This window comes from Archocentrus centrarchus, chromosome 5 (assembly GCF_007364275.1).
Source record: "Archocentrus centrarchus isolate MPI-CPG fArcCen1 chromosome 5, fArcCen1, whole genome shotgun sequence".
Lineage (NCBI taxonomy): Eukaryota > Metazoa > Chordata > Actinopteri > Cichliformes > Cichlidae > Archocentrus > Archocentrus centrarchus.
The window spans coordinates 5,404,230-5,666,502 of NC_044350.1; the positions used below are offsets into that span (position 1 = coordinate 5,404,230).

Below are 262,273 nucleotides of genomic sequence, written 5' to 3' on the forward strand. Positions count from 1 at the left end.
GTTTTAGGATTTTTAGAGGAAATTTTAATATAAATAATGTTCTATTTGTGATATGTATTTACTTTTTTTTTTTTTTCTTACTTGCTTTACTGACTTCCATTGTGAAACAGAGTTTATTTGACATGCTTGTGTTTTTGGAAATTTCAGTCTTCGCGTGAACGTGCTGTAAATTCTCTCTGAAAGAGCGAATCACTCAAAACTCAGAGCTAGTTTTCCAGATTGTGAAACTGGGTCATAAAATATCAGTTTTGACATCGCAGCCACCGGCTGTAAGTTACTAATGTTGGCCACATGTAAAGAGGAAAACAAGCCCTTAACACACAATTGATGTTAGCTGTGTCACGATAACCGTACATTGACGATAGCTGTGATATTTAATAATGAAATTTCAATATAGTGTCAGCAATGCACATATAACAACTTAAATATTCACGTAATTGCTCTTTTTCTGCTCTTGTACAGTTGTAGTTACAGACTTTTATCTGTATGTTCTTTGAGTTTCTTTAATTTGACAAAAATACAGTTCTGAATTAATAGCAAGAGACTAATTAAACTAATTGATAGCATTATTGCTATTGTCTTTAAATTGGGATTTTTTTTAGATATTGAGATATTTTGATTTTTTTTTTAATCACAATAATCATGGTATCATGTCAGCCCTAACAGACATATTATCACATTAGACATTTGTGATAATGAATGTGTTAGCATTTAAGCATCCAGCCACGCAGATCTTGTATTCATTTGTGTTTTTTTTTTTTTTTTGTTCAGCTAATGATTCAAATCCAGCATTCGATCCACGCCAGCTCCCTCTTAGTTCTGGTTTGTTTGTTTTTTTTTCAGTGATTTTGTTTTATTATGAAATTGTCTACTATGCTAACATTGCTAATCTTGATCACAGGTTGAAGCTTAGAATTTAGCAGCATGTGGGTTTATTGAAAGCAGCTAACTTCCAGTGGAAACCATGCTGATTAAAGGAGTTAACCAAAACAGGCGGCTAAAAGGGGCTAACATGCTGAAACTGCTGAGTTTTTTTAAATTTTTTTTTTTACTTTGCATCTTCACACTTTTCTCTTTTGGTTTTGCTTGTAATATAAAACCATTGATCAGAGCAGCTTTAAATAGCAGCTGGTTTTGGTTTGTACATGCATGTTTGCAGACACAGCCTGAAGAGTTCAAGACACAAGATTAACAAGGGTACTTTTATTTTTCTCTTTACTTTTAGATGAACTTTTTGAAATTATGTGTATGAGTTTGTATTTATAGGAGTGGTGGATGTGAACCCCTCCCTGTTCCGCATCACAGACAAAGCGTATAGTATGACATGCGTTAAGTGGCCTCCACCCACGCGGTGTGTTAGTTGTCTCACACTGTAGATCCGTAGATTCTGGGTGACCTTTAATACTATACTATGCATCAGCTATCAAACATGCGAATCCCTGTAATGGAGCCTGACCCACGTTAGCCGTGTTCTCACTGTCACTCTTAACTTTTTGTGCTACTGTTATCTGAAGCAGTGAAGTGCACTGCTTGTGAGATTTGCAATAAGCAGACATTATTCTTATCCTGTGTCCTCTAAAGGGAGAAAACTGTGAACTGTCATGTGTATCAAAGCATAACCAAAACCAACAACACAGAGTTGTAAAATGACATTCAAAGGAATATTTCCATGGCTTTCTTGCCCTTGTCATCTAATCCTCCCATCCCCCGATTTGAACCTGTTGACCTGCTGTTGCTGGTGTTGGTGGAAACAGGAGATTCCCCAAAAATCTGATATATATTTGTATATTCTGTTTTGCTCTGTTTTATTTTATCTGGTCATATGACACTGGACTGTTGAGAAGGCACTTGCTTGCAATGATTGCAGCACATGTACTGTAAACTGCTGGGGGAAAAAAACAAAACAAAAAAGAGCCTGTCTTTGCTGTAGGTTTGGACACACTACTGATGGAAGAGAAACAACTGTAGACACTGGGAGAGAAGCTGTGTACTGCGGCCGAGGTGGTGAGTTGGAGGATGGAGGACCTGTATTTATATATAAATATCCATACTTCTGTGTATTACCTTGTACACTATGTAGAAACTGACAGGAGCAGAAATGTGTTTTTTAGGTGAGGGAAGAGGCAGTAGGTAAAATCTGAAGGACAGCGGTGCAATAGAAATGTCACACGAATGGGTGCCTTATGTTAAGAGTCGTGGTTATGGGAGCAGGAGCCGCAATTATCAGTGCGCGCCTGAAAGTGCTCTTAATCACCACGAGGCAGATGGAGAAACGACCTCTCCTTTCCATCCAAGGTGAAGAGGAGCTGTCTCGAAAACGAATTACTGTCTTGTAAAGAATGTGACTTTCAAGGCAGTCAGAAAAGGAGTCTCTGAATCTGGACCGTTGGTCCTCAACAAGATGAAAAAGCATTTATTGGCCCCATTAAATTTAGAAAACCAGCACAGTACGGATCACAGATGTAAGGTTTTTCCTCTGTGAAGACCATCAAACTGCTCTGCTGTAAAGCCTCCACCTCCAAGTCTCCACTGCCTTTTGCTCTACATTCCCCTAGTGCTTGGTGGTGTATTTGCTGTATTTGCATTCAGTCTTAATGGAAAACATACATGCATAAATAAATGTCTCAGTATAATTCAAACACTGTCTCTGATTTTGAAATGAAGGGAGCGGGATTTCTTTTTGAACTTCTTTTGGAGAAAATGTTTTTTTTCCTTGTGTGACTTGGAATATTTCCATACATTAACAATTCAGCTTGTGAAATAAAGGGCTTCTTTTATAATACCAGACTAATGAAGGATTCTTGCTGTAGTGAAACATGATGGAAGCAGCATTGTTCTGTATTGCCATCTCGTGGCCACATTCAGTACATGCTGTAAAAGTGGGCCGCAGACTCAAGTTACTGTGTGCTCTTAGTGCCACCTAGTGCATTTTTGCAACCACTGAACATGCTCAACATTTTCACTTCAAAAGACACTTGGCACTCACACAGTATCAGGTTATTAGTCATTTTAGTTTGTGAAACATCTGGATAATGCCTTCACAGTATTTACTTACCATGGAGGGTTGCATCAGTTAAATTTTTTTGAAGCACTGCTACGTTCCAGAAGTCAGATTTACTCAGTTGTTGCTTGTATGGAAAGCCAATTAGGCCAGAATTAGTCTTATTATTTTTTTTTTTTTTTCACATGCAGTCTTATGTCACCACATGAAGGGTAGATACTGTAACTGTGTTGCATTGTAGGAAATCTGTTTCCCAATGTTTTTTTTTTGTTTGTTTGTTTTTTGGACTTGACCCATACCAGAGCCTACAACCCAGTAAATCACTGCTTTTATGGAAATCCACTCAGGACTTAGTTTGTCTTTTTCACTGCCCCTTTAATTTTACTGGTATTAATATAGTTGTATGTCACCAGTTGGCAATTACACATGTATATTTAAGGGCTCTGTGGAGTGATGGTAACATGGTGGATTATGGGAATTGTAGGCTCTTATTCTGCATGGTTTATGGGAAAAGAATAATGAATAAATCATGGACACTGCCTAGAGTTAAAAAAACAAAACAAACCTACAGTGCTGTGAAAAGGTATTTGCCTCCTTCCTGATTTCTTAGTTTTTTGCACATTTGTCACACTTAAATGTTTTAGATTATCAAACAAGCTTTAATATTTGACCAAAATAACCTGAGCAAATACAAAATGCAGTTTTTAAATTACGATTTTTAAGCAACTAAAGCTATCCAAACCTACCTGGCCCTGTGGGAAAAAGTAACTGGCCCCTAAACCTAACAAAGGGTTGCACCATCCTTGGCAGCAAGAACTGCAATCAAACATTTGTCATAACTGGCAATGAGTTATTTTAATTCAACCACATTGGAGGGTTTTCAAGCATGAATAGCCTGCTTAAGGTCATGCCAAAGCATTCCAATCAGATTTAAGTGTGGACTTTGACTAGGCCACTCCAAAACCTTAATTAGCTTCTTTTTTGGCCATTCAGAGGCGAACTGGCTGGTGTTCTTTCAGATCATTGTTGTGCTTTATAACCCAAGTGCTCTTGAGCTTCAGGGCACAAACTGATGGCTAGACATTCTCCTTCAGGATTTTCTGGTTAAAAACAGAATTCATGCTCAATTACAGCAAGTCGTCCATGTCCTGAAGTAGCAAAGCAGGCCCAGACCCCATCACACTACCACCACCATGTTTGACTGCTGGTATGATCTTTTTATCAAATGCTGGGTTAGTTTTATGCTGGATGTTAACAGGACACAAACCTTACAGAAAGTTCAACTTTTGTCTCGTCAGTCCACAGAATATTTTCCAAAAAGTCTTGTAAAGTCTTTCCCCTACACTGTAAAAAGGTCAACAGTCCATCAGAAGGCTAATACAGATAGATATTGATGTTCGCATCCACATAAAGTCACCATTTCACACTGGGGAAAACAGTGGTTGGAGACCATGGCACAACAAAAATTACTGTGACTGTGTGCAATGAAGACGCAAACTCGTTGCCTTTTGAAATGGTTGCTTTGAAGATGGGGAGCAGGTCTCCAGTCGCTTGCCGTCAGTTGCCTTCTTCAAAACAACTTTGATACATTCAGCTTGCGTTAGTCTGCTGGAAACAGATTGTTTTCAAACCTTTGCAGATCTGTCTGTGAGTGATTGCAGCCAGAGTCAGACTATGATTGTTTGGAGACTCCCACCAGACAACCTGTGCAGTTGCCTTGGGGGAAGGGGGGGGGGGGGGGGGGGGGGCAGCACGCCCCTGGCCCAGACCTAGCGGGGGCCCGGATGGGAGAGAGAGGAGAGGTGGATAAGATTTCAGGTAGCCAGGCCTCTGTCATGTCCGAGGAGAGGTGGAGAAGGCGGGCCCTCTCCTGATTGTACCCCGATGTGCATGGTGTATGGCCTGATGTGCACAGTATACAGCCCACTATACATCACCCCTCATATATGTTTTACACGTGGGTTTTAAAGGTTGCCACAGTCAGGACTGAGTCATGGTTGATAAAAACCGACTGACTTTAGTGATGTAGTAGGTGTAAAATATTGAATAAAATGTTGTGCTTCATGACTGGCTTTATTTTCACTCTTACATTTAAGTTTATGACACGCAAATTTTCAAGTGGATCGCTGATATTTTCTCCAAGTGTATTGTGGGTAAAACTCAACCGTCCACCAACGTCATCATCAGTCACTTGGCAACAGATTGTAAACTAATTGGAGCATTTTTTCGGACTAAGCTAACTTGAGTGGCACTTCATGACATACACATGCCCGCTGTTGTGGGCATGTGTATATTGTAAAATGATGTTATGATGAGCTTTATTATTTGGGTATAATGGGCCCAGTCATTTGCCGTGCCCCCGGCCCGGCTCTGATTTGTTCCACTAGTGTTGAGGGTGTTGCATGCTTCACCTCTGGGCAACCACTTGGTCACTGCAAGTACTTGCAATTGGTCTCTGACAGTAAAAAATTCAGTGCAATCACTGAGCAACCGCTATGTTTTCCTAGCTGGAGGTTACAAGGAGGTTTGCTGTCCTATTTTTGCTCTAGTGTCACTGAGCCATAACCTGCATGCATGTCTTTGGATTGTGGGAGGAAACTGGAGCACCGGAAAAAAGATAAATGGGCAGAACATACAAACTGCACACAGAGAGGCCCCAGATGTACAAATAAGCTAATAAATAAATAAAATCAAAATAAGACATACTGGAGGTGAAATTGCAACTTATGTAGGACAGATTGTGGATCATTAAGAGAATGGATGAGGACAGGAGGGAATGGAGGTGCTCTGTTTTGAGTAATGGAAAAACAGAACTAATGGTAAATAGTTCTCTTACAGCACAGAGTTCAAAAAATTAGTCTGAGCAGGGATGAAGAGGCAGACAGAGATCTGAGAACACTGAGGCGAGAAACACCACTGCTTAAAGATAAAAACGCAGCTTTCAGGGAGAAGGCTCTTCTCAAGAGAAAATCAACAATGATCAAAACGCATTCTGAGCCAAGGAATATTAGAAAAGAGAGACTGCTAAATATGCAGATGTACAAATCCTGTACTTTTTCTACAGATTATTATTGTTAAAGTTGAGTGTTATTGGCACTGTTTATTATAGTTGTTTGCAGAAGTGTTGAATCTGACTGCACTATAATGAGTGAAGTGTTCCTAGTATTTTGCCTGCCCCTCATACAGACTTCAAGGCGCGTTGCATTGAAATGCATTAAATGATGTATGATTTACCACACAAAGAGTTAAAGAGCAGGAGTTTCTTGCAATATGTCACATAGGCTGATAATATATTGATGCACCAGCAGCACTCAGCATTGTTCTATAAATCGATAATCTTTATTAACACAGTATAAACAACAAACAGCAACAGAAGAAACCCTCCTGTAGCGCGTATATGAACAGAAGACCCACTACATCTCAGAGGGGCTGACTGAGACAGAAGCATAGACATTGGGCTAATCATGGTTCAGTTTTCATGGTACACACAGTATACACAAACTTATCAGATGCATGAACCTTGTATGGTCCTTAAGCCATTCAGCCGGTTTGCAAATGGACATAAGAGAGGACAAATTACAGTCATGCTGAGCAACAGTTAGCTACAGTATGAAACAGAGTCGATACATAAAAACCAAGTAAATCATCTCTTTAGAAAGGTTCTTTTATATAAATGATTTGAAGTGTACAAAACAGTATATTACACATTTCTCAATGCATGATTCTGAGCAAGACCCAGTAGCCTACAGTACACTTCCCTTCAAAGTACTACAAACTACTTAACTGGATTACAAGCTACATACAGACTGCACTGTACTCTGCGTAGCACAGCAGCCCCACATGGCATCAGGAGACTATGGGAAAAGGAAAAGATCAGCAGCATTGTCTTTTTTTATTAAGAATACACACCTATAAAAATGCACCAGGCCTCATATATTGCCAATATCCCATGCGAAACAGCAGAATGCCATTCAGACTCACCTCCGTAACATCAGAAAAGGATGCCGGCCCACCTCTACATACAGTATCTATCCACAAAGCTGCATGTAAACATCACCACGGCTGCTTCATAGTTCTACGCTTCTAATGTTTTTGATATACATATAATAAGTTAAGGCTCTTTAAGGACCTGAGGATTTTGAACATATGATGAGGCACACAGAAGGCAAAGAATAGCTCTAGACACAGGGCTAACTGAAAGAATGAGGAGCATGAGACAGCCACAAGGGTCTGGTTACCATTGCTGTTCAATGGCCAAGATAAAGGAGCCCAGGGAGAAGCTCTCAACAACAGCTTGGTGTTACTTCTGGGTACAAATTTGGTAGTTATCACGCGGATGGCTTTAAGTACTTCATCGACATTTTGGGAGCTGTTGGGTGACCTTACCCCACAAGGTACTGGCACCAAAAAACGTGGCATGCTAATATGCTAATGCTTTAGCATTGACAATGATGGATTTAGACTCTTGATATACACATAAACAGTTATTGCTGGCTATGATCATTCCCTCTGTCCATACTGGCTGTGAAAATAATCTGAGTGCAATGACAGTCCTAGACTGTAGATGTGATCTGCAGTTTAGCAGAAACATATATGATGCTTCAGCATTCTTAGGTTAGCAAAGTCCAGGTATTACTGTTCTAGTTTATTGTCCGAGTGATCTCACAGCAGTAAACCTGCTGCAGCACAGCAAGGAGATACGAACAGGCGAACTGGTATAAAAAAAGAACAACTCTGAACAATAGGTCATTTAGTTAGTGCTAGGTTAAGACTACAGGATATTAGCTCTAAAGTAGCCTGACCAGAAAGATGCAGCACATAGGGATCAAGCATGGTTACAAAGCATGCTTTTAAGCCCACTGGAGCTGACAAAAAGTGTTGCTGCATCTTGGGAAGCTTAAAACCAACGTGCAATTCCTCCAACAGCCACTTGAAGCTGGTTCCAAAAGAGAGTAAATTCCCATAGACTTCTGTGTTAAAATGTCCAACTAGCTTGAAAAGAAATGGTTGGTGCTCTGTACACTACTTACCCTTTTATAAAAACTACACTTATTTTCATAACTTACATGCCTGGATTTTTAAGCCTTAAAGTTAGGCCTTGTCAGTGGTCTGTTAGCCTTCACCTCCACTAATTCAGTCACTGAACTGGACCTCTCAACCATGTTTGAGATGTTGGTGCCTTTTGGATTTTTCTAATGGAATTATCTGAAAAAAAGATACGGCTTGCTGTGAGGTACAGTCCTTTCAAGAAGCTTATGCTTCAGTTTTGGACAGTTTTTGAGGTGCTATAGTCGTATACTTTAGATTTGCTTGCTAATCAAGCTTGTTGGCCTTCACTCATAATTTGGCCCTCTAATCCAAATGTGTTCTGGTTCAGAAAAAACAATATAAAGTTGAGGCTTTAAAATGCAGAGTACAAAACCAATGGGTGACATCACTGTGGCGACATCCATCTTATATAAACTCAATCGTCTTGGCTTGTGAAAAGATAATTAACATACTGTAACCCATACTACTCAGAGGGTTTCTTTGTTTTTTAAAGACAAATATCACAAACATATGATGATACTGTTTGTTTATATTCTGTTTTCCAATGGGCAACTTCTGTTTGGTTGCCACCAACATACAGTCTTTTACTAGAACTTCTGACTTTGCAGTCTTGTAATGTGACATTACATGAGCATGTTTAGCAAAAATATTGTGTGGTCTGAACCCGGCACAAAATCACAAGCGTGGATTAAGCTAACACGAAGCTCCAGTGAAGCTCTGCGATCCTTGGACAGGAGGAATAATTGCGACTCATAACGCTTTCAATGTTCACAGTTCATGCGACTATTTTCACAAAATTTCCAAGCTTAGTACCTTTCAGCATTATCTGATATACCAGAACAACCCCAAAGTCACTTTACTACTATGATAAAGCATTAACATGTGGAGTCTAATGTTAGTTCTCTCTTCACAATTTGGGTAAGATGACCAATAGCAACAAACCCAAGCTGTCGATGCAGTCCTTTGAGAGAAGCATTTTTTTTTTTTTTATAATAGTGCAGAAACTGAAATGCGAGCGATAACAGTTCATTCACATGAAGAAGAAAAAAAAATACCCCTCACTTTGTTTCTGCTGGAACCAAAGTCACAAGTAGTATCTTATTTTAGAAGACAAAGGGTGATCTGTCAAATCACATTCTTAATCTCCAGACTGGAAAATTTGATGATGTTGTTTGCCATGCAGTTAATTGTTCTCACCCAATAAGCCCAGACAGACTTTAAATTTATTTAAGAAAAGAAAATCTATAAAAGCTCAACATGTCATACAAAAAGATGCATATAAGACATTTTTTCTCATTATTTCTTTTTTTTTTTTCTTATGAAAGCTGCTTTGGTAACAACATAGTCACGACATCGGTCAATCTCCTTTACTTAGCCTGGGTGCTGAAGGGGACCCCTTCCCTGTTTTCTCAATGGCGTTTTTTTTTTAACCGTTTTTTTCTTTTTTTCCTTCGGTGTTTCCCTTCTGCTTCTAAAATCTAAATGAATGGATGTAGTTACACCGGAGCGGGCTTTGTTTGCGTTCCGCTGGAGAGCTGACTCCACATCAGATGCAATGTCTGCTGCGAGACGTTTGTCATAAAGATGTCCGCGCTGTGAAAGACAGGGCTATTGTGCTGAGGGCTGATAGAGTGGAGACCTTGGACGCTGAGCCGACTGCGTTGGGGCCTGGAATAGGTGTTGAAAAGAACAAGGCTTTTAGTCTATGAAAGAAATACATTTTTCTCATTTTTTCCCTATTAATCACATGCATCTCCAACCTGCTTTAGTAATTATGAGCTGACACATTTCCAAAATATGTTCTCGACTTGCTACTTGAGCAGCAGTATAAGGCACAGAAAAAATTCTAAATAGAACTCTTTACTTTACATACTTTCTGGTGTCACATAGAGGCTGTAATTACACAAATGTCAAATGTAGAACATTATTTCCCCAGTCTCTCTGTTGCTTTGGAGCAGCTAATCTGTTCTGCCAAGGCAGCAGCAGGGGAGTGGATTATTCAGCTCAGCCATGAGGGAGACACTAACTAGCTCTCCACTGACCTGGTATCCTTGGGATGGTGATCTGCCTGCTACTGCTGCCTTCCCCTCCCTCTCCAAATGGCTTTATCTGGATAATATAGTCCTCATCGGTGGGAAGAGCCAGCTCTATAGAGGTGGTATTTGTTTCCACGACGTTGGGGCGACTGTGTCGATTCTTCTTGTAGAGCACCTGAGGACGAGGCCAAATTAAGACGGTGTGGCAACAAACAGAATTTTGTGATAAACAAAGCATCTGGGCTCTTACTTTGTAACCAGTGACCTCTGACTCATTCTCCAGGGCTTTGACCCGCTCCCAGTTCAGTATAATCTTGGAGTTCGATGTGTTCCACATCACTTTACCCGGTGGCTGACTGGGTGCTGAGAGGGCAAAAACACATCAACAGCTGAGAAGTGGCACACTGACAAGAGGAAACAACTTCAATATAGCCACGCTTTGTTTGTGTAAGCTGGTTCTATAAAACCTAAAACCCCACTCAGAGTGGGGGGTGGTTATCAAGTGGGGTAGCCATAGCTCAAAACAGCGCAGGTCACATAATCGGAAGGTTGGTGGTTTGATCCCTGGCTGCTCCAGTCTGCATGCCAAAGTATCTGTGGACAAGATACTGAACCCCAAGTTGCTCTCTGATGCATCCATTGGAATATGAATGTTAGATAGAAAGCACTTAGGTGTATAAAAAAAGTGCTTGCATGAATGGGTTAATGAGACATGTTGCATAAAGAGCTTTGAGCGCTCAAGTAGAAAAATGCTATATAAGAACCAGTCATCTGCTATTTACCATAATATTGTTAAGCCAGGCTTTCTGCATCAAGCTCTGTGCATGCTCACATAAAAGGGGATCCTTGAAAAGATCTTCAACAATACAGGGTTAGGGTTAACACCTATGATGAAGAGGGTTAAAAAATGAAAGGCATAAAACCATCTTCTCAGGCTGCTGAAAACACGCTTGCTTACTTTTAAATTTGTCTGAAAACTAACAGGCCATTTTTACTTCTCAGCAGCAGACCAGCAGATTCAAACACAGCCTTCTTTCTAGGGCAGCAGCATTAACCACTGCACCATCATAGCACCCTAGCATATGGGAACATTAGGCTTTGTCTGTTTAGAGGCGTGTACATACAAGGCCATCATGCAACATACAATAAGGCACTGCCCCATGATAAACATAATTTCCATGTATATATGTATAAGATGTCGAGGGTGCACCCCGCCTCTCGCAGAATGACAGCTGGGGAGATTTTCTGGTTTTCAAGTGGGCCGCAGCACTCTTGACTTCTGGAACCACCGACGCACAACATTTACTAGACTTTTACTTTTGAACCATCTTAATCCAAATTTTAGTTTTGTTGGTTGTGCACCATTTTGACATATGTTTAGACCGCTAATCCGAAGCAAACTGCTCAGTGGGATATTGGTGAACAGTTGAAATTATCAGTATATCACTACTGGAGCATACTGCCATTAATCTCACTTCATAGTACATCTCATGCAGGCTCTAATCAGATCCCATACTTACGTGGCTTTTTGGTGGTAACGTTGACGGTGGCGCTGGGAGGCCCTGTTCCAGCAGTGTTATACGCCCTCACTGAGATGTAATATGCGGTGCTGCCTTTCACCCCGTGGATAATACTAGACGTTTGATTTCCTACGGTCCTTTGCACGCTGGCCATGTCTTCCCTTTCACTTCTACTCCAGTACCTCAGCTGAAAAGCAACAAGGCAGAACCACAGACGTGAATGCAGAAAACACGATGGACACCTTAAAAGCTTTCTGTTACACCCTGTCAGCGAGGTGCAAACTGGAAACAGGGAGATGTGAACTCAACTGGATGGAAGCTGTGAACTGGTCTGAAAACAGGCTTTAGCAGCATGGCACCTTGCGCGCTGTGTGAACTGTGTTCCTCCATTGTGCTGAGCAGATGTGTGTTCTGTTCCAAGTTTTGTTGTAAAGATTGAGGTCAAATATTGCAAAGTAGGGAAAACAAATAAAATAAATAAATAAAAAGAAGTGAAAGAATCCCTAAAAATCCCCTGCCATCAACTTCCACTGATAACAGATTTTCTTTGTCACCCTGCTTGTCAGGGCTGAAATAGTGGGCATGCTTGACAGCACAAATATAATTTGCCTTTCCTCACAGGAACAGTTTGCTCAGGGCCTGCTCCTCTGTTGACTTTGAGTGGTCAACAATTTATAATTCTGGCACTTTATGCAGTCCAAGGATGAAAACAACGCCTTTGTTCACATTTTGGATTTCAATAATGCGCAGAATTAAAATGACAAGAACTGAGTGCAAAGCCACTGTTTGCTTTGTTGTGTGGATTAGAAGCTAAACGTTCTATCCCTTAGAGTACTGCATCAGTACGCTAATCAGGGTGGTTACAGTACTTAGGTAAGCAACAAGAAACACAACTAAACCCACAGGCTTGGGACTCAGCTGGACCATTATGCAGGCAGCAGCAAGCTATTATCTCGTACGCCCAAGGTGCCTAAGTCTGAAACACTCATCAATAATAGACGAGAACAAGATTGTACAGCATTAGCTGGCATGTGCATGCACACACAAACAGGAAATGCATCCAGGGGAAGCTCACACAAACAAGGTATTTCATCAGCGCTCACCTCGTAGCCCAGCACTCTCTTCTTGCTGGTGTTCCAGGGCAGAGCTTTCCATGAAACTTCAATCTCAGATGCAGAGAGGCTCTTGGCGCGGACCCTGGTGGGCGCTCGCCCAGGCTCTGGAGTTAATGTATAAAGACTGATTTTAGAAGTTACACTGCGCTTTGATGACCACTCAAAGGGGGGAACATCAAAAAGTTTCAAAGCTGCTTCTTTTTATCGGAACAACAGAGGAAGGAAAGTATGTGGAAGACGTCTGCGAGTGCTGATAGAAGAAGGCTGGCTGCAAGATCGCTGCTGCCTTTTTACAGAAAGCAGGATTGAGTCAGTCTTTTCCTCATGAATTTACTGCTAGCTGGGCATGCAGATCTACTCCACAACTTATAATGTATGAGATCATACACACCCTCCTCAGCAGAGTAGATAGTGATAACAGGTCCAAATGGCCCTTCCCCCAGGTTGTTGTAAACTCCAACCTTGACTTGGAAAGGCGAGAAAGGCTGAATGCTCTCATTTTTAAAGATGTATCTGGATGCTTCAGCGGAGGGCACGGCCGCCTGCATCCAGCCTGTGGCTCCGTGGGGTCGAAAAGCCACGACATAGCCAAACCCAGGTCCATTCTGCAGCTCTTCTGGAACAGGCTGTGGGAAAAGGACAAAGCGCTTGTAAAAAAAAGAAAAACACAGTTTAACTCCATGCCTTTTCATTTCACTTGTTAACTACAGTTTAGATATGACTATAGGATGCCATGAAATCAGGTCAAAGATGACCCTTTTAATGTTTAAGGCAATGCTTGTCTTCAAATAAAACATGCTGAACACATAAAAACTATAAGTAGACACATCCATTGCACAACACAAAGCACTCAGCGTAATAACAGACTCAGCCGCTGTCATGCTTCAGATATTTATAGCTTCAGACATTATTCTCGTGAATAAACGAAACCTCTTCACTCTGGTCTACTAAAAGATTAAAAAAAAAAGTGCTTTTTTTTTTTTTTAGTCTGGAGAGAAGCCGGGTCTACTGTCTTGATACTGCTGGAATAAATGTTTATGGTCTCCACACAATCATAGTGACCAGATTTAGCAAAAGCTTTCAAAGCCTCACCCCACCCCCACAGTGTTTATTGGACTGACCCATACTCAGAACAATGGGAAAGTCCAAGGAACTGAGTGAAGATCTTAGAAGAATTTTATATTTGCAGCTGCCCAGATGGACGAGCCAACTGCCGTCTGGAGAAAGGTTTTATGGTCAGACAAGACAAAGAATGAGCTATCTGACCACAATGACAAAAGGTGTAAAGGTGAGGCTCCATCCATCCATTCTCTTCTGCTTATCCTGTTCAGGGTTGCGGGGGGTGGGGTTGGGGGACAGGAGCCTATCCCAGCTAACATAGGGCAAGAGACAGGGTACACCCTGTACAGGTCGCCAGCCTGTCACAGGGCTAACACAGAGAGACAGACAACATCCACACTCACGTTCACACTTATGGGCAATTTAGCGTGGCCAATTAGCCTAACCAACATGCAAACTCCACAGAGAGAGAGAGAGAGGCCTGGGCCAAGGTGGAATCAAACCCAGGCCTTCTAGATGTTATTCCAACTGTGAGGCAGCAGTACTAACCATTGCGCCACCGTGCTGCCCAGGTGAGGCTGGTAAAGGTGAGGCTGTCAAACCTCACATCATGTTCTGGGGCTGTTTTGCTGCCAGTTGTACTGCTACACTGCACAACGTGGATGGAGGACTACCTCCAAATTCTTCAACTTTACCTCTAAACAACCACTAGATCAGGGGTGCCCAAATTTGGGCTGCAGACCGCTTCCAGCCCTGCCCCCTACTTCTGGTCTGCGAATTGATGTCAAAAATAACATACAATTTGGCCCTTTAAGTTACCTTTTTGACATTTTTCCTTCCCCTCCAATTAAGAGGGTTAAGCGAAATGTCAAAAAAGTAACTTAAAGGGCCAAATTGACATCAATTCATGGACCTGAAGGGGGGCGGGGCTGGAAGCGGCCCGTGGGCCACGAGTTTGGGTACCCCTGCACTAGACAGTTCAAACTAAACAGTATTAAAAGCCTCAAATTACCATGACATGCATTTCCGTGTTGAATGCATGTAAACTGTACTGCAACCAATTAGATGAACATGTGGTATAAATACTCGGTGTAGTCTGGGCAGACTAAAGGGGGTTTACCCTCTGAGATTTAACTCATCAACCCAACCCCAACCCCAACCCCAACCCTAACACTAACCCCATACAATCAGTGTTGGTAACAAAATAATCATTCTAACTGACACACACACCAAAAACTGTTCTTGCACTGAGCCCTGGATTACAGCCATGTGAATAGAAATATCTGCCATTACCCTGAGGGAGGGAAGCCTTTTCTTTATTTCTTAAAGCAATATTATAAATGCAACCCTCCATCCCTGCTTTTGTGTGAAAACAAAAATGCCTCAGGAATTTCTGGAGCTGAGGCAAAGCAGTGGCTTTGTTGAGTGGAAGTTACCTTTTAAGTAATCTTGCACATACTGAAACATCAACAGTGATTCTGTGAAATGGTTCACAGCAGGAGCTGATGATTCTGAGCAGCAGCTTGAACAAATATACATTTTTGGAAGCAGGCTGATATGCGAAGGGCTTTGTAGACATAAGGAAAGAAAGAGAGCAAGAAAGGAAACATAAAGAAAAGAAAAAAAGGGAAAATAATCATCGAAAAAGTTGGAACTTTGAAGGAACAACTAAGTTTAATTATCTTATTGAAACCTCAAAAGCATTTTTCTCTCCCCCAGGGTGACAGCAGCAGTTATTGCCTTTCTGTTCTTAAAAATGAAATGCCATACATTAAGCATTTCAGCTGTTATTAATGAAACAGACGCCCGCATCTGCAGAGAATAATGACGTCTGGCTGCCTCCTCCATGGGTGAGGGGGTCTTGAGCAAGCTTGCTTACCTCCCATGTGATGACTAATTCGGAGCGACTGCCACCGCCTCCGCTCACATTAGCTGGTGTGACCTTCGGAGCTAAAGGGAGAAGACAGATCAGCTTAGCCATGTTGACTTCACATGACACTGCAAAGGCACATGCAGTAATGTTCTCTCCAGCAAATCCTAAATTGCTGAGAGAGGTAACTGTTTGACAAGCCTGAACTTCAATATCCGCAAACTTCCCACCACCGAGTCGAAAAGGAAACACACAAAGAATCTAACTTTGCTGAACTGCTTACAGCTTTTAGAGATGCTTTGCAATTTGAATAGGACTTTGATTTTCTTTTGAGGTAGTAATGATATCCAGCACACTGACTGAATATTCAAGGTCTTGTGTATTTTATTTGTTCTTTTTGAAGCTATTTATTAGCATTCTTAAATTTATTGTACTAGAGAGAAGGACAGAAAGTGTGCAGGGAAAGAGAGTGTGGGGAAGGACATGCAGCAAATGTCCCACCACCTGGGACTCAAATCAGGGAGCTGCTGAGAGCATTTCTACCCATCAGGTCAGTCTGTTGGTTGGCATTTTGGAAAATATGCTTATGCCCTTTACTTGTCGAAGGTTACTTAAAAAGATTTAGATAGTGAAGTTGAGGGTGTGGCCACTTTGAGAGAGAAAGTTATATGCTATGTTCTTTTTACCTTGGAAGTGGGACTTGGGAGCTTGGAATGACATCACATCTGCGTTGATCGTGCTCCGGTAGCAGCAGTCAGAAAAACAGGCTTTGTTTTGCTCCCTAGCAATGTAGAGCAACTCCACCTTCACTAGCAATACCAGGACTACAATGCAATGTCTGTTTTTTGCACTTTTGCTGCAGCACGTTCATGGAGTGTTTGCACTGCTGTTTACACGTACTGCCATTTTGGATTACAAAGTTTTGGATGCTGTGACTTCTTTGACTTTCCAAATTGGAATCCAACTTCAGGGGGTGTTTATAAAATTATCTGAAAAACACTATGGTTTAGTGGTACAGTTGTAGAGAGTAGAGAGAATAAACCCAGTGGGCGACATCATGGTGGTTTTACATACAGGGTAGAAATAGCTTAGAATAAGTAGGTTTAAAGATTGGCTCTCGTATGGACAGAGCAAAGCTAACTGTTTCCCTGTTTCCAGCATTAATGTACATTTTCGGAACTGTATTTCAAAAAAAATATTGAAGTATTCCTTAAACAATTCAAAAAAAAATTGGGTAAATTATATGCATCCTGACCACTTTTTGAAACAGATTGAGTACGTACATGTGCCTTTTGTCCTTGCTTGTTTGGATGGCTTGCTGGGCTCGCCGGTCCCGATGGAGTTGCTCGCGAGGACTCGAAACTCATACTCCACCCAAGGGCTCAGGTCTATTACTGTAGCTGTCAGCCGGTTGCCCCTTACCACCTCAGGAACTGGCAGAAAACACACAGTGCCCCCTTCAGTTTCAACAAATGAACGTGTGTGTGTGTTGTTGGTGTGTCTCAGCTTAGCATCAGCAGCACGCTATCCTCCAGGCTGACAGACGTGGTAGGAAGGTACAGGTACAATCCCCCCCACAAGGACGCGTAATAAAAACTCAAAAAGAATGCCACAAATACACTGACTATTAGACTGCCAATCTGGCAAATATTTATTAAATTCTTTAATAATGCGTGCATGACATTGTGCAGTTTTTATGTCAACTGAAAACATCAGAATCCCCATAAGGCACAAAATATTGAAAACAAAAATAATAAAATAAAGGTGATTCCATTTAAAATGGCAAAATCTCATTTTCTTCCTCTGAGTTCTGAACACCTACAAGATCACATTATATTTCTGTTACAAATGCATGACCCTGGCTTGGCAAATCAATGAAGCTAGTAAAACTATCTTTGATAAGTCTCCTAATTCACAAAAATATCAATAGAACAAGGCATACAGTATGAGATAAAAGCACATTATGCCAATCGTGCGTGAATACTAAGGGTGAGGATGTGGGGAGAGATTACACTGATCCCATTACTTAACTACACTATCAAATTACGGCCTTGGCAACAAGCTTCATCATCAGGATGAGATCCATGTTTCAGGATTCCCAGGAGAGTGATAAAATGGCGGTCAATGGTCCCACTACAATTGATGCTGGGCTAAAAATTACATCTCCGATATTTTCACAGCTGAGGCAGAATGAAGAGTGGCCCCCCTCCATGTGACTGGAGGAGGCCATGGCTGGCTGGAGAGAGCTTACCTGTGGTGACAGCTTGCCACCCGAGGGAAAATGGTGTCCTGGCTTGGATGGTGTATGCCGTAATTGGACTGTGATTATCAGGACCGGGCCTCCAGGACAGAGAGGCTGTGGTATCAGTGATTTCTTCTACATGGATGCTGGTGGGGGGACCCGGGGGACCTGATAGATGGCATAGCCAAGGCAGGAAAGAGGACAGAAAGATAGAGAGACAGATGGAGGAAGAAGGTAGGGGAGGGAGGGAATGTAAATCAGGAAAAGATGGAAAGATGTTAGAGAGAGCGGCGGCGGTTTTAGCACCTGCGGCTACTGCAGCGGAGTCAGTTCAGTGTGAAACCTTTGGGAGCTATTGGGTCTAATTAGACAGTAAATTTCCTTTAAACCTTGCAGAGAGAAATTCCTGCTCGCCTCAATTTTCATTCTCCCTCTTTATTTCTTCACCAGTGAGGTGCGACCAGTCACAGTAAACATGAATCACTGACAAAGCCCAATCTTCCTCATGTAGATCGTAAATGATTTAAACACAGAATGTACGCTCATTATCGTGACTCACCTCTGACGACTAAGTCAACAGCAACAGAAATGCTGTCCACCTTGGTCTGCACGGCGCACGTGTACTTCCCCGCGTGCCTCAGCTGGACGTTCCGAATCATAATGTCTCCTGCTGAATGCTGCTGTCATTCAACGCATGCACAATCACCCGCACACACACACACACACACACACACACACAGAGTTCTGTAAGCAACCTGCTATTGTAATTCCAGTTCAATGCTGACTTTTTGCAACCACATGGGAACAAAGGAAGCCAAACAGAAAGCTCATTCGCCTATCTTCATTCATATTTCCACACGCACACTTTCCATCTATATTCTAAAAATGCACCAAGAAATACCTCTCTATACCATGTGCACTCTGTGCATTTATTTTATCACTGTGATTACAGAAATGTACTTGCTCTAATAGCTTGATTTGAATTGCAGTATGGAGCTGTTTCCGTGATACAGAGCAGCCTAATGGCTAGTCTAATAGTTAGTTCTTTAAGAGGGCCTTTCATTCCATCTCTAATTGCAATTCCCACTCCTACATTATCATTTTACCCGAGCAGAGCTGAGCAGGTTCTGTGATAAATTGGACATGGCGGAAATATGTGGCACAGTGGCAGTAAGAATTCTATGGAGTGGCTGGTAGCCTAATCAATATAAGTGTAGACGAACAGCAATTTATTAAGGTGGGGAGACTGTAAATCATGCGCCTAGGAACACCTAAATCATGAAAGAAACAGAAAGAAAAAAAAAAAACACCTCCGCACTGGATTTTTTTCTCTGTATGCCTGCAGTTTTTAAAGGAGCCTTGCATTTTTTTTTTTTAGCTAAAAGGGGGGGGGGGAAGCAAAAACAAAACAAAACAGCACATCACATGCTGAGATGTAAGCTGCGGACCTTTTAAAGTATGCTGCAGCTCACTGAGACTGGTTGCAGCGCATGTATGTAAATTTCTTTTTAAAATAAACCACAGGCAGCATTTTTTTTTCTGCCCATAAATAATACACTTGATACAAACATTCCCTCTGCACTGCGGCTGAATTTATTATGACCCTGCTAAGAGAAGAAGTGTAATATTGATGAATCTTCAGAGTCACATCTGGATCTTTTATTCTTTGAAATCTCTGAAGGGGGTTGGGCGATAAATCAATTGGCTTTCGTGTAGCAGCGGTATTAATAAAATGAAGATTCTTCAACAAACCTCAATAAGGTTTGAGTCTTAATTATTTATTAAGTAGCCTGGCTTATGTGGAATATATGTCCTCAAAGCTGGGATGTGACAATAAACCGATTTTAGAATGATGCTCACTCACGGGAATTTAAGGACAAACCCTCCAGCGAAACCAGGCTGATGCTAGCGTCTCTGAAATCACATATAGGAGTGTTTTGGCAGGGGGGTGGGGTGGCAGGCACAAGCACACCCAACTTTTGACCATGACATCCCAGATCAGATCTCATCTGGGACTATTTTCTGTTTCTGTTCTCACCAAATATTGGTAACAGTATGAGTCTTAAACTAAAGACAAGTAGGTCCTGACAGGATTTTTAATGCAAGTTTCAGATGTTTCAGATAGATAGATAGGGATTGATTGTGCTGGCGGCGCCCCTAGTGGCAGTGGCTGCAGACTCCCATCTCCCCTATCTTAGTCTTGTCTATCCTCCTCTTGGATGGCTGTTCTGAACGGAATTTTGTTGTATGTATAATGACAATAAAGTTCTATTCTATTATATATATATATATATATATATATATATATATATATATATATATATATATATATATGAAAATCTTCCCTGCTTATCTCTGTGTCATGGATTAGGACATTAAATATTAAACCATGTATGGAGACTGGTGGTTTTGACAGTGTACTGACAGCAAATATGTTGTTTGAGATCAAACAACATATTTGTGTTTAAAACATATGTTTCGTCATGCTGCTCGGTGATGATGCACTGAAAGTCTCTGAATGAACCTTATTGCATCTTTAGGAGAACAACTGATGGCACCATATTGACGGAATCTTATATGTTGTTATTATTAAATCATCTCCCATCTGCAATCAGTTGCAGACGGGAGATGCAGTAGATAAACCAGAGCACCCACCAGCACCGGGAGAACAAAGTCACAGGAAGTCACAGCAAACCTTCATTTTTATGCTCTCCGTGTGTCTGCCTGGGTTTTCTTCCAACGTGTATTTTAGGTTTTTGGGCGTAGGTGTGAATGTGAGAGTGTGTGTGATTGTCCTCACTGCTTATCCATTTCAGAAAATGGACAGAATAAAAGAGCAAAACTAAAAGTAAGATTTTGCCTAATTTCTTTTTTTTTTCAGTTGAATAAAGAAAGAAAGAAAGAAAATAGGTAAAATGTGGCTGAAATCCACAGGAAACTGTGCACATATGTATTTTTACTGTTTGGGAACATATATATGTTTTTTTTCTCTCCCCCCAAAACATACACATACTTACTTTGAAGCACCATAAATAATCCTACGGGGTACATTTGTTTGGATTAGTTTTTGGGATAGAAATGGACGCTCACTGTAGCCCCATGACTGAAAGCATAGTTTGAGACATGCGCAGGTGAACAGCAAAAACTAACCTTGCTGTATAATCCCTGCTGCCTCTCTTTGGAATCTAGCTCTCTAGATATATTGAAGTTTTAGAAATGGAAGGAGTCCCACATACAAATTACCTCTAAAATCTAATTTTCTTGTTTTTAGGCATACTAGGGGTAAAATGTCCAAATGCTGTATAAGCGATCATAGCAAAGAGGCTTCCTGGACTGTCTACATGAAGGCATCCTGTCTCCACAGCTCTCACAACACGACAGCTTGTTTTAAAACCAGAGGCCTGTTAGTCTCGCAGGCTGTCAGAAACTATGAATGGCAGAATGCTGACTTACACCTCCCACTTTTTCAAAGAATCCACCGTGGCTGCCGAAGTGGATGAGCTGCTCGTTGAAGAACCAGGTGAACTTGAGTTCCAGAGATGGGTCATGGCTCACTTGGCAGGGCAGAACCACGCTCTCCCCGACGGTGACGTCCAGCGTGGAGGGCAGGGTGGTGATGATGGTCGGCTCTGAAAAACACACATTCATATTCATGCACGTCTGATCAAGCACGCCGCTCGGCTCTCCTCTTTCCAGGCATTATAATTCAGCGCAGGAAATGGCTTTGCAAAAAAAGCCGAGCCCTTCCATCATCCTTATGGATATGTCAGACTCAGTTAATAGAAGGATATACGGGACAGAGCACATAGCAAACTAGGGCGCACAGCTACAATAACTGGTATTAGTTTCGGCCTGAGCTTGTCTCTGTGGGGACTCAGAAGAGACGTGTCTCTCCTGCTGCCCGAGAAGCCTCCATGTGTCACTGTCAGCTCAGCCTTCAGACTGGAACTCCCCTCGATTGGGCCGCAATTCCCAAACCACACTGCTAGGAAAACAGCAAACAGGACTTCTTTCAGTCTTCAGCACTCACTTTTCCTGCACTGCATTACAGTGGCTGCACATGGGAATAAGACAAGCGTCTCTTATCTGCACTTGTATGTGAGCAGCGGAGGGGGAAGGTGGAAGGACACGAGTGAGGGAGAGGCTTTGTACTCAGAGTGTGCAGCACCTGTCTCCCTCTTGGGGGTGCTGTGATTACTTGGTTGAAATAGCCACTCTGAGCACACGGACTAAATTAACCATGGCAAATGATCCCTGGACAGGCATAGATTCATGTAGAAAGTGCCGGCAGTGCAGTCTTCATCCACAGTGAATTCGATACCTTCATTGTATTGGCTCCCCCTCACACACACACACACACACACACACACACACACACACACACACACACACACACACACACACACACACACACACACACACACACACACACACACACAATAACGCACGCTCCCAATGTGATTTATCTAGCCGTTTTCTGATTTCAGGCCAGAATGCTATCAGCTGGTGGGTTTTGTCATATACACAATGAAAGTGTGTCTGAGAAGCCCAGTCCTCTATTGCTGGGGCTAAATGGTGAGCGATGGTAGTGCAGTAAAGAAAAAAAAAACCCCATAATAACACACAGGAGGTATTCAAGGCTCTGTGTCTGCTCTGTCTGCTTCTGCGGGCTGGCTACAGCTTGTAGAACAAGTACATCAAGGAACAGAAAAGATAAAAATGTAAAGCCTGAGAAACACATTTCTCTTTTAAAAAAAAAAGAAAGAAAACGTGTCAGTTCTGTTCTGCAGCGGCGTTCTTGAGACGCTTACTCCAAATGAAATGGGTGAAAAAAGGAGGAAATAGCAGCAGAGATCCTCAGTCAAGAAAATTGGGAACGTAATATAAACAATTATTCCTTTCATTATTTCTACAGCGGGATTGGTGTGTTCTATCATGATCTCTTCTCCTTGTGCTGCGTGCTGCCTGGCCTCTTACTGCCTCCAGGGATTCACAGTGACAATGGTTGGGGGGGGGGGGGTTATATATGCTCCCTTATTACCCTCCTCTGTCATGATTTGTGACAGATTATATGGACAACCAAGGTTGGTTACACAACCACACACTGGGGTCTTGAGCATAATTTGATTGATTTCTGTCTTGTATAATGCCTTGTTACCTACTGCCACTGTAAACGGAAGGGGGGGGGGGGGGGGGGGGGCAGTAATGCCCACTTAGCAGGGTCAGCCTGAGACAAGACAGAGAGCACGTTCATGTGCTGAGACAGACTGAGTGGGACCTTGAGGTGTTTTGAAAACATGTTCCTTTGTACTTAAGATGCAGAAAATTTCAGAAGTATTTCCTCCCACAATCGGCAGCGTAAACTCTTTCAGGCCCCAGGCCATCATTTGAAATTTCCACCTGAAGGAACATCCCCACATTCAGTCAGTATCGACAAGAAGAGCAACCTTGGGCTCTGTGGATAACAGATCCCGTCTCTCTGTCTGTTGCCCCTCCCCGATCAGAGTGAGATGCTGTGGCTTCAGTTTAATCAAGTTTAATCTGGAAATTAGAGCGTGCACAGCAGCCTTATGAAAGAGAGCCAGTAAATACTGATGCTATGAGGCTGTTCTAAAATTGATCAGATACGTGAAGTTCCTCACCACTTATTTTGTACGGTCGTGGCCAAGTTTTGAGAATGAAACACGTATTGGTTTTTGCAAAGTTTGCTGCTTTAGTGTTTTTAGATCTTTTTGTCAGATGTTTCTGTGATATACTGAAGTATAATGACAAGCATTTCATAAGTTTCAAAAGCTTTTATTGGCAATTATATTAAGTTTATGCAAAGAGTCAATATTTGCAGTGTTGGCTCTTTCTTTTCCAGACCTCTGCAATTCACCCTGGCATGCTGTCAGTCAACTTCTGGGCCAAGTCCTGACTGATAGCAGCCCATTCTTGCATAATCAATGCTTGGAGTTGGTCAGAAGCTTCACTTCACCCTCCTTCCAGCATCCAATCTGCTGTTCTAACTCAATCAGCATGACAGAGTAGCCTTGTCCCCGTCAACACTCTCACCTGTGTTAATGTGAGGATTGCCATCATAAAAACAGAAGCAGCAAACTTTGTGAAAACCAATACTTGTGCCACTCTCAAAACTATCTGTATATGCTCAATATTACAATAAATAATCAGAGTCTAATAACATAGTAATGCTCCTTAAGTACTGTAATTGTCCAGTAAAGTTAAGATTTATTTCATATTTAAAACAACCTTTGTTGACTTAAGTGCTGTACAGGCTATGTAAAATATAATATAATATAATTCACAATAAATATGCACTAAATTAGACAATAAATCTCAATAAAAAACGTCTTCAAATAAAGCAATAATAGAAACAAATAAGACCCTGCTTGCACGATAAAAAGCCAGGATAACCTGCTCAGCTGGAACTGAAAGACAGTGAGAATAGTGGGTTTTTAACAGTGTTCTAAGATGACTGAGAGACTCAGCAGCTCTTATGTGAAATAGCCGGTTGGTCCAAAGATTAGAGGCCGTCACTGAAATTGCTTTATTGCCTCTATTTTTGAGCCTGGATGTAGGAAGAGCTGGTTTGTAGACCTCAGTGCCCCAGTAGGTGTGCAGGGCTGTAACAGTTAAGTGGTCAAATGTTCGTCACTTAAACTGAAAATCTTGTTTAAACTTGTTGATTGGCTCCAGTTTTCATGATAAGCTACTTGGTCCATTTTTAATGAAGCCAGAAATGACTTAAATACATTTTGACCCCCAAAATTTGTAGATGATAATTTTCAGATGACCACTCTACCTAAACAGGACAGCTAATGGACCCCCCCCCCCCCCCCCCCCCCACACACACACACACACGTCACTCATTATTCACTGACTCTCCCTTTTTGCACTATATTTGCACCCTACGCCTCCTCCCACAACATACCCTGTATATAGATCATATTTTAGTGTAAATGTTTGTTACATTCTAGTGTATAGTGCATAGTATGTATAGTCTGTATAGTAGTAAGTGCATAGTATGTATATTCTAGTGCAGGGAATGTCAACTGGCAGCCCGCGGCCCACATCCAGCCCGCCACAGCTTTCCATCTGGCCCCCCAAATAGTACTGCCACAGATACTATACGCCAATCAATCATGACGCGTCATAACCCATTAAACACCCGTCTCTGACTAGTCTGAATTATGAAAAGCCTCCAAATGCCACTTTCCACTGCCCGAAAAATGCCTCCGTGTCCCCAGAACCAATCAGAATACAAGATTGTTGCTGGTGATCAGATTGTATACACAGCTGAAGGTAAGTCTAACCTTGTTTTGTGTAGAAAAAATGTTCTTTGATCAAACTTGTCTAACTAAAGTAAGTCGATGAACCTGCGGAGGGATCGTTACTGGCTGCTGAGCACACTGCCCGGCCTGCACAGGGATCCCATCTACTTTCCTGTAAGGGCAAGACTTGCACATCACATCATTAAAAAGAGTATAAATTTGAAATGAAAATTGATATATCAAATGATAATATATTACTTAGGATACAATAAAAATTTCTTAAAAGTATTTTACTTTATGAGAGCTTCTGGCCCTCACATTGTCTGCCGAGAAAAATTCTGGCCCTTGGACAAATGTAGTTGATGACCCCTGTTCTAGTGTACATATTTTGTTACATTTTATATATATTTTGTTACATTTTTATATTTTATTTTGACTATATCTTTTAATATTCCACCTCCATTTTACCTCAATGCACATTTTGATTACTTTTTTATTGATCATTCTATTTATATCTTCATCTTGTGCTATCGTGTAAGAGTAGCCGTCAAAGCATTTCACTGCTAGGTGTACCCTGTATGACCATGCATGTGACAAATACATTTTGATTTGATTTGATAAACTATTCATCCAATTTTCATGACATTGGGCTCGTACGAACTGGAACTGCATCAAATATGAAATATGACCTTTCCAGTAGCAGGAACTAATGATGTAATGATGCAAAGCAAAGTTGCAAACTTTTACTATTTTGAATCAACTTAAAATGACTAGTCTGTCAAATCTGATACCAAGTTTTTCTAAAAAATTCCTCCATTGTTTTGCATTTCACGGTGGGATCTGTAATGACACCACAATGATAAATTCAATGTTTTGATCACAGAATGGAGCTAATTAATAAGTAAAACATTATCTTATTGTGTAACTGTTTGGTTCATGGCTCAGTCACATCAGAATAAAAATAGGACGGCTCCTTGCAACTAGGAAAAATTGGTAGTTACATTAAATTTTTTTTGCTGGTGGCGATTAATTGCAAGTAGTTGCGGCAACCAACTGGTTGCCCAGAGTTGGCCATGCAACACCCTTAACCTCTAGATGACCACTTTCAGTTGCAAGGTGATTAGTTGCCTGGTGGAAGGCATTCTGTCTCTGAACGATTGCGGTCCAACTCGGACTGACTGCACACAGATTGTTAACATGGTAATTGATCTGAGTTAGTCTGTGTCAATGAATGCAACTAGTCTGATTGTGTTCCTATATAAAAGCATGAGGTTCTGTTTGGACTCTGAATGTACGTGTGGACTTCTGTGTATAAAGACCGTAAAAGATTTGCAACAGATGGTAACAGCTTTGCAATTTTCTTTGATTCGCGAGTTAATCACCGTATTTGGCAACTTAACCCCATTCAATTGCAAACTAATAGCAAACTGACTGACACAACAAAGCTCTGTATGTGAGTGGTCACAGACCTGGTCCCCATTTTCAAAGCAGCCATTTAAAGGTGGTGAGATCACAAGTTCATCGCACACGGCCAAAATAATTTTGGTCATGCCGTGGTCTTCAACCACTGTTTTCCCTAGTGCGACCTTAGCCTAAGACTGACATCTTTTCATGCATTTTTTTTATACTATATATCATTTTTCTTTTTTGCAAACTTCATAGGAATCTGTATGTTCTCGTGAGTATTCTCCCGCTGCCAGGAATCATTTGAATGTAAAAGAAAAATAACAAATACAATTTTGGAGCTGATTTGCGATGTCAAAAACAGCAACATTCTATTCTAAGGCAAAGCAGCTGAAGGAAGCGTATGACCCACAGACAACTAATGAAGCCAAACAAATGACATACACACCACTGGCTCACAGTGGGGACACTCAGAGAAGCTGCATAACAATAACATATGGTTGACCAGAAAACCGAAAAAGCAACAGTTATCAAATGATTCTGAGCTCCTTTCTGAGCCACACTGACATGCCTCACATGGCCAGTTTCACCAGTCTTCCTTCAAACATTATGAATAATGCCCCACACATTCCCCCTCCTGCTGTGGAGAATCCTCCGTCTTTAATGATCTAAAGCTGTAATGCAAAGTGTGTATTCTCCTTCAGTGCACATATATAGTCAGTAGTTTTTCTCACAAGGTGAGCGATGTGAGCTTGAATAATGGGGTGAAAGGAAGAGCCACAGGCCGCTTGATGTGGGGTAATTTGAAAACAAATGTACAACAGCAATGCCTCGTCCTCCTAAGTCCTTCAAACTGAGACCCAAGCAGAAGGTTGGGAAGCATCGGAGTTCAAGACAAACACAAACCTGAAAAGGAAATGTTCTTTCATTAGCAGGTAAATAAGTTTTTAAAAGGATCTAAACTGTTGACGAAGGATGTTAGGCTAAGGTTTTCCAAAGTGAATCACTGTAGCATTATCCATCACCTTGGTGAATCCTCAGAGTTTTCTCTCAGGTCTTTTAGGAACAGAAAAAAAAAATAAATGTGGTTATCATTTTAAAAAGAAATCATTCCACTCACAATTTTACCTCCTCTTCCTTTTCAAATCAACAAAACACAAAGAATGCTTTCATCAGCACATCGCAAAAAATCCTCAGATGTGTTTTTTTTAGGTGCTCCAATTATTTTCTGAAGGACCAATCAAAGGTTCCTCAAGGACAAACTTGAATGGTGAAGAAAACCTTATCTACATTGTTCAACAGATAGATACAAGATCCTGTCAGTACTGTAGGCTGGGTAGTGGCACATCTGTAGCAACCTGCTGGTGATTACTGACAGATGGCAGCTCATTATTTTTCTATATGGCTGTCAGGAATCACACATCGCATTTATTTCACATCGTTGCTGCCATCCAACTCGGATGACACGGCTCGCTTGGAAAAGCAACTGTAAGGATTCACTATAGAAGTGGTAACCACATTTAGGTGAGTATAAACTGAACAGACTATTTATCTTCTGTCTTGCATCTCCAGAAAGTGACAGCAGCAGCACGTGTCATGTTTTTGATTAAGACTGGTTTTTGTGAAACAAAGACGTGGAGTCTTAAGCCACTAACATAACATTGTCAGTATGCCGAGATGTTCATACAGACAATGTTAACATGATGACAGCAGAGGTAGTGCAAGTCCACTGAATGCCAGATTAAAGTGGGTGACTGGCTGAATATCTTTTTTTTTTTCTTTTTTTTGAAGGCTGTTATATTCTGTACAGACTGTCATTTGAGAGACTGGGCTGTAGGGGTGTAATCCAGGAATAAGAAAAAGAATCCGGGAGCTCAGCTCATGAGAAGTAAAAAGCATTCCTGATTCTAATTTCTTCATGAGAAAAAAATGTACTTCTTCTGAGAGAAAACGTTCACTTTTCTTCAAACTGATCCACCTTTTATGTCGAGGATCATCTGATCATCAGAGCCCAAATAGCGGCCTTTAGTGACAAACCTGCAACGACCTGAAGGTGGAGCATCAGGTCAGGATCAACAACACAAATCATGCTCATCACTCTATCAACAAATTTACCAGTGCCTCTCCCTGGGTTAGTTCTTGAGGAATCTGATGTAGATAATTCCCAAGGAAAAAAAGATTAAAAAGATTTTTTTGGCCACACAACAGAATCATTTCTTCCTCAGCCTACTTGTCTGATTTCGCTACCCGCAACTTTGTCCTGTTTCCCCAAAAGAAATTCGAATTGCATTGTTTTTTCACACTGCGTGACATCCAGTTTGCTCATACAAGCAGACGGGGAGCGATCTAAACATTGCAACAGTGCTGGAATGCTTCCAGCGGTTCATAGGGGGATGACCTTGAAGGGGATAACAGCCACCTTTATAAATCAAGGATGTTTTTCACTCCTTACGGGCAAATGCTGAGTGAACTTCAGTCAGTGTCAAATTTCAAAATGTCATTAGAGGCATTTGAAATGAATGAGGGCAAAGTTTATGTGCCCAAATGTTCTTACACAATCTGATGCCAAACTCAAAACAGACTGTTTTGTCCACATTTTTTAATCATGTGAGCAAAGCAAATGAAATGAACTTTAAGTTTGTTAGAAAGCTAACCTCCTTCTAATCTGCCAGTATGCTTATTTTCAATCACCTGTAACTGAAAATCACAATCATCTGTGATTTTCAAGATGATTGATCATTAAGTGAAAATACAATGAGAATCTTGTCCTGGTAATGCCATTGGACAAAATGTTACAGGATCACCAAAGTGATAACAATGCATCCTGAGGTGAACATAAACCATCTTTTAAAGCCACACATGCATACCTCATGGTGAACCTAGAGGGAAGCTAAGAAGATGATTCTGTGACACATGACTGTTAATAGAAAAAAGACCTCTCCAGACCTTCACCACAATAACAAAATATTCCTTTTCTGCCTTCCAAACACCTCCACAACAAACAGCTGCTTCGCTGGGTCACAGTGCCGAGAAGATGAATTGCCTCCAGGCTTCAGAGAGGCAAACTGAAGTGAACACTGTGTGAGCTCTGAAGTTTTGAGTTCGCTGACCATCTGTAATGATCGGTGGCAACCCTAATTGCAACGGCTCATCTCCAGTGTAATCAAAATTCTGAGAGCACGTTTATAATCAAGTGCAATTAATCTGCTAATATCCCCCCAGTGTTGGAATAATGGGGACATTAACAGGGCTCATCTGTTGTGACTGCTCCTCCGCTGTGTGCTAGGTGGCTTATTCACAGCGGGAAATGCCGAATGCTGTTTGACAGGTATTTTTCAGCATTCATATCACCAAAGTCAATTTGAATAAACTACTGTCATCTCCCATAAGGGCTGATCCCACAACACAAATTTCTCCCTGCTAAACAGGTTTCCAATCCTCAATGAAGTAGTGCATGTAAATTACCCCATTCCATTTTGCAAACAATATCAATTGTGACAGAAAGGCACAAGTTCATATACAGGAACATTTGTACATCAGCCACAGAAAACAGCTTTAACATATTATGATGGAAAGGAAGCGAGTGTGTGTGAGGGTGTCAAATAAAACCCATATTCCCTTTCACAAGAATAATAAGTGGATAACAGCAGTATCTGTTTATGCTGAGGAGATAGATATGGCTGTGTTTCTTTGCAGCCTGACTGGAAAACCACATATAGGCCATCAACCTGAACCTACAGAGAGAGCAGCAGGTTCCACTGCCCCCCTTCTCACTCCCACTGATTGGCTGGGGGCGGGTGGGGGGGTGTTCTCTACCATTTTCATTTCACAGTGTCTGATAAATGGGAAAAGGAGAGCGTAACCAGTGCAGTGATAGTACAGCAATGTTGTGTGTGTGTGTGTGTGTTTTTTTAATCATGCTTCAAAGTTATTGAATTTCTCCCAGCAATTAGAGACAAATACATTGAACATTATTAAGTGTTTGTTAGGCTGATTTAAAAAAAAAAAGCACTTTTTAAATGCAAATGTCGGAATGTATTGTAATGTAGTAATAATAATAATAATAATAATAAATAATAATAATAATAAAAAAGACAGTCCCCAATTCTCTTGTCAGCCATAACAGCCTATAGAATGACGTCTATGTGAGGACTTGGGTCAAATTTTCTAGCAAAAAATCCAATGGATGTGATGGTTATACTTGATCCTGAGGGCATTCCCTCCAGCGGCCTAGAAACACTAATGCTAGCTTAGATATAGAGTCCACCTAATCACTAATGCCAGCCAGTACACCAGCTCTCATATCCAGCTCCACATAAGAAAAAACAACCCTGAAAAGTGATGTGTGTAGTTAAGCAAGCTAAGGTTAGCGAGCTATGATCTGCTAGATACATAGTTTAATTATCAGTTACTGCAGTTTCTTAAATCCTGGTTTACAGTCTTGAGACGAGTGTTCCCGCCGTCGCCATCCGGACTGTGAAACCACACGTCATTGGCGTGATAGAGAGCTTGTTAACTATTGAGCATGTAGTTTCATACCACAGATAATCATCCATTTTGAAACATGGTATGACTCAGCTTTATAAAAAAATGATTGAATATGACCTAAACTGAGTAACTGAGCCCATAAACTCAGCAGGACAGTGTTTAAAGAGTCTTTTTGCAACCATGGCTTGGTCCTCAGAAAGATTTAACCCTTTCCCCCTTGAACACCTACTAAGGTTAACCCTTGTTTGATTTTTGTTTTTAACCGAGCATTTCTATCATATTTCATGCTTGCTTCTAGAACAAAATGAGTGGATGCGCATCATTAGTGAGGGTGATTAGCTTACTAGGGATACCCTTGGAAAAATACGTAACCTATTCTAATGGTCACTGAACTTCATCTTTATATTATTACACATTCTAGGGTGTCTAAATGCTTCATTAAGGGTACAGACGAGGTCACTGAATATTGTCTTTATAGGGGAAAGAATTAGAGCACTTCCACATTGGCCTCATTTTCCCAGCGTGGATGCTATGCCCATGCTTTAGTCTGTCTATGGTTCAATATCAGGTCATTTGTCCACATGGGTAGGTCAGCTAATGCTAGCTAACATTAGCCAGAAGAAAGCCAGTTTTACTTAATGGAGGCCTGTTTGGCCACATGAGAATTTAACCATGAGTGGAAAATTACGGTCAACATAAGTGGGGTATTTGCATAATCGAGGGCTTGTTTGGTTTTTGAGATCATATCTGATTTCTGGCTTTCTTTAGCTAACACTAGCATGCCTGCTAAGATATCCCACACAGCAAAATACGGACTTGAGTGGGATAATTTAGCAAGTCATGCAAAACCATTGCAACCCTGACAAACAGAATAATAACTGCAGTTCACTTAATGGCTGCAGGTGTCACAATTAATTTTTGAGGTTATGTGAACCTTTGATTTCTCTCACTTATATTATGCAAGGCATACTGATTTTGGTAGAAAGGCAGACTCGTCAATGGGAGCCAGAGAGAGGCATCAGCATAAATCAGCGGCAAGGTGCACTCTAAGCTCTCCCCACATCCTTGACTGCTGCTGACTTTCAAGCATTCATAATATATGAAATCTGTCTTTTATAATTCAACAGAAAAAGGAAACATGCCTTGATAGTGATTTACAGAAGACAGAGCTGCAACAGAGTTATTTAAAATTCCATTATGTGATGTGTTTCCTGCTAAAAACAGGAATGAACATATAGATACAATAACAGGATTTTCTTCTTGCTGTTATTCACATTGACATTAATCAATTTTTTTTTTTTTTAAGTATTCAATCAAACACTAGCCTGCAGGGGCTGAAAATGTCAATTAATCCATGTTTCTATGGCAACTACTTGGATAATTGGAAGAAAAAAACTGATATGGTAGCAGACTGTTCTGTTGACACTGCATTTCAAAGGATTTTACAGACTGCTAACTTGTAGAAGAAGGACAATTTAATGAATTGAACCTCTGAGCAAAAACCATAAACTACACGCACAGAAGAAGAAGCTCTGTCTTCTAGACTTTATGAAAAATGATTTTAGCTGCAGTATTTCTCACACGGTCTGGGGTATTGGAAGGATTTTGGCACTATTTTATTAGATTTTCTTTTTGGACCTCTGTAGTCCCCCCCCACCCCCAGGTATTTTAAACCAGCACAGCCCAACGATCAATGTGTTCTGCATGTTCATATGAGGTTACAGTGAATGGTACTCCCTCTTAGGCGGTGAGTAAAAAGGTGTGAGTGAATTTGCAGTGCACACTCCGACCCACAGGGTTAACATCTCAGAACAAGCTGCTTCTGGTGAAGCTGAAGAAATGCGATGCTGGCTGTGAGAATTGTCTCAAACATTTCATGTGAAAATTCCTGAACTGCAGAGTACATGTAAATCTCTCTGTATAAAACCTTTTGAAATATGAGGCATGAACTTTCTCCCTTTGGGCAATATACTGAAAATCAATAACTCTATAAATGAAAAAAGAAAAAAAAAAAAAGTCACTCAACGAGGAAGGTCAAAACAGAACATGTAACAATAGCACAAATGAACCCAGCAACCCCTGTGAAAAAGGGGGTCACAGTGAGGGTATAGTTCACTGAATATGTCAGCAAATCCTCCGGGAGCCTGACGAGGTGAGAACACTATCCCCTGTGGAAATGGGACAGAAAAGCTGCCGTGTGCACAGCATAAAGCCACCGCAGAATGCACAGCACTTTATACCCAGCTCACATTTATTTTTAATGAAGTATAATAAGTCACAGCACCGGAGCAGAAATGCAATCCCCAGCCCAGATGATCCAACAACACGAAGACGATTCTTTTCACACAGTATATCCTCTGATGGTACAAAGGGGCAGAGAGGCAGCGAGCTGAATGTTTCCAACATCTCTGCAAACAGACACAGCAGCTGAGGCGTCTCTGCCTCTCTGCTAATGACAACACAGCGACAGAGAGAGAGAGAAAAGCCCTGCTTCTTGTGTGACTTATCAGAAGATAGAAATTGGGAGCTGGCTGGATGCTTCGAAAGCCTGCCCTTTTACTGTGTCAGCCATTTTTTATGAATGAAAATCAAACACTTCTGGTTATTTTTTTAAGGAAAAAAAAAATGCATCCACTGGTTGGTAGTAGTGTGTTGGTAGTCCGTGGGCGCTACTGCTAGCTTTGCAGAGACACATCTACAGGAGTAATGTTAAAAGCATGTGGAGCAATGTGGCCCACCATCCACTGCAGCCGTTTTGTGCTTCTCGTCTGGGCTTTTTGGTCTTTGATCTCCCTCTCCATGATGAAACAGCCTGGCTTCATCCCTGGGGCATCAGTTAGTGCCATTTTGTCAAAGCTGCTGGCATGCCTCACTTTTGCACAAGGTGCCTTTTGGTATCTGTGCCCTGACGAACCAGTTTATGGCATTATAGAGAAGGAGCTGTCACTACCAACTTGTCCCCAGTCAACAAGCAGGGGTATTGTTACTTTCTTTTTCTTCCACCAACTCTCTTTATTAGGGTTTTTAGGTGCAGTATGTGCAAAAATAACACAATGTTTTCTCTCAGAAATAGCAAAAAGACAAAAAAAAAGGGCATGTCACACGCAATACTGCAGATAGAAGTCCTTCATGAGTTTAAACTCTTATAATAATAATCAATAAAGTGCTGCTATATCATAAAATAATTTCACATTTTCTCTCAGTAAGAATTTGATCTCTCAACTGTAAGTATTTCATCACATCTTTTAACAAGGTTAGGTAGGCTGCTGGTTTCTTTCCAATTCAACAAAATGAGTCTTTGTGCGAGCAACAACACAAACCGAACCAATGTGTACTGATTATTTGACAACTCCAGCGTGGCTCCTTTCACCCCAGATAGTGCCAGAACTGAATCCGGATTGAACCTCCGACAAAATATTTGGACACGAATGTGTGAGCCAGAGAGACTGATGTTTGTCCACAGAATGTGTTGACAGAAGCCGGCCCATGCCTCTCATGCTCTCAGGAAACAGAGTTTCTTATTTCCTGCAGGTCTCTTGTTCCAGATGAACTGGGAAGCTTTTGCTTATATTGAAAGAGGAATAAAAACTTGGGTAAAATCTTCATCCCCACAATCTGAATGCATCCTGCCAAAGTGACGGGGGGGAGCCCACCTGCCAAAATCCTGATTGATCTGGTTGTATAAATTTGAGACATTATGTTTGAATAGATCGGAAAAGCTGTGTGTGATTTTCATCCTAAAGTAACCAAAATTATTTGACAGGAATTAAAAATTTTTATCTGTTACATTTTAACCCAAGTCACAATCTTTTCCTGCACCTGTTCAAGTAGCTTTTAGTGTCTAAACCTAAACCAGGAACCAGGAATCAATAAACTTTGTTATCAAAAGAATGTTCTAAGCATTTTTTGACAAACACACCCCCCCCCCCCCCCCCCCCCCCCCAAAAAAAAAAAAAAATCTGTATGGAGAAGCAAAACATATTTGCACCTTATAATTAAGCCTATTAAGTATTAATTAGCCCATCAACATTTCTAAACAGAATACATAATTAAAATCTTTTACCACATGTAACAACTCTGCAGTGGGCTACTTATGATTATTTGGTTCTTTAACTTAAATTTAATTGCAATAATACTATGTTCTTATTGCATTTATGATGCTATAAAATAAAACAAAGGGTTTTCCTATTATTTGGTTAATTTAATTACCAACACAACACCCAACAGTGAAGTGGAGGAAAAAGTACCAGGATAGCCCAGGAGCAGCTCTGCATACCACTTTGAATACTGCTGGTATTTGTAAAAATGAATCAACTTAAATGAAGCCTACTTTGATTTGAGGATTTCAAATTAGTACAAGTTAAATTTTTTTTAAAAAGGCCAGTTTTAATTGAATTTGGGCTAACAGTACCACGACAGATGCGGTATCCTATTACAGCAGTACTGTTTGTGCTGAAAGGAAACAAATCTGTTCATGCACTGCTAAATTCCACAACTGGGGATTACCAGGGGGGTCACTGACCGATCCCTGGGCCTGCATCGCTGGGATGTTAAGAAATTTATTTCAAATCTAACCCCAACAACTTCCAGCAACCACTTGCAGCCAGTTGGTTGCCAAGTATCACATCATTGCCATCAGACTGCATGTTATTGGAGGATTTAAGGCAGTCGCAGGAGCTGCCAACACAGAACGGCAAAATCCGCAAAAGAGGTGAATTATAAAAACTGAAAATGAAATACCTTTAACAATGATGCTCCCTGTGCTGCTTGCCACACCAAACTGGTTTCTTGCCACACACGTGTAGAGTCCTGCATCAGATTTGGTCGCATTCCATATACGAAGATTGCCGTTGTCCAGAATGGAGATTCTGCGGTTACAAAAAAAGGCAACTCAGTTACTGTGTTACAGCATCAAGTTATTGTATGAGGAACAAATGTTGATATGCACGCATTGTAAAATTTTAGCTGTGGCATAACACAAAAGATAAATGACTAATACACAGAAGAGAAGATTTCTCAGTGTCTAATTAGGTTCTGCTTCTTTGCAGATGACAAAAATGAGAAATAGGATTGTATTTTCAGAGCTGACTAATTCAACACATGACTTGGAGATATCTGGGACAATAGTGGCTCTGTGCCCTTTACACAACAGCCACAAGTGCTTCAAAATAGGTCAAAAGGCCTTAACAAAAGTTGACATTTTGTAAATAACAAGCAAAAATGGAAATTGTGCCCTTGAAAGCAAAGTGTTGGGGGAAATCAAGGGTGGACCACCTCATCAAAGCACACTGAATTTTAATTATCTGAAATGCTCTGCTGATTCGGCAAACTGTAAAATGGCATCAGCCTGATTGTGAGAGGGGAAAATGATGTGTGGCAACTAAATTGCTCTGTTCACCTATGGAAGCAGTCAAAGGACACATCCAGACAGGAAGTCCAGTCTATTAGTGCAGAGGAACACCTAAAGCTGTAATAATCAGTTACTTTACGTTAAAGAAACTAAATTATAGCTGCTATAATCAGATGTCCTCTTCAGAGGCAGCTGTTTCAGAAACAAAATCTGATGAACCCACAGGACACCACTTTCTCAGCAGCAAGTCATCAGCAGCAATTAGCTGGTGAAGACTGTAGCAGTTCGGAGCTAAAAGGCAGGGAGTTTTATCTGGACTTGCAGAAGACCGTAACAGAGATAAAAGGCAGGTAAATATCAGAGTTACTCATCACCTGTCAAACAGGAAATTATAAAAGCAGAAATTAAGAAATGTGCGTGAGCCACTCGAAGGTAGGCTCCTAAAGCTGTGAATGCAACATTAGCATTATCGCTCCCCAAAGATTTACATGGCATATAATCAGTTATGTTTCAGCGTCATGAAATGCTTTTTGTTTTTTTTAATCTCAGAGCAGTAAAATTCAAAGCTTTTTAGTGAGCCCCACAAAGCATTGTTACATTAAAACTTACAGAACTACTTTCTTTACAGTTGTTTTCTTTTTTTAATATATTCTTTAGGTAAAGAGCAACATCTGGAGTTGTATTTTTGGTCACCCATTATTTCTTTGTATTATGATATATGATATAACAGATGAAATAGGTTTAGTGATTTATTGAAACATGCAAACATAAATGGGAATACAGCATATCAAGCAAAAATTGCGTTTGCACAATTTTAATGAATTTAAAAGTCAATATTTGGTATGACCACCATTGTTCTTCAACGCAGCCTGAACTAATGCACACTTTCTTGCAGTTTCTTTAAGTAGTCTTTAGGAATAGTTCTCCAGGCTTCTTGAAGAACATCCCAAAGCTCTTCTTTGGATTTTGTCTGCTTTCTGTTCTGTTTTCTGTTAAGGAGATCCCACGCTGCTTCAATGGTTAGGTCCAGGCTCTGAGGTGGCCGATCCATGAGTGACAGCGTTCCACCGTGTTCCAGTCTTTGGTGAATAGTAACTGGATCAAATGAAGAGCCAGGTGCATGTCTCAGGTCCTGTATCAGGTCTTTCCTGAATGGTTTTCTGTTTGTTAAGGACATGACTTACTTCTCAGTGGCTTGCTGCTTCTTCTTTTGTCCTCCACTTGTCCAGTTTCCTCCAATTTCTTTAAGGACACATTGCACACTGATTGATTCAACACGTGACCTTAAGATATCTGAGTTATTATATGCCGTGTTTTTGGCCAATAGCTATTTGGGATTCACCTTGTCGGTGCAAAAATTCTGTTTTATGCCTGTCAAACTGTGTTATCGTTGGCATTTTTGACAGATTCAACAAAAGAAATTAGAATATATGTGTTGAGTCAGATGGCTAGTAACAAAGTACCTAAAGATACTAATTAAAATTGGTTCTTTGCTAAGTTGCCTGTTATATGTACGTGTGAGTTAGGTGCCTTTTTTAATGCTAACATTCCTCTGAAAATGTTCAGATACAAGAACTGGACTGAAAAAAAACTTTGAAAGACCTTCAAATATCCAGGAGAACTACCGCTCAAGACCTTTGAAAAATGACAAGAAAGTCTGTCTGCCTGGAAGCAAAATATAAAGAAATGAGAGGTGGCTCAAGACTTTTGCACAGCACTGTATAATCACGTCTCACGATCAGACTCTGAGAAAAACATGTGTGTCTTCAGCTGCTAAATCCAATCGACTGCTGAAATCCCTCTGGGCCCTTATTTTGAAGAATTATTGAAATAAACCAGGATAAACACAGACATGTATCAAATCACCAGTCACCTGACTTTGAGCCAACATAAAGCTTTAAAAGTTTTTTCCCTCCCATGGAGGGAATTCAACTCAGGACTCTTGGAGCGTTATCTCTCACTCTCTCTCTGATATCTCTGGCTATTTGTGCCTCTGTGTTCCCTTTGCTTTATCTTTCTGCTGTTAGCGCTGGGCAGGTAGCGCACTGTAAAAAAAAAAGCATGAACATATTTTGTTGAAAACAGATGCCCGTTGGCTGAAAAATGCACTGTGTATGTAATGAGAGTGAATCTAAAAAGTTCTAGGTCAGAAAAACAGAAAGGCGCTATAAAGTTCAGTAGAACTGCAGAGCCCAATTAAAATTATGGGAGATTTAAGATTTCCCGAAAATCCGATTTAAAAATGAGTTTGCTGTTTTTATAATCGCACTAGAAAGTGAAAGTTATTGAAATTTAATATCTAATCAGCTGGGCTATTCCTTTGACCCTTAATATTTGCTGCTCTATAAAGCACCAATTAAAACTATCTGTCAGTACTGTATCAAAATACTTACTACTGCAGTAATTAACAGTGCAACGGGGCTTAAAAACATATTCAAAACAGCCATTTGACCGCTAAAAATATTTGCTGATGCAGTCTGAGTTCAACAGCTTTCATCACTGTAATGTGAGCAGGGTTGTTTGTGTTTAACTGGAAGTATTTAGCTGGAAATGTGGCTGATATAGTGTGGCACCACACCGCTTTGTTGGGTCTTTTTCAAGTGGTGGATGTGATAAGAAAGTGCAGAGGCAGTTAGTGTAAATGAATCTACTTCTAAAACCACATGGTGCTGCTGAGTGGATACTTCTGGGTTTATATCTGGCTGAGAGAAAAGTGCTGAATGCAAAGTAGCCAACAATGACCATCAGTTACACGGGGGCATATTGCAGTGTGGGCTGGCACACAGTTAATGGCATCAAACCTGCAGGCTGATAAATTTGAAGAAAGCGGCCCATTAAATGGCACCGCAGCCCTAAAGTGACCACAAGACGGAGCGGAGTAAGCACAATTAAAACAACTGCTGTACATTAATTGAATTGGATTGCTGGTGTTCTGTGTTTATAGCGGAGCCGCTGCGATGACTCCTGTTATTTAAAGGAAATTTAAAGGTAGCTGCTGGTTTGCATCAATTAAGCACGAGTGTAAACAAATGGAAGAACATACCGCTTTAACTAGAACAAACTCTGACCCAATTCAAGTCTACCTGCAGCACAGTGCTCACAGTAATTCCTCAACATAACTAAATACCTGTGTTTGTGCACAGTGCTCTGTATATCCCCAATCCCATTATCCTCAGGGACAAAAAAGCTATCATGTGACCATGCATCTTGAAAGAGAGGGCTCTGCAGAGGTGCAAACACAAAGACAGTTAAAAACTCAGCAGCCCTCTCGCGGAGCCAAGGCTGTTCTCGGCCACTGTATCACTGTATCATGTACCATTTTTTGTAGCTTCATGTACAGACTGGGGAGGAACTTCCTTTTTGACATTACAGGAAAAAAAAAAAAAAGGAGCAGACTGGCTGGCTGCATCAGTGTTCATCATTTCAGTCTGAAGCTAATGGAAGAAAAGATGAGGTCAAATACAGTAGAAGTCAACCGAGGCGCAGGAGTGGTGAATAAGAGATGGAGGCACACTATTAACACATTTCTGTTTTGCTCCTGTCTTCCCGCTCCTCTGCTGCAGCCCAGACAACATGTCTGCGCGATGCGCCCATTATGTGAGGAGACATTTTCCACCTCCGTCCCGGGAGAAGCCAGCGGAGGGGCAGGTATCAATAATTCACAGGTGAGATGAACACAAGTGCCACTCCTTTCATCCCTGCCTCACACGGTTTAATGGACACGGCTATAATTCTCCTAAAAGGAGGCGATTATTTTTGAACACGGCGAGATGTCCAAATGCACTCGCGTAATCCTAAAAAACACAGGTGTGTATTTTGGGGGGAGATCAAGCCTCAGAGGACAGGGGCTGTGCGGCGCTGATCCTCCCTGCTCTGTGACAAGATGAAAGAGACAAATAACATCAGTCACAGAGCAGCTATCATGGGGCACTGTGAAGTGGAAATCGCAGGAAAGAGCGCGGTCGAAAGTGAAAGCCTGTTTGTTTTTTTTATTTGTGATTTCCTTACATTCGCTTTGAGACGCGGTTATCAGATGTCAGACGTAGACTTTGCCTTTTTGCAAGCTTCCTCACAATAAAAAAAAAACAAAAACACTTGAAAGCCTTGTTTTGATGTTTCATTCAGACATATTTTTGTCTTTGATCCATTTGATAAATTCTACATGTTGAGAGGAAACTGTCACAATCCAAATAATGAATCAGGAAAAAAAAAAAAAAAAAAGGCAAGAAAATTGCACGTTGAGTGGAGCAGCTTTGAACTAAGTGTGGGCCTGGAATGTAGAATGAGTTTGTAATGGCAGCAGCGGGCGCCTCAAATAGAGGAATCATATTAAGTTGCTTTCTACATAAACACACTAACTCGCTAACTCGCCGTCGAAGAACAGGAGTGCACTCATCAAAATTCAACATGCAAACAATATGCGTAATCACAGATCAGATCTGATTTGAGAGTTCCAAACAGGCCCGCTCTTGAATACTCAGTGATTCTGAGATGCCATGGCTGATTGGCAGCACGACTCCAGGATGGAGGCCTGCATGCTTCTCTACTTAATTAACAGGGTAAATAAAAGCCGGCTTGTGAAAATAGGGGTTAAGATTCTATCAGTGGAATTACTCAGCCATGAGACCACAGGAAGAGAGATCGTCGCGAGCTTACGGTGATTTCACCAAATAATTAGTCTCAGCTAAGGCCTTTTGTACACAAAGATTACTGCCTGAGAGCACACACAGCTCGCTCAGCTCACCACTTCAGCAGCCATTCACTTCCAAATACTAGTTAACTCAATGGAAAGTGTGAAAAAAAAAAAAGTACTGCAGGGGATGTGTTTGATATTGTGTTTGCTTTCCGTGGTAAACTCACAGATAAGGTGAGGTGTTCCTGTGCTACTATTTCTGACCTGCGTTGGCCATCATCGACCTACCTGCAGGAGGTGTTTCTAATCATAATTATATCAAAGCGTCAGCATTGCTAACAGCACTGGAGGCGAGAAGCTGTAATGTGGCGAGAGTGCGGAGAAATGGGCGAGGTCACTATATCCTCTGAGCTGGGATAAGGGGTGGGACCCAACTTCAGGTGTTGATCTATGCTCTTGACTGCTTTAAAAACCCTGAAGTGCAGGCCGGGGGGTGGGGGGCTGTCTGAGATAAATTGAAAGGCTGTCTCTCCTAAGCTTCCCCACAGTGCGCCGTGCTGGAGAGAAACGGCCTTGTCAGCGGCATAAATCAGGCCCAGCTGTGGAGCGTACACCCTGGATGCTAAAACTCACCGAGCACGTCGCAACTGCAGAAAACTTCTCAGATGCTTTATGCAGCATCATGACTAAACAAATTTGCCTTCTATTTTCTTGTGATGTTGCCAGGATCAAGGTTAATAGTCTATTATAAACAAAGCAGGCATGCTCTTTTTTTTATTTGTTTTTTGCAGTCAAAGCTGTTGGTGGACACTGGTGAGACCTGGGCATTTAGTTTTGACAATTTTCCGATACAGGTGTAATTGATATTGATTTTTCCCCTAGTCAGACGGTACCAGTGACTCTCACCTTGTCGCATGGATCATTAGCTGCAGCAAATGATCAAAGCATTAGCAGATGGACAGAAGATGATTAACTCTGTGGTAGGCACGGCATTAAAATGTGAAGGTGTGCCCAAATAAATATTACATGCTATGTAAGAGTCAACCAAAGTGCCAAACACAGTGTCAAGCTGACTTTGATGAAGAAATATCTGCTGATGAAATGACAGCTTATCTATGGCTACACAGCCTAGACATTATTTTTCTTTATTATATCTCTTCTTTATCTACACAAGCGAAAATGCTTAGTCTGGCCTGTGGATAATGACTGAGTAAAATCTTGTTACAAGCTGCTGGAAATATTGACATCCAGGAAACATTCTGCCATACCTGTTGCCATTTAGGTTACAGAAGCCTTTATCTGAAACAGATCGTTGTAGTATAACCAAAAACAAACCGCTGCTTCGTGACGTGTCACTGACAGAGATGTTATTGAAAACACTTCTGCAAAATGTTCCAACCACAGTCTGACTGCTGAAGATTTGAAAATGACTGCCATCTAATTTATAAATGCAGACAAATTGCCAACATGTTACAATCAATCTGAGTTAGTCTGCACTGATGAGCGCAACTCATCTGTAATGCATGTCTTAACAGAAGGGGACCGGACTTAACTGATTGTCAGCTGGTTGTATTCTGGTTATAATCATATATAAAAGCAATGCTGCCAAGCACCTGTTTCATTGCTTACAGTAACAACATCATTATTTCTGAATTCCTATTTCAGACCTGGGGGTTTCTGGCTGAACTTTGAATGCAAATAGTTAATGCGAATTTCTTTGTATGTAGATGGAAACAGATTTCCGATTTTCGCTGATTTGACCCAAGTAATCGCCGTATTATCACAAACAGATTGCATGTAATTGCCAAGTTGACTCCATTCAATTGCAAACTGATAGCAGAGCAGACTTACAGCAGACTGTTAGCAGACTGACTCTGTCTTATTGGCGTTTTATCTCTGCCACTTTGAAGACTGACTGCAAGTGATCACAGACTTCGTCCCCGTCTTCAAAGCATATATTTGGTTTCATGCTTAGTTTTAGTTTAGTTTTCGTCAGCTTTAGTTTTTCATACTTTGTCGGGTGCAAGAGTGACTATTGTGTAATAATAACTCGACAAAAGATACCGTTTAAAAAATTGCATTCAACACCCAACTGTTCACAAAATAGCAGCACTACGTGTTTAATGTGTGTAATATTAAGGAAACACATGAACATCAACAAGGAGAAACATAAAGAAAAACATGAACTCCAAAACTGAATAAACTCTCCAACAAACTTCATCATCAGTGCAGAACACGTGGTGTAAAACATCAGAACACAGCGAATGTTGGACAAAAACAAACTGAACTCTTTGAAGGAATCAAAGCTCAAATCCAGCTGCATCCTGATGTTCTCACCACATGAAGCTGCTTCTGTTTTGGAGCTGCTCGGAGAGCTAGCTTTGCGGCCTCTGTACACAACCATTAAGTGGCCAACCATTTATGCTTGTGTAGCTGGATTGTGTGTGTTAATTACCTTGCGGTCGCGTGTTGGTGTTTTATATGCGGTGACGGCTGGGACTTTTTTGGTCCTCGCTCTTTGTGCTCAGTTTTTTGACTGCAAACACATTTGTCCCTGTTTTTCCACTTTCTTCATTTCCTCACGTCCATTCCGACAGTCTCAGCAGTCTCCCTCCAGGAATTTGCTGACATTTGTGAGTCCTTATATTGATGCTTTTATTATTATTCCTGATTGTTATTCTCTCACTGATGAATTCAAACACTGCAGCAAAAAGTAGCCAGAAACGCACAAGGACTGAACAGGTTAATCACAACCCGGCATGTAGTTCGATTTCTCCGGGGGCGCACGTCAGGTTATGTTGAAGGATTACTTTGCGGACCGATGCGGTGAGCGCGCATACGCACACACGCAGTTGCCCAATGGCGCTCCCAGCTTAAACTGTTAGAGCGGGAAAAAATCATTTCATATGAATCCACAAGGGTTTTTTAATAAAATTACGAAAACAAAGGTCATTTTTTCTATAATTTCTGTTAGTTTTAGTTAGTTTTGTAAACTCGCAATACTGTTTTTTGCTTTTAATTATAGATTTTATTTATTTCAGTTAATGAAAATGTTTTTTTCAGTTTCAGTTTTCATTATTTAGTTCGTTTTCATTAACTATAATAACCCTGTTTGCTCCAAAGTTTACCAGCCGGCAGGAACCAGCTTGGTGGTATCATGTGGTATAGCCAAACTCGCATGCAAGTGCTCAGTGGGTTTCCTTGGACGCTTCACTAAAAGCTGCGCCGGTAAACCAGAAAGCGCTCAACAAGATTTTAATTAAGTGGTTATTTCTGTTTTGGTATTAGGTTCGGGTCCGCTTGAGACATCACTTCGGTCCGAATCCGGACCGAGGTCCGCCTATTGGTGATGGCTGCTCTAGTGTAACTCTGTTAAATGTAATATGCTTTTCATCATTAGAGATGACACATCGTATAATAGAGAAATGGAGTGCCAGCAGAGAAATACACCTGTTAGTTGTGCTTTAAATATACTGGTGAGTCAGCGTTCAGCCTCATCATAATAAAAATGCTTGGTTGCCAAAAAGCACAAATCACTCCCTGAGTGTATTAGACATTATTAAGCAGCTCAATTACCCAACCAGTTTACCCTACAAGCCTTTGAACTGTAATAAAAAAAAAAGAAAAGCACTGTACCTGCACAAAATTACCATCAATCATGTAGAAAATACCCACCTGACAGGGCATCTTTTGAAGGTGTCACTCAAAGCTCAACAACAATATAACAAGTGCCTTTGTGACCGTTCTTGCAGGGAGCTCTAGCTTTAAAACAGAGCAAATGATTAAGAATGATGGACACAGAATAAGCACTCATTCACCAGGTCACTCCATGCAACTGGATAGTTTTTTTTATTTTTCCCTATTTAGCTCCATCAACAGTGGAGTAAGTTGCAGGCAGTACTTGAAAGACTTTCCTTTTGGTTCGCTGTGTATTGACACTTGTCTCCAGGGAACCGGCTGGAATTAAAGCTTCTTTGGCAATATTGTGGCTTTATAAAAGCATGGCCAGGGGACAGGGGTTCTGGGCTGCAACGCAAGTATTAATCTCTTACTCTATGAAATGCACGCTAGTGCTACAGCTCCAGTGTGAATTACCATAATGTAAGCAGGGAAATGCCAAGTTCTTTCCCATAGGTTCAACACCAAGGATGGATCCTCCTTTTCTTTGATTTTATTTCTGCAGATACGGCAGGAATTGTACTTTTGTTTGCAACATTATAAAGTAGTTAGTAAGTAAAGATTGTTGGACTATTTGAATATCAGATGTTGTGCTCGGTAGCGATAAATGAAATCAAATCTGGTTGCACTTCAGCAGTAAAGAGAAAAGGTGCATATAATCATAAATGTCCCCAAAAAATACTGTTACCCTATCAGTGCCTGAAATGAAAAAGCAAACAAACTAACAACCCCCCCCCCCCCTCTCACACACACACACACACACACACACACACACACACACACACACACACACACACACACACACACACACACGCACTCTAGTGTCTAAGGACCTTGGTGCAAATGAACCCTCTCAGAATAAATGTTGTGTAAAAGTGTGCATTTTTTATAGGAAGGTGTCTTAATGAAGCAACCTGATTGAGAACATCTTAATTCCCGCCAGTGGAACATGATGTGATTGTGTTGGTAATTGCATTGCGAGGCGAGGGAGTTTATCTGCATGGGCTGCATGGGGGGGGTATGCGCTTCCAGAGGATTCCTTTAATCACAAACTGCTCCGATGGTTTATTCCCCTTCCCGAGATATTCATCTCTACTTGTGTGCTGAGGTATCCCTTCAGGAATAAAGAGCACACACATGTTCCACAGGAAATTGTCAGAGGAACCAAGATGGATTACTCATGCTGCGCTGGCGGATTCTCACTTTGAAAAATGATATCAGCCACTGTCTTCCAGATAAAAATAATCCCGGCGAGCAGTACATGGGATGCAGACGGGTAAAAAGGGCTCTGACCTAATCTTGGCAAACATCTCAGAATTCACTTTATCGCCAGTCTGAGTGTTATTTGAGTTTAGTCAAAAGCTGGATTCTTGTCAGAAACAGGTTTTATAACCCTTCCCCCTCCTGCTCTGAAGAGTAAAAAGTGCCAATTAAGCAAATGTTCAGTCGGACTGATGGATGACTGTAAATGTAACGGCTTAAAGGATATATTCTGTCTGTGAGTGATGCAGTGGGCCGTGGGAGGTAGTGCCACAATAGCTCCAAGGCAAATTGATCTACAAATCATTTTGATGGTCTCCAAATACAACAGCAAAATCAATTAATGCCTGTGATCATGACTGACAAGCAAAGGCCAAAGAACACTCGGTCCATCAAGTGAGCGCCCTTCAACACAGATCACCTTTACAGGGAGTCAAAGACGCATCAGAGGCATTTTAAATTCCTCCCTCTCCTAATTCTCTTTTCTTACTGTGCACATGGAGACAGACATACAGTAATGCATTCATACATTATATAGTAATTCTCAGTGGTTCAGTGAAACTTAGGTTGGCAGGATAAAAAAACCCATAATTTTTCTGGCTAAGTTTAGAACACACTGGCAGGCATGATGGCTTGTCTCTACACTTGCTAACTCTTTTTTTTTTTTTAATTCACATTGTATTAATGTCTGAAGTACGTTTGATGCTCCTGATATCTGATGGCTACACACAAAAGATTGTGCTAAAAGAACTGCGACTAAAGCTAATATGTCCCCAGGGAGAAGGTAGCATTATCACAAGGCATTGATCCCTGAAATACAGGCTATAGTGAGCTATAGTGCTGGTATTATAAAAAAATATAGAGAATGTAAGAGAAAATTGACTGTTATTTGGTTATAAAACAACTTTGCTCTGATGAAGGATGTGCTTTTTTTCACTGTCTTTCAGAACTAGAGTTGGGGTTAGGGTTAACACTAACCACTGTGTTTGTAACCACTGTGTGTGTGTAGCCACTGTCTAAAAGTAGCCATAGCTATAAAGATGGTTGTGAGGCCCAATTCAGGGACAAGAAAACAGCTGGAGGTTGTAAACAGTCTGAAACAATCTGTTTGCATGTGGGAACTTTTTTTTTGACACTTTTGTGTTGACTTCATTTTTCTGCCCTGCAGGTTGCTGCTCGGGCACAAGGAATGCTTTTTTGTGAGTTATTGCATAATGAAAACATTATACTTTAGTAATCTGGTTTGGCCACACGGCCCAGCGCTGTTCCTAGGGGTGTGATACTATCACTAAAGTCCCATACACATACATAGATGAACAAGCCCGCTGTCCTTAATTACACTTACAAAGGTTTGATTGGATAATAATTTTAGATTATTTTGTGACCCAAAGTCAGTTACTCTTTGGAACAAATTAATGTAAAGTGTCTAAACAAAGATATGATAATAATAGAACTGGCAACACAGCAACATGCCTATAATGCACACATGCTAGAGCACAGTGAGCAATGTGAAGATCATGCTCATCTAATCCAAATTTAGCAGTTGATCCCAGCATGTCAATCATGGTGCAGTCACCCCCTGCTTAGAGCCATAAATGTATCAAACTAGTGATTCAGTGACTTCCCCGTCAGTGAGTGGCAAAGGTTTACAGACATCGTGAAGAAGGACATGGCAGAAGGAAAGTTCATTGAGACTTGAAATGTTGCTATGAACCGTTAATAAAACCTTATTAAGCTATATTAAGGCATATGTGTGGGCTCGATATTCTGTAGTAGCCCCTTTATGTTCTCTTTCATAATAAAAACATTATATTCAACACGAAAACAGTCCTTTATCACTTCAATTACTGATTCAACTTAGCCATTTGCCTGATGCTGCCCTCAAATGAAATGTAGGATTCTGCCCACTGAGGTTAAACCAACCAATGAGATTATTTCCACCTCCTGTGCAGCTCCAACTCTGAGACACATTTGGATAAATAAAACATTTAATCTGCTATGCAGATGTGTGTGTGTGCATGTGTCTGTGTGTGCTAGCAGGCACCTCTGAACAGTGTCGGGTGTTGTCTGCAGCTGCCAGGATCAGCAAAGCACTAATCCTTGGATTGCTCCCATTCTCGTGCGAGTGGGACCGCACTCTTTTGCGTGACTTTTGTAAGCTGCAGACAAGGTGGAGCAGTGTAGGCAAAAAAAGGCAAAATGAAAAGCACCAGTCAGCTGTCCACTGCAGCCGTGTCAGGTAGAAAACCTTTCCTGAAGGCAGAGTAATGAAATGAGTCCTTCTGGGTGCATAAACTTTCAGTATTCAGGCCTGGCGCCGCTCACTCACGCTTCTAACCTCCACGGAGAGTCAGAACTCCACTTTACAAGCAGATGTTCCATTAGAGCCAAATGAGGAAATTAGAGATCTAATGAGAAAAAATGTGAAGTGACATTTAAACATGATAAACACTGTTTTTAATAAGTATAACAGGATGCAGCGTGAGAACGAGGAGATGGAAATAGAAGCGGAGGGCTGTCCGTTCACACAGATCATTTAATCAGCACTTTTATTAATACACCTGTTACCGTACAGCGCTTATTAATTCCAAATTTTCATAAAATTAAGCCCTGAGACATTTGATGAGCCTCTTATTAAAGTATCCTTGAAAAGAGAAAAAGAGCATTATGGAAAGATGGGAAGATGTGCGATAAGCAAATTAATGCAAAGTTCAGTTCTATGCCTCTTCCGCAGTTTTGGTGTCCTCCTGACACTGATTCTTTCTGGAGTGCGTCTGGCTGAACAGATGGGTCTATAAATGGAGATCACTCTGCGAGACATCTCTTCATTTACGTGACAGCCATGCTTATTTGCTGTGCCAATGTAGGAGGGATATATATAATATGCAGGAGAGACAGAGTGGCAGTGGGTCATGACTACAGATAAAATCTGGCCGATCCAGCTATAGCAAGTGTTTCTCTTCCTGCAGACTAATGGACTCATCAACATCCCGGCCATACGGAAGCTCTTCTGCGTTGCCTCGCTTTAACTCAGTGAAGCACTCACAAACTTGCCGTGCCAGGCCCTCACCTACAGCTCAGACGTTCACAGACACCACTTAAAGCTCTAAACGTACCTAGCAGACGATTTCAATTCTGCTCCAGGCACGAAATGAGTCAGAGAACATCCTGCAATAGTAATTTCTCCCTCTCGCTGATTCATATTTCACGCTTGTTCTTCGACGCGTGTGTCAATACTTTGGCAAAAGCAAAAAGCAGAATTAAAAAGAGCTTGAAGTGCACATCTGAGCTTGGTTTGTGATGAGTTATATTAAAAAAAAAAAAGGAATATGAGAGGAAGCAGCAGCTGACATTTGGGCCAATTTCCCAACAGCATTTGATTTCTCAAAGTAAATTGCCCTGACTTTGAAACCACTGGTCCATTAGTGTGTCAAGCAGCTCAGATGTGGCCACTTTGAGATTTGATAAGTGTTTCCTTTATGACAAGGGAGAGTGTAATTTGGACATGTTAAACACGAATTACTGTGCTATGAGACATACAACTCAAAGCATGACTGCTGTTTTTATTCAGACGCTTCACTGAGAGTGGACAGCAGAAAAGGTCTTTCAAGCCTGGTGCTGCCAGTATTTTGTTCCCATATAAATTTTAAACATTAAGACCTATAAAAACATTGTGTTTTGACAGTATTCATCGTATTATAAATGTGACGTCTACAAAAAGACAAACAATAGAATAGTTAAGAGCCAGCCAGAATAGCCAGAATAATATACACTGTTCAAAAAAAAAAATGAAGGGAACACTTGAACAATTTTGACACAGATTTCTGGTGTGATTTCAGCCCTCAAAAGGTTGAAGATTTTAGTTTCCACTGACCACTGTTTGACAAGATACCAAAGAGCGTGTGGTTTCACAGTTATATCCTCCGCTCTCCCATCAGATTCTGTTTCAAAATGCCACAATGGCAAAAAAGTTCCTCTCAAGGCTTGAAAATGGGACTTCACAAACCAGTGGATGAAGCTACAGTATGCCCACCTTTTATACTGTCTGTGTATCTACCTGAAATTAAACCTGATTCTTGCTAAGAAATCAGTATTTTGATTTTGTGTACTTGATGTGTATTTTTTTTTTTGCCAAAATCCTGTTACCCATTGTATACCTGACAGTGTAAGTGTGTGAACACATATCTAGATGGACACTAAGACAGAATTTCTATATGTGCGGTAAAAAAACATTTTGTTCGCGGTTTCTTAGTGATTCTGAGCACATGTTGCTCACATGATTCTGATTTCAGCCTTTCACCACCTTCTTATGCAGAAAAAAGGCAACTACCTTACATTATATGCTAATGGAACACAACCATAAACTATATATAAAAGATGAATGTAGCGTTCAGGTCTAAAAAGTTGATGCAAAAGTGCCTTAAATCTGCTTTCTTTCTACTCACCAGCAGGGGGCGACTCACGTATTTGGAAAATGAATTGTCTAAAAGTCTACGAGAAAACGGCGGTTTTCTCCCTTGTTCTCTTGGGCCTCTGATGAATTTGTGGTCTAAGCTGCTAGTCTAGATCAACACTTACTAAACGCAACATTATATTCACTTTGTAGATTATGGTCCTCATTTGAGTAAATAAGGACAATTAAGCAGGTTATGCTTTTGGACGTGTCTGCTGTGGGGTTAGCAAGCTGCTTCTCTGTAAGTGTGCAGTGTCCCTTGGTCAAGACACCACGATGGCCACAGCAAAAACAGGCAGCTCGAGGCTTCACAGGATCTGCTGAGATCATTTTCTCTGTAATTATTGGATGGGCTTTACCTTACAATATAAAGCGGCTTGAGGCAGCTGTTTGCTGTGATTTGGTGCTAGATAAATAAACCTGAGTTGAACTGAATTGAGGCTACATCCAATCTTTTATTTACACTATAAATACAACCGGTGCTAAGAGTGGAAAATACTTTATTGCCACACTGATGCAACAAAGTGCAACCTTTTGCTTTGATTTTTCCTACTCAACCTGTTACACAGACAAGCTACGTCTTTATCCATGTAACTATTAACCTGATGATCAGTGATGTGCAAAATTCCTGCCTGGAAGCTCTGACCACTGTGCGGTCAGATGCAGGCACTGACACCAAGGATTCACTTCCAGAATAAAGCAGTGTTGATTTAGATGCCGTAAACCATTGAAGACAGAGGAGCTTTCCAGCAAGATTAATGTTCTGCCTTAGCATGTCCTGTCCAAACCAATAAAGCTCATTTTTGATCAATAGCCAAGCAGCGCACTAAGACAATTTTTTTGGCAGGAATATGTTTTTTTCTTTTTGCTTTTGTTTTACCAAATTCATCATGACCTAATCTTATCGATTTAATAAAAAAAGGCGATGACACTGTTGTTGTATTTTCACCTTCCGTAAATGTTTTTATATTTAGCAGGAACTATAGCTATTACCAGAAAGAATAAAAGCTCACTTCTATAAAAACGCATCCTATATGTTTTCTTTAGCGTGGCGTGCAACTTAACATCTGTAATTGTTTAAAACCACTAATGTGGGTAAACGGTAAAAAGCTGTTTCCTTGGAAACACGCCTTCTGTCCTCCCTGTTCAAAGATGTCACTCAAATGGTAGATAAGATAAGATAGACATTATTTTATTTATCTATGGCTAAAAGTTGAGAAATTACTGCGTTGCAGCAGCCAAAACATAAAACCCAAGTAAGCTCAATAAAATAAAAACAGCATAAAAAAAACAAAAAGGTAGCATGTTAGAAACTGAAGAAGTCGAGTTAAATAGAAAATACAAAAAAGTGAAGTGCTTCATAAATCAATAGATGAAAGTAATCTAAAGTATGTATAAAAATTGCTAATTTTAATTTGATTTGATTTAAAATCCTACAACGAATGCCAATAAACCAGAATTTAACAGTTATTTTCAATTTGTTTCAATATTTATGATTTCAACCAATAAAACAATACATTTTTGAATACATATTATATATCACCTGTTATACACGTACAGACACAACAGGAGCCCGGATGGCATTTTGACTTGGCAGCAGTTTGTGGGGTGCATTTTGTTCTTGGAGTGCCATCTCCCTTCACTGATTATAATACGCACAAAGGACTGAATACTGCTTCCCCAGGAATCCAGCCACCAGCAGGTTTTGTATTGTTTCCCCCTGTCTGAATGTCTTTTGTGAGAGGTGTGATGCAAAACCCACTGGAAAAAAAACATATAATATAATAAAGGGAAATCTAATTTTAGCATTCAACATTTGCATAACATTGTCGTATATCAGACTTTTTTTTTTAGCCATATAACCTTTTGGAGTGTGCTCACTAGAAGGTAGACAGGGCTGATAATGATTTTATATATATATATATATATATATATATATATATATATATATATATATATATATATATATATATATACACTGTTCTTTTGCAATGTGCACAGAAAGACCCAACGAAGCTCCAGTAAAGACACTGCTCAGTCTGACACAAAAGTGGAGGATTCGTCCCTGCCACGCCCAAAAATCTTTCATGCCTCCTTCGGAGGGTTAAAGGAATAAAACCTCAAACATTTGCATGCTAAAGCCGATAGAGATAAATACTCAAGGTCTTTAAAAGATGGCACTTAATGCAAGAGGGAGCAGCGCTGGGACGTCAGCACATCTTGCGACGCCTCGCGAGAGGACACTTGATTGAGTGCATCTGCTGCGAGTGGCCTAACAAACTTGATTTCTTCCTGCTAGTGACATATTGAAATGGCGTGTTTTGCAGGCTGCTCTCCTTGGCTGACACGGCCCACTTACACACTCATCAGCAAGACCTGCTCTACTCTGCGCTCTCAGCTGCTTTGTTCCAGCTGATGTCATCTAAACCTCGTCCCTGCAGGGTTGTCTGGGGTAGATAAGACATTCCCTCCCTCCACTGGTCTTCCACAGGAAAAAAAAAAAAAAAAGAAAGAAAAAAAAAATGGGGCTGCTGCTATGAAGATGGATTGCCCAGCTGGTGACACTAGTTCCCTTTCTGCCGAAGCCACTGTGGAGTGTTAACGCAATTAAGGCAATTAATCTTCAACAAAAGGGGTTCACGGCTACCTCTCCGTGATTTTGCACATTTCTGTGTAGGTGCAGTAGGTACATACGGGGGAAAAGGAAGAAGCACAGCACCCGCGCTTATCACACAACTAATGTGTTATACCAGGATGTCATTTGTTTCACCGTTTGCAGTTCACTTATTTGTATCGGTGATCGGCTTTCAACAAAGTCTTATGATTTTCAAAGCAAACAGCATGATGGGAGTAAATACTGCAGTCGACCTACAGGCAGGACGGCTATTAGCGAGCAGCCGTTCAAAAGACAACCGTTCTGATGGTTACTACAGCAGATGCTAAACAATTTTTATTATGTGCCGTATAATAAAGAAGTGTGTGAGTATGTGTGAGTGCATGCAACGGTCACCGATAAGAGAAAAGAGAATAACAGAGAGCAAGAGGGAGCACATTTAAGGAGTCTGGCATGTGTTTTCAAGCTCTGCAAACAGTTACTCTACTTCCTAGTTGGCATTAAAGTCTGGTATCATGGCAAAAAAGAAATTTCCTTTTAATGTAATACAGCTGGGACTGTTTGAATTTTAATTTCAAATCTGTGCTTCTTTCTGTTTCATTTTGGAACAGCGGCACAGGTGGTCTGAGCCAAATATCATTTATTTAGTGCGAGTAAAAGCATTAAAACACATCACTGAACATCAAACGGACTTTCAAACTACCAGAACAAAGACAGCGTTAAGAAATCCATCTACTAAATGTCCATTAGTCATTAGTCATTAGTCCATTAATACTTGCTGCACTGACAAACTGAATAGCTGCAGTAAATCTATCTTCCTGTTACAGCTTCACCACAACAAACTTCTAATTTCAATTATTCAGGAGTAGTTGCTTAATTATATTTGAACGATTCAAATCTTGAGTCAATTCTTATTTATCTCAGCAGTCGCTCACTGTGTGAGTCATAGTCAGAAATGAGTGAGAACCACTGAAGGACAAGTATAAGCAATGATGGAATTTCAGGGAGACAAAGCATCACAAACCATCAATTTAACTTCGAACGCCGCCGCTTTATTTATCGCTTCACCACAATGTCCGTTCACGTCGCACCGACAAATGCGAAAATAATCCAAATTACAAGTTCAAAACGGCAGAATCAAAATGGTCCAACTGCTGTGAGGCTGAAGCTCGTTATGGAAGTGGCACAGGGCAAGTGAAGGGCACCAGCAGCGAAACCACTATGCAAATTCCCCGCCACTTTGTTTGACAAGCAACAACACTGTTTTGTATATATGCAAAACCTGGCAAGACACTGTGCACACAGCCCTGCTGTCAAAGCAGAGTCATGCTAGAATGGTGACACCCAACGGGCGACCCCTGTCTCCAGTGAGGCTACTGGGCCAGACTTCACACTGGATTCAGACAGACACACACCAACAGTGGCAAAAGTTATCACATGTAGCACACATGACATCTCAGGGGCCACATGTGAGTGGACCCTGAGATCGCCCTCCGCCCCTCAGAAACTTGTCAGAAGTTGAATGATTAATTTTCGGAGCCGTTATCATCCCGCTGAGGTGAAAAGTGCTTGATTAGCACATTGAAATTTACTCAGCAGCCAGTCTGTTTAGCCACCACTGAAGGGCTGGAGATAAAACAGGGTAAACCCGACTAACCATTACTCAGTTTGGCTTCATGCTGTTTTTACTCTTAGCTGAGTGTAACCACATCTGAAGAGAGCATCAAAATCTCTCCATGGATATGCAGTGACAAAATAATCCTCTGAGACTTAAGCAATATGGTGCACACAGATACTGTCTTTTTTTTTTTTATTTCCTAAAAGATCACCAGTACCTTTGTGACTTGAAGCATAGACAGACGTACAAAACATGCATCACAAATTTAAAACTCCGCTATGATATACACAAGGGTTCTCCCTACAAAAACCATGGTATGCTCTGCACAGCCAACAGTGTCATCTGCACAGAGCTGAGAGCTTACCACTTAACATCTGATCAGGGCTTTAGCCAGTTGATAAACTTTTAAATGCTGTCTTTAGAGCAACAACTTTTTTCACAGGGTGGGCAACAGTCCACACAGCAACTCAGGTAAGTTTCATGTGTGAAATCAGTGGACCATCCCTTTATTGGTTAGTTAGCACGAAGGTAATTCTCTTTGTCAAATGGTAGAACGGCCACTGAAAATGTGCTAATGCGCCAGTGATTGACATTTTCTGTTATTAAAATATGTGCATCTCCACGATTATTGCAACCAGCTGGACTTCACACTGGTGTTGTTCTTAAACAGTGTTATATTTAAATGAGATGACAGGTGTGGAAGGGGTGAGTGTTGTTTAGAGTAAGACGTGTCTTTAACGTGTCTCTCTAGCAATACGAGCACATGCATAAAGTACAGCAGGTCTTAGCTGGGCGTAACAGTGAATACCGTGTCACCTGTTAGTCTCTCGGAGCGGTTCGCTGCCCTTCCGCCAAGAGATCACACCCCAAGGAGACATCTTGGGCTTGCACTCGATGAGCACATCTCCTCCTACCTTCACCAGCGTCTGGCTCCTCAGTTGATTGTGAGAAAAATCTGGGGCAACAGCTGAGACAAGAGCAGCATATTAAAGCCAGTATTTGTAAAAGCCTCACACTTTCTTCTCTTCCTACAATGTATCTCTGATCGTTTATCTCATTTTAAAAGTAACGCTCATCATTTTTTCACCAGTTTGCAAAATGGGATCACAAATACATTGAATTACTGCCACAGATAATTCAATGACAGCGGATTACAGATCTTTTATAATGTGGATAATTAGTAATCAGAATGCTGAATAGCAATGCCCACAGCTGATGGGTTGAAGAGATTGATGTAAGTTTATTGTTATTCTCAGTCAGGCTGCATGCGAATCTCTTCACTATGTGATCATACTCTCATAATAACTCGCCTTTGCCTAAAACTGCTTTAAAAAAACGCGTGCCCTTTTCAAACGCCGCGCAGCTGTCCCATAACCTCCCTCACATTCTCTCCTCAATCTCCACCTTGACTGGTAAAATCAGCTGTATTGAGCCCGATCCCAAATCAGCTACATGATCAGGATGCGACAGGCTGGAGGTTGAATGGTGAATGAGGCGCTGATGCCGGCAAAGACTGGAGAGTGACAGGCTTGACAGCGCAGATGGGCGAGGCTGGTGAACAAAGCAGCTCCGACATACATCACTGTCAGGAGAATGCATTCATCTTATAATTAATGCTTTTCAATTAGTAGCCAATAAGAGGGAGGTCAGAGGTCATCCGGCAGCATTGAAGAGGGAGCGAACTTGAAAACAAAAACATTCTGGCACACACATCTCAAGGCGGCACACATACCGCACGGCACACCCTGAGCACTCGTACACTGAGCCAGTGTCTTACCTATAACTCGGAGCTCTGCGTTGGAGTAGACCTCACCGTGCTTATTGCCAGCCACACACTGGTACATTCCCGTGTCAGTCAGGGTCAGGCGACTGATTGACAACACCCCGTTGGCGACCTGTATGCGCTCCTATGGACAAACAGACACATGCCTTTAATATGCTTTCCTCCTATGGCTCATCTACATAAAAACAGGCAGCCAGTGGTCCGGTGAATTATCGTCTGGAAGTGACAGACGTGGCAATAAATCTAGGTTTTCATCACTAATGGAGGGAAAGGCTTGGGTGGATGGAGGCAGGCTAGCAGAAAATGACCCTAATCAATCTACATGTTTATGAGAGTGAAATAAAACCTTGCTCTATTTATATCTCTGACTGCACCACAGGGCCTGTTTCCCCTTCAGCAGAAAGAGGGGATAAGAGGGGAAGGAGTATCGAGACATCTGAGGTATACGGCACTGTGAAAATTGCTTTCCAGATAGGTGTGCCCTATACATACTAAGTGCTGTGTACATGGTCATGCTGTACCTCCACTTCATCTGTTTGGACTATTTGCCCGCCTGCGGGGGAAATCTTGCTCGTCACTGAGCCATCAAATTAAAATCTATTTAAGGACGGCTAGACCCGATGAACTAAAAACTCAGTTGGATCAGTGAATCACTCGGACATTTAATCCCCAATATACATTTATCTCCCTGAACTCGAGTTTTCGCACAACTCCTTCACTACAGTATTAAATCCTTGAGCAGTTCTCATACGTCTCTATGCAGCTGTGTCAGGTTTTCCCCTCCTCCCCCTGCGTCTCCTGTGTTCTCCCCCAGCCTCACCCATAATGTCATTACAGCCTATTTCCATAGGGGTTTTTGGAGCACCCTGAATGCCAGTTGCGGAGGATTAAGGTACCGTGACATGAAAAGAGAGACTGTCCTCACTGAAAGATCACAAACTAATCCTGTGTTTGAGCAGGTTGTGCCTGAATTTCCATACTGCTCGGTAGCTCCGGATGTGCAGGGGCGAATATCCCTGCTGGCGAGGGAGGCAAATGCTGGCGTATATCAGTCTGTGCATGGAAAGCATTCCCCATTTATGGCAGCTATTAATTAACCATGACATTCCTCTCAAATCAGCAGTTTTTCACACAGGGACCTGGGGGGACCATCTGTACGCCTTATGCTGAATGAAAATGATTGGCAATGTCATTTGCCATCAACTCCAGGTTGATTCATGTGATAAACACACACATACAAAACAACAAACAAACAAACAAAATCCCTGCAAAATATGAAAAAATTAAAAAATTGAGCTTTTTTGTTTAGATTGCACATCCACGCCAGTCTTCTCCAGAATTACTGCTCACTAAGAGTGAGAATGATGCAAAACACCTGTAAAACTTACACAGGCTACATTTCATCTCATCTTCTCATGACAACTTCAATCTACTCCTTGGATTTAAGGGACCTTTTATTCTATTATACTCTAATCTTACAAGTTTGATCTTTGATGAATGAGAAAAAGAAAATATCACTACAGGGCTTAACAAAAAGAAATTATTAGTGCTCACTGGAGGAGAACTGTTAAAGAAATCTGCTAATTCTATTCACTGACATTTGATTCATTTATTCTATGCACTTGAGCAGGAAAGAAGTAGCAGACATGAAGGAAGCACAACACTGGCTTTCCAGTAACAAGAACAAAAACTTGAGGCTAAGCCTGTTTGCGCCACTTAGACTTGAATGAACATGGAAAACAAGGAATTTCAACCATCTGTCTGATCCTTTTTAAGCATCAATCCACACTTAAAACAGCATTATTCACTCCGAAAACTTGAAGCCTTTTGTATCAGAGTCCTAAGACGGGGAACCCTAAATTAGAATACAAACCAGTAGGCTATCTGTACGGTGGTCCCTTAGTCCTCCAAATGGACTAAATCCTGTTTCACGGTGGAGTTTCCTTTTAATTGCACTGCCTCGTAATCCTGCAGCCGTTGTCAATAAAGCAGCAGAGAGTCACAAGCAAAGAAATGTTCCAAAAAAAACCCCCAAACCATTCTGACATACAGTAGGTAATAAATGCATCACCAAGAGAAACTGAACACTAAAGCCTGCTCACTGTCAACAATCCAAAAAAAATAAATAAAAAAATCTCAAAAACATGTAAAAATCAATTAGAGAGTTGCTATAGAGATTAGCGCTGACCATCTGCTTTTATAATGGTTCCGGTTTCAGGAATGAATTTTCTCAAGTGACACTTAAGAAAATTATACATAAGTATATATAAAAAGTTTTAAGCCTTGAACTAAGCCACCCAGCCAAATGATTTCCAACTTTCTCTAATTTAATCCTTTTCATAGTGTTGTATAAGAGATTTATATTTTGTAGTTTGTGTTTTGTGTGAGTGCCAATGGTTGTTTGTCTCTGTGTGTTGGCCCTGCGACAGACCGGCGACCTGTCCAAGGTCTACCCTGCCTCTCGCCCTATGGCAGCTTGGATAGGCTCCAGCCGCCCCGCGACCCTGAACTGGATAAGTGGAAGAAAATGGATGGATGGTTTGTGTGTGTAATAAAGGATAGCCTAGTTAATGAGAGGGTACAAAGCTTCACTCCTGAAGCACTGATGTTTTGGGCAACCTGACATTCAAGGTTTTAAACAGTTTCATGGTAACAGCTGCTACCATCTCCACCAATCAGAGACGCTGCTCTTTCAGTTTAGGATTGTGGGGCAGAGTAGTTCTTTTCCTTTACATTGCAAATAAAATGTGTTTTTGTTAAAAGAAAGTTGATATGAATGGGGTTTTTATTTCCAGAACCTCACTGGTGAGCTATATTATTAATGGGTGGGGGCTGCAAACATTTACTGTCTCATGGAATGTACATCTTATGTAATTAGCCATTTCAAGGTCCAAATGCGTTTTCAGCTGCCAAGGCATAAAAACATAGAGGCATAATTGACCAAAAATAAGGTCAAAATAGTTTTGACTTTTAATAACATGATGAATATAATTACAGTGCAGTGTCCAGCTTCCATGGAATAAAGGGATTTATGAGGTTGAGAGGCTAAGAGGTTAGCTATAAGCTAGCTAGCTGATGGCTAAAGAAATGATATAGCATGTTCTGGGTAAAGCTTTTCTACAAAAACTCGATGAGCACATATAATCCTGCTATGAGTTTGGACAGAAATGAAGGTGAAAAGCTAATACCAGCCTGGTTTTGGAAGGTTACTAAAGCTAGTTGTCATAATTATCTGCCACCCCATGGCTACCCACAGAGGTACAATTACGGTAATATAAACAGAGCTGCAAATGTAGTTTTCAGGTGAGGGTTAGTTAGCTTTTTTTGAATAAAAGTCCAGTGATGAATTGAGACAAGTACCATCCTAAGGTATGAGGAAGATACTAAAAACTGATCTTCACCAATAAAAGTGTTGATAAAAAAGCTGCAGAGTGACAGCTGATTAGTCTTTTGCTGTTTTTCAGGTGTGTTAAAAACAGGGAGACAGCGCTGCAGCACACGGAAAAGATGGGAGCTTCAACCAACACAGAGGAGGCTTGGTCCTGGGAAAATTAGTAATGGAGGGGTTGATATGTCATCATTTAACAAGCAAATGTAGCGCATATGGACTTGACTATTTGACGCTCTAGAAACCTGCTCGGCTGTTCCAACAGACACGGTCAAAAAATGACTTTTAAGTTGCTCTCTTTTTTTTTTTTTTTTGCTAAAAGTTCAGCCGAAGTAACTTCCAGTGAACTACTCTGTCAGAAAAGTGCCAATTGATTCATCGTTAATAAATAACAACAAACGGAGCATCCTCTCCCCACCGCTTCTTACATCACTGACCTTTCCCTCTTCCACTCATTAAGCCACTGTGGTTAATGGTGGCATTTCAAACAATGTAACACCTTTGCTGATTAATCCATTCACCCATGCATTTGGAATATATCCATTAATTATGTGTATGTTAAGATGAAACGTGAAGGACAAACATCAGTGCCGCCAGTGTAACCTTTAATCATACATTTACAGACGGCTGAGCGTGCTGTACTCTGTGTGGAGTTTTGGTGTTTTTTGAGGCACTCATTTTAAGTTCATTCTACAACCCAAAGTCCAAAAAAGTGTAAAGTGTAAATAAAAAGTGAATGCTACAATTTGCAGTTCTCATAAATGTGTATTTTATTTACAATAGACTATAGAAAACGAATGAAACGTTTAAAGTGAGGAAACGTATAATTTTAAGAAAAAAATAAGGTAATTTTGAATTTAATGACTTGTCTGATAAAGGTGCTAGCTGCTCAACAGTCCTCGGTCTACTGATTTATTGTTTTGGCTCCATGTTTTCAGTCGGTGAAAAGCCTGGACTGCAGGCAGGACAGTTCAGCATTCCAACCTGCTGCTGGAATAGATGCGGTTTAGCATCGTCTTGCTGAAGTATGACGCAGAGATTTCTTCCAGATTCTCAGATTCTTTTGATGATATCATATTCTGTAGATGATGAGATATTCAAACTCTTCACAATTTTACATTGAGCAACATTATTCTGAACTTATTCCACAACTTGTAGACAGTTTTTTGCAGACTGGTGAACCTCTGTCCATCTTTACATTTGAGAAACTGCCTTTCTAAGACACTCTTCTGATGCCCAGTCATGTTACCACCTGTTGCCAATTAAGCTAATTAGTTGCAAAACATTAAAGCAGCCATTTCATTTTTTTTAGTACCACTTATTTTTCAGATTTTTTGTCGCTCCTGTCCCAGATTTGTTGACATATGTTGCTCCCATCCAATTCACAATGACCTTATTTTTTTTTTCTTAAAGTGTGCCATTGATATATTTTCCATTTTCTATTGTAATCAAAACATGGGTTTATGAGATTTGCAAATCATTAAGAAAAATTTTTTATTAACACTTTAAACAGAATTCCAACAGTTTTGGAACTGAGGTCGCATTTACAATGAAAAGAGAAAGAAGTAGGAGTAAGGTCGCAATAAGTAAAAGGGAATAAATCATCTGCTTTGTTGTTTATTATTTTTAAGATGCTGCCAAATAACAAAAACAATAATATGATTACTGTCGCACACAGAAACAGAGTGTTACCTCATAAGAGGTGCTGATAAAAGTGTTTGCCATTGGCTAAACAGATTGTTGATTACTCTCCCCTGATGGCAAGCCAAATCCGTTTTTTTATATGAAAGAGGCTACGCTGTGTAGAGCACTGCCTCCGGTAACAACACACTGAGTTCATTTCCAGCACATGTATAACATTCAAGTACTGATCGATATCCTCTGGTGAGTTTGTCGCCTTTTTTGCATAATGAAGCAAATTAACATAATGCCTGTTTATTTATCAGGTGCATGCTGTGCCTGAATGTCCAATCGTTATTTTCCAAACAACCTGGCTAAATGATCTGATATAATAATCCAACATAAATAATAAATAAAGGGGATCATATTTTTTTGCAAATGCCAACAGCAGAGTTCAGTTAAAGTTAGGATGTGGAAGTAGGCTGGTCCTAATAGACTCATCTCTCATCACAGGACTCATAATGGGAATTCAGAGGGGGGCAGTGAGCTAAAATGAAAGTAGGATATACAGTGTTTGTATAGAGAATCTTAGCTTTTTCTTCTTTGGTGGCACTGGATTAATAACCGTGCTCGGCGAGGAGAGATTTAGCAGGAGATTAGGGTAGCTCTTACATCACTGTGCTTCCTGACTACCATGAAATACTTGGCCTGTTTACAGTTTAGTCTCAGCACAGCAAAGCGCAGCAGACACAGTTTAATTCCTTTGAAATAAATGCTGTTTTGCAGAAGTGAGTAACATAAACTGAACAGGAGGCACCGTGTTGTAATGAAGAAGAATATAATGCAAGGTAATTAGTCAGTAAAGCTTGAACAAGCAGCGCAATAAAGCTTTGAAAATACAGAACATGGTTGCTCCAATTCTTCATTCGGCAGCACGGAGTGTGTGAGAAACATCTGTCGCAAAGCTGCCATAGAAAGTCTAGCCTTCAAAGAGGAGCTTTATCTTCAGCACTAAAGACATGCAGGCACTTAGGAGCGCTCACCTCTGTAGACTCCAGGTTTTCTCCATTTTTCATCCACCTGTATGAAGGCTTGGGCTTCCCGGTGGCTTTGCACTCCCAAACCAGCGAGTCATCGATGAGCTTCTGGACATCTTGGGGTTTCTCAATGAGATGAGGAGGAGCTGGAAAATACGAGAGAGAATGAGATTAAACACTTTGTCTCAGTTGCTTTGACGTTCTCAGCTCTGAACATCTCGGCTAAACACTATGGCTAAGTTTACACTATGTTTAAGTTATTGCCAAAAAAAAAAAGGTGCACACTGTGCAAACCAAAGTGATCAAAATGTTTGGATATTTTGTGGATTCCTGAAACGTGATACTCATCTTCCAATTACCTAAAAATCTCGCCCCACACGTTTTCACTGACAGCGAACGCCTGCTGCACAAACAAAATTTACACAATACTGACATGAACTAAGCATGCAGAGTACCAGTACCAAAAAACATGTACTTTGAAAAGAAAAAAAAATAAATAAAATCAGACTTAGTATGTGCAGCAGTGCACTGCAGCAACAAAGCAAAGCATTTTTTTCCCTCTCCTGTTGCTCCATTTGCCCCAAGACTCTCATCAGCCTCACACGTAATGCTCCTCCTTGCATTGCAACAGGGGGAGAACCAGCATGTATGCCATCATCCTCTTCTGCATCTTTCTAAATTCATGCCCTACACATATGGGCTTGGCAGATTTTCATAATTAGAAGGACTATTATGAGTGTGATCATTTGCACAATGAAATAATGCTAGCATAATGAGTAAAACTATTTAAGTTTAGCAGTTTTGATTGCACAGTCATGTGCAACCAATCTTTGTCCAAAGTGCAGACAGTTGTACTCAGTCATTCGCCCTAATTTTCTAAAACATTTGTAAATGCTAACAAAGAGTGAGAAATACACTTTCTAATGTGCAGCATGAAATTCTTGAAGGATGTTACATTCTAATGACTTCAGCTGTCACTTGAAAACTGAACTGTAATATATGGAGGCAAGAAAAGGCTGCACTATTTTTCTGCTGGAGGTTTTAAGGGCACATTGCTGCTTTTGAGGAAGACCGCAAACCCTCTAACCCTCTAAACCCTGTGTTCGGATCAAAGCAAAAAAAAAAAGCCTGTTGTTATTTATAGTATTTATATTGAAACTGTGTAATAGACAGTGAATCAAAGTGCAGTGAAGGAGAGGGCTTTATTATAAAAATACAGGTATTTGTGTCAGAAACTTAAAATGATTATAGGTGAATTACAGTGAAGTTAGTGGATCAGTAGTATGGTAAATAATTGTTTCTTTTTTTTCAATGCTTTTATACAGTTGTGGTTAGAAGTTTTCTTGCCGCTCGTATCATCACTTGTATTTTGAATTTCACAAGATCCTGTGAAGAAGAAAGACCCTCTGAAATCCTGTGAAAAACTAACACCCCATCATTCATTAGCATGTAGACCCACGTTTATCAGCAAGAACATGAAGGAATCATTTTTTTTATGACTTTATCAGCTTTATATAGCTGCAACATTGCTTCAGTTCATTGAGGTTTGCGGGCATTCATTTATGCACAACTCTCTAAATGTCCTACTACAGCATTTCAATCAGGGTGAAGGCTGAAAGTTTTCTCTGCATAGTGTTGTGAAAACTTCCATTTTTCATGACTGCAGATTATCTTATAAATCTGATATTGTAACAGTAATATATGTCAGAATACCTGATTTTCATCATTATTGAGTATACTCACTGTCCACTGTATGCACTGTATGCACTGTATGTACTGAATGTACTGAATGTACTGTGTCCACCAGTAGATCATCAGTTTCTGAAATAATCAGCCTGGCACCACTTAAATCATCTTTCTTCCCCATTCTGATGCTTAGTTTGAACTTTAGCAGGTCATCTTGACCATGTCTGCCTACCTAAATGCAGTGAGCTGCTGCTGAATAGATACCTGAATGAATGAGCAATTGAACAGTTGTATCTAATAAAGTGGCCATTGAGTACTGTATATATACATATAAATATAGGCAGAGACTTGTGTTAAGGTGTAGTAACACCATTCTCTGCTACTGTTATTTTTTCCTGAGTCTGTTTACGAATTGGCCCACAAGTCAGTTAATGAACGATAACATTTTTCTTTGTTGAGTTGTAGCAACAAACCTTGAATCATGCATCTACTGCCTTTGCTCACAGCCAAAGATCACTGAATTTCTCCTTTGATGCTTTCTTTTACTTTCCTAGTGCTCATATACCTGAACAAAAGGGATGAATACCAGATCCATATTCATTAGGGTAGGTACTGGCACCATAAAAACGCTCCATTCAATACAGTCTCGGTAAATAATGGTATAATTATACGGAAGGAGAATTGATTCTTGCTGTGTCATGCAAGTAACTCAGGGCTAGTTAATGACTAAGCTGAAAAAGGGGTACATAAAACTAGATCTTTAAAGCTTTCTCTGTGTAATGTTCTGTACATTCCTCTGCCCGTGTAAGTCGAGCCACTATCATCCTATATCACACAAGGCCAGTGGCAGGACAAGAGGAATGGCTGACCACACTTTTCCATTCCACAGATCTTACCTAATGTCACTGTCAGGGACTGACCTTTTCCCTTACAGTACAAATCGTGTTCTAATTGGCTTCTGCTGTACAGTATTTTGGCTTCGAATAAAGCGTGATACACAGGAGAAATTCAGTGGCTGCAAATCCCACTATCTCCATGCATTACAGATTCAGTGTGTATTTGAAGTGTGTGTGTGTGTGTGCGTGAGTGTGTGTGTGTGTGTTTGTGGGTGTTTAGAAACAGAGAGCAAAGAAGGCTGATAAAAAGAGGTAGATGAGGTGACGGGGGGGGGTATTTGTGCGGTCTTGCTTCGTTATGTTGGAGTCTTGCACAAATTTCATCCAGCATGAAAGAGCGATTTGTGTTTGTGGATCACGTGCCACACTGTAGGTCTCTAAGATCATTCTGGTATATGAGGCTGCAGCACAAGGTTGGCCGAGATTGTTAACATCTGACTTGTATGGAGGCAGTGTTGCTGCCATCAGTGCATCTGGGAAAAAAAGATAAATTTCTTTTAAACTAAAAGCTGCTGGAAGATGAATATTCTGTTATTTATGCCGCTTCAGAGAAGATTCATTATTCTCAGATAGGCATGCGGCAAAATATTGATTTGCCAAAGTATTGATTCATCTTGGAATACATTATTACAACAACGGGGCCAAATATCAGTGATTTCTTTTTTTTTTAAATGTGTAGCTGCTTTACTGAAGTAACACTTCAATAGTAATGTAAACACACAAAGTTACACACTGTAAAATGTACATGGAGCAGCTGATTATTCAAACTCTGCATTTAATATTGTTAATGGTTAATATTGTTTGTTGATTTTATATATATTCTTTTCTTAATAGTGTGAATTATTATATCTTTATTTATATTTATAATAACTGCGGCTGCTCTTACACCCAAATTTCCCCTCTGTGGGACAATAAAGGCTGTTTCTTCTTCTTCTTCTTCTTCTTAATTGTAAAGTAGTAAAAATGGCTCAAATGTTAAAGTGACAAAAAGCAAACAAAAATATCACTATTAATTTTTTAAATATATATTCTAACTCTTAATTTGAAGTCTTTCACACATGTTGCCCACTCTGCTCTACTCAGTCGGTAGATTCTAATATTATTTTATTCACTGTATCATAAAGCTTCTAAACTCTAGGAGGTGAAAGGATTTGCCTTTTATATAATTACCTAAATGCTTTTTATTCATTCAAAAGAGCATTTATACTGGATATATGCACTGTCACCTCACTGCATGAAGGTCCTGGGTTCGAGTCCGCTGGTCCCTTGGGGCCCTTCTGTATGGAGCTTGCATGTTCTCCCTGTCCCTGCGTGGGCTCTGGGTACTCCAGCTTCCTCCCACAGTTCAAAGACATACAGGTTAATCAGTGATTCTAATTTGGCCACAGGTGTGAATGTGAGCCCGAATGGTTGTCTTTCTCTACGTGTTAGCCCCGGCATCTTGTCCAGAGAGTTCCCTGCCTCTCGCCACGTGATAGCTGAGATAAGCTCCTGCCCCCACGTGACCCTGAATTGGATGTGTGGAAGAAGATGGATGGATATTTTTTTTCCCTTTTTTGTTACATTTGAACGTTGCACTTACATGCCAACTTTAAGCACGAACATACCACTGCTGCTAAACCGCATACTCCACAAGAGACGTATCAAAGTGTGGCATCACCTCTGTTACTCACCCTCTGTAAGCATTTGGGAAACGAGGAGACAAACTGATTTAATTTTGCAAGTGAAATGTTTTCAAATTCTTGCTGAATAAGCATTTATCTGCTCAACAGTTTGGGCCTTGGTGGATATCTTCTTCACTTCACAATGCTCCAAATGTTTTCAGTGGGTGACAGGTCTGGACTGAAGGCATGCCAGTTTAGCTCCTGCTTTTGGAATGTGTGCAGAATATAGTTTGGAATTGTCTTGCTGAAATGACTAAGGCCTGAAAAAGATGTCACCTATGTAGCTTCAAAACCTCTATGCATTAGAGTCTATCCCAGCTGAGAGTGGGTGAGAGGTGGGGTGACAGGTCACCCTGACAGTCTGCTGCAGGTCTAACACAGAGACATAGACAACCATTCACGCTCACATTCACACGTACGGCCAATTTAGAAACACCGGTTAACTGAACAAGCATGTCTGTGGCCAGTGGGAGGAAACCCACGCAGACACTGGGCCATGAAAACTCACACACGGGAAGGCCTAAGCCAATAAGGACGCTCAACAAAGAGATATTCCTGAGCCCATGGAGTGATTTCCACCACAGAACTGTGCCTGATTTCCTGCAGGTGATTTCTCTGGATTCTCTGAATGTTTTCATGATATTGTGCAGAAGATGAAATCGACCATTTTTAAAATTCTTTGCTCTATACAGAAAAGTATGAAGGAAGTACACAATCGCTATATTTATACTGACACCGTACAAGCTTTGTAGGCATTCAGTCAACTGCACTGTGTGCCTTTATACATCTGCTGGAACAAATGGGAAAGACAGGAAACTAGCTTTTCTATAAACGTCACCATCACCAGTTATTTAGCCTGACATCCATTCATGCTACTCCAGACTGGGCTGTGCCAGCCACTGCATTTTTCGGGGCCACGTTGTCATCGTTGTTCTCTTTCCCCCCTCGCTGTCAGGGTCCCTCACTCTATGCCTCACCTGCTGCGTATGTATCGACCCTCAGAATACGCTTGCAAAATGAAAGCAGGCAGCCCATCCCAGCCCGCACCGGGGCTAAGCACGCATGCAATCAGGTCCGATGTCGAGAGGCTGAAGCAGAGGAAAGATGGGAATTTGCCTTATCAGTGGAATCACTATGAGATAATGCAGCAGTAAGCCAGCAAAAACACAAATGGGAACACAACAGGGAAACTAACCTGTCACAGTTCTGCATTTACTTCCCCTCTGAGTAATATTGACATCAGCAAGTGAGCAAAAGCCCATTTCTTTTCAAAGCGCTTTCTTCACAGGGGAAATTTAACAAACCTTCTCGTCTTTGGCTCCGATTTGTTGTTAAAAACTTCATCCAATACAGAATTATGACTAATAAGGAGGAAAACGGTGGCTAGAAGCAGCTACGTTTGCAAATCTACTTTCACCTGAAGCTAAATGGTTTATTCACTCAAATACATCAAAGAGAGGAAAAAAAGTGATGTAAAAATACTGTTTTAATAAAAAACACGGCTCTTTCATGTTCTCTGTGTATTAGTGAGACAAACAAAGCCGTATTTCTGTTTCTTAGTACATCAACAGTGGTATTAAAAGTGTGACCAATGTGCCTCCATAAAGTAACGTTCCTTCCTGTCTAACACAAAGCCATGCTCTTTCCACTGTAGCTTGCTTAGATGTACAAGAGATACCCTTATCGATCCCCACATTGGCTTTCACTGCTGACGAATGTCTCAAAGGCTTAATTCAAAGGGAGTTCAAAATAAGATTACTGATTTTTATCACCTGGCTGCAGACAGCAGGGGTGAGAGAGACGGAGGGACTGACAAAAGGCATCAAAACTGAGAGAGGAGAGGTGGCTCAGAGGGACGAATCAAGCCACGGTGGATCACAGCGTGCTCCTGGGCCGTTAGAGTGAGGGAGGCTAAGTGCTTCCAAGGCTGTTATAAATAATGGCAAATTGTTTAATGCCTCAAATGAGTTATTTGTGACGGCTGACACAGCAGGACTGGAAGGGGAGAAAATAAGATGGAAGAAAACAGAGAGATGTCAAGGTGGGAGGAAAATCCACAGAATGTTCAAAGCATAAGTAAAGAGCCTCAAACACCTCGGCAGAAATGAAGTATCCTGGCCAAAACATCAGTAAAAACATGAAGGTAACAACACCGTTTTATCTATGTAATTAAAAATCTTATTACCAACTGTCTTAGATGGTTACCAGCAGTCAGGTGCTGAACAAACCACAAGACAACATCCTTTGGACAGACCAGACCAAAGTGGAGATGTTTGGCCTGCCCAGCGCCAAATCTGGTGAAAACTAAACACAGCATAGCAGCACAAACAAGCACAGTGGTGGAAGGGTGATGATTTGGGCTTGTTTTTTAGCCACGGCATCTGGGCATCTTGCAGTCACTGAGTTGACCATGAGCGCCTCTGTTTACCAAACTATTCTACAGTCAGATGTGAGGCCATCTCTCCAACAGCTAATCAGGAAATCTACAAGAGAATGGCTGAAAAAGGAAAGAATGAAGGTGCTGCAATGGCCCAGTCAAACTCCAGACCGCAACCCGACTGAAATGCTGTGGTTGGACTGCAAAACTCAATGAACTGAAGCAACACTGTAAAGAAAAGCAGGTCAATATTTCTCTACAACAAAGAAATAAAGAAAATGATTACTCAAATTACTGTTGCCAAAGGTGGTTCTAAAAGCTATTGAATCATGGCGTGTGCTTAGTTTTTCATGGAACTGCAGAGACTTACAGGGACCAGTCTTTACAACAGTATAAAAACAGAACTTTTAAAAAAAGGTAAAAAAATTTGGTAAGGGGTTCCCCCTTCATTAAAATGTATATTTCCATATTTATTTATTCATATACTCCTAACAGACGTCTTCAGACTGTGGGAAGAATGCGGAGCACCTGGAGAAAACCACCGCGCCGCTAATACCCGAGATGGGTGCAGAATGAAACTTGTCAGAATGGATTACATGCTTTTCATTTGACTTAAGTATTGAGTACAGCCTTACAATCTCAGAGTAAAACTATTTTTAACCTTATTTCTTTTTACATTTGACAGAACACAGACTGCCTTCTGATACTGTGTGTTAAAATCTAGAAGAAATAGTGCAAATATGCACCCTTTACACCTTTTTGGCCCCTGAAAGGGTTCACACAGTTACCTGGACACAGATATTCCTGTGTGTCCTGTAGGGACATAAATTGACTTTTACTGGAATCCTTTTTTCTGAGCCTGTGGATAGACTGATAATACTCTCTCCCTAAGTTTCAGCTTTGATCAGTCACAAAACTCATAATTTTTCAGGCAAAAGGAGGAAATGAACACGATTAAGCATAGAGAAAGATGGATATATACTTTTTGCAAAGAAATAAATTCTTTGCAAAAAGTTATCTTTAAATTTGCCCTCTTCCTGATTTACTTTTATTTTTTTTGCATATTTGTCACACATGTTTCAGATCATCAAACACCTTTTAATTTTACAGAAAGATAACCTGTGTAAACACAGAATACAGTTCTTACATGATGATTTTGTTTATTGTGGGAAAAACCCTGTTCAAACTTACCTGGCACTATTTGAAATAGTAACTGCCGCCTAAACCTGATAAATGGTTGTGTCATCCTTGGCAGTTTGCGATAACTGGCAGTGAGTCTTTCACATCACTGTGGAGGAATTTTGGCCCACTCTTCTTAGCAGAATTGTTTTAATTCAGTCACACTTGAGGGTTTTCGAGCATGAACTGCCAGTTTAAGGTGACGCCAAAAGCATCTCAATCGGATTTAAATCCGGATTTTTAATTCCAAAATTAATTCCTTATTTTGATTATCTTAACTTCTTCTGAACTCAACCGTGAGACTACCAGCAACAATGAGTGAAATCTCCTAACCCCTTTCCAGTTGATCCAGATGCTACTGTGCAGATTAAGTCCCTGACATGTGTGCCACTGGCCTATGTATAGTACATTTAACAGCTTTGATCTCCAGTCAAGTTGGATGTCAATCATGATGCCATCTGGTGGAAACCCAATACTAGGCTCACCAACAAGGTCGTATCCAAGGGCTCAGCCTCATCCGCATCACCCCTTTAATCTGGATCAAAATATTAAAGGCACCGTGGCTGACGGCCTTTAATCATTTTGATGTGCCTTTAAAACAAACCTCCCTCCTCATGCATGCCATGCCAAGCCGCTGGTGATTGCCGCTGCCGGCTTTGCAAGAAAAAGTTGTGTCTGCTTTTGCTGCCTTTCAGTCTGAGCAGGTCTGACAGATGTGGTGCACGGTGGTCAAATATTCATGCACCACTGGATCACCTACCGTAGAAAGAGAGCTTTCCTTTCACTGTGTTCATTCCCCTGGAGTTTTCAGCCACACACTCGTACGTGCCGGCATCCTCCTGCTGGAAATATGGGATTTCCAAGACACCACTGGCTTTTCTCATGTCCACTTTCCTAGGAAATGGGACGTTGTCAACTCTCCTCCAACTTATAGAAGGTGCTGGGCTGTGAAGAGAAGCAGAGAAGTTTGAAAGTGATAGGCAACTGAGATACAAAGCATTTTCTATATATTTACCATTACTTTTAATGGAAATTATAACGCTCAATTAGAATGTGAGCCGCAAGATTGTTGAAAATGTATACAACAATTATTTGCAGACAAGGTGTTCTTGAAAGCTTAAAAATATATTTTCTATATCAGTGTGATTACTGTGAGAGTGAGTTATACTGCACTCACACAGTAATCTGCAAGACTGGTGGACATTGTACTCAGAATAACTTCAAATCATGCAATTGAAATACGCGAGACTCACCAAACGCATACTCCACACTACTGATCAAATTCACATGGTTTACCCTATAAATGCACTCATTACATAATTCCTGCACCACAAAATTAATAACAGAATGTGCTGGATTTCAAATCTTCAAACCAAGCACATTGTATATATTAGTATTCCTTACCTAGATACGTGTATTATGTACATGAACTACTACAATTCTGTTTTGTCCTTTGTACTGTGTTCAAGTGTCAGGGTTGCACTGATTTGGTATTTGGTCTGATATTGGATATTGGTGAGCACAGAACAAAGTAACAGGCTGACCTTTTCACTTAAATTCTGTATTGTTCTGTGAATACACGAGGCATCAGCACTAGTGCGCTGATTGGCAGTTTGGAGGTGTTTGAAGGTGCTACGCCAAAGCTTTCTTTGATTTCAGCACCTGACGACTGAAAAGCTCAGATGATGACACTTTCACTGGCATCCATCCTTTTTTCTCTCTTTATGATTTAACACTTGTTGGGAAACTTTTATTGCACACACACACACACACACACACACACACACACACACACACACACACACACACACACACACCTCGACTGTACTCCATGTATGTGAGGAGATGCATACAATAAAATTGAGAGGAAAGAAACTTTGTCGACAATAAATGACAGACCCTCACACTGAAATAAAACAAGTGCATTAGGCGAGTGACCTAAATGCAGTTTACCTTGGTGCCTTTGTCATACACAGTGAGGGAAAGAATTATTTGATTATTTCCCTCGGCCATTTTATTACTGATGCCAAAGAACAACATGCCCACAGTCAAGCATGGAGGTGGAAACATAATGCTTTGGGGCTGTTCTTCTGCTAAGGATGCAGGATGACTTCACTGGATTCAGGGAAAGGTCTTCCAACATGACAATGTCCCAAAACATAATGCCGAGCAGCAAAGGAGTGGCTAAAGAAGAAGCACATCAAGGTTCATGGAGTGGTCTAACCAGCCTCCAGACATCAGTCCTGCAGAAAATCTGTGGAGGGAGCTGAAGCTTTGAGTTGCCAAGCAGCAGCCAAGAAACCTAAACGATTTAGAGAGTTTCTGTAAAGAGAAGTGGGCCAAAATCCCTCCTGAGATGTGTGCAAACCAAGTGTTTCCCAACAAAGTCATGCTTTGCACTTTTGCAGTAATTAGCTGAATCTGAGTAGAGAGTATAGCCCTGTACTCTTCAGAATGAATTCTGCTACTTCTACCAGCAGTCACATCATTATTAATAAATACTAGTGACCCAGTTCCACTGGCAGCCATACATACCCATCCTATAACACTGCTTCTACCATGTTTGACAGATGATGTGATCTGCTTCAGATCATGAGCTGTTTCTGTCCTTCTCCATACTTTTCTTTTCCCACATTCAGGTGGTCAGGCTCTTTTAGATATTTTCCGGCAAAGTCTGATCTCTTTTTCTTGTTCTTGAGATTACTGTAGTTTGCACCTTGTTGTAAACCCTCTGTGTTTCCATTCATGAAGGTGTTTCTTGATTATAGGCTTTGAAAATGATGCATCTATCTCTTAGAGAGTGACTTGATTTGGCTTGATGTTGTGAAGGGGTTTTCTTAACCATGGAAGAAAGTCTGCAATCATCCACTATAGCTTTTTCAGTTCTTCTTGCTCAGTGCATTTCCTCTTTATAAAATCTGATCAGTTTACTGATTTGGCTGTTCCTAAAGTTTTTGCTAGTTTTTTTTTAATTATTTTATTTTTTTCACCCTAATGATGGCCTCCCTCATTTGCATCAACATCTCTTTGGACTTTACATTGAGAGTTCCAGTGAACAGCTACCAAATCTATTCAGCACTTTAAATCAACTTCATATCTTTTATCTGCTTAATTGGTCATCAAGTAGTCAAGAAACAGGCCTCACCTGGCCACGCAGCTCTTTATCAGTCAATTGTCTAAACATATCTGAAAATGGCGAACTGTGTATAAAAATGGCTGTTATTCAGTTAATGCAATTAACTTGCATCAACGCTTAAAGTCAATCAACATCTTGATTGTTTTAATTAAAATCCACTTTGGTGGTGGACAGAGGCAAAACTGAGAGGAGAAAACAACAAATATGACCACTAAAGGAAATTCTGATGGAAAGTTTAAGGGAGGTTTTGTTCTCTGTGACTGTGAAGCTGAACATCCTGGAGTTTAGTGCAACTGTTCACACTTTTTTACTTTAGGCTTCTTACATAGACCTGTGCTTTGTGCTGTAGTAAAGTGTGTTCCAAACCTGTATATATTAACTAAAGATCCTTACACCACAACACTGCTCTTTAATTACAGCCAGGCTTGAAACACATAAGGATTGCAGCTAAGCAGCAAAGCGCATGAAAAAGTAACTTTTTCTTCTAACATATTTCTTTTAAATGGTTGTTAGCATGCTGAAGCTGCACTAAAAGTGGGCTTACTTTCCCAGAGCGAAGCATTCCAGTTTTACAGTGGATCCTTTGGCAACATGAACAACCTCTGGAAACTGAACTTCAATCTTTGGCTCATATTCACCCATAACACCTGAAAGAGAAACGGAAATGAGTGCTAGTGCAAAGACTGTTTTTTTTTTTGTTTTTTTTTAAATCAAGTTTAACAAGTCAGGCAAAAAAATAAATAAATAAAATAAAAACACTAGTTGAGGTTTCTTCTCTTGCTGCCCAACAACAGAAAAATTTCTCAAGTGCAGCTTTCTTTTCACCGTACGCTGAAGTCTTTCTTTTAACTTCCACTGCTGCGCAGCAGAAACCAGCACTGCTCTCAGTGTTGTCACGAATGCTCTCCTGTTGAATGTAATGAGAAAAAAAAAAAAAGACAAAACACATCTCCCCATGTGGACATGTGACACACTGATGTTTAATGGGGAAAAAAAAAACAAAAAACTGAGAATTCATAGACGGTTTGAGCTTTAACATCCAGATGAGTTTCATCTTGTTGTACTGCTAACAGCTATGAACCAGAAAATGGGCCCATAAAATCCCCCTGGGTGCTGCCACTGTGTCTACAAAGCATCCCATTCACTGTTGGTGAAGCAGCTCTGGTGGATTATAATATTGCTGCCGTGCATGCTAAAAATCTCTGGATAGACAGAGGAGAAGGCAGAATGTGGACTTTCTGCTGTTTTAGCTTTGGTATAGATGTGTTTGACACTCGAGTGTCTAACACCCATAGAAAAAAAAGTCACCTGTGGATTTTACTCTTTCCCCTTAAATGACACTAAGGTAAATTACGTCAATGGATTTGCTATTTGCCGTGTTGTCATTTCTCCCAGCTCTGCCGACGCTCAGCCTGGGTGCACGAAATGGCATTTTAAGGTTCTGTCATCCACCAGTGTAACAACAGGTTTTCCCCCCATTGCTGCAATTCGGGGCTGTGTTGCACAAATAGCTCTAGAGATGGAGGAAACAGGCCAATTTCATCTCGTTGATTTGGTGAGGCATGTGTTATCAGGATAGCTCCCTGAGTGACTGTGAAAGCTAATTCAGATCCTTATCACAACTGTCACATACTGAAATTTAACCACAGCACTATCACCCACATTAAAGCAGACAGGTGGAAGTGGACGGGTAATTGTCTCATACCATAACCTTTCGTGGGGGACACATGTTTAATGTGCCAACCTGAACCCCCACCCTGCAGCCCCTTACCTGAGCCCCACTTCATGAACATGAGGTAGAGCTGACTCCATGTGTTGGTGCTGCTGCGGTAAAATAAATGTATAATAAAAAAAAGGAAGGGCAGAGGCAGGGTCTGAAAGTGCTCTGAAATCCCTAAAACATGGAGACACTGGACTAACCACTGACAAACTAGTTTAGCTCTGCGATTTGGCATCATCAACATTTAGCTCGAATAGATACTGTTAACAGTTAACTAAAACTAGGGAAGGGAAACATTTTAGTCAACTGAAATAAAAACAGAAATCATACCGTGTAAAATTCAAACTAAACTAAACCAGAAATATCGTTCGCTTTAGTCTTTGTCAGTTTGGTCAAATCTAGCAGCTCAAGTTGTTTGGAAAGGCTTTGGTGTTTATGTTTCTGGAGACTGGGATGTCTGTATGACATGAAGTGTTGCGTCCGTACTGTGATATCAGCTCTGAATATCTTAATTTTTACCCCCAACAAATATTCCCCACATTATAATAACAGGAAACGTTATCATGGCCCTGGGGTTTAAGCTTTAGTTTGTTGGGACTTTGAATTCAGGGTTATTATTAAATTCTCTGTTTGATTATGGTTTTCTAGTTTTTGTTGTTATAGTCCAGCTTTTCTATACTTCTGTAACAGTCAGTCTCATATGGTTTTTATAGTTGGGTCTCCCTTTGTCTTCTTCTCTTTATTATTTCTAGTGCTTATTTTCTATTTCTTAGTATTCCAGAGTTTTTCATTCATTTCTATTCTGTATCTTCATGTTGTATACGGTTTGTTGTTAATGTGTTTAGTTTTTAGTTGTTGTGACTTTAAATGCTGGTTTCTGATGTTCAGAGGTTTTCATATTAGTTCATGGTTTTAGTCTAGGCTCCCTCGTGTCTCCTTGTATTGCATTATCAAGTTTTCGTCTCTGCTTCATGTTACTTCCTGTTTAATGTTGATTAGCATTTGTCTTCATTTCCCCGTGTCTTGTTATCTGATTTAGTTCAGCTGTGTTTAGTTTCCCAGGTGTCTCCACTCTGCCCCAATCACCCTTCAGTCACTGTTTCTCTTAGCCCTTTGTTCTTCCTGTTTGTTATGCTTTACATACATTTGCTTAAGACGTTTGGATTCTGTCACTGATTTTCTGAACTTCATATTCCACCTGAATAAAGGTGTTTTTTTTTTTTTGTTTTTGTTTTTTATCAAGTTCTGCATTTGGGTCCTTTTTTGCCCCATATGACAAAAATAAAACTCACAGAAACAAAAAATTCTGAAATCATAAAAAAAAAAAAAAAACTGAAACAAGCAACTCCACACTAGAAACAAATTGAAACAAAGTAAAATTTACAACAAGCTACTATTTCCGATCATAGGTTATTATAATGAAGGGAAAAAACCATTAATATTAAAGCTACCATAGCATATAAGTTAAAAGAAGAGTGCTTTTACCTCCTCAAACTGAATTTTATTACAACAGATCATCTATAATTGGAAGGATATATATTGGGAAGACAAAAGCCACACTGAACGCCCTTTATGACATGCTCATATTTTTCAGCATTACGTAAGATATGGTAAGGAACGGGCTTTTGGGACAGCCGCCTACAATTAGATTACGTGCTGAGAATGACCTTTCCTCTGAAGTGGCTTGATAAGGCCAGCCTTAAGCATTAGGTCCACATGTAAAAGGACAGGCTGAAATTAAAGGAGGAGATAATTAACCTTTGAATTTCATTCATATTCTTTGAAACCCACTTTTTTGGATACCAAAAAAAGTCGTGTTGGCTTGCTGTTATGGCTATGACCTGTGCAGTGCTGCACTAAACTGGCCAATTCTGGCTTGTCTGTTATATTGAAGGAGCTGCATTTTTCTTGAAATTATATAACAAAGTAGCACAGACATTAAAATCTATTATTAAACTAAACATTCAAGAAAAACATTAATGAAGGACTGCCTTTGGAGAATGTGAGCATTTTCACGGTTATTTCTTACTGTAAATACAATCGTACATTATTTCAAATTCATCATTTTTGAGTAAAAGTGCTCTTAAAATGGAAACTGCAATAAAAGTGTGTTTTATCATATGACCAGAGCTCACCATCACTGCGGAGCACAAGCGGAGTGGGTGGGCCCTGGACACGGGTCTTGGTGACGGTGTTGGTCACCACACAAGTGTAGTTGCCGACATCTGAGGGCTCCACTTTGGCGATGTACAGATTCCCTGTCTCCTGAGAGATGAAGCGACGAGTATCCTGCTTCACAAATGTCGGATACTCATTGAAGATCCAGGAAAATATCAGATCTGTGGATGAAGATAAAAAAATAGAATTCTTGATTTAGAGGCAGAGGATGCTCATCAACAAGCGTAAATGGGAACCAAGAGATTTTGGTTGGTACGGCTGCGGTGTGACATAAGCTTTAGACCACCTCTGGAGAGTGAAAATGGTGACTAAGTCATATCATGCTAAGGTGAAAATTGATGGCAGGATCTGTGAGAGGTTGCAAACAAATGTAATTATCTGGATTCACTTTAATGATCATTTTTCATTTTGATTAGGTCTGCATATGCAAATAGGGATTTAGGAGATGGGCTTTGTGTTGTCATGAATAATTACTGCTCCCTAGACACTCTCCTAGAATCCACAAGATTTTCAACAAAGATACCACAAAATAGTGAAGAACACAAAGTTTTAATGAGTAGTAAATGAACAGAAATCCCCCCCCATTTTGATTTATTATTCTTAAATCATAGCATATTACTACCAACTTCACACAGAAAGATGTAGATATGATACAAAATAAAACAGTCACATATAATAGATAAATCAATAAAATCAACTAAGAATTACACTTAGTAGAGTTTAAAGGTTCAGCCCCACCCTCAGCCAAAGGAGGGAAAGAGAGTGATGCCCATTTTAGTCCAGATCAGCCACAAAACTGCCTTCCAGAAACTACAGTCCAGCTGGGAGGATTGCACCCAGAAGAATTACTCAGAAAACCAGGTAACTTTTCAATCAGCCTGCAACAGTTTCTCTGGGCATACACTATACTGCCAAAAGTATTCACTTGTCTGCCTTCACACACATATAAACTTGAGTGACATCCCATTCTTAATCCATAGGGTTTAATATGATATTGTCTTTGCAGCTATTTAGAATTTTAACTCGAGTTAAAGAAGGCGATTTTTTTTTTTCAAATTAGTTTTTAGTGGCAGAAACAAGCTTCCATATATCCGTGAGGTCAGACACTGATGTTGGATGAGAAGACCTGGCTCACAGTCTCTGTTCTAATTCATCTCAAAGGTGTTCTATCAGGTTGAGGTCAAGACTCTTTGCAGGACAGTCAAGTTCTTCCACATCAAACTCACTCATCCATGTCCTTATGGACGTGCTTTGTGCACTGGTGTGCAGTCATGCTGGAACAGGAAGGGAGTTGGGAGCATGAAATTGACTAAAATGTCTTGGTATGCTGAAGCATTAAGAGTTCCTTTCACTGGAACTACGGGGCCAAGCCCAACTCCTGAAAAACAGCCCCACACCATCATCCACCCTCCACCAAACTTTACACTTGGCACAATGCAGTAAGACAAGTACTGTTCTCCTGGGAACCACCAAACCCAGACTCAACCATCAGATTGCCAGATGGAGAAATGTGATTTGTCACTCCAGAGAACACATCTCCACTGCTCTAGAGTCCAGTGGTGGCATGCTTTACACCACTGCATCCGATGCTTTGCATTATGGATGGTGATGTAAGGCTTGGATGCAGCTGATGCCCTTCATGGCTGAGTTGCTGTCATTCCCAATCACTTCCACTTTGTTATAATACCACTAACAGCTGTCTGTGGAATATTTAGTTATAAGGAAATTTCATGACTGGACTTGCTGCACAGGTAGCATCCTATCACGGTACCACACTGGAATTCACTGAACTCCTGAGAGCGACCCAGTCTGGATGCCTAGGTGCTTGGTGTGGCCACCTGTGGCCATGGAGGTGATTGGAATACCTGAATTCAATGATTTAAATGGGTGAGTGAATACTTTTGGCAATGGCAGTAATTAATGCTTCTGCTCTGGGGCCACCTTGAGTTTTTGAAGGGCGGGCCAGCTCCAGATGCATACATATCAAACATAAAGATAAAAAAGGGATTACAGTGTTAAAACTTACATTTACTTTTAGTGGGAACTGTGTTGTTTTTGCTACTGCATTGAAGTCTAGTGTTAGTTTTGTTGTAGCATTTCTCAGAATCCTTGACATCAGTCATAACTATGATTCGGGCAATTCTGTATTAATCTTTGGTGGGCCGGATTAAAAAGACCAAAGGGCCATGTGTGGCCCGTGGGCCATAGTTTGTCCACCCCTGTTCTAGTAGGTTTATCTATAAATGACAGTGTTTGAGCAGTGAGAAACACACAGCTTTCTGATTGAGATCCCTGAAGTTTAACAGACTTCGTGTTCTACTGTGACCCCTTAGTAAGGGAACAGCAAGCTAAATGTCGTTAAAGCACTAGTTTAATTACACGCATTGTTAGCAACACTGCTAACTGCTAACCACATATTTCAGGATCAAAGTTAACTGATTACAGACTGTGGCAATTTTGTATCCCTTCAAAAAACCCTTAAAGCAACATGCTACTACATGCAACTGAGAAACAGCTAACACACACACACACACACACACACACACACACACACACACACACACACACACACACACACACACACACACACACACACACACACACCAGTGTGTGCCCCTCATGGTAAAAGCTTACACTTGGGTCACAAAGCTAACCAAAAAAACAACAAAGCACCACAGAGTATCCTGTCTGCCCAGAGAAATCATCTTAAACCCCAAATCACCAACCCCTTTTTATGCAGTCAGAAACATTTCATTTCTCTTTGTTCTAAACAAACACAGACTTTGACAGGACAGACATGCTCTTACAACCACAGTTATGATGCAAAAGGTTTTTTTACATCGATAAGAGAGTAATCATTTCTGCATCATTCTGGCGAAGCACCTGTCAGGCTGCTGTAATCAATACACACTGTTAGAGTTGAAATGTCAGCTGTTGGAGTTTTTGAAAACATGCATTTCCAGGTCTTGAGATCTAAGAGCTTGCCAGCAAGTAATTGCTCACAATATAACTGGCATTACTTTAAACGGTTAGCTTTGAGTTCATTCATGCAAGCTGGCCCCACAGTCACAGACATCACTGGTGCTTGTTTCTACACAACCTTATGAATGGCCTCTGAGAAAGGGCTGAAACTGAGGCTCATTTTGATGAGACTTATCTCACCGTTAAAAAGCCAGATCGAGACAGAAGACTTTAGTTCAGGCAGTTATCTGCTTCATTAGGCCTCTGATTTGGCATTATGGGAAGTTTTAAAGAAAGAGAAATATTAGAAAAAGCAAATGGTCTAGACAAGTGTTGAGGAGTTATTAAAATAATAATAATTACCCCCTAATAATAATTAATGGGTGGCTATTACAGTAGATTAAATTAAGTAATTGTCAGACTCCAGTAACCTGGTCAATAATCTAATTTAGTGAGGAAGCAGTGCTTAAATTGAGACAAATGCTCAGCAGAAAACGTATTAACAAGCATCTTCAAGAATAAAACACAGCATATACACCGTGGTCACTCCCACTGGGACCATAATTCATCCACTCTACCGTGAGTTTCCTGGGGAAAGCAGACATGCAATCAGAAATGTGCACTGTTGCTATGGCATCTAAAATCAGAATGAGCATTGTATGTGCGCCATATGTGAGCAGTTTGCCACTAAATAAATACCGCCTCAATTTATCTTTCAGCGGCCATTTTTGAATGAATATATAGTTTATCAGTAAAATGGATGAGGCTTGAGATTTATCCCTTCACGACTTTATTCACTTTATGATGTCAACTCATCAAATCTGAGTGTTGTGACATAATCTGCTGTTGTGGTGTTCCACAGTCAGCATTACTGACAGGCATGCACCATTCTCCCGCTGTGCTTAATCAAACTCTAGCACTTGTTAACGGACTGGCAATTAAACAAAACAGCCTTAGAGGAACCCCTTCGTTCACCTCCTCTAGCAGCTTAGCCATTTATCACAGCGGGCCCGCGTACTCCTGCTGGCTGTAAGGAGCAGGTACTGTACCGATCAGCGCCATTTGAGGCTCAGGCTTCATCTTTGGCTGCTGTGTGTGCTGAGGCGAGCACAGACTGATGGCACAGCAGAGATCCACGGGGACGAGGGACACTTCAAGGCAGGATAAGGCATGTTGTTTGCGTTTGTTTCCTCTCCAGTGCTTCTGGACTATGACTGCACCTGCTCTCGTTCTGTGTTTAAAACCCATATGACTACATGGCACAACATGAGCTGCAGAATACCGCAGAGAGCATAAACATAATGAGATGTCTCACACAGCTGGCCGAATGGTCTTCACAAAATCATCCAGAGCATTAATTTTATGGGTTACACAACACTCTCCGGTATAAAAACAGAACATCTTCAAGACAAATTGTTCACGAATTCCAGCTGCGCTGCAGCATTGCTGTTACTGCCATGGTAACAGGAAAGCCTTATTTGTATTGAGATGATGCTTTTGCACATCAACTGAGATGTTTTTGATTTAAATCTGAAAACCGATGTTGAAAACAGTTTGTTTCGAAGCTGAATATGTTAAGTAATTTAATGGCAAACTACCTGTAGAATACTGATTTGTACAAGAGCTCAGTTTGGTTTGTCAAAGGAAAAAAAAAAAATCATTTGAACTTTCAAAACATGATCCGCTGGAGAGGGGATTGCAAAAGTCCCAAAAGAGTTCTTTGTGGTTCCCCTCTGGGTTAAAGATCACTTTGCATGAGTCACAATGAATAAAGCTGCTTCACTCACACAAAGAGATCCAGGAGCAGCTTCAAAGGACAGGCCTCACTGAATATTCAAAGAGCGAACAAGACGAGGAAGTCAAACACGCCCGTCTCTTTGCACACATTTGCGATTATGGAAAGACGGAGCAGGAAGACAAAGACGGTGGGCAGTAATCACCCAGCAGGTCTGTCGTTCTTTATGATGGGCTGAAAGAAAACTGCTTCATCAAAGTAGGGGCACTTATGGGTGGACACTAATACTGTGATGCAAGTGCATCTCAGCAGATATGCTCCAGAGAAGGTGGTTTTATAAGGAAAAGCACATTAAATTTATATATGCTTTAAAAAATTCGGTGTCAGAATGCAGTATGAATATAATAGGAATACTAAAAACACATCTTCTATTATGAGGTGTTATGATAAAATGAATCTCAGTTCTCTTTGTAAGTAAATATTAATAACGTATTTACTTTAATAAGTTTATGTCATCGACATCTTTGTGTGTCTGTGAGGAAATAATATTCTTAAAATCCTGGACCTGTTTTAAACTAATATATTTGATGTTATCACAAAAGACATGAACACTGTTAGGATAAAATTACAGATGCACCTGGATCATTGTTACTGCAATTTTGGCTTCACACAAGAAAGACAGGGCTGCACAAGTGTGTTTGGGGGGGGGGGGGGGGGGGGGGGGGGGGGGCACCCCCTCCTCCACTCACATTTTAGGGTTTGGAAATCACGGTATTCCCATGTCAGTCAAAAGATATAGAGTGAAATGCTTAGGTTTACTTTTTTTAATTTTTCAAAACAAACACCACTGCGAGCTTGCCTGGGATCATCAGCGGTGAGGCAGAGATCATTTAACACTGGCAGAGTAACTGAACAGGAACACTGACCAGAAGCCTCTCATGCCACCGCAGCCTCAGTCATAGTGGCCGGTTGCTAGCTAAACTTAACACTCAGCTATAAAAATACACAACAACACTGGACAACAACTCTGCTAACTAAGCATCCAGAATGAGAATCCCATTAGTAGTACTCCCAGCATGGGTTAACGTACGTTTCAAATACATTTTCACGTTTAATATGTCCTTATAGTTTATTAATAATTTACATATGTTCCAAATTAATGCAAAGTCATGTCTCTTTTGCTATCACATGGCTAGGCTAGCAGAATTTAATGGAATCACAGTAAGACTACACCTCATACAATGTGGATGCAATCATAAGCACAGAAGTTCAGCAGAAGAAAAAATGGAGGCATAGCAAACATTTAGTCTAGCTTCTCTCTGTCTTGCCTCTTGGTGACCTGTCCGTTCTGCCATAGGGGAGAGCCCAAAAAAGAGCCTCATGCAGATGGTCAACCTTGATCCTGACTGCTTGCGAAGCGGTTTGTTGTATTTACATGGTGTGGGCAGTTTGCGCCATGTGACCACTGATGCTCCGGTTTTATTCATTCTGTTCATTTTACTGTGTGCTTCGAAGTGTTTCCAGACCAAAATGTGATCCAAAGTGACAGGATGCTCTTAATTTCAGCTGCACAAAATGGGCCAGTGGACCCTGCCTGTCATTTCTGAGTTGGTGCTGAGGTCCTATTTCAGGCTGATTATTCCAAACAGACAGCTTTTGATGAGGACAGGTGTTTTTATTTATTTATTTAATTTATTTATTTAGCAGGTTCCCTGCCTTCCTAACTCAAACCTGCACACTCTCACAAAATAGAGTACCTTAGAGTACAATAAGAGGTAGTACCCTCTAAGGAGATAAAGCTGTTCCCTTTGACAAAAGGGGTCCTAATTTTACCCATGAGGTTTGTACCTCACGGAGACCAGTCCTGAACCTCTGGTGGCAATTATTCATTCATACACTTGGAAATGGTCTTTTTTCATTTAGCTTAAATAAAAAAAAAAAAAGAAGAAAACCCTTTAAAAAGTATAGTTAATATTTTACTTAATTTCCTTCTATATTTGGTGGAACAAAAAACATCTACTAATACTGTAATGATGTAAATATGCACCTTTCATTGCCCTCGAAAAAAACAGACAGCTACCTGGAAGTCCAATAACAAATCCTAGGGGGTACTTTATTATAGTTTATGAATGTAGAGGCAGAAATGGACTTTTACTGTAGCCCTGTTTCTGAGAGTGTGGACGTCTTTATTGTAGCTGCCCTTTAGTTTCCATATACAGTGAAAGAAATGCATCAGCAAAGGACGCCCATCAAAGGATGTATGCATAATGAATTCTGCCACTCAAAGCTACGCTTCAAACCAAGTCATTAGAAATGCATTCAAATTTTCTGTTGCGGCTTTGTCCACTCAGTCTTCAGTGAAATGATAGGCATGTGTACTTAAGCCGACAGCCGATTTGAGGTGGAAAAATAACATGCAGCAGATGACAAATGAACAAATTCGCAGAAGAGCAAAAACTGCAACAGCTGTTACATTCAGTGACGTCAGCCAGTCGCTTTAAAAAAAAAAAAAAAAGTAGCCGTGTTTTTTGTTTCCTATAATGTGATTAATTTCTCCACAACACAGGCCCCGGCCTGCTTCTCATCCTCCTGCTGTTGCCCCAAGCCTGCACCCTGGGGGGCTGGAGGCGGGAGTGTTATGCTAAAAGCAATTCATATTAATTTGGATGTGGACAATATTTATGACAAGCATCAACAACCGAAAAATATCATTTTTTTTTTGCCAGTAAACAAAGATGCCATCTGTCAATAAAGAAGGACTTCAGGAGTTGTACCGTTACATCTGTATGGTCTGCCATCATAATGTACTATCAGCCAGTAGCCTCATCACTGCATATCAATAATAGATGTAAGGGCACGCTGTGACAACAAGATGCATTTTTAATTGCCCAATTACAAAACAGTGGGATGTGAGCATTCTGCAAAAAAAAAAAGAGACAAAAATTTACAACAAAACAGCACGCATTTGTCCTTTTCCAAGATGAATAATTCTCTGATTACAGGCGTCAGGAGCATGGTATTACATACTGAGTAGGAGGGGTTGCTGGGTATGTGTCAAACCGGGGGAAAAAAAAGAAAAAACACTGATCTAGTACAACATGATCTACTTTCTTTCTAAAGTACTTCCAGAGTCGATGAGAGGAGGGCACATACAGCCAGACAACACGACCACAGAATCCACACAAGGAAAAACCCCCAAATCAGCCGTGAGGACAATCCTACAATTTAGTCCTGTTAGAATCTACACATTCACTGATTTAGGAGAGCGTCTTCAGCACACAAGCAAGCAAAATCAAAGAAACTCAGAGAAGCCTTCCTCCGTTAAACAACTGTCATCCCACGTTGTGTAACTGAGTTCACATACTCCCGTATCTGCTCCAGGCTCCAAGAATCCTCTGATCCACTGTTTCCTTTACAGGACCGGACAGGATGCACATGCTCAGCGCTCTCAATGCCTCGGGTGGGAGAAAAAGCAGGGACAACTCACACATGCGCACACACACACAAGCTAAAAAATAAAATAAAAAAATGCTCTGGGTATGGAGACAAGTGATTTCAGTCTTGAGTGTCCCTTAAAGGTCCCCCCCCCCCCCATTATAAAATAGAGGTCAGCAGCACTAGGCCCACGACTAAACACAGTAATCGTATAGTACATAGAGCGTGGCTGGGTCACACTGGCAGCCCATTAATGCAGTTGGCTTTGAAAAAGACAGAATCTGACAGCCTCTCAGCCCTTCTTGTTCCCTCTGATCCACACTGACAGACAGGAGGAGAACCGGACTGCACATTTGGGAGAAACAAACATTTCAGCAGCGGCTTGGTTTAAAAAGAAACCAGCGCTGTAACCAGGTTGTGCTAATCCTTTCTCCTTCCTTGAACTCTGCAGAAAGCAATTACCATATATTCCCGCCATGCTCTGACACTGGCCTGTCAGACGGGCGGGGAGTGAACGTGTGGATGCAGTGTGGAGGCAGCACCCCACTCTGCCTTTGTGCTGGATTCTGGTTTGGCAGGGTGTGTCGTGCCTGATCTGCACTCAGCCCTCATCTCCCTGTCTTTCTGTGGCTGACTGTAAGTGCAGGTGGGAGGTCTGATGACACTGGTCACATACAGTGGAAGACATACAGCAGCAAATAATCTCTGCTCCTGCCGAAATCATTGCTGTGTTGTCTCATGTGGTTTTGGAAGCCAGGTCAGAATAGTTCATATGTAATAGGTGTGAAAATAAATTATTTTTCACTTACTTAAAAAAAAAATGCTACTAAAAATAGTATGACTCAAGTTAATATCCACTAAGCCTTTTATTGTTAATTCAATGTAAGTCAGTTCATTATAACTTAAGTTTCATAAAGCTTCAGCCACATATAATGAAATTTGCTTTTCGCGCATCACTTTGTAGCTGACGGCTGGCTGCTATAACAGGCTCCGGTTGAATATGTAACCCTCAGATGTCCACTCACTGGCCACTTTGTTAGGTACACCTGTTCGACCGCCGATTAATGCAGATATCTATTCGGCCAATCAGATGTGGACATTGTCAAGATGACCCGCTGAAGTTCAAACCGATCACTGCACCACACAGAGACAGGAAAAAAAATTAGAACTTTAGCATCATGTACTGTGGAAACAAAATGTGGGTTTACTTTGCAAAAGTCTTGAGCCACCCCTCATTTCTTTATATTTAGCCTCCAAGGACTCTATTATGTTATGTGTCTACACATAACAGACAACTTAACCAATTTTAAACTGGGTCTTGTCTCAAAGATAACCCTTGCCATAAAATAGTATTTTTTTGCACCAGCAAAGTGATTCCCAAGGAGCTATTAGCTAAAAACGTGGCACATCTTAGCACGGTGTACAGTGTACCCTTAAAAATTTGACGAAACTGGACAAGTGGAGCAGATTTATATGAAAATCATGTCCTTAAGAAATATATTCATGTTAGATCCATCTGGCTCTTAAGTTGATCCATCTGATCCAACTGTTACAATTAAACAAAAACTGAGCTGAAAATCAGTGGCAACAGCTCTGATGGAGTGATGAATACAATATGAAATTTGTATGTATGGAGGAGGTCAGGAGAGAGGTAAAATTGATGGAATTATGAACACAGAAAAGTACCATCAGATTTTGACCCATCATGTAATACCATCTGGAAAGCATCTGTTTAGTAACAGCTTCATTTTTAAGCACGATGATCCTAAACACACTGCCAATGCGGTAAAAGCACATCTAGATAGAAAAAAAGCACAAAAAAAGAACACTGCCAGTCATGGATTGGCCTCCCCAGAGCCCGGATAACATTACTGAAGCAGTGTGGGGTCATTTTGACAGAGAACATAACAAAAGGCAGCCGACATCCAAAGAAGATCTTGAAGTGTCCTTCAAGAAGCCTGGAGAACTATTCCTGAAGACTACTTAAAGAAATGAAAAGAAAGCTGCCTGAGAGAGTTCAGGCTGTGTTGAAGAATAAAGGTGGTCACACCAAATACTGACTTTCAAGCTCTTTAGAATTGTACTGAATATTTTAGTCTGTATTTCCATGAATGTTTACATGTTTCAATAAATCATGGCACCTATTTTCTATTTTTCTATCAAAATATAAAGAAATGAGGGCTGGCTTGCACAGTGTACATGTGTTGGGCAGTAATGTGACCTTAGTGCTGCTGTCTGCAATGTACTATATGTACTGAAGTACCCAAATATTGCTGGGAATCACTGGACACTCTGCTGCTATATTTCTCATTAACCTCACAGCTAAGGCTCTCTCTGACAAGCTAAGAACTGAAGAAAAGGTGTGCACGCCACATCCTTCATCTTCATCTTTCTTTACTTTGCTTTCTTTGCTGCACTGCCATACAGTCTTACTCCTCTTCCTCTTCCACAGGCGAGTTGTTGCACCCGTAAAATGTTTATTTGAGCGGGTTCCTCCATGCTCACAAATTGCTGTAACGCTGCTGTGCTCAAGCTCTATAAATATGTTTTACAATACTCATACTCATGACTTACAGCTATGGACTTTGCCCGCTTGTTGTTTTGCAAGGAGAGACTCCTCTGCATGTAATAACTTTCAAATGGTAGACAGTTGTAGTCATTTGCCCAAATTTCCCCAAACATCTGAAAATGCTAAGAAATAATGAGAAATGCTTTGATGTTCTGAAGGATGTTACACATTATTCTGATGACTTTAGATGTCAAATTCACACGAAAGCCTACTGTGTATGCATATATTGTATTATACAAGCTGATAAATAGAGCGATTCTATGCATGTGGTGCTCTAATGTGTTGGATATGGATTCAATATTTCTTCTAGCAGGGGTCACTGTTTTGTTTTTCTTACCCACTGCTGAATGAATAAAGGATGATATTTATTAATGGCACTGATTATTTACAATGTGTATATACAGAAAACATGTGATCTTATTTTTTCTTTATTAGGTAGCATAAGATTAATGAAAATATGATCTCCCTGGCTTGCTTATTCTTACATTTCTATTTTCAGATACTCATCTTGGAGTTTGCCATCCTGGCATTCATATTTCTCTCTGTGATTTGACACATTGATAATAAATTGTGAGACACTATATGATACCTGCAGTGTCCTGTTTGTGATGTAACATTAATATAAGAACAGGAATAACTTAAGCAAACATAATGATGTGAGAACACATTGAGTTCTTGCAAAAAATATAATAAATAAACACAACAGTATGATACAATCTAAACTGAACTTTTTTTTTTCTAATTACATCACATTAAACAGGTAAAGCATGCTTTCATCAAAGTAAAGCAGTAGCAACAAAGCTCATCATGTGGGCTTAAGAAAAACATCACTAGCAGTCTAACCTTTAATATCCAGCACGACTTGTAACTGACTTTAAAATGCATGAAAACAAAGGAGATGTGCGCCTCTGAGAAATCTGTTTTGACTGTAACCTCTTTTCCCTGAAGGTGATGAACAAGATTGCAGCATCCATGCAACAACTACCTGATGCAGCATTAGCGCAGGCGTCGGCTTGCATCATTCTTTCGACAGGTGAAAGTGATCACACTGGGACGTACGGGACAAAATAAATCCTCAGTCGTCCTGTACTCATGAGACACTTGCAGCAGATACTCTGTTGCCACAGGCCCAGCCCTTATTTTACCGTGAGGAAAATAATCTTTAAAAAAAAATATATGCCCAAGAGTGTTGCAGTGATTTAGCTTTGCATACTTTCAGCATTGTGTCATGATGGAAAGAGTAAAAAAAAATTCCAGAATTGTTGCAGCAAATATACTTTTCCATTTTTTCTTCTTTCATGTCAAGATACAGCGCCTACATTTCCCACAATACCACTCAATGCCTGACAGGCTAGTTTGAGATTCAGATTTGTTATACTGAAAGCGGCTGAAGCAGCATCGAGCCGCTAGCCCCAAAGAGGGCTGCAGTGGTCCGCTTTGCTCTTCTTTTATTTTCAGATTTTTGGTCTTCGGGATTGGGCTGCATCACTTGAGGCAATATTTCATGCTTCACACAGCTCCCTCTGGAGTCACAAAAGGCTTCACAAATGCAGTACCGCCCCCCCCTACATCGGTCAACAGTTAAACTGAGAGAGAGCTGAAGTCCACATTTTAGTTTTGTTTCCATTTTGATGCCATTACTAAAGTATAATTTCTATAGGTGATGCCGTGCCATGAACTATTCAAAGACTCTGTTATTTATTACTTTTTTGGGAATCTTCAACAGATCCTCAGCTTCCAAATGTGAAGCAAAACCTCACATAACCTTTGTTTTATATCACTGCACTTCAATAACCTTTAGTTTTGGACAATGAAAGCAAAGAATATGATATTCACTCGTGTTAGGGTTCGGTAGAAGCAAAAAGAAAGTTAAAATAAAATTAGCTGAAGCTTTGAACTAAAGATGGTAACCAGCTCTCCTGTATTTCATAAACTCGAATGCTCAGTATACATGAGAGGATTATCTAGGGTGCGATTCAAAAGATGCCAAGTGGTCACAAATGTGTGTATTCCTTGTTTTAGATATGGCTGGTTTAACATCATCTATCAGAAATGGGGCAGAAAAATAAACATGCTGACATTTTTGAGGGAAGGCAGGACAAAGTAAACCTACTTTGTTTGGTGCAAAGATCATTGAATGGTGCGCAATCCCACTAATTGAGCTGAGTGATTTCTATGCAGGACCAGATGTAGTTAAAGGCCTGTTAAGGCAGGCCAGCTATAAAACTGTTGTGGATTCAACTTACAACTGCTGTCCAATGCTCTGCTAGGCAAGCTAGGTGTGTGGACGGAGCTGTCATGTTTTCGACAATTGTTATTTTCCCCTTGCACAGCAGGTGACAGCGCATTTCTTCTGGGATGAAATCCCCACAGGGACTGAGGGATTTGTGTTTATGTAGCAGCACAGAGGAGCCTGAGGACGTGCCATGTGACTGCAGCCTGGCAGAGAGGACGCAGTTGCTTACACGTCATAAAAAAAAAAAAAACATAAAGAAAGGGAATGGTCTTTACACATGGAATGACATGAACATATATTCATGTGAGCCTATGCATTACCCTCTTTCTAATGCTTTCATTGCCCACACACAGGCACGCATGCGTTCCGAATGCACCGATAACAAGAGCTAGTGTAAACTTTAAGGAGCTTAAAGGAGATTTAGGAAGCATGTCACTCACACATGTCTATGGGGAAATGTGTGCGCTCTCTGCTCAGACTCCTCTGTGACCTTTTCATACGTGATTAGAAACTCCAATCAACTCAAGAGTGTCACTCTCAGAAAATACGCCATATCCCATTTCATGCTGCTGTCATTTGTTGGTTTCTTGTTAGTGAAGTTTTCTCTTCACTACGAGGTAACGGATACATTATGTCAAAACCGGAAGGGTTTGGAGAAAAGGCTCAGTGAGCTCAGTCGTGGATGCTTTGACAGTGACATGTGATATTATTTCAGAGAGCTGAAGTCCCCAGACAGATGAAGAGGGAGAAATATGATTGAATATGGGATTGTGAAAGGAGATTACTCATGGAGATTGTGAAATGTGTCGTCTGCTAATCAGATTAAGAGCAAAATAATCCCTCACGAAAAAAAAAAAAAAAGAGAAACTACTAAATATGAGTCACTGAGTACCACAGGAATAAACATGTCCTTCCTCATACTGTATGAAGAGATTAAAACTTCATATAACCTTTATCACAGCGCGCCTTCACAAGGAACTTGAAAATGTTATATTTGACAGAAGTCACAAGCTGGATTCAAATTGTTATTTGAATACTGTTGTCAAGCAACTGATCAAGGTGCAAACTCAAAACATAAAATAGGTTGACAACTTTTTTATTGTGAAGTAATTACCATAAATCAATCTGAAGGTTGTGAATAATAAATACTCGATTGAAGCACCAACATTGCCTCAATTAGGATTAGAATTACTTCTATTAAATGTGGCTATTAAATTTTGATTTGATTGATTGATTTTTAACACTGTGCATGTTTCTGTGATCATTCAGAATACTTAATAAACTCCAATTTCAGCCAGATCGCGCATGAGTCATGACTTAGGGACTTCAAGCAGCCTACTGTAGCTAGAGAGCTAACTGCTACCACACATGCAAGCGAGATGACAGGTTTTGAGGTTAGCTGCTCTGCTAACAAAAAAAAAAAGTTTAGATGGTAAAAACACACACACACACACAGAGATATCTCTATCTATCTATCTATCTATCTATCTATCTATCTATCTATCTATCTATATAAATATATATATATATATATATATATATATATATATATATATATATATATATATATATATATATATATATATATATATATATATATATTTGCCTGAAAACATTTTTGAAATTATTTCTTTTAGGAGAATTAAATCAAAAATAAAGGCATAGCATAGCTAACACATTGTTACAACTTCTGTTTTGGACTAAACTGCATGTGCAATGTTTATGTCATATGAGGTACTGTAATTTTATTTAAGTTTATGTACCTGTATGTTTATCTTGGCTGTATTGTCATCTGTTATATGTAATAGCACAAGCCCTATTTATCTATATTACTATTTTATTAATCATAGAATTGTCACTATTAATTAATCTTGACAGCTTTTGTGCAATTTGATGCTAGTTTGCATAATATCACTAGCTATTATTAATCTCTGGCTCGCTTCCACAGTGTGTCTTTTGTCCTGTCTTTCATCACTCAGCCCCAGCTGGTCACAGCAGATGACTGCCCCTCCCTGAGCCTGGTAATGCCGGAGGTTTCTTCCTGTTAAATGGGAGTTTTTCCTTCCCACCGTTGCCAAGTGTTTGCTCACAGGGGGTCGTTTTGACTGCTGGGTTTTCTCTGTAATTATTGTAGGCTCTTTACCTTACAATATAAAGCACCTTGAGGCAACTGTTTGGAAATAGTATGCAGACTACACGTCATGCTTATGACCAACACACATGTTGTTGATATCACCGCACTGCATTTTATGGTATGTCCAGTATCAGCATTTGTAGATATAGCACAATGAGACATACTCACCGACCCGCCTAAAGATAAACATCCACACGTCCTCTGAACACACACTCTCATGCACCTCATCTAATCCTGGCTTACATACTGCAGATATGTGCTTCCTCTGCAAGCAGCGCACTAACACATTCCCTTAATTTTATGTTCCCTTGAAATTGCTCCCTCTATCATCATCCCCACTTATTTCCCATGCTCTTTCTTGTGTCCGAACACATCCTTCTGCATGGGTGAGTCCATGCTGCTTACAGCGGGCAGGACAGCTGTCTGCCACACATAATGTGCCCAGTGAGAGCCCCCTCTGGCAGGTGGACACCCACCAGAGCCTTGGGCTTTCACAGAGGGTCCTATCTCTATGGGAAGGTCTGCAAGCATATGGCACTGACTAGGGATGTGCAGAGGTTTTCCTTGAATCTACCACCCACGTGCAGAATTTGATTAAAATGCAATGAGGTCCTTGTCAGGGAAGGAATGTGGCTTAGGTGGCCTGACAGTCATTATTGTCTTGTTATTGGCTGTCAGTCTACTGATGCCACATTGAGATTCCTCCTCTCTGTGCCAAAGCAACATCACAAAACTTGACTGCACATGACTGAAAATGATTTTCCTCCAGTCTACCACAACAAGCAGAAAATATGTATCATTACCTTGTTTTCATGTTTTCATATACAGCTAGCTATTCAGGGTTTGGGAAAGGGTTAGTTTGCTGTTCAAAGCAATTGGATGAAATATGAAACTGTCCAATATTCTCTCTATTCAGAAGGAAGCAAATTGGCTCTCAAATCAGACCTTGAATGGCTGTCACCGTTACAAGATGTCAGCCCGGTGTCACATACAGAAACAAACACAACATGACAAATTTCAAAAATTAATTTTGACCAATTGAAAACTCTCAGGGCAGCAACCTCTCTACGGCCTCAGAAAAGAGAAAAAAATCTTTTTTTCCTGAATATAAAATTGTGTTCTGTTGTTATCACTTCTGAGTCCCCTTTTAGGTTTGCCTGCAGATTTATTTTTTATATTTCTTCACATCCTGTATGCATGGCCTTTTCCTCATTAGTCATCTTGTTTCTGTGAATTTATGAGAAAACACACACCACTGCATATCTTTTGACAGGCCAAACACATTTGCAATAAAACAAGAACACAACTGAGATTGATGACTGAGCTGCTTCCTGAATTCATGTCTCTAGTAGAGCATGAAAAAGCTTTTCTACTGAGGCACTGCAGCTTTTTACTATTGTCCAGTATAGTGTTTCTAATCACATGAGCAGTGAAATTCATCAAAAATAATGTTACAGATGAACTGGAGGAGTCTTTTTTTTATTTAGGAAACATAGTTGATTTAATACATTCTGAATGCTTACTGGAAGTCACTTACAAATTCAGCAGGGGATCAAATAAATATTCCCCCACTGTATATATCTTTGTTCACTTACAAAGAAATGAACACTCTAATTTTAATGGTAGTTTTATTTTAATGCAGAGCGACAGAATATCAACCAAAAAACCAGAAAAACACATTACATAAAAGTTATAAACTGATTTGCATGTCAGTGAGTGAAATAAGTATTTGATCCCCAAGCAAAACACTACTTAGTAGTTGGTAGAGAAACCCTTGTGGGCAACCACAGCGGTAAACTGTTTCTTGTAGTTGGTCATCAGGTTTTCACATATCTCAGGAGGGATCTTGGCCAACTCCTCTTTACAGAAACAATCTAAATCCTTTGGGTTTCTTGGCTGCTGCCTGGCAACTCAAAGCTTCATCTCCCTCCACAGATTTTCTATAAGATTGAGATCTGGAGACTGGTTAGGCCACCCCATGAACCTTTATGTGCTTCTTCTTTTAGCCACGCCTTTATTGTCTTGGTGGTATGCTTTGGGCCACTGTCATGCTGGAAAACCCATCCATAACCCATCTTCAGTGTTCTGGCTGAGGGAAGGAGGTTCTCATCCAGGATTTTTTTGGTACAAGACCCCACCCATCAGCTCCTCAATGCAGTGAAGTTTTCCTGTACCCTTAGCAGAAAAACAGCCCCAAAACATAATGTTTCCACCCCTGTGCTTGACTGTGGGGATGGTGTCCTTTGGGTCATACTCAGCAGGTCATCTACTAATCAGAAGGTTGGTGGTTCGATCCCTGGCTGCTCAAGTCTGCATGCCAAAGTATCCTTGGGCAAGACAGTGAACCCCGAGTTGCTCCCAATACATTCATTTGAGTGTGAATGTGTATGAATGTCAGACAGAAAGCACTTAGATGTAGAAAACGTGCTTGCATGACTGTGTGTGAATGGGTGAATGAGACATGCATTAAAAAAAAAATGCTTTGCATGCTCAAATAGAGTAGAAAAGCACTATATAAGAACGAGGACATTTACCAAAAGAACACTGACAACTTTTTACGCACTGTGTGCCTCAGCACTTGTCACCCCCCCCGCTCTGCAACTTCATGTGGTCTGCCACTTGGTGGCTGAGTTGCTGTGACTCCTAAATGGTTCTGCTTATTAATACTGTACCACTTACAGATGATGACGGAGGGAAGAAATCTCACAAATGAACTTGTTACAACGGTGGCATCCTGTTACAGCACCACACCCTGCGCATGCATATAGCATCTGAATTTTGTAGGGTAGGGAGCATAGGGCCCACCTCTGGTTTGGTTTCTACTGAAGATTTAAAAAAAAAAACCAGTCTCAAATTTATAGTTTCATGGTTCCAAAAACTTTGCTAATTTCCTAAAACAGTGAGGCACTGCACTTTTACACAGAGAACAGTATATTTACTGGGACCTATTTTCAGCAGTGGATTAATACACATCGTGTGCTCTGCTGAGGAAATAAATCACCGGGATGTTGTATGCGGTTTGTGATTCAGTAAACAGACAGAGAGAAATGAATAAGCAATGGAAACAAAGTTCACAGATGTTAGGATGAATAAATTGTCACCTTTAGATTTGATGACAAGAAGAGAGACAAAGAACACCACCAGGAGCTAAAGCATACTCGTATGCTTCTTTTATAACAGTGTAAAATAACTAGAACTGCTAAAGTGAAGCAAACAAAGGGAAACAGGGCAAAAAAAAAACAACAAATAAATAAATAAAACTGCCAAATTACAAACAAGCAGCAAAGCATTACAATCACACAACCATTAAACAAAAAAAAAGATTTTGTCACTTCACAGGGTGAGCACTCGCTAATTTTAATTCAGTGTGTTTTATGCCACTCACTTCCTTTCAGGCAAATTTAATTTGAATTAATTCAGAGTACAAAATTTGCTGCCTAATTACAAAGCTTTATGTCAAACGATACCCTATCATAAAGGTTCACTTTGACTTTAGCATGATGTGGAACTACCAGATCACCAGCAGCGCGGCCTGTCACCAGCAGTGCAGCGTGCCATTTTAGATGCAACAAAACAGCATATCAGGTCAACAAAGAAAACCACTACTGGCAAACACTTAGCTCTTTGCCTGCTGATTGATTGCTTTTCATTGTTGCCAGTTCGAATATGCTGCTCCTCTGATGGGCAGCTTGGCAGAACATGTAATTGTGTGTGTGTGTGTGTGTGTGTGTGTGGTTCGGAGCCAATAGCCTGGCCAGCATGTGTGAGGAAGCCTGTTGAAATCCCGATTTAGTGCCTGCTTGATATTTTTGTCTGAGTGAGGGATTTGAAAAATACCTTGAATATCTTTTTTGCGAGCTGACGTCCAGCGTAGACCGGCAGGTGAAAAAAATTCTAGTGAGTTTCTCAGTAAAGTGCTACATCGTGCAACAAACGTGCTTGTGCATGTTTCAACACATATGACGGCTTTGGGGCAAGATGAGTGGGTATAAACTGAAGATGTGAAACTGGTTTTGTCCAGGATAATGTTAGAAGGACCACAGCAACAACAAATGATTAAGTCGTCTAATCCAGCGAATGACACGGTAGCGGTAGCTTCTATTACAACTGAGAGATGTAATTCACTAAAATGGACTCTAATTGACAGCTTGTATTGGACTCTGTTTATTAGCTAGGAGATGAGTGTCTTGGGGGGGGGGCTTTTCATGTGCCTGTTGGTCTTAAAACCAAACCCTAATTAGATTACTTCAGCACAAATCAGCAGATATGGAGAGAATCAGTGAAGCAACTATTCACAGTATAGAGAACGATCAAATACAAGCATGTCAGCTCAACTATTTGCGAGGAAATCTAAAATTCCAAATTACTACAGAGCTTGCCAAGCTTTCACCGGTTAAAACCCCAAAAGGATACAAGCTGCAAACAATTACAATCAATTCAATGCGAGCAGCATTTTTACCAACCAGACCAGTGTATGAATCAGTGATATTTGTTAGGTAGCTGTCAGCTGGGGGACTGTAATCCAAGCAGCTGTTGCATTTAGCACTTCCAATAAGCAAATTGAAGAAAATGCACAGGGACACATCTGTTGCCATTAGACAAATAGAATGAATAAGTTGGCTTAAAACTAGATTTTTTTAACTGAGAAATGTATTTCAATTAGCCTTTGGTGTTTTTAAAAAAAAGTAGTTCAAATGCTAGACTGTCACCAAGCAGCAGCTACGTGTGGAAAGCTCAATGTTATGACTGAAAAGGCTCACCTGGAGATAAAGGCAAGTGACACACGCACTGTGGACTTGATTAAAAAGTGTGTGTGTGTGTGTGTGTGTGTGTGTGTGTGTGTGTGTGTGTGTGTGTGTGTGTGCATACACAGCTACAGTTACAGTTTTGAATGGCCAGACAAGTGTTTTTGCAAAACATCAGGATACAGTGAAGTTGACCTTTGACCTTTGGGCATAAAAATACCTTCCTTTTGATATCACATTCTCAAGTTACACAAGCTAATGGCCGATAATCTCATTTGCGCCGTCACGGTGAGCTTCACTAAACTGTAATCAGTTCATCTGCCCACAGCTGTCACCAGCCGGCTCTCAGATAAAAAAAAGTTTCTGAACAGTGTGTCCTGTAATTCATGACAGCGTGATTACTGTTCTCCCAAGGTGGAGCTCATCATATGAACCTGCACCTGGATGATCTCGTCACTGCTTTAGCAAGATCAGTAAATCTACATGAACTCATGTTGGTCTGCAGGACAGCTTAAGATATCTATTACACTACCTAGAAACTTGCTGACTACCTACACAGGCTGTGAGCTTATTTTATTTCTTAGCAGCAAAGTGTAATGACAGTACTAACATCAGCAGCTAGTTGGTGACCTCTGCAGTGTGAACTGACCCTACAAATGTTCCTCGGAGCCAGTGTTTGGAGATGGGAAAAACAGAAACAAAAAAAAAACACCCTAAACACTCTAAATTCTGCGAATAAATTTATAGTTTACACACTTTATTTATGTGGTTATTTATTTCATGATCATTTTTTTTTTATGTATTCAACATTTAATATTTTAGAATACAGCAAACAGAATGAATAACACATTTATTTTAAGTCAGAGCTGCTTAACCTTAGGCTCTGTTGAGATCTGGTTTAATAGTTTCTCTCTTGCCTTTGACACTCACATCAAATATGTGGATTTGTTTTTTGTTTTTTTTTCATTTGAACTACGACCTCACCAAACACAGTACTGGAGTTCACTCAGAGCTATGCTACATTGCATGTGCTTCAACAGTTCACAAAGCCTGCTCAGTTACTCAGTCCTTGTGCTGTTATAACTCAAGCTAATCAACGCCCATTCATCCTGTCATGTAGCGTTCAGCAAGAAAGCAAATAATTTGTATGCTACCTTCTCATACCTTATAAAATTCAGAGTATTTTTGCCTTGAGCTTGAGAGCAAACATTGCTGGAATAAATAGAGCTGCACAATAGTTTATTTTAACCGCCATGGAAATGAAGTCAAAAAATAACTCTCATCAAAGCACATTCAGCTTTAGGCTCCTGACAGAGAGGCTGTCCCACTTCCCATGACCCAGCCGAGAGCGATCACACCTACGTAATGCACAATCTCGTGGTAGGTTAAGGTGTCGATTGCCTGGTGAAAGCCACCATTTAAATGGGTAAATCTTAAAGAACTTTATCTGAAAGCACTCCAATCATTAGAATATCACCATTGTTTTTTTGTTTTTTTTTACAGTGAGTTAATTTCTAATTTTCAGTGTAAACCAGGCACATGCTTGGCTGTCCAACTGAAAGAAGAAAAACATGACAATATATCGTTTTTACCTCCAGAATGAGGTGGAGGGCCGCAGAGCAGAACCACTCCTTGACCTTCACGTACTGATACGGAGCTTCTTTTCTGAGTCTTGAAGTTTTCCAAGTCTGCAAAATAAAAAACAAAAAACAGCAGTAAGTAAAATATTCCACAAGCTGGAGGCTGTTACAGTTTATTAGCATACACATGAAAGTGCTGTCACGAACAAATTACTGTTTTTCTTACTGCTATGTTTTTCTTCCCCCATTACACCTATTCAAGGTCACATTGTACGCAACCTAAAGCAGCGTGCAGCAGGTGGGGAAACATTCACAACAGGTTGCCCATTTATTATAGAGCTTACAGACATAAACACACCACATACTCACATAGTACCTGAAAGTTCATGGCCTATATTTCTCTAGACTGTGGGAAGAAACTGATGCGTTCTCCTGTCAAACACGGTACTTGTAAACTCAGAGGGCCAGAGGTCAAACTCACGGTGTGTCAGATGGCAGTGCAAAAAAAAACCAAAAAAAAAAAAAACCTGAAGCTCTGTACTGTTCTTGTGCAAATGTGCAAGCAAATAATATTCAAAAACATGAAACTCTGCAGCTCTGCTGTCGTACAGAACATTTTGTAAAGTAAAAAAAAAAATACTTTAAAAAATGCTTGAACCTTCAGCAACAACAAATTAAACATTTTCAGCAGTAAACAGCCTTTGGCTTTGCCTCCGGCCAAATCGCCCCCTATGTGTGTCTGTGCTGTAGATATCCAAATTCACTGTGATGGTGCCACAAGTATCAGAAATAAGTTTAAATAAAGGCTTGCACCTGGGAGTTTTGGTGGAGGAAGACAACAATAAGTGAATTTAAAAAGCATAAGTAGAATAAATCAGTGCTGGAAAGACAAGAAAGTTGTACCAGACTGATCGATTATACATCACACAAAGTTATTATAACAAGTCTAGATGCTCTGATATGACTACAAGAACAAATAATTTAAAAGTCTCATTTACAATTGTTAAAAAATGACAAAATCCCTGAGTGATTAATTAGAAATGCAAATTAAAGAATAAAATCTGGATGAAAATCTGTGATGAATAATAATTAAAAAAGAAAAAAAACATCCTTTGGGGACTGAGCATTAGCATTACTTTCCAACTCCTCCCCTTCTCCTGGTCAAAGTATTGTCTTGTTAGTACAGTGGACCACGTTTGCTGTAAAGTGCAGTGTGTCCTCTTCTGGGCTCTCGAACACATTCTGGGTGCAAACTCAAAGCCACAGTCACGCACAGCAGCCAATGCAACCACAGACTTGTGTGCAGGAGCATTGTCCTGGTGAAACAGGAGTGGTGAACCCAACATTCATCTTGGGTGAGGAAACGTTCAACAAAACCAGCTGGATTTGCTTCAAAAACTGCAAAGTTCGCCTGCAACATGACCGACCTGGTGCACTTTTGATCAGGCGTCAAAAGCCGCGGCACCCATTGAGCAGAAACCTTTGACATGCCAGAATCATTACGCAGAATGTTTTCAACTCACTTATGGGAGATGCCTACAGCAATACCTATCTGATTAACAGTTAAACGTCTGCCATCCATCACCATGTGGTGAACAGGTCAGTGTTTTCTTGGGCGTTGGCTGTAGCAGGATGTTGGAACCTTGGGTCATCTTCAAGGCTCTCCCTACCACTCTTGAATTCAGGTGCCCACTTTTGCACAGTTGACAAAGCTGGAGCATCATCCCCTAATGTAGCAGTCATGTCAGCATGAATGTCTTTGGGGGCTAACCCCTTTTTCTGCAGATATTTGATAACACCACGGTGCCAAATTTGATCCATTTGAACAAAATGTCTCTAGTGCTACTTTTCCAAGTCCTCAATTCTGTATCCAATGTGGGTTTATCTGGAAAGAAAAAATGCAGTTGGCAACAGTAAAGGTTGAATTTAAGGCATGCCAAATTTAATTACTGTATGAGAACTCCTTCTTAGTCAGCCTATGAACTTTTCAGCCCACCCTTGTATGCCACCTCTTTAGACACACCCCTGTTAGGCACGCAAAAACAGATCGATGGAAGGAAACACTCACTTGTTGTCTCTTGGTGCTTATGAAGGCCCTGCCTTGAGCTACAAGGCAGCCAGCTCCAACCAGAACATCCTCCCTTATGTGTGTGTGTGTGTGCGTGCGTGTGTGTGTGTGTGTGTGTGTTAATTTCTTTTCCTGGATTTATTTCTTTTGCATACTTGAGACACACTCAAGATAAGGCGAAAATGAAAAGAATGAGGCCTATTATTGTTCCCTGTGCCCTGCACTGGTAATTGTATGTTGAAAATAATGAATCTAAGTTAAGCATGAGCTGAACACATTATGAAAAAAATATAACAAAGCACCAAAATCAATAATGACACACACACAACCCCCCTAATATGAGTCAGACAGCAATCTGAAGCCTTGCTGCTAAGTGGAGAGGGCTGCTGTGGCAGGTCACACATGAGGGATTTTAATAGCTCTGGTGGTAATCAGGTTACCTTTCATTCATCAAACCTACCACCACCAAACCATACAAAGCTTTTGACACCAAAAGTACTGTTAAAACTGAACTAATTTTCCTTTGACAGCTGATAGAAACAATAGCAGGTCATAACCACTTCTGACAACTGGCTCCACTAATGATGTACAGAGCTCAGTAAATATAATTCACACGCTGTGTGGAGGCTTAGTGTCTGCACTGGAAATACATATATTCCTATAGGAACTACTTAAATACAGATATTTGTAATAAGTACAAAGAAAACATGGCTCTACTCATTCATTTAGAGGTTAATTGGAACCATAATTCAATTTAAATAGCTTCTTCTTGCTTCCTTTATTCCATCTCCATTGCTTTTTTAATCTTTTTTTTTTTTTTATATTTAGTCTGAGGTCAGAGATCATTCATAAGTGTGATTTTAGCTACCGAACCGAATAAAAGACAGACAGCAAATTAATATTTTAAGAGGGCTGATGTACTGTCTCAGATTTATCCATACATATTCTCCAAATTGGATTAATTAACCTTAATTAACCTTGTAATATGCAGTATATTGTCAAGTCAGTTCGAGCAGCGGCGCAGGCATGAGTGCTGTCTTTGCAGACCTGCTTGTCTCGAAACTGCTACCAATCCACTTTCAAATGAGATTACTGATTAGTTCAGCTCCAAGTGATCTAAATGTAAAATTATCAGGCTCAGTGATTTATGAAGAGGACTATAAGGTCAGTTAATATATGTCATATTGGCCGCAGAACAAGTCAATTAAGAGGCTGCCTTTAATTATTTCTTGAAACATAAATCTCTTCTTAACCCAAGAGTACAGTTTAACTAATAGTGATTTGAAAGTCTTAAGCCCTATTAAAAGAGCAATTCCTAATATTTATCTAAAGATTAATGCCAGATTTGGTCCTTTAGTGTCAACTAAATGTGTTTACCTCAAGAATATGTGCTTAAGACACAGCTGAAAAACCCCCAAAACAGAATGAATACCTGGGCTAAAGTCATTCATAATCATTTTGGCAGGATGCTACAAATTTAAAGAAGAGCACCAGGTTTTGACTTAATACTACACATGCACCATCTAAATAGTGTCTTCCCATTGTTGTTGTCTATAACTGCTGAAGCAAACGCATACTGTGGTGGAGAGCGGTGAGCAGAAATCTGCAGCGAGACTTGTTTTCCTCTCTGTGCCTCTGGGCCGACTGTACCTGAGCTCAGTGAGGCAGAGGAGGGGAGAAAAAGCATCTCGGGCTTCCCAGTGTACACACGCAGAGGACACTTCACATTTGTCCAAACAGACTTGTATGAGTCTACTGCTGAGAAAGCATAACAAAGTGAGGCTGAGGTTCGTGCTGCCTCTGCTGCGGCCAAGCTGCCAGCACAACTAGCCGCGCTGATTGTGTGAGAGCCCCCAGGAGTCACTTGGAGCGCTTGTTGCCCACTGGCTGCAGCAGAAACTGAGTCATGGGGCTGCACTGGGTTTTATCAAGGACTGTTTGTGTTTGTGTGGAGAGAGCATAGGTGTGTGACTGTGAAGGACACCAAACTATAGGAGATAAGCTCACTGATGGAGCAGGAGATGCTGGCTCCTTGTGCAGTTTGTCTCTGTCATGCTCCTCTCCTTCAGAAATCCGGTCAGATTTCTCTTAACCACTATAAGTAGGAATAAAAATAAGAAATGCTTCATTTTCCCCCAAAAGCTATGAAATTACTGCTACAACAGCCAAAACATGATAAACTATTTACTGTAGCTCAATGTAATATCACCCTCAATACAATATCACAGAACAAAAAAAGAACAAAACCAAAGGAGGAGCTCTATTAAACAGAAAATACAAAAAAATGTGAAAAGGCGATTCAGTAAATCAAAATCTAAATTTGATTCAAGAAGCTTAAACTCTAACATGAAGCCAGGTGTTGTGGCATGAGGTGGTGAAGACTTTCTGTACCTGTCCTTGGAGCAGTGGAGCTGAAACAGATGTTAGAGACAGTGTTCATTTGAATGAGCAGTAAGTGGTGCCGAAGGTAGTCAGGATCCATTAATTATACACATCCATTCACCACAGTCATTTGTGTGCCCTTTGTGTCAGCTGATGGAGGAATCCAAACTGTTGAATCACACTGGATACAGTACCAACAGCAGCAGCAGCGACAAGTTACCTCAGCAAGTAAGACGTACCCACTCCAACATCTAGAATTTGTGGCATGGGCACATCTTATTCAGCCCACAGAAATGTTCTTTCGCAGTAACGTGTCTGGGATTACACCACTTTTCAATCATAACAAGTGCACTCCCTGCACATTTCTTCTTACTGCTCAGATTAAGGTCCCTGTCTGCCCGTGAAGTCTGAATGTGGCAACGTCTCCCCGCAATGCTCCGTGAAACACATCAAAGCACACTCACCGTGTTCCCTCTGATCTTAATCAGCTCGCTGGGCTCGTACATATTGCTGTCCAAACACCTCACATTATCATCAGCTCTGAGAAGACCACTAGTAGAGCTCAGTTTACAAGAAAAAAGGAGCCATTTCACCTTTGCATAAGCATGTCAGGTGATTAAGTCATGAAAAAAAATATAGAAAAACAGCTGCGACAGGCTGCCACTCCTCATGGTACTGGGAAAAAAATAAAAGCACCAGTTTACAACTCAACAGTAAATTTTACTGAAATAACATTAGACTTGTGGTTTATCAGACTTGAGACAGACATATTCATCATATTATCTTGCCTTCACTTTTGACTGATGTGATGGTTATATGCACCGTCTCTTATTTTCCTTTCTTACCTGTCAGAAAAGTCTCTGCCGTCCTTTGTATTTTTGAACCCTGAAGCCTGACAGCGCTGGAAGTCTCAAAGCACTCTTGTTAGTTTATTATCACGTGAAACAGTTTTATTCAACTTTCCAACTCCACTCCACATTTTTTTTCACCCTGGTCAGGCGCTCCCCCGTGGATTGCTTCTATACCCCCCACGTGGAGTCTGCCCCACAGTTTAAGAGCCACTACACTCGGCTGCATTACCTGCCGAGCGCAGTGATTCTGAACAGCAGTATTTTTAGTAAATGCAGAAAAAAACATTTCAGCATTAGCAAACTGTTTCTTCTCTCTCTCTCTCTCTCTCTCTCTCTCTCTATATATATATATATATATATATATATATATATATATATATATTTATATATATGTGAGTGTGTGTGTGTGTGTGTGTGTCTCTCTCGGTCTCTGAAAAAATTAGATAGATAGATATGTATAAACTTACATTTTGAAACATGTATTTTCTATATATATGAAACGTATATTTCTGCTTCCCCTGTGTTATATCACAAACCATTAATACTATAAAGAGCCTTAGAAATAATCTGCTACTATAATTCTTTTATTCCCTGCACTACTGAAACAATTCAAATTGTAGGAGGTTGGGTTCCTATGCTTAGCAGCTCAATTATTTTAGAAATATTATAATAAAAATATTTTATTATGCTCACGGCTGTACTTTACCTTAATCCTAAAATACTGCTCCCTTGCATGTAAATTCCCTTATTCGATTAATGGACTTGTTTGTCCGTGCTACTTACAGTAAAAAAACAGGTCGAGTGCCATCCATAGATGTCTAAAATAACTTCCCACACAGCAAATCATTCTAAATTATAGTAGTTTTTCTGCTCTGTGAAACCTGGTGCCCAGCAGTGGCCAAGAATGCTTAAACAGGCGAGACAGGGCAAATATGTCTGCAGATATGAATGTAAGATGTTTTCTTGGAGTTTTATGATGTGTGTAGAATTCAATCAGGACTTAAAGCTTAAATTAGGTGATTTATTTTTATTGCTTCTTTTCAGTATTTTTTAAGGAACACTGGCTGCCTACTTATCTCTTAACTGTCACTCAAAGGTGATTAATGTTGCAGCAAGGTTAATCGACTTCCTTCTTCCCAGTGTGCTTTATCTCAGACTGGTGTTGCTCATCAGAGATCACTGATGAAAGCTTGTAGCTGCAATATCTGCACTGCTTTTTTTCTCACCTCTGCCTTGCCATCACAATTAATTATTTTGATTCTATATTAGTTCTTTTTATTCATGGTGATATAGTAAAGAGCTACAAATAAGCACATCGTTTTCTCTTGCATTATTGGACAAAATACAAAATTTCTTGGCCACTCAAAAATGGCGACAGAAGCTTTTTTCTTCTTCTTAGTTTTTTTTTTTTTGCTTAACCCCACCACTTACTTTCATCTAAAAGCACGATAGAAGGTTAGATAAAAGCATCCAAGCCTTCCCAAAATACAAGCTTAAAGAACAAAGTCAACAAAAGCCAGAGACATCTAAGGTACTGAATTTATTCTGCCCCAAAAAGTCTTTGGCATTATTTTTGGCTGAGATCAAAGCTGTTGCGATTTATGAAGTGGTGATGTCTGCTTCACTAAAGGTACTGATTGTACCTGTTCACAGCGACAGACATGGCCTCGCCCATGCTGAAAGCATGCAGCAACAGTGGCAAAATCCACCCCACCCCCACCCACCCACCCACCCTCCCCAAAAACCAACCTCCACCTCTAACCATCTACTCTCAGCAGCCAAAAAAGACCAAAAGAAGCATTGTTGTGAAAGGGGCTTTGGGAAAGTAGCAAAAAGCGTAATTTACAACATGGTATGGCCGATGCCTTCAGATGGGGGGTGAGGAGGTGGGGTGGGGGGTGCATTGTGGTGGGAGGGCTTGACCAAAAGCCTGTTTTTTTTTTTTGTTTTGTTTTTTTAACACACACAGCTGTGCACATGTTCAAAAGAAAGCATAAAAGCACAGACTTTGCCTGCAAGGGACATCTCAAATAACACATCCATTCAATGTGAAAGGAACAGCAGCGAACGCAGGTCCCTTCAAAATTTCATTAAAATATTATAGAATTGAGCTAATGTTTTCAGCACAAAAGCTTCAGAGTAATGTTCAAAAGGGAAGTGGCTAACAATGATTAATAGCCTCAGAATAAGTAAACCTGATGTCCCATCTAGATCCATTAGCATCAATTATTGCAAACCTGGGCTGGCATTACAAACAATGATCCAGATTAAGCTGATGATCACATCCCAGACATATGAGCTTTCCAAATGCCAGCACAACTTATCATACTTCAACAAGCCCGTCCAACCGTGAACATTAGATACATCACAACCTGCTACCCCTTGAGGATGTTCTTTGTCTTCAAGTGGAAGGTGGGTAATGTGTTTGTGTGTGTATGAGGACAACACAGCTATGTTTGTAATGTCCGTGTCTCTGTGAAGGTGAGAGTCAGCACACAGCTATGCATTCAGTCCCACTTACCAGCCTGACTGTCACTATACAATAAGAATGTATGAAATAAAAAAATATGATATCTTTAGTTATGCTGTTTCAACTGTCCACGCTGAGTCTTAGAGGATTATGGTTTACTTTTTTAGTAATAGGCTGTTGAATGAGCATTAATTAATATACCCACAGACTGCGAAAAGAACATGCTGAAAAGTGAAGCCAATACCAAATACCTGCATTCTTGCTAATGGCCAGCAGGGGGCAACTTGTATGGTTACAAAATACGGTTAGGTTGCATAAAAGTCTATGACAACATGACCTTGGGCTCCCCTGCTCTAAGATTTCACTCACATTACTTTTCTAGTGAATTCATGAGCTCAGTCACTTGTTTCAAATTTTACAGAATGCAACACGATGGTTAGTTTGTAAATTAATAGATTATAGTCAAAAAGGAGGATATATCAGGGTATTATTTACCTTTACCCTGTGATTGACAAGTCATTATCCTTGGTTTATCAGATCATGGAGCGGTTAGACTCCCCAAACCCCACAGGTGACAGTAAGAACAGTTACCCTGTTGTAAAATGGGTCTTTGTTATTTGTTGGTTGTGATGTCCCTCTTTTATATACAGTCTGTGCGTATACCCTGTGATAAGTATAGAGCCACATAAAACCCACCAGCACTAATTTTGGAACTGGGATTAAAGGGCATATAATTTGATATTACACTTCCATGAAATTTTCAAATTTTCAACATGTGCATCATCAAAATGAAAGGTATATACAGGTTTTAGAGCAACATATGCTCCCATCCAGATGACATCTTTTTTCAGGGAAGGCCTTGCATATTTCAGGAAGATGCTGCTAAACTAATACTGCATCTACTACAACAGTAGGCTGGAACAAAAGACTCTGGGTGCTGAACTGGCCGGTCTGCAGTGCAGACCTTCCACCAACTGAAAACATTTGATGCATCATGAAATGAAAATAATGACAAAGAGCCAGGACTGCTGAGCAGCTAGAATCCTCTGAGAATGTTCTCAGTTTAAACATTTGATATATTTTCTAAGTTTTATTGTGAATAAAATATGGGTTTATGAGATTTGCTACTCATTGCACTCTTTTTTTATTTATTTTATGATTTATTATATTTTTTATGTACTGGTGGACTCTGCTTTTAACAGTTATTTTTTGACAAAGTAATGTACAAGAGCAATACGAGGTCCCAAAAGAATGTTAAAAACTCTGTAATCAAGTTAAAAGATTTTAGTTGAATTAAATATGCAGTACTGACTTTGCACTCCGCTCACGTGTCATCAAAAAGCTTTACAGCATTTCTAGGGCTGGACAGCAGAAGAGGTAAACATTAAATGCTGAGTGAGTTATTCCACTTTATGGCAGGTTCCCAAGTGTGATATGTTGATAGTGTACCGCAGTTAAAAAAAAAATAAAAGCTAGATCATACCCATTAGCTATTTACACCTCATTAACTAAGTCAATATACTCACTCCACATTATCACTCAGCTAAGAGGAGTCCAAATGATTTATTTGCATTTAAATTAGGTATTCATATTTCCCCTTAAGGATTTAAAGCCTGCTCTGGTGACATCAGGAATTTTCCCTTCTATATCCCTGACAAAATATGAGCTTTTCTGACACTGATGAGACACTTTTTAAGTAACTGAATATACACTCCTACGCAAAACAGGATATACAGCATTTCAAGGAAAAGCTCAGTTTGCAACATTTTTTTTTCTTCTTGAAAGTTCAGCCTTCTTGACATCCCTGGTCGTGAAAACTTCAGCAGTGAATAAGCTCGTCACTGCATTCAAAGCACAGCCTTCAGCGTGCCACCCATATAAGAAGCCCACACTATCATTCTGATATTGAATATTCGGCCTGTTCATCAGTATGAATTATGGGTATACATCTTTTACATAATCAGTGATACAGAATCAATAGACAGACTAATCAAGGGCAGTGAGTATTGAGTGGGAGCGCCCACTGCCCATCAGTTATCTTTGCCTCAGGAGGTAGACAGCCACAACCCTTGCGAGGGTTACCGTCATCCATCAAAAGTTTGTGACATGGAGAGGAACGCTGAGGTATTTGGCGTCCCGCCAATTCCAAAGAATAACCTTGAAGGCATCACGGAGTGTGTAGACTAACAAATGTTAACTGAGGAATACCACTCAGCTGACGAGTGAACACGTTTCATTGTACAGTTTCTTCATGTTCTATGGAATATAAACTATACTGCCAAAAGTATCCACTCATCTGCCTTCAGATGCATAAAAACTTGAGTGTTGTTCCTTTCTTAATTCATAGGGTTTAATATGATGTCGGCCCACCCTCTGCAGCTATAACAGCTTCTTCTCTTCTTGTTGTGCTTTCCACAGGTTTAGGAGTGTTTAAGGGAATTTTTGACCATTCTCCAAGAAGCACATTTGTGAGGTCAGACACTGATGTTAGATGAGAAATATGTCTTGGTATGCTGAAGCATTAAGAGTTCCTTTTACTGGAACTAAGAGGCCGAGCCCAACTCCTGAAAAACAACCCCCCCACACCATAATCCTCCCTCCACCAAACTTCACACTTGGCACAATGCAGTCAGACAAGTACCGTTCTCCTGGCAACCGCCAAACCCAGACTCATCCATCGGATTGGCAGATGGAGCGTGATTCATCGATCAGAGAATGTGTTTTCACTGCTCTAGAGTCCAGTGTTGGCGTGCTTTACACCACTGCATCCGATGCTGTGCATTGTGCTTGGTGATGTGAGGCTTGGATGAAGCTGCTCAGCCATGGAAACCCATTCCATCAAGCTCTTTATGCACTGTCCTTGAGCTAATCTGAAGGCCACATGAAGTCTGGAGGTCTGTAACAACTGACTGCAGAAAGTTGGTGACCTCTGCGCACTATGTGCCTCAGCATCCACTGACCTGCTCTCTGACCTTACGTGGCTGAGATGCTGTTGTTCCCAATCATTTCCACTTTGTTATAACCCCACTAACAGCTGACAGTGGAATATTTAGTAGTGAGGATATTTCACAACTGGAGTTGTTGCACAGGTGGCATGCTATCACGGTGCCACGGTGGGATTCACTGAGCTCCTGAGAGTGACCCATTCTTTCACAGATGTTTGTAGAAGCAGTCTGCATGCCTAGGTGTTTGGTTTATACACCTGTGGCCATGGAAGTGATTGGAACACCTGAATTCAATGATCTGGATGGGTGAGTGAATACTTTTGGCAGTAGTGTATGGCATTGCTCAAGCTCAGGAAGGAGAATTAGCAATTACAAAATCCCGAAATTGGAATTACAATTTAAATGGAAATGCATGATTTAAGTTCAAACCTATATACGGCTCTTAAGTGACAATGCAATCTAATTTCAACACCAATAATGCATTTTAGAAAGATTACTCACCTGGAACAAGATTAAGACACCACTAATACCTATTTAATTAAAGAAAAAAGCAAAAACCCCTCACACCCAGAGATAAATGACTGAATTAGAAGGCAGAGCATGTTCACTGAACAACAACGCTTTCCTGAAAACAGGCACTCCTGCTCACAATGACTCACTATCAGGATTTCATTATCAATTCTAAAACCCAGCTCAAAATTAAATATCATTTGACCTTCACGCTGAGTCAAAACAATTAACTATGGCGCTGATTCATTTGATTTTGTGAGTAACTAGAAGCTTATTGCGGCACCAAGTCTCTGTACAGGCAGACCCACACACATTCATCAATCTTCAACAAATGTTCTAATCAACTGATCTTGCCTGAAAAGTTCAAAATGGAAAGTGCCTGCTCCTCAAATCTGTCATTCTTTGCATGCAAAAAAACATTAGATGCAGCCCACAAAGATATCTACTGCACCATATGCAGCAACTGATTAGAAATTGATTAATAATGTAAAAAAAGTTTCACCCTGTGAATATACCATCATTTAGTAGTATTTAGTTTGGTCTTGTCCACTGACATTTATAAGACAAGACAGCAAAAGGAAAAGTAAAATCGACTGATAAAACAAGATGCTAAGGTACATACATTTGTCCAAATTGAGGGGGCAGAGTGAGCGAGATACTGCTCTGCAGCGCAGGATTTCATCAGCAGAACAGTACTCCAGCACACAAAACAGGCTCCTCCTGGTTGAGAAGCACTGGTTTCAGAAAGAAAGAAAAAAAAAGAAGCCTTGTTGCTGGTGAACACACTATGGTTACTGATAACACCTAACAAAAACCTAATACCCTCTTCCATCCTTCATGTTGGTTATGAATGCTGGAATGTAGAGTATGCTTTAAGCAAAATACTGAACAACATCAATCCTCTGAAAGAGGCTGTGATATATAAAACACTCCACAAAAACCATACGCTTCAAGTGGACCTTGGGTTAAATATACAGCTCGAAAACATTAAGCGAACACTTGCATCACACTTCGGATCTCGATGAATGAAATATCCAAGGTGAAAATCTTCACTGTCATGGACTGTGTCGTTGTACTGAGAACAACATGATTGTAACAATGCAGTTTAAAATTGTATAGAAGATTAATATTAAGCAGACGGTTTTCTTTCTGGCTTTAAGGTCACCTTTTTAGTTCTCGTATCAGCTCATATTATCTATATCATAGAGTAGATGTCATATCATCTCACATTCTCTATACATTTCCTTTGTTCTGTTTCAGTACCGAGTGAAAGACAGACAACTGTGGATGTCGTGAAGTTTGCAGCATTAAGTTATTTTCGAGGTTGGCCTGCAAATCTCATCAAATCTTTCCGTTTTCTTTCTGCCGCCTGCCATGTGGTCGCGGTTTGGTGACGATGCGTCACAGACGTTCATACGCTAGGAAATTGCACGGTTAAATGCAAACACTGCACATTTTTGTTTTCATTTTATATTATCATCAAGTAAACGTTTGTTAATATTTAAGATTTTACACCAAAAACCAGCAAAGCGTGTGTCTGTTTTCCAGTCTTCTTACCCATGTCTGTGGCTCTTAGCCCCAAACCCCACTGGCTTCTACTGGAGATGCATATCGTTAAAAACAAACCCCACATGCATGATATTTTTGGTAGCTCAGTAATTTCCTTGACTTGCTGGTCACTGTAGTTTTAAGCTTGTTTTGTTGTGGAATACTTCCAGGTTTGAATTGATATGCATCTTGTGCACTAATGAGTATTTACTGTGTCTGTGGTATCGATTGTACAGTGTGTGTGTGTGTGTGTGTGTGTGTGTAATGATAGAACATGTTACCATGTGCAACTGTGTGACTCACTGATGTATTTTTAATAGTTTGTGTACAACAGTGAACGCTCTGTGGCACAAACAAAAAGGCTGGTATTTCAGATAGCACTTGTGTTGCTTTTGGCCTTTTTGTGAGATTTGTTAACATTAAAAAAAAAAAAAAAATCCAAGCCTGAGTTTTTCTTATGCTGTTTTTGAAAGTTATTTCACTTTCTTTGTGCCTTGTGTTACCTCAGTCTGTGTCTCACTGCTGTCTGTGCTGAATCCTGGTCAGTACAGTTTTTCAGTTTCCTGACTTATTTTGAACATTAGTTCCTCTTGTGGCTTTTTTTTTTTTTTTTTAACTTCCTTTCTTTGTTCAACCTTGCAATTCTCATGATTGAGTTCTCCTGTACCTTGTTACTTCTCCCTGGCTCATGTATTAGTCTGCATGTTTTCTTTCAGTCTTTGTGTACCTCCTTCATGTTCTTGAGTGTCCCTTGTTATTGTCTCCTGCTGGCTGTCTGCATTTTCATTGCTTATAGATGTCTAAAGATGTTTTGGATGAACTTGTCTTATAGTGCAGTGCTTTTTGTTAATGTCTCTGCTAGTAATTAAAGGACCTTTTTTTCTTCAGATCCATTTCTGCATTTGGGTCCACTATGACCTATTTTAGCTCTGACATCCCCTCCATGGTTCAATCAAATAGTTTTTTTTTGACAATTTCATTCTCTTTCTGTATTATACACTCTAGTTATGCCCCATCCTGTTTCAACAGGAAATCAATTACAGGAAGGACATGTTCTCATGACGATGTAAGATTACATTAAAGATGTGACAGACTTTAAATCTCTTGACTTTTGACCTTTTTGGTTGTAGCAGATGTGCATTTATATGGTTCCAAATGATTACTCTCATTTTGGCTCTGACGGCTGCAATTACCACTGGGCTTATTAGAGGTGTGAGTCAGTTCAAACCCTGTCTTGTGTCAAAATCACAGTCAAATTATGCATAAAACTAATTACCAGCTAAAGGTCATAACCTTTACTGGAGAGAAAATAGGACCACTACGTGCTGAAACACCACTTAAACGTGCGCTGTGTGTATCTGACTGTATCGGAGTCGATGTCACATGAGCAGGAGGAAGTCACTCACATCCTTTAGTTCCCTTAAATTTCTGTAAAGAATTGCACGACACTCTAAAGTAATACCATCTGCCCTTTAAATCATTCGCTCGAACCTCTACCATTCAATCATGAAGTGGAGTTAATTAAGCTATACCAAGAGTAATAAAGAAGATAGATGACATTCGGTCATCCACGCACACCCTGACTCGGTGTCAACTGGAGGTTGGTAGGGTCAGAGTCTGACAGCTGATGGAAGAGTCATCCCATAATGGTGGAAATCCACCAGCAGAATCAGATCATGGATTGACTTCCCACTGGTCCAGGAAACTAAACCAGTGGCCTGAGACATATTGGTAGCCTTGTCCCCAAACACTAAACCTCAAAATCTAATCTGAGCTGGTGATCACTCTTTTGCTGTTAATGTCAAGATTTACTCTTGTCCAATAACTGCCACATACAGTAGGCACTTATTGACTCAGTCATGCAAGAAATATGAGGTCCAGAGGCTTGTCAGTTAGACTCATCAAGCTCCATCAGGCAATCTGTCATCAATCAGTATGATAGGGTCATAAAAAAAACATTAATCTACAAAGTGACGGTGCTAACTTTTTTTATGGGTGGCGGTGGTGTTGTTTTGTTCTCTGAAATGATGGAAAGTAAAGTATCATCTGTACACCATAACGGCGGCAGTCGGCCGTCAGGTTTCTACTTCTGTGTGTATAAAGGCATTTTATTTTCACATACTGTAATAATATCAGCACTTAAAGAAATCAGGAATAAAAAACAAAAGCAAAGAAAAAAGTTATGTTAAATGAATATTTTGCAGTATTTTACATTTTTAATCCCACGTCACTGTAAAATGCTCTGGCCGGTGTTCCTCAGTATTAACTGTAGCCTGTCAGATCACTGTTTATCTCAGTTGTCAAAATGCCGGATGTGAAGTGTGTGTGTGTGTTTACTCTGGAGGAGGCTGTAAAATGCAGTGAAAGGACTCTGATATGGTTGATGAGTCAATGACGCTCACGTGTGACTGAAGACAGCGATACTGAGCTGAGTTCTTGAGGACATCCTGACCTTTTCTGGTGGTGAATGCTGCTGTTTTTGCTGCTGTTAATGAACATTTCTTTGAACCTTTTCACATTAGGGCAATTTATGGCTAAACTCTCATATAATGCATATCAAACTGCTCATCAGAGGGACAGTGTGATTTTTAGGACACTGGAGCCTAACATTAGCTGCCATAATGTTAGCTCATAACCAGCTGTTGTTGTTGTTTAGCCGGCTCGTTATCAGCTGCCTGTAGACGGGGGTCGCATGTCTAATGTGCTGACATTAACTAACTGCAACAATATCAGGAATAAATAAGCATATTTATGCACATTTTTTCATGTTAGAGACCTCAGTTCAGTAGTTGAGTTCAGGAGATGAGGCTTCGGGTGACAAAGAAGACGATGAAGTGGACATGAGAGAGGAGAGGGCAAAGGTGAAGGACGACCAATATTAATGCTAAATCATGGCTAATAACATTTATCTGCTGTATGAGTCACACACACACTTGGTTGGTTCTGCAGGAAGTACAACCAATACCTGAACCTTTCACTTTGGTATAGCCTCCATTCCAAGACACCTCAGAGGAACATCTTGTACTTTTTTGCTCCACTGCATTGAGCTTAGCGCTTTCTGTTTACACACTGTGCAGCAATTTATAGAGCAAACGCCAGTCAACACACAGTGAGCAAACAGCACCTCAGAGAAAAGTTTCTCCATGTTAAACACGCCATCAAGCACAACCCACGATCTTATCCTTGTTTGTGACTGACACTTTTTTTTTTTTCCTGCTGCGTCTATTCTTATTTTTCCAGTAGAGGCCAAGAAGCCTCAAAAGCTTGCCTAAAGAAAAGAAAGAAAAAATAAACTCACACGCAAAGGTTAGACTGGCCTCTCGGCTAACGATGGTCCCGAAAGAGTTGGAGGCGAGGCACTGATACGTTCCAGCATCTTGGTCTTTGTTCAGATGGCTGATTCTGAGGTTGCCTCCTGAAAGGCTGTAGTGATATCCAGATTTGGGATTTATTTCCGTGCCATTCAGTTTCCACCTAAAAAAAAAGAGAGAGAGAGAGAGAGAGAGAAAAATGAACATGTAAATTTCACAAATTAAACACTGCTCAGTCAGGCTGGGGCGATGGAATTATTCCAGAGTGCAAGAAAAAGAAGAACGTGACTTGTACATTTGATTGTTTTTCAAAAAGAGAAATGAAAGGTAGAGAGGACCCAGAAATCATGCCCTCCAGCTTAGTGTTAATCTAAGCAGCAGTGAACCTCTATGGTGCCAAGGACTTGACTCCCTGAGAATAGATAGCATTTCAGGCCATCCATCTTGCCAGACCCCAGTCAGACCGCATAAAAATCCTGCTTAATCATTATGGTACAACAATTAAAACGAATGCCTGCGAGCTCGCCTTCACACTCATGCATTCTAGACCCTTCCACATGATTATCATTGGTGTTAGGAAGGGGGTAGGTGGGACCAACGAAGGGTATAATTCACTTAAAATGGCAACAGACTCTCCAATCTCTTCAAACAGATGCACCTTATTAAAGAAACACAGGTGGGAGAAAAATCAGTCATTTCAGAAAAATGGCTTCAAGCCATAACTCACTTCAGCCGAGGAAAAGAAGAAAGAGTACGCGAGCGAGAGAGAGAGAGAGAGAAGAGCTCACACATTTGCTATTGATGATGTAGAACCATCACGGCAAAAAAAAATGAAAAATGATCTGATTTGGGCCCTGGGTGATTTTGTCACTGATTATTGTTTTGAGGAGAAATTTTCAATTTAGTTGCGCTTTGATTTAAAAAAAAAAGTTTCCCGGAATGATTTCCCATTCGGCTGGGAAAACAGTGCATTGTTTCATTTGGAAAAAGAAAGCAGCTTTGATGTGAAGAAAGGGGCTTTTCTAAAGCCCTTTTGTACAGGAGACAGAAGTTGCACAAAGTTGCACAAAGCTGCTGTCTTAACTTTCCCTGTTATGCCAATTTGGAGCCTTTGAGGCATAATAACCTTTCTAAGAAAGCACTGAGAGCGCCGTTGTGGAATTTTCTCGCCATATTATGTCTTTTCTAGTATAATTTGTCTTACAGAATACACTCATTTGCCTACAGTAGTGGGAAAATCCAACTTATGTGGTCCCATGGACACAGACACCTGTAGGTGCAGAGCTTCCATGTAAACCAAGTAGGAGCTGTTTAAATGAGAAACAATGTCAGACTGTGTTCCTGAGCCGCCTACCCTCACACGCAGAATATTTGTTGGCCAGGGCTTTGCTGCTCTCGCAGAGTGCTTCTAGAGACTTTTATTCTTTTAATAGACAAAATGTGCAGCACAATGGTCTTTCATGGCCCTTCTCCAGTTCACTCACAAGTAAGTGCGCACTCTCAAGAGCCTTGTTACTACACACAATAGCGAAGAGCCTGAGGAGGGGAGGCTGCAGTCTCACAGGACTACAGCAGAGATTCATTTGCAGCTCAAGTGGAACAAACAAAAATCAACATAAATATTTCCCGGCTAAGTCGCACCTTCGACTGGAAAGCAGGAGCCAAGCGGACAGGAGGGTGAGGCGGGGTGAAGCGATGCGGGAAAACCTCAGTATTGCCCTCTGATAGTGGCTTCCTCTGATGCTGAAAAGGCGTCCCATCAAATATGAAAGCAGCCTTTTCACAGTCGTAATTGCTCGGCGAGACTCGGCATTGTATCCGCAGTAAAACGGTTTAATCGGTGACAGCTTGAAAACCAAATGCTGCAAAAGATTTTCTCTGCCAGTCGTCAATTCATTGCTTTATCTGGGCCTTTCTAAAACATTAGCCTGGATAGTTAATTGAGCCTGGAAAATGTTTTGATGTATCTGAGTGAGTAATCATGTCTCATGGTGAAAGGGAAGAATTTACCCAGTTGGAGGAAGACACTGTATATCCCTAAATGCACCATGTTGTGTATGCGTGTTGTTGTTAAACACAGTAACAGTTAAGGATAACTGCCCACCCAAAGCCGCCATTGATCCTTTGTGACAAATTACATGGCCTATGACAGCTCTTGTCGCTTTAAGCCAATTAGGTAACAACTTTAAAGCCGTTAAGTGGCAGATATTCAAATATTTCTGTGTAACACCAGATAAAGTGAGTGCAAGAACCATGATGGGAGGTAGGATGATGGGAGAGATGAAGCTCGAGATGGTGTCACTGCGTATCCTCCACGGGAAGCAGAGCAACAGATTACATCAAACACATGTAAACTCAATTAATAATTCTATTTACAGTGATTTATGATGGCAAGCGGGCCACAACAGCAGTTCCATTTGTTAGGCACATGCTTTATCCAATCATGTAACAACAGGCCGTGTACACAGTGGCATAATACCACACCATCTGGCTTATGAGGCTGTTAATGTTAGGCGGTCTGTTCCTTTTCTTAAGCCTGGTGCTTCAAAGTGCTTAAAAATGACTGCTTCACATGATGGCCACGCAAATGTCACACCTCTGTTTGTTTGTAATTCCAAAAATACACACAAACACATGCAAAACTTTAAAAATACAAATTCTTGGATTAGAAAGGACCAGAATATCTCCTTGTCATATGAGGTTTGACAATAAAAAAAAAACAATACAAATTATTTACAGTGGTTAAAAAAAAAAAAAAAAACAGGGGGAAATGACAGGAAATGTGTTCTGAAGCAGCTGCCTTGTTTCAGAGCTTTGAATAACTCCCGACCAGACTTCAGAACGTGCTGTGAGGCACTTCTTTATGGGACAGTTCTCTCTGTTTTGTTCTGTGAACTGTAACACCACCCACGCATTCTGCACATTTGATTCCCCTGTGGCTGTTTATGCAAAGGTCAAACTAAAAGACCACTGAGAGAGTGGGTAGCTCAACACCACTTTGGTATTCACACTGGGAACCTCACTTATCTGATGGCCTGCAATTATCTGGGTGCCCAGCAGTGATTCTGCTCTAAGTTGGAGGCATTAAGGCCAAGGTGGTAACTATAGCAGCTGGAGTGTCTTCTCCCCTCAGTGGACAGGCAGTATTTTGTGTATTTAGGCCATGCCGACATGAAATGCAGGTGTACAGTGAAAATTAAGGGGGAAAAAAGGCACCCCCCATTCTACCAGAAGTTAAGCCTTGGCAGTGTTTTGAAGCCAGGCAGCAAACTGGAGTCTCTGCTGGCAGTGAGAAGGAGACTGACAACTGAGTCATACAAATGGCTCAGAGAGCTGTAGTGTCATGTATACCGAGGTATATGGCGTCTGCCCACGTCTGGGCACGGGGATTTATTGTACGACTTACCTAAAAACAGGCTGCATTGTATCAACGTACAGTCAGTCTAGTCAGTCATAATCAATGTGGCTCAATAAAAAGTAAGACAAAGAGCTGATTGATTTTATAGTTTTATTTTATTTAACCTGTGATGTTTACTGCTACTCTGAGATTTTGTCGCTGTCTTTAGTCTTAAAACCTTCATGTACGCTGATAAAACTGCCAAAAATCTATATTAATGCTGTCTTAAAGACACTCGCAGCTCATTCATCGCTCACGCAGATGCAAGCACTCAAGAAGAGGAAGCACTGATCTCTGTTGACGTCACTGGACTTTGAAACTTTGTCAGTGGTTGTCCGACTTGATTACAGCAATAATTGCTGTGAGCAAGAGAGAAATAAGTATCCAGAAAGGGAAGATTCAGTGGATATACCATGAGATCATGTCTTTAAACTAGCACTGGCCTCTGCTGAAGTGGTGGGGGGGAAGTGTTCCAATTAGCAACGCAATATATAACTATCAAAAGAATATCAAATACTCCATCACAAGTGGAAATTGTGAATTCTATTGCTCAAGAAAATATTCCCTGTAAGACTGGATGTACTCTGTAAGATTGGATCACTGCTGTGGTTGCTAGTTGGCCAAGAACTCAACAGAAACTTCAAATGTGACCAGCTGGTCTGCTCTCTGTTGACTGCTTTTACTCTTGTTAGCAAAAATTGCATCAGTCAGTGTTTTCTGTTGGTGCGAGATGCAATCCAACAGTTCTGCAACTCTGTCTATAAAAACAAAACAAAACAGTACAACTGATCTAAATCTGGCTGATCTGGTCAGGTCAGTCCTCGTGCCGTTCCATAGGTTTTGGCGACTGACCCTCTTGCATATGCGTTTCTGAGAGTTCCTTTCTCAAAGTGCAAAATATAAAGAGAGGAATATTGAAATCAGAGGTGCAAACTGATTTACTAACGTTTACGACTAACTGTGCACAAAAAAATTGTGGTGGTACTGTTAACACCAGCAGTGCAGAGTGCAGAAAGAAACTTTTGTCAATCAGGCACTTCTGGTTTGTTTCATCCCTTAAAGAGATGTAAGTTGTCTTAATACAAGAATGCTACAGAACACGATTTCAGCAAGGTTTACAGCGCCAGGTAATAACGACTGTCTGCCAGACAGCCACCATAAGCCTACATTTAACGTACACATGTATGACCAGTATATTTAAATGCTTTTCTGATTACAATAAACTGTGCCTGTCCTATCAGTATCATCTTTTACTTTGTGACATTTGCACAGCAACTTGGCAGATTGGGCACATTATATTAAAATGAACTGACTTCATCTGTGCTCAAAAACTACACAGAACTAACTTTGGTGTTTGTAAAATGCTTCAGGCTTGGACACTGTTGGCTCCTTGACTTAAAACTGCTGCTCTGAGCTGTAACCAGAGATCCGGCCCTCATCAACAGTGATGACTCTTGACCTGAAAGTCAGATCAGTTAATGGCTGCTCTCTGCGCAGGTTTGAGGTCCATTGTTAATTAAAATCACAGGTGAACTGGACTTGACTGCAGTGACTTAAAAATAGCAGCGATGCTGGGGGTCATCCAGCTATGCACAAGGCAACAACCTTGAAGGGAGATCAACCAAATTAAATCAAGTATGGCTGTTTTATTTATTTTTATGGGCAGTCACAGAATCTTTTCTTCCACCTTGTATGTGGAATTTGGAACATCCAGAAGTACCAGTCAGTCAGTAATAGTAGGGGCAGTTAGTACCATGCACTCAGATGATGATGATGAGGTTCTTTCATTGTAGTCAGAGCAGGCTGGCCATATTTTTGCTGTTTATGCTCCAAGTTAAGGAGTTGCTGAATCCTAATAAAGATTTTACCCTTTTTGTAGACTGTCTTGCATAATGGCTTTGAAATTTCCAGTTTTTCACAGTTGCAGGTTTTTTTTTTTTTTTCATATTTGTAGTATTATTTTTGGAACCCAGTCATGAGTGCAGTGTCAATTTTCTCATCTAACTCTTGCGAGGAAGCAAGTATATTTCTTAAAATGTCTAATTATTAATGGCGTGTTGCCGTATTGTTATTATCATCAAGTTTAACCGCACGATCGAGTGCCTGAAATTAGATTTACTAGCTCCAGTCTTTCTTTTTTCTTCATCTGGAGGTAGCGCAGACAATACTGTGCACATGTCTCTGCTCCATGTAAACACTGCAGCACAAGCTGTCACAGTTTACAGCTGTGTGACGTGCAATTAATGAACTTTGAGTATGATTTAGCTCCTGTCTGTGAGTTGCAACAAATCTCTAAGAGGCAGCGGCAGCTCTGACAGGACCACACAGCGACCTTGACAGGAAACAGCTGATTAGGTCATTCTCTAAGCTGGCTAAGTCCCAAGTATTAAATGTACCACTGCTTCAGAATTGCTCTGCAGTAATTTCAGTGAGCAAATACAATTGATTTCAACTTTTAGGTACAACACAACAACCTTTCAATAAACTGATAGTGCAGATGATGAGGAAATGAAGAGAGACATGAAAACAGGGTTCTCTTTGAACTCTGCAGCAGAGATAGGCTGTTTGAGAAGGGAGCAAACAGAGATTAGCATGCATGCAGACTACAGATTGACAACACATGTTTCCAGCAGGGGGTAGAAGGAAAAATCCTCTATAAAACAGAATTTATGTAATACATCCCTATGATCCTGATCAGCTCAGACTTGATTTTCATGGATGAACAAGTAGAAATAACAGAGCCAAGACTCTCTTGTTGCTGCTTCAGGAGACAAATCCCGGAGTGGTTCCATTTGAGATGGACCGAAGCTGGAGTTACATTACCGTACCCCCTGTACACTACAAAATATGCACACTGTCTTTAACTATGAGGGCCACAGTCAATATGTAAGGCACATTCTAAACATTTCCTGAATCCATGAGGACCAAATGTAATTCACTGTCAGAGGAACAACTTCAGCTTTTGTCAGATTAGAAACTTTCTACTTTTAGAACACAGGCATCGTGTGTAAAAGGATTAAACTGTGAAAGCTCCAAAGAGCAACATGTGTCGCAACTATGAGCTTGAAACATGAGATAGCTGCAAATCCATAATTCTGTAAGTATAAAAAACTGTTGACATGTCATACTACAGTATAAAGAATTACACTGATGACACTGATATTTTGTCACTGCAGATTAATGACAAATGCTAGTTTCTAATCATGTCCCTTTCTTTAAATTGCTATAAAAACACAAAAATATATAATTTGCCTGCTCAAATCATGAAATTCAGGGGAATCTAAGAAGCTCAAAATTTGAGAATCTGTATATATAAATGACACATTGCATGTTTATTATAATAGATATATGAGAAAATGTTTAGCACCATAATCCATCATTTGGTAGCTCTTAATTATAATGTTAATATTATATTAATATTAGTTTGTATTGTTCTTCATCATTTTGGTAAAAATTCCCTTTAAGAGAAGTTCTTAAGCAAATGTGACTTGTTGGGGACTCTTTGTATCTGCAGCGTTTGTGCTTTCCTGAATATTTTTCAGCGTGTGTGTGTGAACAGTAAAAATTTCCATCGCAGTAAGAAACACGCAAAAATATATCTCACTGATGTACTGATCAGCAATCAGTTTGAAGGTCCTCAATACCACACATCCACACATTCATTGCTCTCTCAGCAGGACCAAATAAATCAGTAAGAATTTTCAAGGAATAGTTAAAAAAAAAAAAAAAAAATATATATATATATATATATATATATATATATATATATATATATATATATATATATATATATATATATATATATATATATCACATTAACTTAGCTTGAAGTATGTCTGTGTAGATTCTCAGTCATCCAGGTCATAGTAGTCTCTGGAGCTTGAAAAAGGCGACTGGACTTCTTTTTGTTTCTTGAAGACGTTTCACCTCTCATCCGAAAGGCTTCTTCAGTTCTCAACCAAATGGTGGAGAGACCCAGGTATTTAAACCCCTGTGGGCGTAGTCCCCTGGAGGTGGTTATGACCCTCTATTGATCATGTGCGTGAACACATGTGCCCAGGTGTGAAGGGGGCGTGGGTCATATTTAATCAGTGGTTTCAGTTGAAACCAACTTAGGACTCCGCTCCATTGTTTCCTGTGGCCTATTGAGGTCACTGGAACAAAGGTGTGAATGGGGGTTGAGACGTCTGGGAAGGGAGCTCAGGACAGCACTGTAAGCGGGGGAAAGTTGGTGACGTAATCCACCTCCTCTGTTCAATGATGGTTGTTCACAGTGGACATAGATGGCTTCTTTCACTCCTCTTTCAAACCATCTGTTTTCCCTGTCCAAAATGTGAACATTGGCATCCTCAAAAGAGTGCCCTTTTTCCTTCAGATGCAGATGTACTGCTGAATCTTGTCCTGTCGAGGTGGCTCTTCTATGTTGTGCCATTCGTTTGTGAAGAGGCTGTTTGGTTTCACCAATGTAGAGGTCCGAGCACTCTTCACTGCACTGAACAGCATACACTACATCGCTGATCTTGTGTTTGGCGGGTTTGTCCTTGGGATGAACCAGTTTTTGTCTTAGGGTGTGACTTGGTTTGAAGTATACTGAGATGTCATGCTTGGAGAAAATTCTTCTGAGTTTCTCTGACAAGCCTGACACATATGGGATGACAATGTTGTTCCTCTTGTCCTTCCCATTCTCTGTAGTTTGTGTTTGGCCTTCATTCCTGTGCATCTTAGCTGATTTGATGAAGGCCCAGTTGGGGTAACCGCATGTTTTGAGGGCTTTCTTAATGTGTGTGTGTTCCTTATGCTTCCCTTCTGCCTTAGAGGGAACACTTTCCGCACGGTGTTGTAGGGTCCTGATCACCCCAAGTTTGTGTTCCAGAGGGTGGTGGGAGTCAAAGAGGAGATACTGGTCTGTGTGTGTGGGCTTCCGGTAAACTTCAATGTTGAGGCTTCCATCTTCCTCGATAAGCACCGCACAGTCCAGGAATGGTAACTTGTTATCTCTGGTGTCCTCCCTGGTAAAACGTATGTATTTATCCACTGAGTTAATGTGACGAGTGAAGGCTTCTACTTCTTGGGTTTTGATTTTGACCCAGGTGTCATCTACATATCTGTACCAGTGGCTAGGTGCCATCCCTTTGAAAGAACCAAGAGCTTTACTTTCCACTTCCTCCATGTAAAGGTTGGCTACTCCCACCACCCTCTGGAACACAAACTTGGGGTGATCAGGACCCTACAACACCGTGCGGAAAGTGTTCCCTCTAAGGCAGAAGGGAAGCATAAGGAACACACACACATTAAGAAAGCCCTCAAAACATGCGGTTACCCCAACTGGGCCTTCATCAAATCAGCTAAGATGCACAGGAATGAAGGCCAAACACAAACTACAGAGAATGGGAAGGACAAGAGGAACAACATTGTCATCCCATATGTGTCAGGCTTGTCAGAGAAACTCAGAAGAATTTTCTCCAAGCATGACATCTCAGTATACTTCAAACCAAGTCACACCCTAAGACAAAAACTGGTTCATCCCAAGGACAAACCCGCCAAACACAAGATCAGCGATGTAGTGTATGCTGTTCAGTGCAGTGAAGAGTGCTCGGACCTCTACATTGGTGAAACCAAACAGCCTCTTCACAAACGAATGGCACAACATAGAAGAGCCACCTCGACAGGACAAGATTCAGCAGTACATCTGCATCTGAAGGAAAAAGGGCACTCTTTTGAGGATGCCAATGTTCACATTTTGGACAGGGAAAACAGATGGTTTGAAAGAGGAGTGAAAGAAGCCATCTATGTCCACTGTGAACAACCATCATTGAACAGAGGAGGTGGATTACGTCACCAACTTTCCCCTGCTTACAGTGCTGTCCTGAGCTCCCTTCCCAGACGTCTCAACCCCCATTCACACCTTTGTTCCAGTGACCTCAATAGGCCACAGGAAACAATGGAGCGGAGTCCTAAATTGGTTTCAACTGAAACCACTGATTAAATACGACCCACGCCCCCTTCACACCTGGGCACATGTGTTCACGCACATGATCAATAGAGGGTCATAACCACCTCCAGGGGACTACGCCCACAGGGGTTTAAATACCTGGGTCTCTCCACCGTTTGGTTGAGAACTGAAGAAGCCTTTCGGATGAGAGGTGAAACGTCTTCAAGAAACAAAAAGAAGTCCAGTCGCCTTTTTCAAGCTCCAGAGACAACTTAGCTTGAACTGTTTTCTATTTTTAATTGCCGTATGTCACACGTGAATGCACCACCAGAATTGCACCTCATTTTCATTCTACTCTGTGCAATGACAATAAAAGAATCTTTTCTATTCTATTAAACAGCTTTGATTAGAAGCACAGCGCCGAGACACAGAGGAATAGGATATATCACGCTTTCTGTACACAGTGGGCATTGTTGTCAGGAAGAAGGGGCACAAAATCACAGGTGATTGCGGTGCAAAGAAACGCGAGTGTGCTACAGGAATTATGGACGTTCAAGTTTCGCAACAGTCCTCTCATTATGAGCTGCCAAAAATCCAAGGTGGGACTGTTGAAGACAAAATGGAGACATCTGCCACTGACATGATGTCTAAAATTAAAAGATGCTGAGACTATCAGCAGCATAAAAGCATGCAGAATCAAGAGGGAGGAGGAAGAGCGAGATTAAGGACTGCAGGCACGCACTCACCGGTACATGGGAGGTGGGCTTCCCTGGGCCTCACAGCTGAACACCACCTCCCGGTTTTTCTCCACAGTCTCCACAGGATACACAATGCTGCCAGGCTGCTTGGTAAAGACAGGGCTCTGTAGGACACTGCTCTCTGCGGGACGAAAAGGAAAGACAATGCGGCTCAGTATAAACTTATACACCAGCCTGTTTGCAAAGCAGCTGATTAGTTAGCAGCAGTAATAGGTTATTGCTCCTTTAAGTCTTTGAGAGGGCAAAACCACAAAGCAGATAAAACATATCAATTTGAACTGCCTGTCACGACACCGAGGCACAGGGAAGAATGATTTGAACTGAGACGTGTCTGTTTAGGTGGTAATAGAATAAAGAGGTAGATTTATGTTGGACAATCTTTGCATTTACTTCAGACAACTCATTTTTATTTGTTAATTTATTTATTTGCCCAGTGATGTTAGGATAGTTTGCCACTGCTGAGGTGCAATCAGTCGGTTTCATGTTGTTAGAACGCTTTGTTGTAAATGGCGCAAGAGCATCTTAGTATTAGTTACTCCATTAAAGCAGCCATTAAGGCCTCTTGTGCAAAGCAATTGTCATTTCTTTGTTATAGTTTAAATTGCAACCAAAGTTTCATCTGATATCACTCAGCTCAGGTTTTTATGGAGAAGTTTTATTTTCCATCTGCATCTGGAAAGTATTCACAGCCACATTTATTGCACATTTTGCTATGTTACAGCCTTATTGCAAAATGGAGGAAATTCACTTTTCACCTCAAAATTCTACGCATAATTTTGTGTAATGACAAAGTGAAAAAGGTTTGCTTGAAATTCTTGCAAATAAAAAACAAAATAATATGTACATAGGTATTCACAGGCTTTGCTCAATACTTTGTTTAAACACCTTTGGCAGCAATTACGAGTCTTTTTGAGTATCATGCTACAAGCTTGGCTCGCCTATTTCTGGGCAGTTATTCCCATTCTTCTTTGCAGAACCTCTCTAGCTCCATAAGGTTGGAGGGGGGGCGTGTCGGTGTACAGCCATATTCAGATCTCTCCAGAAATGTTCAATCAAGTTCAAGTCTGGGCATTCACAGAGTAGCTCTGAAGCCACCCATTTGTTATCTTGGCTGTGTGCTTAGGGTCGCTGTCCTGTTGGAAGATGGACGTTCTCCCCAGTCTGCTCCAGAGTGCTCTGGAGAAGGTCATCATCAAGGATGCTTCTATGCATTACTGCATTCAGCTTTCCCTCAACCCTCACTAGTCTCCCAGTTCCTGCTGCCAAAAAACATCCCCACAGCATGATGCTGCCACCACCGTGCTTCACTGTAGGGTCAGTATTGGCATAGAGCAATGCTGGAACTCTGTCAGAGTGACCATCGGGTTCTTGGTCACCTCCCTGACTAAGGCTCTTCTACCTCGATTGCTCAGATTGGCCGGACACCCAGTTCTAAGGAGAGTCCTTGTGGTTCCAAACTGATTCCTTTTGTTAATGATGGAGGCCACTGTGCTAACTGTGCAGTGAGTGCAGCAGAAACTGAATTTACCACAGGTGGACTCCAGTCAAGTTGTAGAAACATCTAACAGATAATCAGCGGAAACAGGATGCACCTGACATTATGGGGTATCATGTGTAGAATTTTGAGGTGAAAAATGAATTTAATCCATACTGGAATAAAGCTGTAACATGACAAAGTGTGGAATAAGTCAAACACCATGAATACTTTTCAGATGTGATGAAGAAGGCTTTACCAAATCGCAAAGAATAATGGCTCCATAAAAGAAAAAAGAAAGCAAAGATCATCAAAGCCTGCTTCTCTTTAGAAGTCTGGCCTTATTGCCACTAAAAATATTTAACCTGAACACCACTGTTGTTCATACAGTAGTTGAAGGAACTTCTATATTTATGTGTACATTGCAACCAAACAAAAGACAGACTGCACAACAGCTTGTGACATCAAACATTTACAATGAAGCGAGGCTAAAAAGTGTATTTCACATCTAATGTGCTGTTGGGCGTATTGTATGTGTGTGTTTAAAAGCATATGTGATTAATAAGTTAAGACAAATAAGAAGGAGAAAGATTGCACACAAATGAGAAGGATACATAACCTCACACTGCTAAACATGAGCTGGATGTGATGTGGGTCTTTTAGGGTGTAATGTTCAAACTGACCCCCTGACCAACATCCTGTGAAAGGCCTCAGTCCACCCCAGAAGCTTAATTATAATGCACATACATGATGAGTTGTGATGGATAGTTCTATATTTGGCATTAAAGGCAAATATTATGTATTATATTAATAAATAGGTAAACGACAGGAAAATTATGGAAACATCTTTAGTAATTTGACACTTTATTTGGCCAACCAAATAAAGAAACTGAGAGCACAATCTTCTCCCAGTGCCGATGCCCTATCACAAAAATGGCTTCTTCTTTGCCCATACGCCACCTCTTCACCAAGTTTTATAAAATACTGTTTGGTGGTTTAGGCACAATATTGCTGACAGACAAACTGCTGTCACCTTAACAGAGAAAAGGGCCACAAATATGAGAGACTATAACTGAATAAAACAAAGAAAAAAGAGGAAAAAAGCACAGCTGGAGCACTTTTATTGTTGCCATGTTGACTCATGATGTTACTGAACTATCGCTCAGTGCTGTTGAAAAATGGGCTACATGTAAGTTTTCTTATTACTACTTATGATGCATGATTCACACATCACTGCAGATATCTACATAACCTAACATCTTTCTTAATATTAGTAAAATACAAACCACTAACTGTGAAAGATTATATGCTAGCTTCCTTGAACCTTGTATTTATTTTTTAACTATTTATTTTTACTTTCAGAAACCAGGACAGGAACTAAGCACAGCTCAACACTTGTAAATACTTAGAATAGATATATTTATATAGATACACTCTGCTTATTTATTAATTTTTTTATACTTTTTATGGAGGCTTTTAGTTAGTTTGAGCTATTATTATAATATGGAAACTCTTAAATCTTGATATGTGCAATAAAATATGAATCATGCCATGAGGCCAGTGCGCTGTGGCAATTTGGGACAGGTTTAAAGATGTCTATCAGTCTGTGCTATGTCTATTCTCAAGTCTGTGTGTACTGTGAATCACTCACTGAGCTTCAGAATCTACAGCAGTTCAAAACTGTAACTACATGTCACCGAGTTCCCGGTTTCTTTTTCTTTTGTTCTGTTCTGTTGATGTCTTCATTACATCTCCACAGCAAACTCTTAGTGAGGGAACAAATGTAAAAATGGTGGTGGCGGCTGCTGTGTACATGAGTGAATTTAACCAACATCAGACTGAGAAAATGGGAGCTAATTGACAATAATGTCAACTAGCTCCCAGTAATGAACCTGACATTACTTATAGTACTGTGCAAAAGTCTATAATGTATATTTTGCTTCCAAGGTGCCAAACATTCTTGTATTTATTTTTTAATGTGGACTTGAGGAATGGTTCTCCAGGCTTTCTGAATATATTTCAAAGTTTTTCTTTGGACATAGGCTGCTTTTTCACTTATTTTCAGTCCAGTTCTTGTACCTAACCATTTTCAAAGGAATTTTTCTTTTTTTTGTTTCGTAAGCCACTTAACACTGACCTATGAATCATCCATCCATCCATCCATCCATCCATTTTCTATGCTTATCCTGTTCAGAGTTGCGGGGCGGCTGGATCCTATCCTAGCTGTCATAGGGCAAGAGAATTTTCATATATATATATATATATATATATAGGAATCTATTGCATATCTTGACTTTCTTCATTAAATATAGAATAAATCTTTATGGCCTCGTGTTTGCTTAAAACAATGGACACGCTGTGCTGATGGCAACCAAAGATTTATTTTCCTTGACATAAAGAAAAATGCTGACTTTATATTACATTAATTTTGAATATAAGTAGTGATTATGATTTGCGCCTTAACTCTGGCAGACAGATATTCCTGCAGCCCAGAACACACCAAATTTAGAAAAAGACTTCCTGAATTACAACCTGTGACATACAATAACCATGTAAGAGGAGACTCAGTGTATGTTTAAGCAGTTACAGCGATATCACATGAAATCGAGCATTGTTTAATAATGATATGGGGTCTAGATTAGGTCTCAGCACAGTCAGAGCAGCAGATCCTTCTCATCTTCTGCTGTAGGTTGTGGATAATGAGCTCTACAGTATTCAGACAGGCTGCAGCACACGGCTGAATCATCATCTAAAAGTATGGAACTGAAAGCTGGATGATGACATTAATATATTATCAGGAAGTCAAGTACATTTTTTTTTTGTGCCCTTCCCACATCCTTATTGAGTTTCCACGCCTGTCCAAGTGGAGCAGAATACTGCGTCATGGAGCCTTTCTTGATCAGGAAGTTACCTCGCTAATGAACTTGAGCTGGTGGGGTGGAGTGGGGGAGGCCACTGCTGACATTCCATTTAAACTGGGTATATTAGGCAGAACACAAATTCAAAACCCCACAATGCTGCTCGTGCACTGTGTTAGCACAGGTTATCTTTCAGGAGGCCTGTGTGATCAGCGTCAGGCCGCAGCTTTATTGAGGTTTTTCTGCTGTAAATCCATGTTATGAAACCGCTCAACTGAGTAAAGGAAGCTGAAGACATAAAGACAAGTAAATCCACAAACTATCATCACATTCAAGTGCAAAATAGCCAGCAAATGTTCTCATTAGGACTGTCACAATATTTAATCTTCATTTCAAAATTACTGTTGTCAAAAAAAATTCACGATAACTAACTCTAATTAATAAAAATCATAATATAAAGGCACTGAGCTGGCCAGACAATCTGTAACCATAAAATCAGATAAAAAGAACAATTACACAATATTATCATATCTGCATGTGTATGTTGATATTTAATTTAATTTGAATATTGCGATGACTCTAATAAAACAAGCTTTCATGAAGAAAAGAAAGCCAAGGGTTCCTCCACCTGAGAAGCTCATCAGAATTACAGCCTCAGCAACACCAGCAACACCTCAGCTTTGAGCTCCCATCACCACCTTTCAACTGTTCATAGGAGAATGTGTGAATCAGGTACTCACAGTTGAACTACCGAGGGAGACGTATAGGAGGAAGATAACTGATTGAGCCAAGAAAAACAAGGAACTGAAATTACATTAGTCCAAATCTGGATTTTTGCGTGATGGGTGTGAAATGTGATGAATGTGAGATTTTCAGTTCCAGCTTTGTGAGATGCAGGAAAGGTGAATGGATGGTGGGAGTGGTATTATGGTGTGAAGGAGTGAGTGGACATTTGGCAATTTATTCACAACACAAGGCAATACTTCACCAGCAGCAAGCTACTGCAACATTCTGCTGCATCATCTGATTAGCACATTGCTTTAAACAGGATAATGAGCCAAAAGGTTTGACCAAGAATCAGAGTCTCTGGAGCTTGAAAAAGGCGACTGGACTTCTTTTTGTTTCTTGAAGACGTTTCACCTCTCATCCGAAAGGCTTCTTCAGTTCTCAACCAAAAGGTGGAAACAGATGGTTTGAAAGAGGAGTGAAAGAAGCCATCTATGTCCACTGTGAACAACCATCATTGAACAGAGGAGGTGGATTACGTCACCAACTTTCCCCCGCTTACAGTGCTGTCCTGAGCTCCCTTCCCAGATGTCTCAACCCCCATTCACACCTTTGTTCCAGTGACCTCAATAGGCCACAGGAAACAATGGAGCGGAGTCTTAAATTGGTTTCAACTGAAACCACTGATTAAATATGACCCACGCCCCCTTCACACCTGGGCACATGTGTTCACGCACATGATCAATAGAGGGTCATAACCACCTCCAGGGGACTACGCCCACAGGGGTTTAAATACCTGGGTCTCTCCACCTTTTGGTTGAGAACTGAAGAAGCCTTTCGGATGAGAGGTGAAATGTCTTCAAGAAACAAAAAGAAGTCCAGTCGCCTTTTTCAAGCTCCAGAGACTACTATGACCTGGATGACTGAGAATCTACACAGACAAGAATCAGAGTGATTCAGAGAGCTGGCTTTCAGTCACATGACCAAAACAAAGTGGAGACGTTTCAGATGAGTTGGCGCACAGAATGAAAGACAAGCCAACAACTATTGGACAGTCGAAAAACTTCTGCATGAGGCTAGCTAATGAAAGCCAGCTAACGAAAGCCAGCTAATGAAAGCCAGCTAATGAAAGCCAGCTAATGAAAGCCAGCTAACGAAACCAGCTAATGAAAGCCAGCTAATGAAAGCCAGTTAATGAAAGCCAGCTAATGAAAGCCAGCTAATGAAAGCCAGCTAACGAAACCAGCTAATGAAAGCCAGTTAATGAAAGCCAGCTAACGAAACCAGCTAATGAAAGCCAGTTAATGAAAGCCAGCTAACGAAAGCCAGCTAATGAAAGCCAGCTAATGAAAGCCAGCTACCGAAACCAGCTAATAAAAGCCAGTTAATGAAAGCCAGCTAACGAAACCAGCTAATGAAAGCCAGTTAATGAAAGCCAGCTAACAAAAGCCAGCTAATGAAAGCCAGCTAACGAAACCAGCTAATGAAAGCCAGTTAATGAAAGCCAGCTAACGAAAGCCAGCTAATGAAAGCCAGCTAACGAAACCAGCTAATGAAAGCCAGTTAATGAAAGCCAGCTAACGAAACCAGCTAATGAAAGCCAGTTAATGAAAGCCAGCTAACGAAAGCCAGCTAATGAAAGCCAGCTAACGAAACCAGCTAATGAAAGCCAGCTAACGAAACCAGCTAATGAAAGCCAGTTAATGAAAGCCAGCTAATGAAAGCCAGCTAATGAAAGCCAGCTAACGAAACCAGCTAATGAAAGCCAGTTAATGAAAGCCAGCTAAAGAAACCAGCTAATGAAAGCCAGTTAATGAAAGCCAGCTAACAAAAGCCAGCTAATGAAAGCCAGCTAACGAAACCAGCTAATGAAAGCCAGCTAACGAAACCAGCTAATGAAAGCCAGTTAATGAAAGCCAGCTAACAAAAGCCAGCTAATGAAAGCCAGCTAACGAAAGCCAGTTAATGAAAGCCAGCTAATGAAACCAGCTAATGAAAGCCAGTTAATGAAAGCCAGCTAACGAAACCAGCTAATGAAAGCCAGTTAATGAAAGCCAGTTAATGAAAGCCAGCTAATGAAAGCCAGCTAATGAAAGCCAGCTAACGAAACCAGCTAATGAAAGCCTGTTAATGAAAGCCAGCTAATGAAACCAGCTAATGAAAGCCAGTTAATGAAAGCCAGTTAATGAAAGCCAGCTAACGAAAGCCAGCTAATGAAAGCCAGCTAACGAAACCAGCTAATGAAAGCCAGTTAATGAAAACCAGCTAATGAAACCAGCTAATGAAAGCCAGTTAATGAAAGCCAGCTAATGAAAGCCAGTTAATGAAAGCCAGCTAACGAAAGCCAGCTAACGCAGAGTGAAAAAGGTGTCAACAAAGCAAAACTGCATACGCTGGACATTAGTGCTGGGTTGTATACAGATATACCATTCATAATTTCATGAAAGACTTTTTTTTAAATACCGCTGCTGAAGAGATAAAGTATCCAATGTGGCTTTTCAGGTGGCTTTATTTTTTCATCACTGGTTACTAGTAGGAGGGTACTGTATGGGGGGGAGCACTCTTCTCAGTCACAGTTCTAATCACATGACTCATACACATTAATATAAGACCATTATTAAATCATATCTAACTCTCTTCAACAGACCAAACATGGCAGCACATAATAATTTGTGAAATATAAACAATGTCCAGCACTCCTAATTGCACATTTATAAACCTTTGCAGCGGAATGACAAGTTAGATAATGCTAGCTATCTAGATGATAACAGCTGGGACATTCAACAACAGTAATGGATGAAGAAAAGGGAGCAGAGATTTTGAGACTGAGATTTTGCTTCAATTTCATTTTGGCCTTTGACCTTTGACTGCTGCCTGAATGCTCCGTAATGATTTATTTTATACTAACACTGAACTCCAGCTTACGCTAATGTCACTTTCTGACACCAGATCAGCTCTGCACGTGAAACATATCACAAAAACGGGTGTGAAAATTACAGGTGATGTTTGTTTCCCTGCAGGAGAAAACCTCATTTTATGACTCTATAACCTTTGCTTTATCATCGCCACAAATACTAATGGAAAACCTTTCAAAAACCATAAAATTGAGAGAAAAAAAAATCATTTTGTATGTATAACTCTCATAATGAAGATCACACCTGTTTAATTTGTCTAAGAACTCAACTTTAAAGCAACAGGAATCTTCAGTATTGTGCTGTCGAAATAATGACAGAGCTGTATGGGACTGCATGCACGGGTAATGCATAATTCAAAGAACCGCTCAATCTCGCTCGCTATCTAATTCATGACAATGTTTCTCTGCATACCTCACCTTTTCACAGCATCAAAGTCTACTTCCCATTCCCCAGAAGCATTCAGACATAATGCTAATTTTAGTGTGGGCTGGGCTATTCTTTCTTTATGCAAAACTGAACACAACATTTAAAGGTGTCACCCCTGTCAGAGTCTGGAAAGTGAAGTATTACAGGGAAAAGCTTCTAGTAAAAGCATCAAGAAATGAAGCCTGCATTTGTTGATACAGCTACTGATGCTGTCAGAGCTGTTGTCATAGGGCTTAAACATATACAGGAGTTGGATTCCTATTTAAAAAAAACTGTAATCATGACTTACAACTGTTCTGTGAAGAGACGGCAGAGAGCTGCCCAGAAATGCCTCTCAGCTGCTAATAGCATCTTACTAAAAGAGGATTTAACACAACAATACAGCAACATGCTTGCTCATCTTTCCCTTCTAATTATTTCTGGCATGAGTCAGTTGTTTCCTGATCATTCTTTAGTAATTACTCAGGTTATTCAAGGACATAACAAGTTGTATCTGGCAACTTTTTTTTTTTTTTATTTTAACATTTTGGATACAAACAGCCCAGTTTGTCCACTGTCACCTCATAATTTATTGAACAAAATGAAACAGCAATGTGTTTATTTGAAAACAGGCAGCTGCATACCATTTGCAGCAAAAGATAATACTGACAATACCACAAAAGACTAAATGGTTGCATTCAAAAGCCAGTTTTTGACTGCAATTTTAGTGAGTTAAGGGCCTTCCAATTGGAACGCACTTAACAGACCTTGTGGTGTTTTCACGATCGGCGACAGTTACAAGAATAATTTGAAGTTTTTGCAAAGATGGAAAATGGAAGTGCCACATGCAAAATGTTGCTCTGTATTATCAAAACTAGCTCGCTGAAACACAAAAGAGGCAGAAAATGAATAAATAAATACATTTTTAAAAATGCAGCTGTGAAAAACCACAATTTAGTATCCCCAAGTGGCTGCAATGGATCTGTAAATCTACATCGCTTTCTTCTTCTCTGTGAAGATTTATATCGTTATTACCCATAAATTAGTAGAACTGTCACATATAAAACTGCTGTAAAAATATCACTGAAACCATCTGCACAGACAGTTTCACCTGTTTTTTTTTTTTCTGTTTATGTGGCAGATCAAATATATGATGTGTAAACATTAGCAAATATAGAATCTTTTCATTTTTGCAGTGTTGTTAAGAGAGGCATTAATCTTAATCACTCTGTCAATATGCTCAGTTTGGTTTCTGTTGCTGCATACACTGTGGTATTACAATGCTAATTCTGTTTATTTGTACATAAAATTGTTGCCCAAGTTACCTGTGTATTTCAATAAAAAAATATTTGGATTATATAATCTATTGAAATTGTAAGGACGTTACCTCTTTGACCTTTGACCTTCATGACCTTGTTATATAAAGTTCTCTCAGACATCTTATGTTATGATTTGATGCTATACAATCAAATCAGCTAAACTGAATTAAACTGAACACAGGAAATTGGTAGATACTAGAAGTTAGGCCTCAGTCACACGGGCCTAAAGACTGGTCTGCAATCTCCTGGCAACCTCCGGAAAAATATCTATTCCACGACCTGTTGGTGAGTGACTGCTGGAGGTCGCTGGGCCAAACTGGCCACAAAGAGCGTGCTATACCAAAAACCTCCTTGTGATTGCTTTTTTATGATTTGAACATAGTTTGGATGGAAAAGTTTGGACACTGGTACTGCACTTGCTGAGTGTTTACAGTCGGCTTTTTTGACATACAAACAACAGGTGACAATCTGCTGGCACCCAAAGCCAGCGGGGGTTTTTTGGTGTAGCACTGTTTACCTCTTTGCAGCCAATGTCACCTAGCAACAGCATGCAACTTCTAGCAGTCAGAGAATGCTGACTTTTCCTTAGCAGCTGGTTATTGCCAGGCAGTTGCTGACTGGTTTTGAGACCTGTGTGACCAGGGGCCTTCTGTTACTCACACATATGCACAAATGGCATAATATCTGAATCATGTACATAAACAAATATTAATGCACGGTGTTTTAAAATTCTTGGAACTTTTTAGAAGGTTGCCAATTTCTGAGGATCTGCTCCCATTGTCACTTTTTTGCAATCCGCTAGACCGAGATGCAAAACATGTTAAACGTGTTAATCATCTGTCAGTCAAGCTCCACGCTAACTGTGCACTTGTTTGGGTTCAGCCTATAGCACATCTGCTATCAGATGTGCACTATTAAAAGTCTTACTGCTTCAGCTACTAGTTCCCGTTCCCATTAAGGCTCACCATATAACATGATGACATGAGACAAACACACTCACACTAAAACAATACAAATATGTAAAGTGAAATTATGAAAGTTGTGCTTACCAAAATTGCATGTCAATCAATTATAATCAGGTGAATTAACTCAGACATGTTTTCCTGTGTACTAGAGCCTCACTGAAAACAAAGGAAGTAGGTCAAGCTGAAGTCCTAAAACTCTGTGTTTCTGTAACATCCCGTTAACTTTACTGTGTATCCCAGCAGCTCTCTTACACACAGTCTGTTCTTTATCTCAGTGTCACAACATGATTCATGCAACTTTCAGCCCAAAGCACCAGGTTACTGCCACAGGGACTACCCCCAGCACTATGGAAATTGGCTGCTGCCTATATTACGCTGACATTCAAAGATTTTTTTTTAAATCTACATGGAATGGAAAAATGTGTACAGATGTAGAAAAAGTCTTTGATCTTTGCTGTCTCCACTTTTTTTTCTGTCAGTCACAGAATTATTTCTGCCATTTTCATGGATTACAGTCGACTTCTGTATGCATCTATGTAGCTGTATTTTCACTGGTGTCATTCATTCTTAGTAGATCACAGGATATTTTTAAAAACCACTGCTGTCCAAATTCCAAAATTCTGTTCAATACCACAATGCAGGATAATAGCAACTAATCTGACTTCATTTGAGAAGGAAAAAAAAAAAAACTCTTAGTTTTTCTGGCTGTGTGTTACCCATAAATTGATCTAAGGTCATCCCTCCATTTCTATGATTATGAATACAGTCTTTATATAAACAAATAAACAGTCATAACATCTTTACAATGTTTAATTAAGAACAAATATTTTTCTGGTGTTTCAACTGATTGGTTCTGACCTCAGAATGGCTCCAGGCTGATTGCTTCTTTATTTGCAAAGAGAAAGGAAATTACACTCCACAACTGTTGAAATTGCACTGTATGATGATGGCAGATGTGCATGCTTCAACATTCATCAGCAAGGAACATGTAAAAAAATATGAAGAAAAATACATGAAATACATGATCAGACAAGTGATGTGAAACAGCACGTGCCTTCATACTGAAGCCACGTTCCAAAATAACCACTCAAGAATGTTCTAAAATTAGGATCAGATATTTTTATTGCCAAAAAAAAGGTCTTCCTCAAAGATAACCCTGACCTAATTTTGAAAAGATAAAGGTTGCCAAAGCATCTGCTTTTCCTCCTTTTGTTTTGGGGCTGCATTTCAGTCGGTGGTGTTGGAGAGCTTGTCAAAATTGATGGAATTATGAATGCAGAAAAGTACCATCAGATTTTGACCCAACATGCGGAAAGCATCTGATTGGCAACGTCATTTTTCAACATGATAATGATCCCAAACACACTGCCAATGCAGTAAAAGCATAACTGGATAGAAAAACACACAATAGAACACAATCAGCCAGTCATGGATTGGCCTCCCCAGAGTCCGGACCACAACATTACTGAAGCAGTGTGGGATCATCTCGACAGAGAGCGGAACAAAAGCCAACCTCCAAAGTCGAGTTTCGAGTGTCCTTCAAGCAGCCCGGAAAACTATTCCTGAAGACTACTTAAAGAAATTACAGGAAAGCATCCTGACAGAGTTCAGGCTGTGTTGAAGAATAAAGGTGGTCACACCAAATGCTGACTTACAAGGTTGTTAGAATTATATAAACTCTGTTTTTGCATTACAATGTGTATTTCCATGTAACTTTGCCCTTTGCAATAAATTGCTGCACTTACTTCCCTTTTTCCTAGCAAAATATAAAGAAAACAAATACTTGCAAAGTGCATGAATTTTGTTGTGTTGTGTCTGTGTAGGTTCTTAGTCATCCAGGTCATAGTAGTGTCAGGAGCTTGAAAAAAGGCAACTGGACTTCTTTGTGTTTGTTTGTGTTCAGTACCACAATGCAGGATAATAGCAGCTAATCCTGCAATTAAAGAAGTCCAGTCACTTTTTTTCAAGCTCCTGAGACTTTGTTATGTTGTGTTGACAAAAACTGAATATGACAATTTGCACACTTACACATAAGTGTAGGATTTGAGAGACAGAGACATTCTGCATTGTTAATTAAACACGGAGAGCACTGATTTTATTTTCCTATTCTCATGGCAACACATGGAGCTTTTCTATAGCAGCAGTTTTAACATAGAGTACAAGATAGCCTACCCACAAAGTACTCAAGATGTAAATACATCTATAACACAAAAAAGAACAAATGTCATATGTAACATCTACGTTTATCCACTACTTCATATCAAAGAAAGAGAAAAGAAGTTTAAAAATTTCTACCTTTTCTTGTTTTTTTTTTGTTTTTTTTTCTGGGTAAATGCACCATTCCAGCCACAATCATGCGCTAAAGAATCTGTGGGACAAATTTTGCCCTGCAAAGAAACCACCACCGTGTTCATGAAGCCCCCACACAACCTTGTGTGCGCCGGTTCTTTGAAACTAATCCACTGAGGACTTGCAGGTTTTAATGTCATCCAACAAAGCCACAATCAAACAGCTATTCACATGGTATCAATGCTGATCTTCTAAGACCTGGAAGAGACATAGTTCTGAGCAGACTATGATGTTTCTCTGTTAAGCTGACCATAAAGGAGAAGATTAACAGCCTGAAAACACTTGTGAGTCGTCTGTCCTGAACCGTCTTCATGTTCTGATTCTGACCTCATTCGGAAAAGCTTTTGCCAACATTTTAGCCACAACAGTAGAATGAGGTGCTGAGAAAAAAAATTTAAAAACCAGGGTAGCTCATCATGTGTGAATGCGAAATAGTCAGCAGTTTTGTTGTTCACCATTGTTATGTTTGCAGCAACAGGAACATCCGGTCCCAAAACATCTGGTCAGCGGGTTTGAATAGCTTGAAGGTTTGGCAGAAGAGAGGACACAATGAATTATTTTTTCTGTATACTTTGATTAGCCCTATTTATCTTCAGAAATATATATTTAGCATTACAGAATTACAGAAAAAAGGATGAATGCAGATGACTATAATCAGACCCTCCTGACTCATGGTTTCCTGCATCATCTGTGTGAGTACTGTCTCTGCTTTGGAGCACGGTACACAATGAAATGACTGCTTCTAAAAAGACTTTTTGTTTGTGTTGCCCACCACTGCTCTTCTGCCAACACTATTAGGCATGCTGTAAATTTATTGTGCATGGTTAGCGAACAGCATAGCACTCTAATGTGGCCATTTTAAAGCTTACTGCACTGTCTACAGAGCAAACAGCGAGCCGTTCAGTGTTACAAGCAAACACTTGAGCATCAAGATGAAGAGGTAACTGAAAGAAAATATATCATAGTTTCTCATTCCATCACTCTCCAATTATGCTGCATCTGAACACCGTAATTGGACTCATGTTTTTAATTTTATGTTTGCCTCAGACAGATGTAGGTAGACTCAGTTCCTCAGTGAAGTGACAAATGAGTACACAACCCTTAGTCTGATGTAGCACCCATTAAGCATCTGGGTGGCAATGCCTGACAAGAAACAAGAAGGAAATGCGCCACATCCATGTCCCGGGACAAGTTTCCTACAGACAGGTTTTGACTGTGGCTCAGACAGACGAAATAGTCAGACTTCAGATGACTTCATTCATCAGCTGCACAAAACATGTTAGACCAAGAGTGTTGGGTGTAACGTGTTCCAACGCAATCCCATTTCTCAGTAATGCAGTAATGTAACAACATTACTGTACTAAAAAAACAAACAAACATGTGCTTGCACTACAATCACCTGATGTTAGTTTGTGTGAGAGAGAAGAAGAAAATGGTGGAGTGGTCTACAACTTCTGAGGAGTGGCGATACGAACATTACTTTTATTTTTTATTGCACAAAAGGACAAGTGCACAGTGGTAAAGTAGAAACTGCATCCAGGACAGAAACAACTGCATTATACTGCTAACATCTGCACAGCCAGCATGCTACCACAAAGCTAGCGAAGAACCCAGCAGTCGGCCCATGAACTTCAGCGGGGAACAAAGGCAGTGATGAGCGGTCAGACTTGTAGCATTGCTGTAAATGTTTGTACTGTAGAACCACAGTGGCGACTGCTTTGAAGCCTCTTTGGACTGCTTTTAAACTTTCCTTTGTATTATCGAATTTGTGTTCAAACGTGTGTCTTCATTAGGATACAGGTTTGTCTTGGCGTGTGGACTGTAGATTAAGGTTTATATTGCTAACTGGTAATTATGTGACAATGCATTTCAGGACATGTTACGGAGTAATGCAAAAATGAGCTTCTAATGAATTACTCATCTTTACTATTACTATTAATGGAAGCTGGAGTAACCTTTAATGTCTCTGCAGGTAATATGAATCTAGCACCAGCAGCCAGTTAGACTGAGATTAAAAATAAGTGGAAAAACATAATCTGGTCAGTTCAGTTTGTTTTACCTTTTGCCCCGTGCTTCCAAGCTAGCAGTCTTACAAGGGGATTCTATGCAGGACTAATTGTTGGCTAGATATTTATAATTCTGTCTAAAATATTGATGTGGCTTTTTACGTCTTTTTGTAGGCAAAATTATAAATGTGAATTGTACTTCAAAGATTCTATATTAAAATTTAAAAGGCAACACGGCAACCACCAACTCTTTGCTGTGTAAAGATAATGTGGTGCAATGGCGACAAGGGAGGCCGGTCCAAGAGGATACTGTATTTTTAAAATTGCAAAGCTATTAAGGTTGGGAACCTTTGCCATCATGGTTACTGTACTTATGAACTAACAAAGACTTTAAGGAGGAAGCTGGAAATACACAGCAGTCCCCTGCAGCCAGGGTAAAGTTCAGTGCTTTGCAGACCCATCGAAGATCTCAGCTGTTCTGCCTATTTTGCTTCTTTGCCCAAGGTGATTTTGCTAACATTTGCTAGCCAGCACTGAAAGTTTTTCACCTTTAAGCCAAATTTCAAGTTTCCTGCAGGGACTGGTGGTCTACAATGAGAGAGCTTCTCCTTTGCTCTATTGATGGCACCCCATAACTCCGGCTTTCCGGGCGCAGGCAGAACTTCTTAATGAGTTATCGTTCCTTTTGAGTCCCTGCTCAGGCAGTTCAAAGTCCGCCTGGAACAGACGAATGTGTTCAATCTGATAGCAGCTTGTGGTGCCATCTGATAATCAGATTATCAGGCAAACTTTGAATTGCTTTGCATAATGCACTGTAATAGTCACACACATGCACTGATTTCACAGATTTGCCCTCCAGAGGGATCCTGAGATTTAATAAACATAGATTGTAATGAAATACATTTTTAATTAAAGTTCATATTTTTAGTAAGTAGCAGGTACTCCATACAGTATGTGTCCTTTGGGATGTGGGCAGTAAAACCTTCCAGCTCAGCCTCCCTATATCTTGCCTCTGCCAGGAAGATCATATCAGTGCTCTTTTCCAGCCTCTCCTTTTGCATTGCTGCCTTGTTTTAAAAAAACACAAACAAACAAACAAACAAGCAAACAAACAAACAAACCCTACAAGGAGTCGAACGACTGGAAGAATGGTGCAGGATGTACAGCGTTGCTTGTTCTGCACCCTCTGAGTGACAGTCAAATAAATCATTCATTTCTTTGGGAGGTGGTGTTGCAAAATTAGCCCTGAAATGGCAACTCAGAGCCCATGTTCACAGGGCGACGAGCTCTTGTGCCTACAGACAACAGCAAGGTGATCTTGACTGATTCCCCTCCAAAAGGCCATGAATAAAACATGTATTGATATGCATATCAAAAGGCAAGAGTTGACAAAGCAAAACAAAACAAAACAAAGATGTTGGGGCAGTGGAGAGAGGAGAAGAAAGGGCTTTCTCTTGAATCTGCTTTGAATGCCTAACATCGCCAATTAGCAAGGGCTTGGCTCAGAGGCCATCTGGGGATGCCCCCCCCCCCTTCCCCCGACTGCCTTCTTCTTGACATAATTGCTTCTCCTGAGGCAGAGCAGGTGAGCGTACCTAGAGACGCCTGCTCCAGGTTAGTTAGACAAGTGCTTCAATTTTGTGGGTTACAGCTGAGCTCTCCCTAATGCTGTCATCAAGCGGATCTCAACCCTAATGAAAGCTTTAATAGCTTAGAGAACAGTGTTTAAAACGTTGAAAACCTAAGTGAGTAAAATCATTTTAAACGGTGGAGTTCTGAGGTCACATCAGGAGGCTGGCTACAAATTTACTTAAAATGTGACAAGTTCCGATGAGCGGCAGTTCCCTTCCCTTAGCGGTGCTGCGGATTAGCCGATCATACCCACCTCATGGAGTAATCTACTCCTAATCAGCACATAATGAAGTGGGGACAGCTGGGCTGGTTTGGAGGTGCGCATGGATGTAGACCCAGGAGCAAAGGGCCATGGAGTCCGCCTAGCAGCGTGGCTCAGCTGGCCTGGCACCAGCAGGCTCACTGCAGGCTGCTCACCCAGTGGAATGACAGAGGTCAGTGCTCATCCTGTCACTGTAAAATGGCCTGAAGAGATCAGGGCAGCACTACTAGAGGAGACCTTGACATATAAGGCCAGCTGACTTGCACGTCAACCTAAGAAATGTCCTTCATGGGTAATGACCATGATTATGGAGACATAGTAGAAATGCATCATACTGGGTGGCAGTTATTGTACCGCTCAGGAGCTCTGCTGCTTTGACAGATGCTGCATGTCTTTTAATTAGTCAACAATATTAAACCTGACTCAGAGTGAAACGTTAGCTGTAGAATGGTGTTTAATACCAGATGGCTTTATAGGAAATGTTACTACTGAATGAAGTTTGACTTTTTTTTTAAATTTTTATTTCACTCCCACTTTCCATGTGGTAAAATTTTTTTCCCATTTATTTCACAACTTTCTAAACTTAATTTGTGGAATCTAAACTTTCCTGTGATACACCGTGTCATCCATCACAGCTAACATCGTATCAGCTTCCATTGCTGCCACGGTTACATTATGATTGTGTGGTAGTGTGGCTGTAAATGCAGAATGATTTGCAAATTCTTCACAGCATTAAAGGCACTACAATAATCATAAGGGAATAAAAGCTGACACTGTCACTGTGATATATCACCTGTCTGAAGTTGGTTTATAGTTTTAACGTATTTATATCAAAGAACAAAAACTAGAAGCAGTCCAAATGACATAAAAAGACAGAAATATATATATATAAAAAAAACCCCAGTAGCATTTGTTGTGAAATGTTCGCCAAGACTCTAGAGAATATACCGAATGCCACACTGTCACTGGCTGTCAGCACTGAGCTAAGGGTGAGTCAGCTTCATTTAGTCAGTTAGCACTAACACTCATGGGACAATCCAGTATTCTCATCTGAAGATGAAGCCACATTTTCCCCACCTGGAGGAGGAGTTTGTGGGCTCTAGTTTGATCTTAACTGACTAGTTAGCAGCTGATAAACCTCTATAGACATATAAACTAGTAGCTTCACTACAACATTTGCTTAAAGAAAAGCGTTTTAAGAAGAATCAATACATTTACTGTGGGTCCATTTTATTAGGCACACCATCAGAAGTTCAGGTTACACCCCCCCCCCCCCCCCCTTCGTGAGTAATAATTTGGCATATGAAGCAACCCTGAACTTTAGAAGCTTTGCCACAGTAGAATTTATTGCAATTAAATGTACAGCTTATATTGCCACCGATTATTGTTGCTATGATGCAATACCTTTTGCTCCTGCCAAGAATTTCTGTTGCAACACGACAAACAAACGTATATATCCTCATTTTGGGCGAGAGCTGGTCGCAAGAACACTGTTACTAACTTTTTCATCAAAGGGGGATTATAGTGCTAGATCACTGGCTGAGGAAACAAGGCACAGTGCCACATGGCTAATTGGCTAAGGGAAGCTGATTCATTATTGGCCAACTTAGAAGAGGCAGCAATCCTCCAGTCAAGTCCCCTAAATACTGCATGTGTGTGTCAAATAGCTCAAACGCAATTAAAAATGTAATCCCATTCCGTTTCACAGCACTGCATGTCAATCAGGGTTTCTTCCATGAATTCATTTTAAACATTTTCCACGCACAGTTTGTTTAAGAAGATACCTCTGCGTGTTTAGCCCTTCATAGACCGATACCTAATAACAACCATAACGGCTCTGCTTCGTGTCAGAGTGCCAGCGTGCGCCATATCAGTGCTATATGCTCAGATTGTTTGGCCATTACATTTTTGAATTATTAAAGTTTACTGATTCTGATTCTCATTAAAAAGAAGACCCACACTGCTTTTTTTTTTTCTTCATCAATATCAGGCAGAGCTTTTCATTAATTAAAGAAGCACTGATGAAATGTAAATTCTACACAGATGACATTACTGCTGAATAAAAATCTCAGAGCCAATACAAACACAAATAATAACTCTGCAAACTGGTGGAGGAGGGACTCTTTGATATGCTAAAAAGCACCATCTGTTACCATCAATACCTTAATATACTGAGTAGATAGTGCCATCTGACTTCATTACTTTCAAAGTATGTTTTTGAAGTACAGGTAATGATCCCCCTCTTGCTCATAACCCTTCGCCAGCACAAACAGGAAAAGGGCTGCCTGTTGCTGAAACTGTACCCTCACGTGTTTGATATCACATCAGATAGCTACCGCCTTTGCAGGTACACGGCAAATGTGGAATCACGGCGCTGTGCGGCATCTCAGCCCCGGAGTTTATCTTATTGGATGTGGAGCCTGCTTCATAATCTACTTCCAGGGCAAATGAAGCAGCATTCCCACTGCATGCTTCAGCAAAAATTGCCAAAGCACCTCCACTGAGATCTCTTTAATGAAATGTCATAATTAGGCTTACAAGTCATCTATCAGTCTGTCCTGATAACTCACTATATAAATTCTACCCATTAGCATCAATAGAAATCTGCTGGAGCAACTGCACGGAGTCACTTCGGAAAACAGGAAATGCACACGTGTTTTCAATCTTTCAACGGTTTTGTCACAAAACAAAGAGTCCCAAGTTAGTTTTTTAATGGTGGAGGTTCAGTTGATCTTCTGACAGGAAAGCGTGAACTGACTGTAAATGTATATTATTATGAAAGCATTAGTATTACAGAGTTATATTGTATTTCTGCCGATATACAAGGCTGATTAGACAGACTTATCGGTGAAGGTTTGTATACGAGGAAACTACTTATTATTTTGTAGCAGCTTGTGGTTTCGCCTGCAAAATAAATATAGCTCTGTAATTAATGTGCGTTTGCATGCAAGATCACACCAACCAAAGCTGATACATCTGCATTCATTTATGAATGTATGGAGTCATAGATTATAGTATGTGGACTGGCTCTCCTTTTTATGCTGAATTGCATTTGTGTGCATTATAATGTATATTCTTGCGTGCATTTTGTTTTTTGTGTACAACTGCAAAAGAATCGCAGTGCAGTCTATAAAGTGGTACAACTGTATCACATATACACAGTACTTTTGTTCGATGTAGTACATTTTCATTGTTTTTCTATTATACTACAGTATACTGCTCCTTCATTATACAATTCTTAACTTGCTCTCAGGTACAAACACATTTTATCTGAAAAGGATTAAATCCATAAATCTCAACCTATGGGACTCCCTTAATAGTTTTCATGATAAAAGAATTAACAGTCTTCAGGTAACAGGATTGCTGTGAGTACACAAGCAGGATGCTTGTTTATTTTCAGCATAACAAGAGTAATATAAAGTCCTGTGTCAGCCTTGTTTTTTAACATCAGCATTCACAGCCCTTTGTCATGACTTCAGCAACTTGTCCTATTTTTCCCGTTTGTGATGACAGTGGGCTCGCAGTGGTCAAGAACATACTGTGTCCTGCTCAGGGCAGGCTGTGACTCACTCAGTGAATCTAGTCTTGAGGTGACACATGGCTAAATGGCTGCACAGTTCCCCCAGCTATGTGTCTGTCTCAGCATTAGCACTCTCCCAGTCTGCGCCCCGTGCTCGCTGAGCGTTTTTTGACTTGCATTGGTTGCACTTCTGACACAAAATGCTGTGAAATGCTGAAACGTAGCTGACAAGTTGACAAGGACAAGAATAACGTGAAGAACCAGGTAAGCTGGAGCAGGATTGACGTTTGTCATGTCTAAAAAATGAGGACAAAGGTTCCCTTTAAGCTTTGGGGAAAGACTTACTGATTTTGATTAGACGTGAGCTGATATTAGCTTATTTCAGGGTTCAGTGTGGGTGCGTGTTGGGCGATAATGAGAAACTGCAGTGCAGAGGTGCAACACTAGGCTTTAGAAACAATCTCAAAGCTCCAGTAAATTCAGTAGTGTGATCCTGAGCCACACCAGAAGGCTTCAACTCTCTGCAAAGTGTGGTGAAGTTTGGTAGTTTTTCATGTAATCGTCCTGACAGACAGAGACACAGATACAGAAGGGCGATAAAACCATACAAAATAAATATTAAAAAAAGGTTGCTTGTTTACTTTACATCAATATCTCTATCAATTTTAATCATCCTGTATCAATCAGAGCTATTGAGTTAATGAGAACACTTCCTTTAATCCAAATGAAGACAATAAACTTCTATACCACGCTAACTTTTTATACTATTTGGATGTCAAAACGCTCGTCATATTCACAGAACTTCATCAAACTCCTCTGACTGTTTGGTGTTATCATATCTTCCTCACTTTAATCATCCCCCTTATGATGATCTGCTGATGACAACAATAGCCACATTTCATAATCATGATCATCACAGTCATGATAAACAGCAAAGCTATTTATGTTTTCCTGTCTTCAGTCAGTGGCTTTGTTAAAGTCGCACATTTCCAAAGTTAGACACACTGGTCATTCTCTGACTGATAAACTGTTTATAAGTGATGTGATCTTGATTTAGCGATTAATTTCAGATTCGTCTGCTTTGTATGTGGGGAGATGATGGTAATTAAACTGTCACTCACTGTTTAAGCCACGGTTCCTTCACTACATTCATATCTGGGGAAAAAGCCCCAAACCCCGTGAACCTCACTGTTACCATTTCTCTCTCAGTGTAAGATGTTTAAAAAAAATGTTACTATGTTATTGTTATCTGTTTTTTTGTGGACTTAGTTGGAAAATGAGCTAAAAATAATTGGGTGTGGTCATAAGAAATGTGGCTAAACTGACAGGCAGGGGTTACAAATACGAGGATATCAGCCTCCAAATCATCTCTGACTGGCATTCGCAGTAGAAGTGTTTTGTTCTGTCAAAGAGCAATTTCCATTCTGACAAGTAACAGTATATGAGTTTATACAGCACGGCTCGGCGTAAATAAATTTTTAAAAACTGGGTTTAGAAACATCTTAGTGAGTCCACTTTGTAAAATAAGCTTCTCATCAGCTCACTCCAATACTCTAACTCTCATAACAATCTGCCTTCAATCACAGAGCAAAAGATAGCACATCATCTGAAGAGGCACATCAAACATGTTGTGCAGATGTGTGTTTTTTTTTGTTGTTTTTTTTTTTTAAAGAGCCTCTATGAGGAGTTCATTAAAGATAGTGTCCTCTGTGATTGCTTGAGATAATACTCAAGGGTCTGCAAATGGAACAGATACAGCTGTGACACATCAACCTTGAAGAAAGCATATTTTCTCTGCTGGTGGGCGTGCCGAAGCCGAATGCCTGGGCAAGGCTGCGAGAATGCAGAAGGCTTCATAAGTGGGTTCAAAGTGACGAGACTGAAGAATATCTGCATGTATCTTTCATGCATCCTTGTGACTATTAGAACAGATAGTTCTGTCACAGTGCATAAGTAGCTCACTGAGCTGGATAAAATCATTTTGTGGAGTCAGGACACTGATGTATTGCATATGTTTTAACAGCAAAGACTCCATTTCGCACGCACTGATCTAGTAAAGCACTGAATGAAATCCAAACTTTAAGAGGATGATGATGAATTTGTCATTATTAGTACTATTACTGTTTGGTTTTTTTTTGTCATTTCTCCCACCTATTGTAGTTCAATACACAACACTGTCACTCTTACGACAGTTTGTCTAAGATGCAAAGTAAATATTTGTATTCTTTATTCCAGTGTGATTGATAATATTATTTAAATTGTGCACCAGTTGCCAGTCTCCCTGGCCTATTTTGGTTTAGCACTATAATGAATTAAAGTGCCTGTAGATAGTTTTATGCAACTTCTTATTCAGAGGCTCCTCAAAAGCTTTCACTTCCGATTAAACACGCATTATCATCTGCTTTGTTTATTTAAATGTTTACTTGTGTTTTTCAGTTACCTGTGAGCAGATTGTTGTTCCGCAGAGCCAGACTGGGGCATATGGCATAAACTGATGTCATCACTTTGGGCTATACATAATGGAATTATTTAAATTTCTATTGATTGGAGTCATTTGGTGTTTACAGTTTTCTTCTAAACAGCCACCAGAGACTGCGGCAGGTGGAGGATTACAGACACTCACAAAGGCACAGACAAAGAAAAATCAAGCACTGTTTGCTGTGAGCTCTCTGTCTGACTGCAGCTGCATACACTCAGCTCCGTAAGTATTTGGATGCCAGCACAGTGCATTTTAGATCAAGATGCAATGTGACTGGAGTGCAAGCTTTTAGGTTTATTTCAAGGGGTTAAACTAAAGTATTGTAATAGCTGTTTAGGAATCAAAACCATTTTTATACCCAGAGCCTCATTTTAGGAGGCTCGGAAGTAATTGACAATGTCTATATGCTTATGGAGCTGAATGAATATCTCAAAAACAGAAGTAGAAAATGTTAAATGACAAAAAAATAAATAAATAAAAAAATACAAGTCAGTTTTACTAATGTTTATTATACTGAAAAAATGGCTGTCTAAACAAATGGATGTCTTTTATGACTATTCAGAATAATACACAGATCTATCTGTCTATAGCTCAAGGTGTGGTGTGTCAATTAAATTAAGTCTCAGTCACACTAGAGTAAAACTAGGCTGGCTACCTCCTTACAACTACTGAGCGGCTGCCCGGTGATTGTACTAAATTCTTTCACATTCAGGGACAGATTGCAGGTAGCTGAGGCAACCAATTGGTCACCCAGAGGTTGAGCCTGCAACATCCTCAAACTCTGGAGAACCACTTTTGATCGCAAAGGGACTCCACAGGTCACCACGAGTTAATTGCAATCACTATGAGGCAAATCGGTGAAGTTTTGCAAACAATTGCAGACTAATTTAAAAATGCAGAAAAATTGCAATTAATCTCAGTCAGTCTGCACTGATAAATACAGATCGTCTGTGATTCGTCTTAGCAGTAGGGGACTCAACTCATCTGGTTCCCCACTGGTTGTGTTCTGGTTCTATACTGTAAAAACCAGGTTGCTGAGAGCCTGTGTCATTTTGCAGTTAAGTTGCTGTCTTGCAGCAGCTTAACTGCAAAATGACACAGATGGTCTGATTCTGGCTAGACTTTCGACATAAGTAGTTAACGTGAATTTCTGTGTATGTGGACTGTAACAGATTTACAATTTTTGGTGATTTATCACAGTTAATCATAAATTAAAATACATTTCACTGTGCATTGTACTGTGTATAACTGTGCATGTGACAAATAAACATTATCTTATATCCAAACAGCAACAAAAAACAGAAAAGCCCTGATGAGACGGATGGTCAGGAGGAAGGAGAGGTGGAGGATAGAGGGCGCAGAAAAAAGAAGGGAAAGGCCGGCAGATGCAGTGAAATGCAGAAAGTTAAAAACTTCACAGCTTCAGCATGGAGGAGGTGAGATTCAAAATCTTCTTGATGACATGTTACTGTGATATATTTATTTTCTTTTAGTGGACTCGACTTGTAGAATACTGCTTAGTTTTTATTTAGTTGTTATCCCAGCAACAATATTCTTCTTGGATGCTGTAAAACAAAGCCTGCAATGCACTGAATATCACAGATAGGAGATGTGTATCGGTGGATACTCTTACTTCAGTGGACATAGGAAGATTGAACTGATTCGATCTACACACACAACCACAAAAACACATTCACACCAACCTCAGCAACTACTCTTGGGCAAAGCAGCAGCTTGATGGCGCAAATTTGATCATACTGGCCTGTTCCCTAGAGCGATTGTGAGTATGGATCTACATCACTGAGTACTTAGCAATCAATCCTCAGGTGCAAAAGATAAAGGATATATAGTCCCCTACCAATAAATGATCCTCTTTAATGAATATTCAAATAAATACTGTATTTAAATAAACATTTACTGAGGTATATTACAGAGGAGGCTTTGTTAGATTAGCACAGTTATTCACATCAGCAGTTAGCTAGAGGCAGTTATCTTTACATATGAAATATTAACAAGGCTGACACCATGAATTATTTATTCTAACTAATGTAGATATTATCTGTCCAACTGGTGTATTTGTTCACACCTTTATATAATTATGTTGATAGATTCTTTGCATTTAATGTATTTATAGCTGAATCGCTGAACAACTGTTTGTTTTTAAGAAAACAAAATGTAATCTCATAAACTGAATAAAATGCACAATGCAAACATGTACATGTATGTGGGTACACGTATGCTTTTTAGGCTGTATTATCCATTCAGGACTATGCAGCATGGGGGCCTGCAACAACAAACTGAGGTCACTGGCATAGCACCACTGCTAGCAATCTAGGTTAAAATAGACAGTATGTATGACAGCTCGGGCCCCTTCACTGGGTGATTTGTGAGCGCTGCACATGGCTGGAAATGGGAGCAGCACCATGTCTCACACACTGTACGGGATAAATGATTGTTGCTCATAAACTGCAGATAAATGTACAGGCTGTACGGAGCTCTTACATGCTCATGTGTGCATTGCTAAAATTACATGTATTGATATTTCTCCTTTAGCTCAGCATGATGTAATTTCACTGTTAAACCAGTAATAACAGATTAATAAAATAATGCTGGATGCACGTTAGATGCACATAACATGAGCTAGTGGTTTTTCAGCTGTGGGGCTGGCCCCACTGGTGGGGCGTGAAGCTGCTGCAGGCGTGGCATGGGTAACCCAGGGGAAAATACATGGTCACATTTGTTTGAGTGGTTCAAATTTATTAATTTAATAACAGACTTCCAATTTGTTTTAATGTAATTGAGGAGAAGAGAGAAAAGCAAGCTTCACCCAAGTTTTTACTTTACTGACAAATTTAATTTGTGATTTTTGTGTCTGCTTCTCCCTCTGCTGACCTTTTACTCTAGAAGAAGTGAAGCTACCAAGGCTAGTTTGATTACTTTGAACACTGCATAAGAAAATGGGCTTCTAGATGTATTAATGATGGTATCAAGAAACTAGATAAGCATTGCTCACATACTGTTTAGGAGTTTATATCAAAATTGATATAATCAATAAATAAGGCACATTACATTGAGAGTTTTGAAGCTTAAATTTGAATGATAATCCACCCAAATGTCCTCAGGCAGCTTTCTCCAAAGGCCGTGATGCCAAAAGTTAAAAACTGAGGTGACACATTCTTGTCTTACAGGGTTTTGCATTTTGTACAACCCACAGGCATAACAAAGACATTTGATAAAGGAAGAAAAGAGCAGCTGTTGTAAGATCACAGGTGGTGATCCCCCCCCTCTTTTCAGGAAAAAAAAAAAAAGATTAAAAAGTACTTCACTCTTCCATCCATTTGTTTTGGTTTTCATATGAACGGCTTACGGAAAGGTGACAATTGTATTGTTTCCCAGACACATTAATGCACCCACAGCATGGTGGTGAATAATGGATACAAAAAGAAAAAAAATAAAAGATGTAATTTGTGGTTACCTCACCACAGACAGCTGCGTTCACAGGCTCTCTGCATGGATTTTATCAGACCGCTGTCTAAGAATATACCTCACCAAAATGTTCAGTGTTTAAATCAAAATTAGGCAAAGTACCAGAGTTACTGCTTGGGTGCTTGTGAAACTGCAGATAACACACTTTCTGCACTTTCTGAACTTTCATTTCAAGTAGGAGAAAATCTACTGTAGTGGCTACAAAGGGTCAGCTGAAGTACAAGGGTACACCGGGGAGCTGTACCAAGGCCAACACATGAGTCCCGCGCTGCTGATTAGAGATGCCATGGTTGCTTTTAGCTGAATAAAAGCCATGACAGTGAATTAGAGGGCCAACTACCCAAAAGAATTCACAACAGGTTGTCCTTTAGATAACCAGAAGTGTTGGAAACAGCGATGTCTTTTCAGCTTCCGAGGTCGCTCCAGTTGGTGTTTATATTCACAACTAAATATCCTCTTCCTTTGAAAATGTTTTCCCTCAAAATTTAGAAAATTGAAAGCAAATTAAAAAATGTAGATGACGTTTCTTGGATACAAAAAAAGGAAAAATTACAGTCCTCACACATAAAGTGATTTATTTAATTAGTTACATGATTTGGATTTTTCCCTTTAACCTGACAGGCATTTATTAATTAAAAAAAAAACAGCTTTCTCTGAGTGTACCGTATTCTACTGCATCATTTGTGCAGTCAGTTTACAGTACTTTGCTACTCTAAACCATCATGGAAACTTGGAGTCATCAGGCACTCAAAGGAGTCCTGCAGCAGATGGCAAAGACCCCCATAGACCACTGAAGTCAACATCATGGATTCAGTCTGGGATTACATGAAGAGGCAGAAGCCACTTAGACAGCATAAATCCACTAAAGAACTGTGGCAAATTCTCCAAGATGCAGCGGCACCGCAGAAATATTTTATAGGGCCACTGTCAATCTTGGAGTGGCATACCAAAACCAAAAGGTATGCCTTTTGGAATTGCACTGTGCTGTAATATATGGGCTCGTTAATTACTAAGATAATACAGGAGTCAAGGAGTTGATACTGATATACTTTATACTAAAATGATACCATTAACATTCTGATTTGCACAATAATTTTGTTCTTTAAATAGATTTGTTTTACTCCTCCAAATTAAAGCTACATTCTTTTTCTTTTTAAGGAAATGAACATGAAAAGGGCCAAAACCTTTACTATGAACATGCTTTAATGCAGCACACAAGCCTGGGCTCAGCTGCTGCCGCCCAAGAGCCAGACTGTCATCTGGCAGTCTTTCCAGATCTTTGTATAGTGTATATGTGAATGAATTTATGCTGCATTTCATAAGCAACTATTTAAAAAAGATATATAAATTAATTAAAATGAAAAGATGAAATGAAGAAATCATTCAGCTATTTGAATGTGCACGAAGCAGTCGCACAGTTAATGCTGTGCATTTGGTTCAGCGCACTTACATGTCTTTCCCACAAGTAAATCCAATTAATCCAAGGGAATGGTCAACAGAACTGGATGTGTGACAGGCTGCGTAGGTTGGTTCCTTCAGCTCACTTCTGTCTCGTCTTGTTTTCTCACTGATGAGAACAGTGCTGGGTTTCTTTTGTGTTTAACAGTGACTGGGAGGCTGAATAAGCCCTGGATGGCATGCGCTATGAATAGTTTCGCCCATGAGGTCAAATAGAAGTCTTATAATTGCATACTGCATATAAAAGGTGGACTCAGTCGCTATGACATCAAGCACTGGTTAGTGAAGTCATACTTGAAATGATGGCTTCAAACTGAGTATTTTCGCTGCCACCATCAAAGCTTTTTGAAAGCAGACATCACGAGTGAGGGGGCGGAGACGACTCAGGAACCGAGACATACTGTAAGGCCACAGGAAACACAGTAAAGCATGCCCTGCTTTATGTTCTTCTGAGGACTAATGTGGACCATAATTTACAAATATTATTAGAAAGCAGTGATTGAATTGAGACCATAAACTAATCAGGAAAACGTTTACCGAGGTCATACTCCTTCAGCGAGGCTAATTTAGCGTTGTTTCAGTCACTGACTGTCACGAGTTATTATTATAGAGGACGTTTAGAAGATGCCAGAACTCTGAGTTTGTGAGGTCAAACGCTGCTGGTTTGTCAAAGCCACTGTTGTGTTAGAAATACACACAAGGCTCCTCAGGCAAAACCAAACCATCAGATTACAGCGATACTGAAATAGGTCTCGCCATTCTGATTCATTATACGCAGACGTAAAAGCGCATATTCCCTAGTTAAGGCAAATTATATTGGAGTGAGTCTTTCAGCAACAGTCCTGCATAAAAGAAAGTACACTCTCTTTCATTTCCAAGGTTTTACATATCAGAACATAACAAAAAAAAATAATAATCTGGTCCTTACCTTAACTTTAGGTAAATACAACCCTTAGATAAGCAACACTGTCTCATTATTTATTTACACAAATTTATTTAACTAAATTAAGCCAAAATGCAGAAGCGGAAGCATATTATTATATATATATATTAAGACAGTAAGCAGCAGCCAGGAGCTGATAAACAAATGCACTTGATTAGCTGATCATCAGCAGGTGTGAGCACTTTTATAAAAGCAGAAGTGTCGGCAGTTTGCTGGTCTGGAGCATTCAGGTGTGTGTTAACACAATACCAAGGAGGAACGACATCAGCAATGATCTTAAAGAAGCTACAGAAGCTGCTGTATATTAATCTGGGAAAGGTTATAAGGTCATTTCCAAACAATCTGAAGTCCAAGTTTAAGACACAGCAATCTGAGAGACTGACAAAGTCACACAGGAAACAGTTAAAATAGTTCTAACAGCTTCTAAATTGTGGGGTGTACTTAGTTTTTCACACACTGCTTCTGCATTTTTGGCTTAGTTTTTGTCAAATAAATAATAACATGGTGTAATCTGTCATGTGTTGTTAATTTTATGGACACATTTTAAAACCTGGTAGGACCGGGTTATTTTCTATTACGTCCTGGCATGTAAAACCTTAAAATTAAAATAGGTTGTGTTTTGTTTCTCACGTGACTGTGTTTTCCAAACTGTTGAACTGCTCCTTTAAGGCGAGCCGGCGTAAACACAGAAACTTTGAGTACTCGAAGCAGAAAGCACCTTGTTATGGTTTGGTATGCCGGAGCATCAGCTTCCCGGTGCTATTTCTGTGTCAATTTGCTTCCTCTTTTTTGTTGTCTTTCCTCCTCAGAATCCTTTTGTTGTATAAAAACATATTTCTTGCTTTTCATGCATCAGGCACATATTTGCATTTTAAAACATTGTGCCCACTTAAAAAAAAAAAAAAAAGTCTCTGGAAACAAGCTTCTTTCACTCACAAAGCAAAAATAAGCTTGTGTCCAAAATGTGTAAGGGTGTGCATGCATTCGTATGTGTGTCGCCCTGTATAAAATACTGAGCCCGCTTGGAAAGACAGCTCCTTTAATCTGCTCCACAGCAACTCTCAGGGTGAAGAAATCAAGTGGTTCTGAAACAGGACCCAAAAATCACACACACACACACACACACACACACACACAAAAAAAAAGCAGCTTGGTGAAAAATGTGTAAGAGAGCGTGAGCAGAAATAAAGGGCGCTTCCCGCTCTCATCATGGTAGAATAAGCTAGGGCAACGAGTGGGGAATTAAGATTCTGGATGCATGGCGAACCAGGACTATGGAAGGGAAAAATCAGACGCTAACAGGGAGGAGTGATATACAGCACCGAGCACACAGAAAAACAGCCTACAATGTGTACATACACCAAACATCTTCCTATCACCACAGCCCTTCACAATCCCTATTCCCTTTACACAACCTCCACATTATCAGTGTGGATTTAATAAGTTGGGCAACAACAGAAAAGCAAATCTGGGCTCGGTTATTGGCTTCTTTGAGTTTAAAGATAAAATACTTCAGGTTTTAAAAATATCCAGTTCTTCAATCAGAGTAAACCAAACAAAGAGAGAGCTGCGCTCACATTTAAAACCCTTCACTTAATGCTTTTATTTGCAAAGGGGATGTCATTTTAATAATAACAAAAATTTTAAATAATAACTCCCATTATCAGATACACACCTCCTCTCCCACCAGCACCGCCACTTTTTCCAGTTCCATTAGTTGTAAATTTGTACAATCAGCTAGGTCACAAATATTAAATTTCACTTGGAGAAAAAAAAAAAAAAAAATCTGCCCAAACAACTGCGCCGCAGCTTTTAGCAAACATTAATCAAATAGGAATAAAAAGCACATTTATTGGGGACTATTTTAATCCATGGATTAGCCACACGTGGCTCTCTGGTGAGCATTTACTGCAGTGTGTGTTTCTCAAGATACACAAACAAAACCGCGGTGTCCAAGTTCATAATTAAAAAAAAAAAATAAATCACCCAACGCAACACTGTGCTTCACCGGTGTGTTAATCAGATGCAGTCCGCCAGGCTTTCACTACACAGGCGTGACAATAGAATAAAACCACTGTCTGAGTTAGTTTTTTTATGGAAATTGTATACATTAAAATCAAATTCAGTATTACATGATATTCTAAAATTCCAGATTAGGATGAAAACACAGGAAATAAAAGCTGTTTAACAGAAGTGAACGCTTGTTTTTTAGGCTCAAGAAAAGCTCGGAAAACTGCACATGGTAGTTTCCAGAGAGAGAGGAAGAAAATAGAGTGCGAGAGGGGTAATTTTCTGGAGTTTTAGGCTTTGTTGAGCTAGATAATATAACACGGTATGAGCAGAAGTAAAGACAGAAAGAGAGATACATGATAGCATCACACAGTTGCTGCAGATTTATCGACTGCACATCCATGATGCCAATCTTCTCTTCCATCTAATCCCAGAGGTGCTCTATTGGATTGAGATCTGGTGACTGTGGAGGCCATTTGAGTACAGTGAACTCTGTCACGCTCAAGACACCAGTTTCAGATGATTTGAATTTTGTGACATGGCAAATTATCCTGCTGCAAGCAGTCATCAGAAGATGGGCGCACTGTGGTCATAAAGGCATGGGTATGCTCAGCAACAATATGCAGGTAAGATGTGGCATTTAACCAACTCTCAGTTGGTACCAAAAGGGGCCAAAAGTGTGCCAAGGAAACATCCCACACACCATTAAACCAGCAGCAGCAACCTGAACCACTGATGCGAGGCAGGGTGGATCCATGCTTTTGTGTTTTTTATGCCAAATTCTACTTCTACTGCCCAATTTTGGTGAGCCTGTACAAACTGCAGCCTCAGTTTCCTGTTCTTAGCTGACAGGAGGGGCGCCCGGTGCTGTTTTCTGCTGCCCATCTACTTCAAGATTCAGTGTGTTGTGTGTTCAGAGATGCTCTTCTGCATACCTTGGTTGTAACAAGTGGTTATTTGAGCTACTGTTGTCTTCCTGTCAGCTTGAAACAGTCTGGCCATTCTGATCTCTGACATCACTGAGGCATTTTTACCCAGAGAGCTGCTGCTCACTGGACCTTTTTTTCCTTTTTGGATCATTCTCTGTGAACCCTAGAGAAGGTTGTGCGGGAAAATCCCAGTAGATCATTGGCTACTGAAATACTGGACAGCCTGTCTGTCCCCAACCACCATGCAACATTCAAAGTAACATATATCACCTTTCTTCCCCATTCAGGTTCAGTTTGAACACCAGCAGGTCATCATCAGTATGTCTACAGGCTCAAATTCACTGAGTCGCTGCCTGTAGATATTTACTTTAATGAGCAGTTGAACAGCTGTACCTAATAAAGAGACCAGTGAATACTTCAAATATGCTAGACGAGAGGACTGACAGTCAGAAATTTCAAAGTTAAAAGTAATTTCTTTCTAATTTTTGGTCAAATCAAAGTGAAATGGCTGTTCTCAATATTCTCGTTTCTACATCTGAGAATCCAGCAGTGTAAAAAAAACACTCAGTAACACGACTTTACTGCACGACTAACTCACAAAAACAGATTTGCATAATTTATTCTGTCCGCTGAGAATTTTTTATCAGTCATAGAAAACGATATTAGGGGAAGAATTTGTTTCACCGTGGTGAAACGACACCTTCTCCAGTCCAGTGATACGTGCTCATCCTTATCCACCAAGTTAGGCTCAACATACCTCGCTAACCCATTAACCTCTCTTCATAGCATGCCCCTCTGGTCGGGATGTGCTTTGAAAGTTGCTTTCGCCTTTCCTGAACTGCTTTTTTCTAGCCTGCATTTCCCAAATATCCACAACAGAGGTGATGAGCAAAATGCTACAATGACCGACGGTGATAATGGAAAAACGTGATACAAAACACTGAAACATTACGTGCAAATAGAAACAACACTCAGCCTGTTGCCTGCTATTACATCGTGCAGGCAGGTGACTAATTTAAAGCGTAATTGGATTTTTAGTTTCAACTGGCACATAGTGCGTGTTATTATCGAGCTTTTTATTCATTTGCGCATGAAAAACAAATCACTTTGTAACTCCCTAGGCTGAGGAGTGTAACTAAAGCTGCAATAAGCATCTGTATAAGTCCTTTCTCCAAGTCTATATGAGGTTCTCTCTATTCACAAATCCACTCTGCAGCACATGAAAACCAGGGTCTTTAGGTCTGCGTATTGTGCGTCAGGCTTGTCTTCCGCTAGTTTATTTTCAGTCAGTTCTGTAACCCATATCAAGGCCGTATCATCCATTCTGGAATGAGTTTTGTTCCAAAATGATAAGCAGGAGAGGTGGGACATTAATGCTGCATCCAAGGTTTAACATTGAAAAAAAAAAAATGCTTTATGAGGATTTTCAGCTGGAAACATATTAACTGCTCAGAGGTCTCCACTGACGTATCCCTAAAAGACTGTTTAAAGCAAATGTTTAATTTCTAGAGAATTTTGCAAAGAAGATCAACCAATTTTAGTCAAAGAGCAATTCTTTCACGACTGCGGTTCACGGACATTCTCGAAGGGGTTTTTGTCCTCACACGCCACGGCCCACTCTGCAGTTTTAAAGCCTAGGATCTCATTAGCACTGCTTCTCCCATGATGCAAAGCTTCAACCCAATTCTTACAGCATGTAAATGGACTGGCAGTTATACAGCACTAAAGCACTGTAAAGTACAAGCCACATTTAACCGCACATTCATACGGCGCTTTATTCTCTGCACTTTAAGCACTCGGTTTATCTCCCATCCACGGCCTGTTTATAATCATCAATTACCCTAACGTGCACGTGTTTGGCATTGGTACGAGTGAGAACCTGCAAACTCCACACAGAGAGGTCCAAGCAGAACACTGGGTTCAAACCCAAAACCTTCTTGCTGTGAGGCCACAGCGCTAACCACTGAGACAATATTCCACCAAAACTATCTGAACATAAGAAAAGACAGATTTCCATCTAGAGACAAGTGCAGGGTATTTCTGTGTTTCATAAAGCTGTAACATCTCTGTAATTCTCATGTGGATCTGTAATTACAGCTCAGTATCTCTGGGAAATCCATTTAAATGCTGAATAAATCTATACCACACAATTAACATCAGTTGCCCCAGTTTGGTGTGAAGTGAGTTGAATATCACATCTAACTGACATTAGTAAATATGATAAAAATAGGCTTGACAAAAACAATCATAGGCTAGTTGAGTGGGGGCAGCTTGTTTAAACGCTATGAAAGCCTTCCATGTCATTAAGTTAATCATTGTGTAACTTCAGTGATGGCAGCTGAAGTTCCACTAGCTTCAGTGAGTTACTGACCCTAATTATAGGTCTATAGATGCAGACAAATTATTGTTAAAAAAAAAAAAAAAGATTCTTCAGGGTGCGTGCCAGTCTTCTAAACAGGTTTTATGGACAGAGACACATCTCACCTTATGTTTCTGCTATATTCTGAATGAAACGACACAGTTACTGTTAGGACAGCAGTCAGCTGTGAGACTTTATGATGAGGCTCATGGGAAAAATTAGATTCTTGTAGATGCATAACAAAATGTTACGTGGGCGCTCTTGATCGCAGTGAGGTACGAGCTCCATGAGGATTCTCCTGCACACTGGTCAGTAATCACCAGCTGTCTGCAGTCAGATCATCTGGGATTGTCAGACCAACCATAAGATGAGCAGTGACACGCGGTGCCCCCGCAAGGGCAAATGCAAGGTAGCTCAAGCTTCCTTTAAACAAATCTGATAATCACATGTGCAGGGTAAAGAGTTCACAACAGGCTTAATGTGCGTTGAGTAATGAGAAGGAGGGTTTCACAGAACACAGACCTCATCAATGGGCCCTTTTCTTCATCTTTATTCCTATAATACCTGTTGATTAAACACTCTGAGTGATTCCTCCGGTGCTCTCTGGTGACCCCTGCTATTCGTAAAGAAGACAAATTAAAGTCCTCCATCAAAATGTGATCAATGCCAGTGAGCCTCTGGCTGAAATGGGCACCACGGTATAATGAAGCTATAACTCAACTTTACTGCATTCTAAATGAGTGATGGACATTTGAGAGAGCCAAGGAAGGATTTCCTCATTGCCTCTTTTACATGTCAACATGAGAAATTAAGCTAATTTCAATATTCTTTTACAGCACTTCTTTTACGAAATAATTACTGGTGCTACAACGTTTCAACTATTATTTTTATATACATGTTGACTGATTGATTAATTCAACGCTTTGCTGAATTACTGATTGATTGGTGAATTGCTGTAAAATGCTAGATCAATTTGATGCTTTCAGATTAATCTGGGAAACTCTGTAATACATGACAAAGTAAATTAGATCATAAGAAGTTAACTGAAACAGATCTCACACTTGGATTCTTTGCTTTACTCCTGGAAAATGAACAATGATCCTTTTCAGATCAGATTTTATAATGAAAGAAAAAAGAAATCAGAATTAAAGGTACCCTGTGGAATATTTTCTTTTGCCAAAAAGCAGAGGGATGTTTACATTCACCCATAGAAAAACTGCCCTACAGCACAGCTAATGGTCAAAACGTAGGTTGTCGAGTGTTATGGAATAAAGTCCAGCAAGTTGTTTATTTGCCCTTTTTTGCATTTTGTTATATTAATTATGCCATTTAGTCAAAAATATTGATTATAGCAAAATTATGCTGACTATTTTTGATTCAATTCTAAGGTCTGAAATAATCTAACAAATTTAGAGGCCCAATACTGAGCACAGTACATCTGCCATCAGATATTCCTGATTGGATGTCTTATTTATTTATTTATTTATTGTCATGCTTTCTATGCTAGCTGGTTAAAGTAGGGGTTTACCAAAACTTTTGATTTATGGCAGTTTTATGCTCTTGATAAATTTCACTCTTTTTGTTGTGATCTGTGAAGCTAAGTTAAACTGAACATTTTCATTTCCACTTTAATGTGGTGCATGCCACTCATTCATATTCAGCGTGATATTGCTAACCTTCTGAGAGTGCCAGATATAATACAGGAAAAATATTGCCAGTGATTGGAAGTCTTTAGCGGACAGTGGCCTACCTTGAAAATAACATCCTTACTGAATGGCTTCTACAGATATATTATTTTATATCTGTGAGAGATGTTTGTTTATGGCTAATCTACTTGAAGCTACTCCTTTCTAAACTACAGCTTTCATACTGCCACTTGCCCCAAATACATATGAATAAGGACTCAGACTTCACAAAGGCAGCTTTGGCATGCATCAAAAGTTCTTAATAAGATACTTTACCTGCAAGGCACCCCATAAGTGACTGCAGCAGCAGCAGTTTCCATAGCAACATCATCTTCAATTTTGTAGGGTCAAAGTAGTCTCACATCCAATCACAAATGTATGGAATCCGATTTGCACCTTTCTGGTTTTCCAATCTGTAGAAGAAGAAACAGGTGGGATGAGTTGAAAGTAAAGTTCTCGTTAGCAGGTAGTCCTTCCACACTCAGCACACTCATTTCACAAGTTTTGGAGCTAAAAGCAGGAATGCACAGCTGAAACAACACAATACACACGAATTATGAACTACATTATAGCTGATCAATAAACCTAAATCTTTGACTGTACGTTACATTTACTCAACCACCACATTAAAGTCTTCACAATAAATTCCTGGTTCCACTTTCGTGGAAGTTGAACAGCAGAAAAACAAACAGAAAAAAAAACAATGCATTGACTTGAAGACAGAATGTCTACTTTGCTATAAGCACTGCACAGAAAATTAAAGGAACACTTTTTAATCAGAGTACAGCATCAAGTCAGTTAAACGTCTTGGATATTGATCTGGTCAGTTAAGTGGCAGAGGGGGCTGTTAATCAGTTTGAGCTGCTTTGGTGTTAATTAAATTAACAACAGGTGCACTAGAGGGGCAACAATGAGACAACCCCCCCCAAACAGGAATGGTTTTCAGGTGGAGGCACTGACAGTTTTCCCTCCTCATCTTTTCTGACTGTTTTTCCACAAGTTTTGCATTTGGCTAGGGTCAGTGTCACTACTGGTAGCATGAGGCAATACCTGGACCCTACTGAGGTTAACAGGTAGTCCAACTCCTCCAGGATGGCCATTGCTGGAAGGTTTGCAGTGTCTCCCAGCACAGTCTCAAGAACAGGGAGGAGATTCCAGGAGACAGGCAGTTACTCTAGGAGAGCCGTAGAAGTTCCTTAACCCATCAGTAGAACTGGTATCTGCTCCTTTGTGCAAGGAGGAACAGGATGAGCACTGCCAGAGCTACAGAATGACCTCCAGCAGCCACTGGTGTGAATGTATCTGACCAATCAGAAACAGACTTCATGTGGGTGGCCTGAGGGCCCGACATCCTCTAGTGGGCCCTGTGGAGCCTGATTGGCATTTCAGAATTGGCAGGTCCACCACTGGCGCCCTGTGCTTTTCACAGGAGAACCTGTGGAGAACATTATGGTGCCTGTAACATCGGTCAGTCCATCCGACACCATCAGGTTGCGCATCAGACTGTCCAAGAACTCAGTGATGCTCTGGTCCAGATCTGGGAGGAGATCCCCCAGGACACCATCTGTCATCTCATTAGGAGCCCCAACATTGTGAGGCATGCATACAAGCAGGTGGGGGCCATACAAGCTACTGAGTATAATTCTGAGTTGCTGCAATGACATTTCTGCAAAAAATAGTATACTGCATAATTTTTTCACTTTGATTTTTGGGGTATCTTTGAATTCAGCGCTCTGTAGGCTAATAATTTTCCTTCCCATCAAACAGTGTGGTATCCTTTAGCTCCTCACTTTTTTCCTATTGTGATCTGATGTGCTTTTAAAGAGTTCCTTTAATTTATATATATATATATATATATATATATATATATATATATATATATATATATATATATATATATATATATATATATATACCGTATTTTCCGGAGTATAAGTCGCACTTTTTTTCATAGTTTGGCTGGGGGTGCGACCTATACTCCGGAGCGACGTATATGTGACATTTATAACACATGAACCAAAATACTCCAGCCACTTGACATCTCCGTGAACTGCAGCTTTAAGGCAGTCTTGCGTAACCTGTGGGCGCAGTGGATGATGGACGGAGAGCACAGCTTAACGGCAACTGGGAGAATGCGCCACCCAACTTTCCTGGAAGTCATTGGATGGATCAAGAAAACATGGGCTTCAGTGACAAACCATCCTGTTGGGATTCAGAAAGGCTGGAATAATTGGAACTGCAGCTGACGACGAGCCTGACTAACGCGACACAGAAGAGGAAGCGGCGCTTCGTCTACGGAGTGTACGGAATTGTTTAGAAGTGACACCGAGGATGAAGAATTCAATGGATTGATGGTTTGGTTAACTTGTTAGTATGTTCTTTATGCTATGGTTATCTGAATAACTTAATGTTACGTTAACATACTGTAGCGATTCTCTTAGTTAGAGAGCGTGTTGATGTTGTGGGATTTCGGACTGTTCGGGAGGTTCGTGAAGGCAGCATGGAGAGAGAGAAAAAGACCGAGAGCTTGCCTGTGTGTGTGTTGCTGTTCCGCTGTTGTAGTTGTGGTTGGCGTGGCTGTGGCCTACAGCAGCCGTTTTTCTGTTAATAAAGACGACCTTTGTTGTGAATATCGCGGACTTTGGAAGTGTGTTTACAACGTTACAATACCGAACACGTGTTCGTTGTGCGTCATGTAGCTGAATGTGCTACGTTAGCATAACGTAGGTGTAACCGTGTTCGTCCTGTTCTTTAATCCATTATTATTTTAAATTACCGTTCAAGATGGAATTTGTGCTCTGAGTCTCGGATTATATCACCCCCCCCCCCCCCCCCCAAAAAAAGTGCGACTTATAGTCCGGTGCGACCTATATATGTTTTTTCTTCTTTATTATGCATTTTTTGGCTGGTGCGACCTATACTCCGGAGCGACGTATAGTCCGAAAAATACGGTATATTTTTTTTTTTTTTTTTTTTTTTTAATTAATTAATTAATTTTTCTTTTTCTCTTTCTTTCTTTTTTTTCCCATTCATTTCCATATCGCTCGGAGCACTAGGGACATCTATTTTTAAGTCAGTTTAAAAGCAATGTCACTACTAAAACCTCTCACAGTATTGTTCTTCTTTCAAGCCTCAAAGCTTTCAAGCTCAAAAAAGTGCAAAACCAAAAGACAGAAAATGCTGAAATGCTGGAAAAGGCTGAGGAATTTTACAGTTGTGTGCTTTTCCCTCAACAGAGACAGTATCTCTCTGCGGTGAGAATTAAAATTGGAAAGTTTGTCAAGTGTCAGCAAGGTAGCACTCAGCATCTCAAACCACACAAAGTTGGGGGGGGGGGGGGGGGAGAGAAAAAAAAAAGACTGTCCAAAGATTGTCACAACTTTGTCAATAAGGAAATCCAACATTATTAAAACTTGTGCTGTACAAATGAGCATGTTTCTTGAATCTCTGGCACGTATCAAAATAGAACAAGTTACACCAAAAACTCTTTCTGTATTATTTTGGTGTTCATTCTTAATCTTATGCTGTTTTGGGCTGTTTTAACAAACTCTACTGTGCAGCCTTCTCACACAGTATTTATCCACTCTAAATGTCTTGTGTCACATTATAATAATGTTATATTCAGGATAGGTCAGGTGACCAAGATTTGGCATGTGAATGTACTTTAAGGGTTGTTTGTTCCTGTATATAAAAGATTTTCATCGTGTAGAAAATGTCTGTATGGATACCTGGGTTTGTCATTATTACTTATAAAGAAGCGCGATGGATATCAGCACCTAGTACCTGTTCTTTAAATTCATTTTTCATCTTTTCTGGCTTTCAGGCTGTCTGTCATGGAGGCCCCCCTCCTCCCCTCCTCCATCTAATCCAGGATGTCTCATCCAAAATCTCCATCAGCCATCTGCTTACTTTGATAGACTCTGGGGTCCAGCCACTATCTCTTAGCTTCATCTGGGATTCAGTCTATGATGTTGTTTCTGATGAGGCCCCAAAAGAACTTAAATTTTGTGTGTTCACAGTTTTAAATAAATTTTTAAAAAAAGTTATTTTAAATGATCTCATCTTATGGAACAGAGGTTAAATTAATTTCAGCCTAAATTATTGCCTCATTTGGTTTCGTGATGAACCCTTTTTTGACGCACGTCTGTCATCACACCGCTTCTCGTTCAGGGAATTCAATAGAAATAAACAGGTAATAGACATTATATAAAGACATTATATAAAGTGACTCTAAGCAATACTGTTCACCAAAGCAATGCATATTGATTGTGTTGGAGAATTAGTTGTTAGTCTTTGTTCACACTAATTTCCTGGCTTCTACATCTTTTAAGATCCATAACACCCACTACCTGCCAATATGCATTAACACCCTTTGCAGTTGCTACGAATGTGTATCCTGTACGCGTGTGCTCATAGCATGCAGACACATCTTGTAAAGCTGCATTAGGGAACATGAAATACAAAATAATAATAAAAAAAAATAATACAGAGAAGCATTCTTTAAAACATTGCTCTTCAGCACCACCACTGGCTTTTCCAACCTACGATTCTCCGTTCCTGGGCTGAACATTAAAGTGCTTTTTAACTTTAGAGACAAATTTATAGGTTTAAAGGGGTTGTTGAGTAAAGCACAATGTAAATAGGGCACAGTGAAGGGAGGCGGATTTATCCAGTTTGCTTGCAACTCTGAGGAAAGAATACAGAATATGTTTTGCAGGAAATGTCAGAGGCTGCCTCTGGAAAAGCTGCACTGTTGTAAGAATTAAAGCAACACATCCGGTTAAGAAGTTAAATCTACCTTTTGCAGAGCTCCTCCAGGAAAAAAAAAAAAAAAAGGAGCATTAATCTTTTGTCTCCTGGGTAAAAATATATTTAGAGCTGAGACGCGTTTGACACAAACCTCTCCAAAATTACAACTATTTGTGTAATTTTGCCATTACAAAGGAGCACAGAAGAACTCTGTTTTGCAACCCCTGCTGTGATTCACTATAGACACCACAAAGTTTTAAAACATAGTGAGAAAAAGTAAGACAAAACCACTAGAAAAAAAGAAAAAGAAAAACAGGCACAAAAAAGCACCTGAAACTATTTGAGTAGGCCACGTTCTCATTAATCTCAGATTTTCTACCTTCCAGCTCCGTCTCCTGTCTCCACCTACAGAAAAGAGGGCTTTTATCTCCATACATCATATAGAGGGCTGTCAGGATGTGTCTCGGGTACATCAGTGGTATGAGGCTGTGCCTCATCCTAGAGAACATTTTTGTGCATATTAAAATGACTCTTATAAAACCACCAAAAGCCCTGCGTCTATTAGGTTAATGCATGTTTGTGGCGTTCATTTCCTTTACAATTTTTACACCAGAATTAATGTTCAAGTGCAAAACTTTTAGTATGATGCACAGCACAATGACATATAAGTCTGCAGCTCAGCAGCCCGTCTAACCACACAATGCTTTTCACTGGTGAACACTACGTGAACACTGCAATGTGCAAACAGAGAAGTGCATGTTAAGGTCACTTTTAAGAAGACACACATACAGGATGTGGTATCCTTCAACAAACCAAAAGCAAAACACACAACAGGATGACCTGCTGCGTTCCTACACCCACCTTTTCCCAAAATGTAAAATGTCATAAATAGTAATCATAATGTATGAAGAGCTACATTTGTGAGCTGCAGCAGAGCCACATTGAAGAGGTCAGGGTGGATGTCGAGTGCACGGGGAATCATCTCTGTGGCTTAGGCAGTGAAAGCGCTTTGGTTCAGGTCAGGTCGATCTTTCCCTCACTTTACATGGCATTAGGGTCTAAACTACAACCATAAAGGTCAAGAGCAAAAGTGCATTAACTAACACTTGCTTATTGTGTAAAGTAAAAATTAAAAAAACATGGTCAAAATTCATTTTCTGTTAGAAATTTGTTGGTCATTAAATGCCCACCTGTGGCTGTCTGCAACCCACAGTTCCATTCTTTTTCCAGTTAAGCACTCAGGCTGCTGGTAATCCTAAATTTTTGCCTTTAATAATGTTCTAGTAATGAATTACAACATGCTGGATGAAAACTATGGAGGCCATTGTTGTAATTTCTAGTGGTACATGGAGCCAGTTGTGTATCAGTGTTCCCGTGTGCCTGAATCCAGACACAGGGATGCACAAGTGTGTCTGTTAGGCTTATCGTCACAGTAACTAACCCAGTCTCACGCCCATCTTGTCATAAACCGAAGCCCAACCTGGATCCTCTGGTGTCCAACCAGCATGTTAGGAGTTGGACCAGCAGATGTAGTATAATGACTTTGCAGCTGTATTATAATATTTAATATTCTATTAAATATTTGCTGTTGTTTTTGTTTTGTTAAGCCACTTAACACTGATCTATAAATGATTCACGCACAAAAAAGCACCTAACTCAAGGAATGAACCAGTCGTATTTCTATACATACCAGAGAACCAATTTTAAAATGAATCTTTAGGCACTTTGTTTCTAGCAACCAGTCATAAAAACACAATTTATTCCCATTTCTTTAGCTGAATCTATGAAAAATGGTAAAGATAACACAGTTTGACAGGCATAAAATAGGATTTTTGTGCCAACAAGGTAACGCCCAAATAGCTATTAGCCAAAAAACCTGTCATATGTCAGCATGCTGTGCAATGTACCCTTGAAAATTTTGAGGAAACTGGACAAGCTGAGGACAGAGGAAGAAGTGGCAGGCCTAAAAAAACACGATCTACAGCAGATGAACAATATCTGAAAGTCATGTCCGTAAGAATGTGCAAGCTCAACAGGTACAGAGGGCAGTCTAAAGGTTGGTGGTTCGGTCCCCGGCTCCCCTGCATATCACAGTAAGGGCAAGATACCGAATGTCAAGCTGCCCTCGAGTGTGACTGTATGTCTGAATGTTTGATAAAAGTGCTCAAACATAGAAAAAAAATCTCTTGTATGAACGTGTGTGAGATTTGGGTTTGTAGTAGAAAGTACTTTGAGTGCTCAGTTAGAGTAGAAAAGTGCTACATAAGTGCCAGTTCATTTATCATTTACAGTAGCAGTATATTTCAATATGCAGTCATCATTGTGTACGGAGGGGCTCAGGAGGGAGGTACAGCAGTGACTGTGTGCAGCCACAGTGAAACAGAGACTCTGCCATGGTTATGGCTTTCAGCCAGTGGTGGTGGGAATCTTGTCAAAACTGATGGCGTTATGAAAGCAGAAAAATACTGTCAGATTTTGATAGAAAAACTCATAATGTAACTATGGATTTGCCTCCCCAGAGCGCGGACCTCAGCATTATTGAAGCAGTGTGGGGATCATCGTGACAGAGAGCAGAACAAAAGGCAGCCAGAGAAGAGCTTTGGAGAGTTCTTCAAGTAGCCTGGAGATCTATTCCTGAAGACTACTTAAAGAAATGACAAGAAAGCTGCCTGAGAGAGTCCAGGCTGTGTTGAAGAATAAAGGTGGTCACACCAAATATTGACTTTCAAGCTCATTAGAACAGTGCAAACATTTTTTTTTTCTTAAATATTGCATTTCTGTGAATGTTTGCACTTTTCAGTAAATTCCTATTTCCCATATTCCTAGCAAGATGTAAAGAAGTTAGGGATGAATCAAGGCTTTTGCACAACACTGCATTTCTCAATTTAAGTGTGCTCAAAAGGAGTTATGGTATTTCTATAAAAGTATTTCTCCCTGCTCATCTATAGGTCTTTTTTTTTTTCTTTTAATTTGACAGTGACTGTGCTGATGTGCATCTTTGTGCAAAGGAGCCTCATCACAGTGGAAAAATGCTGTTCCAGTTCACAGAGCATCCTCATAGAACCGGAGTTACTCTCAGTAACTTAGTTTTCCTCCAGTTTGTTATGGGCTATTTTTACAGTATCAGAGTGTAGCTCTGGCTCTCTCCACTCTTTTCAGCTCGACCTGATAAAGCACCCCAGCAGCTAAAGATAACACTACTGAGAGCTTCAAAAAACTTGCTCCTGCCTATTGTTGCTGTAATCTATTTAGTTACTTGATTCCAGGGAAAAGGAAGTTGATAAATGTTCCGGCTACACCGAGCATACTGAGCTGTGCTTTGTTAGCAAAGGTGCTGGTTAGGCTTACGGAGATTAACCAGTGCTTGTTATTTTATAAATGTGACACAGAGCCTAACACCTTTGTCTTTTGTTCTTAATTCAAAGGATCAAGCAAAAGGAATAATGGCATTAGAAAAATGGGATGGGGGGGGGGGGGGGGGGGGGGTGTGACTTGTTCTACTGTTGGTACAAGGTTTAAAGAAATATTATAAAATGGGACAAATTTTTTTTTTTTTCCCAAAATCCATCCATTTCTTCCCAGTTGCCAAAATGGAAACTGTAATAGTAATAACATTACTGCTACCAGTATCCATCCATCCATCCATCCATCCATCCATCCATCTTCAACTTATCCACTACAGGGTCACAGGGCATCTGGAGCCTAACCCAGCTGCCACATGGCAAAAGGCAGGGTACACCTTGGACAGGCTGCCAGTCTGTCGCAGGGCTATACCAATATCTAATGTTACTGTCACTGCCACCACTCCTCTTTTTACCTTTGTGTCTGGGTGCTAAGAATTAAAAAGCAATTATAATTTGCATATATCAATTGTTTTGTAATGCTGATATTCCCTGACTCCCTGCCATAGTTTGCACTTGGGTTCTGTAACCACTCAAGCATCCGATTTCATAGATGTAATATACTGCAGCTGCTTTTGGTAAAGGGAAATGACTGATGATGCTTTGGGGCATTAGGGGAGGAGACAATCAATATATTCAGTCAGTAACAAATGACCAGAAAATTGAAAGATTTTCACCCCTCATGCAGTTAACAGCTTATTAGAATTAGAAGTGTTTATAACAATGTGGCACTCCATTGTCATAATCCTGCATTTATTTATAACAATAAGCATCCACTAGCACCTTTCTGCAAATACACAGTAGTAATTATAAACAGCATTAGCAGCCTGCTGCTAGAAAGCTGCGAGCAAATGAATGATACATTTGTTTGGAATTTGTCTCCGTCCATAAATATCAGTAACTGCCACTCAGTTACTGCCGCGGCCGTATGAGCGCAGCGGGGACACAAACCTTTAAATCTGCTTCCCTTTACCACACTGCTTGCCACTCCAAAACCTGGCGACGCAGAGAGCAGTCCAAAATCAGTCTGTTACAAATGTTTGCTCCAAAAGGAAATTGATATCTTTGTGCAGGCGGTGCAGAATCATACCTTGGATTCAATTAGCTGGGGAGGAGATAACACGTTTGGTTAATGTACTGCACTGGTCTCGGGAGATCCATCGTCCAGCAATATCAGGGCGGAGAGCCAAACAGAACCAGAGGTGATCAAAGGAACAGCTCAGCTCGAAGACAGGCCTATCTACAACTCCGTTTGTAGCACCTGTAGAGGATGCAGCTACCTTTATTAGGCGCTCATGTGCTGTGGCACGCAACAGCTGCGTGCTGCTTGTGTAACAGTCACAACGCAGCAAAAATGTAAGCTGTGTAAAATCTTTCCATGCTTGCATGCTGTGCAAGTAGCACAAAGCGTTAGGAGTTGTGTGCTTTCGACCTGTTCTGAAAACACAAGGCAAGGCGAGCACAAAGACCCACTGTAACTCACTACAGTGCAGCAATCACGAAAGGAAAGTGTTGCATTCAAAGTGTGATATTTACCGATATATTCAGAGCTAGCTTCAGAGATCATAAACAGCTTATTTAGTTTCAAAACCAACATATCTGAAAATGCATTAACTCAAGAAAATGGTACAAAATGAATGAAGCTATTCAATACCTAAATTTAGAATATTTTTTACTTAATAATACACAGACAATTACTTTTAATATTCACCCATTTTCATATTGCTTCAAAATAATCCATTTCCTACGGTGGGGGCTCGCCCACCTAAGGAGAGCACATTTACTGAGAATTTTTTTTAAAGTTGCTGCAGCCCAGATCCCTGTCTGCACTCAGTGAGCATGTTAATGAAGTTTCTAGTATCTCTAAGGAAAACGTACAAGTACAACCTTTACATGTGGCCTACGGGGGAAAAAAAAGCAAAAACTAAGAAGAGTAAAGTCACCTCAGTGTCAGGCTTGCATAAATTCTTGCAGTATACAGCTGCAGGAAAATGTTTGTGACCCTTTAGAGAGTTTTCTGTATTGCATACATGACTCCTAATATCAACAAAGAGAAACCAATGAAACAAATGAGTCAAAAATATTTGATTTGAACAGTGGTTCAGTTTTCCAAGTTGTGGGACCCACCAGACTGCCACACCCTTTCCTTCTGATCCCTCTGAAAAAAAAAAAACCCCACATTTGTCGCTTTTTCCCAACACGAGTTACTCCCGTTTATTTTATCCATGACTGAAAAATGTTATCGGCAGGACTTACTTTAAAGACTGAAATTTAGAGGACATAACAAAGATGCACGATGCACTCACTGAACGATGTTTTTAATCAAAAAGCAAATGCTCTGCAGGTCATCAAAAAGGGCTAAAGGGATATGAGTGTGTTTGATGAACGGGCGGCTAATAAAGGAGCAGGAAAACTACACACATCGCTTTTACTGTTTATAACGCGCCCGCTCAGAGGACGGTGCTTTACGCTGGTAATTGTCATTTACTTTTTCATTACTGCTTTAAAGCTTTTAACCATTGGCTGTGGCATTTCTTTACACCGGCTGTTTTTAGCCATTGTTAGAAAAATGTGTTCAGCTCTAAAGGCTTGAGAAGTAGAATGTGTGTGTTGTAGATGTGTGTGTATTGGGTCTTGTTCTGAGCGTCTTTATGACAGCATGATATGAACTGTAAATAAAATGAGCAGCGAAGAACACAGAAGGACCTTGTTGGTGTTAGATCACTGTACTGCACATCAGCGAGAAGAACAATTCTGCTGTTAGAAAATACCTGCCTTTTTTTTTTCTTCTTGTAAGCGAACTTGCCAAAAATAAATAAACAAAAAATAGTCATTTAAGTGTCTCCCAGTGTCATTTTCATACATTCACAATTCACTGACATGGCTTTACAACAGGTCTAGCAGCTGCCGTAATCACAAAACAGACACCAGCACCTTTGTTGTGGAAATAATGTACATATGCCACAAGCCTGAGGAGTAATAATTTTAACACTGTGCTTTTTATGCTTGATGTGCCTCTGTGAAGTCTGGGTACAGGTCTGGTGGTGATAAAGCTGAACTGTGACAGCCCAACAAAGCAGCTCTCTGCTGTGTATTCACATCACTGCTGATGTGGGTGGCAAATTCGGACAGTTTGGAATTGAAGAATTACTTTTCTAAACTGTATCACCTGCCAAGTGCCAGAACAGTACTGAGAAATCAACTCAGAGAAAATCGAAACATCTTCTTTTGAGATCTGTAAAATGAAATGCCTGGAAAAAAAATGATTTGGGTTTTTTTCGGTTTTTTGTCATTGGTTTAAGCCACTGAATAACTAACTAAATAAACTCTGGACACAGTCATAAACATGAACGGTTCTCTGAATAAGGACATAATAAATTTCACTTACATTACAATCACACTGTTACAGTTTGTGTATAAGAAGTAAACTGGCAGAAACAGTTAGAGCCTACCTCACCAACTCTATTTGATCAGCAACAAAAATATGGTGCCAAGTCACGTGAGGCACAGGAAGCATATTGAGCTGTAGCTGAATGCATTTGCACGGACCAGTAATGTCCTAATCTTTATTTTGTCGTTTTTTTCCCCCTGTGGTATTGAATATTGTCCTTTATCCAATTCAGGGTCATGGTTGGGCTGTCTATCCCAGCCTATCCCAGCTGTCATAGGGCATGAGGCGTGGTACACCCTATACAGGTCTATCAAACACAGCGTTCACATCTACAGTCACTTAATCTGACATGCATGTCTGTGGACTGTGGGGGGAAGCCAGAGACAAGCACAGGGACAACATACGAACTCCACACAGAAAGAAAAAATTGATAGAAATTGCATACACAACCAGTTTCAGGCTCGATAAAGTCATTGTATTGCTTTTTTTTTTTTTTTTACCTCAAATTAAATTATGCAGATGCACTGATGACATAAACGCCACATAAAGACGGTCTGGAGTGACCATTAAAATATGGGCAGATTTATTTTGCATTTATTATCCCATCTTTTCTTTCTCTTTCTTTCTTTCTTTCTTTCTTGAAACTTAATGTCCTTGGTTTAAATAAATGAAGCAGCTGATTGCACTTTGATACAATGACTAAATAATCTCATTTATCTGAATCACAGACATCTGGTCTGATAAACAAACGGTGCTTTTCTGGAATGCCTAATTATTTCATTTGAGAACTAGATGAGATTTTGAATACCTGCACTCCGCAACATCTGTACTTCTCTCCAAACTTAGCTTCTCCATATGAAAATGATGGGTTTTTTTTTTTCCCTAGCTGTGAGAATGCTCATTAGGAGATTGCTTCTTCTTGGTATACAAATTTTGAAAAAGTACTTAAGAAACTTCAATGAGCCACAAAATGAAAGTAATGATAATGAATTGAGATGACACATCAGAATTTCCTTATTTAACAATTGGAAAACATCCACTGAACAACTTGTGTCAGCATCTTACCATTATGCTCAGTATCTGTTTTGCAGCTAAGAAAATATTCATTTGAAATACTTTTCTACGGGGGGGGGGGTCTTGTTACGTAACCCTGACTGATTAGGTTAATTCAGAAACATTTATATTCATGTCAAACCAAGGAAACTGTGGATTCTGGTGCCAAAATCTTTGTCTTTGTACGCTTTTGCACCATCGAGGTGTCCTTGAGTTGGCTCCTTCTTTGGCTAATTTCTACAGATTCAGCCGGAGTTTTTAATCTAAGCTTGCAAGCAGATGTGCCAACAGAGAACAATGGAAACATACCTCTGAGGAACAAATGAATGCAATTAGAGTACTTGTTCAGTAATTTTAAACACCTTTGAACATTATTATTATTATTATTACAGTGTTTACATTTTCAAGCAAGACTTATATATATTAATATTTGCTATTTGTATTGTATGTATACAGTATGTATATGTGTATATGTGACAGCTGAAACAACTCCATGAGATATATGAAAGGTACAGCTAATAAGTGGCCCTGTGTGAGAGTTATTATGCTATTCCCACTGCACAAAATGTCATTGAAAAGACACTGAAAGGAGACACATAAACAACGTTGATGTGGCGAATAACTGGAAGGTAAAAAAGCCATCATCATAGGTCACTGAGAAGACGTCTGCAAATTGTGTCCCTTTGAGTCTAATTGGGGTTGAAAAAGAGAAAAGGACACAATTTGTCCCAAACACCTCACAGTTGCCATTGTATCACTGTCCGACTACATGAACACAACCATTTCATTACCCAAAAAAAGTTCCATTAAAAAAAATATTCTTTGCCGTTTTGACACAAAGGCTGGGGGTGATGCACATTTAAACAGATTCTAGCCTTGATGGCTGTGTATCATTTAGACATTCATGTAGACCTTTAATCAAAAGAAAACTGTTCAGTGGATTCACATGAATTAATAAATTACTGAAATAGGGCTGAATTCACACCTTTGTAACAGCCTGAAAAAAAAAGCCTTTTCACTTTTCAACCAAATTTAGACCTAAAAGGACGCCTGACTGACTGAAGAGATCAAGCCCACAAAACAACATCCATGAATATCTGGTGCTTTTGGAAGATTTCAATCAAACCTTATTTTCACTATATTGCAATATATTTGATCACAACTTCTGTTATACTCGGTGAGTTAGTTTACCTCCATTAAACAAGAACTTATTTCTTCAGCGGTTAAAAATGAGAGTGAAAAACCACCAAAATGATTAAACGCTTTAAGCAATTTAGTATCAAACTTGCTGAAGTTTGACTAGTAGGTTGGCCAATAGTTAAAACTGACTAGAACTGAGACGGTGCCAAGCCCAAGCTGAGTTCAAACCCTTTAAAGGTCAATCCAGAGCTACAAATTATACAAGTGTGCGCACCCGACAGCGTGGCTCATAGTAACAATAAAACTCACCTTTGTGTCAGATTTGTTCAGCACATCTCAAACCTTTGGACTGTATGAATAGACGCAACAAATGCTTAGCTATTCAGTCAAAATGTCACTGTAGATGCCAGGACCAATTTCCAAAAGAAGCATAATTCACTGTGTCTCATGTTTGCCTTTTTTAAATAAGAATAAATAAAAGATCAGTTTAAATAAATCAGAAATTCCTAATATGATCTCACTATTTTACCATCATTAACAACTTTTATCCTCTTTTCCCACTCAAAATAGCGCAGTTCTTTGAACATAATCAACACACACTGTGATGATTTATAATGGAGATTACAAACCATTCTAATGCCTGATTCGGCGTGCGAGGCCTTTTATATGAAATCTTGTGTGTAATTGCTATTTGGAAGATCTTGTGTAATGCAAATCATGGTATAATGCCACATGAAAATACAACTTTTCACAGGGCAGTGCGTGAGCTGAGACCTGTTTTCCTTGCGTAAACATTTAAAGGGATGTAAAAAGAAAAAGATAATTAAGGAGAATGTTTACAAAACTGCAATATGTAACTGCTGCAGTCCAAGATAAGCCATTTGGTTTCCGTCAGCGTCTTCCTACCCACAGAAACAAACTCAGTCAATCGATAAAAAGCGACACATTGTTTTGGGTATATTTGTTGCATTCGTTTGAGTCATACCAGCTGCTCTGCTGCATCCTTTCATCTTGATTCAAACAAAACAGCAACACCCTGTGGGGAGCACAGTTTTTATCAAGTGCTTACACTAAATCAGCGAGGACCGCTGTCTCTCACACAACAGCCACACCCAGAGGAGCACAATATCCCTCTGAGTGCTTGTGTGGCTCTTTGCTAAAAAGCAAGCCCACTTTCAAGAGAGGTGTATCATCAAGAAGAATCGCAAAGCTGGCTTCATCCCAAGATTGCTTGAAAGAAGATGTTTGCAGGCCTTATATAAGTACGTTTAATAATGCAACGTTCCCAGTGCTTAGATCCCCCCCCCCCCCCCCCCCCCCCCCCCACTGAAGTTGGTTGCTGTGTGGCGTTGCTCTTATTAAGCACTCAATTAAAGCCATTCCCAAGGAGAGGCAGTGCGCAACAATGTTTGAACTAGGAAGCATTGCTGGCGCAGACAGTCTGTGAAGAGTCACCCCAGAGGAGTACGGTGCCTTGAAACCGGAGCCCTAGAAGTGACAGATCATCATAAAGCATCGCCAAACCAGGGAAATTATTCTAATATGACTGGATTACAAATAGGGCATTTACAGAACCAATGAGGCCGAATAAATGGAGCAGGAGCATAAGCCGTGTCACGGAGCCTTCTTGGAAGATTTTGTAAAATTAAATTATCAAGAATGAACACAGAGATGGGACGGTTAACGTTAATGAAGAGCTCTGCTTTGTACTCAAGTGTGCTTAGTCCTACAACTAAGGGCTCACGGCACACGCTCACAGAAGTGTGCGTGCAGTTGTACGAAAGGTGATGGTGGTGTGTGTTTTGGTGTGTAAAAACACACCAAAGACTTATTCATGAATTTGCTTTGGCTAAAATCAGCGGTGGGTGGCAGATTTTACATGTAAGTGCATGCGGATGAAATGAAACAGCATGTGGTGTGCAGGAAAACCTCAAACTGAAGGCGACTCATTTAGAGACGCTGCTTTGGGGGAGGTTTTTTTTTTTTTTTTTTTTTTGGCAATAATTGATTTTTTTTTTGTTGTTTTTTTAAAGAAGAACAAAATGCACAAAACTGTGCGAGCTAGCCTCACTTTGAGCTCCGCCTTTTCTTTCATTCTGTGCTGACTACAGCGCTTTCACTTTCCCGAAGTGAAAACAGAATTCATCTTTTCAGTATCTGCTCGATGGTGCGCTCACACTCCTGGAATTGAGCCTAATCAGAACTCTCGTACCTTTTTAAGAGTTTGGCTGAGAAATAAACATGTAATTTTCCAGGATGTTGTTTGAAAGGCAAGAGTTTTTTTTTTGTTTTGTTTTTTCGCAGCTCTGCTTGTCAAACAACTCTATTATTCCAAACAAGCAATGCATGGCATACATAAAACCACACGGCGCTGTGGTAAAGTGGTATCAGGGGCCTATCAGGGGTTTCCATTATGGTGCCGTGGAAAATCTCACGGTGCTGTTTGCTTTGAAAATCCAGCCGAGTGAATCTGAAAAGCAGCCATGCTAAACAACTGACACCAGGCATTTGTTTTTATTTGCTATTTGTTACTGTGTATACATGCAAAGAGCGAGTTTAATCTGATCAGCAGGGCAGCTGCAAGTAGCTGGAACAAATATTACGCTGTCTATTAGAAAGAGGCCAAACGACTGAAACTCAGCAGCACTGGTTCTCAAAATGGAAAAGTCAGGACCCCATTAAGGATTCTGCTCCACTAAATTATAACTTTTTTTTTTTTTTGTATTACAGCTTCAGCTGACAATTATTAAATTTAGTGCTCATCTGCAGCTTATTTTGAGGTTTATTTGCTCTATGAAATCTAAGAAAAATAAGAGAAGATGATACCTGAGAATTTTCTGCATTGTTGCAGGAGACTCAAGCAGGTAACTGATAATCAAAATAGTAATTTTCTGTAGACTGATTAACTCACTCCACAGCGTATGTTAGCACATCAAAGACCTCAAAATATAAGTAAGAGAAGGCTACTGCTACAGTGGCTACAGCTTTGAAATAAAGGCTGGAAAATACAACTCTGCAGAACTTAGAAGTCGTGTTTTGCATCGTGTTCATCAACAGCAATACGTCACTACAGACTCATAGCAACAGATGTAAGAGGTGTAAGCGAAGTGTAGGAGCAAGCAACAAGTCTCATTACGCTTGACCTAACTAACTCCCACCCAGCTTCTGCCTCTTAGAGAGACTCCAGCAGATGTAACGTCAGTACTTCCAGGACGTGCTGTGACAAAAAGAAGTCAGCATGAAGAGATCACCAACATATCTTGCACACATCCAGACCCACACATTCTCTTTGTCTTCTCTTCCCTCGGCTAGTTTTCCTGAAGAGGCATGAAATAAAAATGACCTTGATGACACATTTCTTTCTTGATACTTTCCTGAGGAAACCGTGCAATAAAATTTTTATGGCAGGGTTCTAAATGCACCTATCCCGGGGTATTTTTAATGTCACTTCTGCGCCCTGTCAGTCCTGACAGACTTGTTGGCTTCCATGCCACCGCCAACCATTAAAGTCTGGACTGCCTTGGCCGCATCAAGCAAACCATATCAGTCAAACGCAGCAATTATCATTAACATTTGTGTATCATGAGCCAAAGCCAAACGGGCTGCTAATCGTGCTTCAGTTTGCCTCTGCATAATTATGCATCTTTTGTATGAAAGGTTTTTGGTCATTTGGTAGTTAAATTACATGCACAATCTACCCCCTTCCATCCACAGCCCATTTTTAACTATCTTAAATATTTATGCTCAGATCTCAAGAGAGTCTCTGCTCTCTTGTTTTGGGGTTTTGAGGCGATATCGTGCACTGCTGTTCAAGAAATAAGACCGAGCTGAGGAGTAATGCTCAATCCTGAACCCTTTTGAAGTGAAGTATTTCTCCTTTTCTCGCTGCTGACCTTTAGAATAAGTTCAGCTCTTGTCAAATGCTATGCAACAGATTACACACAGGGAGCCACTGGAGCTGCTCCGTAAGACATAAAACCTAATGCTGAATGAACAATGTAGGTACGCCAGGCAGATTGATGCTCATGTGCAGCACATGGGCTGCCACTGCCTGGTGTTATAATTACACTGACACATTTCCTCCTCAGTGTGCCCGGCTTATTTTCATGTTTTGGGGGATAGAAAACTCTAATAGAATCCCTTTCAGTTATCATTTAGAGAAGCAGTTTCAGTCTGGCATGTCGGATGTGCTGAAAACGCACAGATGCTCACATCTATTAGACATATTAAACTAGGCTTATATGGCATTTGCTGGCCGTTAGACTTTCAGGCCCAGCACAGGCGAGCCACAGACAGCTTATGTACTGACTGACAGATGCACTGATTGACACCATTAGAGTAGTGATACAGTGACATGAAGGCTGATTCACTCTGATCTGCATCATGAGACAACAAAGTGCACAGATGAAAGAAATCAGACTGAAAACATCAGGGTTTGTGGTCACTTTTCTTGAAATCCTAAAGGTGCGTCAATTAAAGTGGGTGTACCTGCCCCTATTCAAAGCTGATTCTAAGAAGATGTATACATGCTGTATTAGCAGAAGAAGTCCAAGAAGTCCTTAATTTCGCTGTATTTAGTACTTAGACGGATTCCTGGGGCCGCCGTAGGTGGTCAGCAGCAGCAGCAGCAGCAGCGGAGGCGGCGGCGTAATCAGCAAAATCCGCAGGGATTATTGAAGGGAGGGTCAACGCTGGAGGATTACTAAACATCTGCACTGATCGGAGAGGCGCTCACACACACTCGCAGATTACTTTTGCTTCCACCATGATAGTCCCACAACAAAGTAGACAGGCAAATGAGATCAGCACAGGGTGAAATTCAGAGAAGGCAAATCCCGCCCGCTGCATCCTGTAACACTGCGTTAAGATTTGAATGTAATCTGGGGAAAGTTGGGTCGTAGACTGGGATCTGTTTGTTTCTGAGCTGCCGCTGACAGCTCAGCAGCTGAGCTGACGGAGATTTAACTTGACAAATGCTGAAGTAACCATGTGAAAAAGAATACACTACTACTTGTAGTATTACTATTACTACTACTACCACCACCACCACTACTACTACTACTACTACTACTACTGCTACTACTTCTATTAATCATAATCTTACCTTTCCTCGCAGAAGTAATATGTCCAAAGAATTCACGGCCACAGATTAATCCGTATTTTGTTACTAAACAAAAGTGTGCACACAGACATCACTGTCGAGTCGCGGCGACGCTCCCGGCCAAAAATAGCCTCTCCGTCTGACTTGTGCGCAAAAGACGCTGCTCCCTTCTTTTGTGTATCACTACATTCATAAGCTGCGCTGCGCTGCTCTCATCTGTGCGGCACTACTGTGTCTCCATCCCTGCCCCTCTCTCTCTCTCTCTCTCTCTCTCTGTCTCTGAGTGTCAGTAGCACAAGTAGCTGACGGCGTGGCGTCTCGCGGGCTGCATATTGGAAAGTGAAGCCTCAGTGTGCTGCTCGCTCACTCCGATGCGTCAAGTCTCCCCTCCCTCCCTTCCTCCCTACTCGAACCGTGCTGGAACGGAACGGAACGCACGCACACGCGGTGGAGTAGAAAGCCAAAAAAAAAAAAAAAAAAAAAAGGAAGAGAAAAGGGAGAGAGCGCGCTGTCTTCTCTGTCTCCCCTACCGACCAGCCTCCTCACCGTTTCGGCCATCCAAGCGGAACAGACACCGTCTCCCCCCTACTACTACTACTTTTTTCTCACCTTCTCCCACTCTTCCTCCTGTTGGGATGCCCAGGGAGTCTGGCTTGTCGATGGATAGAATGGGGAACGTTTTGACCTCCTTGTTATACTCTGGTAAACAGCCCATATAATACTTGTTAGTACCAATAAACAAAGGACGTATTAACTTTCTTCTAAATATTCTCTAATTATACATCGAGGTCACTATTTCTGTGGGGGGGGGGTCTCTTTTATTTGCCTCAAGTGATGTCATTTGGGTCAGCAGGGTTGAAGGAAGACAATACCACAAGGCTTTTTTTTTTCTTTCTCCACTTAAGGCTTAAAGTTCCAGGCTGCATTAGTTTTTATTTGCATGACTATATTGAAGTCCTGGATGCAGTGACACTCATCCATGTAGCCAGAATTCCCCGTTGACCATTCCCGATTCAATAAAAGGTCCTGGGTTCAAATCTCCTGCGTGGGTTCTCTCAGGTACTATGATTTCCTCCCACAGTTAGTGGGGTTAGATTAACCCTGAATTAGATAAGCAGAAGAAAATGCTTGGATGGGACTTTAATCTGCTTTAAAGTCATAATTTTGTCACAGCATTATCACTCCCAGTCCTCATCTTTGGCACCTACTGTATCACTAGCATTTCAGAACAATGTCTTTTGAAATGTGTACTTTATTAGGTGCACCTGCTGTACAGATTTTCTCAGTCCCTTTGGTGCAGTTTTCACTACTCTTAATGCAGTTCTCGAATCCGAAATGCATTTCCCCACCCATGTTAGTCTTTTCTCATTGTTTTTCTACACACTGCAATTGTTTCTACACATTCTTCACTGCTAAAGACATTTGTTTTTGGGCCACAGCCACCTCCTAAATGGTTTGCACGTTTGTCAGTCAGAACTCAAGATTTCTCACTTTCCTGAATACTTTGCAGCATTAATATTTTCTATCAGATTACTTCAAACTTATATTAGGGAGCGAGTAAACATTTTGTCCTCAAAGGTGATGTTAGAAGCAGGAAAAATGGGCAAGTGTAAGGATTTCAGTGAGTTTGACAAGGGCCAAATTGTGATAGCTAGGCGACCGGGTCAGAGCATCTCCAAAATTGCAAATTGCCAAAAGGTTAATGCTGGTTCTAATAGAAAGATGTCAGAATACACAATGCATCACAGTTTGTTGTGTATGGGGCTTTATGCTGCCCATGCTGACCCCTGTCACCCACCAAAAGCACCAACAATGAGCATGTGGGCATCAGAACTGGACCACGGAGCAATGGAAGAAAGTGGCCCGGATGCACTATGGGAAGAAGGCAAGTCAGCCAAGGCAATGTGATGCTTTGGGCAATGTTCTGCTGGAAAATCTTGGGTCCTGCCTTCCATCTGGATGCTACTTTGACACGTACCCCCTACCTCAGCATAGTTAGAGACCATGTACACCCTTTCATGGAAACGTCATTCCCTGATGGCTGTGGCCTCTGCCAGCAGGATAATGCGCCCTGCCACAAAGCAAAAATGGTTCAGGAATGGTTTGAGGAGCACAACAAGTTTGAGGTGTTGACTTGGCCTCCAAATGCCCCAGATCTCAATCCAATCAAGCATCTGTGGGACGTGCTGGACAAACAAGTCTGATCCATGGAGGTCCCACCTCGCAGCTTACAGGACTTAAAGGATCTGTTGCTGACATCTTGGTGCAGATACCACAGCACACCTTCATGGGTCTAGTGGAGTCCATGCCACCTGCATATATAAAATTTGTGTGTGTGTGTTTTAGACAAAAACTGCTACTGAGCTTATGGACATTTTGAAAATTAATCAGTTTCATGAAGACAATGCATTTCAAACCATAAATGAGGTAACTGTGAGAGTGTACAACGTATAGAGATTGATATGACCTCGATCTGAAGTGCCACAGGTACAATATGTGTCTACAGTAATTCCACATAATTTAAAACCACCCACTGATCTCATTACAGCGATTGAGGAACATGCAGGAAGTGTAGTTTTCTCACCGGTTCCATCTGCCAATCAGTTATTACTCCCCCTCAAGCTGGAAGAAATTCCTCCCCCATCATTCATGTTTTTCTGTGACCACTTAAAAAAAAAAAAGAAGCTCCCTCCAATTGAGCTGGATTGCCTGAAAAGGATCAATATTAGCTGCTTTTATTGATAAGCAGTGCAGGGAGTATGAGGTCAAATGGGTCCACAACCCCCCAATCCCCAGCTTAATCAATAAACTGGTTCTATATACACCTGTACATCTTGTGGTATTCACTATTTCGATTCTATACACACACGGAGGTGTGGTGTGTGTCAACTCTGAACCACAGACATTTACATAATCACACAGCCTGTCAGAGCTAAAGAAGTGCAGAGTATCAGCAGGAAATCTAAGTGTTCCTGAAGGAAAGTCTCACTGAGGTTTAGCTTAAGATGTGCCAAAAGCTTTAAAGGATGATACCCAGCAGCTTTGACAGGTCATTTCCATACTGCATCATTTCTGCCTTAAATGGAGTTCAGAGTGAAATTCTGACCATCCTTCAGCTGGATTTAGAGAAATAAATACAAGGTTATTGTTTGCTTGTCTCTAGTTTTTGAAACTTAGCAGACGTTAATGTTAACCTCCACGCCTGAAACATTTCACCCGAGGCTAAAGTATAAACCTGATATACCCCCACTGTCCATCTTTCAGCAGGCTTAAAATCCAAAACCGGTCCCAAAGAAGTGTCACAGCACAAACCCTGCACAAAATTACGAATGCACACTAAGTAAAAGAAGCAATAAAAACACCCAAATCTCATTTGGCAGCTCCATGCTTATTTCAGAGGTGTGACTTTGTAGGGAAGTTGTCTCACTGTACCATAATTTATTCCCCAAGGAAAGTGCATTTATAACGATTTCACCTCCCTCATTTACTAGGCCTGTAATAAATATATTTATGGCTCCCTGGGTTTTTAGGCACCACATAGAGCCGCAACACATTTTGTTAATAGTTCAGGGCTTCAAAGAGCCTGGAGACTGTGCATTTATGTGAAAAGATTTATAAAAGCGTGGAGCGACATGCCAGCGCCTCTACAGGCCACAACAACAAAGACCAAAACCAAAAAGAATCCAGACTCCCTATCCTGTCATTTCGCCATGATCAGAAAGTCATTGCCCACCACCTTTTAATTTTTTTGGATTTAGGACTTTGTGAGACACAGAGGTGGTTTGTCATAGGTGAATTTCCAAAAACTATATGCTTTTCCTTTAAGTGTGGAATAGCTGCTGCTTCTTTCCAACTACTCGGGGAAAAATAACCTGCTGCACCTGCGGTTCTCACCACTCGTCTAGAACCATTGGTTATTTTCTGCCCTCCGGCTTCCCTGGTGCATAATGAGCTCATTACGGAGGTCAATCACCCGTCTTCATCCACCCATCATGAGTTTAAGCATGCTGACATTTGCTAGCCAGCACCAGGCACTAAGTACAGTTTAGCTGGAGGAAAGGTGTCTAGTTTTGTTGGCACTTGGGCTTAAAACAAAGTGTTGGACAAATAAGGAATGGGGAAGAGATCAGCAGCATGAATACACTTTCACTGGAATTGCTGAAACATTTGGCTCAGACTCTGGACATTATAAATAGAAGAAGCTACATTCAGCTGCTCCCTTACTCACACGGGGTCACCGCAGCGGGGAGCTCTGCGTGTTTCAGGGCATTTCATGACAGTTGTTATATTCTAGGGATCTCCTAGTTTCCACAAAAGTGGGAAACTATGTGACCAACTGAAATTTCCATTTATTGAGGCACATGGCTACAGGGCAACTTAGAAGGCCGTCTCTGCCCACAATTCTAAATCTTTAAATTACAATCTAATGAGCTCTAGAAGAATTTAACGTTGTGTTAGACTGGCCAGTAGTGGCTGTTTTAAAGGAGGAGCCTCCTGGCAGAGAAGATGTGCAGACCAATCAGGTGTTTAATCACCAACAGTGAAACATGTCACAAAACATGGGGGTTAACGGCCATTTATAGACTGCCACTGATTGACCCACAAACCATTCCTTTCTGCAGCGCAGTTCAATCAAGAAAAGTAATTTAAAAAACAAACATCTATCACATGCATTTGTTTTTATTAACATTAGCACAACCCTGTTAAGTCAAGTCAATTTTGGCTTTATTTAAAATAGTTACATGGTAACACATCAGACTACACTATTATTGCCAGTCAAATTAGGAATTAATCATCCTCTCTTTAATGACCACAGGGTGTCCCTGTAACCAGGGTGTTTTAGCTTGAACACCTCAGGAAGGAGTCACAAAAACTGCTCATCTCGCCCGTCCCCCTGTCCTCCTGCCTGTGACCCAGTATGCCGTGCTGAAGGATGCTGCTCTGTGTCCTTCACTGTTACTGTGTGTCATTTATATTTATAAAAAAAAAAAAGGTCTGATATGGTCATTGTGAATTTAATGACAAGTGGCCCTAAATATGAAAAGCCAAAAAATCAACTGCTGCTGTATTATCTGAGGTAAAAAACAAATAAGTAAAAAAATAAAAAATGCAGCAGTAGTTGGTTAAAACAAAACAAATTATGGTGCAACTATGCCACATGTCATATTTAATTGGCATAATTTTAAAATGCAGCTACAAAGCGAGGATGTTTAATTTCGTTAAATACCTTTTGCCTCGTCTCCTCTGTCCTCCGGTCGTTCCCTCGCCTGCAGTGGGAGGGACTAAGATGCGAAGAGTGCAATTTGGGAAATGAGAAAGAGGGAAAGTTAAGAAACTCATCAAGCTCTGCATTTCATTAACCTGGATCTGAGCACAAATCTTCCAGTAAATCACTTCAAAGATTGCACAATTAAAATTATTTCCTACTGGCAAAACCAAACCTGAAAAACTAATCTGTATTTTTATTCCCAGGAGAAGCTTTCACCAGTGGCGGCTATTGCAGCAGTGGCAAAATTAATGTAGATAAAAGCTTTTACTTATCACCCGTGTGTCTATAAAAACACTGAGAAGAACTTTAAAGTCCATACGTTGTCATAATAAATATGTCAATGCAAATGTCTTGAGACAAATAAGAAGAAGTCTTTAAGTTAGAAATTTGACTTCCTCACAGTCAAAAATATATAAAATTCAGGTGGTTTACAGGATTCCTCAAATGGATAGCTCCAGAGGGACACAGACTTGGGGGTAGTGGGGGATGGGGTCGGGGATCTTGTGAAGTGGTTACAATTTAACAATGTGCAGATCTGACGGTTTTCCAATGGGAAACTAAGATGGCCTTTATTCCAGGATCCATTAAGTTTTCATGCTTCCCTGTTACAGTTGTCCTTTGATAAGCCTGTGTTTCCTTTGCACTGCTTATTTCTTAATGAATTCACTGCTGCATCATAGTTAGACAGGATTAGGAAGCCAGAATAATTTGAATATTTCTTAATTTTCATGTTTTAAAAAAATGTGAGAAAAGGTTCTCACAGCAGTCTGTGTAGTTCAGGATTCAGCAGCTTGTAGAACCACCTGTTGCTGCTATAAGTCGAAGTAATTATTTTCTGTTTGACTTTTCCAGTCTCTCAAATCATTTTGGAGGAATTTTGAAGTGTTGGATTTTACAACTTTGTTTCTGTTTATTGAAGTTTCATTCATTTATGTACTCCTGGGAAGATTGTGACATTGTGTTAACACACACCTGAGTGCTCCAGGCAGCACCTGGTTTCTACTTACCCTCTTAATTCCTCTTGAAGCAGAAAGTAGAAGTAGTAGTAGAAGAAGTAGAAGTAGTAGAAGTAGTAGAAGTAGTAGAAGTAGTAGTAGTAGTAGTAGTAGTATTAGTATTAGTAGTAGTAGAAGAAGAAGAAGAAGAAGAAGAAGAAGAAGAAGCTTTATTGTCGTTGTACAAGAAATACAACAAAACTTGGGTGGTAACTTTCTTCAATCACTGCTGCTGAGTAATATATAAAATATAAGCAGAATATAAATAAATCAAAGAATCGTATAATATAATATAATATAATATAATATAATATAATATAATATAATATAATATAATATAATATAATATAATATAATATAATATAATATAATCATAGAGTCCTTTGAAATCTCTTTAACAGTACTGTATATTGCATCATTGATGCCATTTGGGAATTCATGAAGTTGTTTCAATGAATTTAAAATAAATAAAATAACTGGTAAAGACAGAGATACTTCGTATCACATCACATGTTTTTATGTATTTGTTATGTTGGTGTCTGTAAATATGAAAACAAATTAATTTGGATTCTGAAGATTTACATTTTGAAATGTTAACTGAAGCAGCAGAGGGGCAGGTGAAAATAACAATAAAAAAATATATAAATGTATAGTTTCAGACTTCATTGATGTGTGTGGGAAAAACACCACTAGGTGGCAACAATCCTAGAAGATTTTTCTTAATATATAAATCTGCATACATGTGTAAAATATATATATATATTTATATACTGGGGCAGTGGTAATTGGTGATAATGTCAGGGAAAGAGTTAAATGATCTAGTGGTTGAAAAGAAATGGCAGCAGAGAAATCTCCCAGCATGCTGAAGTCAATAAGAAGTGAATGAAACCCACTCACGCTGGTTGGTCAGCAGACTAAAAACTCACCTCCTACTGTGCCCTGAAAGCATCACAGACTTGAACCCGACCCTGGATATTTGCTTCACATCATCTCCTATTCCAGCTCCACTGTGTGTACCACAGAGCAGAAGAGCTATTAAGAGAATGTTTTACGGTGTCTCCTTGCTGGGAGAAAAGAGGTATTGTGGCTGTATTGGACTGAGCTCTTAGCTGAGCTCGCTAATGACGCCGTTGTTTGCTTCCGTAAGATCTGTCTTCTCTCTAAAGGACAGTAAAGACTCTGAACCAAGCCACTTTTTTTTTTTCTTAATATTGAATGAAATTTTTATCTCACGATGCGTACAGCCAGTTTATCACATGCCTTTTAGCTTCAGAACAAAAATCAAACACTGGATTAATCAGTTATTTTGTTAATTAGTACCGAAGGACTGACTTCATGTGCAAGGCAGACCACTTATCATTTTTCGCATGTTTAAGAGCTCTGTGAATCACACTTATGATTCATCCCACTATACTGTATTCTTAAGATTGATGCAAATGCTTTTCACTTGACAGCCTAGAGTCACGTAGATAGAACCAGATGACTGAAAATGGAATTTCTCATTACCGGCTCTCTCTGATATTTCAGCTTATTTTCTCTCAGAGAACACAACCATTGTGTGATTGTGTGTGAGAGCAAACTCACACAAAGGTTTTAAAGCCACCTTCCGTTGCCCCCCCCCTCCTTCCCCCGGCACCCAAGAACCACAGAGCAGCATATGATATAGAGCAGAGCTGTCATCCCCAGCAGCCTGGGTCTCATTACTCAGGCTGTATTTATCCATCCATGCTCAGGAAGTCTCCGTTTATCAGGCCTTTTTATCGATGGCCATAGGGGTCATTACTAGGGATGGACAGTATTTCCTGTGCAGTCATAATTAAGTCATAGTGCTGCAGTCATTCATCAGTAAGGGAATAGTTTGACTGAAAGCTGTAAACACCCATCTGCAAAATGCTGTTCTCAAGTATCTCAGTATTTTGCAGAATATCAGGATCACTTGAGCCTCTTTGCCTTTTTTTTAAACTTTTTTTTTTTTTTTTTTAACAGTGCATTGTCAGCAGACTTTGAGCTAATTGAATGTATACACACAGACGTGTGCATGAACGCACTCTCACACACAGTTGCATGATTTGTGAAACCCCGGCGTGCATGTTTAACAAAACCTCATCCTTCCACGTATATTTAAAATCATGCTGTCATGTGGTAGACTGGAGTCATCGTGTCTCTAACCCCTGGGGTTTGGGAGTTATGGCAGTGCTAGCAGGTGGGAGAATTAGAGTGCATGGGTTTGCTTCTATTATAGTGAGGGCTCAGCATTTTAAAGCTAATTTCAGCATTACTGTCAAGTTGATTTCTCAGTCTGCGGCGTTGTGTTTTGACTATTTAATATACACAACATGCGCAGATGGAGGACTAGGGAGGCAAGAGGTTAGGACGCATAGGTTCTTGTTATATCGCATAAGTACTTGTTGTAAAGATGCAAAATGGATCAGCACTTTTACCCTTGCTCTTAATGGATATGAAAAAATAAAAAAAGAACAAGAGACAGAAGTGACAAAGTCACCAGAGACTCTCTCTTCAATTTGTGGCATAAGCAATGTGTAAATGTTGCTGAGAGACAATAAACAGAAAAGACAGTTAAATCTCTATTCATCCCTTGATGGTGGAGAATAACCTTGTTTTATGGGCTGTGCCACAAAGCAGAAAATTAGTTCTTGAAAAAGTCATTAGCAACTTGCTTGTTTTATAGGGTGACATGCCCTCTTGTGACCACTGCTGTGCATTTTTCATTGTAGAAGCTTTTTCTTGTCAAATACTTGAACACATGAGAAAGCTCTGAGTGGAAAATACTTACAGACATCTGGTAAATTAGCTTGGCACTGGTCTGTGAAATTATTTACTGTAAACATTTAGTTAAACACAAATATGTTAATTGTACATAAAAAGTGGGATTGATTGTAGATTCCATGGATGATAATATGTAGAAGTAAATATACTGATACTGAAATCAGTATCTTCACTTGATGTAGAAAACACTGATTTCCAGCATGTTCCCAAGCTGTAAATAGAACAACAACAATTACTAATACTATTATTTAAAAAAAAAAGTATTTTAGTACAAAACTACCCAGTGAGGAATGATGACAAAGAATAATAACATCAAAAGCAATTAAAGGATATTTTGATAACTTATAGGACAATTATGTATTTAAATGAATAATAAATGGTCAAAGTAATTAAATGTTTTAACTCTACTTAATAAAGCTTTGAGTTCCTATGATCTTTTATTCCTTTCTCATTTGACTAAACTATAATTTTTGCGGGATTTTTTTGAAAGTATGATTTCACTCTTTCTATTGTTTTAACGTTATTGTGCGTGTATGCTATATTGCCCAAAGTATTTGCTCGTCTGCCCTTACACGCACATGAACTTGAGTGACATCCCATTCTTGATCTATAGGGTTTAATATTATGTCAGCTCTTTGCAGGTATAACAGCTTCAACTCTTCAGGGAAGGCTTTCCACAAGGTTCAGGAGTGTTTATGGGAATTTTTGACCATTCTTCCAGAAGCACATTTGTGAGGTCAGATACTGATGTTGGAGGAGAAGGCCTGGCTCACAGTCTCCGCTCTAATTCATCCCAAAGGTGTTCTCTCAGGTTGAGATCAGGACTCTGTGCAGGCCAGTCAAGTTCTTCCACAGCAAACTGGCTCATCCATGTCTTTATGGACCTGATTTGTGCACTTGTGTGCAGTCATGTTGGAACAGGAAGGGGCCATCCCCAAACTGTTCCCACAAAGTTGGGAGCATGAAATTGTCCAAAATGTCTTGGTATGATGAAGCATTAAGAGTTCCTTTACTGGAATGAAGGGGCCGAGCCGAACTCCTGAAAAACAGCTCCGCACCATAATCCCCCCTCCACCAAACTTTACACTTGGCACAATGCAGTCAGACAAGTATCGTTCTCCTGGAAACCACCAAACCCAGACTCATCCATCGTATTGCCAGATGGATTGATTCATCACTCCAGGGAACACATCTCCACTGCTCTAGAGTCCAGTGGTGGTGTGCTTTACACCACTGCATCTGACACTTTGCTGATTCCAAATATGCAAACAGAATTTCTCTAGCACGTCAGGATCTTGAGTTATGTAACTATGCCAATAAATGCCAATCGCCAAACTCGACATCAGTGATTTTATTAGAAAAGTACACCATGAACATACAACTGGTGAAAAAAAGCCACACATGGGGTGCCAGGATAGCTCAGGGCGTGAGCATGCGAACGTGTATGCTGCTTGACTGTGCGGCCGATGCAGGTTCGAGTCCCAGCCCGTCGACGTTTGCCGCGTGTCTTCCCTTGTTTCCCCTCCCCGCTTTCCTGTCTATCTCCACTGGAAAACTATCAAATAAGACCAAAAATATATCTTTAAAAAAAAAAAGACAAAGATAACAAATCAATTATATGAGGAATCTCAAACTAATACAGTCCACAGTTAGTCTGCCTAAACACTTCAAAAGTGTGACTTGCTCTTGTGCTTTATGGAAGTTTCAAGCTGTAGAAACCAGCAGTAGTCACCCATCATATTTGCATTATAGCGCCCCTGGTACCTGGTCTCCATTTCAGAGATATCTTGATGGAAACTTTCACTATGCTCATTGCTCACATCACCCAAATTGGGTGGAAAGAAGTCAAGATGAGCGTGAAGGAAGTGAATCTTCAGTGACATTCTGCAACCCATGTTTGAATGATATGAGAATGTCGTCAACTAGTTCTTCATAGTTTGTGGCTTTGTGGTTGCCCAAGAAATTCTGAACCACCTGAATAAATGATTCCCATGCTCTTAGTTCAAGAGGTCTGATGGAAAGTCTTTGTCTCTAATAAGCTCATGGACTTGGGGTCCATCAAAGATCCCAGCTTTAAGCTTGGCATCACTTTGGACTGCCCCAGAAACACGATTCCATCACTCGTTGTAGCACTAAAACTCTATTGAACGATCAAAGAAGTCACTATAAGAAACTGCAAATTTCTGGCATTGTTGATCCTCAATATTGGCAGTTAAACTTTAGTTGATTGAATTTTAATGACCATATTTGGATTCAGCACCCCAAAATCACCAAAATTATTGCTAAATTCTGTTCAATTTCAACATTAGAAAATCTTAGCACACTCTACATTTGCGTGAGAAGCAACAGTAAAGCAATACATTAGCTAAATAATGACATGTGCACAACTCAAGAACCTGACATTCTAGAGAAATTCTGATTATAGATTTGGAATCAGCATACCTGAAATGCCTTATATCAGGTATTTTTCTCCAGGTAGCAAAATCATTGTTGACCACTGTTATGCTCCTCAGCATTCTCTGACCCTGCACTTCTTTTAAAAGCAACAGCAGCACTGTAAGGCTGACAAAGCCATTGTCAGTGCAAATAAACACTCACCAGCCCCTTCATTAGTACACCTGGCTAGTACCAGGTTGGACCCCCTTTGTCCTGCTTTAATTTTTCATGGCACAGATTCAACAAGGTACTGGAAACACTCCTCAGAGATTTTGGCACATCTTGATATGATAATGTCACATAGTTTCTGTAGATTTGTCAGCTGCACATCCCTGATGTGAATCTCCAGATCCACTGTAGAGGCCATTTGAGTACAGTGAACTCCTTCCCATTAAACGATTAAAAGATTAGGTTCACCTAATTAAGTGAGTGGCGAGTATAGTTTGTAAGCTCAAGAAAGGTAGGATGAAAGGGATAAAAGCCAGCCAACTAATACCAGTTTGTGTACTATCATCTCCAATCATGTTGCATCCTGGTTAGCGTACCATGTATGCCAGCTAAAACATCTTTCCTAATGAGATATTTTTGTTCCATTATGTTTACTGCCCAGTAGCTCATGTGGTTGTTTTTAGTTCCCTTTATTTCAGTGAGGTTGTGACACCATGGGTGCAGTGGGTTGCTGGCTGAGGATTATCACAGTATGAGCACAGATAGAAGTGTGACAAGTGATAAAATAAAACCTGTGAAGCCAGTCTCCAGTTGATTCTCTGGGGACTGTGAAGAATGAGTCACTGCTCACCATGTAGGTTCATGCAAGATAAGATCTGACTTCAATCAAGTTGTTTCATGTCACACAGTATATCATAGTGCTTATGTATAACTCAAAGAAATGAAATGAGTACTGAGTTTGTTAGCGTTCTTTAAAATCCTGATAGGTTAATCAAAGGAGAGGCACTTCAGTTAGCCTGCAGTCAAAATGTATATGAGGCATTTAATGAAAATATTTATATGACTTTGAATTTCATGTATTTAAACAATTTCAGGGAATCAGTCGCCCCATTTTTAAATTTTGTTTAATTTCTGTTGCAAGCTGAACATGAAAGTATGTCATCAAAATATTTTAAATGTTGACTGCATGTGTCAGAAGCTAATGTGTATTCTACCATCTATTATGATCTATATCCTGTCTCTAATATCGTGATTTTAAATAGCTTCTGAAGCACTCCTGCTATCTGCTCTAAAAGAAAGTGAACAATCGGTTTAAGTATTTAAAATCATCAGTCTTATTCATTTCTATTTCATACTAGTAAAAAAAAAAAACCCTGCTGTCAGAGGGTATGATCCTACTAAGAACAAACAAGCTGAAAAACTCAGAATGTCATGATATCACTTTAAGATCCAGACAGGGAGTTGTTTTGTCAAAATAAGAAAGCATGAAGTCAATGAAGACATGACACCTTCAGATGCACTGACGCCCCTGGGTAAAGCAGGTACTGCAGATCACTGCTAGAACACAAGCTTTAAAAGTTATTGTAGTTTGTTGCATAAACTGAACATGAGCTGAATGTGAGAAAATAACATATACGCTATTTACCTTCTCAGAGAAAAAAAAAAGCACAGCTGGAACAAGATCTGTCTGCCATTGTCAGGTATTTTTCTGAATGAAGGAGCATTTTGTCTTTAAAATAAAAAAGTATTAAGCAGTACGTATTAAAACGTTTGAGAGGATATGACTATGGTGAAATCCCAGATCATTGTTAATTGACTGTTAATGAACAGTGGGAGGATGAATGGAAACATTGCACGCAATTAGACAGGCACTCATTCAGAAGTAGCACAGGTCAAAGTGCAGCAGATTAATTACCTCTGTCGCATGCAAATGGAAGTTAAAACAGAAAGTACGCTCATAAAGAATCAATGGATGCTGTTCCAAGCTTTTTTCAGGCAAAACAAAACACGATATTATGATTAAAGCTTTTGAATGCAGAACTGAATAAAATGACAGCAGCACATACCTCAGGTACATCTATGTTGCCTCAGTGATATAGTGAGTTCTTTCCTTTCCTTGCCATTTGGAAAAAAGATCCTAAACAGAAATCCAGTGTAAGACGGCAGTGGGAGAAGGGTAGTGTTTTAAAGCATACTTTCCCATCACCCACTAGTGATGTGCTGATCTTCATTTCCCTGCTCACTGTAGCACATCTCATCATGCCTTTCCAGGTGCAGCCTTTTTTTTTTTTTTGCCATTCCCTGGTGTGAGCTGGGCCTGCTGAGCTCCTAGAGGACATGCTAAAAAGGATATGTGGAGGGTACTCTGTTCTCACACCACACAGTGGAGACTTGTGATAATGTAGGACATAGTTAGACCTAAGATCAAGTTAAGCACAGTCACATACACCACAGTTCAACTGTAGTTTACTGTGGCTTTAGATGGACTAACCCACAGCATTTCAATGATTTCCTGATCCTGTGCATAGGTATTCCACAAAGGATGGAAAATATAACATCAGTGAGCATGCTTGCAAACCATGAATGTAATTCAAACATAACTAGATAGACTGCTACGATCACTGTACTGTTTATTATTATTATTATTATTATTATTATTATTATTATTGTTGTGCACTGTTCTGTTTCAGGTTGGCATTAAATATTATATTGCTACAATTCTTTAGCAACACAAGTTAACTATAACTACTTTAATTATGTTAAATTATTAGTAATATGATTTTAAGTACTTAAAGCCAATAAAATGCATTTCTATTCTTTGTGATCTAGTAATTTATGATGGAGTACGACAACATTGGGTGGTATCAACTGCAGAGTAGTATCTGCAAGTTAGGATGGTTTGGGCATGTGCAGAGGAAGGATAGTGGATATATTGGACAAATGTTGAATATGGAGCTGCCAGGAAGGAGAAAAAAAGGGAGACCTGAGAGGAGGTTCATGGATGTAGTGACATGCAGAGGGTTGGTGTCACAGAGGAGGATGAGGAGGGATTGGGGGAGATGGAGAAGGATGATCAACTGCAGTGACCTCTAAAGGAAGCAGCCAAAAGAAGATTCTCAAGTAGATGCCATATGGCACAGTGTTACAGGCGCCAGCCCTTTTTTGTCCTTTAGAGCCAGTTCACAGCTGGTATCACTCAGCAATCAACCACAGCATGAAAAGTAGGGAAATTTCCTCTAGGCCTTTCTCATAGGTATACATGCATGTAAAGACAGCCCCATGTTTTCAAAATGCACATTTCTAGTTATTCTTTAGCAAGCATTCGCACACTTTATGCTATAGCAGTGGTTAGGCGAGGCTCACTTAACCTGCCAATATCCTTCTACAGTAACAAGTCTATTTGAACCTCTCTGACATTCTGCTGAGTGTGGCACATTCACTACAGAGGCTGAAACTACTGCTGTTCCTGGATTGTTGTGATTCTTTAATGTTGCATCAAACTCGATGTAGTTACAGCCGAGGATGTTAAAGAAAAGGGTTATTAACATCATTGTAACTAATATATCATCATATCCACATTTCTAGAACCAACTCTAAACGGTGCTGTAAAATGGTGTGAAAAATGAGTGTATCATATATCATACAGTACAAGGTACATAAGATAATGTTATCTGCAAATCCATTATTATTCTAATGCATTTTCATGGTGCAATTTGCACTCTGCCTACCACAATGCCAAATGCATTTTTTAGAAGCAGTGCCAACTTTTGGAGTGGTGGGTGTGTGTTGTGAGGTGGCAGGTGTCAGTTCGCAGATGTATAGATGTATAGTCTATACAACAGTCTCAGACCTCTTTAAGAGAATAGTGAGCTTTAGCCATTTGAATGGAACGGGCCTTTAAAGCGCCAGTGTTATTCTCATTTACACTCATATTCAGCCTCTGTCTGAAAAATATTTTAAATTCTATCTCCCTCCAAAAAAAAAAAAAAAAAAAAAAGGCCAGGCTGATTTCTGTGGTCAGTTATGATGACCAAAGCCAGGCAACAGTTACACAACAATGTTTTGAGGCTTCCCCCTTATTGGTAATCCTTTTTTAGCCAATTTACTTCAACTAAATCAGGATTAAAAGAAATGATGAAAGTATAAATTAGTATAAATTGTTATGTGTTTTCCTGCCTGTCCTTCTGTGATGATAATCATTTCACTACAAGGCAAAATGAAAAGAATGTAAAGAAAAAAATGTTGTAAAATGAGTTCACATCAGTCTGAAATCACTGATGAAATATAACAAAATATATCTGTAAATTATTAGAAATATTATTTTCTTTGTATTTTCTAAATACATTAGCCAACTGTGTGATGTGTCGGGCTTTACAGGGTCAGTAGAAGACAGTTCTGGGATACAGTCAGCACCATGAATCATATATGAGCACAAAGATCTTCTTTTTGTAGCCACACAATGTGCAGTTCTTTGGAGTGCATCCTCATTCATTCCTCTTTAATGTGTACTTCTGTCAGCTGCTGTGGGAACGGGGACTTTTTGACACCCTTTAGCACGCTAATAAACATATCACTATACACAACAAATACACTTCAGCGTAAACATTCAATTAAGCTACAGTAAGTGAATTGAAGGAGAGAACCAACAGCAGCACGCGTGGGGTTGTTATTGTGCCGAACACTCAAACAATTTATCTTTGTCCTGCGTTCTCTGGTTTGACAATGAAATGTTTCTCTACACCAGTCGCACACTTGTAGCACCATCCTCTATTGTTGAGGAGCTGATAATGTCAGAAGGGCTGAGTCGGGGATTTTGTCTTGACGTTTAATTTGTGGAACAAGAAGAAAGAAACTTAACGGCTCGCTGAGAAATGTCTTTTGTTATTTTCATTTTTATTATAGTGTAGAGAACTGGATCCATATTGTGGATATCTGAATGTGTATTAATTATCTTGACGAAAGCATCATCATCATCATTTCAGTGCACACTGATTGGCATGTGTGGAGCTGCCATTGTGTGTTAAGAATTTTACCACCAAATTTGAATGAAGTCAAAATTTTATATTTAACAAACAAAATGATGAGTTGATTAGTCACATTTGATTAATGCCCAATTTTAGGCATCATACATTATGAATGTGTGAGAGTAGTTTTGATAAGAAACATTTTAATTATGTTTGCATCCACTTTTGATTTTTGTCTTTGAATAACTTTGTTTTTGAATGATAAAATAGTACCACAGGTCATCAGATCATTGCTAAAAATGAGTTTGAGGTACATCAGGTAAGAAAATAAACATACACATAATCAATTGTTTTTGCTAAAAACAAAACACATTTTTTTTCATTCTTACACTGATTTATTTTTGCTTTCTTTTTGGCTCCTTTCATCAACTCATATTTCTCATTTTTCTGAAAAAAAAAAAATTGTTCCTCATTGTCCCATTGTCCCTCAGTTACTTCAATAAACCTACAGCATCAATCAGATGTTAACAGCTGCATTAAGCTGCATTCACATTTAAAGAGATTGTACACAAACATGTTCCAAACACTACAGAGAAGTAAGAAAGGTCTACATAAAATACAGCATATTGAAATGTTGTAAGCAAAGAATTACAGGCAGTGTAAAGGGGAAGTAAGCCAGAGAAATGTAATCAGTTTGATTGACAGATGGTCTCCTAAAACTTGACTTTCCTCACACCTTTCATGGTTAGTCAGCTCAGTGGCAGAGATAAGAGGCAAAAAGCCTGTTTTGAACCTCAGCACAAAACATCCCTAATGGTCTTAGATCATGTTCCCTCTCTGACACACCATTAAGTGCTAAATGTTAGGAATTGCATTACTGCAGCTTCTAAGATTAAGACTGATAAGGAAAAGCTGTTATTCCTATCCTCTGTGCTCACCAGCACAGGCCGTAGCTTTCTGCTGATGAATAATTCACACAGCCAAAATCATCCGCCGCAAAAGATAAAGGCCCTCCAACCACTCCTCAAGGGTATTGATTTTTGTTCTCTTTATATGTTGGACTGAAGAGTGTCAAATGGACAATAGGAAGCACAAACTGTAAAAAAAATCAGGAAGTCATAAGTCATGAGCACTTTCAATCACTTTTTTACACATCAAGGATATAAAATTAATCAAAACAGCTAATTAAAAGTCTGCTGTGAGTCGTTGTTTAACTTAATCACACCTTTCTAAGGTCAAGTTGATTATGGTTTATTGTTGTGACATACTATACATACAGTATGCAGTACCACCACTGTGAGTGCACCCTGGGGGACCAGACCTGCCCAGAAAGGTCACTGCAGCCCTGCAGGCTAAGATCTGACTATATAGTTTTACAACTATCAGTAAAACAAAGTCAGTACAGTTTGGTAATGAAGGAGTTAAACACCCACATGAACAAGTCATTGCGGTACCAATCAACTCATGATGGGAACGATTTGGCCAACAGTAACTGACTGGGGAGGACATTTACCCTGATGATTTTACAGCTGATGGGTTTATGCAAATCAGAATTTAGTAAATACCCCTCCGTTGGTTTGGAACCAAAAAAAAAAATGTGCAGCTAGCTTTAAAGCATGATCACAGTTAAAAATTGCAAAACAAATAGAATTGTGTTGAGATCCTGCACTCACCAGCTGTCTGGGTGTGTAGTGAGTTTATTAATCTACTTGTGCACCTTCAGAAAATTCCTTATTTGTATGCATGCTAGCAACAGATACAGATACTTAGAGTACTTCCCTAACTGTGGCCACATGTCTCTATAAGAGCACTATGTACGTATGATTACAGCATGCATGAAGTTTGTGATGTGGTATAAAAAATGCTGTATGTCTTTTAATTGGTTTGTAGCCTGTAAAAGTGGCCCACTGTATAGGTTTAGTAATTTAATAATTCTAATCAATTATGCTATTGCTTATTATTAATTTTTTTTTTCAGCCTAAAAGTCTCAATTTTTCAAAAGGAAATGTGGAGAAATCTAAAGATGAGTTGGAAATGGATCTTATCTGCAATAACACACCCTTACATTTTGAGCCAGCCTTAAGAAAAACAGAGTGGCCTGATGGCAGCTAACAGTAATAAATATTTTTACCTTTAGAAAAGTTCTGCAGCGTGCGAACTATTAATTATTTTCTATGGTTTCATATTTTTTCAGCTCTGCCCCACATGGTGGTGAGGATATGTGTGGATTGTTTTCCCATATTTTTACCTTTCAAGGCACTGAGGACAGAAAGTTTTCTTAATTAACAGGCTAACTCAATAAAACAGCAATAACGAGGGTATTTTTACTTGTGCAGTTTAGGTCAAACCCAAATCTGATAAAGACAGGAGCACCATCAGAAGACAATAACAATCTCCTGCTGTAAGCTCTGTCTCTAAGGCGTGTAGCCTTTAAGTGACATCAAACCCTTCCAGTTCAGCGCACCTGCTCTACCATTTGGTTCGTCGAAACTAGATTAATTTCTTATGTGATGGTGATCACTGGGCCTTCATGCACCTTTACTCAAAATGTTTGAGGCACACCCCTGCAGACCTGGGCAATAGAAATCCCTTTTGGAAGAAAGTGTTAATGAGAAATTTCATGCCATATCTCTCTAGGTCCAATGGGAACTGGGTTAGAGGGAAAAAGTTTTACATTGAGTACTTTATCCTTTCAACTCCATGAAGAGTTTGCACAAGTCTGTAGAAAGAGGAGATGAGTGACGCAGCAATACATAACAAGGAAAAGCGGAACCCTTTGTTGGCTTTGCTGAGAGAGATGAAATTTGACACTGATAAAACACTACAGTTCTCTCAGATTTATACACTCAGAAGTTAAAGGAAGAGAATTTGAATGGATATTTGGGATGCAGAACAAAAGTCATTTTTATATAGCAGCTTAGAATATTACAGGTATTTTACAGGATAGTGTAAATTTGTTTTAGCAGTTATGATTCTATTTGTGCAGATGCTGTCATCACAGCTTGTTTGGATGCATTATGTTCTAAGTAGGTGTTTTATGCATTTAAGGAAAATCAGAAGAAGAAGAAGAAAAAACCTCCCCCACTTAAAAAAAAAAAAAAAAATATATATATATATATATATATATATATATATATATATATATATATATATATATATATATATATATATATATATATATATACATACATTGATGACTCACAGTGTAAAAGGTGAAGTGAATAAATTTGACTGCACTACACTGCTGTGCTGAGAAATCTTGGGTTCTGCCATTCCTCTGAATGTTACTTGCAGACTAGCACACAACCCCATGACAAGGGCGCTCCCCAATGACAGCGAGACAATACACATCACACTGCAAAAAAAAATGGCTAAGGAGCACAACAAAGAGACTTAGGTGTTGACCCAGCCTCCAAACTCCCCAGGTCCCAGTCCAATCAAGCAGCTACAGGATGCAGCATAACAATCTTGAGCCAACCTACAGGAACCAAATGCCCCCGACCCAGACAGCAGACGACACCAACAGAGGTCCTGTCAGCGGTCCAATGGGTCAGAGATGTTCTGTCAACGAAAAAAGGGGACCTATACAATATTATCCATGTGATTTTAATGTTGTTGATGACTGGTATAATGCAACCTTGGGAAACACAGTACCCATCAGCTTTAAGATAAATGCAGTTAGGTTTTATAAGTGAAACGTGAATTCTGCTGGCAACATATTTTACAATAACAATCTTGAGCCACCTGACAGGAACCAAATGCCTGTCTGGGTCAGGAGCATTTGGTTCCTCTCCAAACACACATTCCCAATATAAGATGTTTTTTATAAAATATGGGATTGCATATATCTCCAGATGACTTTCGAATTACACTCTTTCCCTATGCATAAACACACTGCACGCATTTTATTTATTTATTTTTTATTTTCTCTGTTTAGAAAATCTCTATTTCTCAACATATGTTAACAAGAAAATATTCTTTTTCCTGCTTTGTAAATGTAATGTAATGTATAACTTAGAAATATAGCAGAAGAAAACATTTAAAAAACCCAGCCTGGAATATGCTCGCTATTTACTACATTTTATGAAAGCAACTGTACAGTAAATAGTAGCAGCGCTTTGTTATCACTTCAATATGCTTACACACATGAGACGCAAACTCTCTAGATTACTGGATCCCTATTTTAAATATATCACAAGCGTCTCCTAAGGATGATGAGTGACTATTATCATGGTCCATTAAGCGCAAGCCAGAGAATGTTCCACAGAGACAATCTGAAGTACAAATTGTCCACACACCAAAACCCACATTCTGCTGTAGACTACTGTTCAAGAGAAAATGGAATTGACCCGAGCTCTTTGCCACATCGCAATCAATCTATTGAAGTGCATAATATGGAAATGTATATACAGGAAGAGGAGAGAGGAAGAAGAGACAATAAAATAGAGCTATAAATGCCTGGATTGGCAAGGCTAGACAAACAGTGCTGCCTCATTAGCCATTGTTTGCAGAGGCCTTTGTTTAGTTAAACCAATATTAAGCTAGCCTATTTAGTTAGGTGTACAATTAATCATTTGAATATCACAAATTTTTCTCCTATTGTACCCTCACTTTGATCACAGTGACAGAAACAGGGAAGCGGTCACTTTTGATCTGATGTGTACTATAATAGGGAAATGGAGCTAGACATTTGAAGCAGCTCAGAAACAATACCTAATTATAATAACTGTAGTCTGCATTTCTGTCACTGTTAATTCATCAGCAGTCTTGATTCAAAATAAAATAATGATAAGGATGATTTAATCAATCAAAAGAACATTTTTAGTCCTTAGAAGCTCAAACATCAGCAAGGATTCAAGCTGCACTGTATCAGTATATCAAGAAGACTTTTTGAACAGTTGGAAAAAAATGTGAGTCTGTCCAAAAGTACTCAATAATATAGAAATTCCAGGTCAATAACTTCCAAATCAAAAATTCATGCCTCTCTAGTCAAGAGTTATACCACAAGACTGACTGAGACTGTCTTTGTGTAGGAAAGCATGTTTTATCAAACTCTATCACAAACTAAAACTTGTATTTTCATATAAAGATTTTGCGAGTTTTTGCCTCTGGCCTTTATGTTCCAGTTAACCATTAAACGGCCAAACTGTGGCTTTTAATGCTAACACTGATGATCTTAGTGGCCGTGCAGGGTTTATAAACAGTCTGACAGGCATTTATGGCTCCACATTTCTTCTATATGTAGACTATTAAATCCCATCAGAGAGCTTAGCTTTCTACAAGAGTCCTCACTGGTCAGGAGTGCGACTTTATGGTCAAATTAAATGCATAAAACTGTGAGAGATATGCTAACTTTGTCCTGACCGCAAAACTATTTGTGCTTGGTTGTGGTCTACATTGGCTTTCTACAAAATGTTTCATATCAACACACATCTCAGTTTAAAATACGGTGTCATTACACACACACACACACACACACACACACACACACACACACACACACACACACACACACACACACACACACACACACACACACACGCATCCTCACTCCCAATGGAATTGTCTCTAAGAATATAATTACACTGACTACATGACCAAACACAAATGGCATGCTGTTGCTAAAAAAGAAAGAAAGGAATAAAAAAGGCAGTGTATGGCCACATTCATGCTTAGGTACACGCAGTGTCACACAGTGATGCTAATTACAGGAAACTGAATTGAAACTTACATATAATTAATGTTTGAGTTATACTTTTGTTCTCTCTATCAAACTATCTGCTTTACAACATCGGCAGTAATACTAGTATACTACAGGAACTATAGAATTATTATGTCTGACTGGCTAATTAAACAGAGAGATTGACTTTGGGGTTTTTTAATCTTTTTTTTTTTTACTGTCAAAAAACTTTTAAAAAATGAGGGTGAAAAACTGGCAACAGTAATAGTCTGTAAAATCTGAAATGGCATATTTCTGTAATAGAAACATTTAATTGCTATAAAGTAATTACTGTAAAATTAGTTTTTCTAAATTATACATTTTGCTGAATTGTACCTTTAACTTTATGTACTAATCTTTTGACCATTCAGACAACTCGTACTTTAATTTCTACAGAAACAAGATGCCAAAAATATGGCTTATTTTTGTTAAGTCATTATGATATTAAGGTTACACATATGCATTAGAACTGCTGCAGTTAGTCCATTAATCAATTAATTGATTTACAAAAATGTAATCAACTATTTTGATTAATGGTTTCAATTGTTTTCAGATAAGAAAATGCAAAACACTGTTTTGTTATTTAGGCTATGTGTATAAAGTATGTGTCTTAACTGTATGCTAAACAGAATATCTTTGATTTTAGACTGTCATACAAATATATTTTCTTCATGCACCTGATGAGTACTCAAAGTATTCTGTGTATACAGTGTAACTTTCTAATTTAGAATAGGACTGAGAGAGATATGTACATGCATGACACAGAGTGACAGTGTCCAATCAGGCAGCTTCAGACTGGTTCAAAAGGTAAGCCCTTTTCTGCTTGCCCTGTATTAGGCTCTGTGGGATAACACATTACTGCATTTACATTGGCGATGTGAGGGTTAACTTTACCCAATGTTAGCTAAGGAAATGTTTAGCTGCAATTTTTGGGGTAAAGTTGGTTAAGACCTTGAAAGGTTGTGCTCTTCAAGTCAAACTTAATGGAAATGGATCATTTCTTTAATTGCTTTAGCTGACATTTTGTAGACATTATGGAGAATTTGAAGCATGAACTTTTATTGTATGAAATAGTGCTGATTTCATCTGCTCTGTCAGCTGATTGTGTGGCTTGGTCTGTAAAGCCCACACTATGAGGAAAACTCAATCACAGACGGGACAACGTCAGCTTCAGCTTGTCGGTCCAGTGAACCACCACTGCACCTGAACCTGAACATTACAGCTAACAGGTGGACTTCCTGTTTCAGTGCAGCTAGCCAACAACCAAGAACCAGTTACTGCTTAAGTGACCGAGAGGGAAGGGAGTTTTTCCTTCTCACTGTCACCAAGTGCTTGCTCATAGGGGGTCGTTTTAACTGTTGTTTTCTCTCATTATTGTTGGGTCTTTACCTTACAATGTTTGTTGTGATTTGGTACTATATAAATAAAACTGAATTGAATTGAATTGAAGAGTAGACAGTATATCCTTGGTTTTAAACATAAAACTCATTGCTGCAGCCAGGTACAAAAGTAACCACTTAGACTGCTTTTTAGTTTTATTTTCCTTGTTTTCCACTGAGGTATCAGTTCTGTCACTAGTCAGCTAACATAAACTAATTAAGTCTATGAGCAGCAACTAACAAACTAACCTCCAACCTGTCATAAAGTTTTTAGAGCAGGGCTCCATGGTGTAAATTAGCTTCTTTACAGGTAGTGTTTGATGTCCACTTTAGGGCTTATTTTTACCGGAGGCATAATCAGGGGTTAAAAAGTAAACCAGAATGCATTTCTTTTTAGCATCCTTCAGTTAGTGAGTAATCTAATCTGAAAGGCAGTTTAATAGTGCTGGACACAGAGTTTTTAGTGTGCTGCAGCTGTTTGATCACCACCGTTTTGTACTTTTTTAAACTGCTTTATTTCTTAATAACCATGTCACTGATTTCTCTGCTGCCATACAATTTTTAAACACAACAAAATAATTTACCCTTCTCCTCAGCACAGTGTGGTTGGAGAATCAGTGATGCCAGCTTCTCAGGCCAGCACTGATAGCGTTATCAGGTACTACTCAGTAGTTTGTTTTTCTTTGTTTTCTTTTCTGTTTTCTTTTTTAGAGGAACATTGCACATTGCACAGAGAAGATCTCTGGTGAACTGTAGTAGCAGACAGTAGTTAAACAGGTCAGAAGACACAATGGCTAATGGCTGAGCAATCTGTCACAGCAGGTTGAGAGTTCAGGTGCTCTTGGCATTGAGGCTTGGCTCTGAGTGTTTTGCTGGTCTGGTAATCTGTTTCAGCATGTGGAGTTTATGAAGATAGTTATTTACATAGATATTAAGTGTTTTGGAAAAGAAGTGCAATTAGCCTTCTGTGAAGAAGGCTGTATTGTGCACTTGTGTACACCAGTACACAAGTGCAGAAGGTTTTTTGTACCTGGACATAAAAAAAAATCTGGTTCTTTCCAGTTTTTAAAGTTATGTAAATGCAGCTTTAGATGAACAACAACACGACATATTACACCGTATTTAACATAAACTAAGCCAAAGCGCAGAAAGAGTGTGTATAAAACTAAGTACACCCCATAGCTTATAAAACTTCCTTTAGCAGCAATAACTTGAAACAGTGGTTTTCTGTATGATTCGATCAGTTTCTCACATTGTTGTGGAGGAATTTTGGCCCACTCCTCTTTACAGCAGTTCAGTGCTTCAGTTCATTAAGGTTCAGTTCATTAAGGCATTCATTTACACACAGCTGTGTATAAATGAATGCCTGCAAACCAGGCCAGGTTCAGCAAGCCAGGTCCAGCATTTCAATCAGGTTGAGGTCTAGACTTTGAATGGGCCGTTGCAACACCTTGATTCTTTCTTTCTTTCTGTTGTAGATTTGCTGCTGTGCTAAGGATCATTGTCTTGTTTCTAACCCAGTTTGGGCCAAGTTCACCTGTCAGACAGATGGCCTCATATTTTACATGACTATGTATCTGTGTAGGGATCATGCTTAGGCACCACATCAGTTGTGTCCATGTGAGACTCTATCCCATTCTGAGCACGCTCTTCAGTCAACCCAGAAGAGAGCAAATGCAACACAAGGAGCATAAATGTCCAACAAAGAGACAGCCCCCTGGAGGCCAGTCGGGTGGCAAGCAGCAGAGGCAAAACAGTTCAGGATGCTGGCTGGGTGGCCAGTGGCAGAGACAGAGCAACTCTGGGGGCCAACCAGGAGCACAGTGTTGAAGACAATAGTTCTGGAACGTGGAGAAGAAACAGTTCAGGGGGCCATCTGCACGGCCAGCGGCAGAGATAAAACAGTTTAGGAGGCCAGCAACATGGCTAGCAAGGGTCACCTTGAGAAGCTGTAAAACAGCTAACTGATCATCTGCAGAGGAACGGTTTATTTGAAGAGTTTCAGTCAGGTTTCAGAATTCATCACAGTACAGAAACAGCATTAGTGAAGGTTACAAATGATCTTATTGCCTCTGACAGTGGACTCATCTCTGTGCTTGTCCTGCTGGACCTCAGTGCAGCTTTTGATACTGTTGACCATATTTTATTACAGAGATTAGAGCATGCCATAGGTATTAAAGGTGCTGTGCTGCAGTGGTTTGAATCACATTCATCTAATAGACTCCAATTTTTTCATGTAAATGGGGAGTCTTCATACACTAAGCTTAATTATGGAGTTTCACAAGGTTCTATGCTAGAACCAATGTTATTTACACCATACATGCTTTCCTTAGGCAATATTATTAGAAAGAATACATTTTCATTGTTATGCAGATGATACCCAGCTTTGTCCATCCATGAAGCCAGATGACAGACATCGATTACTTAAACTGCAGGAAGACATAAAGGCCTGGATGACAATGATGGATGATACTTTCCTGCTTCTTAATTCAGATAAAACTGAAATTATTTTACTTGGCCCTACAAACCTTAGAAACATGTGTCTAACCAGATGGCATTACCTTGGCCTCCAGTAACACTCCCTGAAAAGCCTTCAGCTGATTCAAAATGCTGCAGCTAGAGTACTGACAGGGACAAGAAAGAGAGAGCAGATTTCTCCCATATTGGCTTCTCTTCATTGGCTCCCTGTTAAATCTAGATTTCAATTTAAAATTCTTATCCCTACATACAAAATTTGAAACAATCAGGCCCCATCTTATCTTAAAGACCTCATAGTACCGTATCACCCCAACCAATCCCGGAGCTATGCTGCTATAGACTTAGGCTGCTGGGGGGGAGACTCTCTGGAGGCTGATGTCAATGAGACACCTATAACACAAGTGGCTCATACCCTTGGACAAAGACACAGATTCTGGACACTCAGGCAACACGTGACCCACAGGGTCAGGCTCTGTACATTCAGGCAGTGCGGGAACCACTGGATCAGGACTCTTGGGTTGCTGCAGCTCTGAAGCAGGTTGCTCGGTATTCTCAGGATGCTGGAGCTGCTCAGCAGGCTGAAGACAAGAACTGAGCTCTAACTCAGGTTTATTTGCTGGTACACAAAGGGAAAATATTCTAAATTTAGACTGGACTGGACTGGAGCCAGAGGAACAAACTAGGAAACAAGGGAAACTTGGAACATACGGCGCACACCTTGTGAGTGGGAGGAGGAAGGAAAGAAGGAAAACAGGAATTAAGTAAACCTGGAAACAGAAATGCATACTTGACACAGAGGCAGGCACACTGGGGAACTACAATAACATAGTTCGCACGAATGAATATGAAATATGAATATGAAATTACAGTAAACAGGTTGACATTGCCGCTATATTTTATGCGATGAAGTTCTGGCAACCACAGCTGTATTTTACCGTAAATTTAACTGAATTTTTTTACAGTGTGGTTAATCCATTGGTCTGTCACAGCTACATCTGGAAACCACTCCCCCTTTGACAGGTGAAGTCCACCTGCTCCTTAGACCAACGGGTGATTGTACAATACAAATTACCTTTATGAAGAAATATATCTTTCCTCATGAATGGTTTCTTCCTGGATGCTAATATCCTCATCCATAGGGCAGGATAGAAACCAGAATGGTTTGGTGAGGATAAAAAAGATGTGAACCATCCTTGAACAATGTATATCTGGGATCTCTCCACCGCCACTATCAAAACACTGAGTAAGGAAACATGCTTCGGAAGAATGGCGTCCCACCACTCGTACACACTTCCACTGAGTTCCACTAAGACACTTTGTTTTCTTTCCTTTAATCTGTAATTCTGTCTGTAGGTCACTTATGATTCATTGCCAGAACTGTGTCTCTTATCTGAGGGTGTGATGATGGATTCAGAAATGCATTTATCCAAACCCATAATAGGGGGCTACTAAAACATGTTTTGGCATTGTCAAGGTAACATGGCATATCGCAAAGTGCTTTCCCATTTTTATTTATACAATTTTGAGTCCCTGCAGCCTTTTTACACCCAGTCACTTATTTCTGGTTTTGCTCATTTATTTATGTTGTGGGGAAAAATACCAAACAAACTGGAAGATAAATTTTTGTGTTGGCAGTGATGGAAAATACAGAAAAATGTAATTTAGTCATGCAAGCATTTTTGTGTTATTAAACCACCATCTGTTTATTACCTGTACTGTATTGTTTGACAACACAGTTCACACCACTGAAAACATGCATCATTGCTCTTTTAAGGATTTATCAGAGGAGTTCACCTACATCCCTCTTTTATATTGATTTTTTTATATTTATTTAGTGATACTTTTTTCTGCCTCACAAAACCCAAAACCAAATTGTACATTCATATTAGTATTTCTAAGAATATTTATTTTTTGAAGGAATATACACGCCAGAGGAGCTTCCCCCACAGGACTAAGCTGAACATTTGGGATGTAACCAAACGAAAACTGAAAGCATGGAGTAAAGGCTTCAGTAACATATGTGATGTTTGTAATGTGTAATTGTGTTATTGCTTCAGTCAGTCAGCTCACACATGCTTCTGTCAGGGACACAGTGATTTTGGAATAAGTGGCACAAAATACAGACATCAACTTTTTAACAATCATCATGTAAGTTGTAACTCAATTATCAAGCAACACTGAAAGGGATAAAAACCAACTTCAGCATGAACAGCGTAATAAACCAGCACAAATGACAATCATTTTCTGGACTTCATACAGGACATAGCCATCAAGAGAAAATTAAACTTCACTGATGCTAAAATAGAAACACTAAAACATGCACAGCTTTAATTCAGAGTTCTTTGCAGAGAGAACCATTCAAAACAACAAAAATACTACAGAAATAAAGATGAAAAGATAATAAAAATGTGATAAAAAAAACCCAAAACATGTTTGTCATTTACTCCGAACAGCAACAACCTAACAAGAAAGCATCAATGTTGCATCCTAACCCATTTGATGTCTAAAAACAGACACCAGCACTGACATGAGTACTCATTGCAGACTGCTGAAAAATGATGGAGTGGAAATAACCAAATGTGCATAGTGAAGTGATGATTAAAAGAATGCCAAGAATACTGAATGTTATTTGAGATAAAAATCAATTTCTGTTAGATTTCTGGCTTTGTGTATGTGCTAAAGCAACTGCTGTTTATGGAAAGCTGTTCAAGCTGTGATTCAACTCTGTCTCCCTGATGGCAGTTTAGCATTACCACTGTTCATGTGATGTGCATGTCACAGTGAGTGCAGTTACTGTGTTTCTGTTGAAGGGATTAAAAAACAAACCTTCCCTGAGACAAAAATGTCTATATTTCATCCTGTGTGATTTTTGTGTGCTATCTGCATATGTGGTATGTCTTAAAAAAAAAGATTAGTATTGCCATTTTTTTTGTCCATTCAAATAACACAGTTAAAAAAATAGATTAATATGATACATATTTTTAAGCTTTATTGTGCTCAGACATACAGGAAGAGCCCCCACCCCCACCCCTGGGGCACCCCTCTGCTGATGGCTGCTTCCAAGAGGATAAAGCATCATGTCACAAAGCTCAGATAATCTCAAAATGGTTTCTTGAACATGGCAATGAGTTCATTGTACTCAAATGGCCTCCACACTCACTGTATCTCATTTCAATAGAAAACCTTTGGGACATGACGAAATGGGAGATTTGCATCATGGATGTGCAGCCAACAAATCTGCAGCAACTGTGTGATGCTGTCATGTCGGTGTGGACCACAGTCTCTGAGAAATGTTTGCTGCACCTTGCTGGATCTGTGTCATGAAGAATTAAGGCAATTCTGAATGCAAAACTAGCAATGTGCACCTAACAAAATGGTACACACACACACACACACATTATATATATATATACAGCGAGAGAGAGAATTTGACTTACTAATGTTGTGTAGGAGAAATCTGGTGATAAACGTTCTGATTGCTTTAGCCAGGATTGTATGAAAATTGTCATTGTGTAAATTCTCAGGCTGAAAAATGTCCACACATTGAAGTGCAACTTTATAACATTGCCAAATTTAACTTTCAGAAAAAAAATATTTGCAATGTGACTCTAGGTTACTATGGCAACTTCCTCCCTGAACTTAACTTGAAGGCAAATGGTAGGGTTTATAAAAATAAGTGATGAAGCACAGACTGGCAGAGTAAATGTTTTCCTGGACCTTTCACTGAAATGTTTCTTGAACCTTGGGAAAACAGTGCAAATGATCACAGACTTGAGTCTTGCCAAGAACGTGTTTAATAAGTTGTGCTGAGATCACTTCTTCATTTGTCAGTCATTTTTTAATTTAATTTATCATTTTTATTTAACCATTATTGATTGTATTCCAGGGACCAAAGCAGGCAACATAGAAGGAAATCTGAAACTGCTGACTAAGGAGAAACGTAAATTTGGTAAGATAATAGTTCACGTCGGCAGTAATGACACCCGGTTACATCAGTCAGAGGTCACTAAAGTTAATATTGAATCGGCGCGTAACTTTGCCAAAACAATGTCTTGTTATCTCTGGTCCCCTCCCCAGTTGGACCAGGAGTGACATGTCCAAAGTGACATGGCATCCATTCCACCTCGGATGGAGCAGCTCTCATTTCTAGAAATCTGGCCAAATTTATTACACTCCCCAAAATGTGACTATGCAGAGTTGAGATCAAGAATCAGAGTTGCTGTCTTACATGCCTCTCTACAGCTTTTCTCCTCCTGTCATCCCCCAAACCCCATTCCCATAGAGACTGTCTGCTCCCAGATAACCAAAAATTAGGAAAAAAAAAACAATTGAAGCATAAAAATTCACAAAGAATGAACAACATAGCATTATTTAATGCTTCGATCAGCATACCACAGGCCTTTAAGATAGCAGTAATTAAACCATTACTTAAAAAGCCATCACTTGACCCAGCTGTCTTAGCTAATTACAGTATAGGTCAATCTCCAATAATTCCTTTATCTAAAAAATTCTTGAAAGAGTAGTAAAAACAGTCAGCTGTAATTTTTGTAATTTTTGTAATTTTGTAATATTGTGTTATAGTTATAGCTCTAATATCTCTGTATATTTGCAATTTGTATACTTGTATATTGTCTTATAGTTTTTATACTTATTTGTTTTTTCTGTAAGCACGAAGTACCGCAGCAATTTCCTAATGCTGTGAACCTGTTCACCCATATGGCAATAAAAACCTTCTGATTCTGATTCTGATCATCTGCATAGGAATGGTTTATTTGAAGAGTTTCAGTCAGGTTTAAGAATTCAACACAGTACAGAAACAGCATTAGTGAAACTAGTGATCTTCTTATGGCCTCTGACAGTGGACTAATCTTTGTACTTGTCCTGCTAGGCCTCAGTCCACTGTTCAATACTGCTGACCATAATATTTTATTATAAAGATTAGAGCAGCCGTGGGTCTTAAAGGTACCCTGCTGCAGTGGTTTGAGTCATATTTATCTAATAGACTCCAATTTGTCCATGTAAATGGGGAGCCTTCTTCACAAACTAAGTTTAATTATTGAGTTCCACAGGGTTCAGTGGGGGGACCAATTCTACATGCACATTCCCTTAGGCAGTGATATCAGAAAGCATAGCATACAACTTCATTGTTATGCAGATGATACCCAGCTTTAGCTGAAGTCAGATGACACACATCAAAAAGCAGGAATGACCTTAATAACCCTTAATTTCCTACTTCTAAATTCTGAATTTAACCTCTCCACCCTGCTGATCACCAATGCCCTTATCGCCCAGCAGCCAGTTGCTTCCCGTGGTATGCACTGTTTATTTTTCTTTTCTTTTTAGAAAACTACAAGCAATTGGAATTGTTTTTAACCTATAATTAGTCACCATGTACTGAACACTCAGTCACTGTAGATCATCTTGATTTTTTTTTTAAACTAAGCAGCCCCTATATAGCTTCTCCACAGTCAACTTTCTCATCGAATGACAGTAACCACAGTATTCATTAATTCCAAATGAAATATTTGACTTAAAATAAGTAGCACCTTACATTATGCAGTTGTACAATGAAGGCAGACAGACCTTCAGCTACCCTCTGTTAAAAGTCAGGAATATTTCATTCTTTAAGTCACATTGTATCAAATGTTGCTAATGTAGCATTTACAGTGTTCTTTAAAATTATATGCATCCAGGCAACTGAATTGTCATATACATGACACTTTGTTAGGCATGCCTGTTCAACTGCTTATTAATGGAAATATTTAATCAGCCAGTCACATAGCAGCAACTGAATGCATTTAGAAAGATGATTTAAGTGATGCTGAATGTGGCATGGTTGTTGGTACCAGATGGGTTGATCTGGGTATTTTAGAAACACCTTATCTACTGGAATCTCTAGGGTTTACAGAGAGTGGTCCAAAAAAAAAAAAATTGAAAATATCACGTAACCAAGGTATGCAGAAGAGCATTCTGAATACAAAACATGCCAAACCTTTAAGCAGATGGTCTACAGGAGCAGAAGACCACACTGAGTGCCACTTCTGTCAGCGAAGAACAGAAAAGATGCAACCTCACTAATATTGGATTATTGAACACTGAAGGTTGGAAAAACGTTGCCCCCTCTGATGATTTTCAATTTCTGCTGCAACACTCTGATTGTAGGGTGAGAAATTGCTATAAACAACATTGGAGCATGGGTCCGTTCTGCCTTGTATCAATAGTTGCTCGGGTTTTGTAATGGTGTGGGGGATATTTTCTTGGCATACTTTGGGCCTTGTAGTACCAACTGAGCATCATTTACACACATGCCAGAGCCTACCTGAGTATTGTTGCTGACCATGTCCATCACACTGTGACCACAGTGCACTCTTCTGATGGGTACTTCCAGCAGGATACGGTGCCATGTCACAAAGTTCTTAAACTGGTTTCTTGAACATGACAGTAACTTCTCTCTACTCAAAGAGCCCCCACAGTCTCAATCCAATAGGGCATTTTTGGGATGAAGATGGTGGGAGTGGTGGTGTGTGTGTGTGTGTGTGTGTGTGTGTGTGTGGGGGGGGGGGGGGGGGGGGGGGGGGTTCAGGAGTTGGGCTAGGCCCCTTAGTTCTAGTGAACATTTTGGACAATTTCATGCTCCCAACTTTTTGGGGATGGCTCCTTCTTGTTCCAGCATGGCTGTGCACCAGTATACAAAGCAAGGTCCATAAAGACATGGATGAGCGACTTTGGTGTGGAAAAACTTGACTGGCCTGCACAGAGTCCTGACCTCCAGTAGAACACCTTTAGGATAAATTAAAGTGACCTGACGTCAAAAATGCACTTCTGGAAGAATTGTCAAAATTCCCATAAACACACTCCTAAGGCAGGCAGAAAAATGGACTAGTGAAGTGATATCAGCTTTGAGTCTGACAGCATGTGAAAATGGAAGTGACGTGAAGAGTAAACTTTCAGTTGAACACCCAGGAAAGCAGATGAGTGACTGCAGGTCTTCCTTATTGAACTTACACATAAGCTTCATATTCAAGGATTCAAAAGCTTTATTGTCATTCTTCTCATGTAAAACATGACAGGACCAAAATTCAGTTACTGAGGTGCAAAAGAGAATATTTACAGTGTACCTTTACACATAAATAGAATAATTTAAGAAAACAGAATAGAATCAATAACTAACTATAAAAGAAAGAACACACACACACACACACACACACACACACACACACACACACACACACACACACACACACACACACACACACACACACACACACACACACGTGTGTTTACATATATATATATATATAAAGTTTCCATTAGGGAATCTCCATTTTATTGAATCAATTTAGCAGGGGCAAAGCAGCTCAAATAATAAAAGTTGCATAATCAAATCACCTCAAATGTGTCTTGACCTAATGAATCTACCTTATGCTAATGCTGATTTCTAATTACCAATCTCGAGATGAATGAGAGTGGCCAGCCGACATAATCCTCTCCAGACTGTGCTGGAAATAATTCCCCCAAAAGGTAAATGATATTCCAGGAGAATATTTTTATTCACTGCCTTATTTGGTATTTCCTGTATCACACACACCATCCCTCATATTCCGCTGGGATTCCCACATGAACTTTTACCTATATGCATGACAGCCTCTGCATTTCACATTCCAGACACACAGATCAGTACAGCTCATATTCTTAAAGGATAAGCACATTACCGCATGTACTACTTTGCATAGATATATTATGCCGGCTAATCAGTCATTGCTAAAAATTACTCGCGAGCACCGTCTCCTATTGATGACGTATTACATGTACACAATCAAACAAAACAACATGAGCTGTGTGGAGATCAGCAACGTATCAGACCTTTCTCATGAAAATTCTCAGAGTCAAAGTGAAAGTGACTCATGAGTTGGCTGATTTAATCAATGATGAATACACCTGGGGCTTTATCTGCATCCTCCACCACTGCGCTCTCCTCCCTCATCTCCTCCAGATCCTCTTCCTGCTCATCTCCTGAACTGAAGTCAGGGCTCTAACACACAAAAATGTGCATAAACATGTTTATTCCCGATATTGTCGCAATTTAGTTATTGTCAGCAGATTAGATGTACTAGCTATACCACACAACAGTCTGGTGTGCTAAGAATGCTATGTACACTGAAAATACATTATGTTACGCTAGCAAAAATACATTTAGGTGAACCCCTAACTAAATTTTAGAATAGCTCCAGCATGCTTTGTCACAATTCCATGAAACTTGGCAGCCACCCACTGTGATACTGCAAAATTTGGTATCGATCCAATACCAAGTAAATACAGGGCCAGTACTTCCGATACTCATACTGATACCAAAGTTTTTTTAATAATTATGAAGCATTTTCATGAAGTTTGAGTGTTTTGGGATTTTTTTTCCCCCTTTGGATAATTAATTAGTTAAAAACCAGGATAGAATTGGGCAAAGTTTATAGGTAAATAAAAAATATTTTATCAAAATAAAAGTTTTTGTTCTGAAACATTATAACAGTAACAAAACAATTTTCCCCACACATGTCTGGATTTTTTTCTTAAATAAAGTGTACAAAATGATCCCTCAAGAACAAATTAAAACTTTTTTTTCAGGTCGGGTGATCAGAAAGTATAATACAAAAATGTAATAAAAAATATCCCTTCATATACTAATTTTCTAGATTTTTTTCTTAAATAAACAAGCTGTACAAAATTATTACTCCACAACGTTATAAATCATTTATGCTTCTGGCTCCGCCCCCTACTACCAGCCCGCTATTTGACAAACTTTTTTGACATTTCACTAACTCCTCTTAATTGGAGGGGAAAGTGAAATGTCAAAAAAGTAACTTAAAGAGACAAATTTTCTTATATTTTTTACATCAAATCGCAGACAGGAAGTAGGGGGCGGGGCCGGAAGTTGAAAAATTCCTTTTTTTCTCAAGTAAAATATGTTACGTGTCACGTGATGGTATAATATCAAAACAATGCTGGGAGGGGAGGAGCAAAGCGTGCCTGCCCTCTGCTCTGACAGGAGCAGCACTTAAACAGTCAGCTCACATCTTGGATGAAACCGCAACACTGCATACAGGAGAGAAACTGAAGCTCAAGTATCAGTCTCATTACACTGGTATTGATCAATATCAATACCAATGTTGGTATCGATGTTATCGATATTTAGATCGATCCGCCCACCACTACCTTCCATCAGCAGCCATAGGTTGAATGAACAAACTGGCGGCTACAGTAGGATCGTTCAATGTTTGGCATGCAAAATCCTGACAAAACCAGCAATGCTAATCTCCAAAACAAAAAACGCAATAACATTACTATTTTTCAAAGAGCATGCAATGTGCTCTACTCAAAGAACTGATCAGAAATGCACTTTCCTGAAAAATGAATTGTGGTGTGGTATAGCAAGATGTGGTCGTCACACAGATGCGAGCGACAGCAGTTCAGTGAAGTAGATATCATGCACATGTAGGGGTAAACAGTGTGCATTGGGCCTTAAACTACAGTCATATACTACTAGGCTTGAAGCGCACTGCTTACCTCAACTTGTGCAAAGACCTTTTAAGTCTGAGCATCAGGCAGAAAAAAAAATCCTTGGTTTATGCCTCGTTCCAGCCGTGCTTGAGCAATGCCTCACTGAAATGAAAAAAACCTTCCATGATGGTTATGAATAGGGAAGGTAGGCAGTGTGTTCCTCCGCACAGGTCAGCATTTCCACTGCCCAAAGCAAAAATCCAAGGATACTTCTCCATTTTTACAAACTGGAGCAAATTCCTTATTTATTCAGCATTTACAGATTGAGATATCAAGCAACATTATTTCTCATGCTCACCACTTTACTTATTCATGCAATTATTAATTCTGATAATTGTTAAGCAGAAATGAACTTCGTGTAATCACACAAATACTGATTGGGAACTTCAGTTAATGTTTACATGAAACATGAGAATGAAGAAAATTAGTCACCTCAGTGACTTTGACTGGGGTATGATTGCTGGTGCCCTACAAGTATTTCCCTGTTCTAGGGTTATGGGTTTACAGCTTCCTGACCAGCAGGCCACAGGTGGTACAAGTGTGACACCTCACCTCATCCCCCCACACCCTCAACACTGGATGCCCCACGGGCTGTGCGCTCAGCCCTCTGCTGTACTCGCTGTGCACCCACAACTGCAAAGCGACTTCAGAGTACATCATCATAAAGTTTGCTGACAACACCACTGTTGTGGGACTAATCTCACACAGGAGGGAAGCCTCCTGCCTGGTGGACTGGTGCCAGGAGAACCACCTCCTGCTGAACAACAGCAAAACAAAGGAACTGATTGTGGACTTCAGCGGGAAGCAACAGAGGGACTACCATCCACTTCTCATCAGTGGTGCTGTGGTGGAAAGGGTGGTCACTTTCAAATACTGCACCTGGGTGTGACCATCTCATGGGACCTGACCTGGACATCACAACACTGTGAAGAAGGCCAGACAGCGTCTCTACCTCCTCAGGCGGCTGAGAGGCTTCAAACTAAGACTGAAAGGTTGGAGACAAGTTTTCATCCATAAACCATCCGTCTGCTCAACCCTAAACCCTAAACAGGGCTGTTACGCACTGTTTGACTTACACTATACCATGTCATCCACTTACTGACAGAGCTGTGATAAGATACTCTCATGTAAATACCAACGACTAGAATTTTATATTTTTACCCTAGATATTTATATATTTTTATCTTGTCTGCCTCCCCCTCAGCAACCTCCTCGTCACTGGAAAAATCTGTGATTGCACCATTTTTTTTTTTCCCATATTTGGCGACTGATTACAAGTGTAACCTCTGGGTTGACCAGTTGGTCGTTTTGGTCTTTTGTTGTACTGGTCATCATTTCTTACTGGAACAAAAATTGCACTGACCAAATATATCACAATAGCCTCTCTGAAACTTTTTTGGAAGAGGAAAATGAAGACATGTTAGTTTGTTTGTGTGTTGCCCAAACAAACAAACTAAAATCTGGTTTCAACTTTTACCAACCATTCTTTTTTACTGTTGTGTATGTACACAGTGAGGTATTTAAAATGATGTGAACTCAGTTTTACCTTGGAATGAAGTAGATTATTTTTTACTTTTGAAAGCAGACTTATCCTCTTAACCCAAAGGAAATATGTCAAAACTTATACAAATGTGACAAAAGTCATAACAGACCAGAATTATTATCAGCCTGTTTCTACAATATTGATTGTTTGTGGGATTTTTTTACTTCCACGCAGTCAGGCTTTGGCATATATATATATATATATATATATATATATATATATATATATATATATATATATATATATATATATATATATTGGTTCATGTTCTTTCTTGTCTGTGCCAAACACAGAAAATCAGAGGTGAAACCTTAAATGTTGCTCTCTATAGCTACACTGCTTCTATAGTGAATTTATACCTTTACTGCAAATTGCTATAACACATTGCTGTGTGATATCAAACAAACTACCATCTGGCAGAGGCTGCATTGATGTTAAACTTGGAGAGTCAAAGAATTGGAACTCTACATGTTTTTGCAAGCTTTTCTGTTTGCTCTACCCTCAAAACATTGTAATACTAAAGGCAATGAGTCAGTGCTGAGTAAATGCACATCTTAAGGTCACGCTGTGGCTGTGCTGGATAAGTCCCACTAATAGATGGTTTGAATGTGTGGAGATATTTTAAGACATGCACAGTATGCCCAAATTGAAAGGAGAAATAAACACACAGTCAACATTTTTTCCACCTCAATGAGCCAGTAAACAAGAAATCTTACTTACGTTCTTCCTTGTAGGCTAAATTACCTGTGTATCTGTTGTGAGAAGATAGGCTCTTATCATATAGTGAATATGCTGAAAGGCAGCAGCATGGTCTGTAACCTGGATCTGATGGGATGGCATATAAAGGCAGTGGCTTTCTGCATCATTGAAAATTCTCATGTAGCATTTGCTTCAGCTTGTTGACAATAGCTTGTTATAGTATGTGTGTTGCGTGTAGCATCTAAGTGTTGTTTTGTTTTTGTCACTGTTGAACCTTATTTATTATTTAGGTATGGAACTTACATTTACATTAACAGCCAGAAGTGGCAAAAGTATATACATTCTTTACTTAAGTAGAAGTACAGATACTTGTGTTAAAAAATACTGAATCAACTTCTTTACTCAAGTAAAAGTGAAAAAGTACAGGCTCTGAAATGTACTCAAAGTAAGAAAGTAAAAGTAACTTTTTGAAGCATATTTCTACCAGCTTTTTTGTGTAAAATCAACTGAACCTGGTATTATATTATTAATAAAATAATATTAGTACATAGGAATACAAAATCTTTATTTTGACTTTGCCTCCACATCTGAACAAAAATTTTGTGCAGTCAGGGGTTAAAGCGGGATTCAGCAGGTAGGGGAACCTTAAGACTGGCTGTAGTGGTTCAGCGTGGGGAAAAGAATCAATCTCAATAATTTCTTTTGAGCGCTTTTGTGTGCAGACTGAGATCAGCTGACCTGTGCTGCTGCTCTGAGGTTTACTGCTCTGTGTGGATTTACACAACTGAATACAACAAGATGCAATCCAATATTTCACAAACTATCTTGGCTGATTTCCATCTGCCACACTGACTGTATACTGTTTCTTATCATGTGCGGGCTGTGTAGCAGGCAGGGTTGGACCCCATAGCAATAGTGTGAATGTAGAGCTGACTCATGCATTTATTACTTCTAGGCTGGACTATTGTAATTCATTATTATCAGGCTGTCCTAAAAGCTCCCTGAAAAGCCTTCAGCTGATTCAAAATGCTGCAGCTAGAGTACTGACAGGGACTAGAAAGAGAGAGCAGATTTATCCCATACTGGCTTCTCTTCATTGGCTCCCTGTTAAATCTAGAATTGAATTTAAAATCCTTCTTCTCACATACAAGGTCTTGAATAATCAGGCCCCATCTTATCTCAATGACCTCATAGTACCATATCACCCCAATAGAGCACTTCACTGTCAGACTGCTGGCTTACTCGTGGTTCCTCGGATACTTAAGAGTAGAATGGGAGGCAGAGCCTTCAGCTTTCAGGCGCCTCTTCTGTGGAACCAGCTTCCAGCTTGGATTCAGGAGACAGACACCCTCTCTATTTTTAAGATTAGGCTTAAAACTTTCCTTTTTGATCAAGCTTATAGTTAGGGCTGGATCTGGTGATGCTGAACCATCCCTTAGTTAGTCTACAATAGGCTGCTGGGGGGGGGGGGGGGGGGGGGGGGGGGGGGGGGTTCCCATGATGCACTGGGTGTTTCTTTTCATTCACCTCTTTTTACTCTGTTTATACTCCACTCTGCATTTGTCATTGGCCCTCACCTCTGAAGTAGTCCTGCATCTCATTCGTTTAATAATCTTTTACAGTGTTATTTTTTAAAAATATTTTGTTACTTCATTCTTTTCTTTTCTTTTATTGCTGTAAAGCTCTTTTGTTGCATTTGTTGTATGAACTATTCAAAGTATTACTATTATGAATGTAACCAAGCACACTGTTAATAATGAAATTTCTCAGGTGGAGTTGAATAAAAACTTAAATACAACTTTTTTCTTTTCTACCTCAGTAATTGTGCTGCAGCTCTGGCCCTTAACTACTCTTTCTGAGTAACTTCTTTTTTTTTCTGAGTAACTTCTAATGTATGTTGTAACATACTAAATGTAATGTTCCTATGAAACCACTGAATGACCTATAGCGGAGGTCGTTGCCTTACTGTGGCTACAATATCAAACCAGCATCTCCGGAGCAGCCTGTGGCAATGCAAGGGGACCAAACAGCAATTCACATTTGTGTTGCATAATGCCAGTGTCATGTTTAAAAGTTTACCAATACTCCACTAGCCAAAACATGCTTATTTATTCAATTCAAGCTACAAACATTAATTTCGTTGTTGCGTAAGCTTCCTAATTGAGAAAAGAAAACAGGGTTACCGCAATTCAAACGGTTAAGTTTGAACAGAATTTAGCACATAGGCTACAAGCTCATCACTCCCTACAAATATGCTACATGAAAAATTGGGAAATGATGTAAAAGAAATCCCCTCAGGGCACAGAGGTAGCTGTGCAATGGTGGAAGCAGTGATGCATTGGCACTGACATGTCAGAGGGAGAATTGAGAGGTTTTGCAGCTTAACAACGCCATAAAATTGGGTGGGTGTGTTCGGCATATGACGTGAGAAGAGTGAGGCACGATACATGTGTATGAATCAGTGCTGAATGCCTCAGCTTCACTGCAGGAAGCTATTATATTTTTGTCCAATTAGCACAAAGAGATCAATTCAGGGATGGCATGAAATAAAAAAAAACAACAAAAAAAACTAGTCTACTCATTCACTATTTACATGTTCCCTCCATCATTTTTATTGCTTTGTAATAAAAAGAGGCCTGATAGAATGCTACTGTAGGACTGCCCCTTTAACAGGTGACCAAATGTTAGTCAATTAGAAAAAAAAAAGTCTTTGCTGAGTGAGATTTGACTGATTTGCAGTTTGGAGAAAAAAGGAAAGAAAATAAAATCAATCAAAATACTGTTTAACTTTTGAAATGTAAAAGATTTTTATTGGTTAGGATGCAGCCAGCATATTACTTTACACTGGGCTGGTGCTGACACTGCTACACATCTTCAAAAAAAATGTATCTTCACAGCCGGCAGACAGGTGTAAATGTGAATACATCAACTCACGTCTATGTGTTAAAGTTCCAGAGTGACAGCTATATAAGACACAGTGAGTTTGTCAAGAGGCACATGATCTGACAATTCATTTGCAGTTTTTCATCACCCTCACAGCATAACTGAGGAGCTGATTATTTAAGGTTTTCCTTTAAGAAGCACATTTATCTCTATTTTCTTTTGCTGGATAGTGATACAATAACACTCTCTTTGAGACAGCCAGGCTATAGATCATGCTGCCCTGACCTGCCAGCAAGCCCAAGAAATATACAGTAAGAGACTCAGGCAGTCGCATGGTGCCTTTTTTTAGCTTGTTAAAAGATGAAGTAACTTCATCCGTGTGCAGCTTCATCCACAAGTCCATGCTTTAGTGCATTTAACACATTTATTCACCAGTGATAAAGCTTTACATCATAAGTGTATTTTTAAACTCAGTATAATCCTCTTGTTCAAAATCCAGAAACAGCCACATATTGTGAGAGGACCTTCTCTCATTCTGTATGTGTATAGAAAAGCCATTAACAAGTCAAAGCTGCACTGTGACATGGACTAAAAAGTCAGCTGGCTGGGATTTTGGCCTCAGGTGACAGGGCCAGATACTTCCCAGCAGCAGGGAGTTGCAATCTATAATGGAGGACTTGTCAGGACTCAAAAGGGGATTCATAATGATATATTTGACAATAGAATCCCTGCCTGCCAATGAGCCCCTGCCTGTCAGCGAGCTGAGCCAAATAAGAAGCCACAGAGGTGCATATAATGCCTCCCTACAAGAAAATGATGCTATCTGAGGTTTCTGAGGATTCTAAAATCAGCGTCCATGTGATGAGTCAAAGATAAAGTTGAAAACAAGAGGTAAAACCGCAGCATTTGAAATGACTTTCTTGGCAGTTAAAAAAAAAGTCTTTCATCCTTTTGTTCATTCTTTTCCTTTTGGCTCCAGAGATGTGTAATAACCCTGTGCTGCTTTCCTTGTGATAACACACCCCAAGTTCACGGCTCTTTCCTGACATTATTATTACACAGTGCCAAATTGGAAGTGTCTCAGGAGGGAGAGATGACATTCAAATATCCCGTCCAGCTCTATTCATTATGGCCAGTGTAAGTTTTCCTCCAACTGAGAACCAGGTGAGCGACTCTTCTCTCAACTCTCACCTAATCAGCTCCCCGGAGAGATCGCGTTTCTGTGGAGATGATGCTGTTGTGTGCATGACATTCAGATTTTTATTATTTTCAGTCATTAAGGTCAAATCCATTAAAAAAGTGACTTTACTGTTTGGTAGAAGCTTTTGATTTGTAACAGGCAGTCAGTTTTGGACAATATCTTCAGGGTATTTTGATGTTTTTTTAATGTGCTTTCCATTATACTTTCAATAGAAATAGGAGCTGTTGACAGCTATTCAATAAATATCCACTTATGTTTTTTCAGGTGGTGTGATATTACCCTAAGGTGCCATAGCAGTTGTGCAAGTTATTGACTCTGTTTAACTGAAGTGCTTTCTTCCGCTGTTATGTCCCCTAAAACTATATTCTCAAACTTGCAAACATGGATGAAATTTCATTTTTCCTGAAAGACTACACTGTGTACGTCGCTGTTTTGTGTCAATCAAATAAATGACCTAAAGTTGCACACTGCCTTGAAGCAGAATCCCAAAGTGGATGCACTTAGCTCGTATTTCTAAATTAGCGTGTCCTTTTTGAGCACAGAAAGGCACCCTAAAAAGCAAAGCAGAGGTGCTGGGAATGTCCAAGATTCACCCGTTTCCTACTGAAAAATTATTGGAGCATGTCCCTCTGGCTGGCAGCATGTTAAGTGGGCTGAGACACTATGTACTAATCATTTGACAGCAACAAAGACAAAAAAGGAACAGAAATATTTTAAGGGAATATTACTTTGACCGCTGGTGTCCTAGGAGAAGAAGTGGGATGTAGGTCTAAGTGAACCGCTGAAGTGTCTTCAAAAGACAGAGAACGGGCATCACTGCTATTTCCCGGCTATTGTCTTGCATATTAACGTCTCTGTGCTGGTTGGATTTCTGAACCTACTTCATCAGCTGCATTCTGGAAGTAAGAAATGAAAGAGTTTTGCAGATGAGGTCAGCTCTGAAATCACTGATAATTAAATAAAATGTCACAGTATGGAGTACAGAGGGCACACCGTTTGTGTTTTGATGCCGTGTTTTTGTTTCATTAATAATGCGTCTGTCCTTTAAGTAGGCAAAGCAATATTAACACTCAAATGTTTAATTATGTTCATTTATTTATATATATTATATTAATAAAGACACATCTTATATCTTCAGAGAATAATATATACATGTATGCATTTAGAGCTGTTGCTGTTAAACGAATTGTTGGTCAGAAATAATTATAAGCGTTTTATAATTATAAAACGCTTATAACGATTCTCGACTGAGCAGCTCAGTCGAGAATCTGTTTCATTTGCTCAGTTATTTTCATTTCAATTATCCTGATTTCTTGAGTGGTGCAAAACTTTATTTAATCACAAACTTTGATCCCTCTCATTCTAAAGCTTTTATTTTTAAATTTCTTGTATTTTATTCTGTAGGCTTTGGATTCTGCTGTTTTAGGACTTTACCGTACTTGCTGTGTTGTTTTCCCAGGGGATGAGTGTGTGCATCCTGCATCCTGGGTTAATATTCCTACCTAGCTCTGAGCAGACTTTGCACTCTGGCTGTTCATCTGTTACCATTTAGATGATGATGATCTGAGTTAATGAAAATGTGCTCATTATAATCTTCTTCAGTTATTACCTCACCTTGCCCTCAAAGCACAAAAGTTGACTTAACTTATCAACTATATGAAGAGGAATACCTGCATACTTGAGGTTTAAGGCTAATCAAATGGTATTTCTGACTTTCTCATCTTTCTCTTTGTTTGCTGTTTACTTTAGAGCTATATTTGAATATTCTTGGTAAACATGGCAGCAGTTTGCAACATGCAAATTAGGATCTTTTCCTTCTTCATTTTTAGCACCTTGTACTTGCATTTGAGAGACAAATATTCTACATTTCATTTGACCAAAAGCCCTGAAAGTTGTTTCTTTATGCACTGAAATTTGACGTACTTCACATAATGTGATCTATTGTTTTAGAAAACTCAGAGGTGCTCCAGCTACAAGGTGAAACGTATCATCCTCACACACTGTGTGCAATATGCTATTTAAGTTCCACTGGTAAATGTGGCCTAATTAAACGCATGTATCCATCCACCCATTTTCTTCTGTTTACCTCCAGGGTCATGTGGAAGTGGGGTGGGTGTGTTGTGTGTGTGTGTGTGGCTTGGAAGTGACAGACATACTCTCTCATTCACACCTACAGCCAATTTAGAATCACTTTAGACTGTGGGAGGGACAAAAGCCTCAGCCAGATGATTTGAACCCATGACCTTTTTGTTGTGAGGTGACAGTGCTAACCACTGTACTACTGTGTGTATGCATATAGGAGACTGCACTACAATTTTATAGTTAGACAGGTGTGACATGCCAGCTTCAAGACCAGTGCACTTAAATTAAGAACTGTATTAAGTGAGAGGGAGTAGGTGTATTCAAGAATTTTAAGAAATTGTGCATGGTTTCTACCCTGTGGAAAACCCCCCCATAGACCACCCCCTGCAGCTACTAGTATTTTATACTAGCATTTTTTTCTTGATGTGAAATATACTTACACTATCTCTAATATTAATGAAGTGAATTATTAGAAAAGTATCTAGTATCTGTTAAGTATTATAGCTGCACTAAACGTTTCCCAATTGCAACCATTTCTCAGCATCTAACTCCGGGAAGGAACACTCCTCTACAGGACATTTCGTTGCTTTGCAGATGTCACAGCCAGGCAGGAGCACACGTGTTCAACATGAAAAATAAATTCTCACCATAATTCTAAAAAACCTGCGGTTATAACACGGTCCCCGGCCACGCTCACCCGGTAACCTCAGGCATTGTTGGTGATGAAAAGAAGCAGTCCAGTCTGTCATCTCAAAATAAATTCCTGTGTTGAAATGTGCCCCAGCAGCAGATTCACACCGCCTTTTAATAAAACACACACGCACATACGCACAAACATTTCACACAGGGTCTCGAGGTGATAACAGGATTTTATAAGTATTGATTTACACGAGTAATTTGAGACCATCCTACATACTGTGCATCAAAAGTCTTTGACATTGGTGTTATTTGTTTGAAATAAGGCTATCTATCATGACAGAGAGAAAAATGAAAAGCTGAAAAGACCTGAGAAAATGCTGAAGCTGAGGATTCATTAAGCTTTGATTTTTATGCAATTTCCTCCTCTTTCCAGTCACAGCAGCTGCTGTTCTCTTGAGAGCATTTCTGCTGAAATTCTGTTGTGGTTTAAGCTGAAGAAATTAATCACAAAGTCATCTTATCTTCTACAGTTGTGTGCCTTCAATTGCACATGACCCCCCACCCCCCCAACTGCTTTTTTTCCTTTAGCACCCACCATACCTCTGACACAAACTACAACAACATCATGTAATTCCACAGAGTTCCCTTCCAAAGGGACCAGCCTATTTCATATTTATACCTAGTGAAGAGTGAGGTGTACTTTGCCGTGCTTTTGAGCGAGAGATTTCCCTAGCCTCTCACAAAAAAACGCTGCCACTTTTTAAACATTCAAGTCATGGTTCGCTAAGGTGCCTGCTGTCAATTTTATTTATAAACCTCCCTGGCTTGTTCTTTCATTCAGAAAGAAGTTCTACCACACCCTCCAGCCACCACTCATATACTAGCATGAGAAATGCAGACACCACCTACAAGGCATCCTCAAAGGCAAAGGGTAAACATGGCTCACAACAGCACGTAATGCAATCACCGGGCAAAGAAACACATGCCTCAGCAACATTGAGCTTCAACACTCTGCGAGGTGTTAAGGTGAATAAAAATGTCTCAGTAGATCCTGTGGATTTAGAGGTGTGTAATTCTTCTCAGATCCACATTCTAAAGATTACCCCCTGCTCCCTCCGCACTGTATTTGCCTCTCGCGCAGCAGAAGGCAAGGCTGTAAGGGTGTGATGACTCCCCGGCTGTGCGTCAGACAATAGACTATGTTACTCACAAACCATGGTGATGGTTCCCTGTGCAGGATAGCAAGATAAGGAGAAGCCCCCATAAAATAGATAGATGCCCCGGAGAGTGCCAGAGGAACACTCAGAGTGTGGGATTTTAATGACATAATGAGGGCAGTTGCATGCATTTCCTATTAATTTACTGTTTCACTTTATGCAAGAAGAATAACAGTAACCATGCGAGTGTGTGAGAAGGAAGTAAAGATGTACTGCACAGAGGTGGCCGTCACAGAGGATCTTGTTAGGCTAATATGAATTGTACTTTTATGAACCCTGCTATTCTCAGTTGTACTTTGTTTTTACCTTTGCAACCATAGTTGTTTTGCTGCATTCCTTCTGCGTGTCTCTGCATAATGTTTCCACAGGCCTTGCTGAAAAATGGACAAATTGAGGATGGTCATCTTTTTTGGTAAGCCTTCAACATGTATGCTGCTTTAAAAAGTTATAAAAAAAATAATTAAAAAAAATTCTAAATCTGGTTTAATATAATATAAAAATAAAAATATAAAAATGATAACAGTCGTAAAAGAATTAAGTGGACTCAATGCAGCTCTATGAAAGGCTAAGTGCACCTTTTGATTTGGTAGTTCATAGACTCATATTTAGCAGCAATCATTTGAGGCAATTGTCTTCTATGTGACTTTATCAGTCTCTTAACATTGCTGTGGAGGAATTTTGGCCCACTCTTCTTTGCAATGTTGGTCCAGTTTGTTGAGGTTTGTTTATGCACAGCTCTCTTAAGGTCCCAACATATCAGAAAACTCTAGACTTTGACTGACCCTTTGCAACACCTTGTTTCTTTTCTTTGCGTTGTTTTCAGCCATTCTGCTGTAGATTTGCTGCTGTGCTAGGATGTCCACTCCTAGGAAGATTGTGGTATTCTGTTAACGCACAACTTAATACTCCAGACCTGCAAACTGTCAAAACTTTTATAGAAATAATGGTGATGAGTTAATCAAGTCCATTTGATCCGAGCATCATTTTGACAATAATATTTTATTAAAGAGATTACAGGATGTACAGGAAGATACTGCATTGCAGTGGTTTGAATCATATCTAATAGTCTCCAATTTGTTCATGTAAATGGGGAGTCTTCTTCACACACTAAGGTTAATTATGGAGTTCCACAGGGTTCTGTGCTAGGACCAATTCTATTTACATTACACATTCTTGCCTTAGGCAGTATTATTAGAATACTAATAAATCGCATACATTTTCATTGCTAGGCAGATGATACCCAGCTTTATCCATCCATGAAGCCAGATGACACACACCAATTAAAGTGCAGGAATGTCTTAAAGACATAAAGACCTCCATGACCTCTAATTTCCTGCTTCTGAATTCAGATAAAACTGAGGTTATTGTACTTGACCCTAATGAGATACTTACTCTGGATGGCATTATTTTAGCCTCCAGTAACACTGTGAGGAATCTTGGAGTCATATGTTTTTTAGCAGGATCTGTCCTTCAAGAGCACATGCAATATCTCTAAAATTAGAAACATTCCAACCCTGAAAAACTAGTTCATGCATTTATTACTTCTATGTTGGAACTTTTCATTCTTTATGTTTTAATACACCACTCTGCATTTAATCATTAACTATTATTAATTTCTGGCTCTCTTCCACAGCATGCCTTTTGTCCTGTCTCTCTCCCCTCACCCCAACAGATGGTCTGCCAGAGGTTTCTTCCTGTTAAAAGAGACTTTTTCATTCCTGCTGTCGCCAAGTGCTTGCTCATAAGAGGTTGTTGGGGTTTTCTTTCTGTTATTGTAGGGTCTTTACCTTACAATATGAAGTGCCTTGAGGTGACCGTTGTTGTGATTTGGTGCTATGTAAGTAAAATTGAATTGAATATATTCATTCTTTTTGTAGAACTGATTATGAAGGCATTAGATGACACAAAAAACAGTACCATACTAACAGAATCAGGCAGAGTCAGTTCAGTTAGGACAAAGTTAGTTCCCTATCTTTCCTCATGCTGCACCTTCACACTGTTGTTTTTGCTGTTTGATCAATAAATGCATCACTGAATGGAAGAGAATAGAAGCGCATAGATCAATAGAGGACTTCAGTTCTACCAGTGGCTGCTTTTGTATATTGTAAGCTCTAGTATTGCTGTTGAAGAAAAAACTTGTAACATAATAACTACTGTACCTTATCACACCTCGACTCGAGATTGTGAAACTGCAACTATGTGAAATGTATTAGTTATAAGTGTTCCTGACTGAATGTGGGAAAACTAGATAACCCACCAGCCCAGACGCTAAACCAAATAATTACAAAATTATTGGTGGGAAAATGTGAATTCTGTAAGACATGTCACTTTCTAAGTTCAAACAACACAGCTTTCTCCAATTGAACCCCTTCTGGACTAATTTCAACAATTTTCCAAGTATCTTTTTGAATTTTATTTTTATGAGTCTAAAGGTGTTCAGTGTTCAATGTACAGTGTATATACTGTATCCAGTATATATAGGTTATGCGTTTAAGGTTATGGATTTAGGTAAATTATTTAAGCAATATAGTTTCCAACAAATGTGAGTCCATCCCTGTCAATATCATTTGGGGTGAGTTACATCATTTTGGCTTGACTGAATAAAAAATAACCATAACAACTTTTCAGTATATTATTAGGAAATCAGAATATTTCATCAGAAATAAGTATGGTGTAGAAAATTTTCATAGAAAGCATGAGGTGCAGCCCTGTGACCTCATATGCATAGTATGACATGAGAAGTCTAAACATCTTTCTATGCTTTATACCCTTTACTTAAATAAAATTCCAAAGATTGTAACTTAAAACTACATTGAAAATACCTAAAGTAGAAGTTCTCTTTAGGCAGAATGGCCCTTTTCAAATGGCTCATGTTATTGCTTAATTAATGTGTATATCACTTTAATGTTGCAGCTGTTGATCATTATTTAGCAGCTCAATGAAACACTGAAGTATTTCTTGTTGGGTTGATCTATAATACTGTAACACAATACTGGACAACAGGCACCCATTCAGGCATCCATCCACCCATATTCAACAGTTGTTCAATCCAGTGGCAATGGTGGTGGTGTTGGTGGGGGGGCTGGTGACTTTATGCATGACCCTGATTGTTAATCAGGTGATCTAGACTTGGCTACATTCCTGCCTGTCCTCCAAAAACAAGAGGCAGGAGCCTAACCTGAGGAAATTTTGGCTATTCAGGTCTTCTCAGACCAGATCTATGCCACGTTTGGTTTGAAAATTGTGCTCAAAGTTTTGCTATGATTTCTAGGTTAAGCAACATGTTTCATTGAAATGGTGTAAAACACTGTGGAACTGTGGGTGTCGGGGTTTTCAGGGTCACACTTCAGACACAGCCACCAATCTGCAAGAAAACCCACTGAAGCAGCTAACTTTGGTGCAATACTTGTGCAAAATAACAGGGACACACTGCCTTTCAAATTTCCAAATTCATTTTTTCAGTTGCTCTTTATTTGAGGCATTTTTATGCTAAATTTTTCTTTGAAATAGCCCCATTTTTTTTTTTTTTTATCAGATTCAAGTCAGGCAACATAATTTTCCAGGTCATAGTTTTTTTAAGAAACTACTGAGTGATTTTTACCCTTATGCTTTGGGATGTAATCATAGAATATATGTTGCCTTCTATAACTGTCATTTCCTCAGTTCTTTTCGCATGATAGCCTCTTATGATCACACACCCATCTCTGTGCTTCAGTGTGGGGACTATGCATTCACTGTGGTAGTACTGGACAGGTTCGCAACTACTACACTGGACCTCATCTGAGCACAACAAATTTACCTTGTCTTATCTGGCCAAAGAAGGTGCTCCTGATATTCATTAGACTTCTTTTCGTGTTATTAAGAAAGTACTATTTTGCAGTTATGTGTCCAAAATGAAGTAAATGAATGTTTTATCGAGTTTATGTCATGGAGTGTCCTTTGCACTGCTTGAGCTGTCACAGAAATTTGGATTTTCCATTGATAAGCCCTGTGTCAATAGTCTATAGTCTATAGTCTTCTTTTCAAAACTAGATTTTGCAAGTAGATACTTTCAGATTACTGCTGCAGCTAAATTTCCATTGACATTTAGTTGGTCAACAATTATCATGTGTCCCTTTCCTTCTTTGCACGGCTTTACAGTCAGAGGCCTCTGGCTTTTACCACCATGCAGACTAACCTCAAGGCACTTTCGTTACATGTTCTCCCCATCTCTGTGTGGGTTCTATCTGGTTCTATCTTCTTCCCACAGGCCAAAGACATTCATTTTAGGTTGACTGCTGATTCTAAGTTGGTATAGAATAGAATAGAATAGAATGCCTTTATTGTCATTATACAGGATGTACAATGAGATTGGAGGACCACTCCTGTTCAGTGCCATGTAACAGAAAATCAAACTCTCTAAAATAAAAATATTATGAAAATATTATAATCTAGTATGATCAATATAATCAAGAGATATACAGAAATAAACAATGTGTAAAATATACAAAAAAATAGCATGTATAAAAATATATACATACACTGGTGCATCTGTACATTGTAAGAAAAGTAATATGTGTATACATATAATAATGAAGATGATGAATATTGCACTTGGTGAATGAATATTGCACTAGTGAATGAATACTGGATATTACACAATATAGGAATGTCAGATATTGTTCAGTATGAATAATATAATATTGCACAGTTACAGTGGGTGAGTGTGTGAGTTCAGGGTGGTGATTGCTCTGGCGAAAAAACTGTTCTTGAGTCTGTTTGTTCTGGCTTTGATGCACCTGTAGCGCCTGCCAGAGGGCAGCAGGTCAAACAGGTCAAAGCCAGGGTGTGAGCTGTCCTTGATGATGTTCCTGGCTCTGCTGATGCAGCGGGAGGTGTAGATGTCCATCAGGGAGGGGAGAGGGCAGCCAACGATTCTTTGTGCTGTCTTGACTCCCCTCTGAAGCCTGACCCTGTCTGCCTCAGTGCAGCTGCCGTACCATACTGTGATACAGTACGTCAGCAGGCTCTCAATGGATGAGCGGTAGAAGGTCAGCAGCAGGTTTGAGTCCAAGTTGTTCTTCCTGAGGACCCTCAGGAAGTGAAGTCGCTGCTGAGCCTTCTTGATAACAGCTGTGATGTTATCTGACCAAGAGAGATCAGCAGAGATGAGGACACCAAGAAACCTGAAGGTGTGGACCCTCTCCACATGCTCGCCGTTGATGTAGAGGGGAGCTGGGTCAGTCCTGTGCTTCCTGAAGTCGATGATGATCTCTTTGGTTTTCATGGTGTTCAGTACCAGGTTGTTCTCTGAACACCAGGCTGTCAACTTCAAGACCTCCTCTCTGTAAGCTGCCTCATCTCCCTTCGAGATGAGTCCGACCACTGTGGTGTCGTCAGCAAATTTGACGATAAGGTTGTTATTGTGGGCCGGACTGCAGTCATGGGAGTAGAGGCAGTACAGGAGGGGGCTCAGCACACAGCCCTGTGGGGAGCCAGTGCTCAGTGTGCGGGTGGAGGAGAGATGGGGGCCAAGTCTCACAGTCTGGGGCCGGTTGGTTAAGAAGTCCTTGATCCAGGAACATGTGAGAGGGGGGAGGCCCAGGGTGTGCAGTTTGGTGGTGAGAATGTCCGGGATGATTGTGTTGAACGCTGAGCTGTAATCCACAAAGAGCATGCGAGCATAGCTCTGCTGCTGCTCCAAGTGGCTCAACACAGAGTGGAGAGCTACAGCGATGGCGTCCTCTGTGGATCTGTTTGCTCGATATGCAAACTGATGGGTGTCGAAAGTGGGGGGCAGGTGGTCTTTGATGTGCTGGAGAACCAGCCTCTCAAAGCACTTCATGATTACCGGTGTGAGGGCCACAGGGCGGTAATCATTTAGGCTGGTGACAGATGACCTTTTGGGCACGGGGATGATTGTGGCTGTTTTTAGGCAGGGGGGGATGACTGCTTGGGCCAGGGAGCGGTTGAAAATCCTGGTGAGAATCAGGGTGAGCTGGTGGGCACACGCTCTGATCACCTTGCCAGGTACTCCATCTGGTCCGGTAGCCTTCCTGGGGTTCACTGCCAGGAGCACGCGCCATACCTCATGCTCCTGGACAGTGAGTGGGGTGCAGCCTGGTGGGGGGGGCAGGACTGGAGCAGATGGGTGGTCCTGAGGCATCTCAAAGCGAGCAAAGAAACAGTTAAGTTCCTCTGCTAGTGACACACTCAGGTCTCCTGCAGTCACATCACAGCCTCTGAAGTTTGTGATGTTCTGAATGCCCTGCCACACCTCCCGTGTGTTATTGCTGGACAGATGTGACTCTATTCTCCTCCTGTAGTCCGTTTTGGCTTTTTTAATTCCTCTTTTTAGGTCAGCTCGAGCAGCACTGTACAGAGCTCTGTCGCCTGACCTGAAGGCAGCATCACGGGTTTTGAGGAGTGAAGGGACCTGGCTGTTCATCCAGGGTTTCTGGTTAGGGAAAACCCGGATGTTTTTGCTAACAGTCACATTTCCGATACAGAACTTAATGTAGTCCAGTACCGTCCCTGTGAATGTTTCTAGGTCCTCGTGTTCGAATAAGTCCCAGTCTGTGTATGCAAAGCAGTCCTGTAGGTCGGAGAGTGCGTTTTCAGGCCAGGTTGTAATGGTTTTTACAGTAGGCCTGGCTCTCCGTCTGAGGGGGGTGTATGCTGGGGTGAGCAGCAGGGAAAGATGGTCGGACTGGCCGAGGTGGGGGAGGGGTTTGGCTCTGTAAGCGTGCTTAATGTTGGAGTAAACATGGTCAAGAGTGTTCTCCTCTCTTGTGGAACATTTGACATGTTGGTGGAATTTCGGGAGTACAGTCTTTAAGTTGGCCTTGTTAAAGTCTCCCGCGATAATAAGAACACCGTCGGGGTGGACCCGCTGCTGTTCGTTAATGGCGTTCAGCAGGAGAGCCAGCGCCATGCTAACGTTAGCATCGGGAGCTATATACACAGCTGTGACGATCACTACTGTTAGCTCTCTGGGTAGAAAAAAGGGCCGACATCTTACAGACATGTACTCGAGGTCTGGGGAACAATGTTTGTCTATGATTGTTCCGTTGTTACACCAGTCCTCATGCACGTAAATACAGAGACCCCCTCCCCTGCTCTTACCGGAGTCCTTGGTCCGATCTCCGCGTAGCAGAGTGCGGCCTGCTAGCTGCACGCTAGCATCGGGAATGTGGGGGTTTAGCCAGGTCTCGGTGATAATCATTACACAGCAGTCACGAACATAGCGATTTACAGCCAGCTCTAACTCTAGGTTGTTCGTTTTATTTACCATGGACCTGGCGTTGGAGAGATACAGGCTCGGCAGAGGAGGCCTGTGTGGTTGGCATTTCAGCTTCAGCATAGAGCCGGACCTGCAGCCCCGCTTCTGCTTCCTCTCCCTCCGCCGTCGGCGGCGCCTTCCAGACCCGATAACAATCCACGGAGCCCCCGGCGGTCTCGCTATGTTGTCTGGGATGTTATGAGTGTAGTGAAAATCACTCGATACTGATATCTTGTGCCGGTAGCCAATGTCCACAAGATCCTGGCGTGTGTAGCAGTTGTTTGCAGAGACAAATGCACCAAAACTAACAAATATGAAATACAAAAAGTACAAAAAAGAGCACCGAAAGGAAGCCGCTGCGTCTGTGCGCGCCGCCATCTTGACTGGAAAAAGGAGGTGTGAAAGTATAAATGGTTGACTGTCTATGTGTGATAGATTGGTGTCCTGTCCAGTGTGAACTCCACCTCTCACCCTATGACACCTGGTCTGGGTCCCAGCCCAATTATGACCTTGAATTGGATACAGAGAAGAAAATGGATTGAAATACATTTATTATTTATTGTCAGGTTCAGGTCAATAAAACTTGTCTTTAGGAAGTATTTTCTTTCCGAATTATCAACAGTTTATGGACTTACAGTAGTGATATTTGTAAACTTTATTGGTTATTGCAACTTTGCATCTATTTATCTTCTCACACACACACACACACACACACACACACACACACACACACACACACACACACACACACACACACACACACACACACACACACAAAACCCTGAAACAAAACAATAAAACAACTATTAAAAAAACTGCCATGAAATCAATGCTTGAGTTTCACAAGGTTAAAGGGTTGATACATTTACATATTCACAGTATGTATTTTTTATTTTGAGAACTTCATATTACATAAATGCAACTTTAGAGCAATTGAGTTGTCTAGCCTGTTAAAATAAAACTGCTTTATAAGCAAATTTTAGAAAACAGACATTCAGGAAATGATATAAGCAGATCTCATTGCAGCTTGAGTGTTCATGTACTGAAAGGCCATCCATAATTGCTTTGGCCTCAACTGCCAGACCTATTTTTGAGTCTCTGTGTCATGATCCTGGGCCAGTGGCCCTGCGTTTTGAGTTCTTTTAGTGATGTTCTGTTTTGTTGTATCTTCTGGTTGTGTTCTTAATTTTTCTAACAGTCTAGTTTCTCAGTTGTTGTAGTATTGTTTTGTTGTTTTTGTTAATTATAGGTTATTCTGATTTTCCTGGGTTCCCATCTTCCTGTGTCTTTATGCTCCTGTGTCTGTGCTCCTCTGTGTTCTTGTGCGCTGGTGTTTGTCTTCATTGTTTGTGTCTCAGGTGTCTGTGTCTTCCCTGTTCAGTTGTTCCCTGTCTGGTGTCAGCTTAGGTGTTGTTGGATTCTGTTTAGTCATGTTTAGATTCCCTCTGTGTGCCAGTCTCCTTATGTGTCAAGTCTGTGTGTGCCATGTAGGGTTACTTCCTGTTTTATTTTGACAGTTCCTTGTCCTGTGTGCTTGTGTTTTGCTCGTTTTGGTTCATCTTTTAACACCATCTCCTGCATTCTGCTTTTGGGTCCTCACCACCTTTCCACGCCACGCGGCCTGCACCCCCGAACCGTGACACTCTGAAAATACATTGAAGTTAAGCATGGCAAGTAATTTGAAGAACACAAACCTTGGCAGTGAAGTTGGTGCATTTTGTGACCGATTAACAATCAAAATTGGATAAATAAGTAAATACTGTAAGCTTCTGAGTGCACAGAAATATCATTCACATACTAAGGCAGCTTGGTAAAAGGTTAAATGCAGTCCAGGTGCTCCAGCTAAGAGAACGACAGACATGGTTAAAGACAAATTAGAAGTAATGTCTAATATTCTAAAGTTTGAAATGTTCCAAATGTCATCAGAGCTAAACTTCATCAGTTTCTGTTGCTGGATGTGAAGAAACACTTTGAAGTATTGCTCTGCAGCGAGAACCTTTTCTATCAGTGTCTATGTTCAAAAGTTACATTTGGGGAAATGTGAGTAATCTAGAGGGTTTCAATTAGCAGGGATGAGATAGTTCTCAGTGTTACAGCTTCAATTTGTCATTTGTTTTCCACGTATAAAAGTGTGCCAACCAAGTCTGAACAGGATGGGGACTAATTAAACGGAATACTTTTACGGAAAATATGATACCTCGCGTGTGAAAAAATGTTGATGCGAATGTGAGAGAATTTGATTAGGTAGCACAGTGGTGCAAAGTTTTGTGTAACTTTGCACCACTGTGACATTCAGACACATTCAGACTGCATATAAAACATTAGCATTTCCAACAGTGGCCCCAGCTCCTTGTGACCCTGGATGGATGGATGGATGGATGGATGACATTTCCAACATTTAATTTTTGTAGATGATGCTATTCAGTGAAATACCAGGCACGAAACAGCCAAATTTTTACTTCTATGCCTAAGGACATACAAAGTCGATAAAACCAGTATATAAATCCACAATGATGATAACTTCTCTGTTCTTTATTAGTAATTTAAAACAAGCAATCAGTGAAAAAATTACTTTTTAGGGGATGGATAGGTGTTTTTAACAAGCATGGCTAATAATATAATCTCAAGCTTTATTTACCCTTTTACACACTGAATCAGGACTTTCACACCCTTTGTATTTACATTCTCCGAGGAATCAAAGGCTTTCTGGAGGGAGAATTTCAGGTCAGTTTGAGTGTTGATGAAGGATTTGGCCAAAATGTGGGAAGAAAATCAAAAAACAAACAAAACTATAAATAAACTGGAAGTGAATGAAATGAACTCATCTCACCTATAAGTCATTGATTTGTCTTCTGTGCCACTTTTTCCACATTCAATTAATAATGTTTCAGCTCCAGCACTGGCACAAAGCTATCATGGATTTATTATTGCATGCATCCCCACTGGCCAGTTGCTTCTGGAGGAATCATTGCAACAAGTGTTAAATCCCCACCACCACCTGATATCAATGTCTTTCTCATAACAGAACATCAGGTTGACTGGCCACAGGCTGACTAAAGCGTAGACATAAGAAATAATCTTAGAATGGTTATTATAAGTAACAAAAAGTAGGAAAAAAAAAAAGTTTTGCATCATGATTGCCAAAACAAACATGCTGGTGTGGGGGGGTGGGGGTGGGGGGGTATAATTGAAGCTATATGAGGTTTTTTCAAACTCAGCTGGGCAAAGGGTTGTTATACCCAAGGATATGACCGAAGGTACAGTCCCGATTCCAAAAATGTTGAGATGCTGTGTCAAATGTAAATGAAAACAGAATGCAATGATTTACAAATCTCATAAAGCCACGTTTTATCCACAGTAGAACCTAGAAAACAGTTGTTTGAATGAAATGTTTGAAATGAGGAAATGTAACATTTTAAGAAAATTATTTGATGGCAGTATGTCTGTGTAGATTCTCAGTCATCCAGGTCATAGTAGTCTCTGGAGCTTGAAAAAGGCGACTGGACTTCTTTTTGTTTCTTGAAGACGTTTCACCTCTCATCCGAAAGGCTTCTTCAGTTCTCAACCAAATGGTGGAGAGACCCAGGTATTTAAACCCCTGTGGGCGTAGTCCCCTGGAGGTGGTTATGACCCTCTATTGATCATGTGCTTGAACACATGTGCCCAGGTGTGAAGGGGGCGTGGGTCATATTTAATCAGTGGTTTCAGTTGAAACCAATTTAGGACTCCGCTCCATTGTTTCCTGTGGCCTATTGAGGTCACTGGAACAAAGGTGTGAATGGGGGTTGAGACGTCTGGGAAGGGAGCTCAGGACAGCACTGTAAGCGGGGGAAAGTTGGTGACGTAATCCACCTCCTCTGTTCAATGATGGTTGTTCACAGTGGACATAGATGGCTTCTTTCACTCCTCTTCACAAACGAATGGCACAACATAGAAGAGCCACCTCGACAGGACAAGATTCAGCAGTACATCTGCATCTGAAGGAAAAAGGGCACTCTTTTGAGGATGCCAATGTCCACATTTTGGACAGGGAAAACAGATGGTTTGAAAGAGGAGTGAAAGAAGCCATCTATGTCCACTGTGAACAACCATCATTGAACAGAGGAGGTGGATTACGTCACCAACTTTCCCCTGCTTACAGGGCTGTCCTGAGCTCCCTTCCCAGACGTCTCAACCCCCATTCACACCTTTGTTCCAGTGACCTCAATAGGCCACAGGAAACAATGGAGCGGAGTCCTAAATTGGTTTCAACTGAAACCACTGATTAAATATGACCCACGCCCCCTTCACACCTGGGCACATGTGTTCAAGCACATGATCAATAGAGGGTCATAACCACCTCCAGGGGACTACGCCCACAGGGGTTTAATACCTGGGTCTCTCCACCATTTGGTTGAGAACTGAAGAAGCCTTTCGGATGAGAGGTGAAACGTCTTCAAGAAACAAAAAGAAGTCCAGTCGCCTTTTTCAAGCTCCAGAGACTATTTGATGGCAGCAACACACTTCAAAAAAGTTGGTAAAGGAACATTTTTATCACTGGACGTTAGTTGGAATGTTGTCCCGTTTTTGTCTGTTGTAGGATTCTTGCTGCTCTTCTTTTTTAGTATATTTTATTTCATGAGGGACCAAATGTTTTCTGTTGGTGAAAGTTCTGGACTGTAGGGAGGGCAGTTCAGCACCTGGACTCTTTTACCACAAAGCCATGGTCCTGTAATAGAGGCAGCATGCAGTTTAGGATTGTCTTGCTGAAATATGCAAGGCCTTCCCTGAAGAAGAGATTGTCTGGATGGGTGCATATGTTGCTGTATATACCTTTCAGCACTGATGCTGCTTTTCTAGTGGTGCAAGCTGACAAGTCCATAACCACTGATGCACCCTCATTCCATCAGAGATGCACGCTTTTGAGCTGTGCACTGATAATAAGCCAGATGGCCCCTCACCTCTTTAGCCTGAGGAAGTGGCGGCCATGTTTTCCAAAAAGAATTTTGAATTTTGATTCATCTGACCACAGAACAGTTTCTCACGTTACCTCAGTCCATTTAAAATGAGCTTTGGCCCAGAGAACACAGCAGCGTTTCTGGATCATGTTCACATATGGCTTCTTCTTTGCATGGTAGAGCTTTAACCTGCATTTGTGGATGGCACAGTGAACTGTGATCATAGACGGTGATTTTTGGAAGTGTTCCTGAGCCCATGCACTGACAGAATCATCCCTGGTTTTAATACAGTGTGGCCTGAAGGCCTCAAGATCATGAGCATCCAGTACTGATTTTCAGCTTGGTCCTTTGCTCACAAAGGTTTCTCTGTGAATTTTCTGATGATTTTATGTACTATAGATGATGCAATATTCAAAAGCTTTGCAATTTTTCATTGAGGAAAATTATTATGAATTTTTCCCAAAATTTTAGTTTTTCAGGGTGATGAACCTCTGCCCATCTTGACGTTTGAGTATCTCTGCCCAATCATGTTACTGCCTGTTGCCAATGAACTTAATTAGTTGCAAAATATACCTCCAGCTGTTTCCTTTTAGTACCGCTTACTTTTCCAGCCTTTGTTTGAGATATGTTGCTGCCAAGAAATTCAAACTGAGCTAATATTTTTTATGAAACAGTAAAATGTCTCCTTTTAAACATTTGATAGGTTTTCCGTGTTATATTGTGAGTAAAATATGGGTTTAAGAGATCTGCAAATAAATCATTGCATTTAGTTTTCATTTACATTTTACATGACATCCCAACATTTTTGAAATTGAGTTTGTAAGCTGGACTTATTAAAGAAGACCTTGGTAGCTAAGTGGGTTCTTCAAAGGTCACATACAGTGATGTCAGTCTATGTAGAAAACCATTCAAATTCAAGGAGTGAGTCTCATGTGAAAACGCAGTCCTCAAACACATAATAAATGAATAAATACCGATTAAGAAGTGCAACCTTCGGTGTGTTTTGTAAAGAAAACAAAAAGTCTTTTCAGTCATGATTTGGAAAACAAAAACCTCTCGATAAGCTCCAAATTGTGCAGAACTCTGCAACAAGACCCATCAGCCACACCAAGACCACTAATCATATTACACCGCTCCTGATTCTCGAGTGAATCCAATGCTGCATTTTGCTCCGTATTTCCAAAGCGCTCCATGACCTGCTCCCTCCCGTATCTCTCAGACCTCTATCATGCTCACTCTGTTCTCACTACGCTCAGCCTCAGCTGCTCTCCTCACTATTCTTTGTTTCAGACTTAGCTCCATGGGTGCCACAGCTTTCAGCTTCTCTGGACCTCGTCTCTGGAACTCACTACCACTTTTCCTCTGTCGAGCAGACTCTATTACATAGTTTAAATCATAGCTCAAAGCCCACCGACCCACCTGTCAACTATAAGCCTCATGTTTATGTATTATTCCTAGATATAAAAATTAATCCTGATCTTGTTAATTTTGTGTTATAAGGCAACCTTGAGTGTTTTGAAAAGTACCAACAAATAAAATTTGTTATTATTATTAATATTATAGCAAAATAACTAACAGAAATGTCACAGATCTGATAGCCACAGAGCTACAGTTCACTACAGTTTCTGAGTAAACAGCCAGAGTGGCATGAACAAAGCACACTTCATTGTTACTTTCTTTATTTAGTTTTGATTTCACAAATCCACCATGTATATTGCTGGATAGTCGGTGGAGCACGGACTGTATTTCCTTGAATAAAATAGCCCCGACATGGATGTATTTGCTCAGTGGTGCTTCAATAGCATTTACTACCCTTGCAGATGGCTGCTCTCCTATAGCCTGGAGGAATATAGTCAAATCTGAGCTGCTTTTAACTGTAAACCAATGTGCAGGCTTCAGTTGTGTTGGTATTACAAATATCTTGGGAGAGGAGCATATTTATTTCACCAGACCTGGCAAATATGAACAAGTGAGGACTCTGAATACTAAAATTTTAAGCAAAAACTCTGAATTTTTGTATAACAGCCTGTGGATCCTCTCCTCAGGTTAAAAAGACACGAGGAGTTATTTCCTGCATATTTGCATGCCAGATCTTTGCCTCGCTATTTTCAGTGAAGTAGAGGAGCTCAGTCATGCAGAAATCCTCATGCTTTCTCCCCATGAGAGAGATGATGAGACTAATCCAGGATCGTTCGATCAAATGAAACTTTTCAGTCAGGCTATTTTTCAATGTCACATTTCTTTATGTTTGATCCATGAGGTAGGTGTGTCCCACCGGTATCATCTATCATCATCAAGTCAAGCTACTGGGCTCTCCTGGCCACTGAGCAGCAGCTCTCAGGAGACGGATATCTCGGAAGAACATCTGTCAGTCAGAAGTTTGTGGAAGCTTTGCTGCATTTCCGTCTTCAGTCAAGCACACAGAAAGTGATGAATCTTATACACTGGACTCTAAGATTTGTCCTGATGCTTGTACAGGTATGCATGAAAGTATACTGGAGTTGGGTTATTGCATGCCTGGAAAACAGTCTGCACTGTGCAGAGTGTTTTCCAGGCATGTGCAACTGTGCAATTATTCCCGTGCGTAAGAGTTCTATCTCTGACATTCCAGTTATCCAAATAAACATCCCAGGTACAGCGGTGACTCTGGTGTGAACCCTGTTAAAAACACAGCTTTGAGCCAACATAAGAGAACAAGCCTCTTGCAGGAGCCAAGAGTGTTAACATTAATTCTAGATACTGTTGGCACCTGTGTGTGTGTGTGTGTTTGTGTCTCCTGAAAAGAGTGGAGGAGTCCAAAATACAAGAGGCAAAACAAAACGCCAAAAGAGCAAAAAGAGTTCTCACTCGTGTGTTTTCAAAAGATGTACAGGATGCAGTAACTGCTCAAAGATGAGCACAAAAAAAGACTCCCTCAGATGGTTAGAAGAGCAGCAGTTTATTCTGTCACTGAAGAATACAATTTTCTGAGCACTTTTCAAGGCTAATCAATGGCAGCCTCATCTAAATACAAAGAAGTGCGAGTTAAGCAGTCTAGTTAGCAGAAAATATCTAAACATGGCCGTGCTGCTCGCCTGGATGGACTGGCTGAGTCCTTGAAATATCAATGCATCGAACAGCTGCTGATGAAGTGCTGACAGAAAGACTGTAGCAGGGAAAATCAGTGACAGTCCCCTAAAGAAAGAAAGAACAGGACACACAACAGATTTTGGGATGTGTGTGGTCAGCAGAGGGCGAGCACTATTCAGATACAGAAGATGACAGTGTTAATTGGGGTCACTGCTGTGGGACAGCCTCCCCTTTCAACTTAATTTTCTTAGGATGATTTGCCCACAGGATAAGAGAGAAACTGTACAAATGAGCCAATTTTTCTTCAGAGACTGAGCGGTGAAGTGGGAAAACTGGGATCATTTCATCAAATCATATCTGTGTTTACACACAATATGTAGCAGCCCTCCTCTGCCAATAATAATAAGTACTGAATGCCAAGTTGCAAACACCATGTCATTAATCTGTTGCAAGCTACACTCAATTACTCCATTTTCTCCAAGGAGAGAGGAACAGACTGTGGCCTTAACTGTGGTTTCACAACATCTATAATTAGAAAAACAATTATTCAATTCCATAATAATCATGGATGCAACAATGTAACACACAAATTGCACCCTGTTTCTGTGTCTTCCTTGCTGTTCCAATTCACCTTCAGGGGTCATGTGGGGCTAATGAACGTAGCTCAGATGAGCTGCATGCTCCCCAATGATTACAAACGATATTTTGCTTGTTTATGTTCACCATATGGCTGGCGCAACTTTTCAGTGGGGACCCGGGAATGAGGTTACCTTCAAAAGAGGTCTCTGCTCACAACTATCCAGTCTAAGCTTTCAAAAGGTCTTTTTTTTAGGTGACTTTGCGGGCATGCAACCATTTCTGTTTTTTTTTAATTAATTAAATATGTCTTTTAATTCCTCTATCCGCTGGCCTAAAAAGGAGAGCAACCACCTGACTTGATTTCAGTGCAGAGATAAAAAAAAAAAAACAAGCAGTTGTGACAGTATTGTGGTGCACCAGAAACTTGTGCACCTGTGAAAGCCACATTGATGCTTTTTTGATAAACTACATGGCCAAAAATACTGGGCCACCTACACATTACAATTACAGGAACTGCTCGACCATGGAAACCCATACCATGACACTCCTAATGCCAGAGGTTTGGAACTCTGCAATTATTGAGTGTTGGTGACTTTTCAGCAAGATAATGCCAAGAAGCTGCCAAACAGGCCGACATACCAGCCATTCAAAACATTTTTTTTGAGCAGCTGAAATCCTACATGAAGCAAGAATGATAAAACATTTTTTTCTCGCAAAACTACAGGAAGCGGTGCTCTCAGCTTGAAAACATTGTTTTGTTTTGTTTTTCTTGGTTTTGGTTTGTGATCTGAATGCACTGTTGTGCCAAACATATTTGCTCTTCCAAGATGAGCTCACATCATTGTGCTTTTAAAAGAAGAGGTGATGCAACACTGTGGTGAACATTTGAAATGTGCTTCTAATGTGAATTATTAAAAAGGAAGCTTTATTTAAAAAATATCATGTAAATGTAAATGTCCTGTTGGTATTTACAATTTTTATTTACAATTTTGCACAGTCTCACACCTGGTTTTAAAAACAGGGTCGTGTTGGAAAATGGATGTTGAGGCAGTAATCTGTTATAAATCTCCAGTGAAGTACAGCACAGAGTAAGTATAGAGAGTGCTGAGCATCCAGATGTCGACACATGTTCTCAGACTGATTGCTTGAGACAAAGTCAGTGATGGAAATCTATCCCTCTACAAGAAGAGAACCCAGATCACATCAGAGCTGAAGAAGAACAGGAGAAAAAGACAACTACTGAAGAAGTTACATTTCAGGGAAACTGCACAATTCCTCTTTAAAAAAAAAGTTTCAGCCAGTTTTGTTTAATTGTTGACAAGTTTGCTAACCACCATTTCAAAGTTCATTTCATGTCTATAATGTTAACAAATGGGAGTCTGGCGATAGAGCTAACAAGCTTAGTTGTCTCTGTAGCATCTATGCATCTTAATGATGTTGAAGAAGTTGGTTGCCTCAGTAATTGCATCTTTGAAGACAACTGCTTCACAGAAAGCACAAATGCCAATCCTCAGATTGGTAATTAAAAGTGTGCAGTCGAAGCTGGGATGGAATGATTAAGGCAGTGTAGCCTCTCCACTGACAGATGAAGGAATGAAACTTGTATTGATAGCAGTGCGGAGGAGGTATCAGTGTAGCCTTGTTGCAGTCAGGCAAGAATATTTTATTCATCCCTGCGCAGCACATTCACAACAAGCTTAACACACGCACGCACGCACGCACACACAACATAGTAATATAGTATGGCCTCTTAACCACCTCAGCAGACCTCTAAAAGTTAGATACAATTTAAGAAACATCCATGAACCAAATAATGAAAATGACTATCTACGACCTTCCATTAAATTACCTTTCACACAGCTGGTTAATTAGAATCGCAGAGGTGTCATTATAAACCTGATTTGCAAGTCTGTACTGGACACCAAGCCACAGAAACTGGGAGGAACCCAGATAGAGGGCGAATTAAATTTCAGCCTAAAAAGCTTCAGTTTTAAGAGGATAGCAAATATTTTAAAAAACAAAACAAAAAGGACGCAATTATCCTGGCGCCAAAAGAACTCAGCGTTCAACACTTGCTTGTTATTTGAACTCTTTCAGCTGTCTGTGGAGGAGCTGGAGAAACATGGCAAACAAAGAAGAAAGTTGCATGTCTTTCAGCATTAGAGCATTATCAACATCTTTACAAATTGGTTGCTTGCTATTTGATCTGTAAAGAAAGCATTACAACCACCGCTCTGTAGCATTCTAGTATCAGATTTTTGTTGTTGTGGGAAACAACAAATGATGGGGAAAAACAGGGACACAGTCCTAAATTGCCTCAAGCTGAAGTTGTTTTTTTCTCCATATCATTAACAGGATGCTGTAACTTTTGAAAGAAGGAACAACACTTTCTTTCTTTCTTTATAAATTAGATGAAAAGTTGAATTCGGTAAACTCAGGGATTTTCCTGTTGCAGCAATATTCAGCCTAATATGACCAGCATAGATACAGAGATTTAGATGATGTTGTGTAAATGACACTAAGCCAGTTCATAGATTTTGCAAAAGATTAGCTGTCATGGAAAAAAAACCATTGTAACTCTGTGGTCAAACTCCACTTGCTCCACTCAGTCAGGTCACCAAATGATGATGTCCGTAAAGCATCCAGAGAACCCTGAAATGAATGCAGATTCATGGTGTCTCCGTGCTGTAATTTACTTATGACAACACTGGTCACTGTTCAGCAAAAGAACTGCAAGACTAAAAACTTAAAGGATAGTCACCATGATTGAATGCTATTCTCCATTTTTCAATTTGCCCCAAAAAAGTCTTTATCTTACCTTTGTGTAAGTACAACTTTGAATATTGACTTTGCTTTGGACTTTACTGTGCCCTCCCCCCAATATATGAAACAAGTGTTAATAGATGTTTGTTGAAGTAAGTGGAAAAGCTCATGAGTTTAAGTTTAGCAAATGTTGTATGTGCAGCAGTTCCATGCTGCCTACAGTCCATACAGCATGTTCTCCAAACCCAAAGCAAATCTGTGCACTGACCACATTTGCTACTTTGTGCATAAGGTGTGACAGTCCTGAGCAGCATCCCCTTTAGTTGCAGCAGCATTACAATAACAGACAGCTGAATTGTTACTACTTATCAAAGGCTTGTTTCAAGTAAATCAACTTGAACGCATCGGCCACCTGTGCCCCTGATTTCCAGCAGAACATTGCTTTCCAAGTAGCTCTGTGATAGCAAGAAACCTGGCACCAGAACTAAGTGAAAGTGTCAGATTGTTATTTTAAGCAAAATAGGGGCTTTCACAGCATCTACACTGAAGGTTTTCAAAGTGGGTAGTGCACGGCACTCTAAAATTCTTTGTATAAGCATTAACCAAAACACAATCAGGCAGACAAAAAGCAAGGGCAACATCACAGAGAGTTTTATCACAAATACAGAATTTTCTAAGTAAAGAGGAGGCTCTCTCAGAGGATCTGCAGAGGTCTTTAAGCCACTTACTAATACGGGAAATCAAGCTACAATGCTTTGCATAGGTAAAGATTTCCCAGCAAGTACGGAGAATAACAGGAGAGAGAGCGTGATGCTACTCGTAGATACATCTGCATTAAATGACTCCATCCTGACCAAGAAAATATTGAAATCTGCTCTTCAGAGATATTCTCTGGTTTGCAAAAGGATTTATGCTGCTGCATGATAATGAATCCAAAACCTCAAAACTGTACATGAAGAACGTGAAGACCACAAAGATCACAAGTACTGACCCAGTCATTCCACCTTAAATTTTCAGTGGCGATATATGGAAATCTTGGCCTGAATGTCCACCGGCTACTCTGACAGCCCCCCCCCCCAAAAAAAATAAATTCTGTCAGCGCCCACAGAGGTCTATTCAGCAATACTGTCACAACCTGCTTAGAGTTACTACAAAATCTTGAAGCCTGTTACAAAATAAAACAATCAATAGATAAATAAATAACCTTAGAAGAAGACATATAGTCCAAGAAGGCATATTTCTCTCTGAAGTGGGTCTTTTTTCTTTTTTTGGCCAGCTAGAGTTAAAGATTTTGAAATGATCAAAGTAAAAATCATGATTATCTGAACATTCTCCTTTCCCTGAATCCACAGAGGGGGAGTTAGAAAAGTTACCTTAATAAGTGGTCACAAGATGAGAAATATACCCAGTTCAAGGCTGTATCTATTTAAATTATTAAGACACAAATGAAACACCACTTCTCTAGAACAGGCTTATCTGAAATAATTTCATGATTTTTGCACATCTCTAAATCTGTAAGTTTCTTTGCCACCGAAAAGCTGCTGGAAACTTCATCTCAGCGCCCGTGCTGCTGCTTTCTCCTGCTCTCGCAGTCACTTTCAGACTTGGCTTATTTCTCCCTGCCTGCAATACTGTCAATTAAAACCAATTTACCAATCGGTCCATTTGAACCAAACTGTCAACTTTGTGAATAATTTACTCATCATTTTTGATGATCACACTGTGATCGTGAGATTTTACACACACATTAGCACAGCTTCAAATATTTGATAAACCTGTCTAATCCTGTTTAGGATGCCTTGCATTGCATTACCACATTGTAGAGTTATCTTATCAAAGTATGTCATCATTCTGCTATTTACACAGATCAAAGGTGCTGCATGTTTGTGTTTATCACCTAGAGAAGATAGCGTAATATTTACATATTGGTATTTACATATTGCAAAGACATACAGTAAGCCCAGAATCAATTTGTGCAAACGTATACAGTATGCACGCATCGACTATATTGTATATTTCAGGCAATAAAAACTACAGTAAAGAAGATAATGGGAAGAATTATCAATGGTAGTTAGGAGCCACTGTGCATTCAAAGGTCCTGTACAAGCAAGATGGCATGCAGGCAACACATAATGAGACATAAAGTCATGTTTCACTGATCAATAATTTACAAAGGAATGATCAGTGCAGTAGCATACACATCCCAGGAGGATTTCAAAGGTTAATGACATACATGCAATAATGCACTGAAATGTTGGAGGTCGCTTGACAGGGTATAAGAGACGAGAAGAGCTCATTGTTCTGTAGTGAGCGGCAGAGCGAGCAGAGTGACTGACACTGTGATGTGACATGAAAAGACAAAATGCTCACAAGTGCAAAACAAGTCAAAGCTGCTTTTTTTTTTGATGGTGGATTTATAGGATGATGCCTACAGCATGTAATCAATAATGGAAGGCTGAACACACTATAGAGAATACATCCTGTAGTATTTGCCAGCAGATTAGATGTAGAAGAAGTAAAGAAATAAAGAATGATAACAGCACGAGTGTTGTTAGTAGCAGCGTTTTGGGGTGTAAAATAGGCCGCATACACAGGGCAACAGCTTAGCAGAAATTCACTGTGCTTAGCTCTCAATTGCTTCTTATATCTGATTTTTTTTTTCCTCCCATTTTCTTCATATCTATTCCTGGCTGTAACCAATATCTGACACCAATATGAAGTGACAGACACACTGAAAAGACTTGTGTGAAGAGTGACAGTAACAAAAGATGTCACATTTCTGCAGCTGGATTTGAACACATTCTGGGTTTGGTCTCTGCCCTCTGCTGCTGATGTGATTTGAGGTTTCTTCACAGATATCAGTAAACATTTCCACTGTTATCCTCAGATCTGCCGTCCTTCAGGACATAACGAATCCATGCACAACCAAATATTAACAGAATTAAAACGGGGACCTCAGTTTAAGACACTGTGACGCTTCATAACACAATCATGTGAAAATGAAAGTTTCGAAGTTACCTAAATTTGAGCCGGCACACGGGACTCCTCTGAGAAGTAAGAATTTAATCAAATAAACATTCAACCACTAAAATTTGATTTTCTGTTTCTGACTGAAAGTAGATAACTAGTAAATAACTGTAATTTGACAGCACGGTGGTGTGGTGGTTAGCACTGTTGCCTTGGCCCGAGACTTTCTGTGCGGATGCTGCTCCCCATGCTTGCATGTTCTTCCTGTGTCTGCATGGGTTTTCTCTCCGGGACACGTGCAGTTACTGGGGTTAGGTTAACTGGTGATTCTAAATTGCTCATAGGTATAGATGTGAGTGTGAATGGTTGTCTGTCTCTGTGTTAGCCCTGCAACAGGCTGGCGACCTGTAAGGGATGTACCCTGTTTCTCGCCCTATGACAGCTGGAATAGGCTCCAGCCCCCCCCACAACCCTGAACAGGATAAGCGGAAGAGAATGGATGGAATTAGCTGTCTCTCTCTGCTCCCCTTTACTGTCTTTTCACTCCTCAACTGGTCACCGGCAGTTGGTTGCCCTTCTCCGAGCCTCGGTCACCTGGTGGTCTTTTCCTGTGAAAAGAGTTCTCTCTCATCTTTGCCAAGTGCCTGGTCATAGGGGAATGATGGATTGTTGGGGTTCTCTAATATTGTAGGGCATTTACCCTGCAATATGAAGTACTGTTGTTTAACTGTAAATAAAATAAATAAATACAGTTTAATTGAAATTATACCTAGCGACCATGGTTGAAATACTGACTTTTTCCCCCCAGTCTTAAAACTGGTAACAGTAGGGAAACACAGTGAACCTGTAATTGGAAAGATGATGATGAAGACAGTAGTGGTCCAGTCAGATACACTCTTACAAAGAATCAAATATCAATCACATTGTTGCAATGAACAAACCAAATGCATGTTTTGTTGTTTTTCTTTTAATACAGAGACATTTTAATCTTTGGAAACAGACAGCCACACAATGTCCACTCACATGCATTGACTAGGATTACAAACTTTTTTCTTTTTTTTAAGAAAAACAACACATTTATGTAATTTACTGTACTTCTGTTTCTCTGTAAATTCTCTCATTGTGTGTGGCCTGGTACTTGGCACAGTTCTATGACTATATATGCCTTTGGGCTGTACAGGCTGTTTGTTTTCATTTTGGTGCCCCACCATCCCTCCCTCTTTCTCAGTTCTCATGCCTCTCATTAGTACTTGGTAATCTGCCCAGCCCAAGAGCTGCTACCAGTCCTCACTGAGGCCTTCCCCAAACCACAGTCTCAGGCCTTTCTCTGTGCTTTTTCCATCTACCATTCTCTATCAAGAAACACTGTCAACCTAATTGAGGATGTGGTCCCTGCTAGTGAAACCCTGTCATGCACCCTGATCACCACCCTTATGGTTACTTTCATATTCTCCTAAAGGAGATCTTTTTTTTTTTTTTTCAAAAAACAAAATAAAACATTTATTGCACACAATTTTCCCCTTGCCACACAGTCCAAGAAGGACATCAAGGTAATTTTTAAGAAGGACATCCAACAGATGGTGAGTTGAACTTTCTTTTGGAACTATTTTTTCAACAAAGACAAGACGTAGAGAAAAGACAGTCAGTTGGCAGTTATTCTATGCAAGTTAAGTCCAAAACTTTGGTAAATATGAACATTTGTATCTATTTGTTGGTGGTGCAATGCACTGTTGCCTCACAGGTTCTAATCCACTGCCCAGCTGGGACCTTTCTGTGTGGAGTTTGCATGTTCTCCCCGTGCTTGCATGGGTGCTCAGTGGGTACCCCGGCTTCCTCCCACAGTCCAAAGATGGATTAGGTTAACTGTCAATTATAAATTGGCCATAGGCCATTTGGCCAATGGCCATTGTAAATGTGAGCATGGATGGTTGTCTGTCTCTCTGTGTTAGCCCTGCGATAGACTGTTATGAAGTTTTTTCAGCTCAGTATACCCTGCGTGCCAGAAATTCACTGTTAGAAGTCTTTTTGGCCATGAGCCTGAAGTTATAGCATGTTAGCAGGGTTAGCTATCAAAGCTGGGAAGGCACTGTACCCATTTTAATAAACATGTACAATGTGTTATGAATCTACATAAAGAATTTGAGTTTTTACTGACCTTCCCATGAGGTTAATGCTGTGACTTCCCTGCTCACACAGAGTAAACAACAACCAGTACACATTACTGTAATCATGTTAAGGTTTTTGGTAACAAAGTAATGTAACATATTATGTATTTAAGTCAAAACTCACACTGCAGTTGCAATTATGTTGTTACCCTGCATTACAGAGATATTCAATTATGTGCATGAAGGGAAGACAGAAATAAAAACAAAACATAAAACATATATTTCCTTCCTGTGTAATTGCTGCAATCAGCTGATTTCAGTTGAGTGCAGGGAGGAGGAAAATGGTGGAGCAGTCTGCAACATTTGAGAAGTGGAGATACAGTATGGACATTACTTTTTTCTTTTTTTACTGCACAAAAGTACAGGAGCATAATGGTAAAGTGTAAACTGTGTCCAGGACAGAAACAACTGCATTAAACTGCTAACACAACATCAGGTGCTTGTAAACATCTGCACAGACAGCATGCTAACAAAAAGTTAGCCAAAAACCCAAAGTGATGTTAAAGCTGAATGTATGCCGACTGCAGAGCCTGATCTTCAGCAGGGACAAAGGCAGTGATGAGCAGTCATCCTTGTAGCACTGTAACACCTCAGAGCACTTTTTTTTCAGTATGGAGCATCATGGCCAGTTATGAACTTGAATATTTTATTCTTTGATTTTTTTTTTTTAAATGCACGTTTATGATTGCATGCATATGTCTCAGTACCAAACTATCCATTCTCTTCTGCTTATCCTTGTCAGGGTTGCAGGGGTTGGGGGGGGGGGGGGGGGGGGGGGGGGGGGGGCTGGAGCCTATACCAGTACCAAACCCTTACTCCAAATCTGGTGTTACGGAACCATGAATTTTGTGTACCTTCACACCCTTACAACTATTACTGGATGGACTGAGGTGCACTACATGTATATTGCCAAAAGTATTCATTCACCTATTCAAATCACTAAATTCAGGTGTTCCAATCACTTCTGTGGCTACAGGTGTATAAAACCAAGCACCTAGGCATGCAGACTGCTTCTACAAATATTAGTGAAAGAATGGGTCACTCTCAGGAGCTCAGTAGCTGCATCCAACCCTTACATCACCAAGTGGATTGGATGTCTTTGCCAGATGGAGAATTGTGTCCATGACTGCAGAGAATGCACTACCACTGGACTCTAGAGCAGTGGAGACGCGTTCGCTGGAGTGATAAACACAATTCTCCATCTGACAAATCTGATGGGCGAGTTAGGGCTGGGCGATATGGACCAAAAGTAATATCTCGAAATTTTTTAGCTGAATGGCGATATATATATGACAATAACAATATTTTTTCTTCCCAAAAGGTATAAACAAAAAGGCACTTCTGAGTCAAATCTATATGTCCCAAATGTCACACAGGCACTTTTACTAACATTCAGCTGTAGATGTACATGAGAAATTGCTCAAAAATCAACTATTGGCATATTTAAATAATAATGCTCCTCAAATAAATTAATGCTTTTTTCCTCTATAAAAAAAGACTTACGGCTGTGATATTAAAATGTAACTAGAAAAGATACAGAGCAAAAAATAGCAAAAGGCTGACTCTGGTGAAGTCTACTTCACTGGAAAGTGCTTCCTCCTGTGTGTACTCCTGTACATCCAGTACTGTGACACACTGAATGAACAAAATTCCATCCTTCAGTCAGCAGGATTCTAGCCAGCTCAGTAAATCCATAGACATATGCCCTGGCGTATCACAGCAATGTGCCCACCCGCTCAATGCGGCGTCTCCAAGCGCACGAAAAAGACCCACTTCCGCTATTAAGGTCATGTGACTTATGGTACAAACCAACTTCTGCTATGAATGTGGGGTGTGTCGCGGCCCTCTTGCCTGCAGCCAGGGACTTTTGGAGGTCTGGGTGATGCCAAAGCGTGCGAATGGACACAGTACGAAGGCTGTATCTACACACAACACGCCGACAGCGGAGGATTCAGGTTTCCAAACTCTCCAGAAGTCGTCGACCTCACCGGAAAAAGTCGCAAAATTTGTCGCTAGTCACTTTTGGGAAAAAAAAGTCGCCGGTGGGGTCTGAAAAGCCTCTAAATCTAGCGACAAAGTCACTAAGTTGGCAACACTGCCATGCTGTCGCTTCCTGCATGATTTACGGGTGAAGCGGAGAGAGGCGGGGCAGTGTGAAGCTATGCAGAGACAAACTAGGAAAAGAGAAAGGTGAACCAATGGATCTACAAGTATGATTGTAACATGACATAGACTATATCTATATAAACGATATTGTCTCATCTCATATCGTGTATGAAAATATATCGATATTTTTTAAAAACTCGACATATCGCCCAGCCCTAGGACGAGTCAGGGTTTGGCAGTTGCCAGAAGAACAGTACTTGTCTGACTGCATTGTGCCAAGTGTAAAGTTTGGTGGAGGGGGGATTAAGTTGTGGGTTTGTTTTTCAAGAGTTGGCTCGGCCCCTTAGTTCCAGTGAACTGAACTCTTAATGCTTCAGCATACCAAGACATTTTGTACAACTTTGTGGGAACAATTTGGGGATGGACTCTTTCTGTTCCAACATGACTGCACACCAGTGCACAAAGCAGGGACCATGGATGAGCGAGTTTGGTGTGGAAGAACTTGACTGGCCTGCGAGTTTGGACCGACATCATATTAAACCCTATGGATTAAAAATGGGATGTTACTCAAGTCCATATACATGTGAAGGCAGACGAGCAAAGGACTTTTAGCAATATAGTATAAAATGAACAGTCCTCAGATCAATCATTCAAAAGATTAACCTAATCTTTAATCTTAAAGGTTGAGCTTTGTATTTATCCTGTGAAGCATCTCAACAGCTATTCACACAATGAACTTTATCCATGCTGGGGTTTTGATTTTAATGCTCTGACAATTATTAACTTGAAATATGTTCTCTGGATAAATTGAACAAATTTACAGCCACCTTGCAGTCATTGAGTTGATGATCCTCAAAGTATTCTAGAGTCAATGTGAGGCCATCTGTGATTTAGCTAAAATTTGACAGAAACTGTGTCATGTGACAGGACAATGATCCCACAGCAAAGCTACAACAGAGTGGCTGGAAAAGAAAAGAATCAAGGTGCTGCAATGGCCCAGTCTAAACCCAGACCTCAATCTGACTGAAATGCTGAGGCAGGACTTCAAGAGAGCTGTGCACAAACGAATGCCTGCAAACCTCAATGAACTGAAGGGACTAAAAAAAACACATATTATCTTATCTTATTCATCCACTGTGCTGATTAATGCAGATTTGTCAGCGTGGATGACTCGATGAAAATATTTCATCATTACAAATATTAGAAAATAGGTCAAAACAGTCCATTAGAGTAACGGCAATGGTGCCTCACCATTCCAGTCATATTTTCCCTTGCGGCTGAAGAGATGATTCAGTTTAACCCTTCCTTAGTTAAGGTTTTCAGCATCTATGACTAAAATCAGATTAATAAATGACACTCATAAAGGCTGGCAGTAAAGCAACAGCCAAACTAGAAATGTAACTAATAGCTTAGTCACACTAGATTAAAATAGTTTTGCAACCTCCTAGCTACTAGGGAAAATTGGTGGTTGCCTGAGGATTGCATTGAATTTTTTTTCCTTGTTCAGTGACAGATTGCAAGTTGCTCCGGTGTTGAGTGTGCGACACCCCCACCTTTCGATTGCAAGGTGAATGAAAAGGTCACCTGGTGGGAGGCAACCTGTCCTGCGTGTTGGACTGATTGCACTCACTCTCAGACAAACTGGCGAATGTTGGCAAATAATTGCCATCTAATTTATGAATTACAGATTGCCAACATGTTGCAGTCAGTCTGAGCCACTCTGCATCCATGAATGCAAGTCGTCTGTGAGGACATCTCTTTGCAATAGGGGACTCAACTCAGGTATGCTGATATGTCCTCAGTTCTGCACCTGTGTATTGGATTTTCCCTGATGAAGAGAGGGTTGCTTCCCTGTGCCCCCATTGTGGAAAGGGTTCTATATTTGTGCTTATGTGCAATGAGGTCATGGCTACAAGCAGTGGTAATGAGCTTCCTGAAGACCTTTTATGACACTGTAGTAGCATCAGCCATCTACTATGCAGCAGTATGTTGGAGCAGCAGCTTATCTACAGCTGAGAGGAAGCGGATAGACAAGCTCATCAGGAAAGCCAGCTCTGTCCTAGGATGTCCTCTCGACTCAGTGCAGGTGGGGGGAGACAGAAGGCCTCTGACCAAAATAACATCACTGATGGACAGGGTCTCCCACCCCATGCATGAAGCTGTTGCTGAGCTGGAGAGCTCCTTCAGTGACAGACTGCTGCATCCTAAATGCACAGAGGAGCGTTACCGTAGATCCTTCCTCCCAGCAGCTGTAAGACTTTATAGCCATCACTGCTCCCAACAAAACCACAATAACCTACACATTGTAGGATAATATAGAATATATTGTAAATAGTCCGGCCTGTTAAGTTCAACACACAGGCACATCATGTCATTGTATATAGTATTATTATTAGTATTATTGTTATTATTATTATTAAGGTTAATCTTGTTTGTTATATATATATATATATATATATATATTCTTTTTCTTAATAGTGTAAATTATATTTATAATAACTGCGGCTGCTGTTACACCCAAATTTCCCCTCTGTGGGAATAAAGGCTGTTTCTTCTTCTTCTTCCTCTGAAGGGTGGCAGGGCTCTCCCTTGGAGATAGGTGAGGAGCTTGGTCATAGAGAAGGGGCTTAGAGTTGAGCTGCTGCTCCTCCACACTGAAATGTGCCAGTTGCGGTAGTTTAAGCATCTGATTAGGATGCCTCCTGGATGCTTCCCAGTTGAGGTGTTTCACGCATGTCCTACAGAGAGAAGGCCGCAGGACATGCTGGAAAGATTCTGTCTCTCGTTTCCCCCTCTGGACAAGCTGGAGGAGGTGGCCAGGGAGAGGGAAGTTTGGGCCAGATAAGTGACAGAAAATAGATGGAAGCATGGAAGGACAGCAACAGATTTGCAACTGATTTAGGATTTATGACAGTTAATTGCCGTATATCACAAACAGATTGCATGCAATTGTCGGCCTGACCCCAGTGCATTGCATCTCTGATAGCAGAATGATGGCAACTGACTGTGAGTGGTGGCAGATCTATTTCCTACAACCAGATTGCAAGTTGACTGGACACATTGCACTTTGTATGTTGCACAATAGTTTTGGTCATGCTACACTCTCCACGCACTCTTCTCCCTTGTGTGACGGGAACATATTAGACTCTGAGTTTAGACAGTATTATTAACAACATTAACTTCTCTTTTTTATCAATGTAACATATCTAACTCTTTTCATTTTTAAAGTTCTTCTCTAAACCCACGTTACAAAGTACTTCACACAAGGCACCGACTTCACAAGCAGCATTTGCTACAGCAGCATTACATCCACAGTGGGTTTTAGCTCTTACTGAAAGCTAAAAACATACCTTATATGCATATAAGAAAGTTACATGTATAGAAATTGTCTTGCTAATCATTTGTTCATGAATGGTTGGATTGTGTGTCACATTTAATTTTGGGAGAGCATTATCTCCTTCCATTCATAAACAATGGTCCAGTGTATTGCACGTTAAAGAGATAAAGAATGGACCAACAGACCTTTTGTTAGCATTTACAATTGGTCCAGTTCTTATTATGTCTTCCACTTACAGCAGATAGTTTCAGGTAATTTTGCTCAGATGGCAAAAGTACAACCAAGGGTTCAATTAGAAATGATCGAATTATAAATGACATCTATTCCTAAAAGTCATGCAGGGGATCGCAAATTCCCTGCATCCATTTGACAATTTTCAATTGTAATAATTGAACAATGACTAAAATACATGTTTGCATATTTAAAATTAAACAACTGGCCCATGGGTCCAATATTCTCTTCTTGTTTGAAAGTAGCCTGTCACCATGGTTCCTGTATTTGATACTGACACACAGGACAGTGGACTTAAATAAGATTTTGAGCAGAAGGTTAACAGCAGAAATCAGACCTTTTTAAATTGTGTGAAATGATATTCATCATAAACCTGCTCTTTAACATCTGTAAATGTGTTCCAGTGGAAATCCTAAAGCAACAGACAGCTGCCCATTCCCTGCCAAACTGAACCCCTCGTTATGAAAACACCTCCAGGTCACCCAGTGTTATAATAAATTATGGACAGATGGACCAAAAGTAAGGGTTCATAAGATTTTGTAACAACCTCATATATCTGGAAATTAAGTTTTCTTTCCAGGCTACTCTTTTGGCAAAAGTCACAGTAAAATAACAATGTAACAGTGAAGTTCCATGAAGAAATGCTGGCATCCAAAGACCCCCGATGAATAAAAGTGATGAGTGTAGTGTTTGTCAGCATTCAGCAGTGGTCTTCCGCACAGAGCCTTTTCCCTGTGAACCTGGAAGAGAGCTCTACAGGCTGCCTGTCAGCTGTCCCATGGTGCTTGGAGAGGGCTCATGGTCTTTTTAATTCCCAGCCAATCTTCTGTCCATCACACCACTTTATCCCTACTTTAGAGCGCAGCTCAGGTCCACACACTGTCACTTTTCTGACATATCTCGCAGCCTACACCTCAACAATACCAGAAAATATTGTCAGCTCCTCCCCACCCCCCAATTCACTTTCAATATGAACAACAAATCAAATTTTCAAACTGGATGTAGGAACAGAGCCTCCTACCTACTTCCCCACACACCAAATCCACTCCATATTTGACTTTTTTTCCCCCCCTTGGCAGCATGTCTGTGTGATGGCATGAAACCATATGTATAATAAAATAAGAGCTCTGGGTTTAGCTCATGACAGCTCACCCGGTGCTTATCAGTTGACCCAAGCAGTTTCTTCGGATTGTCCGTAGGAGGCGTCGCATGCTGATAATAATGAGAGGTGGTGGATTCAAAGCAGCACAATGTGCAGAGCCCAGCAAAGGTAAAGAAGCCGCTCTCTGAACGCTGCCATTCTCAGGAGATTTCCATGAATAAAGGATTAACCACAAGCTGTGAGTCAAGCTCTGGTTCTTCCACTTGCTTTACATATTTAAGGCAGAATTTTGCACCAGCAGAACAGGCAGCTTAAAGTCAAGGAGATTGTGCAGCAGTTTTGCAAAGTGGAAACAGTTTTGAAATAGTCTTTGGATGTAAGTTGCTGAAATTGTCAATGTACGGGGCTTATCAGACCTTAATTTTTAATTATGTGTCAAAAGGGTAGCTAAATGCACACTCGTACGGTTTCTCGTGTCGTCTTGCTCTTCAGTGCATTTGGAATATAAATATTAGTTTCCTCTTCTGGATCTCCAATGAAAATCTTTTCTTTAGGCCTTGAAAATGCAGCCCCTCTCAGTAGATATATTTACACTAAATCAATGTCACAGCAACACAGAGATTATGAGCTGAGATCAGAAAGCTTTGGAAATTCATATCGATGCTGATTTTATCTTCCAAAATGAATGATTAAGGGATAACCTGCAGAATCCATCACACATTTAATGGGCTCAACCGGTATCTCTGCTGCTCAGATCAGGTTTATGAGTGTATGTACATAACTTTAACTAAAGAGTCTGCCTCTCTGAGTAACAGTGAGAACTGAAACATGCAGTTTCTTGAAAAACCTGCTGTTAACATGATGGTTTTCATGTTATGAGTAATGCTGTTTCTTTGATGGTCTGGTTTGATTAGAACAACCGAGACAGCTCAGAGTGTTTTATATATTCAACAGTGTTCCAAGTCCTGTATCGTAGTTACCTGTAGGGCATGTTTTATTCTGGATAGACATTGTTTGGTTTTTTTTTTTATTTAACCCTGAATTAACGGCCTCTGGCTAATTTGACATTTGGCTGCATTTCTGCATGATACAACTGTTTAATCGCCTCATTAAATGATCACTGATCTGGCAACTGGACATCTGGATGGACTTCTGGAATGGCTGAAATATTGCTTGGTTGTCTTGCAGTTTGACCAGGTCAAAAAATCTGATTTCCCACATGACCTCTTTCAGATCAGTTTGTGCTTGTAAGTATTATTGGAGTAATATTGACATGTTGGCTTACTGAGCCCGTGATAGATGTGGATGTCCCTGCAGAATAACCCTCTCAGCCATCTGCACTTCAGTTACAGTTTTTGCAGACAGTATTGCTGCATTTTTTTTCTAACACACCATTATCACAACCAGTGGATGAAACAGATTATTCCATGTGAAATCTGGTGTTTTGAACACCAGTCTGTAGAGTGTGAACCTGGGAGTTGTAAATTTGGCATTGCAGGTGCAGAGTAGCTGCAGTGCACATTAAGCGATCAAATCTCTGCTGTTTTCTCCTTTAACGTCTTGTCTGCACCCTAAGCGGGTTTTTGCTTATTCTTTCATTTGACATCTACTACATATGATCAGCCATAACCCTCAGTTTAGCAAATATCTGACCAGCCACACAATGTGATATACAGTTTGTAGACAACGACAGCTGTTATGCATTTATAACAAATTACCAGCCGTTGTCTGAGTGGCTGGTCAAGAGCTGACATTTATTATAGTGTAACAAGCTTGCAATTCAGAATTCATATCAATAAATTATATGGCACTAACCAGACTCTGCAGCCCCTAGGAAAAAACGTATCTCTACAGAGAGGTAATAAATAGTATGAAACACATTTGTCTTTTTAATCAGATGTTTGCAATGACTGAGTAATATGAGGGTTTCTTATCTTCTCTCAAACTTAAGGAGATGTACAGCAGACTGGCTTCACTAATAAGGACCAAATTCTTTGTTGTTTCTTTATTTTATTTTATTTTTCTGCTCTCCCTTTACTCAAATCTTTTGAGGCAGGTGCTGTAGCTTCCCTCCCTGGTTCTGCTGGAGGTTTTACTTGTTAAAAGGGACATCTTTCTATCACTATCAATGTGAAGTGTTCTGAGATCACTTTTGATGCAAACTTGTGATATGTAAGCAAAAAAAAAAAAAAAAAAAGAGAAAGAAAGTTCATTTCTGCTTTTCTGGGTCTGGATTGCAAGGGCAGCAGTTCAAACACACCCGAACCTCCCTCCCCACGTCCGCCAGGTCTTCTTGGAGTGAGTGGTTCCCAAGCCAGCTGAGAGACATAATCTTGTCTGGGTCTGCCCTGGGGTCAGTTGGACATGCCTGAAATACCTCATCTAGATGGCTTCCAAAATGCATCCTGGTCAGGTGCCCAATCTACCACAGATGACTCATTTTGAGTGGAGAAGCAGTGGCTCTTCTCCGAGTGCCTCCGAAATGAGTGAGCGCCTCACCCTATCCTTAAGGTTAACCTCAGAGATAAGAGATTTGATTTGATTTGAGAAGCTGAGACACAGAAGCAGAATGAATCACACAAAACAAATTTGATGGTCTTTGTTTGTGGAAAATCAGTGTGAAAACTTGTGATTTATTGTGTATAGCATCAGATGTTCGAGAGTTTAATGACTCAAATATCATCTTAAATATTTTCTATTATAATATTACTCTATTTCATGTGTACGTTTTATGTTACAGTCAGAGTAGGGAAAACAATGGTTGGAGACTGCAGCATGACCAAAATTATTGTGACTGCATGCAATGAACTGTGCGACCACTCACAGTCATTTGCCATCCTCAAGTGACTTTGCTGTGTCAAGACAGTAATAAAGGATCAGACTCCTATTGGTTTGTGATTAAATGGGGTCAAGCTGGCTATTACATGCAATCTGTTTGTGGTAATACAGCGATTAACTGTCATAAATCAGTGAAAATAGCAAATCTGTTGCTGTCTACAAAAACAGAAATTCACATTAACTGAAATTCACATGAAGCCATTATATTCAGAATCCTGTCAGAAACTCCGAGGTTTGAAAGACAAATCCAGAAATTCCTGCACAAAAAAAGTGAAGTAGTTGCAGCAGGATTGCAATTTAACTGCAAAATGACAGAGGTGCTTGGCAACCTTGCCTTTATATAAAATATACTTTGCAACAGAATAACAGTTCAGTCGAGTACCCTATTGCAAAGAGATGTGTTGCACTCAGACTGATTACAGAGTGTTGGCAAAATGTCCGCACTTACAATTAGATGGCAATTATTTGCAAACCTTTGCCAAATTGTCTGAGACCGCAATTGTCAGGTTACTTCCCAACAGGTGATCTGTGCAATCGCCTTGGAGACAGTGGCCACTGCAACTACTTGTAATTGGTTGGCAAATGCCAAAAAAAAAAAAAAAAAATCAATGCAGTCACTAATTTTGCCTAGACTGAAGTCTTAGTTTCACTCTTTGTGTGACTGAGCTTTAAGGAACCACAAGCTCTCTGGAAAAAAGTAGAAACAAATTGAAAAACATCAAACCTGCTGTGTAAACTTTTCATCCCACCTTGCAGTGGAAATAATGTTCTAGTCATCTGATGCAGGTCTGTCATGAAAACGTCAAGAACAAAAATCAAGTCATTGTGAAAGCCACCTCTGGAGAGTCATTTTTAGGTAATTTTTCCTCTGTCCTGGGGGACCGCTCGAGCTGTGTCTCTCTGCCTTTATTTCTCTGCAGCCCCACAGGATAAGCAGCTTGCACTAAACTTACTTATTTGATGTGATTCTCCGGCGTACTCTCTGTAGTGCAGCAGGAATCTCCTGAGACCAGTTTTGTAAAGAATTAAAAAAACCCCAAAAAAAACCACCATGACTCTAACACGACAAAACACTTAAGCTGATTAAAGGGTTTCAATGTGAAATTTTATTGAGCCTTTTTGTCATCTCACAGAGATATAATATATTAATACAATGGTATTACATTACTGAATGCATAAATTGGCAGATTCAGTTAAAAACAAAGCACAATCATAAATTTAAGAGCAGGGATTTTGTTTCTTAAATATCAGTTTGAGACAACATAATGGGATATTCATGCAACAACCATGAGAATAAATAAAGGGAGTCTCATTTAAGAAGCACTTTAAAAAAATATAGCAGAAAATGTGAATACACACAGAAAGAAAAGAAAGCGTGATGTTTTATACTGAAGAATTATCAGTAAAATAGAACAAGTACCACACATGAGTAAACACGGAGGACAAACCAGTCCACACGCTTACCTGCACTTTATAGCACACATACACAAGATAGCCACAGATCATACAGAATCTATGTAAGAAATATGTAAGAAATAATAAAAATGCATTATATAAACAAGACAAATGTTTCTTTGCATTGTGACTTTTGTCATCTTTCTGTTGTTTACATTTAATTAGTCAGTGTCGTGTTATATGAAGCTAACTAAAAAAAAAACCTTGATTTTTTCTACAGATGATGTTCATCTACAGCTGTTTAGAATCAGCAAAATGGAGATGTTTTTCTGCAAAATATTAAATATTTTTATTATTACTATTTTATTACTTTTTTTTTTTTTATAAGTATTTAAAACTGTTCTAGTCCTGTTGTGCTTGTGGAATTATGTCAGATGTTGTTTCTGAGGATTTATTTAGGTTACCCAGAGTTTATGCTTTATAGTCTTTCAGTTTGGGACGTATAATAAATGCATATGGTACACGTTTTTTTCTTTTTCAGTTCAACCCCTCTCCCTTCTTAATTAACTCTACATAAAATCACAGGAAGTGAAAATGCATTTGGATGAAATGCAAACTTCCCAAATATAATGAAGGAAATAGATTCTACATTGCATCTTCAGTATGTCTGCCCTTTTACAAAATGATTACAATCAACTGGTTCACAATAAGTTTAAAGAGCATTAACTTAATAAGGCAAAGCAGCTCTCACAGCCTACATATCACATTAGCTGGGTTTGCATCTCTTTCCTTTACACAACTTCTTTAAGCAGCAAATCCAAGCATTTCTTTATATATGTTTAAAAAGAATGAGGAGCGAGGTTTTTTCTGAAGTATCTGTACAGTTAATAAACCCCGAATAAACCAGCATGATTAACATCAATGACTACTATGGAGCATGGCAGGGATTGGTATTCATCAATCCAAATGTTGCAACAGACATGCACATAACTGGCCTATCTTTTCCACTAAATGCCCCTTTTTGGGTCACATTAGCCATTATCCGGTGTAATGTATTATGTCTGTGTGTGTGTGTGTGTGTGTGTGTGTGTGTGTGTGTGTGTGTGTGTGTGTGTGTGTGTTCTGACAGTCAGGCAGAGCTTCTGTTTTACTGAGCAGCTTTTCTCACAGTGGCAGTTTGACTTGTTATAGTGGGGAAAAGCACAGCTGGTAATTATTAACAGCAACAATGACTCTGTGCCACTCAGGTGTGTGAGCAAACAATGCCGCCGAGGCGCTGTTGCACAATACCAAACCCAGCTAGAACTAGAACACAGCCAGTGGACGAAATGCAGTCATTATAAATGTGAGCTGTTACATTTATCAAGTGTGTCCAGGTGCAGTGTTTAATTTCCCAAGGTAAGGGAATAAGAAGGAAAAGGGGAAAAAAAAAATATGCCAGATTTTTTTTTTTTCATTTTGCAAAGAACTGGTACTTTTATGCAAACTGGTAGATTTCAAGAAGAATTTTTCCATATCAAAGCCTGTTTACAGATCTTGGAGAGTTCAGCTGCATATGTATAAAGGTCTATAAAGCCTTTCGTGGCTCCAGAGTGAGCCGCACTAAATTTGATAAACTGCTTCAAGTCAAGTTGCTTGAGTCAGTGCTGGTTTGGGCGCGGAGCTGGAAAGAAGTGAGCCCAGACCTCTGTCACCTGCTCCTCATCTGCTTGAGCCCAGCACTAGCATAACCCACAAGAATCACTCAGTGAATGTTTGGTGTTCACTGTGCATTGTGGTAATGTGCTCTGCAGGTGAGCAGAGTAAATAAAGACACTGGGCCTCATTCACTTATGTGTGTAGAAATATTCTTGCACTGCCCACAAATTAAATGCACATTTATGTCAGTATATCAGAAACGAACTCAACAGGCCCGTGTGTATCTGCATACTGGGCACACATTTACCTTTGGGTGGTTCATGGAGAAAAGGGCAAAATTGTTATAGAGGAGACATCTGCATCACTAAAGGAGAAAAGCAGGAGATGTTCAGACTGAAGAAACAAAAACAATATATAACTATAAAGAATAATATATTAAAAGTTCATAATTTGTCTTCTTCAAATTGCTTCTTCCTCAAAATTTAATTAATTCCTTATCAACTGTTATTTAAATATATAGGCTTATAATTTTTTTTTCATTCATTGTTGTTTGTTACTTTGCCAGAAGCTTCCTGACACCCTGTAC

The 262,273-nt window shown here is 40.1% G+C and overlaps 1 protein-coding gene across 1 annotated transcript; it reads right to left on the bottom strand.

Moving 5' to 3' along the window:
- Positions 1–6,329: 6,329 nt before the first annotated feature.
- Positions 6,330–179,952, bottom strand: cntn4 (contactin 4). Its single transcript, XM_030729479.1, has 23 exons — positions 179,511–179,952; positions 160,949–161,085; positions 124,881–125,013; positions 114,793–114,968; positions 98,733–98,828; positions 77,283–77,486; positions 73,972–74,074; positions 71,052–71,236; positions 62,496–62,635; positions 56,439–56,568; positions 55,478–55,628; positions 35,796–35,923; positions 21,346–21,521; positions 18,452–18,572; positions 17,902–18,060; positions 16,934–17,083; positions 15,660–15,730; positions 13,113–13,347; positions 12,710–12,825; positions 11,607–11,793; positions 10,337–10,449; positions 10,093–10,261; positions 6,330–9,718 (listed from the first exon to the last, which is right to left on the bottom strand). The coding sequence occupies exons 2-23, from the start codon at positions 161,001–161,003 to the stop codon at positions 9,627–9,629; spliced, it is 3,090 nt and encodes a 1,029-aa protein (XP_030585339.1). The 5' UTR covers positions 161,004–161,085; positions 179,511–179,952; the 3' UTR covers positions 6,330–9,626.
- Positions 179,953–262,273: the final 82,321 nt, after the last annotated feature.

What these genes read in the sequence shown, in the direction of transcription:
- cntn4 (XM_030729479.1), bottom strand. Translation starts at nt 161,003, where the DNA reads ATGATGTTGCTATGGAAACTGCTGCTGCTGCAGTCACTTATGGGGTGC. An exon ending in TGTTGACTTAGTCGTCAGAG is followed by an intron (nt 18,061 to 18,451) that starts GTGAGTCACGAT and finishes GCCATCTATCAG; the next exon opens with GTCCCCCGGGTCCCCCCACC. An exon ending in CAGAGGTCACTGGTTACAAA is followed by an intron (nt 10,262 to 10,336) that starts GTAAGAGCCCAG and finishes CCTCGTCCTCAG; the next exon opens with GTGCTCTACAAGAAGAATCG.